Source organism: Macaca nemestrina, chromosome 1 (genome assembly GCF_043159975.1).
Source record: "Macaca nemestrina isolate mMacNem1 chromosome 1, mMacNem.hap1, whole genome shotgun sequence".
NCBI lineage: Eukaryota > Metazoa > Chordata > Mammalia > Primates > Cercopithecidae > Macaca > Macaca nemestrina.
In genome coordinates this window covers 224,868,291-225,111,594 of record NC_092125.1, presented here as the reverse complement: position 1 = coordinate 225,111,594, position 243,304 = coordinate 224,868,291, and the positions used below count along the sequence as shown (strand labels likewise).

Sequence of the window (243,304 nt, the reverse complement as noted above, 5' to 3'; positions counted from 1 at the left end):
CCAAAGTGCTGGGATTACAGGCTTGAGCCACCGCGCCCGGCCTTTTTTTTTTTTTTTTTTTTTTTGAGACAGAGTCTTGCTCTATTGCCCAGGCTGGAGCGCAGTGGCACGATCTCAGCTCACTACAATCTCCACCTCTCGGATTCAAGTGATTTCTCCTGCCTCACCCTTCCAAGTAGCTGCAGTCACAGGCGTGCGCCACCAAACCCGGCTCATTTTTGTATTTTTAGTGGAGACGGGGTTTCGCCATGTTGGTAAGGCTGGTCTTGAACTCCTGACCTCAAATCATCCACCTGCCTCGGCCTCCCAAAGTGCTGGGATTGCAGGCGTGAGCCACTGTGCCTGGCCCAGATAGTGGCTTCTAAATACCATTTTTCACTACGAGGAATCAGGGAACCTTGGAGAAATGACTGATTCCAGACGTGGAACAAGAATATAAAAGATGGGCTGGGCACAGTGGCTCACTCCTGCAATGCCAGCACTGTGAGGATCATTTAAGACTGGAAGTTTGAGATCAGCCTGTGCAACAGATCAAGACTCCTGTCTCAAAAAAAAAAAAAAAAAAAAAAAAAAAAAAAAAAAGCATATTTGGAAAGAACCTGGGATATCTTTTTAGGCTGGAAAACAAGAAATCTAAGTACTGGATTTATGTCAAAAAACACTAGGGCCATCCTGAAGGGCCTCCTGGGTCAACTTAAGCATCCGAAAGAACAATATCATAAAAAGAATAATAACTGCAATGGATTGAAAATTGAAACACTAAATATATAGAAATATATGAGTTCATTATGGTCCTAAAAATAAGCGAAAGTAAATGCACTGGTCAACTTTGGAGGTTGCTAGGGAAACCATTTATTTTTCTGTAAATTGGCAAATGAAGGAAAGGGTCAAGTATATGTCCTGCCTTCCCTGTGCGCACCGTAGCTGAGAGAGCTCATGGTTGGTTGCATCAGTTTCCTGTGGCTGCTGTAATAAATGACCACAAACTGCATGGTTTAAAATATCAGAAATTTATTTATTTTCTCACAGTTCTGGACACGAGAAATTTGAAATCAGGGTGCTGGCAGGACCAAGCTGCCCTCAAAGATGCTGGGGGCTTCCCTTGTCTCTTCCAGCTTCTAGTGGTCACGGGCATTCCTTGGCTTGTGGCTGCATCACTCCAGTCTCTGCTGCCATCCTCACGTGGTCTTCCCCCTTTTCTCTGTGCCTTTGTCCATCTGCTTTCCTCTTATAAGGTCATTTGTCATTGGACTTAGGGTCCTTTTGGATAATCCAGAACTTCATCTCAAAATTCTTTACTTGATTACATCTGCAAAGATCCTTTTCTTTGTTTTTTCCTTCCTTCCTTCCTTCCTTCCTTCCTTCCTTCTTTGCCCTTCCCTTTCCCTCCCTCCCGTCTTTCTTCCTTGCCTTTCCCTTTATCTCTTTCTTTTCTCTTTCTTTCTTTCTTTCTTTCTTTCTTTCTTTCTTTCTTTCTTTCTTTCTTTCTTTCTTTCTTTCTTTCTTCTTTCTTTCTTTCTTTCTCTTTCTTTCTCTTTCTTTCTTTCTCTTTCTTTTCTTTCTTTCTTTCTTTCTTTCTTTCTTTCTTTCTTTCTTTCTTTCTTTCTTTCTTTCTTTCTTTCTTTCTTTCTTTCTTTCCTTCTCTTTCTTTCTTTCTTTCCCTCCCTCTTTCCCTCCCTCCCTTCCTTCCTTCCCTCCTCCTGCTTTCTCAGTTTTTCTTTTTTTTTCTTTCTTTCAAGATGTGGTCTCCCTCTGTTGCCCAGGCTAGAGGACAGTGACACAATTGTATCTCACTGCATCCTCAACCTCTCAACCTCCCAGGCTCAAGTGAGCCTCCCAAATCAGCCTCCCAGGTGACTGGGACTACAGGCACGCTCCACCACACCCAGCTAATTAAACCAGTTTTTTTTTTCTTTTTCTTTTTCTTTTTTTTTTTTTTTAATAGAGACAGGGTTTCACTTTATTGCCCAGGCTGGTCTGGAACTCCTGAGCTCAAGTGATTTGTCCTCCTTGACCTCCCAAAAGCTGGGAGTACAGGCATGAGCCACCCCACCCAGCCCCCTTTTTCCAAATAAGGTCACATGCACAGGTTCTGGGGGGACACTCTTTTGGGGTGGCCACTCTTCTACCCTATACAGTTGGTGAGGATGAGTTCTTCTCGGAGGAATTCCAGTTAGTGTATTCTGAAGGAGTCATTTTGCAACCTCAATGAAATAATGGACCCAGAAAATGATCATGATTGGTTTCCAACACTGTTAGATGGGAGATTGATGGGATCTTTACACTATATTGCATTCTGTTCTATCCTATCCTATCCTATCCTATCCTATCCTATCCTATCCTATCCTATCCTATCCTATCCTATCCTATCCTATCCTACTCTATTCTATTTTATGGATCAGGGACAACCTTTGGAAACACTGAGCAGCGTTAACATCACTGAACACAAAATACGAGTACACCCTGTGCTTCTGGAAACTCAGGCCACAGAAGAATGTGTAATTTGCCATGAAGCAGTAAGCTCCATGAGGAAGACGGGATTTTTGTTTTCTTTTTCACAATAAACTGCAACACTCTGAGAAGACTATCTGGTACGTACGATGCTCAGTGAAAATGTGCTGAATGAATGAATTAGCATTCATATGAAGAAATGCTAAAAATCAAAAAGAAAACAATTAACAACCCAAGAGAAAAATCATAAGGAGCAGGGAATGGACAATTTACAGGAGGAGAAATAGGAATGACCAATAGTAATTAAGGCAGTGAAAATGAAAACCACAACGAGATACCATTTCACAACCTGGGATTGGCAAAAACTTTAAGGTCTGATGCTACCAAGTGCAACTGAGGATGTGAAAAATGAAGCAATCTTCATCCAGTGCTGGGAGTGTGAACAGGTACAACCAACCACTCTGAAAGCAGTTTGGCAAGACCTCATGAAGTTCAATGGGGCATCTCCTAAGACCCAGAGATTCCACTCCTAGGTATTTACTTTACAGAGACTTGCATGAATGCATAAGAAACAAATATGCTCATCGCAGCATTACTTGTAATGGAAAAATACAGGAAACAACCTAAAAGTTTGTCAATAGGTGAATGTAAAATAATGATGTTTTAGAGATCATATTATGCAGCGGTAAAGACAAATGAACTAGAAAATGAAAATTAGAAATATTAGCATGAAGCCGGGCACAGTGACTCAAGCCTGTAATCCCAGCACCAAAGTGGGAGGCTGAGGCGGGTGGATCACGAAGTCAAAAGATCAAGACCATCCTGGCCAACATGGTGAAACCCCGTCTCTACTAAAAACACAAAAATTAGCTGGGCGTGATGGCGCATGCCTGTAGTCCCAGCTACTCGGGAGCCTGAGGCAGGAGAATGACCTGAACCTGGGAGGTGGAGGTTGCAGTGAGCCAAGATCGTGCCACTGCACTCCAGCCTGGCGACAGTGCAACACTCCATCTCAAAAAATAAAAAAAGAAAAGGAAAGAAATATGAGCATGATAGAAATTTACAAACATGGCCGGGCATCGTAGCTCATGCTTGTAATCCTAGTACTTTGGGAGGCCAAGCTGGGCCGATCTCTTGAGCTCATGAGTTCGATATCAACATGGAGAAACCCTGCCTCTACAAAAAATACAAAAATTAGCTAGGCGTGGTGGAGTACGCCTGTAGTCCCAGCTACTCAGGAGGCTGAGGTGGGAATACAGCTTGAGCTGGGAGGCAGAGGTTGCTGTGAGCCAAAATCGCACCACTGCACTCCAACCTGGGCGATAAAGCCAGACCTTGCCTTGGAAAACAAAACAAGAAAACAAAAAACAAAAAAAGAAAGTTACAAACATGTTGAGCAACAAAAGCAAGTCCAGGAAAAGTAGCATAGCATTTATAAAAAGTTGAATAACAAAATAATGATGTACATACACAGGTGCCAAATCACAATGTTTCAGTCAATGATGGATAGTGTAGTCGACGGCGGTCCCATAAGATGATAACACTGTATTTTCACTGTGCCTTTTCCATGTTTAGATATGTTTAGATATAGGAATACTTAGCATTGTGTTACAGCCGCTTACAGTCTTCAGTAGAGTGACATGCTGTGAAGCTTTGTAACCCAGGAGCAGTAGGCTACACCACAGAGCCTAGTGTGGGTAGGCTATGCCATCTGGGTTTGTGCAAGTACACACTACAGTGTTCACACAGTGACTCATGACACGTTTCTTAGCACATATCCCTATTGTTTACTGACACATGACTGTATAATGTCAAGGAGACACAACACATAGTGAAGGTAATTAATAAGAAAAATGCCAGGCAGGGGGAAGTGACTCACGCCTGTAATCCCAGCACTTTGGGAGGCCAAGGTGGGAGGATCACTTGAGCCCAGGAGTTCAAGACCAGCCTGGGCAACATGGTGAGACTCTGTACAAAAAAATACAAAAATTAGCTGGGTGTGCTGGCAGGCACCTGTAGTCCCAGCTACTTGGGAGGCTGAGGGAGGAGAATCACCTGAGCCTGGAAGGCTGAGGCTGCAGTGAGTGTAGTGAGATCACACTTGGGCTACAGAGTGAGATCCAGTCTCCAAAAAGGAAAGAAAGAAAGAGAGGGAGGGAGGGAGGGGCAGAGAGAGAGAGAGAGAGAGAAGGAAGGAAGGAAGGAAGGAAGGAAGGAAGGAAGGAAGGAAGGAAGGAAGGAAGGAAGGAAGGAAGGAAGGAAGGAAGGAAGGAAGGAAAGAGAGAGAGAGAGAAAGAAAGAAAGAAAAAAGAAAGAAAGAAAGAGAAAGAAAGAAAAGAAAAGAAGAAAGGAAAGAAAGAGAAATAAAGGAAGGAAGAAGAAAGAGATAAAGCAAGCAAGCAAAGAAAGAAAGACATGAAATTAAGTGTCATATTACTATTTATCCCTTCAAAATAAAAATCTGATTACATCATTTTCCTACTTCAAAACTTCCGGTGTTTCCCATTACACTTTTTTTAAAAAAATTAATCTTTTATTCAATGTTATAATATAGGTAGTATTAAAAAGTGTGCTATAATCTCTCTCTCTCTTTTTTTTTGGAGACTGAGTCTCACTCTATTGCCCAGGCTGGAGTGCAGCAGCGTGATCTCGGCCCACTGCAACTTCCACCTCCCAGGTTCAAGCAGTTCTTGTGTGTCAGCCTCCCGAGTGGCTGGGATTACAGGCATGCACCACCATGCCTGGCTAATTTTTGTATTTTTAGTAGAGACAGGGTTTCACCATGTTGGTCAGGCTGGTCTTGAACTCCTGACCTCAGATGATCCACCCACCTCGGCCTCCCAAAGTGCTGGGATTAGAGGCGTGAGCCATCACCCTTGGCCCTCATTACACTTTGAATGAATTCTGAAGCCCTAGCTGTGGTCTGCCTCATTGGCCCTGGCCGCTTTCTGGGCATCCTCTGTTTCTGCCCTCCCTTTTCTCACTGAGCTCTGGCTGCAGCGTTCCTCAGAGACACCACGTGTGCTCTGGCCACAGGGCCTTTGCACATGCCATTCTCTGCACTGAACACAGGGCACTGATCTCTCCTCCTTCTTGCTGTGTCCTTCACCCACCTCACAAAGGCCACCCGACTATCTTCTGTTTTACCCCAGGGATGACAATGAGCTCGAGAGGATAGCCTCTTTACCCTTGTGCCCTGAGCGGTGAGCCCAGAGCTGAGCCAACTGCTCCCATTATGCTCCTGTTCAGGGAAGGCTCGCCTATGGAAGTGGCTGCACCATGGCTCTAGAAAGAGTGTGTCCAGTAGGAGGGAAGGGCTGCCCTCTGGGTGGAATCATGGTGGTCTCCAGAAATCTCCTCCACTGGATTCCTGGGTTGGAGGAGCCACGTGCTCCCTGCAGCCACCTAGGGCCACCGGGAGATTCTGGTCTGAGGCAGGAGTGCAGCTGCAAATGCAGAAAGCGAGGCTGGGTGTCTGGGATGAGGCAGGCGGGAACTGGGCTCGGCACCAAGCTAGCTCTTGGGATGTTTTATTTACCAGGGTCACTCACATTTATGTTGTGCTTCAAAAGTTCCTGAAAGTTCTTGGGCATGGTGGCTCATGCCTGTAATCCCAGCACTTCAGGAGGCCAAGACAGGAGAATTGCTTGAGCCCCAGAGTTCAAGACCACCTTGGGCAACATAATGAGACCTTGTCTCTACGATAATGAAAATAAAAATAATTTAAATAAACATTCCCGAAAATTCCCATGGATCAGCAACGCCATGAGTGGGGATCTCTGATCGCCAAGTTACAGGTAGAGAAACTGGGGCCCAGCTTTCATTAGCAACAGAGCCAGGATTTGAACTCAGGTCTCAGACTCTAAGCCGGTCATCTTTCCACCATTCTATGAGTCCTCCCTTTGCGTTGAAGGAGGAGGACCCAGGCAATACTCCCATATGACTAATGGATCCAGAAAAACCATTACTTTCAGCACTTACAAAAATAACTTTGAGGACAAAAAGCTTGGGTTTCTGAAGCACCCTCAGCCCTGAGCAATCCTAGCACTTTAGGAGCACCGAGCAAGCTGTCATTTTCCCTGCACTTCTCGAAGACCTGGAAGCACAATTGTTCCAACGGTGACAGTTTACAGGGTGTTCACCGGCACTCAGTGTGGTTCTCATGGAGGAATGGCGGGTCTGACGCTTAGCCTGGGAGAGTCTGCTTTCTGGAAAGGCAAATATGAGCCAGGAAGCTGCTGGTTGGACTGAATCATGCAATGTGAATTTCCTGGGGCCAGGCACGGTGGCTCACACTCATAATCCCAGTACTTTGGGAGGCTGAGGCAGTACGACTGCTTGAGCCCAGGAGTTTGAGACCAGTCTGGGCAACATAGCAAGACCCTGTCTCTATAAAAAATAAACAATTAGCTGGGCATGGTGCTGCACACCTGTGGTCCCAGCTACTCTGGAGGCTGGGGTGGAAGGATCACTTGAGCACTGGAGGCGGAGGTTGCAGTGAGCTGAGACTGTACCACTGCACTCCAGCCTGGGTGACAGAGCGAGACCCTGCCACAAACAGACAGACAAACAAACAAACAAACAAACAGTTTCCTGAGGCGCTACTGTGGCAGACACCCCTCCTGCAGGTCAGGGTTGGGCGGGAGGCAGGTGGTCCCTGTTACTGCCGTGTGAGTGCCTCCAGGTGTGCATTCTGGGAGTGGGTCCCACCTGGGGCAGCAAGGAGGGGGAGTCTAGGGGAACAGCAGGTATTTCCCAGATGCGGAGGCTCAAGCAGGATGAGAGAGAGGTGGGGAGGCCAGGGCAGGTGGAGCAACAGGAAGTGAACAAGGGCCTTTTTTTTTTTTTTGAGATAGGATCTCACTCTGTCTCCCTCACTGGAGTACAATGGTATGATCACAGCTCACTGCTGCCTCAGCCTCCTGTGCTCCAGCAATCCTCCTGCCTCAGCCTCCCGAGCAGCTGGGACCACAGGTGCACACCACCACGCCTGGCTAATTTTTGTATTTTTCATAAAGACAGGATCTTGCTATATTACCCAAGCTGGTCTGGAACTCCTGGGCTCAAGGAATCCTTCCCACCTCGGCCTCACAAAGTGCTGGGATTATAGGTGTGAGCCACCATGCCTGGCCCTGAATTTAGTTTAAAAACTAAAACTAAGGGACCGGGCATGGTGGGTCACTCCTGTAACCACAGCACTTTGGGAGGCTGAGGTGGGAGGATCACCTAAGTCCAGGAGTTTGAGACCAGACTGGCCAACATGGTGAAGCCCCATCGCCTCTAAAATTACAAAAATCAGCTGGGCGTGGTAGCGCGTGCCTGTAATCCCAGCTAATCGCGAGGCTGAGGCAGGAGAATTGCTTGAACCCGGGAGGTGGCCGCAGTAAGCCGAGATCGCGCCACTGTACTCCAGCCTGGGCGACAGAGAGAGACTCTGACTCAAAAAACAAAAAACAAAAAACTAAAACTAAAAGCAAACCCAAGAAGAAACAGAAGGCCTTCCAGTGCTATTACTTTTGGGCAAACGTTCACTTTAGAAACTACATTGCTGAGGCCAATTTTGTTTTCTACAAACCTCCTAGAAGCTGGAGGGCTCGCGTGGGCCCCCAGCCACAACGGGGCATCCTCTCCTAGGGACAGCAGAAAGAATCGTGTTCTTTAAACAGCCACAAAACCACGTTGTCAGTGGGAAGGAAGTCACTGAGCAACGGCTTCTGGGGGGCAGAAGCTGGGCAGACCCTAGCGGGACCTGGGATCTTGATGCTCCAGTATTGGTTCCTGCAAATTCATGTTGCTCAATAAACGTTTTGAGAAACAAAACATCCCTTAGAAACAGCCGTTAGCTGTTCCATGGTGCCGGCAGTGGGTGTTCCCCTCACTAGTGCCAGAAATTCTCTGAAAGACCTTCTTTGTTGGTGCCATTTTGTAAACAAAAACAAAAAAAACCCCAAAACCTAAAGCAAGGAAAGTTCTTAAACAGATTGGAGGGGCGGAGCAGAACCGGCAGCCCGGACAGAGGAGGTGCTGCCCTCCAGTGGCCTCTGTGAGGACAGCAGGGGCTGTGCCCAGGAGACCTAGGAGATCCATCCAGTCCACCCCCTCCCATTTTTCATATTGGTAAACTGAGGCACAGAGGATCTATAGAGCTCTCCAGGTAAGTTAATAGCATATCAAGGACAAAGGTCAGATTGCTTGTCCCTGGACTGTTCCAGTGGGATGTGGGGGGCTCTGGACATGGGGATGTTGGTCCCTGTTGCCTCTATGCACTGCTTAAGGAATTTCCAAGCACCCTCACACCTGGATGATGGGGGTCCCCCACCCCACCCACAGCTGAAGGGACGGTGGGCCAGCGGTCACTCAGGTGCCCCCTCTCAGGCCTCAGTAAGTGACAATCTGAATGCCAGGGCTGTGCAGAGGGGACCACGATTGGCACCTGGCCACCCTAAAACTCACACAAGTGCACGCTGGGGAGCAGGTGCTCAGCCCTTCCCAGGAGCGCTGCTGTCCAGGGAGAGGGATGCAGGGCTGGAGAGAAGCAGAGGAGGGCCTCTGGGCTTCAGAGGGGGTCGGCGTCGCGGGGCTGATGGACGATGACCTGCTGACGAACACTGGACCGGGCTGTACGTCCTGCCCTTGACTTCCACAGAAATTCCCTGCAGCCCTTGCTCGCTTTTCTGCTTTTCCACAAATACACAGTTCCCAACTAAGACAGCACGCCTTTGATTTTGTTGGAGCCTCAGGGACAGGCTTTGCTATCTCCACGTCCTGACAAGGACACTGGGACAAGACGGTGTGCCTGGATACAGCCTCTCAGCGGGGTGCTGGGACCCAGCTCCAATTCCTGCTCTCCCATCGGCCCCTCGGTGCTCTGGAGCTGGACTATGGGACACATCAGCAAGAGGCGGAGGGTGGGGTGCATTTTCCAGGTGGCTCCAGGTAGTCTCAGCTCCACCAAGGCAGGCCCCAGGGCTGAGTTTGAGGGTATCAGGACCCCAGCATCTTCCAAACATGGGGCAAATGCCCCCGCAGTCTCTGTGTCAGAGCTTCCCACCCTCCCCTGACGGCATATTGGGCTTCTGTGGGTGGAGGCTGAGAGAGGCCCCGGACGGCACCGGGCTCAGGGGTGCTGCTCACGCGTTGGCCTGTCTTTGAGAGGGGCCCTGAGAGACGCCTGCTTGTGTGCGTCTTAGAGGCAAAGATCCAGATGGTTGGGCACGCTGGCTCACGCCTGTAATCCTTGGGGGGCCAAGGCAGGTGGATCGCCTGAGCTCAGGAGTTTGAGATCAGCCTGGCCAACATGGTGAAACTGTCTCTACTAAAATACAAAAATTAGCCGGGCGTGGTGGCAGGTGCCTATAATCCCAGCTACTCAGGAGGCTGAGGCAGGAGAATCACTTTAACCTTGGAGGCTGAGGTTGCAGCGAGCTGAGATCCCACCACTACACTCCATCCTGGGTGACAGAATGAGACTCTGTCTTTAAAAACAAAATCCTTTATGGCCTCTAAGCTTCTCTTTGAAAATAAAAACACTACAGGGAAAGTTAATTGATGAAGCATTATCACTTAATTAAATCTTAGTGTGAATTAAACAACGGATAGCAAGCAGTTTTATTGTGATGCCTTTCTTTTGGGTTTAGGATGGTGGATGTGATAAGGAGGAAAGGAGTATTAGAGGCAGCTGACTGAGGGAGGCCTGAGGTTGTTGGCTGAGTCACTGTTTCATCTGGGGTAGGCCGGGACCTCAATGCGAAACCAAGTGTTTGCAGAGCCCAGTGGGCCATGTGGCTGCATCTGAGAACTGCTGGGAGCTGCGGATTTGCTGGGGCATCAGCCCAGCTGTCCCCAGGAGGATGGTGGGGGCGGAGGAGGGACACAGAGGAGTGTCCCTCCATGTAGCAATGACACGGGACATCAAGGTCAGCCAGCTCAGGGACTGTGCTCCTTGGGGAGAGGAAGGGCTGGCTCTGGGACCTCTGGGCTCCCTGGGGAGAGGCAGGGCTGGCTCTGCGACCTCTGGGAGCCTGCGTGCAATGGTCAACCTGTGGGGCCCCCCATCACAGGAGGACAGAGCCATACCAGGGATTCCTAAGTACCAGCAAGGGTCTCCAGGGCTCCGTAGGCAATTATTTTTTTCTTTTTTTCTGAGACAGAGTTTGGCTCTGTCACCCAGGCTGGGGTACGATGGCACGATCTCGGCTCATTGCAACCTCCACCTCACAGGCTCAATCACTTCAACCTCCAGAGTAGCTGGGACTACAGGCACAGCCCAGGCACCATGCCCAGCTAATTTTTGTATTTTTTGTTGAGACAGGGTTTCACCATGTTGCCCAGGCTGGTCTCGAACTCCTGACCTCAAGTGATCCTCCTGCCTTGGCCTCCCAAAGTGTTGCGATGACAGGCGTAAGCCACGATGCCCAGCCTGTAGGTACTATTAATAAAATACAAATAGAATGTAAAACCTCAAATCATGGATATAAAAATTAAGCAAAGTTAATCAATACAGCCAAAGAAAAGAAAAATTAAAAAATAGCAAGAACATATAAGAAAAAAGCATAAAATAAGATGAAGAAGAAAAAACATCAATTGTAAGACATAAAAATGGATTAAACTCTGCTATTCAAGGGCAAATATTCTCAGATGGGATCAAAGAATAAAAAACTAGGGCACAGCTAAAACAAGCTGGGTGTGGTGGCTCATGCCTGTAATCCCAGCACTTTAGGAGGCTGAGGCAGGAGGATCTGTTGAGGCCAGGAGTTTAAGACCAGCCTGGGCAACATAGTGAGACCCTATCCCTACAAAAAATACAACAATTAGGCGGGGATGGTAGTGTGTGCCTGTAATCCCAGCTACTCAGGAGGCTGAGGCAGGAGGATGACTTGAGCGCAGGAGTTGGAGGCTGCAGTGAGTCATGACTGCACCACTCCCCTAACCAGTCTCCAAAACAACTAGTACAATACAACAGAGAGGTTAATGCAAATGAAACTGTCGCCAGGCTGAAGTGCAGTGGCACGACCTCAGCTCACCACAACCTCCACCTCCTGGATTCAACCAATTCTCCTGCCTCAGCCTCCTGAGTAGCTGGAACTACAGGTGCATGCTACCACATCTGGCTAATTTTTGTATTTTTGGTAGAGAAGGAGTTTCACCATGTTGGCCATGCTGGTCTCGAACTCCTGACCTCAAGTGATCCACCCGCTTCAGCCTCCCAAGGTGCTGGGGTTGCAGGCAAGAGCCCCTGTGTCCAGCCAACATCAACATTAATGCAGAACCCAAGACTAAGAGTAGTAAAGATAGGTTGAAAGAGCAGAAATAGCACACCTTTGGGATGTGGAGGTTTGATCAAGTTGACATTTCAATGGCACTAAGGATGGCAAGAACACCCAAATCCTAACCTGGAACACCCTTTTCTCCCAGATCTCTGTGAGGGACAGCAGCTGCTCTCCATCCTCCCCAGTTCTCAGTCCGTGTGCTTTGAGTGGGATGTGTCAGCGTGCTACAACCTGTTAGCTACAAGGATTGTTTTCAGGGATAGATGTGATCAAGGAGCCCTATCAGGTCCCATCCCAGAATGTGGGAGGACTCAACCACAACATGCACAAAACTAAATGCATGGTTTCCCCAAAAAGCCTGGTACTTTCCCTGTGACCCCAGATTCAGTAAGTGGTACCACCATCCATCCAATGAAGGAAGTAAAAACCAGCAAACATTTGTAACCTCTCCCTCCCCATCACCCACTCTCCAGTCCATTACTGAGCTCCATTGATTTCACCTCCTAAACGTCTCTCAATTATAGTCTTAACAATCTCCAGCAATCTCCATTTTTCACTGATCTCTCTGTCATCAACCCACCAGCATCTCTTCCCTGGTCTATGGAAGTGGCCCGCTAACTCATCTCCTTACTTCCACACTTGCTTCTCTCTACATTCTCTACATTTGTCTATTCCAGCCCATTAACCAAGCTGGGGTCACAGTCATCTTTTTTTTTTTTTTTTTTTTTTTTGAGACAGGTCTTGCTCTGTTGCCCAGGCTAACGTGCAGTGGCGTGAACTGCACTCAACCTCCTGGGCTCAGGCGATCCTCCCACCTTAGACTCTTGGGTAGCTGGGAGTACAGGCACATGCCACCACACCGAACTAATTTTTATATATATATATATATATTTTTTTTTTTTTTGTAGAGATGGGGGTCTTGCTATGTTGCCCAGGCTAGTCTCAAACTCCTGGGGTCAAGTGATCCTCCTGCCTTGGCCTCTGAAAGTGTGGGGATTACAGGCTTGAGTCACAGCACCTGGATCTTTTCTTTTTTCTTTTCTTTTCTTTTCTTTTCTCTCTCTTTCTCTCTCTCCCTCTCTTTCTTTCTTTCTTCCCATTAACCATCCCCACCTTCCTGCTGCTTTGTTCTTTAATGAACTATTTTATTCAAGACCTTTGTTTTCAGAGACAGAAAACCCAGAACACACAGGTTTTAGCAACACAAGGAACCCATTGTTTCACCTACCAGAAGAATCCAGGGGAGGCCTGGCTTCCAGTACAGCCGGAGCCCAGGATCCAGAGCGCAGCGTCAGATGTGCGGTCAGCCTGTCTTGGCTCTGCCTCCTGTCTGCAGGCTTTGCTCTCAGGTGACCAATCCCCTGAGTGGGTCCCTGAAACTCCAGGATTCCAGCCTTGTAGCCCAGCCATCCAAGAGCACTGGCATAGAGATCCCTTCTCTGAGGTGGGACCCTGAAGACAGTACCATGGGTAAAAGATTAGGGAAGAAGCCTACCCAATAAAGGGAGACGGCAAGGAAACCTGACATCAGGTTGCAGATCTGGTAAAGCGCGCTGCTGATAAAGACGTACCTGAGACTGGGCAACTTACAAAAGAAAGAGGTTTAGTTGGACTTACAGTTCCATGTGGCTGGGGAAGCCTCACAATCATGGTGGAAGGCAAGGAGGAGCAAGTCACATCTTACATGGATGGCAGCAGGCAAAGAGAGAGAGCTTGTGCAGGGCAACTCCTCTTTTTAAAACCATCAGATCTCATGAGACATATTCACTATTATGAGAACAGCTTGGGAAAGACCTGCCCCCATGATTCAATTACCTCTACCAGGTCCCTCCCACAACATGTGGGAATTCAAGATGAGATTTGGGTGGGGACACAGTCAAACCATATCAAGGGAGAAAGGTAGCCTTTGAGCATTTGTAAACACCAGCTGGTCCTTCCCTGGCTTTAGGGTTCAAATCCACATGGCTGCAATTTAAAAAGGGCATAAAAACAAACCCTAAACTAAAACCTCAATGGCACCTCCTGGTGTCTAACAGAAGCAATCACAAAAACATTTTGGGGCTGCTGTAGATATTTGAATATGATGGGGCTATTAGATGATATTAAGGAATTATTTTAACTTTTGGTATGTGAAATGAAAGTATTATATAAAAACATGACTTTTTATTTATTTATTTAGAGACAGAGTCTCACTCTGTTGCCCAGGCTGGAGTGCAGTGGCGTGATCTCAGCTCACTGCAACCTCTGCCTACCGGGTTCAAGTGATTCTCCTGCCTCAGCCTCCTGAGTAGCTGGGATTACAGGCATGCACCACCACGCCCGAATAATTTTTGTATTTTTAGCCTTGTGATCTGCCCACCTCAGCCTCCCAAAGTGCTGGGATTACAGGTGTGAGCCACTGCACCCAGTCCATGGCTTTATTTTTTAGAGATCCATAGTAAGATATTTAGGGATAAGATGTCATAATGTCTATGACTCACTTTACAGTATTTGAGCAAAAGAGGAGGATAGGGAGAAGGGGAGGAAATATGGCACATTTCATTTTTTTAATTAAAAATATGTTTTTAAAAAACGAGATGGGATCTTGCTATGTTGGCCAGGCTGGCCTTGAACTCCTGGCTGCAAGCAATCCTTCACCTTTGCCTCCCAAAGTGCTGAGATTATAGGAATGAGCCACTGTGCCCGGCCCAAAATGTTTCTAAGGTTTGGTTTTTAAAGGAACCATTACAAAGAGCAGGTTTTCATGAAAGGGAAGTTTCTAAGAGCTTGAGGAGACTGGGGCCTTTTGAAGCCTGAGAAAAGAGGCCAGCCACAGGTAAAAAAGACCAAGAAATGAAGTCTGGGCTGAGTGTGGTGGCTCATGCCTATAATCCTAGCACTTTGGGAGGCTGAGGTGGGAGGATCGCTTGAGCTCAGGAGTTCAAGACTAGCCTGGGCAACATAGTGAGACCTTGTCTCTACAAAAGATACAAAATATTAGCCGCGTGTGGTGGCACGTGCCTGTAGTCCCAGCTACTCAGGAGACTGAGATGCAAGGATGGTTTGAGCCTGAAAGACAGAGGCTGCAGTGAGCTGAAATCGCATGACCGCCTCCAGCCTGGGCCACAGAGCGAGACCTCAAGTGGCGTGTGCCTTGGAGGCTGAGGCAGGAGAATTGCTTGAACTGGGAAGGGGGAGGTTGCAGTGAGCTATGGTGGCACCACTGCACTCCAGCTTCGGCAACAGAGCAAGGCTATGTCAAAAAAAAACAACATATATATATATATATATGTATATGAGAATGTTGAAAGAAGTATTCCTACTGGAGGCAGAAAGTAAAAAACAGCTAAGGTCTCTTCCAATGTTGAAACCCAGGATCTTCTGAAGAGGCAGGGGGGAGTATCTGAAAAGTGACTGAGTCAGTCAACCCAGGAGGCTCTGATGCCAGAAGTTTGGGGGAGTTCCCTGAAAGAAACCTCCACTGTGTGGGATCTACCAGTTCCCTGGGCACATTCCCCACAAGCTCCATGGAGGACTCACCAAGCAGCTAACTGACATGCAGACTGGCTTTCTGAGTGGCCTGGCCGCCAGCCAGGGAATGAGGGCTGCCTCATCCAACCTGGAGGGGGCTGCCCATTAGAGCGCAACAGCCCCAAGGCCCTGCTCCCTACCCCTTCCTGACCAGGAGGCCTGTCAGCCTTGGCAAGGCTGGGACTGTCGGAAACCTGCTGGGCAACACGGCTCCATCGAATTCCAGGGCTCAGGCTCTTCATCTGCAAAATGGGGTGGTGATGCCATCGCCCCTAAGGCTCCTCCACCACCCAAGTGCTGTAACTGTGGATTTCAGACAAGGAAGCGGAGGCCAAGCCTAGAACAATCTAATCACTAGAACTGTTCTAGAACAGCCCAATCACTCTGGGTGGAGCTGAAAACAGCACAGTCTGGATGACAAGAAAGCCTGAATTATATCGTAATTACACTCCAGAGAATGTTTTCTTTTTGTTTTTGAGACGGAGTCTTGCTCCGTCATCAGGCTGGAGTGCTCACTCTAACCTCTGCCTCCCAGGTTCAAGTGATTCCCCTGCCTCAGCCTCCCGAGTAGCTGGGACTACAGGTGTACACCACCATGCCCGGCTAATTGTTTGTATTTTATTAGAGATGGGGTTTCACCATGTTGGCCAGGATGGTCTCAATCTCCTGACCTTGTGATCCACCTGCCTCGGCCTCCCAAAGTGCTGGGATTATAGGCACGAGCCACAGTGCCCAGCCACCCAGAGAATGTTCTCTTTATTCAAGGATGCAACTTATGGCAAATTAATTGTTGATCAAGTTATTCGCAAGAAGAGGTCCTATGACTCCTGCATTAATATATACTGAATTTTCAATCAGCACTATTTTCTTCTATGCCTGAAAATGGAATTGCTCTGGTTTTTTGAGTGACGTTTTCACTGGAGGGCCTTCCAGTCACTCCTGCAAACTGCCTAACCTGGCACACCACGCCCAGGTGTAATCATGAATCCGAATGAGTGGGCTGAACTAAGAGAATGCCACCAGGCCTCGCCCTGAGCCCAGGCTCACGCTTTGCCCTCCTGGGAACCTTGGCCTGTGCATCTTTCCTTATCTGTGGAGTCATGTCTTTGGAGCACCTGCGCTTAGGGAGAACGATTAGTGAATCGGTGTGAGCCATGCAAAGTTCAAATACCTGCCCAGTCTTCATTTCCAAACAATCTCATATCTATGAGACTGTGGCCGGCAGAGTGACTCAGCCTGACCCCAGCCTCAGTAACAAACTCTGACAAAGACACGTGGAGAGAGGCTGCAGCTCTCAGAACTTGGAGCCATGGCCACCTGACCCCCAAAGGACACCCGATAAACAAGCATTTAGTGAACACCCACTGGAAGTGCTTACAAGGCACTAAGCTGAGCACCGTCAGGAACCTTGATCTCCAAGGCTGCACCACCTCTGTGGTAGGTGACGGAAGGGAATGCTTTTCCCATGCAACAGCCTAGGAAAGAAATCCCAGAGACATTTGGGGACTGGCTTTAAGGTCATGATCACTGTGGCCAAGCGGAGACCACATTTCGGATCTCCTGATTTTCTTTTCTTTTTGTTTTGTTTTGTTTTGAGATGGAAGTCTTGCTCCATCACCCAGGCTGGAGTGCAGTAGCGTGATCTCGGCTCACTGGAGCCTCTGACTCCTGGGTTCAAGCGATTCTCCCCACCTCAGCCTCCCAAGTAGCTGGGGTTACAGGGACTCACCACCACGCCCAGCTAATTTTTACATTTTTAGTAGTGATGAGATTTCACCATGTTGCCCAGACTGGTCTTGAACTCCTGACCTCAGGTGATTCACCGGCCTCAGCCTCCCAAAGTGCTGGGATCACACGTGTGAGCCACCACACCTGGCCAGATCTCCTGATTTTCAAGGTCACATGTCTCCCCACTAGGTGTACAAACACCAAGAAACAGCGTGGCTTACTAGCATATATTTAAAAAATATTGGCCGGGTGCGGTGGCTCACATCTGTAATCCCAGTACTTTGGGAGGCCCAGATGGGTGGATCACGAGCTCAGGAGATGGAGACCATCCTGGCTAACACTGTGAAACCCCGTCTCTACTAAACATATAAAAAATTAGCCGGGCATGGTGGTGGGCGCTTGTAGTCCCAGCTACTCAGGAGGCTGAGGCAAGAGAATGGCGTGAACCCAGGAGGCGGGGCTTGCAGTGAACCAAGATCGTGCCACTGCACTCCAGCCTGGGCAACAAAGCGAGACTCTGTCTCTAAATAAATAAATTTTTTTGGCCAGGCGCAGTGGCTTATGCCTGTAATCCCAGCACTTTGGGATGCCAAGGCAGGCAGATCACAAGGTCAGGAGTTCGAGATCAGCCTGGCCAACATGGTAAAACCTTGTCTCTACTAAAAATACAAAAATTAGCCAGGCATGGTGGCAGGTGCCTGTAATCCCAGCTACTCAGGAGGCTGAGGCAGGAGAATCGCTTGAAACCAGAAGGTGGAGGTTGCAGTGAGGCGAGATCGTGCCACTGCACTCTAGCCTGGGCAAAAAGAGTGAAACTCTGTCTCAAAAAAATATATTTTTTTGTTTAATTAATGTATTTTTTTAGACACACAGTCTTGCTTTGTGGCCCAGGCTGGAGTACAGGGGTGTGATCATAGCTCACTGCTGCCTCAAATTCCTGAGATCAAGGGATCCTTCAGCCTCAGCCTCCCAAGTAGCTGGGACTACAGGCGTGTGCCATGACACTCTCCCAATTTTTAGATTATTTGCAGAGACAGGGTCTCATCATCTCAGCCAGGCTGGTCTTAAACTCCCAGGCTCAAGTGATCTGCCCGCCTCAGTCTTCCAAAGTGCTGGAGTTACAGGTATGAGCCACCATACTTAGCCTAGAACATATTTTTACAGTTTTTTCTCTAATTTAAAATGTACGTGTGATATTGACATATACACACGTTCATGAAATGATCACCTCAGCAAGATAATAAACATTTCATTGCCCCCAAAAGTTTCCCCAGAGAAACACTGATTTGTTTTCTGTTACTGCAGATTAGTTTGCATTTCCTGGAATTTTATACAATTGAAATAATATAGTGGGCACTTTCGGGGGTGTTTCTCCTTTCCCTTGGCAGAAGTGCTTTGAGATTCACGCAGGTTGCAGAGCATGTCAATAGTTCATGTCTTTTTATTGCTGAATTCAATTCTCCCGTGTGGCTAGACCACCGTTTGTTTATCCATTCACCCTGATGTACTCTGGTGGTGCTTCCAATTCTTTGGCTATTCTAAATGAAGTTGCTACGAGCATTTGTGTACATGTCTTTGTTTAGACATCTGCTTTGGTTTCTTTGGGTTAATACCTAGGATTGGAATGGCTGTGTCATGTGGTAGATGTACACTTAACTGTTTAACAGACTGGCAAGCTGTTTTTGGAAGTGGTTGGACCATTTTACATTTCTACCAGCCATGGACCCGCGTTCCAGTTGCCCCTCATTTTTATCAAAACTTGTAGTCAGTATTTTAAATTTTAGGCATCCTATAAGATATGCAGTGGTGTCTCATTGTGATTTTAATTTACATAATTACATAATTACTAATAATGTTGAGCATCTTTTTTTTTTTTTTTTTGAGATGGAGTTTCACTCTTGTTGTTCAGGCTGGAGTGCAATGGTGCAATCTCGGCTCACTGCAACCTTCGCTTCCTGGGTTCAAGTGATTCTCCTGCCTCAGCCTCCCGAGTAGCTGGGATCACAGTTCCCCACCATCAAGCCAGCTAAGTTTTGTATTTTTAGTAGAGATGGAGTTTCACCATGTTGACCAGGCTAGTCTCGAACTCCTGACCCGGTGATCTGCCCGCCTCGGCCTCCCAAAGTGCTGGGATTACAGGCATGAGCCACTGTGCCCGGCCAGCTTTGAGATTTTCTTATGCATTGTACATTTGTACTTCTAGATACTAGTGCTTCCTCAGATATGTGATTTGCAAATTTTTTGTGCCTGTCCGTGGCTTGTCTTTTCATTCTTATAACAACTTTTCAAATAGAAAATTTTATTAATTTTGTTGAAGTCCAATTTATCAACTTTTTCTTTCATGGATTGTGCTTTTTAGTGTGTTGTGTAACCTAAGTTCACAAAGATTTATCTCCTATTTAGAAGTTTTATAATTTAAAGTTTTAATTTGGTCTCTGTTCCAGTTTGTGTTCATTTGTTTGTATGATGTGAGGTAGGAATCACAGTTGATTTTTCTGCATATGACATAATCAATCTAGCACATTTGTTGGATATGCTATCCTTTCACCACTCAGTTGCTTTTGTTGGAAAATCAGTTGTCTGAGGCCGGGTGTGGTGGCTCACACCTGTAATCCCAGCACTTTGGGAGGCCAAGGTGGGTGGATCATTGAGGTCAGGAGTTCAAGACCAGCCTGGCCAACATGGCGAAACTCTGTCTCTACTAAAAATACAAAAAATTAGCCTGGTATAGGGGTGGGCAACTGCAATCCCAGTTACTCAGAAGGCTGAGGCAGGAGAATTGCTTGAACCCAGGAGGTGGAGGTTGCAGTGAGTCAAGATCATACCACTGCGCTCTAGCCTGGGCAACAGAGCAAGACTTCGTCTCAAAATAAATAAATAAATGAGAAAATCATTGTCTGTATAGGTGTGGATCTATTTCTGGATTCTTCCTGGCATTCCATTATCTATTCACTATTGTTGCACTAATACCACAAATGGTTTTGATTACTCTAGCTTTATGATAAGCCTTGAGGTCAAGTAATATTATTCCCCCAAATTCAATTCTCTCAAAGTTGTTTTGGTTATTCTAGTTTCTTTGCATTTCCATATAAATAATAGAATCAGTTTGTCAATTTCTAACCCCACCATCCACCACCTCCCCACCCCCTGCCAAAAAAAGCCTGCTGGAATTTTGATGGAACTTGTTTTTAGCTGGAATAGATCAATTTGGGGAGGATTAAGCCAATCTTGCATTCCTGAGATAAACCCTACTTGGTTAAGATATATTATTGTCCTTATATTATTGGAGTCTGCTTGCTAAAATATAGTTACTAATTTTTGTATCTCTGTTCATGAGTGATATTGGGTTGTAGTTTTCTTGTAATGTCTTTAGTGCCATTTTGGTATCAGAGTAATTCTGGCTTCATAGAATGAATTGAGAAGGGTTCCTTCCTCTTTAATTTTCTGGTAGAATTTGTGTTAAATGAGTATTATGTCTTCTTTAAACGTTTGGTAGAATTTACCAGTGAAGCCATATGGGCCTGAAGCTTTCTTCCCTTCTGGGAAGGTTTTTAAATTATAAATTCAATTTCTTTAACTGACTTAAGACTATTCAGGTTATCTAGTTATTTTTTGTTTGTTTTTTTGCCCGGCTAATTTTTGTATTTTTTAGTAGAGACAGGGTTTCACCATGTTGGCCAGGCTGGTCTCGAACTCCTGACCTCAAGTGATCCCCAAAGTGCTGTGATTACAGGCACCAGCTACTGCACCCAGCCCAGGTTATCTACTTCTTACTGAGTAAGCTTTGGTCCTCTGTGTTTTTCAAGGAGTTTGTCCATTTCATCTAGATTGTCAAATTTATTGGCATTCCAGTGTTCATAACATCCCCTTACTATCCTGTCCCCTGGCTGTATTCTACTGGGCAGAAGCCAGTTAGCTTTGTCCAGGCCCAGAACCTATTTCTCCACTCACACCAAGTACAAAGACCACCAGATCATCTTCTGTTTTACTCCAGAGCGCAGCAAATGTATTTGGGTGGCCCTGGGCTCACTCAGCCAACACTCTGGTGGTGACTTCTTCACTGATTTGCTCTCATACCACTCACTGGGTTACTATGAGACCTGGACATTCCCTTCTGTGGACTACAGGAAAGGCTGTGGGAACAGACGTCCAGCAGGGTATGTGACCCAGGAGGGAGGCATCCTCATTTGGGAGAGGAATCACATGGACTCCTGGAATTCCTGGATGAAGACACCTAGGGTGCCTCAGCCACAGGACCTGCTGGAGCCACACCTCGGACCTGCTGGGGACTCAGTCATTGGTGCAGGGCTCTGTACAGATCCAGACAGAGAACGGGCCCAGTGGAGACTCTGGAATGATCATGCAGGGGACGCAGTTGTCAGATCCATTTCTAACAGCAGCCATGAAGATGAACCCTGACCTTTGTGAAATGCTTCATACTTACCAAGCATTTCCACCTGGTTTATGTGAGGCAAAGATTATTGGCCTCAATGAGAAATGTGCAAAGTGAAATTAAAAGACCTTAAGTAACTTAGGGACTGAATGGGTGAAAAATGTGAGACCCAAAGAAAGATATTGAGATGGTTTCAACTATCTCTGCAAATTCTTTTGACACACTCCTCTATTCAAAAGAGGCCAGGTGTAGGGGCTCACTCCTGTAATCTTCAGTGCTTTGGGAGGCTGAGGTGGGAGGATCGCTTGAGCCCAGAGGGTCGAGGCTGCCGTGAGCCATGACTGTCACTGCACTCCAGCCTGGACAACAGAGTGAGACCCTGTCTCTAAAAGGGGTGGTCTGGTGGTCTAGGCTGGTCGTGGTGGCTCATGCCTGTAATCCCAGCACTTTGGGAGGCCAAGGTGGATGGATCACCTGAGGTTGGGAGTTCAAAACCAGCCTGGCCAACATGGTGAAACCCCATCTCTACTAAAAATAGAAAAACTAGCTGGGCATGGTGGTGCACACCTGTAATCCCAGCTACTTGGGAGGCTGAGGCAACTGAATCACTTGAATCTGGGAGGTAGAGGTTGCAGTGAGCCGAGATTGTGCCACTGTACTGCAGCCTGGGCAACAGAGCAAGACTCTGTCTCAAAATAAATAAATAAAAATAAAACAAAAGGGGTGGTCTAATTCTCATCACAGCCATCCCCCCTGCCACTATTGTGGGCTGGAGTGACCGACTAGCATCTAGCAAACAGCATGTGACTTTCTTGGTGTGTGCGTGACTCTGTCTCCCCTGCCCCGTCACCCCCAGGAATGCAGCTCCCCAGGAGTGAGGAGCCCAGGCTGAGTGTCAGTTTCGCTGCCCTCCAGCACCAGCGATCAGAAGCAGAAGGAACCTCTAGACAGCTCTGCTCCTGGGCTTCCGAGTCTTCCCGCTGAAGCCCCAGATGTCAAAGGGCAGAGACAAGCCATTCCCACGGAGTCCTATCTGAATTCCTGACCCACAGGAACCAGGAGACACAACAGTTGTCATGTTTTAAGCCACTAAGTTTGGAGGCTACAGGGCAACAGCTAGACCTATAATATGCAAAGTGACAAGCCCGCCAACGGGAAAAGACGCACAGTGATTCCAGAGCCCAGAGGTGAGAGGACCTCCCACTGGACAGGACAGGAGACGTTCTTAAGGCTCATTCGAGCTGGGGTTTGAAGGCAGGGTAGGGCTGTGATTGTTTGGAGGAAAGGCATATGAAAGCACCCCAGGGAGAAAGGCACAGAGGATTGAAAGTACTTGGGGTGGTGGCGGGAAACCCACGTTATGACAATGGGGTTCCAGCCTTATCATCTCAAGTGACAGAGTCAGCCTAGGATTCCAGCAGAGAGTGACATGGTCAGGCCAGAAGGCAAGTGCTTTTTTATTTTTATTATTATTATTTTTTGAGACAGGGTCTCACTCTGTCACCCAGGCTGGAATGCAGTGGCATTATCATGGCTCACTGCAACCTCTGCCTCTCGGGCTCAAGCAATTCTCCTGCCTCAGCCTCCCCGAGCAGCTGGGACTATAGGTGCACATGACCGCGCTGGTCAATTTTTGTATTTTCAGTAGAGACAGGTTTTCACCGTGTTGCCCAGGCTGGTCTCGAACTCCTGAGCCCGGGTGACCCACCCACTTCGGCCTCCCAAAGCGCTGGGTTTACAGGTGTGAGCCACCGCACCCAGCCCTGCACCTTGTTTTCAAGGAAGATATCATCTGCCCCGTCGGAGGGAGAGAAGGAGAGAGAGTGGACTGGGAATGGTCTTACTCCCTTGCCTGCGGCCCCCGTTGTGGGGGAAAGAAAGACAGATCAGACTGTTACTGTGTCTATGTAGAAAAAAGAAGACATAAGAAACTCCATTTTGTTCTGTACTGAGAAAAATTCTTCTGCCTTGAGATGCTGTTAATCTGTAACCCTAGCCCCAACCCTGTGCTCGCAGAGACACGTGCTGTGTTGACTCAAGGTTTAAAGGATTTAGGGCTGCGCAGGACGTGCTTTGTTAAAAATGTGTTTGCAGGCAGTATGCTTGGTAAAAGTCATCACCATTCTCCAGTCTTGAGTACCCAGGGACACAATGCACTGTGGAAGGCCGCCGGGACCTCTGCCCAAGAAAACCTGGGTGTTGTCCAAGGTTTCTCCCCACTGAGACAGCCTGAGATATGGCCTCGTGGGAGGGGAAAGACCTGACCATCCCCCAACCCGACACGTGTAAAGGGTCTGTGCTGAGGAGGATTAGTGAAAGAGGAAGGCCTCTTTGTAATTGAGATAAGAGGAAGGCATCTGTCTCCTGCTCGTCCCTGGGAATGGAATGTCTTGGTGTAAAACCCGATCGTACATTCTATTTACTGAGATAGGAGAAAACCGCCTTATGGCTGGACATGGAGACGTGCTGGCGGCAATACTGCTCTACTGCACTGAGACGTTGGTGTGAAGTCAAACATCAATCTGGCCGATGCGCACATCGAGGCACAGCACCTTTCCTTAAACTTATTTATGACACAGAGCCCTTCGTTCACGTTTTCCTGCTGACCCTCTCCCCACCATTACCCTATAGTCCTGCCACATCTCCCTCACCAAGATAGTAGAGATAGTAATCAGTAAATACTAGAGAACTCAGACACCAGTGCCTGCGCGGGTCCTCCGTATGCTGAGCGCCAGTCCCCTGGGCCCATTGTTCTTTCTCTATACTTTATCTCTGTGTCTTGTTTCTTTTCTCAGTCTCTTATCCCACCTGACAAGAAATACCCTGCAGGTGTGGAGGGGCTGGCCCCCTTAACCCTGTGATCGACAGGACAGAGCTAGGCACACGGGCTGGGATTCACGGTGCAACCTGCAACCACAGGGTGGAGAAAGGAAGCCACGTCGCCAGGAAGGCAATAGCATTCAGAGCCTTGGACTCCCTAATCGACGCCACGATGGCAGTTTGGGTCTCCACAGCAATTGTGGAACTTGAAAAGTTTTACTTTAAAAAAGTGCCTCTATACATCATTTAAATTTCAGTGCCAATGTAGAATTGGAAAATCAAGTCTTAACCAATCAAAATTCACATACCTGCCCCTTCCCCCAGGTCATTCGTCAGCGGTTAGCCTTGGAACTTCTCAGCTAAATGTGCATGATTGCGGGTATTTAATAATATCCATAATTAAATTAAATGGGGGCAACAACAAAAGCCTCAGTGCTACTATCCTCCCCAGAGCCTGGGGCTAGGAGGTCCATTCTCATAGAAGGAAGCCTGAAATATGGGCTCCCGTCCGTCCGTCATGCAGGGCCACTAAAAGAGAGTTTCCTTGGCAGGAGAGAGTGTGGGAGGCCCAGCATCAATGGTTTCTTCTTTCTTCTCCTCTGGAAGCTTCACCCTGTTTCTCTTGGCAAAAATGCGGTTTATCTCCACAAATGTTTTGCCCTTGGTCTCAGGAATAACCATGTAGATGTAAACCGCAGTGAGGAGGCAGATTCCGGCAAATATGATGAAACTGTAGGCACCGATGGCCTCCTAGACCAGGAGACGAGAAAGAGAGGAGGGGGCAGAGAAAGACAGGGCTGATCCAGCCGGGCACAGTGGCTCACGCCTGTAATCCCAGCACTTTGGGAGGCCAAGGCAGGTGGATTACCTGAGGTCAGGACTTTGAGACCAACCTGGCCAACATGATGAAACCCTATCTCTATTAAAAATACAAAAATCAGCTGGGCCTGGTGGTATACACCTGTAGTCCCAGCTACTCGGGAGGCTGAGGCAGGAGAATCGCTTGAACCCAGGAGGTAGAGGTTGCTGTGAGCCAAGATTGCGCTATTGCACTCCAGCCTGGGCGACAGAGCGTGACTCTGTTCCCAAAAAACAAAAACAAAAACCCTCAAACAAACAATGACAAATAACCAGTGCTGGTCGAGGCCTTTGTGAGTCCATAAAGGAGTTGCTTGGTGGCCAGTTTTGTTTTGCTCCTGGAGGAATGATATTGCTAGAAAATTGTGATAACTAAAGATTGTTTGCAGAAAAAAAAAATCTAGAAAATTGGATCCCCCTCACCCTATTATCAAAAAGAAGTTGGTCAGGTGCCATGGCTCACACCCATAATCCCAGTGCTTTGGAAGTTTGAGACCAGCCTGGGCAATAGAGCAAGACCCCATCCCTAAAAAAAAATTAAAACAATAGCCATGTGTGGTAGCCCATGCCTGTGGTCCCAGCGACTTGGGAGGCTGAGGTGAGAGGATCACTTAAGCCTGGGAGTCGAGGCTGCTGTGAGCTGCGTTTGCACCACTGCATTCCAGCCTGGGTGACAGAGCAAGGCCCTGTCTAAAAAAAAAAAAAAAAAAAAAAAAAAAAAAAAAAAAAAAAAAAAAGACTGCTTAACCTTTTGACAATAGGAGTTTAAGGCCTCTGTGCCCTGAAGGTGCTGAGAGCGCAGAGTTTGTGGCCCAGCTTGTCTTTGGAACGAGGAAGGAGGCGGTGGGGGATGTGCTCCCTGGCTCTGGCTTTGTTTGCTTTCTGCTACCTTTGAGCTCCGCGGACCAGAGCCCCTAAGCAACAGCCCTTTACAATTTCAGTGGGGGATCACCCTTCAGTAACTGGGAAACCCGTGTCTTCAAGCGTTTGGAGGCAGTGGGGCCACGTGTGTCTGTGGACCCTTGGATGTGTCTGAGAGCCCGTCCCCACCTTGCTGGATTCCAGATGTGCTTAGCGGAAGGGGAATACAGCTTACTCCCTGGAGGCCGGGTGGAGCGGACTGGGGAAGGGGCCCTCGCTCACCTGGATGGACGGGAATAGGAAGCCCACGATGAAGTTGGTGAGCCAGTGCACCGCCCCGTCCACCATGAACGCTGCCCGCCGGGAGGACTGCAGGAAGATCTCGGTCCTCACCACCGAGGGGACAGGACCTGGAGGTCGGAACAGGTTGGGTGGGGCGGAGAAGGACCCAGGGGTCCCCCAGGGCCGGCGGGGCGCGGCCCACTCTGGCCTCAGACCTAGGTCCCTTAAGAGCCCCAGCTGGGATTGCGGACTGGAAAAGAACTCTGCCTTTACCCACAAAACCAGGGTGTGATCAGGGCAGGAGCTGGAAAGGTCCACTTTGCAAAGGCTGGTTGGAGAGCCTAGAATTGAATTTCCATTGCTGCTGCTTCAAGGCCAATGACCTCCATGAAGGTTTGCAGAAAGTTAATGGATGGGAAGCTTCGTGGGAGCAGCGGGAGTGAGGCGGCTCCAGCTCACAGACAGAGCTTTCTCAAAGAGCTTCCTCTGAGCCGGCGTCACTGTGGCTTCAGACGGCCCGCGCTTGGGAAGTGCCGCCCTCCTATGGCGGATCTGGGTATGGCCGTGCCTGCGGCCTACACCTTTTCTTGGGCAACTGTTTTTCATTATCGCCTCCTTAAAAAGCCTTGTCTAGGCCGGGCGCAGTGACTCACTCCTGTAATCCCAGCACTTTGGGAGGCAGAGGCGGGCGGATCACGAGGTCAGGAGATCGAGACCATCCTGGATAACACGGTGACACCCCGTCTCTACCAAAAAAAAAAAAAAAAAAAAACCTAGCCGGGCGTAGTGGCGGGCGCCTGTAGTCCCAGCTACTGGGGAGGCTGAGGCAGGAGAATAGCTTGAACCCGGGAGGTGGAGCTTGCAGTGAGCCGAGATGGCGCCACTGCACTCCAGCCTGGGCGACAGAGTGAGACTCCGTCTCAAAAAAAAACCAAAAAAAGAAGCTTTGTCTAGAATGTCTAAAGCCATTTTTGTTCCCTAATCGCCACTCCCATGAAATTTTAATACTGTGTGTCTGTTTAGGTCCTGCATATATACATATCTGTAGCTTTCCGCGAAGAAAGAGGAAGATTCTGTCCCTCCTCTTCCAAGCTTCCCACCCACGGTTAGGTGGTGAAATGGCCTCATTGAAAAGGCCAGGTCTCACAGATCACTTGAGGTCAGGAGTTTGAAACCAGCCTGACCAACATGGTGAAATCCTGTCTCTACCAAAAATACAAAAATTAGTACAGCGTGGTGGCGTGCGCCTGTAGTCCCAGCTACTCAGAAGGCTGAGGCAGGAAAATCCCTTGAACCCGGGAGATGGAGGTTGTGCTCCAGCCAGGGCAACAGAGTGAGACTCCGACTCTAAAGAAAAAAAAGAAAAGAAAAGAGAAGAAAAGAAAGAAAAGAAAAGGCCTGATCTCCCTGGATGGCCATGGAGAAGAATTCAAAGCCCCTGAATGAAGCTGGGAAATCAAAAGCAAACTCCTGCAGCCCAGTGAGGTGGGGCCCGGGCCCCTTCTCCAGGGCCCTGCCCCCAAGGGATGCCATCTGTCCTGCCTCCCTCCTGTCCACCACAACAGCAGCAGCCAACAGTCCTTAGGCCTAAGTTGAATGTCAGATCAGCCCATGCTCTGACCTCGTATCTGCTGGCACACCTGATCACCCCTGTTCTTGGAGAAGAATCATGGCTTGCTCCAGATGACACACAGGCAGTGGGGGCAGAATGGCTTGGAACCCGGCCAGGTCTCCTACACACACTAGCGCTTTTCCTTCGAGGTTCTGCTGCCTCCACGTTTGAGGTACACTGGGAAGGCATCTTGCTCTAAATCCCACCCCCGCAACACTTTTTTTTTAGACGGAGTCTTGCTCTCTTGCCCAACCTGGAGTGCAGTGGTGGATCTCAGCTCACTGCAAACTCTGCCTTCTGGGTTCAAGTGATTCTCCTGCCTCAGGCTGGGACTACAGGCGCCCGCCACCACACCTGGCTAATTTTTGCATTTTTAGTAGAAACAGAGTTTCACCTTGTTGGCCAGGCTGCTCTCGAACTTCTGACCTTAAGTGATCCGCCTGCCTCTACCTCTCAAAATGTTGGGATTACAGGCATGAGCCACCGTGCCAGGCCTAAATCCCACTTCTTAAATACCCTTAAATATAACTATGTGGTCTCGTTCATGTGCCTGACACCGCACAGTGTAAAGAGGTATTCCGCCAATGGGTGTTGAATGAATTAATACCTTCATTTTGGTTTATGGACAGTGCCTTCAAAATGAACATTCTTCAGGGAATGTTATTAGAGTCTTCACAGTCAGGGGTGTCTCTTCCCAGGCAGGGAGAAGGAGGTTCAAGTCTCAGGACACACTGGGGAAGGAGTCTGGAGTCTCAGAGGCTGCCCAAGAGGTGGGCCCAGGTGGAAGCCCGAAGCCACTGGCAACAGGACATTGGGGACAGTGTAATAAGGGACTGTAGCTGGCGGTCAGCAGGGACAGAAGGCAGTTGAGGCTTGGGTGTGATGTGGGCTTGGAGGCTAAAGTGAGTGTCTGGAGGGTATGGATGTAAACGGAGGTGCCCCAGGGGGGTCTGGACGGCACAAGCTCCCTCTCTGCAAAAGCTCATCTCCTTGTTGGGTGCCAAACCTGAGTCTGGGCGCCCCTGGGAGCCACAGATGATCAGTGGGGCACTGGCCTGGCTGACGCTGGTTGAATGAATGAACATGGCCTGGAGTGCCATCAAGGCTTAGAGCTAAGAACGGGTGGGATCTGCATGAGCACGTCCATTCACTCAGCAAATATGTGTCGAGCACCGACTGCGTGCCAGGCCCAGGAATGGACCAGGATGGCCGGGGCGAGGGCAGCATGCAGGTACTCACTGGGCCCAATGGAATGTCCCGCGATGTAGGCAAAGACACAGATGATGCCGAGATAGGACAGCTCGGAGAGCTTGTTCTGTGGGGAGAGGTAGGGTTGTCTGGGCTGAGGCCAGGAGCCCCACGTGCGGAGGGGTCCACCTGCAGGTCCCACCTTCCTGCCCCAGGGAAGAGCCGCACCTAGATGTCTGGGCACCTACATGGACCTCAAGGGCTCTGTGGGCAAGAGAGGAAGGCCAGTGAGAACCAGGCCTTCTTGCCTCCCAGAGGGCTCCCTCCAGCCTCACCTGATGAGCGTCATGGAGAACGAGGGACACCTACCTTTGAGTTATTTTCCTGCCAGGTGCTATTCTCTGCACTTTACAAATCACAAATATTAACTCATCTCATCTTTGTGATACTCCTCTGCCCTCTGAGTGACTCTATGATTATTTCTTATTTCTTCTTTTTGAGACAGACTCTCACTCTGTCGCCCAGGCTGAAGTGCAGTGGCGCAATCTTGGGTCACTGCAGCCTCTGCCTCCTGGTTCAAGATTCTCCTGCCTCAGCCTCCTGTGGCTGGGACTAGAGGCATGCACCACTATGCCCGGCCTATATGATTGCTTCAATCCCACAATCATGGAACCAGAGCACAGAGGGCTCTGAACACAGACTATGAGGAACCTTAGTCCCTCAGGGATCAAGCAACGGCTGAAGTCACCCAGTCAACATAAGTGAGCTGAGGTCCGGACTTTCTCTACCACTCTCTGGAGACTCCTAGGACCCCCGGACCAGTGGAGCCGGCAGATCACCATCTCTGCTCCCAACTGCTGGGAGAACAGCCAATGCAAAGCCAGGTCAACGGACTTCAGCCAAACCAACCAGGCGCCCCCAGATGAACTTCCCAGGGAACCCTGTAGTCACAGTTATGAGACAGCCTCAAGGGACAAGCTGGCAACAGAGCTGGATGGTGAGGTGAGAGAGGAGGCCCTGGGAGCTTCCAAGCAGAGAAGCAACACGATCTGATTCATTTTCAACAGAAAGAGAAGGCGGGTGGGTTGGGGGCCATTCAACACGTCAAACAAAAGCGAGGCTGGCTGGGTTGGTGGGGCCACCCTGGACCCAGTGTGAAGCCGGCAGCTGCTGGTGCATTTTCAGGCAGAGCCCCTGGTCGGACAGGAGTGAAAGAGCCACTGGGGATGTCCCTAGGTTTCGGAAATGTCACTGACGGTGGTCTCTGCAGGTGGCGCTCAGTCGTGATCACCTCTTTTCACTTCCTAGAATCCCTATCTACTAAGAACTTATATATATATATATATATATATATATATTTTTTTTTTAGATAGAGTCTCGCTCTGTCACCCAGGCTGGAGCAGTGCTGCAATCTCGGCTCATTGCAACCTCTGCCTCCCAGGTTCAAGTGATTCTCCTGCCTCAGCTTCCCGAGTAGCTGGGATTACAGGCACACGCCACCACACCCGACTAATTTTTGTATTTTTAATAGAGACGGAGTTTCACCATGTGGCCAGGCTGCTCTCGAACTCCTGACCTTAGGTGATCCACTTGCTTTGGCCTCCCGAAGTGCTGGGATTACAGGTGTGAGCCACCGTGTCTGGCTGAGAACTTACACTGGTTTTAAAATTAGAGAAGGAAGTTCTTTCCAAGGGAAACTTTAATTAAATTGATTTATGAGCGTCACTAACACTGTTCCTCTCCAGGCCTTGCTTTCCTCGAAGGCCCTGGCCTCCTGGTGATTCCCTGAATCCTCCCAGTTCTTTGCTGCATGAAGCTCTCTGCACTCCCTGGTGGTTAAGGACAAAGTCATTGCAGAGAGGGCAGCTTGGAAAAGAAGGAAAAGAGCAAAGATTTTGTCTCTAAATGACAGAATGAGCTCCTCACACATTCTTGTACTCATGTGCAATTGCATTGCTGATATATTTTCCATTTGAAAGGGTTCAGGGCAATGCTGCAGTTCCTGCACAAGCAACAAGAGCAGAGAGGCTGCCTCAGAGACACGGAATGCTGATTGCTTTTTAAAGATTTTGTATCATGCCACACCATGTATTTTCCTCACTTCCGTAGAACGTGGCTAATACATACAGGCTGGGAACACTGCAAATTAAAATGATGTACTTCTTGTTTGGGTGGTCTGCTGTGTTTTAGTCTTACTGAAATATGATTCCCAGTTTTTTGGGTTTTTTTGTTTGTTTCTTTGTTTTTGAGACAAGGTCTCACTGTCTCCCAGGCTGGAGTACAATGCTGTGATCATGGCTCACTGCAGCCTTGACCTCCCAGGCTCAGGTGATCCTCCCACCTCAGCTTCCTGAGTAGCTGGGACTACAGGTGCACACCACCACACCCAGATAACGTTTTGTATTTTTCGTAGAGATGGGGGTCTCACCGTGTTGCTCAGACTGGTCTTGAACCCTTGGGCTCAATGGATCCTCCTGCCTTGGCCTCCCAAAGTGCTAGGATTGCATGAGTGAGCCACTGTGCTCAGCCTCCTTCTACCTCTTGAATGGGATGACTTCTGGTCTTACCTCTCCTCAATCCACACCTGTTCACTGCCCACAGATGTTTTCTAATGCAATTGAACCCTTGCATGTATGCATTGAAGCACGTACTTTATTGCACACTGTCCTCCTTGTTTCTCTTTCCCATGACAGCTGGACCATCTATCTAGTTACTTATTTGCATGTGCAGGTGTAGGTGAGTGAAGCCACCTGTGACATTCACTTCAGGATGGGGCATTGCAAAGTACGTTTCCAGGCAGGACGCACGCCATCAGTGGGACTCAGAACCAACCACTTGGTGCAGCGGGCGCAGTTCAGTCAGGGGATCTCCCACCCCCGCCATGACTCCCCACCCAGGGGGCAGGAAATGAGGTCAGACCTGGAATAGGAGCACCACCGTCAGCACCAGGCAGGCAGAGCCGCAGATACCGTAGCCGGCCAGCAGGAGGCGCCGCCGTCCCAGTCGCTCCACCAGGACAGCCTGGAGGGGAAGGGGGGCGGTGAGGAGCTACGTTGGCCTGGCGCCCAGGATTCTTGGGCAGAGCCTCCACTTCCTCTTGCAGGCCCCTCTTAGGTGACCCTTTCTTTTTTCTTTCTTTCTTTTTTTTTTAAACGGAGTTTCGCGCTTGCTGCCCAGGCTGGAGTGCAAGCAACAGCACGATCTTGGCTCACTGCAACCTTCGCCTCCGGGGTTCAAGTGATTCTCCTGCCCCAGCCTCCCAAGTGGCTGGGATTACAAGCAACTGCCACCACGCCCAGCTAATTTTTGTATTTTTCGTAGAGACGAGAGTGCACCATTTTGGCCAGGCTGGTCTCGAACTCCTGACCTCAAGTGATCCTCCCGCCTCAGCCTCCCAAAGTGCTGGGATTACAGGAATGAGCCACCTCGCCCCACCTTTTAGGTGTCCCTTTCTTACCCCTGCTGCCTGCATGTGGGATGGAGGCTGCTCATTTGACACGGATCAGACATTCATGCTCTTCACCGCCACCCTTCCTTGTTCTGGTCATTTCCAGATCTCCTGGATCTTGACTCCCTGCACCTCTGCCACCCACTGGAATAACCACATTTTCTATTTTCTGTGTTTGATGCTTTGACATCCTGGGACCTTGATGGCCCTGGAGGGACTACCCTTCCCACCGCACACAAACCGCTGTCTGGGAGTGCCTCTTTCATCTGCAAACCGACAATGCAGGCCCACACCCCAGGCCCTCCTTTGCTGAACTTTCACACTCAAGGCCAGCACCACTTGCCCTAACACCCTGGGGGCCCGGGGCCAGGCAGCTGGGACAGCCCCTGTGGCCCCCAGCCTGAGGAAATTATTCACACCAGCTACTCCTCACCCATTCCTTTCTGTGGGAACCACAGTAAACGTTCATCCTCACACTTCCCCTTCATGCCTCTGCTTCCTGACCAACCCTGGGGCTTCCCCGCAGGCCCTGCATGGCGTGGACTGCGCCCTCCTCATGGGATCTGTGAGGAACAAACTGTCTTTCCAGCAGCAGCCACCTCCTGATCTATTGGCCTCACCACACCTGAATAGGAATAAAATCTACATTTAAAAACAGCCCCTGGGCTGGGCACAGTGGCTCACACCTGTAATCTCAGCACTTCGGGAGGCCAAGACAGGAGGACTGCTTGAGCTCAGGAGTTCGAAACCAGCTGGGTCAATACAGTGAGACCCTGTCTCTCCGTTTAAAGAAATATATAAATAGGCCGGGCGCGGTGGCTCAAGCCTGTAATCCCAGCACTTTGGGAGGCAGAGGCAGGCGGATCACGAGGTCAGGAGATCAACACCATCCTGGCTAACATGGTGAAACCCCATCTCTATTAAAAAATACAAAAAAACTAGCTGGGCGAGGTGGCGGGCGCCTGTAGTCCCAGCTACTCGGGAGGCTGAGGCAGGAGAATGGCGTAAACCCAGGAGGCGGAGCTTGCAGTGAGCTGAGATCCGGCCACTGCACTCCAGCCTGGGTGACAGAGTGAGACTCCGTCTCAAAAAAAAAAAAAAAAAAAACATAAATAAAAAGAATAAGAATAAAAATAGCCCCCTCCTATTCGCTGAGGCTCGACATTGAGGCCATCTGGAATCTGGGCTCAGATCATGGGGGGCCCCTCATCTCCCCACTTTTCCTGATGGACTGGCCCCTCCACTCAGCCAGCTCCTTCTCCAACATCCAAGCCCAGGCCACACTCCCTGTGACCAGCATTCTTTCGACTTCTTCCTTCCTTTTCCATTTCTTTTTTTTTTTTTTTTTTTTTTTTGATGGAGTCTCACTTTGTCACCCAGGCTGGAGTGCTGTGGCGCAACCTTGGCTCACCGCAACCTCCACCTCCTGGGTACAAGCAATTCTCCTGCCTCAGTCTCCCGAGTAGCTGGGATTACAGGTGTGTGCTACCACGCCTGGCTAGTTTTTGTATTTTCAGTAGAGATGGGGTTTCACCATGTTGGCCAGGCTGGTCTCGAACTCCTGACCTCAGGTGATCTGCCCACCTCAGCCTCCCAAAGTGCAGGGATTACAGGCATGAGACACCGCACCCAGCTCATTTTCTATTTCTAATACCATTTCCATTCTACTCCATCCCTAATTGCTGACCCAGTGCCAGCCCTGTACAGCCCCTTGACTCATGTTAGCTGACTCATGTTCTCCCACCATCCCAACAGACAAACTATCACTGCCATTCAGGAGGGCCAGATGGGAGCAAAGTGCACCCCCAAAATCGGAGAAATACTGTCAATTTCATGCTCTACGCCTGGTTCCCAGACGCTGTTCCTTCAGGGAGAGGGAAAGTGTATTTTTCTGGCTTGGGTTGCTCCAGGTAGGATGATGGGGAAGCAGGTCCTGGTTATGGTCATTTATCCCCAAGGAGGAGGACTCTGAGGATAAAGGACGAATCCTGCCCCAGAGGAAAACCGAGGATGGGGCCACGGAAATCCAGCAGTAGGAAGGGGCTGAGACTTCAGCCTGGGGACCTCCGTCCTCTTCCCTTAATTTTCCTATAGGCCTCTCCCGCTATGTTCCTTAACTTCTCCCTCCCTGCCCTTCTAAATCTTCTGAGAGTTGATTGGAACTTAAACTAGCTCTGGGGAAAATACAAATAATAGATAACTTTATTAAAAATGTTTACCATCACTGGCAACTCAAGAAACAGGAATCAAAATAATCAGAAGATAACTTGAAAATGGTCTAGGGAAAGGAATGCCATGATCATCTCACCCTTTTCTTTCTTTCTTTCTTTTTTTTTTTTTTTTTTTGAGATGGAGTCTCACTCTGTTGCCCAGGCTGGAGTGCAGTGGCACAATTTCAGCTCTCTGCCAGCTCCGCCTCCCGGGTTTACGCCATTCTCCTGCCTCAGCTTCCTGAGTAGCTGGGCCTACAGGTGCCCGCCACCTCACCTGGTTCATTTTTTGTATTTTCAGTAGAGACGGGGTTTCACCGTGTTAGCCAGGATGGTGTTGATCTCCTGACCTCGTGATCCACCCACCTCGGCCTCCCAAAGTGCTGGGATTACAGGTGTGAGCCACCGTGCCCGGCCCATCTGACCCCTTTTCATACAACATATATATCAAAGCATGAGTAGCTCAGATTTTAAATACTGAACTCTGAAATAATGATATTGCACCAACAAAAAGTGGTATCTGCATTCGAATACCATGTATTGCAGTCACCATAATGATTTCTACAAAGGAAGAAACTTGGATCTGAAGGTTTGTTGTTGTTGTTATTTTTAAGACAGAGTCTTGCTCTTGTCACCCAGGCTGGAGTGCAGTGGCGCCATCTCAGCTCACTGCAATCTCCACCTCCCGAGTTCAAGTGATTTTCCTGCCTCGGCCTCCCAAGTAGCTGACATTACAGGTGCCTACGACAATGCCTGGCTAATTTTTGTATAGAGATGGGGTTTCACCATGTTGACCAGACTGGTCTAGAACTCCTGACCTCAAGTGATCCACCCACCTCAGTCTCCCAAAGTGCTGGGATTACAAGTGTGTGCCACCACACCCAGATACTTTTTTTTTTTTTGTATTTTTAGTAGAGACTGGGTTTCACCAGGTTGGCCAGGCTGGTCTCAAACTCCCTGACCTCAAGTGATCCGCTCGCCTTGGCCTTCCAAAGTGCTGGGATTACAGGTGTGAGCCGCTGCGCCTGGCCAGATCTGAAGGAATTTTGAGTTTTCTGGTCAAAGTCATGCAGGTAATTAGTATGTGTGCATCCTAAAGTCCATGTCCCTTAAGTGACCCCGGGACCAGGGCCACCGGCACTCAGTTGACTCTGTGGGGCTCCTGTCTGCCGGGGGGCACCTGCCCAGAGACCCTCCTGCAGGAAAGACGCCTCCTGCTCACTCACCGAGGTAAGGGTCATCACTATGTTGACCACGCCAGAGCCCACTGTTACATACTGGGAGTAGGCGGCCTCCACGCCCGCAGATGCATAGATGGTGTCCGCATAGTAGTTGATCTAAGCAAAAACACAGGGCTGTCAGGAGAGGCCTGAAGACCCAGGACACTGGCTTAACTTTCTCAACCCAAGCCACACACAGTTCTGCAAGCCTGGGTTGGGGACCCTGGGACAGGAAGGAGGCAACAGGTGGCGGGAAAAAGAGGCCTGACCTGGAGTCGGGACACCAGGGTGGAGCCCAGCGCTGCCCCGGCATCCGGGGTCACAGCTCCTCCCTCTCTGAGCCTCAGGTTCCGCATCTATAAAACGGGAGTCGGACCACACGACCTCCAAGAGCACTTGTCCCTCCATCGTTCAGTTACTCTAAGAGCTCACATCCCAAAGCATGACTTCTTACCTCTCACTCTGGGCCAAGCCAACTGTAAGTTCCGTCTGTCTTCTGGCTCAGTGCCAAGGACACTGGCATACACAGCCCTTTGAAAAGCCACGTGTGCCATTCCACATCTGGTGGCTCCCACCTGGGCCGTCTACCCTCCCATGATCACGGGTTAAACATCCATGAATCCCTGGGGCCAAGGCCACCTCTTCCTGACACGCCACTGGAGTAACTGGGTCACCCACCCAATCTCCAGTGGTTTAGCTTCTGCCAGATCTCCACCCTTCCCCCACACTATGGTTAGATACAGTTATGGCCAAAGAACCACAGTCGCAGAAAGCGATGCCACAAACATCACAGCCAAGCGGGCCCAAGGTGGGCTCCTGACCCAGGCTGGGCCTACCAACCCTGGCCTGGTGACCTGAGCTTGGACCCAGGAGACCTCAGCTCATCTCAGTCTAGTTGGTCTCTTGTATATAGGGGAAAGGACTATTGGCAGGAGGCATTCCTTCTGGGGAAACAGAGAAAAATGAAGGTGGCATGTGGGGAGAGGCAGAGCACGGAGGCAGAGAGGATTGAGTTTTCTTCCTGACATCTGGCCCTGCCTGGGCGGATCCTGGCCCTGCTGCCAGGCCAGGCCTCTGTGGGTGGAACCGTGTTGCTATCCATGAAGCCTGGGTCTGCTTCATCTGTCTCCCCGCCTGGCCACCGTCCCACGTACCGCGTTGATGCCCGACAGCTGCTGGCCGGCCATGAGCACGACGATGGAGAGGAGCTGCCAGCGCAGGGACTGCAGGGCACAGAGACGCAGCACAGACAGGTGGCCCTCAGCGCGCTCAGCCTGGGCCTCCGCACGCATGTCCTCCACCTCGGCCTCCAGGTCCATGTGGCCTCTCAGTCTCCTCAGGGCTGCAGAGAGCAGAACCACCCCGTCAGAGGGCCGTGTCCCTGCAGACTGGGCCCCAGGCCCCGATGCTGGCCCTGAGCTCACCATTCCCTGACCTGACCTTGGCCGTGCCCCCCATTGCCACCCCCACACCCTGTTCAGCTCCCAGCTCTCACCCCTGACCCATGGCGACCCTGCCTCTGGCCCTGACTGTGGCTCTGCCCGGCCCCTGGGGTGGGCAGGGCCTGGGAGAGTGGCCTGCGACTTCATACCTTGTCGTGCTGCGGCTTCATCTCCTTTCTGAATCAAGGAGTAGCGAGGGCTCTCGGGGAAGAAGGGCAGGGTCAGCAGCTGCAGCAGGGCGGGCACCCCTGTGAGTGCCAGAAGCACCGGCCAGCCTGCAAGGAGCCAAGGACTCAGGATCCCGGGGCCTGGGCACCCACTGGCCCACCCACCACTGTGCTTGGAAAGTCACGCTCCTATGTGTGAACCAAGGACTGTGGGGACTTCGTTCCCACCAGGGTCCTCCTACAAACGGGTTCCACATTCAAAACAGAGGAAATCATTATCGTTATAAAAATTTATGTGTCATTAATTATTTTGCAGGAAGAATACCGTTTCTCTAAAGAATAGGCAATGATTTAAACGCTTGAATCCCGGAGAAAATGAGCTCAGTCTTGTTCCTACTTTTATAGCTGGAAAGGGGATAATCTCTGCCTCATTAGGGCCATGGTAGGGCAGGGCCATGGTAGGGCAGGGCCTGGACCCTGCGCTGGGTCTGAGTGAGCTCCTTCTGGATGGCTTGGGCTAAGGAGGGGAACTGAGATTCCACTAAGAGAACAGGGTCTCCATCCGCCTCCCACCTGCTGGTATGGTGGGAAGTGGACAAGTTCTTTTTTTTTTTTTTTTCAGACAGGGTCTAGCTCTATCAGCCAAGCTAGAGTGCAATGCTGCGATCATAGCCCACTGCAGCCTCAATCTCCCAGGCTCATGTGATCCTCTCACCACAGCCTCCTGAGTGGCTGGAACTACAAGCATGCATTACTGCACCTGGCTGGGTTTTTTGTTTGTTTTTTTTTTTAATTTTTGGTAGAGACAGGGTCTTGCTATGTTGCCCAGGCTGGTTGTGAACTCTTGGGCTCAAATGATCCTCCTGCCTTGGCCTCTCAAAATGCTGGGCATGAGCCACTGCACCCAGATGACAAGTTCTTTAACATCTCTGAGCCTCAGGCAAGAAGTGGCGAGGGATAAATGAGACACAGGCACTAAGCGTCGTGCACCATGCCTTCCCCAGCTGTTGTCTCTCTAATTGACAGTTTCATATTCAGTCGCTCTGGGCGGTTTAGGAATCATTTCTGCTAATGATCTTTCATGGAGCACCCACCAGGTTCTGAGTCTCTGAACCTTTTCAGGGTACTGTGGGGATCACAAAGACATAAATCCGCCCATTAAGGAATATGTGCAGAATTTGGGTCACTCAGAAATGTGTATAAAAAACCCCGGCCAGGCACAGTGGCTCACGCCTGTAATCCCTTCACTTTGGGAGGCTGAGGCAGGAGGATTACTTGAGCCCAGGAGTTAGAGACCAGCCTGGACAACATAGTGAGACCCTTGTCTCTACAACAAAAATAGAAAAAAAGAGCTGGGCATGGTGGTGCGTGCCTGTAGTCCCAGCAACTTGGGAAGCTGAGGCGGGAGGATCGCTTGAGCCTGGGAAGTCAAGGCTGCAGTGAGCTATGACTGCACCACTGCAGTCCAGCCCAGGTGATAGTGAGACCAAGAAGGAAGGAAGGAAGAAAGGAGGGAGGGAGGGAAGGAGGGAAGGAGGGAAGGAAGGAAAGAAGGAAAGAAGGAAGGAAGGAAGGAAGGAAGGAAGGAAGGAAGGAAGGAAGGAAGAAGGAAGGAAGAAAGAGAGAGAGAGGAAGAAAGGAAGGAAGAAAGGAAGGAAGGAAGGAAGGAAGGAAGGAAGAAAGAAAGAAAGAGAGAGAAACAGAGAAAGAAAGAGAAAGAAAGAAAGAAAGGAGAAACCCCACTGGGTTCATGGGGCTTTTATTGCTGGCTGCATTCATTCAGGCCTGCTTGGTGGTCCATCCTCTTATCCTCTTTCTCTCCACCCTCCATGAGTGTCTCTCACTTTCTCCTGGTGGGGCTCTAAAAACAATACCCCAAAATGAAGGCCTCAGCTGCACCCTCAGAAGGAAAATTTTTCTCTGACTTTCTCCTGTCCCCCTGTCTCAGTCCCATTTCCCCTGAGGCTAACCCTAGAAACCAGCATCCCTAGTCAGGATCCCTGGACAGGTCATACAAACCAGATTCCCTTTCCTCAAAACCAGTTCCATAAAACCTAAAAATATTCTATGTAAAAACTGGCCATATGGGTGGATCACCTGAGGTCAAGAGTTCGAGACCATCCTGGCCAACATGGAGAAACCCCATCTTTACTAAAAATACAAAATTAGCCAGGCGTGGTGGCTCATGCTTGTCATCCCATCTACTCAGGAGGCTGAGGCAGGAGAATTGCTTGAACCCGGGAGGCAGAAGTTGCAGTGAGCTGAGATCGCACCACTGCATTCCAGCCTGGGCGACAGAGTGAGCCTCTGTCTCAAAACAACAACAACAAGAACAACAACAACAACAACAAGAACTGGCCGGAAGGAAGATCTCTGACCAATGCTGTTGGCTGTAGGTCATAAGCGGCCCCCGTTCTGCAGAGGGTCCGGCCCCACACCCAGAAGGAAGGAAGGCTGCACACAGACCAAGAAGAACCTACACAGACTGGCCCCGAGGGGTCTCCCCACTCGTCCATTCACGTCGGATCAGACCCTTTTTGTCCAATTCTATTTCTACTTGGCTGTCCATACTGTGTTGAGCCTGGACTAAAACAGACAATTTCCCCTCTGTCTCTGGATCTTCACTCTGAAGGCTCCGCGAATCTGGTTAAATACGTTTGCATGCCTTTTCTATTAATCAATCCGCTTCGTGTCAGTGATTTTTCAGCAGACCTTTAGACGGCCACGTACCTCTCTCCTAAATCTCCACCACGACGCCCACTCGCTTTCAGGCATCGGCCTTGCCTCCTAATTCACTGGGAAGATAGAGGGTGCCAGAAGAAAACAGCCACCCAGAGACAGGGACGGCGGCTGCGAACCTGCTTGTCCCCCATTGACGTCCCTCTGTACCGGGCCATTCCTATGGCAGCCGAATTACGCTGACATTTTTCGCGGCTTGAAAGAAACCGTTCTCTCGACCTCGCTTCCCCAACTTCTCTCCTTCCCTTTATAGCAAAACCTCTACCTGCCTGGAAGCCCCTGATTCCCATTCCCAAGCACCATTCGTCCCTATCACTCACCAAAACAGCCCCGAACAAGATCACCCATCCCGTTGCCCACCACACTACCCAACGCCTGACCCTAAAGTCACCTCTCAGGCCTCATCTGACTCAATCCGTCAGTAACACCCGGCACAGCTGAACGAGGGACTGGATCTAGCGTGACCTCTGCGGCTGCCGGTTACCTTCCGGGTTGCCCAGGATGACCTGGAGGCTGAAGATCTGTGCTAGGAAGACTCCAATGATGACGAAAACTTCGGTCATTGTTCCCAACAGGCCTCTCAGGTTCTTGGGGGCCAGTTCTCCCAGGTACATGGGAAGGGCGCTGTAGGAGATGCCTGGTTTGGGCACAGCAGAAATCAGGGCAGGCAAACCGCAAACACGGGAACCTGAGATGCAATTCAATTCCATTTCCTAATCCCAGGGCTTCTCCGTGCTGTCAGCCTCTCCGTGGAGATGGAGCTAGGCCAACCTTGACTGTTTAGTTTGGTCTTATACCAAAATCCCTCCAGAATCCTCAGCCCCCATGGAGGCATCACCAGGATGTGATGAGGAGACCTTCTCCTTTCTAGCCGCCGGGCTGGGCCGCTTGTTACAGGGGAGGAGCCTAGGCCTCCGTGTGTCCCTGGCACTTAACGATCAAACTTCTGCTTTGGTCTATTTTCTGATTTTTCTAAAGCACAGACTGCTTGTCTAGCTTTTATTAATAGAAGAAATTACTGTAGTTAAGAAACTACTGAGTTTAAATTGTCCATCTTGCTTGGAAGATACCTTGTAAAACCTTATTGGTTATTTGTACTTCAAGGTGAAAGTGTGTTTCTAAAGATCCTTAACTAAAGGGAAGGGGCCAGTAAGCATGAGGCTTGTCCAGGTACAGTGTCTCATACCTGTAATCCCAGGACTTTGGGAGGCCGAGGCAGGAGGATCACTTGAGCCCAGGAGTTTGAGATCAGCCTGGGCAACGTAGTGAGGCTCTGTCTCTAAAAAAAAAAAATTATTTAATTAATTAACAAAAGCAAGCACGAGGCTTGCAAGGTCCTGGGAATGCAGATGGGAGGATGTCTTGAAATGAAAAGAGGCAGACAGAGCCAGCCAGACACCTCGTCTGCTCCTGCTTCCAGCCTTGGCCAAAGAGACCCTTCCCCCAAGGCTGAGCCAGAGCCTGGGCCCCGGGTACCTGCACAGACTCCCAGCACCACTCGGGAAAAGATGATCAGCTCAAAAGCCTTGGCCACTTTGCTGACTCCCATCAGGATGGCGGGGACGATGGCAAAGATGTTGTTGATCAGCAGGGTCCCCTTTCTGCAAAGACAGCGAGCCCAGAGGGCAGGGGTGCGTGGACGCCGTGGAAGCTCTCCCAACACCAGCTCCTATTCCACAGGCTGTCATTACAGAGGCACGGGAATGTGCCCGAGAAAGAGCTGAAGCAGGGGGCTGTAGACTGAAGAGTGTCCCCCAAATTCCTATGTTGAAGGCCTTAACCCCAGTGTGATGGGATCAGGAAGAGGGGCCTCTGGGAGGTGAATGGGTCATGTGGGGCCCTCACCATGGTATAGGAAGAGACATATAAGAAACCACTCTCTTTTTCTGCCCTGTGAAGACACAGCCAGGCTGGGCGTGGTGGATCAAGCCTGTAATCCCAGCACTTTGGAGGCTGAGGCGAGCGAATCACTTGAGGCTAAGAGTTCGAGACCAGCCTGGCCAACATGGTGAAACCCCATTTCTACTAAAAAAACAAAAGTCAGCCAGGCATGGTGGCACATGCCTGTAATCCCAGTTACTTGGGAGGCTGAGGCAGGAGAATCACTTGAATCCAGGAGGCAGAGGTTGCAGCAAGCCGAGATCGTGCCACTGCACTCCATCCAGAGCCACAGAGCAAGACTCCATCTCAAAAAAGAAAAAGAAAAAGAAAAAAGACACAGCGAGAAGAAAGCTGTCTGCAAGCCAGGAAGAATGCCCTCCCCAGGAAACAGATCTGCTGGTACCTTGATCTTGAATTTCTATCCTGCAGAACTGTGAGAAGATAAAAGTCTGTTTACGTCTGTGGTTGTAACAGCCGGAGCGGATTAAGACAGATTGGGAAGAAAGGGCGAATGGGCAGACGTCCCAGGAAGGAAGACTTGGGGTCAGCGGGGGTGGGAGTTGGGGAGGGGAGCATTCTAACGATTGGAGCTGCCTGAAAAGGGGAGGGCAGGAACAAAGAATGGGGCTGCCCCGGGAGGTAGAGAGCTTCCCGTCACTGGTGGTATTCAAGCTGTCGCTGGTGGTTTCTAGACTAGACACGATGACTGTCAGGAATGTTGAACAGGGAATTCCTACAATGAGTGGGGTGCAGAATGGGACTACGTGATTTCTAAGATCCCCTCCAAGGCTGAAAAACCACAAGCCTGAGAAGGGCAGGGAGTGCCTGAAAAATAGCACTACGCTGGGTGCGTCCTGCTGCCTCCACGATCCACTCATCTGCTTGACTCCATGCTCTAGGTCCTATGCCAACCTGCAGCAATGGCTCCCGTGCCCCCCTCCCTTGCCTTTGGCTTGGGTTTTGCACAGGAGAAGAATGGCAGTGGACCAGAAAGAGGGCAGAGAGCTCCTGAGCTGTGGGGTTGCTGGCTGGTGCATCCTGATATTCTTTTTTTGTTTGTTTGTTTTTGAGATGGTGTCTTGCTCTGTTGCCCAGGCTAGAGTGCAGTGGTGGGATGTCGGCTCACATGATATGGTTTGGCTGTGTCCTCACCCAAATCTCATCTTAAATTCCCACGTGTTGTGGGAGGGACCCGGTGGCAGGTCTTCCCAGTGCTGATCTTGTGGTAGTGAGTAAGTCTCACCAGGTCTGATGGTTTTATAAAGAAGAGTGTTTCTGCACAAGCTCTCTCTTTGCCTGCTGCCATTCATGGAAGATGTGGCTTTGCTCCTCCTCTGCCTTCCGCCATGACTATGCCTTCCGCCATGACTATGCCTTCCGCCATGACTCCTCCTCTGACTTCCACCTCCCCAGCGACGTGGAACCGTGAGTCCATTAAACCTCTTTCTTTTGTAAATTGCCCAGTCTTGGGTATGTCTTTATCAGCAGAGTGAAAATGGACTAATACACTCTGCCTCCTGGGTTCAAGCAATTCTCCTGCCTCAGCCTCCCAAGTAGCTGGGATTACTGGCACGTACCACCATGCCCAGCTAATTTTTGTATTTTTTAGTAGAGACGGAGTTTCATCACGTTGGCCTGGCTGGTCTCGAACTCTTAGCCTCGAGTGATTTGCTCACCTCAGCCTCCCAAAGTGCTGGAATTACAGGTGCAAGCCCCCGTGCCCAGCCTGGTATTCATTTTTTATTTCCTCTCTCCACCTCCAGGGGGAGGTGCTCCCTCCTTGCACCCCGACAGGTCTGGGGGTGATGAAGCTGTCAGCAACCCCAGGACTACCTTTGTGATTGTGTCACACTTTGCACACATCTTTGAGGGCCGCTGGGACCCTGAGTGAGTGTGCTGAGTGAGCCAGCCAGGAAGGTGGGGTTCTGGTGCCAAGAGGAGGGAGCGGGTGGTGAGGACTCTATGAAAATATCCCAGGTTGGCAACACTGAAGACTGGCCAGGGCGTCTACAGATAAGCAGGCTGCTGTTCTCAGGCCACTTTTCTCTCCCTGGGGCTGCCACAGCCTTCAGGAGCAGCCACCAGAGCCCAGGCCCTGATGGGGGAGAGTCAGCCAGCCAGGAGGCCCAAAAAGACTAAGCAGCCCAGACACGTTCCCACCCTTCTCCGGACTCCCAGCCCTTCCTGGTGACTAGGAGGGGAGGCTGGGGCTGTCAGGACCCCACTGGGCAAGGCTGGCACCACCACATTCCTGGGCTCAGGCTCCTCATCTGGAAAATGGGTTCAGACAAAGAAGTGGAGGCCAAGCCTGGGCTTCCAGAACAGTCCAATCACTCTCAGTCTAGATGAGGACATCACAGTCTGGATGACCAAAAAAAAAAAGCTTGAATTATGGTATAATTACATTAGAGTCAACAGTTTCTTCATTCCAGTGCATAATGTATAGCAAATTAATTGTCAATCAAGTATTCGCAAGAAGAGATCCTGTGAGTCTTGCATTAATTAATAGATAATTAATTTTCAATCAGCACTATTTTTTTTCTATGCCCAAAAATGAAATTGCTCTGGTTTTTTGAGTGACTTTTTCACTGGAGGGCCTTCCAGTCACTCCTGCAAACTGCCTAACCTGGCACACCACGCCCAGGTGTAACCGTGAATCCGAATGAGTGGGCTGAACTAAGAGAACGCCACCAGGCCTCGCCCTGAGCCCAGGCTCACGCTTTGCCCTCCTGGGAACCTTGGCCTGTGCATCTTTCCTTATCTGTGGAGTCACGTCTTTGGAGCACCTGGGCTTAGGAAGAATGATTAATGAATCCGTGTGAGCCAAGCAAAGTTCAAAGACTTGCCCAGTCTTTATTTTCAAACAATCTCATATCTATGAGACTGTGGCCGGCAGAGTGACTCAGCCTGACCCCAGCCTCAGTAACAAACTCTGACAAAGACACGTGGAGAGAGACTGCAGCTCTCAGAACTTGGAGCCATGGCCACCTGACCCCCAAAGGACACCCGATAAACAAGCATTTAGTGAACACCCACTGGAAGTGCTTACAAGGCACTAAGCTGAGCACCGTCAGGAACCTTGATCTCCAAGGCTGCACCACCTCTGTGGTAGGTGACGGAAGGGAATGCTTTTCCCATGCAACGGCCTAGGAAAGAAATCCCAGAGACATTTAGGGACTGGCTTTAAGGTCATGATGACTGTGGCCAAGCAGAGACCAGACTTCAGATCTCCTGATTTTCAGGGTCACACATCTCCCCACCAGGTGCACAAATGCCCAGAGACAGTGTGGCTTACTAGCGTGAATTGTAAGTGGGAGCAGTGAACCTTCTGTTTACCTGCCACAGCTGTCAACCAGCAGGCCCACGACCAATGACCCCAACAAGCCGCCCAGAGGAAACATGGAGACGGTGCAAGACCATAGAAGCAGCATGAGCTTCCCGTCCATGAATGTTGCATGTCGCTCAAAGTAGGTTTCATTGTAAAATGACTTGAAGACCTGCAAAATATTGCCCCATCCACAGCTAAGAATATTGGGCAATTCATGAGAACGAGAAAGTGTTCTCAGTGGCCACCTGTCATTGTACAGAGAGGTTTTTCTGCTAACAACTGTAAGACACAGTTAAACCCGCTGATTCCCTACTATTACCTGAGAATCAAAAAAGCTACTGTATGGTGGATTGAGATGAGAAACTAGGCTAAACAAAAAGATTGTTATAAAAAAATTTACTTTTGGCCGGATGCAGTGGCTCACGCCTGTAATCCCAGCACTTTGGAAGGCCAAGGTGGGCGAATCATGAAGTCAGGAGATCGAGACCACCCTGGCAAACACGGTGAAACCCCGTTTCTACTAAAAATACAAAAAATTAGCGGGGCATGGTAGCGGGCGCCTGCAGTCCCAGATCCTTAGGATGCTGAGGTAGGAGAATGGCGTGAACCTGGGAAGCGGAGCTTGCAGTGAGCCGAGATTGCAGCACTGCACTCCAGCCTGGGCGACAGAGCGAGACTCTGTCTCAAAAAAAAAAAAAAAAAAGAAAAAAATTTACTTTTGGCTGGGAATGGTGCCTCACATCTGTAATCCTAGCACTTTGGGAAGCCAAGGCGGGAGGATTGCTTGAGGCCAAGAGTTCAAGATCAACCTGGTCAACATAGGGAGACCCTGTCTCTATTAAAAAAATAGAAAAAAAAAAAAAAGAAAAAAATTTAAATTTACTTTTGAGAGACTTACTCTGCCAGAGGCACCATAGGAAATATTCTTCTTCTTTTCTTTCTTTTTTTTTTGAGATGGAGTCTCGCTCTGTCACCCAGGCTAGAGAGAATGGCGTGATCTTGGCTCACTGCAACCTCTGCCTCCTGGGTTCAAGTGATTCTCCTGTCTCAGCCTACTGAGTAGCTGGAATTACAGACACCCGCCATCATACCCGGCTATTTTTTGTATTTTTAGTAGAGATGAGGTTTCACCATGTTGGCCAGGCTGGTCTTGAACTCCAGATTTCAGGTGATGAGGTGATCTACCCGCCTTGGCCTCCCAAAGTGCTGGGATTACAGATGTAAGCCACCACGCCCAGTCCAGGAAATATTTTTACTAATTGTGTGACTTCAGGCAAGTTATAGAACCTCCAGAAACCTTAATTTCCTCATCAGTTATGGAAATAAGATGTACCTTATACGGAATGTGTTAGCATCAAATGTGATTAAGTCGATGGTACATTGCTTGACTTAGAGGTTCCATCCATGGTAAAAATTGTAAGTACACTAATATATGTATCTATATGTAATACACACATAAATATAATACAGTGTATGTAGACATGCTAATATATGTATGCAAGCTTAAGCATATACACATACCAAGGTTAAGCCTGTGGTCAGTTCTCAGTCCCCATCTGAACTCATCAGCACAGGCTGTCCCTCCCTCCTTAACTCTCATCCTTTACTAGACTTTGGGGACACTCTGCCCTCAGGTTCTTCCACACCTGACAAGGGCCCCTTCTCTTTTTCCTTTTTTCCCCTTTGCCCCAATCCTTAAGTGCCACTGAGTTCAACCTTTGACCCCATTCTCTTTCCAATCAACAAGGGGCCTACCCAAGGTGAGGGCAGTGGGACCTGAGGCCCAAAAAGACTGGGCTGGGAATCCAGGTCCCCCAGCATCCCAATGTGCCTGGAAAGGACTACACTCCAGGGGGAAACACCTCCTGCCACACCCTGGTCTTCAGGGGTGGGCATCCAGGGTACTAGGACAAGATGGCTGCTCCCAAAGGCAAGATGGCACCTCCTAGAGGCAATATGGCGGCCTCCACAGAGGAATATGGTCGCTAGCTTCCACCCACAACCACAGTCAGTTGCTGTCCGGTCCACCTTGTGCCCACCTTGTGCGGAGTGTTGACCACAGAGAGGTTGTAGCCGTACTGGAAGGCTGAGCCAAAGGCGGCGCTCAGTGTCGCCAGCAACAGCGTGGGCTGGAGCCGCTGTGGGAGACAAGTCCAAGGTCGGGACGCTGTGGGCTTGGGCCTCAGGAAGTGGAGTGGCTGGGCCTCCACCTCCCTCCAGCCTGGGCTGGAAGTGGGGGACGGGAGAGCCCAGGCTGTGCCCCAGAAAAGAGGAGGAGGTGGCACAGAGCTGGGGCTTTTCAGGGCTGAGAGGCATGAGGTCTCTGCGTGCATTCATTCCCTCCTTGAGGATGTATCTGAGCATCTCCTATGTGCCTGGCCCTGTGCTAGGCCCTGGAGGCCAAGTGTGAAGTAGGAGATGCTTTAGGAAAAAGGCCCAGCAAAGCACTGCCTTTAAGAAGCTCACTTTCTAGTGAGGGGAGCCCACCCTGTCTGAAAAAGACAAAGATGGTAATTCCAAATAGCTAGAATGCTGTGAGGATAATAAAACAGGGTGATGGATGGGGTAGCAGCCTGTGGGAAATGAGGGACTATGTTCAATAGAGTGGGCAGGGCAGGGAACCCTCTCTGAGCAGATGCCCTTTGAGCCGGAACCAGAGTGGATGAGAGGGAGCAGCCGCGTGAGCATGGTGGGGAAGAGCATCCCAGACAGAGAGACTCACTGCTTGCCTCTGGCTCTAGAACAGACCCTTAGGAAAACCCAGGCAATCCCCTGTGATCAGGGCCAGGGCTTTCCATGGTTGCCACAACACCCAGGGCAGCTTGGAGGGGAACTGGCCTGAGGTCCAAAGTCTGAGGAGTAGGTGGGTGGGGTCGGTGACCATATCCTAGAGCCAAGGCCCTGGTGCATGCCCCGCCGCACTGCCCCCTCCACCCCCAACTCCTGTGCCACATGTCCTCACCCAATCCTCACACTTAGCTCCCTGGCTGCCCACAGCCCATAGCTCTGCACACCCAGGAACAACCAGACTGAGAAGGGCAGGATTCGGGCATTCTTCAGAGGCCATCTCCCCTCGATCTTTAAGGGTGGGGGAAGTGGAGGGGAACAGGGGTGGAAGGGAGAGGGGCATCTCCAGCGCCATCCGCTCTCCCAGCAGTCACTAAGCCACTCTGGCCCGTGTCTGAGCCATGAGGTTTGAGCACAGCTGCTTCTCCACCTGGCTCGCCCAGGCCTGGTTATCCTGCAGGAAAGGGAAGCACGCTACCCCCTCCTTGCTAAAAGCATTCCAGGGCCTTCACCTCCCTCCACAGGTCTGCACAGCTGGTGGAAGAGGGACAGTGACAGTTTCCTAGTCTTGGCACTTACCCCCTCCCTGGATGGAATGGGTGGAGGGGTTCCAGCCTCTTTGTTCTCCATCCTTGTTCAGGTGGGAGAACAGGTGTGCTCTACCTCCCAAGTGACACCTGCTCTGCACCAGCCACCTAAAGACCGACGATTTCTCCCCTGGGCCTGCCTGGCTTTATGATTCTTTTGCTCTCTGGACCCTGCTGACTTTCCCCAGGAGCAAATTCTCCTTGGAAGTGTTGATAAGACACACGTTGCCAGTACACAAATCATACACAGCATGAATTTCATCTTTGCACCCACCAAGCCCCAAACCAAAAGCTCCCCAGTTGCAGCGAGGAGAGAGAAAAAGCATTGCCTGACTTTGGTCCATAGAAGTGAGGACTTTCAGAAACCCAGTGAGGCTGTGACCTGGATCTAGGATGCTGCTTCTGGGCATTTTTCCACATATGCCTCTTTTTTTTTGAGACAGAGTCTTGCTGTGTCGCAATCTCGGCTCACTGCAACCTCCGCCTCCTGGGCTCAAGCTATTCTCTTGCCTCAGCCTCACGAGTAGCTAGGATTATAGGCATGTGCCACCACACCCAGCTTTTTTTTTTTTTTTTTTTTTTTTTTTTTTGTATTTTTAGTAGAGATGGGGTTTCACCTTGTTGGCCAGGCTGGTCTACAACTCCTGACCTCCAGTGATCCGCCTGCCTTGGCCTCCCAAAGTGCTGGGCTTACAGGCATGAGCCAATGTACCTGGATTTTTTTTTGTTTTTACTTTTATTTTAGGTTCAGGGGTACATGTGAATGTTTGTTACATAGGTAAACTTGTGCCATGGAGGTTTGCTGTATAGATTATTTCATCACCCAGGTATTAAGCCCAGGACCCAATAGTTGTCTTTGCTGCTCCTCTCCTTCCTCCCATCCTCCAGCTGGAGGTAGACCCCAGTGTTTGCTGTTTCCTTCTGTGTGTTCCTAGGTTCTTCATATATGCCTCCTCTTGTGCATTTGGACTAATTGTCCATTTGGGGGAAAGAACAAATTAGACACTTTCAGAGAAATGTAGTTATTATTTCGAATTACACTTAATAGTGTTAAATAAGTCAATAAAATATTGGACAAAGGTGCTCATTTCAGAATCATCTCTACTAGCATTATTTTAAAAAAGTAGAGAATGACCGAATAAATAAGAGTAGCTAACTGACTGGAATGCCAGACTTCTGTTTCAAAGGATAATTATGAAATGTAAGAACATGGAAACATTAACATGTTTTTTAATTAACATGACCTTTAAGAGAAGTGATCAAAGCAGAATACACATAATATACCTGGGGAAGGCCAGGGTGCCGTGGCTCATGCCTGTAATCCCAGCACATTGAGAGGCTGAGGTGGGTGGATTGCTTGAGCTCAGGAGCTCAAGACCAGCCACGGCAACATGATGAAACCTCATCTCTACCAAAAATACAAAAATCAGCTGGGCGTGGTGGCATACTCCTGTGGTCCCAGCTACTTGGGAGGCTGAGGTAGGAGGATCACTGGGGCACAGGAGGTTGAGGCTGCAGCCGGGGTGACAGAGCAAGAACCTGTTTCAAAAAAAAAAAAAAAAAAAAAAACAGGATACCTGGGGAAAAATGTGTTTGCCCATGGATGGTAACAGGTGGGGTACATGACAAGACTGAGAGAATGAGAGGTCTTTATTTGTCTTTATCCTGCTCCTGACTATATTGTAGGTATTCTCTCTCTCTCTCTCTCTCTCTTTTTTTTTTTTTTTTTTTGAGATAAAGTCTTGCTCTGTTGCCCAGGCTGGAGTACAGCGGCATGATCTTGGCTCACTGTAGCCTCCGGCCTCCAGTGTTCAAGCGATTCTCATGTCTTGGCCTCCCAAGTAGCTGGGATTACAGGCGTGTGCCACCATGCCCAGCTAATTTTTGCATTTTGTTTGTTTGTTTTTGTTTTTTAGACAGAGTATCACTCTATCACCCAGGCTGAACTGCAGTGGCCAGGAAGAGGAGGTGGCACAGGGCTGGGGGCTCTTATGGCTGAGAGGCATGTGGTCTCATATGCCTTGTCTCACTGCAACCTCCGCCCCCTGGGTTAAAGTGTTCTCCTGCCTCAGCCTCCCGAGTAGCTGGGACTTCAGGCATGTGCCACTATGCCCAGCTAACTTTTGTATTTTTAGTAGAGAGGGGATTTCATAATGTTGGCCGAGTTGGTCTTAAACTCCTGACCTCAGATGATCTACCCACCTCGGCTTCCCAAAGTGCTGGGATTACAGGTGTGAGCCACCTTGCCCAGCCATGTATTTTTAATAGAGATGGAGTTTCACCATGTTGGCCAGGCTGGTCCTGAACTGCTGGCCTCAAGTGATCTGTCCACCTCAGCCTCCCAAAGTGCTGGTGTTAGAGGTGAGAGCCACTGTGCCTGGCCTATTGTAGGTATTCTCTAAAGGGAGAGGCATTTTCTCCACTCTGCTCCTCCCTCCCTTCTGAGTCCTCACCAGCAGGGTCATTAACATTCATATTTTTACTAATAGCCTGTTCAAGGTAATGTAAGCTTTTTATAGCATGCTTCTAAAAATTCTCCCAGCCTCTTCTCGTTGTGCAATGCTAAAGCCATTTACATACTTTTAAGTATTTAGGTGTTAACAGCAGCACTCTACTTCCCAATACCAAGATCTCTATATTAGTTTTCTATGGCTGCTATAACAAATTGCCAAAAAATGCAGTGGTTCAAAACAATACAAATTTATTATCTTAGGGGTCTATGTATCATAAATCTGACATGGGTCTCACTGGGCTAAAATAAAGGAATCTGCCGTGTTATGACATAGCAGGAAGGTCCTCACCAGATGCAACTCCTCAATCCCGGACTTCCCAGCCTCCAGAATCGTGAGCCAAATACACTTCTGTTGCTTGTAAATTCCCTAGTCTGTGGTATTCTGTTATAGCAACATAAAATGAACTAAGACATCTGGCAAGAGCAGGGACCCCAGCCAAATTTTCAGAGATGGCTCTGGTGACCCACTTTGAGTTCAAGGGTGCAAAAAGGGAAAAGGCATGGTGTTTATCTTCCTGGTTACACTGTAAATTCCTGAAGACAGAAGATGTCATATATGTATCACTTGCATGTCCCAGTGCTGTGCAGAATGTAGGATGACAAGAGCAGCCCCTTAAAAAGCACTGTTAGGGTTAGGTGTGGTGGCTCATGCCGGTAATCCTAACACTTTGGGAGTCTGAGACTGGTGGATCACTTGAGTTCAGGAGCTCAAGACCAGCCTGTGCAACATGACAAAACCCTGCCTCTACAAAAAATACAAAAATTAGCTGGGTATGGTGGCACATGTCTGTAGTCCCAACTACTAGGGAAGCTGAGGTGGGAGGATTGCTAGAAACTGGGCGCCGTGGAGGTTGCAGTGAGCTGAGATGGTGCCATTGCACTCTAGACTGGGTGACAGAGTGAGACCCTGTCTAAAAAAAAAAAATGGAAACACATAAGAAAGGGGGAAAAAAGCACCCAATTCACTGCAGAGTAGTAGGAGGGGAAAAGGAAAGGTTCAGATGAGAGTGTCAGGATCCCAATTACCTGCTTTCTCATTCTTCCTGCAGGAACTAAAAAACAGCCCTTGAGAAAGCAGATTGAAGGGGACAAGACTCAGTCTAACTAACATTCCAGATTGGAACTTAAGCTGTCCTTTCTGAGAGCCCTTCTGTAATGGAAATGGCTAGTGTACCACGCACTGCCCTGCCCTTGTTTCTGATGTTTCTGTCCTAGTGGTTAAGCCACTGAGCAATACCAAGACACAGGGCAATGGAGTGAGATTTTCACAAAGAAAAATCTATTCAATTTAAAAGACTGAAATTTTTTCCATGATTACGTCCTGTCTAGATAGTAAAATGCCCTTTCTTTTAAAACATGGTTTCCTCATTTTGGTTGTTGATGGGAGTTCATTTTTTTAAAAAATTATATATATATATAATATATATATATGCAAATTAGAGACAGTGTCTCACTTTGTTGCTCAGGCTGGTCTCAAATTCCTGGGCTCAAGCAATCCTGCTGGGATTATAGGCATGAGCCACTGCACCTGGCCTTTTTAAAAAATGTTTTTATTTGCAAAATAGAGGCAGTCCAATGTTAGTCTACCAAATTTTGGTATGTGACATCTGGAAGTGTGAAAAACGCTGGTCAAACCTACCTTCCAACTGCCTAATTTGGGTTATGAATATGTCACCTGGGGACTGACAACTCCTCCCCAGATTCACTCTTTCTTGCTCTGTTGTCAACCATTTAAAATCCTCCTCACTAAGACTCATTCATTCAAAAAACCCTGAATGAACCCCTACTCTGTGCCAGTCACTATTCCAGGCATGGTGGACACAGTGGTGGGCAAACAGGTCTGAACCCTCTTCAGCTGAACTGTCTTCACCTCCATCTCTCACCTCCCAAGTGTCCTGACCTTGATCCCATCCTAGGGACTTAGCATTGTTATCTGATCTTTGAAGTGTTGATTTTCTGGCCAGAAACCTCTGTGGCCAGTGGTGCCTTTGCCTGAGTTCTTGTCCTGCGTCCAGGAAGAAGGAGGTATGCAGATAAGTGGAGAGTGAACAAGATGAAGAAGAGCTTTATTGAGTATTAGAACAGCTCAGAGGAGACCCACAGTAGGTAGCTCCTCTCTGTAGGCAGATTGTCCCATCAAGTGTTCAGCTGTCAGTAGAGAGAGGCCCTGGAGGGGGTAGCTCCTCTCTGCAGTTGGTCATCCTGTCGTCTCTCCATCCTCTGCCCTGTTCTGGCTGAGCCCGGGGCTTTTATGGACCTCAGAGGGGAGGAAGTACATGCCGATTGGTCCATGGGGGGCCATAGATGGGCCCAGAAAAGGCATCACAAATCTGCAGTCCAGTCCACAGGACTGGCAGCCCAGCCCCCAGCCTTTAGGCCCTCCCTGGCCTGAAGGTGGGGTCTTACAGGGACCCATCCACTTCCACTCAGGAACCTGTCTGCCTCCCACAGCCATCTGTGGTGCCTATGTTGCTTGCAGTAAGGGGCACCTGTAGGCCAGCACCGAGCCACCCTCAGCCCCCCTTAAGCTTCCCCTCTTACACTCATCAGTGCCCAAATTCCAGAGGGGACCAAGGCAGGAGGGGACTGGCATGTCGGCACTTCCCAGGTTGTGTGCACACCCAGCTGAGCTGTGACAGTGCCCAGGCTCAGCCCCAACCCGTCTCCGAGATTGGAGTAGAAGCCAGGCAGTGGGAGCAGACACCCCCGAACCTCTGGAAACAGAGGGGAGGGGTGGGAAGGCCTTGCTGGGCCCCTGGAGGTGCAGAATGCAGAGACACCCAGGGCCTGCAACTGGCAGGGGGGCAGGTGGCGGCTGCAGCTGCCCCTGGGGAGCTCCCACCCCCGTGAACTCAGAAGGGGCGGGGCTCCTACTTGTCCCTAGCTCCTGCTGGCTCTGGAGCATGCAGTCCTGGCAGTGCCTCCGAGATCAAAGTGGGCGCTGACAGCAGGGAGAAGCCAGGCAGCAGAAGCAGGAACTTCCAAGCCTGTGAGGGCGGGGGGGTCTTTCTGGGTCCCCAAGAGTGCGGGGATGCCTGAGTCTGTAGCCACGGTTTGGGTGGCTGCAGCGCTTTGGGAGGTGGGGTTGGGGTGCCTCCTGCCTGCTCCATGGAGCAGAAGGTTAGGGTCTACAGCTGTAGTTTGGGTGGCTGCAGCAGCACCCGGGGAGCTCCTGCCTGCTCCATGGAGTGGAAGGTTAGGGTCTACAGCTGTAGTTTGGGTGGCTGCAGCAGCACCCGGGGAGCTCCTGCCTGCTCCATGGAGCGGAAGGTTAGGGTCTACAGCTGTAGTTTGGGTGGCTGCGGCAGCACCCGGGGAGGTCCTGCCTGCTCCATGGAGCGGAAGGTTAGGGTCTACAGCTGTAGTTTGGGTGGCTGCGGCAGCACCCGGGGAGCTCCTGCCTGCTCCATGGAATGTGCAGCCCGGGCTGCACCTCCCTGCTGCCGCTGGTGTGATGGCAGCGACAGGCCGTCTGGAGTGGCTGCTGCCATCACAATCCCCTGACATTGTCTCATTGTCCCAAAGTGTCATTTCTCAGCTTTCACTGATCTTTGCAGGCAGCTTGGCCCCCAGTGGTCTCCAAACTTTTAAAATCATGCCTCCCCATCAGTAAGAAAATGTTGCCTACAAACCTCCAATATATGTCTACTTATTTATTTTTAATTTTTTTTTTTTTTTTTTTTTGAGACAAAGTCTCGCTCTGTCACCCAGGCTGGAGTGCAGTGGCGCCATCTCAGCTCACTGCAAGCTCCACCTCCCGGGTTCACGCCATTCTCCTGCCTCAGCCTCCCTAGTAGCTGAGACTACAGGTGCCCACCACCATGCCCGGCTAACAGGGCTTTGCCTTGTTAGCCAGGGTGGTCTCGATCTCTTGACCTCGTGATCCACCTGTCTTGGCCTCCCAAAGTGCTGGGATTACAAGCGTGAGCCACCGCACACAGCCTATGTCTACTTCTTTTTTATGTTATATATGTGTATGTGTTCTGTGAGTGACATAACACCCACTCAAGCAGGAATAGCAAAGGGAAGAAAGAAGAGTGAACAATAACTAGAGCTCCCATTCTTTCTTTTCTGCCTCAGTTGCAGTCTTCACCCTAGCAGTCTACCTTCTGCCCCCACACTACCCCTGCCAGCACTCCCTGAGGTCACTGAGTCATTGAATCCAAGGAGGACTCTTTTTTGGGTCTCAGCAAATGGCAGAGCTGGGCAGCTCAGTCCTCTCTGCTGGCTTTCCTGTACCCCTTGTTGGATGGTGCTCCATCTCCCACCTTAAAAAACAGTTATTCATTTATTTATTTATTAGAGACAAGGTCTTGCTCTGTTGCCCAGGCTGAAGTACACTGGTATGATCATGACTTCTAGGCACAACCGATCCGCCTGCCTCAGACACCTGTGTTGCTGGGACTACAGGTGTGCACCATCATATTCAGTTAATTATTTTTATTTTTACTTTTTGTGGAGATGGTGGGGGGCGAGGGTGTCTCACTATGTTGCCCAGGCTGGTCTCCAACTCGTGACCTCAAGCAATCCTCCCACCTCAACCTCCCTAAGTACCGAGATTTGGGCATGAGCCAGCACACCCAGCCCACCTCCCACCTTTCATCCTCTCGGTTGGCAAACCTGGGTCAATCTTATACAAACATGAGGCTTTAACCTATTCTCAGATCTTTTGTAAGGATCTGATTTCCTTGCTGTCTCCTGGGCTCCTTCAGACTCTTTTCCGGAGCGGCTGGAATGATTTCTTAAATTGCAAATCAGATCAGGATACTCTCTGGCTCAAGTGAGACAGTGGCCTCCTGACACAATCAGAATAGAATCTCTGATGCTCCTGGGGGCCTACTGAGTGTCTGCGCAGTGCCCCCTTCTGCCTCCCCAACCCTCTATTTGCCCCAGCATCACTTGCCTCCCGTCATTCCCTGAACCATGGCCAACCCTCTCTCACAAGACGTTTGAATCTGCTGCCCCCCAGCCAGCCCCACTCCTCTTTCTGTGCAGCTGCTCCTCCACCTGTCACCCCTTGGGCTAATCTACTTTTCTTCACTGCACCTCTCACTCAGGACCTGGTCCCAGGGCCTGGAGCTGTGCCTGGCACACAGTAGGTGCTAACATATATATAGTTTCCCCAATCCTATGTCCCTGCTCCCCTGAGCTCCAGAGCCACATGCCACCTTCCTTCTAGATATTTTCTGTGTGTCCCATGATCTCCTCCATCTCAACATGTCCAAAAAGTATATATGACTTTCTCCTAAAACCTGCCACTCAGCTCTTCCAGCCATTCCCCATTGGCCCATATTAGAAACCTGGCAGGGACGCCTGACTGCTCACTGCTGAGGGCTGAGTGGACCCCAAATCCTACTGACTCTCTGAATGCTCCCTCAGATTCGTCCCTGACTACTGCTGGCTTTGCTGGGCCCTCATTATTTACCAGCTTGTCTCCCTATCTGAGCCCCACCCCTTCACATTAATGCCAGGTGCTCCTGGAAGCTCGATCATCACGTAACCCCAGGTTGTCTTGACAATGAAGTTCAACTTGGCTCCTGGGACCCACAGGATCCACTACAGCTGCTCCCACCCTGCACCCCTTGCCACCTCTCTGGCTTCACTTTCAGACCAAATAACTTGTAGCATCCCTCAATGCCTCCACACCTCTCTGTGCTGTCTGCTGCCTGGAATGCCCATCCCTCACCTTCCTATCATATCTTCTCCAACTGGAGAAATCGTACTTGTCTTTCCAAATTCCTCACCTCCCTTCTATATTCCCACATCTCTCCTCCTGCTGTATTTTACTAACCCATGTGTAGATGCTTATCTGTAAATATTTGTATATGTAGCCTGAATCTATATTAAACTGCATGTGAGTTCATACCAAGGTCTCCAAGTCTACTTGGAGTAGAGAATGATCTACTACCACATGGATCATTCGTGCTCTCTCCCTGCTTATCTGTAACCTCCCACTGCAACTGTGAAATGGCCCCACCATCTGCCATCCATTTACTGGATTGCTCAATCCTAGTATACATGCATAGTGGTCTCTCACTATATCTTATTTGTGAGTTTATTTGTCCTCAAGATTAATGCTTATTCCCAAGCACTTAAAAGTACTTAAGAAAACTAAATACGGCCGGGCGCGGTGGCTCAAGCCTGTAATCCCAGCACTTCGGGAGGCCGAGGCGGGCGGATCACAAGGTCAGGAGATCGAGACCACAGTGAAACCCCGTCTCTACTAAAAATACAAAAAAATTAGCCGGGCGCGGTGGCGGGCGCCTGTAGTCCCAGCTACTCAGGAGGCTGAGGCAGGAGAATGGCGGGAACCCGGGAGGCGGAGCTTGCAGTGAGCCGAGATCGCGCCACTGCACTCCAGCCTGGGCAACAGCGTGAGACTCCGTCTCAAAAAAAAAAAAAAAAAAAAAAGAAAACTAAATACATGCCACTGATCCAAACACCATAAACATATAAAGTCATTTAATTCTCACAATGGACATGTGAGACATTTATTATTAGTGCCATTTAACAGAAGAGAAAACTGAGATACAGAAAACATAAGTAACTTTCCCAAGTTGCACAATTAATGTGGCAGAATCAAGGTTTGAACCCAGGGAGCAGACATCCAGAACCATGAACTTCACAGCCTCCCCTGTGTTAGAGGTGCTGCAGTTTCTTGACTTCTGATATTCTAACCTGGCCTCTCCTCAGTTCTGAGAGCCTTCATCTTTGATTGTTTCTGTGCCCCTTCCAGCCTGCAGAACCTTGCCGCAGAAAGCCAAGGATGGTTCAATCACAGTGTTCTATTTACTTCCTCTGGGCCCGCTTGTGAGTGGGTTAGCTTGTTGCTGGTGGAATCTCCATTCCATACCCACAAAAGGTGCTCCCAAGTCCCACTGATGTCTTTCCTGGCCACCACCTGTGCCACCCAACTACAACTACAATTGCCACAGGCCATTCAGCACTTTCAAGGTTTTATCCATATTTTTGCACATACACACACTCACACTCACACCCTTTATTCATATTTCTAAGAAACGCCTCCAGCTCTCTATATTTTTGGGGAGAGACCTGTGTTAGTCCATTTTCATGCTGCTGATAAAGATATATCAGAGACTGGGTAAATTGTAAAGAAAAAGAGATTTAATAGACTCACCATTCCACATGGCTGGGGAGGCCTCACAATCATGCCAGAAAGCAAAAGGCATGTCTTACATGGTAGCAGGCAAGAGAGAATGAGAACCAAGCAAAAGGTGTTTCCCTTTATAGAACCATCAGATCTCATGAGGCTGATTCACTACCATGAGAACAGTATGGGGGAAACTGCCTCCATGATTCAATTATCTCCCACAGGGTCCCTCCCAGAACACATGGGAATTATGGGAGCTACAGTTCAAGATGAGATTTGGGTGGGGACACAGCCAAACCATATCAAGACCCCACTCCTTCTCCCTTCCTCCCCTACCACAGTCTAAAGATTTTAAGACTCTTCAAGATTTCACTACATACCTGAGGACATTTGGAAGCTTCCTCAATCTTACATTTATTTATTTACTTGAGACAAGTTCTCATTCTGTCATGCAGGCTGGAGTGCAGTGATGTGATCATGACTCAGGGCAGCCTTGACCTCCCAGACTCAAGTGATCCTCCCATTTCAACCTCCCAAATAGCTGGGACCACAAAGGCATGTCACCATGCCCAGTTAACTAAAAAAAAATTTTGAAATGGGATCTTACTGTGTTGCCCAGGCTGGAGTATAGGGTGCAATTTCAGCTCATTGCAACCTCTACCTCCCAGGCTTAAGCAATCCTCCCACCTCAGTCTCCAGAGGCCCTCTTCTAGATGCTGGGGATTCAGGCATAAACAAAACTGACCAAGCCCCTGACCTCAAGGAACTGACACTCGTGCAGTCAAACTGCCTAAAGTAGCTGGGCATGGTGGCTCACGCCTGTAATCCCAGCACTTTGGGAGGCTAAGGTGGGTGGATCATGATGTCGGGAGATAGAGACCATCCTGGCCAACATGGTGAAATCCAGTATCTACTAATAATACAAAAAATTAGCCGGGCGTGGTGGCAGGCGCCTGTAGTCCCAGCTACTCAGGAGGCTGAGGCAGGAGAATGGTGTGAACCCGGGAGGTGGAGCTTGCAGTGAGCCAAGATCGCACCACTGCACTCCAGCCTGGGTGACAGAGCAAGACTCTGTCTCAAAAAAAAAAAAAAAAAAAAGCAAAAACAGAAAAAAAAACCTGCTTGAAGGAGCAGGGAACTTCCTCCTGCCTTCCACTTGCTCACAGAACAACAGCACATCTTGTTGAAAAGTGATCAGATTCATTTTATTGACTACACAGAAGCAATTCCATTTTCCACTAACAATATAATTTAGGATGAAGAATTCTGACTCAGTGTCTCCACAGGAACCTCTTCCTCAGCTTTCTGGATGTCATTGTTTCTGCATTACACCTTCCTAGACAGGTATTTCTGGAAAAGGATCTGGTAAGAGGATGAATTTGGCTCTAAACAAATGCCCATGGCCCCGGAAGACCTGTCGGGGCCACTGAGTTAGTTTCTCTGGCAAAATTTGATTCCTTCCATCTCGCCACTATAGTAACTGCTTTTGTTATGTTACCAGGAGCCACACAAAGGTTGATACAGCAAGGTGGAGAACCAGCTGTTTGCTTGACTTGGGGCTGGTGACAGGCCAACCTGGAGAGAGACAGCCCAGCTTTGCACAGTTCCCACTGGGGTGGGAGGCTGGAGATGAGGACTGCATTCCACATCAGAGTCATTTTATTTCTGGATATTCACAGACAGCTAGAAGTCAGAAAAATAAGCCAAAGGGGGAAGCCCCTGGCAGACCCGCTCCACTGGCTTCCTCTCCGGAGTCACTGTTCCGAAGTGACAGGTGGAAGCTCTTTCAGTTCCTCCTTTTCCGGGTGCACTTCAGACACCTTATTCATCTTGGTGAAAATCTGGTTGATCTCTATGAACGTCTTGGCCTTGGTCTCAGGGACAATCAAGAAGATGTAGATGGTGGTGAGGAGGCAGATCACAGCGAAGACAATGAAGCTGTACGGGCCAAGGCCCTCCTGCAGGAAGAGGGGCAGGTGACAAGTGTGGGACTCGGTTCGCCCACAAGCTCGCACCCTACTGCATGGGGATCTGCTGAGTGTGGGCCCCGGGCCCCATTCACCTGAATGAATGGGAAGATCAAGCCCACGGCGAAGTTGGAGAGCCAGTGCACGCTGCCCCCCACCATGAAGGCGGATGGCCGAGAGGACTGCAGGAAGATCTCAGTGATGAGCAGCGCGGGTATGGGACCTGTAGGGGAAGGAGAGCAGCCTCCCTGAAGGCAGAGTGGGCCCGAGTATCCCAGGCCTGGCCATGCAGACCCATCAGGTAGCTGGCCCCGGGGCAGCAGCGTCTCTAGGACTCTTGGCCATGTGGGGCAGCACGTAGGTAAATGGCAGTGTACACGGACGGCAGGCCAGCAACCACCCGTGAGGCCTACTCTGCTGCCTGCACAGTCTGTGTGTTCCTACCCACACCACCATTTTACCATTTCACTTTCATTATGTGCCACCCACCCCCTTGCAGTGGGCAGGGGAAGAGATGCCATTTCCGGGCTGCACTGGCCAGACCTGGTGTCTCTAAGGAGCTCCAGCCAGGAGCTTCTGGGACCGGAGGGGGTTGTGACACCCTGAGGCCAGCTTTGGGTACGTACTGGGCCCAAGGGCGTGTCCTATGACGTAGGCGATAACACAGACGATGCTGACGTATGGCATCCAGGACACCGTGTCCTGTGGAGAGAAAGCAGTTGGTTCACCTGGAGCAGATAAGCTAGGACGGGACCCCAGGGGGCCGCCAACCTGCCCTGGTGGGTGGAGGATGGCACCTGGCTCCTCCCCCAGCAGTGCCACCTCAATGAGCCACTGGGAAATCAGCTGAACGTGGGCTATGAGCTGGCAGGACACGTGGTCCCCAGATGTCTGGCCGGTGGTATTTGCTAAAACAGCTCATTGTGACCCCTTTTCCTTTTAAGGCAGGTGGAGGCGCAGGGTGGGAGGAGCACTGGTCTTCCTGGTACAACTCCGGGCTCCTGGGACCCTGGCCCGTCCTCACCTGTAGTGCCAGAGCCGCAGTGAGCACGCAGCAGGCTGTGAGGCAGATGGAGAAGCCCAGTAGCAGCAGCAGCCTCCGACCCAGGAGCTCCACCACAAACACCTACAGGAGGGTGGCAGGGCTCGGGGGAGGCCCAGCTTCACTCCCGCCAGCCCCCTCCAATGGGGCAGCTATGAGGAGAGCTGGGCGGACCGGGTGCCCACCCGTGTGCTCGCACACTCACACTCACATGTGCAAGACATGCCCTTGGGCAGCCAGCGGGAAGTCGGCTGTGGCTGTGATGCGGGACCCTAGCTGCCCACCCTTGAGACTCAGCTCTAGGACCTCCTAATCCCACAACCCTGAGCCACAGGATTCCTGCCCTCTGGAGGCCAGATGTCTGCATGCAACGGAGACGCTGCCCCCACAGAGCCTGCTCCCATCCCCAGGTGGCCGAGCCTCACTCCGGGTACCCTGGGCTCGGAGCCACCTAGCAGTGGGTGCTGCCCGGTCCAGGCGCCCCTACCTCCCCGTCAGGTGGTGGCCCTGGGCCCGGTACAGCTCGGCAGCCCCAAGTGTGAGGGGCCGGTGCGGGGCCACCTCCCACGCGGAGTTTCCGTAGTAGGGGCTGGGCCTCCACGTTTTGGGGCCACCGGCTGCCTTCTTGGCGGCGCCGAGGCTGGGGCGTGGGGGCCCCAGGGGCCTTGGGTGGAGGCTGCGGGCCACTCCCAGGACACTCACGGCGCAGATGGTCATGACCACGTTCACGGCCCCGGTGCCAGCCGTCACATACTGCACGTGGTCCTCCTGCACGCCGGCGCTCAGGTAGATCTGGTCCGCGTAGTAGTAGATCTGCAAGGCAAGCGCGGGGCTGGGCGGCTGCCCGGAGGAGGCGGCCTCGGCGCCGGGACCCACGCCCGGCGCCCCAGGACCTGCGCCCCGCGCCCCCGGAGTCCTCCCGCAGCCCAGCCCATACAGCGTTGACGCCCGACAGCTGCTGGCCGGCCATGAGGACGATGACAGACAGCAGCTGCCAGCGCAGCGAGCGCATCCGGAACAGCTTCAGCACCGAGATGAAGCCCGCGGCCTTCTCTGCCTCATCCTCCTGCCGGATCTCGGCCACCTCCCTGTCCACGGAGTCCCAGCCGCGCAGCCTCTGTAGGGCTGGGGAGAAGCGGCACCGTCGAACCGGGGCTGGGGGGCAGAGCCTGGAGGCCGCCCCCATCCGAGCCCTCGTTACCTTTCTTGGCGGCCTCTTCGTCTTTCTTCTGAATCAGCAGGTACCTGGGGCTCTCGGGGAAGAAGGGCAGCAGAAGGAGCTGCAACGCCGCGGGGACCCCGGTCAGCCCCAGCAGGATTGGCCAGCCTGGGAAGAAGGCAGCAGCGAGCTGGCACCAGCGGCCTCCCCACCACCCCGAAGGCGCCCTCTGCAGAGCCGGCCCCAGCGCCGTCATCCTGAGTGGGGCGCAGCCTCCAGGAGGGCACAGGCTTCCCAGCCCTAAGAACAGCAATTCCCGACGGTGGACACTCGGGAAACACCTGCGGCAGGGCTCAGCAGGGACGCACCCCTGAGCGCATCAGACGGACCACACCGATGAGGCCGGCAATACCAAGTGCTGGCAAGAACGTCCCCGTGTCCTTCAGACGACAGTCTCGCAGGGGCTGGAGGAGCTGGGCACACCTGGCCTGACCCAGCTGCCCACTCCCAGCTCTATGTCCAGAGAAGCCAGGCCACCAGGATGCCTGAACTGGAGTGGTCAAGGCAGCTCTGATTATAGAAAGGACACCGGAAACAGTGGTAATGTCCTTAACATTCCACGTAGAGGGGACACATGGGCTGGCCGCACTCAGGAGTGGAATTTGGTACTGCAGTGAATGCTGAGCAAGCCTCGGCGTGGACGCATCTCACAGACCATGTGTTGAGGGTTGTAAGGGCCACACACTGTGAGGCCCCCTTACAGAAAATTCGGAAATGGTAATATTAACCCTGCCACTGCCAAAAGCAAAACTAGAGGCAAAGCAAAACAATGAAGCCCAGAGCTACACAAATGCCTAGAGTGCCATGTGTGGTTCTGAGTCCGGCTCTGGAGCTCCCTGAGACAGGAACCCAGCTTATTCACTTCTGGTCCCAGCTCCTGATGAGAATGTGGCACCTTGGCATAAGTGTCCCCAACACATGCAGGAGTGAAGGAGAGGCCGGAGCACGTGGTACTTAAACAGGGACCTAGGTCTGTGCCGCTGGGCTTGCATCCTCATAAGACCTTGGACCAGTTTTCCAATCTCTCTGTGCCTGTGATGCACCTGTACAGTGACTATGATACTGGTACAGGCCTCATAGGGCTGTTCTGAGGAATACATGAGTTACTAAAAGAGACTTGGCACTTGGCCCACGAGAAGCACTTTCTACAGACAGTGTCTAAGCAGCACAGAGCTTGATGATCCACTTGACTGACTTGCAGGCAGTGTGTGGAACCCTGGCAGGAACTGGCTTGTGTTTTGACTGATGGGATGACTGATGATAGTTTAAAGGGAAAGTCATGCAAAAACAACCCTGGTTACAGGTGTCTGCACCTGCCACAGGCCAGGCCCCGGGCTGTCTTGGGGAGGGCGGAGGTAGGGTCTGGGATGTCCTCACAACCTCCCCCACAGGGCCAGGCCACCCTGACTCCTGCTACTTGTCTTTCTGGTCTGCAAAATGGGATAATCACCGAGCTCCAGGCAGCAGCGTTGCTGGGAGGGTCCTATGAACTGATGCTGGGGCCGCCCCAAGCACAGAGCCTGGCACACTGGTGGCTGTCATTGCTATGCCACAGGCCTCCATATGGACAGCCGCTGAGCAGGCAGAGAAGCCAATTACTCAAAGCCACCTCATCCATCTCCTAAGAGGGACTAGATAGTAAACACCGGCCAGTCCATCATTGCCCCTTTGTCCAGGGCCTGCTGTGTGGACTCAGGACAGCATGGGCCCCCCAAGGACATCCAGCCTGTTAGAAGAGACCAGTCTGCAGAAAGTCCTGTCCTGTGGTGGTAGCTTTGGAACACAAGGAGGGGGCCAAGGGTGGTGGTGAAGGGGTGGGGGTGGTCCCGAGATGTCCTGAACTCACCATCTACGTTTGCAAGGAGATTCCGAAGACCAAAGATCTGGGCCACAAGGATGCCAACAGTGATGAAGAGCTGGGGCACCACCCCGAGAGCCCCCCGCAGGTTTTTAGGGGCCAGCTCCCCTAAGTACATGGGGACCACGTTGGAAGATAAACCTGGGAAGAGGTGAAATAGAAACACCATCAGGAAAAATTAGTCTGGCAGGGACAAGCTGTCTTCAAGTATATTATTCTTAGCAATAACATTATTTGGGAACTCTCTCAAAACTGCAAAGGAGAAAGCAAACACCTCTTTTCTCAGCCCTCTTTTCTCAGTACTTTAAGGAAAGACAAACAGATCAAAGGAGCTCATGCACAGGGGCCTTTGCTTTGGCCCGTATCATCTGCGGACACTGGCCAACTGGATTTATGGCCTTCCCTGCTCCCTGGCCTGAGTCTAGACCAGCTCACATTTCTGCTTTTTGAGGAGGATCTGTTTAGTAAAAGGCAAGGCAGCTGGGTGTGATGGCTCATGCCTGTAATTTCAGCACTTGGGGAGGCTAAGTGGGGAGGATAGATTACTTGGGGCCAGGAGTTTGAGACCAGCCTGGGCAACATAGTGGAACCCTGTTTCCACTAAAAATACATATATATGTGTGTGTGTGCACGTAATATATATATATAGCCTGTGTGTATTTACATATGGCGTGTGTGTGTATGTGTGTATGGCCTCTGTGTGTGTGTGTATAGATATACATATATATGTGGCCTGTGTGTGTGTATGGTCTGTGTGTGTGTGTGTTTATGGATATGGCCTGGTGTGTATGTGTGTGTGTATATGGCCTCTGTGTGTGTGTGTATGTGTGTGTGTATATATATGGCCTGGGTGTGTGTGTATGTGTATGTGTGTATGGCCAAGGACCCCTGGCCCCCAGCTTTACCTAATAGGAACAGTAAATAAACCAATGCAGAGATACTTTCATACACCTTTAAGAACAAGTTATAGGTCTTACTAAGCATTAAAAATGTCAATACCTATTATAGAATATCTGCATTTCTGGGATTTCTGTAATGCCTGGACTACTTTCAAATCCCCAGTATTTAAACTTATAAATTTTCCCATCGTACTGGAATCTGGTGGAGGGAAAACTTACTCTATTTTAAAGAATGAGGTGTTGCCTGATGTTAATTAAAAAACATAGGCAGAATTTAATTTTACAGTTTCCAAAGTATTTTCACATATATTGTCCTATTTAATTATCCTAAAAGCACATCCAGAGGCTGGGGATGGAGAGGAAGTTTCACGAGTCCAAGTATCAGGTACCAAATCCTGAGTCAAACAGAGGCTCAGGGACATGGGTCTCTGAAGGGAGACTCTCAGGAACAGAGTTTGGAGTGAGCAGAGGTTGGAGCTGCTGTTGATGGCAGGGTATTTGATAGCACTGAGATAGGAGGGTACCTGAGGCCATGTTTTCCAACTTGGCAATTCTACCCACAGACGTCTCTGCTTAGTATTTCAAAAGAGACATCACAGTTCATTAATACCGATTCTTCCTCATTTTCAGAGCAAAGAGGGGCTGTCGTTAAAGCAGCTCTTAGCATGTCTAGGTGGGAAGAGGGAGTAACACCTCAAAGGCCCAGGGCAAAGGGCCGCAGAGGAAGGGAAGGCCTCCTGGGAGCTGAAGTGGGAGGCTGTGTCCTCACCATTTAACAAGAGCCAATTAGCAGCAAGAGAATCTTGGTGAAGGACATAAATGAAGGGTGAAACCTCAGGAGGTTTGTGAAGAGATGGGGTTACCTGTATGTTGGTGGGAAGCAATCTCTATTTTTGTCTTTAAAGTGACTCCACTAGGACCTTCGAGCCAGCCAGTTCTGATACTAGAGTCAGAGCAAAGTGGCTTTTTTTTTTTTTTTTTTTTTTTTTTTTTTTTTTTTTTTTTTTGGAGATGGAGTTTCGCTTTTGTCTGTAGTCCTAGCTACTCAGGAGGCTGAGGCATAAGAATTGCTTGAACTTAGCAGGTGGAGCTTGCAGTGAGCTGAGATCGCGCCACTGCACTCTCCAGCCTGGGCAATTAAGCAAGAGTCCATCTTAAACAAACAAACAAACAAACAAAAAGTATAAATTCCTCTGAGCCAATGAATACCTTCAGTCTTCCTGCCAAGAAGTTAATTAATAACAAATCAGTGAGCTGTGAGCATGTTCCAGTCAAAGTCATACTCGTCTTGGCACCCCCCTTGTCAAGGTAGTTGTTACTTCATTTTAGAGTGAGCAATGTGGTTCTTGTTCATATGAGTGGTTTTATTTTTGTGTTGGTTTGTTTTGTTTTTAAGACAGTCTTACGCTGTCTCCCAGGCTAGAGTACAGTGGCGCGATCTCAGCTCACTGCAACCTCCCCATCCCGGGTTCAAGCTATTCTCGTGCCTCAGCCTCTCTAGTAGCTGGAATTACAGACCTACTCCACCATGCCCTGCTAATTTTTGTATTTTTAGTAGAGACCGAGTTTCACCATGTTGGCCAGGCTGGTCTCACACTCCTGACCTCGAATGACCCACCTGCCTCAGCCTCCTGAAGTGCTGGTATTACAGGCATGAGCCACTGCACCTGGCCATATGGGTGGTTTTAAAATGAGTGTCTAAGCAGCACATAACTTGATGATCCACTTTGCTGACTTGCTGGAGGTATGTGAACAACTGATGAGAAATGAATTATGCACCCAATGGCCACTGTTCTCCAACTGTGATCTGAGGACCCGGGGATCCCAAGACCTTTTAAGGGTATCTGTGAGATCAAAATTATTTTCAAATAATTCTGAGATGATATTTGCTCTTCATTCTCTTTCTCTCATGAGCATATGGGAGTTTTCCAGAAACTTCCTGCCAGGCCACATCACAACCGACCTGACCCAGAGTATGTCTGAGAATTCAGCTGTCTTCTATTAAACCAGACATTAAAGAGATTTGCAAAAATGTCAAACAAGGCCACTCTTCATGTAACAGGCTTATTTTAAGAAAATGAATTAATATGTTTCTTGGTTGCCATTTCTAATACAGTAAACATTGATCAATGTAACCCACATGAGCAAAAGCTCTTTGGAGCGCTCAATAATTTTAAGTGTGCAAAGGGGTCTGAGACCAAAAACTTGGATAACTACTGACTTCTGAGTAAAGGCTGGGATTTTTAACTGATTTGTTGTCTATTGGAGCCTAATATTTCTCTGCTGGAAACAATTCTGTATTGTTAATGGTCAATAGAAAAGTGAGTGGACCTGCTCACTGCTGGCAACTTTTAGGAATCATCTGTTTTTCAAAATGTTGAGCCCACTGCAGAAAAACCCCACAGGTCAGGGCAAGATGGCAGAGACCAGCCGGGCATGGTGGCTCACGCCTGTCATCCCAGCACTTTGGGAGGCCAAGGTGGGTGGATCACCTGAGGACAGGAGTTTGATACCAACTTGGCCAACATAGTGAAACCCCATCTCTACCAAAAATCAGCTGGGTGTGGTGGCAGGCGCCTGTAATCCCAGCTACTCGGGAGGCTGAGGTAGGAGAATCGCTTGAACTCGAGAGGCGGAGGTTGCAGCGAGCTAAGATCACGCCACTGCACTCCAGCCTGGGCGACAAGAGGGAAACTCTGTCTCAAAAAAAAAAAAAAAAAAAAAAAAAGATGGCAGAGACCCAGCCAGGTGCTCTCAGGGAAAGCCGAGCACGAAGGGAAGTTTGCCGTGGGGCTCACCATCCTCCCTTTGGTATGACTTAGTCTCTGTTTGGGAAATGTCTTCTCATCTTTTTTTCATGTCTCTGTTATTGCCAATTAATCCCAGCTGAGGGGTTTGTGGACAGCCAGCCAAACTATCCATTTGTCTCTATCCCTGCATTTGGAAGGAACAAATGAGAGTTCCTTGGCAATGTCGGGACAGTGACTGGAGGGAGGCAGTGAGGCACCTAGGAGGGGCTCCCTCAAAGGACCCACCCTCTACCTGTAGGACCCTGAGAGTTTCCACCCTAGATGCCTCTCCCCACCTGACCCTGAGAAATATTGCCTACTAATGATGCCAACTCAGGGAACGCCACTGGCATGGCTGTACCCTCATCTCTCTTCAGTGTGAAGCAGTTACGGGAGAGTTTTCTAAAATCACCACTGTGCAGCCTGGCAGCCTAGGCTTGGAAGCAACAGAGTGGGATTAGGAAAAACCACCCCCCAGGTTGTTAGATGAGAGGACTCAGCGAGTCAGCACCCGCTCAGCAGGTGGGCATTTCAGGAAGAACACTCGGGATGCCCTTGGCAAACTTTAAATTGCCTTATAAAACTTAAAATGTGGCATTGTTAGCACCTTTCTGGTAGTGGAATTCATATATTAGATTGTTTCTCAAGCTTTTTTGGCTCTCACCCACAGTAAAAAATATAGAAATACATTTTTCACTGCAACCTGATTCTCGTGTGTGTGTGTGTGTGTGTGTGTGTGTGTGTGTCCGAAACAGAAGTGGGCAATACTTATCTTTACTACACATAACACAGTCTCTTCCATTTCATTTATTGGTTTATATATATATTTATTTATCTTTGAGACAGGGAATGTGGTTTGGCTCTGTGTCCTCACCCAAATCTCATCTCGAATTGTAATCCCCATGTGTCAAGGGAAGGACCTGATGGGAGGTGACTGGATCATGAGGGCAAGTTCTCCTGTGTTGTTCTTGTGATACTGAGTTTTCACAAGATGGGATGGTTTTATAAGGCAGTTTCCCTTCTCTCCCTCTCTCTCTCAGCTGCTGTCATGTAAGACAGGTCTGCTTCCCCTTCCATCATGATTGTAAGTTTCCTGAGGCCTCCCCAGCCATAGGGAACTGTAAGTCAATTCGACTTCTTTTCTTTGTAAATTACCCAGTCTTGGGGAGTATTCTTTACAGCAGTGTGAAAACAGACTAACACACAGGGTCTCACTGTGTTGCCCAGGCTGGTCTCAAGTGATCCTCCCGCCTCAGCTTCTAGAGTAGCTGGATTGCAGGTGTGAGCCATTGTATCCAGCTATTCTATTTTTAAAAAGAAAATGCTGCTTACTAAACAGGTATCACCACCCACTAACTGGTCGTGACCTGCAGTTTAGAAAATATCAAGATAAAGGATTGGATTGGAAGGACCTTTCCCAGGTTAAGATTCTGCATTTCAGTCTTTCAAAGACGTTTCTTTGTAGGAAGCATCACAGTAAAGCTCTAAACCTGAGAACCAGGTAGGGCTCAAGCATCTATTTCACAGTAGAGGCATAGGAACAGCTTTCTATACATTTCAGAGAGCACAGATTGGTTCTATTCCCTGGGAACCTGTTGTCCTCCTCCTCGATGGCCCTCACAGAATGGCAATATAGCATAGTATTGTTTACCTGCACATATTCCCACCAAAAGTCTGGAAATAATGATAAGCTCAAATGACTTGGCGACTTTGCTGCATCCCATTAAGATCGCAGGCACGATAGAAAATATGTTGTTGAACAGCAAGGCCCCTTTTCTGCAGAGGACAAAATATCAGTTAGTTTGGCTTAAGTATTCACTCATTCATTCAGGAAATGTTTCTGGAGTGTCTCCTCTGCATAGGCTCCAGCAGTTACAGCAGTGGCTTTACTGCTGTGCGTTTAGCTCTCTGGGACCTGAGACTGATACAGGTCAAGTGCATGGCCTGGTGTGGGAATACTCTCTGTGTGGGGAGCAAATGGAAATGACCATAGTCCAGAGGGCATCAGTGGTGAAAATGGAGGGAAAGGGCTCTGTATTAAGATATAGTAAAAGGTTTTTGAAATCATTAGCTAATTTATAATTTTGGTGTAATCTTGAAAGCCAACCCCAAAATTGTCCTGGATAAGGACGTTAGAGGAAAAGAAAAGTATAGATCCATCTCACTTATGTCAACATAGATGCCACAATCCTAAATGAAATCTTAGTAGATTAAATTCAACAGCATATACAAAAATATTTCAATGTCTTTCACCATAGTAAAGATTATATTGGGGCCAGGCACAGTGGCTCACGCCTGTAATCCCAGCACTTTGGGAGGCCGAGGTGGGCAGATCACTTGAGGTCAAGAGTTCGAGATCAGCCTGGCCAACATAGTAAAACCCCGTCTTTACTAAAAATACAAAAACTAGCTGGGCGTGGTGGCAGGTGCCTGTAATCCCAGCTACTCTGGAGGCTGAGGCACAAGAATTGCTTGAACCCAGGAAGTGGAGGTTGCAGTGAGCTGAGATCGTGCCACTGCACTCCAGCCTGGGTGACAGGGTGAGACTCTATCTCAAAAAATAAATAATGAATAAATAAATAAACATTATATTGGAAGAAAACATTGGATTATCTCAATAGAAGCAGCAAAAGAAGTCAATAAAATTTAACACCATTGGCCGGGCGCAGTGGCTCAAGTCTGTAATCCCACCACTTTGGGAGGCCGAGACGGGCGGATCACGAGGTCAGGAGCTCGAGACCATCCTGGCTAACACGGTGAAACCCTGTCTCTACTAAAAAATTCATAAAGCTAGCTGGGCGAGGTGGCGGGTGCCTGTAGTCCCAGCTACTTGGAAGGCTGAGGCAGGAGAACCCAGGAGAACCCAGGAGGCTGAGGCAGGAGAACCCAGGAGAACCCAGGAGGCGGAGCTTGCAGTCAGCTGAGATCCGGCCACTGCACTCCATCCCGGGCGACAGAGCGAGACTCCGTCTCAAAAAAAAAAAAAAAAAAAAAAAAAATTTAACACCATTATGATTTTTAACTTTTTGTTTATTTAAAAGTTGGCCTAAGTTTCTTTCTTCCTTGCTTTTTTTTTTGAGACAGTCTCGCTCTGTCACCCAGGCTGGAGTGCAGTGATCGCAGCTCACTGTAACCTCAGTCTGCCATGTCTAAGTGATTCTTGTGCCTCAGCTTTCCAAGTAGCTAGGATTACAGGCACGTGCCCCCACACCCAGCTAAGTGTTTGTATTTGTAATAGAGATGGAGTTTCCCCATGTTGGCCAGGCTGGTCTCGAACTCCTGGCCTCAAATGATCTGCCTGCGTCAGTCTCCCAAAGTGCTGAGATTATAGGCATGAGCCACCGCGCCAAGCCATTTTTTTTTTAAACCAGCCTTAACAAACTATACATAGAGGACCTTCTTTAAGCTGATAAAGGAAATCCACCTTAAACCTATATCAAACACCACACTTAATGAAACTTGGAAAGCATTCCCATTTAAGTCAGGAACAAGCCTACCCTGGAGATCCTGACAGAAGCAAAGCAAACTTCTCTGCAGGGGCCTCTCACAATGGAGCCCTCATGATGAGGACCCTCATGATGGACGAAGCCGTGAGCGAGTGGCGCTCCAGCATTCCTAAACACTGAGAAACTCGCCACACGTGAGAGCCGCTTACACTAACAGCACACCTTCAGACAACAGAATCAGACTGTGACTATAAAATGTTTAAAATGATTAGTGTCAAAAATAAGGAATCCAAATGGTACTATATTGGAGAACCGACATTACCTGACTTCAAGGCTTACCATAAAGCTACAGTAATTAAGACAGTGTGGTGCTAGTAAATGAACAGGCAAATGGGCCGGGCGTGGTGGCTCCCGCCTGAAATCCCAGCACTTTGAGAGGCCAAGGCGGGCGGGATCACATGAAGTCAGGAGCTCAAGGCCAGCCTGGTCAGCATGGTGAAACCTCATCATCTCTACTAGAGCCGCGTGCCTCTAATTCCACCTACTCGGGAGGCTGAGGCATGAGAATCGCTTGAACCTGGGAGGCGGAGGTTGCAGTGAGCCGAGATGGCACCACTACACTCCAGCCTGGGTGACACAGCGAGACTCTGTCTAAAGAAAAAAAAAAAAAAAGAATAGACAAATAGATCAATGGAATGGAACAAAGAGTCCAGAAATAGACCCACGTTAAGTCTAGTCAACTGATCCTTGACAAAGAGGCAAAGGGAACACAATGGAGAAAAGACAGTCTTTTCAAAAAAAATGGTGCTGGGCTGGGTGCAGTGCTCATGCCTGTAATCTCAGCACTTTTGGACACTGAGGTAGGAGGATCACTTGTGTACAAGAGTTCCAGACCAGCCTGGGCAACATAGTGAGATGCCATTTCTAGAAAAAATAATAAATTGGCCAGGCACAGTGGCTCACACCTGTAATCCCAGGACTTTGGGAGGCCAAGGTGGGTGGATCCCCTGAGGCCAGGAGTTTGAGACAAGCCTGACCAACAAAACGAAACCCTGCCTCTACTAAAAATACAAAAAAATTTAGCCGGGTATGGTGGCACACACCTCTAATTCCGGTTACTCAGAAGACTGAGGCTAGAGAATTGCTTGAACTCAGGAGGCAGAGTTTGCAGTGAGCTGAGATTATGCCACTTGCACTCCAGCCTGGGTGACACAGCAAGATTCTGTCTCAAAAAAAAAAAAAGAAAGAAAAGAAAAAAATCAAAAATCAGCTGGGCACTACTGGTGGTGCGCTCCTGTAGTCCCAGCTACTGGAGAGGCTGAGGCGGGAGTACTGCTTGAGCTAGGAAGTTTGATGCTGCAGCAAGCTGTGATTGTGTCACTGCACTCAGCCTGGGTGACAGAGTGACACCCTGTCTCAAAAACAAAAAACAACAAATAAAAAGAAAAGAAAATGGTGCTGGAACAACTGGACATCTATATGCAAGAAAATGAATCTAGACATGAACCTTAGAATTTTCCCAAATTTTAATTCACAGTGGTCACAGACCTAAATATAAAACAGAAAACTATAAAACTTCTGAAAGATAGCATAGGAAAAAAAAATCTAGACAGTCTTGGGTTTGGCGATGACTTTTCAGATATAACACCAAAGGCATAATCCATGAACGAAAGATTTGATCCTTAAAATGAAAGACAGAAAGTTAGAAAATAAAAAATCTTTAGCCAATAAAGACAAAAAGGGAAGTTGGGTAATAGTCTTAATACCTGACAAAATATAATTTGAGATAAAAATATCGTAAAACACAGAGGTGTTATATGCATCATAAAGAAGTAGAAGAAATAACAGCAAAGAAGATGTAACTGTCATAAACAGAGACGATTCCAACACAGCCACAAAATACATACAGCATCAACTGGACTGATTAAATGCCAGGGAGGAATAGGTAAACCAACAATTTTAGTCTGAAGTTGCTAACGTGATCCTCTCAAAATAGTAGGTCAATTCACAAAGAACAAGCTAAAGATAGGAACCAGTGGCATTATCAAGGAGGGAGGTGGACATTTTAAGGTAGTACACCCCTCCTGAGCAATTGTCTGTAATTTTATAACAATAATAAGTCACAATAAAGTTTTATTGCAAAAAGAAAGAAAAGAAAGAAAGAGAAAGGAAGGAAGGGAGGGAGGGAGAGAGGAAAAGAAAGGAAGGAAGGAAAGAAAAAGATAAGCTGGTCTTCATTAAAATTAAAACTTCCTGCTCTGTGTAAAACACTGTTAAGAGGAGGAAAAGACAAGCCACAAACTAGGAGAAAATATTTGCAAAAGACATACCTGAAAAGCACTGTTCTCCAAAATATACAAAGAACTCTTAAAACTCAAAAAGAAAACAAACAACCCAATTTAAAAATGGGCCAAAGATCTTAACAGACACCTCACCAAGATACGCAGATGAGAAATAAGCATATGAAAAGGTGCACCACCTGATGTGTTATCAGGGAAATGCAAATTAAACAATAAGGTACCACCTGTCAGAAGAGCAAAAACCCAGAACTCTGACACCACCAAATGCTGGAGCAACAGGAACCCTCATTTGTTGCTGGTGGGAATGCAAAATGATATCTCGCAGGAGAATGGCTTGAACCTGAAAGGCGGAGCTTGCAGTGAGCTGAGATCCGGCTACTGCACTCCAGGTTGGGCGACAGAGCGAGACTCCATCTCAAAATAAATAAATAAATAAATAAATAAAAATAAAAGACAGTTTGGCAGTTTCCTATAAGACTAAACATACGCTTATCTGTACTCATATGATCCAGCAATCACATACTCCTTGGTATTTACCCAAAGGAGTTGAAAACGTATATCTACACAGAAACTTACACGTGCATGGATGTTTACGGCTGCTTTGTTCACAATTGCCAAAAGTTGGAAGCAACCAAGATGTCCTCTGGTAGTGAACGGATAAAGTGTGCTACAACCAGACAATGAAATATTCAAGCCATGAAAAGACATGAAGAAGCCTTAAGTACGTATTAGTAAAAGAGGCCAATCTGGGCCAGGCGTGGTGCCTCACGCCTGTAATCCCAGCACCTTGGGAGGCCGAGGTGGGTGGATCACGAGGTCAAGAGATCGAGACCATCCTGGTCAACATGGTGAAACCCCATCTCTACTAAAAATGCAAAAATTAGCTGGATGTGGTGGCGTGCACCTGTACTCCCAGCCTCGGGAGGCTGAGGCAAGAGAATTGCTTGAACATGGGAGGTGGAGGCTGCAGTGAGCTGAGATCGTGCCACTGCACTCCAGCCTAGTGACAGAGTGAGGCATCATCTCGAAAAAAAAAAGAAAAAAAAAAGGCCAATCTGAAAAGCCTATCAGAGTGCAAGAAGGAGGGAGGGAGGGAGGGAGGGAAGGAGAGGGAGAGGGAGAGGGAGAGGGAGAGAGAGAGAGAGAGAGAAAGAGGAAGGAAGGAAGGAAGGAAGGAAGGAAGGAAGGAAGGAAGGAAGGAAGGAAGGAAGTCCTACATACTCTATGATTCCAACTATATGGCATTCTGGGAAAGGCAAACTATGGAGATAGTAAAAGCATCAGTGGTTGCCAGGAGTTAGAGAGGAGGGAAGGATGACTAGGCAGAGCATAGAGGAGTCTTAGGGCAGTGAAACTACTCTATATGATACTATAATGGTGGACACAAGTCATTACCCATAGAATGTACAACATCAATAGTAAACCCTAATGTAAACCCTAATGTACACTATGAACCTTGGGTGATGATATATGTCAATGCAGGTTTCACCATTTGTAACAAATACACAAATACACCGCTCTGGTGAGAGATGTTGATAAAGGGGGAGACTATGCATGTATTGGAGGAGAGGGTATATGGGAAGTCTCCGTAGCCTCTTCTCAATTCCGTGAGCCTAAAACTGCTCTTTAAAAATAAAGTCTACTTTCAATGGCAGGATATGGTGGCTCATGCCAGTAATCTCAGCACTTTCAGAGGCCAAGGTGGGAGGATAGCTTGAGGCCAGGAGTTCAAGACCATACTGAGCAACATAGCAAGACCCCATCCTTGTAGTCTCAGCTACTAGAGAGGAGGATCACTTGAGCACAGCAGGTGGAGTCTGCAGTGAGCCATAATCGGGCCCCTGCGCTCCAGCCTGGGCGACAGAGTAAGACCCTATTTCTATATATATATATTTTGAGATAGGGTCTTACTCTGTCTATATTTTATATATATTTATATATTAAAATATATATTAAAAATACATATGTAATTTTTTTTAGGCAGGGCGCAGTGTCTTATGCTTATATTCCCAGCACTTTGGGAGGCCAAGGCAGGCAGATCACTTGAGGTCAGGAGTTCAAGACCAGCCTGGCCAACATGGTGAAACCTCACCTCTACTAAAAATACAAAAATTGGCTGAACATGGTGGTGGGTGCCTGTAATCCCAGCTATTTGGGAGGCTGAAGCAGGAGAATCACCTGAACCCAGGAGGTAGAGGTTGCAGTGAGCCAAGATAGCGCCATTGCACTCCAGCCTGGGTGACAGAGCGAGACTCTGTATCAAAAAAATAAATAAAAAATAAAATAAAAAATAGTACTATAGGAAAGAACAAAAAACTATAAAACAAAGTTATGTAAAACAATGATGAAAATAGATTTTAAAAACAAATAGAACTTATTGAAATGAAAAATATAATCATTAAAATTAAAAACATAGCAGGTTTATTATATCTGAAGAGAAAATTAGTGAATGGGAAGGTAGACCCGCAGAAATTACCTAGAAAGCACCCGAGAGAGATAAGAAGATGGGAAATATGAAAGATTCAAAGACATGGAGTTCAACTTCATGGAGTTCTAGAAGCAAAGAATATAGAAAATCGGGGAGGGGCAATATTTGGCTGAAAAATTCTCAGAACTGATGACAAAGACATGAAACTTCAGACAAGGAACCACAGTGACTCCCAGGATAAAGAAAACTAAATCCTTGGTCCTTTACGATGAAACTTTATAGAAGGACATGTAAAAAGACCTGAAGACAATGGAAAGCTCTAGTTTGCTCATGAGTGGGAAAGGTCAACATTGGAGAGATGTCAGTTTTCCTCAAGTTAATTTATAAATTCAGAGCAATGCCAATCAGAATCTTTCTTCAGGGATTTTGAGAAGCTGACTTAAAATTTTAAATGGAAGAGTAAAAGAACATGAATAACTAAGATAAACTTGAGAGCAACTGACTTTCCACTTGGAAAAATAAAATAAAATTAGTTCTTTCTCATCACTCAATATATACAAAATAAAACACCAGATGTATCTGGAAAAACAAAATTGTGAAATAAATTTTAAAAATATAGAAGAGGCTAGGCGTAGTGGTTCGTGCCTATAATCCCAGCACTTCGGGAGGCCAAGGTGGGGGGATTGCTTGAGCCCAGAAGTTTGAGACCAGCCAGAGCAACATAGTGAGACCCTGTCTCTATAAAAACTAAAAAATGAGCTGAGCATCATGGCACACCCTGTAGTTCCACCTGTTTAGGAGGCTGAGGCAGAAGGATCCCTTGAGCCCAGGAGTTCAAGGCTGCAGTGAGCTGTGATCGTGCCACTGCACTCTCACCTGGGTGACAGAGTGAGATCCTGTCTCACATACATATATTTATAGTTTTTGCTTTGTAAGTGTCCCCAGTTGAGAAGCAAAATCTATAAATTTGACCACTTGAAGACTTTAAAATTTTGCATAAAAAAGGTACTATATGTATGATTAAAAAAATAAAGCATCAGATTGAGAAGATATTTTCCCTAAATAACAGAAGTAGAGTGTAGATGTTACTTGCTCACGCTCAGAAGTGAAATGTCCTGGGTTAGACTCCTGGCCACCTCCCAGCTGTGTGATCTTGGGTAAGTTACAGTGTCTCTCTGCACCATTTCCCCATCTTTAAAGTGGAGTGGGGATTAGCCAGGTGCGGTGGCTCACACCTGTAATCTCAGCACTTTGGGAGGCCGAGGCAGGCGGATCATGAGGTCAGCAGTTTGAGACAGCCTGGCCAACATGGTGAAACTCGGTCTCCAGTAAAGATACAAAAAATTAGCTTCATGTGGTGGCGTGCACCTGTAATTCCAGCTACTCGGGAGGCTGAGGCAGGAGAATCCCTCAAACCTGGGAGGCGGAGGTTGCAACGCGCTGAGATCGCGCCATTGCACTCCAGCCTGGGTGACGGGGCGAGACTCCGTCTCAAAAATAAATAAAAATAGGCCGGGCGCGGTGGCTCAAGCCTGTAATCCCAGCACTTTGGGAGGCTGAGACGGGTGGATCACGAGGTCAGGAGATCGAGACCATCCTGGCTAACACGGTGAAACCCCGTCTCTACTAAAAAATACAAAAAAAACTAGCCGGACGAGGTGGCGGGCGCCTGTAGTCCCAGCTACTTGGGAGGCTGAGGCAGGAGAATGGCGTGAACCCGGGAGGCGGAGCTTGCAGTGAGCTGAGATCCGGCCACTGCATTCCAGCCTGGGCGACAGAGCAAGACTCCGTCTCAAAAAATAAATAAATAAATAAAAATAAAGTGAGGATTGTAATAGTACTTCTAAACCCAGTCAGGATAGTGCCTGGCACATAGGAACTCATTAATAAAAGTTAGTTGCTACTGTTATTTAAATAACACCGGCCACATGCAGTGGTTCACCCCTGTAATCCCAGCACTTTGGGAAGCAGAGGTAGGTGGATCACTTGAGGCCAGGAATTTGAGACCAGCCTGGCCAATATGGTGGAACCCTGTTTCTACTAAAAATACAAAAATTAGCTGCGTGTGGTGGTGGCCACCTGTAATCCCAGCTACTTGGGAGGCTGAGGCAGGAGAATGGCTTGAACCCAGGAGGTGGAGGTTGCAGTGAGCCAAGATCGCACCACTGCACTCCAGCCTGGGCATCAGAGCAAGTCTCTACCTCAAAAAATAAAGAAATAAATAACACCCACAAATACTTAAGAAAACGGCAAATAGCCAAATAGTGTTTATCAGACTCCTAACTAGACAGCTCAATTAGCAACCTTTAGCACCACCTGTGGACCAAACAGCATGCTCTTCACTCATGAAGTGTCCCGTAGGTCTGATTCTGAGTGGAGGGATGTTCTGCTCCATGAAGGCCCACAGGGAAAATTGTGGGTTCAACACTAACCTCTCAAGAAGATGTTAGATCCCAAAGCTGCGGCAGTGTTTTTTGTTTGTTTGTTTTTTGAGATGGAGTTTCGCTCTTGTTGCCCAGGCTGGAGTGCAATGGTGCGATCTTGGCTCACTGCAACCTCCGCCTCCCGGGTTCAAGTGATTCTCCTGCCTCAGCCTCCCGAGTAGCTGGGAATACAAGCGCCCACCACCATGCCCAGATAATTTTTGCATTTTTAGTAGAGATGGGGTTTCACCATGCTGTCCAGGCTGGTCTCCAACTCCTGACCTCAGGTGATCCGCCTGCCTCGGCCTCCCAAAGTGTTGGGATTACAGGCGTGAGCCACCGCACCCGGCCGTGTGTTTTTATTCTCAGATTCTTTTCTTGAAACACTGGAGGAGGAGTCAGAGTCTGGGTTACTCTGGGCTCACTAGATCTGTGACCTCACTCAGCCCCATGTCTCCTCATCCCTGGAGGGGTTGGACGAGGGGACCTCTAAAATTCTGTTTCTAACTAGGTCTTCCATAACGTCCACGGAATTTACACGGGGGAGCGTGATATCTTAAGGACACTTTTTTGGAACAAAATATGGCATTTCTAATGTTTCCAGAAATAGGGGCAAAGATACAGCCCTGACCCTTTTGTTCAGGAGGCTGGTGTCACAAGAGAGATGTCCTAGACAACACTGTGGGGACAAAAGGGCAGTATGAGCCGAAGCAAGTCCTGGGTCTCCACAAGCACACACGGCTCCTTCCGGGTCTGCCTGAGAGCCTGTAGATCCCCGGCCACCCCTGCTTCTAATCCCCAAGACCCTGCCTAGGCCCCCAAACACTGTCAATATCTGGTCTTCTTTTCTGACCCCATTAGAAAATAAAAATGACCAGCCAGGCGCAGTGACTCACGCCTGTAATCCCAGCACTCTGGGGGGCTGAGGCGGATGGATCACCTGAGGTCAGGAGTTTGAGACCAGCTTGACCAACATGGTGAAACTCCATCTCTACTAAAAATACATTAGCCGGGTGTGGTGGTATACACTTGTGATCCCAGGATCAGGAGGCTGTGGCAGGTGAATCGCTTGAACCTGGGAGGCAGAGGTTGTGGTGAGCCAAGATTGTGCCATTGCATTCCAGCCTGGCTGACAGAGCAAGACTCCATCTCAAACATTTAAAAAAAAAAAAAAGAAAGAAAAAGAAAAGAAAAATGATCACAGTGGTTATTATTCTAGTCTCATGATAAGGATTTCAGTTTTAGGCCTATGTTTTAGCTCTGATAGGGGTCTATGAGCTTCAGGGAATTAAAAATTCACCTTCCCTTACCTGCCAAATTTATTCACCAAGGGGCCGACCAGGAGGGATCCGATAAACCCTCCGAAGGGAAACATGGACACGGTTACAGACCACAGCAACGTCAAGGGGAAATCTTCTATGAATTCACCGGTCCTACTGTAGTAAGTCTCATTGTAAAATTGTTGCATGAGCTAGGAGACAAAGCAAAACAGAACACCAAAATAATTTGCTCCGGTTTTGCAGGAAGAATACTAGCTGTTAGGACACCCAGTGAAATAACCTGGGCACACAGAGACCAGCCTTATTAACCGGGGGGTGATGGGAGGCAGGAGAGAGCTTCATGAGCAGCAAGCAGGGTGGGCACCCACGGGGAGGACTGGGAAACCTCTGAGCAGCAAACCACCCTTGGTATTTCTCAGCCAGAAAGAGATGACTCCAATTTTCCAATCAGTTGGGAGACCCCTGCCCGCTCTGGATTCCCTCTAAACCGCAAGGCCACAGAAGATCTGAGCCCTGTCCTGGAGCCCAGCCCACTGTGTGTCCATCCAGACCTGGCCCATCCCAAGAGCCATGTGCCTGCGAATTCCCTCGGGTCTGTGCTGTCTGGAGGGTGTTTTCCTCTCCCTTTGCTTGAGGACAGCTGTGTGAACAGCCCCACACTGGCCAGTCCCACCCAGGCAATGGGCTGCTTCAAACGCCCTCCCACATCTTGCTCACCACGGTGACCTACCAGGGCTGGAGAGTTGACAGCAGCCACGTTGTACCCATACTGGAAGGACGATCCGAAGGCAGCTATCAGGGTTGCCAGGGCAAGCACAAGCGTCAGCCTCTGCAGAGATTGCAGCTTAGGTCAGGAAGCAGCCCCAGGGTTCCAGGGCCCTCCCGCTTTACTTCGGTTTCATAGAAAGATGTAACAGAATCTGAAGATCTGTAGTCTTGAGACTACTCCATTCCTTGAAACCTACCCTCAACCCACCTTGGGTTACAGCAGGCTTTCTCAACCACGGCACTTTTGACACTTGGGGTCCAATAATTCTTTATTGTGGGGGCTGTCCTGAGCACAGCAGGATGTCTACAGCATCCCGTAAACATGGTGCCAGTAGCACCCCTCTCCCCAGCTGCGACAACCCAAATGTCTTCTGACATTGCTAAGTGTCCCCCGGTGGGGAAGTGCCCCATTTGAGAACCACTGGATCAGAAAGAAGCTGAAACCTACTTCTCTAACACTGCAGCTACTACTGCAGCTGATGTTTGAATTGCTCCTGTGACATTCCTGCCACGTGGTGGCATTTGTCAACTGCAGCAAATGTGCTCTTGCACCATCTCAAACATAAACTCCCGGAAAAATCAAACAGAAAAAAAGAAATTTTTAGCTATTTAGGGCCACTGAAAATTTCCTTTCAGACAATCTGTAATGACAAGAGGAAATTCATTAGTAATGAAGAGCGGGAGACAGACATGGAGAGAGCTGTGGGCTTAAAATCTACAGGCCTCAGTTTTGAATCTACCCATTGCCACTTTTCAGCTTAATTTCCAGGATCTTCAGTTTCCTCATCTCTAAAATGAGGACAATCACACTCCCTCGCTGAGTGTTTGCCAGGATTAATTACGACCATATCTAGCTGCAGAGGTGACTCTGCTGTCGGAGAGAGCTTAGGATGCTGCGCTGCTCTCTGACTTGCCATCAAAAGACCTTCTTCCACCTACTCTGATGGAGAGCCCCCTTTCTTCTTCTTTTTTTTTTTTTTTGAGATGGAGTCTCACTCTGTTGCCCAGGCTGGACTGCAGTGGCACAATCTTGGCTCACTGCAAGCTCCACCTCCCAGGTTCACGCCATTCTCCTGCCTCAGCCTCCCGAGTAGCTGAGACTACAGGTGCCTGCCACCACGCCCGGCTAATTTTTTGTATTTTTAGTAGAGACGGGGTTTCACCGTGTTAGCCAGGATGGTCTCGATCTCCCGACCTCGTGATCCGCCCGCCTTCAGCCTCCCAAAGTGCTGGGATTACAGGCATGAGCCACCGTGCCTGGCCAGAGAGCCCCCTTTCACAGGTGACACAGGTTCATGCTCGGCCCTCCAGAGACAAGATGAGCACTATCCCACTGAATCTAAATCTACAGAGATTCTTTTTTTTTTTTTTTGAGACAGGGTCTTGCTTTCTTGCCCTGGCTGGAGTGCTGAGATGCTATTATAGCTCACTGCGACCTCAGCCTCCTGGGCTCAAGTGATCCTCCCACCTCAGCCTCCCGAGTAGCTGGGACTACAGGTGCATGCCATCACGCCTGGCTAATTAAAAAAATTTTTTTATAGAGACAGAGGTCTCATTATATTGTCCAAGCTGGTCTCAAACTCCTGAGCTCAAGCGATCCTGCTGCCTCGGCCTCCCGAAGTGCTGGGATTGTAGGCATGAGCCACTGTGCCCAGCCTAAAGAGGATGTCTTGGCAGGGGTAAGTGAAAAGCCAGATAGGGAGAGAAACAATGATCTTTCCTGCCTTGTCACGGGGCCCAGATGGGGTGGAATGAACCTCTGAAGAGCACACCTGCAAGGAGCCCTGGTGAAGAGCAAAAACACACTACACACACACACACACACACTACACACACACACTACACACACGCTACACACACTACACACACACACAACACACACACTACACACACACACACACTACACACACATACACACTACACACACACTACACACACATTACACACACTACACACTATGCACACACACTACACACACTACACACACACCACACACTACACACACTACACACACACTACACACTACACACACTACACACACACTACACACCACACACACACCACACACACACTACACACACACGACACACACACACTACACACACGACACACACACGACACACACACGACACACACACTACACACACACTACACACACACACTACACACTACACACACACACTACACACACACTACACTCACACTATACACACACTACACACTACACACACACTACACTCACACTATACACACACACTACACACTACACACACACAACACACTATACACACACCACACACTACACACACATACACACACACTACACACTACACACACTACACACAAACACATCCACACTACACACACATTACACACACACACTACCCACACACAAACACACCCACACTACACACACACACTACACACACACTACACACTCACACACTACACACACTACACACACTACACACACAAACACCACACATTACACACTACACACACACTAAACACTACACACAATACACACACACTACACACACTACACACTACACACACAGACTACACACACTACACACACTACACATACACTACACACACCACACACACTACACACTACACACACTATGCACGCACTATGCACATCATGCACACACACTATGCACACACACTACACACATACTACACACACACTGCATGCACACTACACACACCACACACACTACACACACACTACAAACAATACACACACACTACATATACTACACACACACTACACACACTACACACAGGACACACATACTACACATGTACTACACACACACAAACACACACATTACACACACTATGCACACACACTACACACACACACACTACACACTACACACAGTACACACACTACACACACTACACAGTACACACACACTACACACACCACACACACTACACACATACTACACACACACTGCACACACACTACACACGGACACTACACACACTACACACACCACACACACTAAACACACACTACACACACTACACACACACTACACACGTACTACACACACTACACACACTATACACACAATATACACACTACACACACTACACACACACTATACACACACTACACACACACTACACACACAGTACACACACATACACACACTACACATATACACACACTACATACATACTACACACACACTACATACACACTACACATACACATACACCCACATGTACACACACACACTACACAGCCACACCCACACACACTGCACACCCCACACCCCCACATGCCCCTACTACACACACACATGCCCCCCGTGTACACACACAATACACACACATGCCCCCCACATATACACACTACACACACACTCCCCACATGTACACAAACACTACACACACACCCCCCCACATGTACACACACACTACATACACACATACATGCCCCCCACATGTACACACACTATACACCCCACACCCCCACATGCCTCCACTACACATACCCCCCCACACCACACACACACCCACCCCTCACCCCCCACACACATAGGCACAAATACACACATCACACACACCACACATACAGACATACAGCCCACACATCCCCCCACACACACGCCTCACACCCCCCCCACACCCCCCCACACCACATAACAGCCTACCCCACACACACACAGCCCACCCCCCCACACACATATGCACACACAATAGACTTGGCTCACCTCCCATCTGACTGGCTCTGTATATTCATTCATTCACTCATCTATTCACCATTCAACATACTGAGCGCCCAGTGTGAACCAGGCATTGCTCTAAGTGTCAGGGATATAGTGGTGAACAAACAAGACAGACAAAAATCCCTCCCCTATAGCTGTTCTACCGCTTGATTGTGTTACAGAAGAGAGAGGGGTAGGGGTGGGGGGAAGAAAGGGAAGAAAATGTTGATTAAAAATTTTTCTTCTGGGCACGATGGCTCATGCCGATAATCCCAGCACTTTGGGAGGTTGAGGTGGGTAGACTGCTTGAGCTGAGGAGTTCTCGGCCAGCCCGGGAAACATGGTGAAACCTCGTCTCTACTAAAAATTCAAAAATTCGCTGGGCGTGATGCGCATCTGTAATCCCAGCTACTCAGGAGGCTGAGGTGGAAGGATCACTTGAGCACGGGAGGCAGAGGTTGCAGTGAGGTGAGATCTCACCACTGCACTCCAGCTTGGGTGACAGAGCGAGACCCTATCTCATCAAAACAGCAAAACAAAACAAAACATCTGGGTGTGATGGCAAATGCTCGTAATCCCAGCACTTTGAGAAGCTAAGGTAGGAGGATCGCTTGAGTCCGGGAGTTTGAGACCAGATTGGGCAACATAGGGAGACCTGTCTCTACCAAAAACAAAATTAAAAATTAGCTGGGTGTGGTGGTGAATATGCCTGTGGTCCCAGCTACTCAGGAGGCGGAGGTGGGAGGATCGCTCGAGCCCAGGAATTCAAGGCTGCAGTGAGCTATGGTCGCACCACTGCACTCCAGCCTGGGCAACAAAGCGAGACCCTATCTCAAAAAAAATAAAAATAAAAAGTTCTTTTCTAATTCGCTTCTCAGTAAGATGAAACTGCAACCAGCTTCATTCACACAGCCAAGTGCAGCTCTTGACCACTCCCTCAGCCTGATGCGGGCCCTAAGGTTTGAAGTCCTTTGGGGTCAGGGGTGGGGTTCTGGCCAGCAGCACAGTCAACAAGCACAGCCCAGCTGGTGGAGCTGGCTGGTTCCCAGGGCTCATGCCCCAGAGTTGGGGGTTCTGCCAGGCACCATGGATAGCCAGCTCCCTGACTGCTTTGATGGGATCCCGGCAAAAACGATCAGAGAGACTATGGAGGAGAGATCAGAGCGACTAAATGATCAGGCTATAGAGTCTCTGAGGATAGAGCATTCAATTCACCCTCCATTCTTTCACTTCCTCCCTGAATTCAAGCCACAGGCACATTCTGTGGGCGCCGCAGGAATCATGGCTCACTCTCCTGAGGGCAGCAAAGTTATTCTGGGTGGGTTCTCACTAACGCTGCTGGTCCAACCGTCTTCATTACACAAACACGTATGGCCAGCTAACTGGACTCCAGGAAGCACAGTGCCCTCCAGTGAGCAACACAGCTGCCCCCAGCAGACTATTGTCCAATGGTAAAGACACACATTAAGAAACTACATGAGAATGTAATAAACCGTAACTGTAGTAAGTACTAAGAAAACACAGGAGTGGTTAAAAAGAGAGGTCTGTGGAGCAACATCTCAGCTGAGGAGAGGAGGGGGAAGAAGAGAGTGGTTCAGAGAAAGGGAACAGCCTGTTGGAAGGCCTGCGGCAGGCGGAGCTCAGAACCTTTGAGCATCTGGAATTTGGCCAGTGTGGCTGGAGCGTGGGGAAAGGAGGGCAAGCCGGGGGGAGCGTGGGGAAAGGACAGCAGGCAGGGTGAGGGCCACAGAACAGACTGGGTGTTCCCTCCATGTGCTCTGTAGCCGGGGAGTGGGATGGAAGGATTTGGACTTTTAAAAAATTATTCCAGGCCGGGTGCAGTGGCTCATGCCTGTAATCCCAGCACTTTGGGAGGCCAAGGCGGGAGGATCACTTGAGGTTAGGAGTTTGACACCAGCCTGGGCAACATGGTGATACCCCATCTCTACTAAAAATACAAAAATAAGCAAAGCGTGGTGGCACATGCCTGTAGTCCCAGCTACTAGGGAGGCTAAGGCAGGAGAATTGCTTGAACCCAGGAGGTGGAGGTTGCAGTGAGCTGAGATCACGCCACTGCACTCCAGTCTGGGAAACAGAGCAAGACTCTGTCTCAAAAAATAAAAAATTACTCCAGCTGCTACGTGCAGAGCAAAAGGGAGACCAAGGATCGGGTTACTACAGAAGCCAGCAGACAGCAGATGGGCACTTGGGTAATGGAACGGGCCGCGGCAGGGGTTAAAAGTGCCAGCTTTGGCGACTATTGAGGATGCGAATTAAAAAGACTTGGTATCCCATGAGGAAAACGCAAATAAAAATCAGCATGCGACACCACTTCTCAGCCTGTGAGTTCCACTTAGAGAGTTCAACTTTTTCAGATTCCACATGTAAGATGATGTGGCGCGTGTCTTCCCATGCCTGGCTTATTTCACTCTGGTGATAAACTGTATACTTTTATATATTAATATGTACTTTGTGTGTGTGTGTAGAGACAGAGTCTCGCTTAGTTGCCCAGGCTGGTCTCTATCCTCCTGCCTCAGCCTCCCGAAGTGCTGGTATTACAGGTGTGAGCTGCCACGCCCAGCCTGTATACTTTATTTATTTAAATTGTTTTTGTTTTTGTTTTTGTTTTGGAGATGGAGTCTTGCTCTGTCACCCAGGCTGGAGTGCAGTGGCGCAATCTCAGCTCACTGTAGCCTCCACCTCCTCAGTTCAAGCCATTCTCCTGCCTCAGCCTCCCGGGTAGCTGGGATTACAGGTGCATGCCACCGCGCCTGGATAATTTTTGTATTTTTAGTAGAGACAGGGTTTCACCATGTTGGCCAGGCCGGTCTCAAACTCCTGACCTCAAGTGATCCACCTGCCTTGACCACCTAGAGTGCTGGGATTACAGGTGTGAGCCACCACACCAGGCTATTATTTACATTTTTTATAGAGACAGGGTCTCGCTATGTTGCCCAAGCTAGTCTTGAACTCCCGGTCTCAAGCAATCCTCTCACCTCAGCCTCCTAAAGTGCTGGTTTTATAAGTGTGAGCCACAGTGCCAGCCGAGGCCTGTGTACTTTAGAGGGGAGAAATTGTATGGTATTGAGTTATAGTCTCAATAAAGATGCACATAGTAGAAAGAAGGCTTAAGCCCTCTTTCTTTCTTTTTTTGCTTTCCTGGAGGGGGAACAAAAAGAATTTGGTACTGGGCTGGATTAGGGCATAAGGAAAAGGGAGGGGATGAAGAGGATGTGTGGGTCTCTGGCCAGCCTGTTAAAATGAGAGACCCCAGTGATCCCCAGCCATGACCGGGAGGGGCTCTCCTTAGAGGCTAAGGAGGTTGCCATGACTCTGAGCTGTGCTTCAGGGAGAAACCAGAAACCACATTCCTCATGCTGTCAGTAAACCAGTTTCCTGCCTTGCATAATGCAGAGAACATTTTGAGACTTTAGTAATAACCACCACCCCAAGAAAGAAAAGAAACTTTTGGGGGGATGTGCACCCCTTTAAATGACCGGTCCAGCAAAGTTCTGAAATACGGCAGCAGTCACATCTCATTCCCATGTGAGCTAAGTCATCTGCCTGCTATGTGGACTCTACACTGAGTGTTGCCACCAAGTAGCTGTAAATTAGCCTAATAATGCCATACACCAGACACCATAGCACATACCCTACAGCCAACAATGTAGGCCGGGCGCGGTGGCTCACGCCTGTAATCACGGCACTTCGGCGGGAGGCCGAGGTGGGCAGATCATGAGGTCAGGAGTTTGAGACCAGCCTGGACAACATGATGAAACCCCGTCTCTACTAAAAATACAAAAAGTTAGCCGGGCATGGTGGCAGACGTCTATAATCCCAGCCACTCGGGAGGCTGAGGCAGGAGAATTGCCTGAATCTGGGAGGTGGAGGTTGCAGTGAGCTGAGATCGTGCCATTGCACTCCAGTCTGGGTGACAAGAGCAAGATTCTGTTTCAAAACAAAACCAATGCATAGCCTGTCACTACATCAATGTCATTTCTCTAAACCAGTGAGAATTCCTAACAAACAACCAGTAATCACTCCTCTCCTATTTTGTCCTTTTTTCTTTAAAAACTTGAACCTCTCCTGTGCTCTCCAAAGTACTTCCCAGTGTTTTCCAGGGCTCCAGTCCTCAACCTTGGCCCCAATACAATCTCTACATCAATTTTGCTTCAGTTTCTTTTTTTAGGTCGACGATCCTCAAGGCTGACCTTCTGACAGGGTGCGATTCAGTCACTGGGAAGGAAGCCCAAACCATCTCCCTTAGAAATCCATCTTGAAGTTTCTGTTGTCAGAGAGACATTCTTTCAGTTCCAAACTTTTCCTTGTTAGGAATCTCCAGTCAGAATGCAAACACCCCTGGAATAGTTAGCGCTCATGGAGGATCAGTACTTCAAGCTCTGTCACCTTATCGCACTGTTTAACTCAGTTTCACAAACAAGTAGTGCGAGGGACAGGGAGAGATGTTAGCCGCTGTAGTGGTTTGGAGCACAGCTTCTGGAGCCCAGGAGTGTGGGATCGAAGCCTGGCTCTGCTGGGCTGTGTGGCCTTGGGCAACTCCCTGAACTTCTCAGTTCCTTCACCTTTAGAATGGGGATAATGGGCCTGGCCTGGTGGTCCACGCCTGTAATCCCCGCAATTTGGGAGGACGAGGCAGGAGGATGGCTTGAGCCCAGGAGTTTGAGACCAGCCTGGGCAACATAGTGAGAGCTCATCTCTACAAAAATAATTTAAAAACAAGGCAGGCATATTGCTTGAGCCCAGGAGGCTGCAGTGAGCCATGATTGTGCCACTGCACTCCTGCCTGGCTGATAGAGCCAGATCCTGCCTCAAAAAATAAGTTTTTTTGAGGATAATGATACCGCCACAGGAATAAATGAGTTCACAGATATAGAACACTTAGGACCACCCCTGGTCTGCAGCAGGTGTTACAAACGGGTTAATTAATTAATCTATTAATTACAAATGATTATCAGTGAGGACCCAGAGAGCACGGAGGGGTGTTAGTTGCTCTAGGATACTCAACTAGTTACTGGTGGAGCCACTCCACAAAAATGTGTCTTTATTTTCCAAAGCATTTTGGCGTCTTTTTATTGAGGTGGGGAACTTTATTCAACAATCCTTTGTTTTTTTTAGACGGAGTCTCACTCTGGCTGGAGTCACTGGAGTGCAGTCGCTCTATTTCTGCTCACTGCAACCTCTGCCTCCCAGGCTCAGGCATCCTCCCACCTCAGCCTCCAGAGCAGCTGGGACTATAGGCGCAGTCACCATGCCCAGCTAATTTTTATATATTTTGTAGAGACCGAGTTTCGCCATGTTGCCCAGGCTGGTCCCAAACTTGTGGGCTCAAGCAATCTGCTTGCCTCAACCTCCCAAACTGATGGGATTACAGGCAAGAGCCATTGCACCTGGCCCTCAATTCTTATGTAGTTGTAAAGTGCCTTGTTGTATCTTTTTTTTTTTTCCCCTAACCCATTTATTTATTTTTTTCTTTCAGACCAAGAGTCTTTTTTTCCTGGCAGAAAGTCCTTGGTGCACATCTGACAGATGTCAGTGTTTGCCTCTACGTAGGAGAAAAGCAGGGCTGAGGGCAGTGGCTCAGGCCTACAATCCAAGCACTTTGGGAGGCCTTGAGCCCAGGAGCCCAAAACCAGCCTGGGTATAAGGAGACACCGTCTCTTCAAAGTATTTAAAAATTAGCCAAGCGTGGTGCCGCATGCCTGCAGTCCCAGCTACTCTGGAGGCTGAGGTGGGAGGATTGCTGGAGCCCAGGACTTCAAGGCTGCAGTGAGCTATGATCCCACCATTGCACTCTGGCCTGATCAACAGAGTAAGACCCTGTCTCAAAATTTTAAAAAAATAAATAAATTTTAAAAAAAAGAGAAAAGAAAGAAAAAGAAAAGGCCAGTGAGGCCACTGCCACACACTACTGAGGGGTAGGGAGTGGCTCCACACACTGCCAGACACCCTTCTCCCCAGACGGCGCAGCCTCTGTAGCCTTCGCCTGCCCCCGCATTTCTCCTTGGCTCCTACATCCCCTCTCGGCTGCACTTAATGGTTTCCCAGATTCTTACAGACTATTGGAATCACTTCCTTTGGAGTGTTTCAGGAAGCCCAACACGCCCTGGCTTTTTCCCCAAGGGGCAGGCTGCTCTCAGGAGGGGGAGCCCATCTCCACCTTCATCCCTCTGTCTCAGAAGAGGCTTCCTGTCCTGGAGGGCTGAGGCAGCGGGCAGCTGGGGTCAGCCCACGCCTCTCGCATGTGGCCATCTGAATCATTTCCTTTCGCAATGTGTTACTCAGTTTCAGGGCCTGCCACGTGAGGGTGCTTCCCTTCCTTTCTACAGTGGCACATGGGGGACGTGGGGAACGTGGCAGTCGTGCCTTGCTCTGGATAGCGGAGGACCTCCCTGACCCCAAACACCTAAGTCCTCATCACCTCTGCTTCTTTTCTATAAAATGGAGGTGATAACACTTGATTTGTCTAACACTTTCTTAGTCGTAAGACAAACAAGATGACCCAAGTGAAGGGGCTGAGTAGACTCCAAAGCAGTGACTCTCAGTTGAGGGCTGGGAGTTGATTCTGCCCTCTCGGGGACATTGGTTGTCACTCCTGGGGGAGGGTGCTACTGCATCTAGAAGGTAGAGCCAGGGAAGCTGCTAAACATCTTGTAACACACAAGACAGCCCCTACAACAAAGCATTAGCCAGCGCCAAATGGCAATCATGCGGAGGCGGAGAAACCAACTCTAAAGAATGATTGAAAAGTAGTAACATTTACAAAGGCCAGGCATGGTGGCTCATGGTAACCCCAACACTTTGGGATGCCAAGGTGGGTGGATCACTTGAGGCCAGGAGTTCTAGACCAGCCTGGCCAACATGGTGAAACCCCGTTTCTACTAAAAACACAAAAATTAGCTGGGTGTGGTGGTGCATGCCTGGAATCCCAGCTACTCAGGAGGCTGAGGTGGGAGGATTGCTTGAGCCCAGGAGGTGGAGGTTGCAGTGAGCCGAGATTGTACCACTGTACTCCAGCCTGGGTGACGGAGCGAGACTCTGTGTCAAAAAAAAAAAAAAAAAAAAAAAGAGAGAGAGAGAGAAAGAAAAAAAGAAAAGTAGTAACATTTTACAGGGAACTCAGTCTGTGCCAGGTACTTTACATGCATTGTCTCATTTAATTGCTCCAGCACCATATGAGGCGGTATGGTTATTATTCCCATTTTACAGATGAGAAAACTGAGACACAGAAGAGTTAAAGAACTTGCCCAAGTCCCACGGCTAGAATAGGATGGAGCAGGAATGAATCCTGGGGCTTCTACTTCCCAGGCCCACTTTTTTTTTTTTTTTTTTTTTTGAGATGAAGTTTCGCTCTTGTTGCCCAGGCTGGAGTACAATGGTGTGATCTCAGCTCATTGCAGCCCCTGCTTCCCGGGTTCAAGTGATTCTCCTGCCTCAGCATCCTGAGTAGCTGGGATTACAGGCATCCGCCACCATGCCCGGCTAATTTTTGTATTTTTAGTAGTGATGGGGTTTCACCACATTGGCCAAGCTGGTCTCGAACTCCTGACCTTAGGTGATCCACCCGGCTCGGCCTCCCAAGACCCAGTCTTAATCTATGTGCTACAGAGCATGTTTCCAGTCTGCCTATGGTGAGGGTCTCACACCCATGCCTGAACAAATGCTGTTTTGCAAAAATGTGCACTGCTTTCCTCCACTCCAAATATAAGCAGATGCTATTGTGATGAACAAATGCAAATTCTTTTAAAGTGTTAATAAGTCAATGTTACTTTTCTGACATTATGCATTTTCCTCAATCAAGGGAATCTAGAAAGTAAACTGCAATTATGTTGTGGGAGTCCATGAAAATCTTTCGTCTCTAAAACAAGGGACCCTCAGTATCTAAAAGGCAGGAAACCTGCGTGACAGATCTGAACTAAATTCAAATCTAGCAACGCCTTCTCTGAGTTTGGCTTGCTTTCGTGCAGCTCAGCTATGTTACTTGCTGAAAAGGTTAACTAACTGCCCTGAAGCCAAAAGCAAAACAAAAGCAGAGCAAAACATCTCACCAAACATAGACGGATTTTGCAGCTAACATGTTTGGTTCAGTTTGGGACAAATGAATCCTTTGGGTCTCTTCCATTCAGTTACAGATCCTGCTTTTAAAGGCTGTTCCAGTAGAATGATTTCCACAGAGCATTGGTCTCTAAACCTCTCTCCTCCCTATAAAAGACCACCTGCTGGACAAGACTCCCCCTTGCCCCACCATGATCCCTCCCAACACAGAGTTCCTTCTGCAACACCAGGAGCCCCCCAGCGACTCTCCAGGAAGGCTGAACAGACCTGGCAGCCAAGCCTGCTCTTGGCCCCTTTCCCTGAGCAACACACTCACCCCTTCTTCTTTCATGCTCTGATCCTGTTGCTCCATGCTTGCTCTGGAAGGGCAGAGTGCCGCTCACCTTCTTTTAGCCAAAGTAACGCATGCACTGAATGGAGAGAGAAGACATTCTGGGTGCACTTTGGCCACGCCAAATAACAGCCAATAGCATTTTTATAGCCAGACTAAGTCAGAATAACCCTTTCAGGAACCTGGTCTTCCTTTCACTTCTGCTTTTAAATGAAACGTCTGGGGTTTGGCTAAGCAAGCGGGTGCCCCCTGGGGACTGCAGGCCCAGCATTGTCCTGATGGAACAGTCTGCGGTATTTCCCCATTGCTAAAGTCTCTACCAGTCAGGCTCATGGTGAGTGACTGGAAGGGTTATTTCTGTCAGGAACGCGTGGCAAACAACAGCTGTCATCCACCCTACACGACACCAGGTAATACAAGGGCAACAGATTGGGCCACTAGAGACCTCATAGACGCTGTCCCTGCCAGGAAAGCTACAGTCAAGTCTCTCTGGTGGAGAGTCAGTTTTGCCCAAGTAACCGTGCAACACTGGGGAAAGTTTCTCATTTTCCGTTTTTTTTTTTTTTTTTTTTTGAGACAGAGTTTCGCTCTTGTCCCAGGCTAGAGTGCAGTGGCGTGATCTCGGCTCACTGCAACCTCCGCCTCCCGGGTTCAAGCGATTCCCCTGCTTCCACCTCCTGAGTAGCTGGGATTACAGGCGTGCACTACCACGCCCGGCTAATTTTTGTATTTTTAGTAGACACAGGGTTTTGCCATGTCTCGAACTTCTGACCTCAAGTGATTTGCCTTCCTTGGCCTCCCAAAGTGCTGGGATCACAGGCATGAGCCATCGCGCCCGGCCTCTTATTTTCCATTTTAAGGAGCTCAGAATGACCTAGAGATGTTACTTTCTGTGTATTCATCACTACTGGGAAGGTGGTAAATACCTCAAACCCCTTTCCAGGCAGGGCAGGGAAAGTGAGTCACAGTTGCTGGTCCAGGTCCGGCCATCTCAAGGCCAAGCCACTGTCAGTCCCCTGTGCTTGGCACTCATTCAGCTGTCACAGGGCATGCCAGAGTAAGTGGCCAAAATCCAAAGTCTCACAAGCCCCACAGGTTTTCATCTTTACAGGACATACTCCCTGTTTTATTTGCTGTGGCGTAAATCCAGTTACTTTAGTGATTCACTCCAAATCTCATGCATCTTTAAACAAGCAGAGACTGGGAGCCTGTGTTGGGCACTGTTCCTTGCATTAGCAGCAAACCCCCAGGGTTGCTCAGGGTGGGAGACTGTGAGAAGCCTAGTAGTGTGGCCGTGTGTGTGTGTGTGTGTGTGTGTGTGTGTGTTGGTGGGGGGTGGGGGAGGTCCCTATTCACAAGGGAGAACTCAGCATTCCGTTTCACCAGCTTCACTGCATTTTTCTTCTGTGTACCACTGTCCTAGCGCACTGACTTGTGACTAAGGCATAGCAAGACCAGAGGTTTCCAATTATTTCAAAGATTTAGAAAAAATTTCCAAAGAAAATGCACTTTAATTGCAGGGATAGGATGGGAAGAGGAAATCACCGATGGGGGAGTGAGGAGACGGGTACAGGTGAGCAATCCAACAAAACGAAGCATCCAGGCCGGGCGTGGTGGCTCACGCCTGTAATCCCAGCACTCGGGGAGGCCAAGACGGGTGGATCACCTTAGGTCAGGAGTTCGAGACCAGCCTGACCAACATGGTGAAACCCCGTCTTTACTAAAAATACAAAAAGTAGCTGGGAGTGGGGGCAGACGCCTGTAATCCCAGCTATTTGGGAGGTTGAGGCAGGAGAATCGCTGGAACCCAGGAGGCGGAGGTTGCAGTGCACCGAGATCATGCCACTGTACTCCAGCCTGGGCGACAGAGCGAGACTCCATCTCTGTCCTCCACCCTCCCCTCAAAAAGAATCGTCCAAAGTTTGCAGTCATCAGTCACGTCAAGTGCATGACACCTGCTTCTATCTAGGCCCAGATCTTCCACTTCTCCCTGCCTCTGGGCGAGGGGGTAACTAAAAACGGGGGTCGCTGGCCGGGATGCGGGGACAGTGGGCCGGGACAGTGGGCCAGGCCCTCGGGCCCAGAGGGGATCATCCCGGGAGCTGCAGGCCGCAGTACCTGGTTCCTGCCAGTGACAGGGCGTCGCAAGCACAGCCATGGATGACGTCACCAACGCTCGACTCCTGCTTCCGCCCTGGAGGGAGCCAAGCGCAGGGAAGAGGGCGCGGCGCGAGGCAGTCACGACGCCAGGCTGCGGGCCGCTCAGTCAGTCCCTCTGCCCGGTGGGCCTGCGGGCTCCGGGTAGGTCCTGTCCCTGCCCAGGACCCCTCTGCCTCAGCCCGGATCCCCCTCGGCCTCTGCCTCAGCCTCGGTCCCCCTCTGCCTCGGTCCCCCTCTGCCTCAGCCCAGATCCCCCGCAGCCTCAGCCCGGGTTCTCCTCTGCCTTTGCCCGAGTGCCCCTCAGCCTCAGCCGGGGTCCCCTTCAGCTTCTGCCGGAGTCCCTCAGCCTCGCCTGGGTCCTCCTTCTGGCCACGGACCCCCAACCTTTGTGGCGGGGGGGATCTGCCTCCAGGCCCCTGCCTCAGGCCGCCATTAGACCAAGGCCTGCAGGTTCCGAGAGCAGGGCGGGGTGGGAGACTGTGAGAAGCCTCGTGGCTCACAGCTGGAGGAGGGGGATGGGGGCCGTGGGGTGGGACTCGGGGGAGGAGGGTGGTCCTGGCAGACCTGAGGCAAGGGGATCGCTTGAGCCCAGGAATTCGATCATGCCACTGCACTCCAGCCCAGGTGACAGAGCAAGACCCTGTCTCTAGAAATAAATAAAAATTAAATTAAAAATTAAAGTTCCCTCTGTCTGTCCAGAGGTGAACTGTGGAGGGGACAAGAGACCGCGGGATTGGCGAGTGGGGAGAAGGAGCAGTGGAAGGTCTTTGCCATAGCCCAGGTGAAAGAACAATGTGACTTGGACCAGCATGGGGATGGAGAAGACAGAAGTAGATACACTTGAGGGATATTGGTGATACGATGGGGGAGAGGAAATAGGAGCGTTTCTGTTACTGTTAATAAAAAAACAGAACTAGGCCAGTCGCGGTAGCTCATGCCTGTAAACCCAGCACTTTGGGAAGCCAGGGCAGGTGGATCACTTGAGGTCAGGAGTTCGAGACCAGCCTGGCCAACATGGTGAAACCCCGTTTCTACTAAAAATACCAAAAAAAAAAAAAAAAAATTATCCGGGCATGGTGGTGCACACCTATAATTCCAGTTATTTGGGAGGCTGAAGCAGGAGAATCTCTTGAACCCGAGAGGCGGAAGTTGCAATGAGCTGAGATCGCACCACTACACTCCAGCCTGGGTGACAGAGTGAGACCGTCTCCAAAAAAAAAAAAATGTAAAACAGAAAAGTTACCTTTCTGAATCAGAATGAAAGGCAAATGTTTTATATAAGAAAAATTTAACCAGGGCAAAATACTGTGTTAGCACCACACCACAAAGCAGGCAGGCACATCTCCGGGTCGTTCTGTGACCAGATAATGATACCAGGACTTCAGTCACTACTGGCCTCACCTCTGCTAGGAATGTTCTAGAATTTTAAAGTTTTGCCATGGGCCTCTTTTGTACATGCTGCTAATGACTTCTCCTCATCCATAAATCCATTTGGTCAGTGCCTCTTCTGTAGTAATAGAATTGGGAGCAAGATCTGTGGCTGCCCAAAATAAAGACATTTCTCCATTGCTCTTGCAGTCAGTACAGACATAAAGTTCCGCTTAATGCAATGTATGCAAGATGCCATATGGCAGGCAGCTTCCAGAAACTTTGCTCTCTTAGCTTTGCCTGTTTCTCCATCCTGCTTCCTGGAATGGAGATGCCACCAGCTTGGGCCTTGAGATTGAAACCACATAGGACAGAGCACCAAGCTAGGAGAAGCTGGGGCCCCTTCCCCTGTGGAGCACCATCCAGCTCCCCACCACCAACCTGACTTAGTAGGGAAGAAAAATACTTCTCCATTTTGTTTTCCGTTACTTGCAGCTGAAACTGTTTCCCCCTGGTCAAACTATTAAATGCATGCCTGAAAATCTGTTAGGACACAAAACAGGAAGATATTCTACCAAAGCCCCTGGTGGTACAAATGGCGGAGTCTGTTCTGCCTCACTCGGTAAGTGCTTCTGCGCTGTGAGTTAGTTAGTTCATTTGCAGATGGTAAACAAGAGAATGCTGGCCGGGTGCGGTGGCTCACACCTGTAATCCCAGCACTTTGGGAGGCCAAGGCAGGCAGATTACAGGAGTTCAACACCAGACTGGCTAACATGGTGAAAACCGGTCTCTATTAAAAATACAAAACTTAGCCAGGCTTGGTGGCAGGAGCCTGTAACCCCAGCTACTCAGGAGGCTGAGGCAGGAGAATCGCTTGAACCCAGGTGGTGGAGGTGGCAGTGGGCTGAGATCGAGCCACTGCACTTCAACCTGGGTGACAGCGCAAAACTCCATCTCCAAAAATAAAAAAAAAAAATGAAAGAAAATAATACCGTCAGTAGAATGCAGAAACTGTGTTTGTATTCTTAGCAGCATGTTCATATAATAGTTTGAGGTGGTGGTGGGGCGGAGAGGGGCAAGCATTGTGTCAACAAAAGAGCAAGGCTTAGCAACGGTAAACCAAAAAGTATCTGAGACAGGTCTCGATCGATTTAGTAGTTTATTTTGCCAAGGTTAAGGACATGCCCAGAAGAAAAAAGCAGAATCTCAGAAACAGTCTGTGGTCTGTGCCTTTCTCCAAAGATGAGTTTGAGGGCTTCAGTATTTAAAGAAAAGCTGGCTGGAGGGGAAAGAGAGTATGGTAATCCACATGTTACAAAAGAAAACGTACAAGTAGAGGAATCATCATTTATATGTCTGTCTCTTGCTCAGTAAATCGGCACTTTACATAAGTAAGGTGAACACAGAGTAGCTCCTTGTGGGGATATTTAACCTTTTATTTGTCGCTGTCTGCTTAGGAACAAAAGGAAAGACAGCTCCTTGCATGACTCAGCTTTCAGCTTAATTTTTTTTCCTTTTTGGCAGAGTGAATTGGGGTCCTGAGTTTTTTATTTTCCTTTCACACAACGTATGAAGACCTTAAAGAGAAAACGGTGCAAATTCTGCAGGGCTCTGGGCTGGTTTTGTGATTTCAAGAAGCGCTTTCTCCTGTAATCCCAGAATTTTGGGAGGCTGAGGCAAGAGGATCGCTTGAGCCCAGGAGTTCGAGACCAGCCTGGGCAACATAGGGAGACCTTATCTCTACAAATAATAAAAAATTATTCGGGTGTGGTGATGTGCACCTGTAGTCCCAGCTACTCGAGAGGCCGAGGCAGAAGAATTTCTTGAGCCAGGGACTTCAGGCTACAGTGAGCTGTGACTGAGCCACAGAACTCAGCTTGAGCAACAGGGTGAGATCCTGTCTCAAAAAACAAAAAAAGAAGTGCTTTCCAGGCTTTCTGTGGAGTCCTAATTAGGGAAATGGAGTCAGGTTGGCAGCACCAGGGGAAAGCAAAAGGGAAAGCAAATAAGCTATAAATCTGCCTTTCTTCATGGTCCAGGACAGATAAACAAAGAAGAAGCAGATGAGTTATAGGTCTGTCTGTGTTTATGTCCCAGGAAGTGTAGCCCTCCTGAACAAATAACACACATAACTCACAAACTTCCCGCTTAACATCAAACGCCTTAATTTATCAAACATCCCGGCTGACAGAAGAAGGCAGGTTAGCTCCTGCAGCCGTGGTGTTATCCATCATCCTAAGAACCGTCCTATAAAATCTCCAGCAAGCCTTTGTTTCCTTGCAGTCTGCTCCTCTTCTGCTGATACCGCCCGTTGCCTCCTTGCAACATATTTTCCTACTTTCTCTAACAAATCTATCTTTCTCTACCTACAACTGTCTTGGTAAATTCTTTTACTCCCGTGCCACTGGTCCAGACAGTTGTCACTGCCCTGTGACCCTTTCAATAATCTTAAACTAAATGGTGGAGTTAAGAGGACAGCTGAAGACATTTTAATATGTAATTTGTTTGTTTTAACTGATTGTAGCCTGAATTGGATTTTCTTTTTTTTTTTCTGAGGCAAAGTCTTGCTCTTGTCCCCCAGGCTGGAGTACAATGGCATGATCTCAACTCACTGCAACCTTGGCCTCCCGAGTTCAAGCGATTCTCCTTCCTCAACCTCCCGAGTAATTGGGATTACAGGGGCCTGCCACCATGCCCAGTTAATTTTTTGTACTTTTAGTAGAGACAGGGTTTCACCATGTTGGTCAGGCTGGTCTCCAACTCCTGACCTCAGGTGATCTGCCCGCCTCGGCCTCCCAAAGTGCTGGGATTACAGGCGTGAGCCCTGTGCCTGGCTTTTTTTTTTTTTTTTTGGAGATGGAGTCTTGCTGTGTTGCCCAGGCTTGGGTGCAATGGCACGATCTTGGCTCACTGCAACCTCCACCTTCCAGATTCAAGCGATTCTCCTGCCTCAGCCTCCCGAGTAACTGGAATTACACACACGTGCCACCACGCCTGGCTAATTTTTGTATTTTTAGTAGAGGCGGAGTTTCGCCATGTTGGCCAGGCTGGTCTTGAACGCCTGACCCCAAATGATCTGCCCTCCTCGGCCTCCCAAAGTGCTGGGATTACAGGTGTGAGCCACCACACCTGGCCGGATTTTCAATTTTGATGAAACAGCTCTACTAGGAGTGAAAGACCCAAAGATCCTAATCTGAGAAGAGAAAGCTGTCCACCCCATGGCAGTGGAGATCTGCCCTAGCTGCTGTGCTTATCAAGACTGCATTTATACTTGTTTGTGTTCAGATTGTAAAACTGCATAGGATTCAAATGGTCCTTGCCAGTCCTTTCTCCCCTTAAGCCCTGTTATTTTTATGTGTCACTTGGCAGAATGTCTTGTTCTTTAGGAACATGTATCTCACGTGATAGCAGAAATGCCTACATGTGCCTTTGAGGCATAAAACAGGGTTGTTATCAAGGTGGTATCTATATTTGCCTTGCTTGATTGATGGGGAGAGGAAATGGCTCTTGGCCACACCCACATATTAATCTAAAGGAAAAAACTGAGGTGAAATCCATACAAGTAGAGAGTTTATTTGGGCCAGGTTTGAGGACTGCAGCCCGGGAGCACAGATTCAAGTTGCCCTGAATGTATGTTCGTATCAGCAATAGTTACAAGTGTGGTTGTTGTTTTTTTTTTGAGATGGAGTCTCACTCTTGTTGCCCAGACTAGAATGCAGTGGCATGATCTTGGCTCACCGCAACCTCCGTCTCCTGGGTTTAAGCAATTCTCCTGCCTCAGCCTCCCTAGTAGCTGGGATTACAGGCGCCTGCCACCACGCCTGGTTAATTTTGTATTTTTACTAGAGATAGGGTTTCACCATGTTGGCCAGACTGGTCTTGAACTCCTGACCTCATGATCTGCTCGCCTCGGTCTCCCAAAGTGCTGGGATTATAGGTGTGAGCCACTATGTGCAGCCTTACAAGTGGGTTTTTAAAAGAAAAAAGGAAGGCTGGACACAGTGGCTCATGCCTCTAATCCCAAGCACTTTGGGAGGCTGAGGCAGGCAGATCGCTTGAGCTCAGGAGTTCAAGACTAGTCTGGCCAAAATGGCAAGACCCCATCTCTACAAAAATACAAAAATTAGCCAGGCATGGTGCTGCACGCCTGTAGTCCCAGCCACTTGGGAGGCTGGAGTGGAAGGATCGCTTAAGCCTCGGAGGCGGAGGTTGCAGTGAACTGAGATAGCGCCACTGCACTCCTGCCTGGGCAACAGAGTCAAAACCTGTCTCAAAAAAAAAAAAAAGAAAGAAAGAAAGAAAGAAAAGGCCGGGCGCAGTGGCTCACGTCTGTAATACCAGCACTTTGGGAGGCTAAGGTGGGTGGATCACCTGAGGTCAGGAGTTCGAGACCAGTCTGGCCAACATAGTGAAACTCCATCTCCACTAAAAATACAAAAACAAAGAAAAAAAATTAGCTCGGCGTGGTGGCGGGCACCTGTAATTCCAGCTACTTGGGAGGCTGAGGCAGAAGAATCATTTCAACCTGGTTGCAGTGAGCTGAGATTGTCCCGTTGCATTCCAGCCTGGACAACAAGGGTGAAACAGGGAAAGAGGGAGGGAGGGAGAAAGGGAGGAGGGAGGGAGGAAGGCAGGAAGGAAGGCAGGCAGGAAGGAAGGAAGGAAGGCAGGAAGGAAGGCAGGAAGGAAGGCAGGAAGGAAGGCAGGCAGGAAGGAAGGCAGGAAGGCAGGCAGGAAGGAAGGCAGGCAGGAAGGCAGGCAGGAAGGAAGGCAGGAAGGAAGGAAGGCAGGAAGGAAGGCAGGAAGGAAGGAAGGAAGGCAGGAAGGAAGGCAGGAAGGCAGGCAGGAAGGCAGGAAGGCAGGCAGGAAGGCAGGGAGGCAGGGTGGGAGGGAGGGGCAATGGGAATGTGGGTCCTGATCCAGACCCCAAGAGAAGGTTCTTGGACTTCGTGTGAGAAAGAATTCGGGGTGAGTCCATAGAGTAAGGTGAAAGCAAGTTTATCAAGAAAGTAAAGAAATAAAACAAGGCTACTCCATAGGCAGAGCAGTGGTCTGGGCTGCTCAGCTGATTATACTTGTAATTAGTTCTAGTTCTTTGCTAAACAAGGGGAGGATTACCCACTAGTTTTCTGGGAAAGGGGTGGACAATTCCCCAGAACTGAGGGCTCCTCCCGCTTTTAGACCATATAGGGTAACTTCCTGAGGTTGCCATGGCATTTGTAAACTGTCATGGCACTAGTGGGAATGTCTTTTAGCAGGCTAATGTATTATAATTAGCATATAATGAGCAGTGAGGAAAACCGAGGTCACTTTCATCACCATCTTGGTTTCAGTGGGTTTTTGTGGCTTCTTTACCACATCCTTTCATCAGCAAGGTTTTTGTGACCTTGTGCTGACTTCCTATTTCATCCTGTGACTAAGAATGCCCTAACCTCCTGGGAATGCAGCCCAGTAGGTCACTGCCTCACTTTACTCAGTCCCTATTCAAGATGGAGTCACTCTGGTTCCAATGCCTTGGACAGGAGGAGGGTAAGGGATACAAGACTACATATTGGGCCGAGCGCGGTGGCTCAAGCCTGTAATCCCAGCACTTTGGGAGGCCGAGACGGGCAGATCACGAGGTCAGGAGATCGAGACCATTCTGGCTAACATGGTGAAACCCCGTCTCTACTAAAAAATACAAAAAAACTAGCCAGGCGAGGTGGCGGGCGCTGTAATCCCAGCTACTCGGGAGGCTGAGGCAGGAAAATGGCGTAAACCTGGGAGGCGGAGCTTGCAGTGAGCTGAGATCTGGCCACTGCACTCCAGCCTGGGCGACAAAGCGAGACTCTGTCTCAAAAAAAAAAAAAAGACTACATATTGGGTGCAGTGTACAGCGCTTGGGTGATGGGCGCACCAAAATCCCAGAAATTACCACTAACGAATTTATCCATGTAACCAAAAACCACTTGTATCCCCCAAAACTATTGAAAAACATTTAAAGAGGAGACAGTTCTTTACCAAGAATTTACATCAAAACCATGTAAACTGTAGATTGACTCTACATTGTTCTTTGTACCATGAATTCCAAAACCCTGAAGAAAATGGGCGAGGCAGCTATCAGGAGCAAAGTATCTTCAAATAACTGCCCTGGACATGGGTGGGGAAATGACTCAAGTTCCCACTCACATCTCTCTGGGCCTAATAAATTTTGCGAACCTCACAGGGCTCACACTGCTCGGCTGTTTTTCTTTTCATTCCAGGTTTAGATAAGGGAGGAATCATTAACAGGTCAGGTGGACCTGACCACCCCACAGTGCTCTTGTTTTGCTTTTGGCACAGGCAGTGTTTCTTGTCTGGGGAAGGGAGAGGGGTGCATCCAGTTGGTTGACACAGGACCTCCCAACCCTGGTGCCCACATGTGGTGTCTCCCTCTTCCTCTTTTGTGAAAAGCCACACCCCACCTTGGGCATGCCACCTGGCCGCGCGAACCCAAGTCTGCAGGGAGGGGCCAGAAAACGTGCATCTTCGAGTGTATCTTCCTTCAGGAGCCAGTTCCTTATTCTGTCCTCACTTGAGCTCCCTTCCAAGCTCCTACTAGATGGCCCCGAGGCAGAGAGGTTGCTGATCACACTTTGACATGCCTGGGGTGTAAACTTCAGAGACATGACAAGGTGCCTATGTGTTTTCTTACCAAAAACAGAATTTGACCTCGCCTATCAGAGAGTGCACGTGCCCAGGAAGGGCGTGCTCCTGGAGAAGCACAGGCAGAAGGCGTGAAAGCCGGGGCAGCAGAGGCTCTTCAGGACTCAAGGGGCTTCTGTCAGTTACACATTACCCTGAATAGACACTCCTCTTTTTATTTTTGATTTATTTGTTTATTTTGTTGAGACAGTCTCATTCTGTTGCCCAGGCTGGAGTACAGTGGCGTGATCTTGGCTCCCTGCAACCTTTGCCTCCTGGGTTCAAGCGATTCTCTTGCCTCAGCCTCCTGAATAGCTGGGATTATAGGCGTGAGCCACCATGCTCAGCTAATTTTTTGAATTTTCAGTAGAGATGGGGTTTCACCATGTTGGCCAGGCTGGTCTTGAACTCCCAACCTCAGGTGATCTGCCCGCCTCGGCCTCCCAAAGTGCTGGGATTACAGGTGTGAGCCACCATGCCCAGCCGATACCCCTCTTGTTAAAAACACCATAACATAATTTTAACTTATCATTTTAACTGTGTTTTTTAAAATAAATGTGCAGTTGATTTGTGGTAAGTATATTCACATTGTTATGAAACAGATCTCCAGAACCTTTTCATCTTGCAAAACTGAAACTCTATCCCCATTAAACAACTACTCCCCATTTTCCCTCCCCAAAGCCCCTGGTAACCACCATTCTACTTTTCTGCTTCTACGAGATTGGGCACTCACGATACCTCATGTAAGTAGGATCATGCAGTATCTGTCTTTTTATAACTGATTTCTGAAGACTTAGAGCATGTCTTCATGAGTCCTTCCTGTTGTAACATGGAACAAGATTGCCTTCCTTTCTAAGGCTGGATCATACTCCATTGTGCACACACCACATCTGGTTTACCCATTTATCTGTCAGCAGTCACTTGGGTTGCCTCTATTAATACCTTTGGCAGTTGTAAGAAATGCAGCTATGTGCATGGGTGTACAAGTATCTCGATGAGCCCCCACTTTCAATTATTTTGGATATGTACCCAGAAGTGGGATTGCTGGATCACATGGTAATTCAAATTTTTAATTTTTTTTAGGAATCACCATTCTGTTTTCCACAGTAGCTACACCATTTTACATTCTCACCAACAGTATATAAGAGTTTCAGTTTCTCCACATCCTCACCAACACTTGTTATTTTCTGGGTTGTTATTGTTGTTGTTTTTGGTAGTAGCCATCCTAACAGGTGTGAGGCGATCTCTCATTGTGGTTTTGATTTGCTTTTCCCTAATGATGAGTGATGTTGAGCATCTTTCCATGTTCGTGTTGACCATCCGTACATCTTTGGAGAAATGTCTATTCAAGTTCTTTCCTAATGAGACCACTCTCTTGGATCACAGAAAATGAGACCAGGCAGGCCATAAATAATATCCAGTGGTGTGCAGGAGCCAGCTTATGTATAATGTGAAAATAAATAATTCAAAATCAAAGCTGTTGGAAATTGGAATTATTGTGAGTCTTAAAGGAAGGTGCTTATAGGACCTTTAACTCCTCTCGCCTGGGCCGACAGGTGTGAGTCACTCCGCCTGGCCATGAATACACTCCTTTCAACTGGATTCTGATTCTTTAGATCATTTCAGGTTGCCAATAACCTCATCAAAATGAAAAACCGGCAGGCGAGGTTGCTCACGCCTGCAAACTCAGCACCTCAGAGGCTGAGGTGGGCGAATCACTTGAGCTCAGGAGTTAAGACTGGCCTGGGCGATGTGGTGAAACTTCATCTCTACAAAAAATACTAAAAAAAAAAAAAAAGCTAGCTGAGGGTGATGGCACATGCCCTTGTTCCCAGCTCCTCAGGAGGCTAAGGTGGGAGGATCACTTGAGCCTGAGTGGTCAGGGCTGGAGTGGGCTGTGATCATACCACTGCACTCCAGGCCGGGCAACAGCATGAGACCTTGTTTCAGGAAAAAAACAAAAAACAAAAAACACGACCAGAACAAAACCCACACTTTTGTGCCTCAAAAGACATTGTCAAGAAAGTAAAAAGATGAGCTGGGTACAGTGGCATGTGCCTATATTCCCAGAGACTTGGGAGGCTGAGGCAGGAGAGATAAGGAGTTCAAGTCCAGCCTGGGCAATGGAGATAGACTCCTTCTCTTAAAAAAAAAAAAAAAAAAAAAAGTGAAAAGACAAGAGACCAGAAGAAAAATTTTTGCAAATCATATATCTTATAAGGGTCTGGTATCCAGAATATATAAAGACCTCTTACAACTCAACAACAAAAGACAACCCAATTCAAAATGGGCAAAACACTTTTGAATAGATTATTTTCTCCAAAGAAGATATGCAAATGACCAAGAAGCACTTGAAAAGATACTTGGCATCATTACTCACTAGAGAAATGCAAATCAAAAACAAAATGAGGCATCATTTCACACATTAGGATGACTATCATACATAAAAAAAAAAAAAGGAAATTAACTAGTGTTGGTGGTCAGGTGAGGTGGCTCACACCTATAATCCCAGCACTTTGGGAAGCTGAGGTGGGTGGATCACTTTAGCCCAGGAGTTCAAGACCAGCCTGGGCAACATAGCAAAACCCTGTCTCTACTAAAAATAGAAAAATTAACCAGGTGTGGTGGTGCACACCTGTAATCCCAGCTACTCGGGAGGCCGAGGCATGAGAATTGCTTGAACTCAGGAGGTGGAGGTTGCAGTGACCTGAGATTGCACCACTGCTCCCCAGCCTGGGAGACAGAGCAAGACTCTGTCTCCAAAAAATAAAATAAAACAAATGTTGGTTAGAATGTGGAAAAATTAGAACTCTTGTACCTTGCTGATGGGAATGTAAAATGGTTCAGGTACTGAGGAAAACAGTTTGGTGGTTCCTCAAAAAGTTAAACATAGAATTACCATATGACCCAGCAATTCTACTCCTAGATGTATACCCAAAAAGAATGAAAAACATGTACTCAAGCAAATACACGTGCATATATGTTCATAGCAGCAGTATTTACAATTGCCAAAAGGGGGAAACAGCCCAAATATCCATCAGTGGATGAACAGATAGGCAAATTGTGGCACATACACAATGGAATACTATACAGCTATAAGAAGAAATGAGCCAGGCACAGGGGTGCATGCCTGTAGTCCCAGCTCCCCAGGAGGCTGAGGTGGGAGGATCACTTGAGTCCCAGAGTTCAAGTCTAGCCTTGGCAACATAGGGAGATCCTGTCTCTAAAAAGAAAAACAAACAAACAAACAAAACCAGAAGTACTGATACGTGCTACATGAGCTTCAAAAACATGCTGAGTGAAAGAAGCCAGACAGAAAAAGGTTGCATATTGTATGATTCCATTTATGTGAAAAATACAGAATAGGTAAATCCATAGAGAATGCAGATTGATGGTCTGGGAAAAGGCTCCTATGTTGTTGAACCTGCCCAGTTGTGGGTGTGCAGCCCAACTCTGACCTAAGTAAATTCCCAGAAGTCTTTCCTGTATTTTGAATTTGTAGTAACAGCTGTGGGCATTCTAGCAGCAGTTCGATGATCATATATGATACCGCAAACAGGACAAAAAAATGCAGATTGGTGGTTGCCAGGGACTGGGGGCAGGGGTAATGAGAAGTGACAGCTAATAGGCACCTTTTCCTTTTGGGGTGAAGAAATAGATGAAGTTATTCATTAATTGTGCAACCCTGTGAATATAGTAAATGCTGCCAAATTGTTCACTTTCAAATGGTTAATTTCATGTTATGCACATTTCACCTCAATAAAAAAAAGAAATCAATACTAGCCTGGGTAACACAGCAAGACTCTGTCTCAAAAAAATTTTTTTTAAAGACAACTATTTTGCTGGGACATCATTTATCTACAACTTAAAGAACTGTAAGCTCAAATGCAATGCAAGGGCAGGGCCCTGCTGAATCGGGAATAATATGCTTTAAGCAATGCAGTTTTCCATGAAAGTGCACATTTTTCTCCATGGTTTGAACTCTGCCGTGGTGAAAATGAGACAGGAATAATACAGGGTGATCGCAGGAGAATAGAAAATTCCAGGCAGCAGTTTTGCATGACTAGCAAAAGGAAACCATTGAAATAGCTGCAGAAGTAGGGGCCCTGAAAAACAGGATGTGGGCCAAGCTGGCTAAAGCCAACTGGAACCAATATAGCGCTGGATTTGACCTAGGTTTCACGTAGGACCTCATTATACGCTCATTAACATACTAAACCCTGCCAGGTTTGGTGGCTCACGCCTGTAATCCCAGCACTTTGGGAGGCTGAGGCGGGCGGATCACCTGAGGTCAGGAGTTCAAGACCAGCCTGGCCAACGTGGTGAAACCCCATCTTTACTAATAACACAAAAAAATTAGGAGGACATGGTGGTGCATGCCTGTAATCCCAGCTACTCGGGAGGCTGAGGCAGGAGAATCGCTTGAACCCAGGAGGTGGAGGTTGCAGTGAGTTGAGATCGCACCATTGCACTCCAGCCTGGGTAACAAGAGTGAAACTCCATCTCAAAACAAACAAACAAAAACATACTAAACCCACATCCACCAGTGCCATGACAGTTCCTGGGACATCCATATTTGGCATAAAAACAGGTAACACCACAATTTTGAGAAACCCTCACCTTTTTCCAGGAATCTTCATAAATATCCCACCCCTTGGTTAAAGAAACCCAGAAAGGTGGCAGCTCCAAAGCCCGCTGGATGCAACTCTCTTGCGTAGGCCCGAACTCTCCTTTCTTGAGTGTGTACCTTTTGCTTTGCAATAAATCTCTGTACTTTCACTATTTTCTGACTTGTCCTTGAATTCCTTCTAGCAAAGGGGTCAAGAGCCTGGACACCGCCTGGGGTTAAGGTCCCACTGGCGTTTGGGGACCTCCCCTAGCCCACTGGCATCAGAAACATTACACAAATCAGCTCACACTATAAATCAGCACCCGGCCCACCATCCGAGCCTGTTGAACATTTTCCAGCACATCACGGACTCTGGTACTACATCGGGCACCAGGTCCAGATAACACATCTTGCATCTCACCTGGGATCTTGAGGAACATGCTATGGAAGCCAGCAGCCCTATGGGGGCAGCCACACCACGTGAGCATCGGCCACACCCTTGGCGACCCTGGAACCAGACCATCCTCCAGCCCCTGTTGGTCTGGAAACCTGCAACGGCCCCATCACTTGGGAACTGGTTAGAAAAATGCAAAATCCCCTTGATTCCAGATCTGCTGAATCGGAACCTGCATTTTGGCCACATCCCTGGTGGTTCAAGCTCACATTTAAGTTCAAGAAGCTCTGCTCTGGGCTTTTCCTGAATGCGGCACACCAGTGATTCCTCCTGGCCCCAAGGCCTCTGTGCCCAACCAGGGCTGACTTACCCCTGGCCTTGCACAGCACCCCCAGGTCTCTCCTTGGTGTTGATGTGGGCGCTGGCTGACTGCCGACAGCACTCCGTGCCTGCTCTCCGACTCTGTCCCGCGTCTGCTTTTCCTCCTGGGATAATGTGGTGCTGGTGTTGATGAAAAGAGTCAAACTGTAAAATATTTTTAGAGATTTATTCTGAGCCAAATACGAGTGACCACGACCTGTGACACAGCCCTCGGGGGTCCTGAGAACATGTGCCCAAGGGGGTCAGGGTACAGCTTGCTTTTCTACATTATAGGGAGGCATGAGACATCGATCAAATACATTTAAGAAATACATTGTTTTGGTCCAGAAAGGTGGGACAGTTCAAAGGTAGGGGAGGGTTCTTCCAGGCTATAATAAATTTAAACACTTTCTGGTTGACGGTTGAATTTGTCTAAAGACCTGGGATTAAACAGAAAGGAATGTCTGTAAGATAAGAGGTTGTGGAGACCAAAGTTTTATCATGCAGATGAAGCTTTTAGCTAGCAGGTTTCAGAGAGAATAAGTTGCAAAATGTTTCTTATCGTCTTTAAAGTCTGTGTTGTTCATGCTGGAGAGATTTGATGAGGTATGTTCGAACCCCACTTCCACTATGGCCTGAAACAATCTCTCAGGTTAAGTTTTAAGAGCCCCGCCTGAGAGAAGTTCATTCAGATGGTTGTGCGGGCGGGCGGGGGTGGGGGGAACTTAGAATTTTATTTTTGGTTTACACTGGAGTGACAGTGGTGCAGGATGGGGCAGGTTTGTTCCCCTCCAGGCGAAGACAAGTGCTGGCTGCAGAGAGGTTTTATCTGCTGGTATTTGAGAAGCTTTCCCTGATGCAACAGGCCCAGGCAAGTTCAGGGTTCTGCTTTCTGCCAGGGAGAAAAGCTAAAGGGAGGGAGGGTCTGATCCCATCTCTGGCATCATGGTCCTACGAAATTGCTGGAAATGTTTTCCTCATTAACAGGTACTGCCCAACAAGAATAAATCTTCCCTCCCAGGTCTCCTATTGACTGCTGAGGGTGGGCCTGGGTTCCTGGGAACAAAGGAGGGGTGAGGTGGGACAGGGAGTTCAATCTTCATGATCACTTGGGTAATGCAAGAAAGGCTAACTAGCAGGGATAATGACAGCTGGGCTTTCTCTAGGGCTCTTTCTCCAGCTTAGTCATTGCCTGAAGTGTAATTGCCCGGATGGGTTCTTCCTGCCGGCTACACTGACAAAGTCAATTGACTGAAACCATGGCATTGCAGTAAAGAAAGAGTTTAATTGCTGTGAGGCCAGCCACGCCCTAAGGGAGAGGGAGTTACCCCTCAAATTAATCTCCCTGAAAGCTCAGAGGCCAGGGATTTTCTTTTTTTCTTTTCTTTTCTTTTTTTTTTTTTTGAGTTGAAGTCTCACTTTGTTGCCCAGGCTGGAGTGCAGTGGCACAATCTCAGCTCACTACAACCTCTGCCTCCCAGGTTCAAGTGATTCTCCTGCCTCAGCCTCCTGAGTAGCTAGGATTACAGGCATGTACCACCATGCCTGGCTAATTTTTGTATTTTTTTAGTAGAGATCAGGTTTCACCAAGTTGGTCAGGTTGGTCTTGAACTCCTGACCTCAAGCAATCCACACACCTTGACCTCCCAAAGTGCTGGGATTATAGGCGTAAGCCACTGCACCTGGCCAAGGTTAGGGATTTTCAAAGATAGTTTGGTGGGCAGCAGACTAGGGAATGGGTGCTATTGATTGGTTGGGGAATGCCATCATAAGGGTATGGAAAATGGTACTGGTGCTTGACACAGCAGGAGCATCACCATCTTGAACAAACACCACCATCCTAAGTTCCACTTAATTAAAAAACCCCTAAATCCAGCCCCAAAACATCAGCCTAATGGCTAACGTCAGCATAACCAGAAACATTAACCCTAAGATAAATCCCTCTCTGACCAGAAACATGCCAACCCCAAGGTAGTCTCCCCTGTGACCATAGACATTCCAACCCTGCAATAAACTTTCCCTCACATAGAAACATTCTGAACCTATGATAAGTCCCCTTTTTCAAAACCCTTAAATATTCTTAGTCTGTAAGAGAGAAGAACTCTCTGACCTAACTTGTCCAGAAGCCCCTCTCAGGTTTGTTTTCTCTAAAATAAACCTGTCCTTAACTGTCAAGCCACATTTTGTGTTTCTTTCTTCTTTCTTTAAGTCTTACCTTTGGTGCCACAACCCGGGATGGGTGCTGGCAGCAGAGGCTCTCTTGCAACCCAGGAGGCAGTGGGCAGCAGCAGCCCTCATCCTGAGCTAACTCCTGGATCCTGAGAGCCTCTGGAAACCCACCCTGTCTTTCTCTTACTTCACTTTTCAAGCGATTTGTGTAAGGAGGACAACTAATCTGAAGGAGAGTGCAAGGCTTGGGCCAGAGCTACTCTCTGATGGGCTCTCAAAACCCTCGGGTATCAGGAATCCACCTCCAACTGCCCACAACAGGTATTTCACTCTCTAGCCCTTGTTCCCTCTTCCTTCCTCTTCTCTCTCTCTTCCTCATGTGGCTCCAGTCCAGGAGGCCCTCTGCCAATTCCAACTGGAACATCCAACATTGGACAGTCATCCAGCCAACTGGGAAAATCTGCCTTCCCCTGGCTTTCTTGCAGTACCTGGGAAAATCAGATCTGCCGTCCTGGTCCTCAGAGGGCCAATGGGACTAAGCTAGAGGAAATCCTGGGGATGTCCAGTTTCTTCTCAGCTTAACTGTCCTCTTTAGAAAGAGGATACTGGATTTCTGTCTTTTGTCTGGGGATGCCTAGAACAAAAACAGACACACTCAGTTTCCTCTTACCAGCCCACATGGCTGCCAAAAAATCCCACATTCCTAGATCCTCCCCACTGGGCTGTCTCCTTTGGAACCTCACCAAACTTGGCTTACAGGGGAACCTAAAGCCAAAGCATTTAGTTTTTTATTGCAACACAGCCTGGCCCTAATACAAATGAAATAATGACAGTTGATGGCCTGAAAATGGCACCTTTGACTTTCAAATTCTCAGGGACCTTAACAACTTTATAACCAAGAATAGCAAATGGCAAGAGATTCCCTATATTTGGGCTTTCTTCTATCTTAGATCCCAACCCTCCCTATGCCAAGCTTGCACCCCTCATGAAATCCCTCTTCTTAATGAAAATCCTCCCTGAGTCTTTCCTTCCTCTGGAATTCCTTCCTCCGAAACCCCTTTTGACCCTGCAGATAAACCCCCGCCCCGTATTCACAACCCTCTGCATCTGCTCCTCACCCACCCAAACCCTCCACCCAGCTGGCCCCTCCTGCTCCCAAGCCTTTAACGCCAAACCCCCTCCCTCCTCCTTCTCTACCTATTACCTGTTTGAAAACTACTTCAGCCACCCCGGGTGGTGGCTCAGCATCTGGCCAACTGCCGCTCTCCCCCACGTTCTTCACCTGTTACCCACTCAAAAACTACTTCAGCCAGGTGCGGTGGCTCATGCCTGTAATCCCAGCACTTTGGGAGGTGAAGGTGGGTGGATCATGAGGTCAGGAGACTGAGACCATCCTGGCTAACACAGTAAAACCCCGTCTCTACTAAAAATACAAAAAAATTAGCCAGGCGTGGTGGCATATACCTGTAGTCCCAGCTACTCGGGAGACTGAGGCAGGAGAATTGCTTGAACCCAGGAGGCAGAGGTTGCAGTGAGCCAAGATTGCGTCAACTGTACTCCAGCCTGGGTGATAGAGCGAGACTCTGTCTCAAAAACGACGACAACAACAACAAAAACTACTTCAGCCAGTCCAGTCACCCCTGCCATTCTTCCTCTCTGGAAAGTGGTTGGGATTAAAGGCATTGCTTGCATTCATGTCTTTTTCTCTATCTCTGATTTGTCACAAATCAAACAGCATCTGGGATCTTTCTCTGAACATTCCTCTCATTATCGCAAGAAATTCCTGCCCATAATTCAATCCTTTAATTTAACTTGGCATGACATTTATATAATTCTAACCTGCACCCTCACTTCTGATGAAAAAGAGTGCATCTGGAGTTTAACTGAAACACACACAGATAAACTCCATAATTAAGCCCCCATACAAAATCCAGTGGCTAATGATGCAGTTCCCCACCATAGACAAAAATGCCCATAAGGCAACTAATTATGAAAAACTTAGAGGAATTACACAAGAGCTCCAGGAAAATCCTGCCCTTTTCTTATCACACCTCACTGAAGCGATGCTAAAACATACCATTTTGGACCCAGAATCTAGAGAAGGTCAAACTTTTCTCCACCTCCAATTTATTTCCCAATCCGCCCCAGATATCCAGAAAAAATTACAAAAATTAGAGGAAGGTCTCCAGACATCTTTGTGGGACCTCGTAAATGCAGCCTTTCATGTCTTTAACAACAGAGACGAGGAACAAAAAATTTAAAAAGACAAGCATCTCTGTTTAAAATACCAGATGCTTGCCCCTGCTGTCCAAAAGTCAATTACACAAAAGCCTCCCAACAACCCAAAAGAAAATTTCCCCACCTCTCTGGGAGTCTGTTTCCGATGTGGCAATCCTGGACACTGGCCAAAGGCTTGTCCTAACTCCCGGCTGTCCACCAAACTGTGCCCAACTTGCAGTCTTTGGGGACACTGGAAAATGGACTACCCACAACAGGAACACCCTCCCTGTTTGGGTGCCGCTCATAATGAAGCCCCCTGACCATCACAGGAGGAAATCTCTTCACTGCTGGTGCTGCCCACGGAGGACTGAGGGTGCCCAGGATTCTTCACCCCGACATCTAGTGAGTCCGTGGAACCCAGGGTAATTTGGATGTTATCCATTAAGATTATTTCCTTTCTTTTAGATACTAGGGTGAGCCTATCAGTATTTTTTTTTTTTTTTTTTTTTTTTTTTTTTTGAGACGGAGTCTCGCTCTGTCGCCCAGGCTGGAGTGCAGTGGCGCTATCTCGGCTCACTGCAAGCTCTGCCTCCTGGGTTTACGCCATTCTCCTGCCTCAGCCTCCCGAGTAGCTGGGACTACAGGCGCCCGCCACCTCGCCCGGCTAATTTTTTTGTATTTTTAGTAGAGACGGGGTTTCATTGTGTTAGCCAGGATGGTCTCGATCTCCTGACCTCGTGATCCGCCCGTCTCGGCCTCCCAAAGTGCTGGGATTACAGGCTTGAGCCACCGCGCCCGGCCAGCCTATCAGTATTAACTGAATATGAAGACCCATTAGAACATTCATTCGTTTCTGTTGGCATGAAGGGCATACAAGAAACCAAACACTGCCACTATACTCCTCATTTCAGTGAGTCACCCTCACTCACTGTTTTTTGGTCATTCCTCACTGTCCCACTCCTTTATTAAGAAGGGACATTCTACACAAACTAGGGGGAATCATTCATTTATCGGTCCTACACCAAAGCCACTCTTATTTATTATTATGTCAAGAACAGAACCCCTCCTCAGACATTCAACATCAAACAGACTTAAATCCCAAATTCCTCAGCCAAGTAAACCCCATAGTATGGAACACTGACTTCTCCATAATAACTACCCACCATTCTGTAATCCAAATTTCACTGAAGAATCCTAAGCACTATATAGTGGTCCCACAATATCCCCTCAATCCTGAATGGATTACGGGGACTCAAGCCCATCATCTCCCAACTTTTGGTTGCCAATATTTTAATCGCCACCCATTCTCCCCACAATAATCCTATTCTCCCAATAAAAAATGGGATGGCTCCTATAGACTGGTTCAGGATTTATGACAAATCAACTCCGCTGTTGTTTCTGTTCATCCTGTTGTCCCAAACCCCTATACCCTCCTATCATGAATTCCTCCCAACACTAGCCACTTCTCTGTATTAAGCCTTAAAGATGCCTTTTTTTTACTATCCCTCTACATCCCTGCTCTCAAAATCTTTTTGCTTTCACTTGGACTGATCCTGACACAGGCTGCTCCCAACAACTCACCTGGACTGTCCTCCCCCAGGGGCTTAGGGACAGCCCTCACTATTTTGGTCAGGCACTTCAGTTAGACCTCTCCCAACTACCTCTACAACATAGCATTTTGCTTCAATATGCGGATGATTTACTCCTTTGCAGCCCTTCCCTAAAATATTGTATTCAACACACCACCAAGCTTTTAAATTTTTTGGCTGAATGTAGGTACTGGGTATCCAAAAGAAAGGCCCAATTAACATCTCCAAACATTTCATACCTAGGACTAATCATAAGGCCAAATACCCAGGAAATTCCGTCAGCACGAAAGCAACGTGTTCAACAAATCCCATTTCCTAAAACAGAAAGGGACTTACTTTCCTTCCTCAGATTAGTGGGATATTTCTGAATATGGATAGCAAATTTTGCCATTATCGCTAAACCCCTTTATTAACACAATAAAGGAAATTTTGACCAATTACTCACTCCCACCCCAGACCTTTTATCATGCTTTCTTGCACCTAAAATGTGCCTTATTAGAGGCTCCCGCTTTAGGCCTTCCAAGCCCCCTAAGACCTTTTCATCTATATTTACAGAGTTCTCATAATCAGGCCCTCAGGCTACTAGCCCAACCCATGGGAAACTCCCTCCAACCAGTGGCATATTTTTCAAACAACTAGACCCCATTTATAAAAGCTAGCCCCTTTGCTTAAAATTTTTGGCCACAGGCCAGGCGCAGTGGCTCACGCCTGTAATCCCAGCACATTGGGAGGCCAAGGCGGGTGGATCACGAGGTCAGCAGATCGAGACCATCCTGGCGAACATGGTGAAACCCTGTCTCTACTAAAAATACAAAAAAATCAGCCAGGCGTAGTGCCGGGCGCCTGTAGTCCCAGCCACTCAGGAGGCTGAGGCAGGAGAATGGCGTGAACCCGGGAGGCGGAGCTTGCAGTGAGCCGAGATCATGACACTGCACTCTAGCCTGGGTGACAGAGCAAGACTCTGTCTCAAAAAAAAAAAAGAAAATTTTGGCCACAGCTTCAATAATTAGGCACAAAAGCTCATATTCTATGAACCTCTTCAGGTATTTCCTCCTTCTCACAGTCTACAAGATATGGTCAGCCATAAGTCGCTCACCCCCATCTCATCCTCTCATGTGCAAGCCCTGTATTCAACTCTCCTTTAACCCTCTATCTCTCTTCATGATACCCCCTGCCAATCCCACCACTCTTACCTTTAACGCCAATTTAAAACCCCGACCAACACTCATGCTCTAATCTAATTGAAAGTTCTCTCACCATGTTTACCTCCTTACTTCCACTCACATAAAAGGAGCCCCAGATTAGTTTATAGATGGGAGTGCATCAAAAAACCCTCCCTTCAAAGCAGGATATGCCATCATTGAAGGGTATCATGGTAATATCCACTTTCTCCCACCTAGAAAAGTCACAGAGGCTGCTCCCTTGCCTCTGGGCACATCCTCCCAACAAGCAGAACTAGTTGCCCTAACAAGAGAACTAGCTCTAGCAAAAAACACACAAGTTAATATATACACTGATTCTAAATATGCCTACAACATTCATTCCAATGCTCAAATTTGGAGTGAGTGGGGCTATCTCACGGCTCAGGGAACCCCTATCATTAATGGAAAATCCATCCATCGTCTATTAACGGCAGCTCTACTTCCAGGAAAGGTTGCAGTTACCCATTGCAACAGACATCAATCAGACAAAAGCCATATTTCTTTAGGGAACTATGAGGCTGACTTGGGGAAAACATGCCTCAACCAATCACCTAATTCCCCAATATCTATTTCCCCTCATACAACATATTCCCTCTTTTTATCCAGAACACCAAACACAACAACTAATCATGGTGGGGGCAAAATTCAAACCCCCCCATACTAGTTCATACAAAACAAATTAGTCCTACCTGACCCTGAATGAACAACTCTTCTATGGGACATTCACAACCTCTTCCACACTAGCCATTCCTCTCTACACCATTTCTTAAGTTTCCATATACTCTTAACCCCAGATATAAAGGAAGAGTTAAAAGCCATTTCCCATCAATGCTCTATTGAACAAAAAGTTTCACCCCGCTCCAATACTAAACCCCCTTCTTTCCCAACCCAGCAAGCCAGGGGACACCTTCCAAGACAGGATTGGCAAATTGATTTTACCCATACGCCCCCAGTAAAAAGGGTTCAATTTCTTTTAGTTCTGGTTGACACCTTTTCGAGATGGGTTGAGGCCTTTCCCACAACAAAGAAGCTTCTAATGTCGCTTCCAAATTAATAACAGAAATCCTCCCTGGGTTCAGTGTGCCTCTTTCTTTTCAATCTGATAATGGTCCTGAATCCATTTCTCAAATTACTCAAACACTGGCAGGAGCCCTACAAATCACCTGGAAGCTATGCATCCCCTACCGACCTCAGTCTTCAGGAAAGGTTGAGAAAATGAATGGCATTCTAAAAAACACCCTTACCAGGTACTCACTCCAGACACATAAAGACTGGGTTACACTTTTGCGTTTAGCCCTTCTAAAAATTTGAGCGCTCCTATGTAAGCCTCTAATGCTCAGACCCTTTGAACTCATGTATAGGAGACCACTGCCCCTTTTGCTGCACGTCAGGGTCAAGCCCCACCTCTACCAACCCCTCTCGCTTCCCCTCTTCTGCATACCATCCACCATTTCATTTGGGAACATGCTGACAAATACCTGCCACAACCCATCACCAACTCCTCTAATCCCTTCCTACAGCTAGGAGACTGGGTTCTAGTAAAAGATCTCAGCCCTACCCCCAATCTCCACTTCACACCTAAATGGAAGGGACCTTATCAAATCATCCTTACTACAGCCACAGCATCAAAACTCCAGGGACTCCCCAACTGGTTTCATTTCACTTCTCTCAAGAAAACAGACTTCCCTTCACCACATACCCAACCAACCAAATCTAAAACCTCTTCAGCCTTCTCTTGTAGCTCCATGACACTGACTTCCGTTTGCCTCACCCAAATCCCAGAGGAAAACGAGGAGGAGTCCACATAAGCCGCTTATGTCTCTTTCTCTCCCAAACTTCCATCACTTCCTAACCAGCCTTACTACAGACCTTCAGTGGTACCCTTACGAAACTCCCATTGTACATCCTGATCAGCTCCTCACTGTTCTGTGGGACCTATGGCTTCAAGGAGCTTTCTAGCACTTTACTCCTACCCAAATAACTTTTTTCTCTTTTTGCTTGTTTCTTTTCTTTTCTTTCTTTCTTTTTTTTTTTTTTTTTTTTTTTGGTGGTTTGTTTTTTTGTTTTTTGTTTTTTTTGAGATGGAGTCTCGCTCTGTCCCCCAGGCTGAAGTGCAGTGGTGCCATCTCGGCTCACTGCAAGCTCCGCCTCCCAGGTTCACGCCATTCTCCTGCCTCAACCTCCCGAGAAGCTGGGACTACAGGCACCTGTCACCACGCCCGGCTAATTTTTTGTATTTTGTAATTTTTGTATTTTAAGTAGAGACAGGGTTTCACTATGTTAGCCAGTATGGTCTTGATCTCCTGATCTCGTGATCCGCTCACCTCAGCCTCCCAAAGTGCTGGGATTACAGGCGTGAGCCACCGCGCCTGACCTACTTGTTTCTTTCAATATAAATTTCCTGATCACATCAACCTCACCAATACAACCACTCCCCGCTGCTCAAACTAGAATGTGCTATAAACCTTACACAATCTCTCTTGCAGCAAACTAACTGTTCCTTTGCTTCGGAGTCCCGGATGTGCTTACTACTGTCTTCTCCAGCTTACACAGCCCTTCCTGCATCCCTTCATGACCTTTTAACAAGAAACATAACCCTAATCTATCAACTCCAAATGGAGCTTCCTTTTTGGAAAAAGCTGACGTGCTGGTCGGCAGTTATCCCATTTCCAGGGCAGATCACGCCAACAAATTATTTCAAACCTGTTACAACTCCCTACCACCCCTGAAGTCCCAAGGCCCTCTCATTGAAGGGCCCATAACTGAACACACCCCCCTTTTACAACAAGACTCACTTTGCTTTTCAGCCTCTGGGGGAAGTTTCCCTGTAGGGTCCTTAACGTCTAACCAATGCAGCCACATTATCATTGTTAAGCACCCCTCTGACCATCAAATTAACCGGGTTGACTACTAAGTACTGCCTGAAGCAAACGGAGCATTCCTGCAATGGCTTGTTTTACAGCCTCTCTCCTGACCTAACCTCTGCTTCCCCTAGTGCCCACCTTTTTCTGTGGCTCAATATCAATGGTGCAACATCCGACCGGATTAAATGTGTAAAAAAAACTCCTCCGGACGGGCGCAGTGGGTCACACCTGTAATCCCAGCACTTTGGGAGGCCGAGGCGGGTGGATCACCTGAGGTCGGGAGTTCAAGACCAGCCTAACCAACATGGAGAAACCCCATCTCTACTAAAAATAGAAAATTAGCTGGGCATGATGGTGTGTGTCTGTAATCCCAGCTACTCGGGAGGCTGAGGCAGGAGAATCACTTGAACCCGGAAAGCAGAGGTTGTGGTGAGCCAAGATCACGCCATTGCCCTCCAGCCTGGGCAACAAGAGTGAAACTCTGTCTCAAAAAACAAAAACAAAAACAAAAACAAAAAAAACCCTCCTCCTGTACTCCTCCTATATCTCTACTATAGTAGGTGTATCTCCTTGGTCTCCTCCTTGTCCACCTGGAGTAAAGAACCACAGGAAAGAAAAAATATCCCATCTTTAATTCACTTATTTTCTTTCCATATCTTTGCCTATATTTATGACAAAGGCTTATTCTTTTTGTGTGGCACCAACACATATCTTTGTCTCCCCACCGACTGAACCGGAACCTGTACCCTAGTTTTTATTTCTCCCTCCATTGGCCTAGTTCCTCCTGATCAGCCTTTACCCATCCTATCCATCCAGTATGTTAGAAAAAGGAGGGCCATCCAAGTCATTCCTTTAATGGCTGCCTTAGGTATAACCTCTGGGACTGGGTTGGGAGCAGGAGGATTAGCCACCTCCTTAACATACTTTAAAGCTCTGTCAACAAAACTGCAGAATTCATTAGAAGACATGGCCCAAAGCCTTATACAAGTCCAAGACCAATTAGACTCCTTGGTTGAAGTAGTCCTCCAAAATAGACAAGGATTAAATCTTATAACGGCTGAAAACTGGGGCCTCTGCCTCTCACTGGGTGAAGAATGTTGCTTCTGTCTCAACCAATCGGGTCTAGTAAGAGACGCTGCTAAAAAAACTTAAAGAAAGGGCTAAAAAGCTAAGAGAATACCAAGACAGCCAAGTAAATTCTTGGTTTAAACACAAAATCCTAACATGGGTCATCCCATTCCTGGGCCATCTCCTAATAATATGCCTAGGACTAACGTTCTTACCCTGTTTAATTAACCTTTTTCAAAGATTTTTTAACCAACAGGATCATGGCAATCTCACAGCCAATTACCCAAAAACATCTACAAACAGAGTTACTCCTGTAATCAATCCAAAATCAAAGAACTCTCTGTCTCCCGTGCCCCAGCCCCAGCCCTCAGCAGGAAGTAGCCAGAAAGAACACACCACCCCTCATCCTTTTTATAACTATAGGGACTGAATTGACAGAGCAGGAGCATTGCCATCTTGAACAAACACCACCATCCTACGTTCCTGTTGATGCATGAAAAACTGCCTAAATCCAGCCCCAAAACATCAGCCTAATGGCTGATGTCAGCATAACCAGAAACATTCCATTGCTAAGATAAACCCCTCTCTGACCAGAAACATGCCAACCCCAAGATAGGCTCCCCTCTGACCAGAGACATTCCAACCCCACAATAAACTTTCCCTCACATAGAATCATACCAAACCTATGACAAGCTCACCCACCTTCCAAAACCCTTAAATATCCTTAGTCTGTAAGAGAGAAGGGCTCTCTGACCTAACTCATCCAGAAGCCCCTCTCAGGTTTGTTTTCTCTAAAATAAACCTGTCCTTAACTGTCAAGCCACATTTTGTGTTTCTTTCTTCTTTCTTTAAGTCTTACAGTGCTGAGTCCTCCTCTGGGTGGGGCCACAGGATGGGTTGAGTCATGAGTCCAAGTAGAGTTAGCCATCATCAGAAATACAAGTCTGAGACATCTCAAAAAGTGAATCTTAGGTTCTACAATAGTGATGTTACTTATGGGAGTAATTGGGGAAGTTATAAATCTTGTGACTTCTGGAAAAATGGCTGGTAATCATTTACCTGTGCCTACATCTTAGCAGAATTCAGGCCCCTCTCATAATCCTAACCTTGCGGCCTTTCATTAGTTTTACAAAGGCGGTTTAGTTTTGAGAAGGGCTATTACCATCCTTGCTTTAAGGTTAAGCTCTAAACTAAATTTCTCCCAAAGTTAGCTTGGCGCATACTCAGGAATGACCAAGGGCAGCCTGGAGTTTAGAAGCAAGACAGAATCAAGGATGTCAGATTTCTCACACTGTCATAATTTTTGCAAAGGCAGTTTTAGAAGCACTGGATCTCATTTAAGCCTCAATATCACCCAATTTTAGATGAACCTGCAGCTGAGTGAGGTCAACATTTTCTCAGAGTAATATAAGGATAAATAATGGGCCAGTGCAGTGGCTCACGCCTGTAATCCTGACACTTTGGGAGGCCAAGGCAGGCGCATCACCTGAGGTCAAGAGTTCAAGACCAGCATGGCCAACATGGCAAAACCCCATCTCTACTAAAAATACAAAAATTAGCCAGACATGGTGGCACGTGCCTGTAGTCTGAGTTACATGGGAGGCTGGGGCAGGAGAATCACTTGAACACAGGAGGTGAAAGTTGCAGTAGGCCAAGATCACACCATTGCACTCCAGCCTGGGTGAGAGAGCAAGACTCCATCCCCCACTCCCCCAAAAAAGGAGAAATGACAGAGTCCACTTATCAGCCTTCTGGCCAAGATCAAGTATAATAAACAATGGAGCCATAGTTGGAACCCAGTCTCTCTCTTTCCAGAGTCTCGTCGTTCACAAACCTGGTCATCGGGACCCACCTTCTTCTCCTTTCCTTGGAGATTCAAAGCCATCCCCTTGGCTTGTCTACCATAAGATGACTTGATAAACACACAGATGCCTTCATCAATATCACTTCACTATGCCCAGGAGATTCTTGTCCTGCAAGACAAATGCTGCAAATAACTTTATGGTTCACTCCAGGAACTTCCTGGAAAGATTCATCAGCTCTTCAATAAAAAGCATCCAATGATAGCTTAGACTCAAAACTCATTCAACTCACCACCAGCAAATCCTCATCATGCTGTGTTCACTTATGTGAAAGGATTACATCATGACTTGCTAATTCCAAGGAGGCTGAAAGACTCATCTGAAACTACATGTTTTGATCTTCAAAAATATGGACTGGGTGTGGTGGCTTACACCTGTAATCCCAGCACTTTAGGAGGCAGAGGCAGATGGATCACAAGGTCAGCAGTTCGAAACCAGCCTGGTCAACATGGTTGAACCCTGTCTCTACTAAAAATACAAATATTAGCCAGGTGTGGTGGCACATGCCTGTAATCCCAGCTACTGGGGAGGCTGAGGCAGGAGAATTGCTTGAACCTGGGAGTTGGAGGTTGTGATGAGCCAAGATCGTGCCACTGTACTCCAGCCTGGGCGACCGAGCGAGACTCTGTCTCAAAAAACAAACAAACAAACAAACAAAAAAGAATAAATACCCCAATGTTCTTCTCTCCTACTCTGAGACCCTGCTAGTGAAACCGCCACTGCAAAATTATGACTGAGATGGTGAAAGAGATCTGACCTAACCAACTCCATCTTCCCTTCTGACCTCCAAGCTGTTCTTGTTCATTCCTGGGCATGGGCTTTGAACTAACCTGGGGAGGAACTTACAGTTTATAGTTTAGAAAAAAGAAGATAACAGTCCTTTTCTCAAGGTAGACCCCCTTCTTGTTAGCCAAAAGATTAGAAATTATGGTTGAGCAGTCATGCAGCTGAGGATTCAAGATTCTGACCCTCCCCAAACTACTCCTAGGCATAACATCACTGTTGTAAAACCTAAGGTCAGTGCCTGAGACATTTGCAGACCCCACATCTGATGGATCAGCTGGCACCACCCAGATCGATAAACTGGCTCATCTCATCTTGTGGCCCCCACCCAGGAACTGACTCAGCACAAGAGGACAGCTTTGACTCCCTGTGATTTCATCTCTGACCAATCAGCACTCCTGGCTCACTGGCCCCTCCCCACCCACCAAATTATCTTTAAAAACTCGATCCCCAAATGCTCGGGGAGACCAATTGGAATAATAAAAAACTCTGGTCTCCCACACAGCTAGCTGTATGTGAACTACTCTTTCTCTACTGCAATTCCCCTGTCTTGAAAAATTGGCTCTGTCTGGGCAGCAGGCAAGGTGAACCCACTGGGTGGTTACACTAGGGCCCTGCAATAGGAGTGCCTTTCACTCCCCTGGTAAGCACCAACTTTGTCTTGTGTACAGGCAGTGCCAACTCCATGGGCCTGTGACCTGTGCAGTTTCCAGGATCCTGCCCACAGAAGGGCAACTTCATATCTGGCCTGGCACAGGGTAAGCACTCAGAAAATGCCAGCTATTAGCTAGTGACAATGTCCTAACCCCACCACATCTGGCAAATCCTTTTCCTCATGGAGCCTGGATTCTGGACTCTCCTCCAACAAGTAATTGTTTCTAGACCCACGTGCTTCATTCAGAAAGTGGTCCACCTTTCCCCCAAATCTTCCCCTGCTATAGCTTTTCCTATGTGCAAGGCCTAAGCCTCAGCTGCGTGCTGAGCTGACCCTTGGATACAGCCTGACTCTGTGCCAGGAGCCTGGCAGGCTCTGGGGAAAATGCCTGGTAGAGTGGTCCCTGGAACTTACGATCTCTGCAGAGACTGTGGCATCCCAAAGACCCGCTTAGAAGGCTATAGGAGCAGAAGGAGGTGACCCTGTGGGGTGTGGGCTGCATACAGGCAGAAGCAGGAGGCCAGGCAAGAGGGAACGGTGTGGAACAGTACGGAACATGGAGCCTGGATTCTGAACGCATGCTGCATTTGCTGGGGTGAGGAAGGCAAAGAGAACTCTGGAAAAGAGGTCACGGAAGAGGTGACAAAAGGTCACTGAGGGGAGACAGATGGAAAGGGAAAGGCGCATGGCGGTTAATGAGTGGAGGGTCACAGGAGAGGGCTGGGAGGGGATGCTTCCATTTTCTCCCAGATAAGCACATAGCATCAAGTTTAGAGACGCAAAGACAAAGACAGGAGAGAATAGTTAACAAACCTCAGGATGGTCACCTCGAAGAAGCAGGACCAGGCACTGCCATTCTAGCATTACTTGTGTATATTGTACCTTAATAACCAAATTCAAGATGCCACTTCTAGGGGCTATTCAATGCAGTTTTTTTTCATTGTTGTTGTTTTGTTTTTTGAGACGGAGTCTCGCTCTGTCACCCAGGCTGGAGTGCAGTGACGTGATCTGGGCTCACTGCAATCTCTGCCTCCCGGGTTCAAGCCATTCTCCTCAATGCAGTTTTAACTGCACAAAATCCAGAAAGTAGAAGAAAGTTTAGGAGCTTTTGGCAGCAAAATTCCCCAGGTGGAGCAGTTTAAAGAAAAATATGACCGCAAGGTGGGGCTGCACGGCCAGTGCAAACCTTCAAGTCACAAAGCAAGGCAGCCACCTCCGATAGATGCATTTGGAAGGCTGCTCCCAAGAAGAGCCCCTGGTGTCCCAGCAGTCCCTGACCACCAGGAAGCCTGCAGCTGCAGCTGCAGTGGGTCACCATGTGCGTGATACAACTATGCATGAAGGGTGAAGGGGTTGGCAGCTCAGCCCTGGAGCATCTCTTATTCAAGTTCAGCCCCAAGTCATGGGTGCTTGGAACTTGGACCTGTTGACCCTCATCGGCTCTATCTAGGCAGCAGGCAAGGTGAACCCACTGGGCAGTTACACTAGGGCCCTGCTATAAGAGTGGCTTTCATTCCCCTCTTAAGCACCAACTTTGTGGACAGAGCCCAGGAATCTGTATTCTAACACCCTCTCCCTCTCTCTCCACCCCCATGGTGTTTATTAGGCAAACTCAGGGGAAGCTGGCTATGCCAACAGGGCGGCTGCCTCTTTAGCTACATTTGCCAAGAGAGAAGGGCAGAGCTGTCTTCTCCAGGTCTCAGCCTCATGGTAGGCTCTGGAACCGCAGCAACACAGGCCAATGTGAGCCACCTGTGCAGCAACCGCTCCCTCCCCACCCTGCACAACACAGCAGCAGGCAATCAGTTTACCGAATATATAGGAGAAAAATAATGTATTTATTTAATTTAAAACAGTAAAACTTCAGCTTCCCCCCCCCATCAGGGCTTGTATGACAATTCTGCAGATGCAAAAACTCACACTTTTGATGCCACGACTAGAAGTTTGTAAAAACAATTTTTCTTGTTGTGGACACGTGAAGAGTTCTGTCTGTACCTTCAGCCTGGGTCAAATAATAATCTTTATTTAAAAACAAAACAGAACAAACCAAAAACACCTCAGAAGCACAAAGAGGCAGACAGCGGCTGGTAAACCTAGTTAAAAGACCAAAGTTCAGAAAGTGCATGGGAGAGGGACGCTGAGCTGAGGACACTGTTCCGGCTGCAGAACGTGTTATGGCTGAGCTTACACTTGGGTGACTAGGGGATGCAGGCAGATAAACATTAACCACACTAACAGAGGAGACAGAAGCCCACTGGGGCTGTGCAAAGTGTCCAAGGAGCACAGCCCCTTTTGCCCTCATCAGATGTAACAGCCCTTCGCTTGAGCCCAGGAGTTCGAGATCTGTCTGGGCAACATGGCAAAACCTTGCCTCTACAAAAAATCGAAATTTAGGCCGGGCGCGGTGGCTCAAGCCTGTAATCCCAGCACTTTGGGAGGCCGAGACGGGCGGATCACAAGGTCAGGAGATCGAGACCATCCTGGCTAACATGGTGAAACCCCGTCTCTACTAAAAATACAAAAAAACTAGCCGGGCGAGGTGGCGGGCGCCTGTAGTCCCAGCTACTCGGGAGGCTGAGGCAGGAGAATGGCGTAAACCCGGGAGGCGGAGCTTGCAGTGAGCTGAGATCCGGCCACTGCACTCCAGCCTGGGCGACAGAGCGAGACTCCGTCTCAAAAAAAAAAAAAAAAAAAAAAAAAAAAAATCGAAATTTAGCCAGCCCTGTGGTCCCAGCTACTCGGGGAGCTGAGGTGGAAGGATCGCTTGAGCCTGGGAGTTGGAGGCTACAGTGAGCCATGACTGCATCACTGCATTCCAGCCTGGGTGTGGTGCTCCAGACAGCAAAACCCTGCCCCACAAAAATAAATACATTAAAAAGAAGTAACAGAAGTAACAGCCCCTCCTGGACTTGTTTTATTTTTTGAGATGGAGTCTCACTCTGTCACCCAGGCTGGAGTGCAGTGGTGTGATCTCGGCTCACTGCAACCTCTGCCTCCCCGGTTCAAGCAATTCTCCTGCCTCAGCCTCCCAAGTAGCTGGCACTACAGGCACACGCAACCACGTCTGGCTTTTTTTTTTTTTTTTTTTTTTGTATTTTTAGTAGAAACAGGGTTTCACCATGTTGGCCAGGCTGGTCTCGAGCTCCTGACCTCAGGTGATCCCCCACCTTGGTCTCCCAAAGTGCTGGGATTACAGGCGTGAGCCACTGTGCCTGGCCCCCTCCTGGACTTTTAGGATGTGACTTCCTTCCCATCCAGTCTTTCTGTCTGAGCACTACCCACCCAGCTAGACTGACTTGGTAACTGGATCTAAGGAGGAAGCGATATTGCTGTTTTCAAGGTCGGTGGGCCAGAGGCCTGGGCTAAGGCACTCAGACAAGCCCCTGCCCTGCCCACCTGGTCACCACCATTCACGGTGATCATTCATCTGTGGCAAGAGGTGGGCAGCAGAGGAAGCTGAATTAGATACCCGACATGTAACTTTTTGGAGGTTTTTACAGAAGCAGATAGAGTGGCCAGTGGCATCAAAGAAACGGAATGAGAACTTGAGCCCAGGCACCCAGAGCAGGTGTTTTCTGAGCCCTCAGCTCCCTCTACAGGCCTTTCCTGACCATGGCCAGCCCGTTTGGGGAGTCACGTCTCAGCCCTGGCTTGGGTACAGCAGGGAGGGCTCTGGAGGCCCCTGCTGAGCAGGGTTGATTCTAACACTATTCCTCTGTGTCCTAGTATTGTCTTTTCTCTTTTCTCTGTAAATCATGTTCTCTTTTGCCGCAAGCAAATTCCTGAATTTTTGCTCCCTTCTAGAAGCTCAAGTGAGGGTTTTTACCAGAGACATACCCAGAGATTTGCTGTAATGTCCTTAGGGGAGTCCAGAATTCACTTACAGAGTCTATCTCTGCCGAGTGGCTTTCCCTGGAGCAGCCCAGAGCTCTCTTTCAATCCTAAGGGGATGTTTGTCTCGCTAATTTCCATCAAGAAATCTGTTTTCTTGGACAGGCACAGTGGCTCATGCCTGCAATCCCAGCACTTTGGGAGGCTGAGGTGGATCACCTGAAGTCAGGAGTTCGAGACCAGCCTGACCAACATGGTGAAAACCCATCTCTACTAAAAACACAAAAAGATTAGCCAAGCACGGTGACAGGTGCCTGTAATCCCAGCAGCTTGGAATTGAGAGGCAGGAGAATTGCTTGAACCCTGGAGGCGGTGGTTGCAGTGAGTCAAAATCACACCCCTGCACTCCAGCCTGGGCAACACAGTGAAACTCCATTTCAAAAAAAAAGAAACAGAAATCCATTTTCACAGGAAACCAAAAATCAGCATTTTGGACTCAGTCTGCTAAATGATTATTCCTTTCCTGATACAGATTTTGGTTTTGAGAGTCAAACAGGGATCAGCAGCACAATGTGACTTCGGTTTTGATCCAGAACCATTTTACTAAGCTCAGAAAAGCATGCTTTGTCGAGTTCCGATGGATTCCAAGGGAAACCACCTATCACAGGTAAAGCTGTACTTTCTCTCGCCAAGCCCCTGGAGGTAGCATCTCCACTTCCCATTCTTTGCCAATGGCTCCTGTGACTGAACAGAGCAGCTTTTTCTGAAATAAGACAAAAGCGTTTGTGGAAGAGCCACAGAATAAAAATAGAGATACAAGTGCTTACTTTCAATTCTTTTCTTTTAAATGTAAATAATTGCTCCATGATCCATGCTGCCACTTACCCCAACTGAATACCAAAACAGCCGAATCCTTTTGAATCCTTTTTTTTTTTTTTTTTTTTTTTTGAGACGGAGTCTCGCTGTGTCTCCCAGGCTGGAGTGCAGTGGCGTGATCTCGGCTCACTGCAAGCTCCGCCTCCCGGGTTCACGCCATTCTCCCGCCTCAGCCTCCCAAGTAGCTGAGACTACAGGCGCCCGCCACCTCGCCCGGCTAGTTTTTTGTATTTTTAGTAGAGACGGGGTTTCACCATGTTAGCCAGGATAGTCTCGATCTCCTGACCTCGTGATCCACCCGCCTCGGCCTCCCAAAGTGCTGGGATTACAGGCTTGAGCCACCGCGCCCGGCCAGCCTTTTTTTTTTTTTTTTCCCAGAGACAGTGTCCTGCTGTTTCCCAGGCCAGAGTGGCAGTGGTGCCATCCCAGCTCACTGAAGCCTCAAACTCCTGGGCTCAAGGGATCCTCCCGCCTCAGCCTCCTGAGTAGTGGGGACAACAGGCACGCACCACCACATAAGCTCTAGGCGAAAGAATGAGGCTCCTTCTCAAAAAACAAAACAAAACAAAAAGCTGAATCTCAATCTTAAAACCTTCACCTTCAGGGAGGAATGTTTGTTTGAGACCGAGTTCACTCTTGTTGCCCAGGCTGGAGTGCAATGGCGTGGTCTTGGCTCACCGCAACCTCCACCTCCCGGATTTAAGCGATTCTCCTGCCTCAGCCTCCCAAGTACCTGGTATTACAGGTGCGCATCACCAAGCCCGGCTAATTTTTGTATTTTTAGTAGACAGCGGGTTTCACCATGTTGGCCAGGTTGGTCTCGAACTCCTGACCTCAGGTGATCTGCCCGCCTCGGCCTCCCAAAGTGCTGGGATTACAGGTGGGAGTCACTGTGCCCGGCCTGAGGAATCATATTTGGATTACTCATCTCTCCGGCCACTTTAACTTACAAAAAACTAAACTAAGAAGTAAATAAGCCAGAATCCCTCCCCGCTCACCCACTTTGGTCTCCCCAAGAACAGGAGGATTATAAGAAAGGAGCTGGGGGGACAGTGGGGTCTTCAGGGGTTCCCTGAGACGCCTCTTCCTGCCCTTGTTCCAGCCTTGGAATTGGAAGGAGGGAACCTGTGTCTGAAGCGATTGACAGGTGGGGGCAGGAGTGTGGATTCTGGCCTGTGCTTGACACTCAAACCCAAGCTACAGCAAGGGTTAGCAGCCCACAGAGGGCGAGGCCAAGAGGCGCAGGGAGGCTGCTGTCCCTAAGCAGCTGTGCTGGGCTGTGCCCACCCCTGGTGACCACCATGCAACCTCAGGGGAACCTTCAACCCGGTGAATGGCAGCTGGTTCTTCTGTTGAGCAAACTTTCCAAGGAAAGCTGGGCTCTCCAGAGAATCTCAACACCCGGACCATGATGTCTCAACACCATGATGTCTGGATGGGGACACATCTCTGGGGCCCCCGACAGCTTATTTAATCACACGGAAGACAGGTGCACAGGTGTGGATCCCTCAAATTGTAAACAGTGCTGTGCAGTGCTGTGTGGCCCTCAGGACACCAAGGTCCACTGGGTGGAGGCCCCGTGGCTGCAGTCATGGACCACTGGTTTCCCTGAATCTCACTGCTACCCTTATGCAGATGAACGCCCACCCCAGTGCGCCAGGACACTGGTACAGGTGGAACTTGCTGCCTGAGGATCCAGGAGGTAGAAGAAGCTGAGTTGGCGGCTGCTCTCCCAGTGGAGCCGAGAGCATCAATACCCGGGGCTTCCGGTGCAGCAGACATGCACTTCTGCCCCTGCAGCAGGGACGCACAGAAGCGCCCACGCCCAGGAAGGCGGCACCTATGCACAGAACTAGAAAGGACAAAAGCTCAGGTGCTTGGAAGTTCCCCTGGGGTCCCTTGGAATTCCTGAGACTCTCCTGGCTTGGAGGGCGTGGGCGCCTTGGGAGTGCCGGCCGGGCTCTTGGTGGGAGGCTGAGAAGAGCAGCACCAGCAACAGAGAGAGAAGAGCCGGGTTCGGACGGCGCGGGTGCAGAGGACAAACATGATGCAGTTGGCACCTCCCTGAAACGTGTTCCCGATACCCTGTCAGGAGAAAAGGAGCTGTGAGCATGGGGCTGGAGTTGGTCTCAGAAACACACGTTCTCTTAATTCTTCCAATTAAGAGAAACGGCTAGGCTGGGCACGGTGGCTCACGCCTGTAATCCCAGCCCTTTGGGAGGCCGAGGCAGGCAGATCACTTGAGGTCAGGAGTTGAAGACCAGCCTGGCCAACATGGTGAAACCCTGTCTCTACTGAAAATACAAAAATTAGCTGGGTGTGGTGGTGTGCACCTGTAGTCCCAGCAACAAGGAGGCTGACACAGGAGAATCGCTTGAACCCAGGAGGTGGAAATTGCAGTGAGCCGAGATCCCACCACCACACTCCAACCTGGGTGATAGAGCCAGACTCTGTCCCTGAGCCCCCCCTAAAAAAGAGAAATGGCTGAGAAACACACACACACACACATGCACACACATGCACACACATGCACACACATGGGGTGGCTGGGAAGTGCTGTGTACCCCAGCACCTCCCCCCATCCTCCCTGCCATGGCTGATCTGGGATGACCTTGGCAGTGGGCCTCCAGCAGGGCTCCAGATCTTCTGGGCTGGGAAGGACCCAGGAGCAGTCAACTCTCCTGGGGCTACTCCTAGGCCACTGGTGAGCACCTCCCCACCCCGGACCACACTGATCCCACTCTGTCTCCTCTCCTCAAGGTCCTGTCTCGGGCAGAGAGGAAGGCACAGCACAGTGGGGCCGAGTTCCCTCCCTGAAGCTGTGCCTTGGCCGACACTGGGGTGCAGCCACTGTGCTGCGGGAAGGAATCAGGCTGTGCCTCCTCTGGGGGCCGGGATGACAACAAGGGCCAGGGAGGGCAGACCTACATGCAGAACGACCAGCACCGGCGTCTGCACCGCGGGGGAGTCACAGAGGGTCAGCACGAACCGCACAGTGCTCCAGACCCGGAGGCAGATGAAGATGAGCGGGATGAGCACCAGCTTCTTGTCCGCCACGGAGCAGCGGCGCGGCAGGCGGTGCTCCTCGGAGAGGATGGGCCGGTACTCAGAGAGCGCCATGTGCTGTGTGGGGACAGCGAGGGCAGACCTGAGCGGATGGGCACCCTCCCGTCACATCCACCCGGGGTGCCCAGGTCTTCCCAGGGACCTGAACTAGCTCAGGGAGGTAGGGGAGATGGGCGGTGGAGCCCGGATCCTTTTCCTGACCCCTGACTGCTAGATCCTCCGCCCAGTCCCCATCTCCATGTGGAGGTCTCAAAGTCATCTGAAACAGCTCAGGTCCAAGACAGAAGACAGATCTTGACCCCTGAGGCCAATGCTCCCTTCCTGGTGTCAGCTCATGGAAACAACAGCTTTCCAGCTGCCTAGGCCAAAGCCTTGGGGCTCTGCTTTGAGCCCTTTCTTTGTCCCACAGCCCACATCCCACCCCAGCAAGTCCTGTGGCCCTCTTTGTTTGTTTAAAATAGATACAGGGTCTCACTATATTGCCCAGGCTGATCTCAAACTCCTGAACTCAAGCAATCCTCCTGCCTCAGCCTCGCAAAGTGCTGGGATTACAGGTATGAGCCGCCACCGTGCCGACTTCTAACTTCAAAACAGATCCAGACTCTGGGTACTTCTGCCACCTTCTGCCACTGCCCCGTGTCCAGGCTGTGTCACCGCTTCTCTGGATGGGCTCCCTCCTCCGCCCTGTCACCCCGTCCTGCTCCCCACTGTGGTCCATTCTCAGCACAGAAGCAGCAGGGCTGCTTGAAAACCGGTCTGCTCCAGCGAGTCCTCCACTCGGAGCTCTTCAGTGCTCCCCACTCCACACGCTCCTTATGGTCACAGCGAGGTCAACCCTTATGGTCACAGCGAGGTCAACCCTGCAGCCACATCGACCTCCTTGTTATACTGCAGACGCACAGCACCCACACCCCAGGGCTCCGCACTGGCTGCTCCCTTGCTCTGGAATGCCCATCTCCATCTGTCCCTGGGGCTCCCCCCTTGCCCACTTCAAGACTTTGCTTAAACAGCACCTTCTGGATAAGGCCTGATGCCCCTATTTAAACTGCACAGAGGCCGGACATGAAGGCTCATGCCTGGAATCCCAGCACTTTGGGAGGCCGAGGCGGGCAAATTGCTTGAAGTCAGGAGTTCGAGACCAGCCTGGCCAACATGGTGAAACCCCATCTGTACTAAAAATACAAAAATTAGCTGGGCGTGGTGGCACATGCCTGTAATCCCAGCTACTTGGGAGGCTGAGGCAGGAGAATCGCTTGAACCTGGAAGATGGAGGTTCAGTGAGCCGAGATCGTGCCACTGTGCTCCAGCCTGGGCAACAGCAAAACTCCAGCTCAAAAATAAATAAGAAAATAAATAAATAAATAAATAAATAACTACACAGATAGTCCCATCCTCACGTTCCGCTCTTTATTTTAGTCTGTTTCCCATAGTTTGTCTCACCCTCAGTCCCAGGACATCATTCATCCTTGTTCCTCCGGCTTACTGCTTATCATCGTCTTCCCCTCCAGAATGCAAGCCCCTTCCCTGCACAGGGAGGGCCTGCTGTGCCCCCCGCCCACCCACCTCTCCAGGAGGAGAACAAAAACGTGATCTTGAGCCAGTCTTGGCTTTCCTCCTCCTAGAGAATGTCTTTCATGAGAGGAAGGAGGAGATTCCTTCCAGATCAAAGCTGAATTTGTAAAAATAGATGAAACTACTCATAATGAAGATGTGCTTTTTTTGGCCGGGAGTGGTGGCTCATGCCTGAAATCACAGCACTTTTGGAGGTCAAGACAGGAGGATCGCTTGAGCCCAGAAATTTGAGAGTAACCTGGGCAGCAGAGTGAGACACTGTCCCTACAAAAAATTTAAAAATTAGCTGGGCATTGACCAGGAGCAGTGGCTCATGCCTGTAGTCCCAGCACTTTGCGAGGCTGAGGTGGGCAGATCACTTGAGGCCAGGTGTTCAAGACCAGCCTGGCCAACATGGTGAAACCCCGTCTCTACTAAAAATACAAAACTAGGCTAGGCACGGTGGCTCACGCCTGTAATCCCAGCACTTTGGGAAGCCAAGGTAGGTGGATCACTTGAGGCCAGGAGTTCAAGACCAGGCTAGCCAAAATGGTGAAACCTGTCTCTACTAAAAATACAAAAAAATTAGCCAGGCGTGGTGGCGCATGCTTGTGGTTCCAGCTACTTGGGAGGCTGAGGCATGAGAATTGCTTGAACCCGGGAGGCAGAGGTTACAGTGAGCTGAGATTTGCCACTACACTCCAACTTGGGCAACAGAGCAAGACTCTGCCTTTAAAACAAAAACAGAATTAGCCAGGTGTGGTGGCACACACCTGTAGTCCCCGCTACTCGGGAGGCTGAGGTGGAAGAACAGCTTGAATCCAGAGGTGGAGGTTGCAGTGAGCCAAGATCGTGCCACTGCACTGCAGCCTGGACAACACAGTGAGACCCTGCCTCAAAAACAAAAAGTGCATTTTTGAGCTGGTCCTGTGCCTGGGACGCTGAAGGCCCAGGGGAGGGGAAGTGCCCAAGGTTTTCTGCCAGCACCTGGTGTCCTGTGGAGTCACTGGTGCATCGTGGCATCTCTGAGCCCCCAAGCTTCTGCAACTCACCTGCTCAGAGCCTTCCTCCTCCTCCTCCTCCTCCTCCTATGGCTTTTAGCAGCAGCCCAGTGAGCTGGACTTCCCGCTGCACCCCTCCGAAACAAGTAGGGAAGCTACAGGGTGGGACTGCTGAACGAACTGCCCACTAGCTTGGCTGCAGTCTGCTCCTAGCGGTGCCTGTCCCAGCTCACCGACTCTTGGCTCTTTCCTAGCTAGAGGCAACTAGCACATTCTCAGCTCCCTGCCCACTGCTATCCCGGTTTTCTGAAACACTTGCTGATTTGGAAAAGAGGACCCACTGTCACCCGCAGGGGTCAGCCTCAGCCCCGCAGGCTTCCTGCGCTGCCAAAGGAAAGGCAGAAAGAAAGACACACAAAGGGCATCTGTAGAGGAGAGTCCTGGGCAGGGCCTGGCGGAACGCCTGGGAGCCTTCATCGGGGTCCCGGAAACTTCCCAGGGCAGTGGAAAAGAAGAGGAGGTGAGAAGGGCATCCATCACCCAGGCAGGAGACCAACAGTTAATAAAAGGCTATAAGAAGACAAAAGAGGATTTCTTTTTTTTTTTTTTGAGACAGGGAATCACTCTGCCACCGAGGCTGGAATACAGTGAACTCCCAGGCTCAAGCGATCCTCCTGCCTCACTGTCTCAGCCTCTCAAGTAGCTAGGACTATAGGCATGCACCAGCACACCAGCTAATTTTTTTTTTTTTTTTTTTGAGATGTAGTCTTGCTCTGTCGCCCAGGCTGGCGTACAATGATACAATCTCGGCTCACTGCAACCTCTGCCTGCTGGATTCAAGTGATTCTCCCGCCTCAGCCTCCTGAGTAGCTGGGATTACAGGCACCTGCCACCATGCCTGGCTAACTTTTATATTTTTATTATAGACGGGGTTTCACCATGTTGGCCAGGCTGGTCTCGAACTCCTGACCTCAGGTGATCCACCTACCTCGGCCTCCCAAAGTGCTGGGATTACAGGTGTGAGCCACTGCGCCCAGCCTTAATTTTAATTTTAATTTTTGGCCGGGCGCGGTGGCTCAAGCCTGTAATCCCAGCACTTTGGGAGGCCGAGGCAGGCGGATCACAAGGTCAGGAGATCGAGACCATCCTGGCTAACACGGTGAAACCCTGTCTCTACTAAAAACACAAAAAACTAGCCGGGCGAGGTGGCGGGCGCCTATAGTCCCAGCTACTTGGGAGGCTGAGGCAGGAGAATGGCGTAAACCCAGGAGGCGGAGCTTGCAGTGAGCCGAGATCGCGCCACTGCACTCCAGCCTGGGGGACAGAGCAAGACTCCGTCTCAAAAAAAAAAAAAAAATTTAATTTTTTTTTTTTGAGGTGGAGTCTCAAGAGGCGCGATCTCGGCTCACTGCAACCTCCATCTCTTGGGTTCAAGCGATTCTCCCACTTCAGTCTCCTGACTAGCTGGGACTACAGGCGTGTGCCACCATATCCAGCTAATTTTTGTATTTTTGGTAGAGATGAGGTTTCACTATGTTGGCCACGCTGGTCTGGTACTCCTGACCTCACGTGATCCACCCACCTCGGCCCCAAAAAGTGTTGGGATCATGGGCATGAGCCACCGTGCCCAGTCCAAAAAGGATTTCAGACCAATTGGGAAGTCCCACAGCCATCTCCAGCAAGGAGTCCAACTGAGGCAGAAGAAGGGTCTAGGGCGGGTGAGAACTGGTTAAATTTCCAAGTAAAAAGAAGAGAAAACTAGAGGTCTTGATTCGAGAAGACACAATGGAAGTTGAGGGCGGGGATTAGGTGTCCAGATGGCCACAGCCGCAAGGTGCATCCTGGCTCAGAAATGGCTGCTGGGTGGACAGAATGGCCTACAAGATGGGTACACACCCTCCTACAATTTCAGCCCTGAAAACTCAGGGGGCAAAAAGAAACACAGGGACTCACACCAGCAAGCCTGCAGGATGAGCCCAGACGTCTGAATTTAGAGCATTTCCTCTGGACCTATCTTACTGCCCCAGCCACTCCTCACATTGAATCTTTGCCTGTAGTTACCTGCACTTCTGCCTCACTCCGGGAGGGCGAGATCCATGTCCAAGTCCTCAAGATAAACCCCCATGCTATACACAGTTTGGTGCTAGTAGATGCTCAGTAAAAACACACTGAATGAGGCTGGGCACGGTGGCTCACACCTGTAATCCCAGCACTTTGGGAGGCTGAGGCAGGCAGATCACTTGAGGTCAAGAGTTCGAGACCAGCCTGGCCAACATGGTGAAACCCTGCCTCTACTAAAAGTACAAAAATTAGCTGGGCATGGTGGCACGTGCCTATAATCCCAGCTACTCGGGAGACTGAGGCAGGAGAATCACTTGAACCTGGGAGGCAGAGGTTGCAGTGAGCCAAGATTGTGCCACTGCACTCCAACCTGGGCAACAGAGCAAGACCCTGTCAAAAAATAAATAAACAAAACTAAAGTAACATACGGTATGAGTGGTCGAGTGGATCAATGAATGGGTTAATCTGTGGCCTTTTGCAGGCGTTTGCTTGTGGCCAAGAGGAAGCCCCTAGTTCACATATGCAGACTGGGAGGCAGGAACAAGGAGGAACTGGGCCAAGGTGTCAGAGGAAAGCCATGCTTTCCCAGGCTCTCCAGCCAGCCCAGCCTACTGATTTCTGAATTCTGGAAAACTCTGCCATTTAGGATATAATAAATCACTAAGCAAAGTTAGGTGAGTTATTTGCATCATTGATTGTGAAATTCCACAGTCCTCCCTTCCCTGGGGCAGCCCGGTCTTGGGTCCATCCTCCCCCTTTAGCTAAATTTCTCAAGTTTAAGCAGCCACTACAGGCCGTCCACCAGGGGGCAGGAGAGGGCTGTGACCGAGGACACGGCAGCCCTGTCCGCAGGAGCCCTGCGCCCTGGCAGGCCCTTAATCAGCTAAGCCTCCCTTTCCTTATCTACAAAGGAGCAAAAGGACCCGGCTCCTAATGGGGCAGCAGGAACCGATGCACTATCCATGTAATACAGCGTGTTGCATGGTGTCTGGTGCACAGTAAGTGCCTGGTCCCCTCCGGCCCATCACTGGTTCTGTCCCCAGAGACGCAGCCTGTCCCCTCGGGTGGTCAAACTCAATGCCAGGCCTCGCACCTGGGCATAGAGGCCATGAGGAGGGCCCTGAGTTCTGAGGGCAGCGCCTACCGCTCTGTTGATGTGCTTCCGGACCAGGAGGTACAGCAAGGGCAGCAATATGTATGCCAGCATCTCCCACAGCTTCCCCGTCAGCAGCATCCACAGGACGTGGTCCTTGGCCTCTAAGTCAATCCAGCACCAGCCCACAGACACGTCCGAGGCATCGTAGCCAATCTTCTTCAGGGCGACGGCTGCCACAGTGATGACCAGCGGGATCCCCCAGCTGAGGAAGGAGGAGAGAAATAGGCATTGGGGTCAGGCCATGGCTCCCAGCAATGTCAGCCCTCACAAAATGACAGAGGACGCCCTTCAGAAAGGGAATGGTGCTCTCCGGAGCCCGGATGGCACAGTAGCCCTGGAAAATAAGGGATAGGTGTTGCCCCAGGAGTCTGGCTCTACTTTAGAATTCTTCAGGGACTGGCATTAGAATGGAATGATGTGGGACAGCCAGCTCCCAGCGTGTGCCCAGCTGCTTTTTCATACACGTGTGTACAGAGTTCGAGACCAGGCTGGCCAACATGGTGAAACCCTGTCTCTACTAGAAATAAAAAAATTAGCTGAGTGTGGTGGTGCACGCCTGTAATCTCAGCTACTTGGGAGGCTGAGGCAGGAGAATCTTTTGAACCCAGGAGGTAGAGGTTGCAGTAAGCTGAGATTGTGCCATTGTGCTCCAGCCTGGGTGACAGAGCGAGACTCCATCTCAAAAAAAGAAAAAAGTTTTGTATACATGTGTGTACAGAGCACATGGCCAGGCAGGTGTGTGTGTGAGTTTGCTGCTGTCATGACTGCTGTGAGTCACGTCCTGCTGTCCCAGGGTTCAGGCCCGTGGTGCAGACACTGGTGCTGCGTGGGGCCTGTCTGGTTTCTGTTCCGGGAAGCCTTGGGCACCAGCGTGCGAACACCTGTCCATGCTCGTGCAAATGTGCCACAAACCATCAGCACCCCTTGGTCAGCCCTTGGGTCTAGAGGTGCACACGTCAGGGGCTTAGGGTTGCCTGGGCGGGGAATTCCAGGGTTCTGCTTACCTTCGGCCGGCTCTAGGAGGGGGAACGCGAGCTTTGAGCAGCACGTCCCTTCGGCCTTGAGGACTTCTTACGCAATGGCGGGGAATGGAACCTGGCAAGGGTCAACGGGGACCTCTGAAAGCATAAAGCTCAGGTAGGGGCCCCTCCAAGGGCAGTGTTGGGCTCAGTTATCTTTTTTCTTTTTTTGAGATGGAGTCTCGCTCTGTCACCCAGGCTGGAGTGCAATGGCATAATCTCAGTTCACTGCAACCTCCACCTCCTGGGTTCAAGCGATTCTCCTGCCTCAGCCTCCCAAGTAGCTGAGATTACAGGCGTGCACCACCACGCCCAGCTAATTTTTGTATTTCTAGTAGAGACAGGGATTCACCATGTTGGCCAGCCTGGTCTCGAACTCCTGACCTTAGGTGATCCACCTGCCTCAGCCTCCCACAGTGCTGGGATTATAGGCGTGAGCCACCATGTCCGGCCCAGGCGCAGTTTTCTAGAGTGCTCTCCCACAGCCAGCCACACAGCCAGGGGTAGGCCCCTTCCCTGTAGTCCCTGAACCAAACTGTTCCTTACACAGCAATGGAGCACACAAAGGCTACAGGGTTCCTGAGAGAGGCAGCCAGTGGGGTGGTTAAGAGCTTGGATTTCAGTGTAGTGGGCTGGATCCAAGTCCCAGCTCTGCCCCTGCTCGGGAAAGTTATTTAGCCTCAACACGCCAGGTTCTCTGCAAAGTGTGGATGACCACAGTGACTGCAGGGTGTCATTGTAGGGTCGTTACGAGAATAAACAAATACATGTGTGTACAGAGCACATGGCCAGGCAGGTATGTGAGTGTTTGCTGCTGTCATGACTGTTGTCACGTTCTGCTGTCCCAGGGTTCAGGCCTGTGGTGCAGACACTGGTGCTTCGTTGGGCCCGTCTGGTTTGTCCGAGGAAGAAGACACAGTACCCCTGTCCTAAGTCAGGTGCCTGGAGGGCAAAGCCTTAGGTAAACAGGAATGATACTATGATAACTATGAGATCAAAATTCAATGTGAATCTGAGGCCAGAATGAGGCCAGGAGAATTGTGCTTCAAGGAGTTCTCCCAAATGCTGCAGGGCTGGCAGAGGAGGCAGGGCAGGGACGAAGATGACAGGGAAAAGTCAGTTCCCTGGGACTGGGAAGGCCTCATGCAGGATGCTTCCAGAACAGAGGGGCTCTGGCCAACCATCCCCTCTGCAGCGCTCTCCAGTCCCCACTGGCCTCTGTAGGGAGGGGCAGGAGTGCTGATGGCAGAGTCACGTCACCCTCAGTGGCCTCAGTGGCAGGAGGCAGCGTGTCCTGTTGGCAGTCACAGAGACACTGGAGCAAAAAGACCACAAAAGGCCAGGCACGGTAGCTCACGCCTGTAATCCCAATACTTTGGGAGGCCAAGGTGGGCGGAACACTTGGGGTCAGGGGTTTGAGACCAGCCTGCCCAACATAGTGAAACCCCGTCTCCACTAAAAGTACAAAAATTAGCTGGACTTGGTGGCGCGTGCCTGTAATCCCAGCTACTTGGGAGCCTGGGGCAGAAGAATCACTTGAACCTGCGAGGCAGAGGTTGTGAGCCGAGATCACGCCACTGCACTCCGGCCTGGGCGACAGAGCAAGACCCATCTCAAAAAAAAAAAAAAAAAAAAAACCAATTAAAAAAACCCCACCCATAAAAGGTAAGAAAGGGTTGTTTTAAAACTCATGACGGGCGGGATGAGGTGGCTCATGACTGAATCCCAGGACTTTGGGAGGCTGAGACGGGTGGACCACCTGAGGTCAGGAGATCGAGACCAGCCTGGCCAACATGGTGAAACTCGTCTCTACCAAAAATACAAAAATTAGCCGGGTGTGGTAGTGCATCCCTGTAATCCCAGCTTAGTGGGAGGCTGAGGCACGAGAATCCCTTGAATCCAGGAGGTGGAGGTTGCAGTGAGCTGAGATGGTGCCACTGCACTCCAGCCTGGATGACGAAGTGAGACTCTGTCTCAAAAAAAAAAAAAGCAAGTGGCCTTTAAAGTGCCACCAAGCCAATCCTCCAGTCATAATGTGCTGTTCCTCATTACTTTACAGTTGCAGGATTCCGCTAAGGAATTCTGGGAAGGGGGTGAGCACTGTATGTAGGAACAGTCTCCCTGGAGGGGGCTGGGGTCACTCAAATAGGGGATTCCCCTCTGAGCTGGGCCTGGGAGGGTCACAGTCGGCACATCACTCCTTTGGGCTCCCTCTACATCCCCAACAAGCCTTATGGGAAACCGGGGGACCACACAGACCCACACTCTGTAACTTTAGGGTTGCAGTACTAAAGCTACACAGCGGTACATTTCTTCTGTGATACTGAGTTTGTGCTGGGAAATAACCAAAGGGAAGGTCAAATAGGCAGTGGGTTTTGAAAGGGTTAAGAATGTGGGTTTAAATTAGCTGGGCGTGGTAGTGCACACCTGTAATCCCAGCTACTCAGGAGGCTGAGGCAAGAGAATCATTTGAACCCGGGAGGCAGGGGTTGCAGTGAGCTGAGATTGTGCCACTGCACTCCAGCCTGGGTGACAGAGTGCAACTCCGTCTAAAAAAAAAAAAAAAAGAATATAAGAATGTGGGCCTGATCAACAGGGAGGGGTTGTTTGAACACACAGGAGGAGCAGCTGTGTGAGGGCCAGAAGCTGCCGGGGCAGGAGTGGTATTTAAGTGAGAGGAGGTAAGAGGTAGAATCAGGGAGCCGGTGGGAATGAAGAGAGTGGAATGGTCCAATGATCCTGCAAAGCAGGCTGGGCCAGACTGACTCATGTACAGGCATGGACAATGGTGTGTTGGGAACATTTCACAGCTGGCTCTCCAGAAAAACAAAGACGTATGCAGGTGTGCATGTATGCATGTTTACACAAACACATAGAAATGTATAAATTTCACCCGCAGGATGTGAAGCATACAATTTATAAATAATAATAGGCCGGGCGCGGTGGCTCAAGCCTGTAATCCCAGCACTTTGGGAGGCCGAGACGGGCGGATCACGAGGCCAGGAGATCGAGAGACGATCCCGGCTAACACGGTGAAACCCCGTCTCTACTAAAAAATACAAAAAAACTAGCCGGGCGAGGTGGCGGGCGCCTGTAGTCCCAGCTACTCGGGAGGCTGAGGCAGGAGAACGGCGTAAACCCGGGAGGCGGAGTTTGCAGTGAGCTGAGATCCGGCCACTGCACTCCAGCCTGGGTGACAGAGCAAGACTCCGTCTCAAAAAAAAAAAAAAAAAAAAAAAAAAAAATAAATAAATAAATAATAATAATACTCCTTCTTTATCCTCCATTCCATGCAGCCAACTGATTCTCACAGAATGCTTTTGTTGATTTCAGCCAAACCCTGGATTTTGCCAACCTGTGGATGCAATCAGCAAATGAGAGAGCTCCGTGGCATGAAGTTAATTGATGCTTTCATTTCCCTTAACAAGATGAAAATGAAATAAGGAAGAAATAGAAAACAAGACATACGTTGTCACCAACTAGTGACATGAGCAACTTCTTGGTTGAATCAGGTACGAGTTTTCTTCCCCCCACACTGGGAGAGTGTTTCCTCAATTTTTTTCTGCTTCATGATCCTGTCTCTTCTCATCTCTTCTTTCCATACTGGCTTATCTGCCTGCCCCAACACAGCTGCCATCTCTTCTTAAGCTCAGAGATGAGTAACACTTAAGTTTAATCTATACCTTTAACGTCTTCTCCATTACTTTTTAAAGTCTAGATCAGGGGTCCAGCAAACTATGGCTCTCAGGCCAAATCTGGCCCACTGTTTGTTTTTTTTAGATAAAGTTTTATTGCAACACAGCCACACTCAGTCATTTACAGATTGTCTACCGCTGTTTTCAGGCAGAGCTGAGCAGTTACAACTGAGGCTGCATGGCCCAAAAAGCTGAAAACACTTACTTTACAGGAAAACTTTGCTGACCTCTGCTCTACACAATCAACAAAGCAATAAATCAAGCTATCAAGGCTTGATTTGTAGTCTTTGCCAACTTCCATGTGTAAATACTTCCACCATGGCCAATTTCCAGCCACCAACACGTGTAGTTGGAAACAGATGCACGCAGCACACCATTAAATAGTATTTTCACCACACAGATTTGATAGATGCAACAACCTCAAGTGTGTAAAGAGTAAAATAGCTATCACATGATGAGCTTTGAATATTTACGGCTTTTTAAATTTTTATTTTATTATTCCCAGCACTTTGGGAGGCCTAGGCGGGCGGATCACGAGGTCAGGAGTTCAAGACCACCCTGACCAACATGGTGAAACCCCGTCTCTACTGAAAATCCAAAAAATTATCTGGGCATAGTGGCGCATGCCTGTAATCCCAGCTACTCAGGAGGCTAAGGTAGGAGAATCAATTGAACCAGGGAGGTGGAGGTTGCAGTGAGCCGAGATTGTGCCACTGCACTCCAGCCTGGGTGACAGAGCGAGACTCCATCTCGGAAAAAAAAACCACCATTATTATTTTAGAGACAGAGACAGGGTCTTGCTCTGTTGCCCAGACTGGAGTGCAGTAGCACAATCATGGCTCACTGCAGCCTCCAAATCTCGGGCTCAAGTAATCCTCTCACCTCAACCTCTGGAGTAGGGGGTACTACAGACACATGCCACCATGCCTGGCTTATTTTTTGCTTTTTGTAGAGACAAAGTCTTGCTTTATTGCCCAGGCTGGTCTTGAACTCCTGGCTTCAAGTGATCTTCTCACCCTGGCCTTTCAAAGTGCTGGGATTACAGACATGAGCCGCCATGCCCAGTCTATTATTTTTTAAGATGGGATCTCACTATGTTTTCTTAAGTGATCCTCCTGTCTCAGCCTCCCAAGGAGCTACGACTACGGACAGGAGCCCCAGGCCCAGCTTTGTTTTTAATATAATCTAGTTTTTAGTACTGGTCGTATCTAACAATCAGCTCACAAAACTCCCTAAAATGTAACAATCGTGTCTCTCAAACTGGCTCCATGACACCACCAGACGTAGGATGAAAACGATAAGGAGCTGACAGTGCTCTGGGTTCCTGACTACAGGGTAAGGAGAAAGTTGGTGTTTCTGGAACTCTCAGAAGGATAAACAGAGCAGTTCTCCAGCCAGGGGGCCATTCCGAGCTGCAGGTAGTCTAAATCTGATAGGTGCTCCACAAACACATGTGTGGCATAAATCCTGCTTTCTAGAAATGCGTATTGCAGTTCTGACATGTAGGCACGCATGGTGGCTCATGCTTGCAATCCCAGCACTTTGGGAGACCGGGGTGGGCAGGTCACCTGAAGTCAGAAGTTTGAGACCAGCCTGGCCAACATGACGAAACCCCACCTCTACTAAAAACACAAAAAATTAGCCAGCTGTAGTGGCGGGCACCTGTAATCCCAGCTACTGGAGAAGCTGAGGCAGGAGAATCACTTGAACCTGGGAAGTGGAGGTTGCAGTAAGCCGAGATCGTGCTTGCAGTAAGCCAAGATTGGTTTTTTTGAGACAGAGTCCCACTCCAGCCTGGGTGACAGAGTGGGACTCCATCTCAAAAAAACCAAACAACAACAAAAAAAACCACCGTACTGACATGTAACACCTAACAGTTTTTCCCTCCTTCATAAGGGAAGCCACCACCCCCAAAAAATAAAGCCAGAACAAGTAACACAGGGCTTAATAACTGCACACATGAAAAAGACCAAGGGATTTAGTTGATTACAACCTAGAAATTCATGTGGTTGGAGGGGTCGTCCTGCTGCTCAGATGTGGGTGGCTCAGAACAGCCAATGGCTGCTGCTGTCTGCCTGTGAGTGGCCATATGCAGCCCACATTCTAAACCTGAGACTGGCAGGCTGGCACCAGTGCCAGGGCACCTCAGGAGCATGTGAAGAGACGCTGGGCCTTGAGCTATCCTCAAATGGTTAAAAAGTCTTGAAGAGGACCTGGTGGTGAAGTGGTTAGATGCCGGAGGAATGGGCGGGGTCCTGCCCAATCCTAAACCCGGGGGCTGAATAGGCAGCTTCCACCGAGAGAAGGTGAGTGCCCATGTTTAGGGGGTGCCATGACAGGTGCTGGGTGGGGGTGCAAGGTGGGGATGTGGGTTAGAACAGGTGACCAATAAGGCCCCTCCTCTCTCAACCTGTGACTCTCAGGCTGGGAGGAGGCCAGGCTGAGCCTGCCTGGATGGAGGAAGGTAACTCTGTAACTTGAGTGTAACTCTGATGTGGCAGGGGCACCACAAGCTTCTCCCAGAGGTGTCCAGGCCCCAGCTCCAACTTGTATTTGCCTAGAAACAAAAGCCAGACTCCAAGTCGGCTTCCTCCCTACTCAGAGGCTGTTAAGGGTTCAACTGCATCCCCTACAAATTTCATCTGTTGAAGTCCTAATCCCAAGAACCTCAGAATGTGAGTGTATTTGAGAGACAGGGTCTTTCAAGAGGTGATTAAGTTAAAATGCAGTCAACAGAGTGGAACCTAACCTAATGTGACTCTGCTGTCATAACTTATAAGAGGAAAGGCCGGGCATGGTGGCTCACACCCATAATCCCAGCATGGGAGACCAAAGGATCGCCCAGGCCAGGAGTTTGAGACCAGCCTGGGCAACAAAGTGAGACCCTGTCTCTACAAAAAAACATAGAAATTAGCCGGGTGTGGTGGCACACACCTGAAGTCCCAGCTACTCAGGAGGCTGAGGCGGGAGAACTGCTTGAACCCAGGAGGTTGAGGCTATAGTGAGCTGTGACTGTGCCACTGCACTCTAGACTGGATGAGAGTGAGACCCTGTCTTTTCTTTTCTTTTTTTTTTTTTTTAGATGGAATGTCACTCTGTCTCCAGGCTGGAGTGCAGTGGCGTGGTCTCAGCTCACTGCAACCTCCGCCTCCCAGGTTCAGGCGATTCTCCTGCCTCAGCCTCCCAAATAGCTGGGATCACAGGCACCCACCATTATAGCCGGCTAATTTTTGTATTTTTAGTAGAGACAGGGTTTCACCATGTTGGCCAGACTGTTCTTGTACTCCTGACCTCAGGTGATCCGCCCGCCTCAGCCTCCCAAAGTGCTGGGATTACAGACGTGAGCCACAATGCCCGGCCATGACTGTCTTAAAACAAAAAAACAAACAACAGCAACAAAAACAAGAAGTGATGAGCACACAGATCTTTACAGAGGGAAGACCAATGGAAGACCCAAGGAGAAGATGGCCATATACATGCCAAGGAGAGAGGCCTCAGGAAGAACCAGTCCTGCCCTCACCTGGACCTTGCACTTCAGCCTCCAAAACTGTGAGAAAATAAATTTCTGTTGTCTAAGCCCCCAGGCTGTGGTACTTTGTTAGGGAAGCCTGAGTAAACACTGCAGAGGTTTTCTACAGACTAGACAGGAGAGACACGTGTCCCGGCAGCGGGTACCATCCCAGCTCCTAGGGCCCCCAGTCTTACAGGTCACGGATGACTTGGAAACTCCCTACCCCCACAATGCCCAGATTGGCAAAGCTGGGCCAGGACCCTCCACCAGCTCATGGAGGAGAAACCGACAAAAAGCCATTCATACTTGTCAGGAGCTTAGCCCTTTTTGGAACTCGACACCTTTTGTTTTTAAATGTCCTCCAGAGAAAGGAAGTGGAAGTACTGCCGGGGATTAGCCAAGCAGAGAAAAAACCACCTGCGAGACCTGAATTCCCCGCCGGCCTAGTGTCAGTCAGACCAGGCCACTTGTCCCCAGGACAGCAATGCTCTCGGCTTCCCTGCCTTTCAGAGCGGGTCCTCGGGAGTTCCCAGCCCTGCCCAACTGGGGATCTTCAGTTGCGTGCTTCTGGAACCTGTCCCCACCAGAGTCAGGGTGGGGACACCTGCAGACAGGGAGACACATTTCCACTTCACACACAAATGCACAGTTATACTGAAAAGCGGCCCACTGGTTTTCAAAGACCCTTAGAACGCCATCCCCGCTGCCCGGAAGGGGTCAGAGGTTAGACTGAGGCGGGCTCAAAGCAGGGTCTCCTCAATCACCAGCTCCAACCCTGGGATTCCTGTACCTTTTCCCCACCTCAAACCTCATCCTTCCTACAGATCTCTGGGGGCTGGCACCTGCTGGGGGAAAACAAGCAGGCCTCTTCTCTGGGCCAAACACACCATGCCTGGTGTAGGTACCATGAGGCCTGGGGATGTTAACATAACTCAGAAAATGCTTTGAGAACCAAACTCTTGTGCAACAATATGCCAGTTTAAAAACCTCAGGACACAGCAGGGCTGGGGGAAGCCCAGCCGTAGGGAGTGAGGCCTGGTGAGAGGCTGCCTGGAGGACGTTTCTTCCCTGAGAATAATGGACACTTATTGTCCAGCTCCAGGGGCAGAGGGTCAGGGACTTGGGAGAAGTTCAGGGAGTCAGCCACTGGGCCAGGCCACCACAAGGTCACCCTGCAGAAGGGGAGAGGAATGTCCAAAGGAACTCTCAGATACACACTCATGCCCTAGTGTTACTGTCTGTAGCCCTCAGCTCAGGGATGGGCAGCTCGGCTGAAGGTCAAGGGGCAGCCTGAGCTCTCACACCTCCTGCCAAGTTGCTGGTGCTCAGGCCCCTGCCATGGGCTTCCTGCTGCACACAAGGATGCAGCACTGCCACCTTCACCAGTCACCTCAGAAAACTTATGGGGAATAACGAAACCAGTTCCATGATTGTTATTTTGGATATATACATGGATGTGGCCACTGCATCCATCCCTCATTCAGATGCCACTGCCTGGGGAGATGGGCCAGCTCTGCCACTGGCTCGTCCTTGCAGTGCCACGGTGAGCTCATTTCAAATTAGAGAACTCAGGCCGGGTGTAGTGGCTTACACCTATAATCCCAGCACTTTGGGAGGCCGAGGCGGGTGGATCACATGAGGTCAGGAGTTCGAGACCAGCCTGGCCAACATGGTGAAATCCCGTCCTTACTAAAAATACAAAAATTAGCCGGGTGTGATGGTGCACACCTGTGATCCCAGCTACTTGGGAGGCTGAGGCAGAAGAATCACTTGAACCTGGGAGGTAGAGGCTGTCGTGAGTAGAGATCACACCACTGCACTCCAGTCTGGGCGACAGAGTGAGACTCTGTCTCAAAAAAAAAAAAAAAAAAAAACAAAAAACGGGCCAGGTGTGGTGGCTCATACCTGTAATCCCAGCACTTTGGGAGGCCGAGGAAAGTGGATCATTTGAGGTCAGGAGTTCGAGACCAGCCTGGCCAACATGGTGAAACCCCATCTCTACTAAAAATACAAAAAAAATAGACAGACATGGTGGTGTGTGCCTGTATTCCCAGCTAGTTGGGTGGCTGAGGCAGGAGAATGGCTTGAACCTGGGAAGTGGAGGTTGCAGTGAGCCGAGATCGTGCCACTTCACTCCAGCCTGGGTGACAGAGCGAGACTCCATCTCAAAACAAACAAAAAACAAATTAGAGAACTCCGAGAACCTTCCAGCTCCAGGCCCAGGTTTCCCCTTTTTGCTACATTGGGACTTCCCGCTCCCCCCAGAGCAGGGTTTTTATAGTAAACATGGGGGTCACAGACTCTTGCTTCCTCTGTAACCCTAAGCAAACTCCAAAGGGTGGATGAACATGTGTGTGAGAGGCACAGGGGCTGGACCCTGCTGGAGTCATACCCACACCCACCTTTAGCTTGGCGGGGCCAGAAGAAACTCAGAGACGCCCGAGGAAAACCCGGTCGGCCAGGACCCTTCCTTCTGACCCCCAAATGAGCTGCCCCGACCCTTTAGCTGCCCCCCCATGCTCACAGGTCACACAGCTGATGCCTGGCACCATAGAGGTCCTGGTGGAGCGGGTGGTCACCTCGCCCCTGCTGACCCTGATCTGGCATCACGCAGGCACCCACCACCGTGCGGGGAGGAAGGGCTGCGCCGCTCTTGGAAAGGAGGTCCCCTTATATGGGAGGCGGAGAAATGACCCCTCCCAGCAGCTCTGGCCTCCCTCAGGTGGGCGTGGTAAACACACAGCCACTCAGGCACACCACATGAAAGTCAAAGATGGGACGTCCGTGGCAGCCGCCTCACCAGCCAAGACACAGTAGAAAAGGACTTCTCAAACACAGGGACTTCCCCTGAACACTGAGTATCTCACACAACCTTAAAAAAGCAACTGCCGGCCAGGCACAATGGCTCACGCCTGTAATCCCAGCACTCTGGGAGGCCAAGGCAGGCGGATCACAAGGTCAGGAGATCAAGACCATCCTGGCTAACACGTTGAAACCCCATCTCTACTAAAAATACGAAAAAAAAAAAAATTAGCCGGGCGTGGTGGCAGGCGCCTGTAGTCCCACCTACTCGGGAGGCTGAGGCAGGAGAACGGCAGGAACCCAGGCGGCAGAGCTTGCAATGAGCCGAGACTGTGCCACTGCACTCCAGCCTGGGCAACAGGGTGAGACTCTGTCTCAAAAAAAAAAAAAAAAAAAAAAAAGCAACTGCCACCAAAAAATTCAAAATGCTGTCAGAATCAATGGACACAAAACCCTTGGGTGAAAGCTGGAGATGTGACAGGCTGTTTCGAGCCACCAACGCCTCTCAGCAAGACACTTCTTAACTACAAAAGGAAAACTAGTAACTTGCAGTGCAGGAACTTGGCAGATAACGCCTGAGCCCAGTGATCAGAGTTAACATCACCAGTAAGGGAATACGTCCAAGTTGCTGGCCACCAGGTAGAAAGCAACGAGAAAAACATGTTTCTGGGATATCCTGCCAAAAATGCAGAACCTGAACCCGTTATGAGGAAGTACCAGACAAACCTGAACCGAGAGGCATTCTATAAAATAACGGGCCTGTACTCTTCAAAAATGTCAGCATCATAGAACACCAAGAAAGGCGGGAGAAGTGTTTCAGATGTAAGGAAAATAAACATATATTAAAATTAAGTCAACATACAAGCCAAGATTTTCCTTTGCTATCACGGACACTGTTAGTCCATGGACAAAAATCTCAACAAAGGCCGGCCACAGTGGCTCACGCCTGTCATCCCAGCACTTTGGGAGGCTGACATGGGCGGATCACTTGAGGTCAGGAGTTTGAGATCAGCCTGGGCAACATGGTGAAACCCCATCTCTACTAAACATACCGAATTAGCCAGGCATGGTGGCGCATGCCTGTAGTCCCAGCTACCTGGAAGGCTGAGGCAGGAGAATCACTTGAACGTGGGAGGTGGAGGTTGCAGTGAGCCGAGAGATCGCATCATTGTACTCCAGCCTGGGCAACAAGAGTGAAACTCTGTCTCAAGTGGGAAAAAAAAACAAAAACAAAAACATACACACACACACACACACACACACACACACACACACACACACATATATCAATAAAGTCCACCAATCAGGTAACAGTATTGTTCAGTATTAATTTCCTGCTTGGGTAGATGCCTGCGGTTCAGTAAGAGATTGTGCTTGTCTTCTGGAAATACATACTGAAGTATTGAGTATGTCACTCTTATTTTATGTTTAAATTTTTTCTCTCTCTCCTTTTTTTGTAGAGGCAGGGTCTCAGTATACTGGCCAGGCTGGTCTCCTGGCCTCAAGTGATCTTCCCACCTTGGGCTCCCAAAATGCTGGGATTAAACCACTGCACCCAGGCCCTGTCACTTACTCTTAAATGGTTTCAGAAAAAAGTAACTGGAGAGGATAAAGCTGATATGGTAACATTTAGGAAATCTGGAAAGCTAAAAATAATTTTTTAATTTTTTTGAGATAGGGTCTTGCTCTGTCGCCCAGGCTGGAGTACAGTGGCGCAATCTCAGCTCACTGCAACCTCTGCCTCCTGGGCTCAAGCGATCCTCTCATCTCAGCCTCCTGAGGAGCTGGGACTACAGCCGCACACTACCACGCTCCGCTGATCTTTTAAATTTTTTGTAGAGACAGGATTTCGCCATGTTGCCCAGGCTGGTCTCAAATTCCTGGGCTCAAGTAATCCGTCCACCTTGGCCTCCCAAACTGCTGGGACTACTGGCGTGAGCCACCGCGCCCAGCCTAAAAATAAATTATTGTTGAAATTGTATTTCAGTTTTTAAAAACTGTTACAGCCAAAAGACAACACAGTCTCCTAAAAGGAGTCTTGGGCTGGGTCAGAAGTAGATTCTAACCCTGAGCCTCTCCCTTACTAGCTATGTAGCTCTGGGCCATCACATCTGCAACGAGGGTAATCGCCCCACCCATCCATTCTGTTGGGTTACTTTTTTTTTTCTTTTTCTTTCTCTTTTTTTTTTTTTTTTTGAGACGGAGTCTCGCTGTGTCACCCAGGCTGGAGTGCAGTGGCCCCATCTCGGCTCACTGCAAGCTCCGCCTCCCGGGTTCACGCCATTCTCCTGCCTCAGCCTCCGAGTAGCTGGGACTACAGGCGCCCGCCACCTCGCCTGGCTAGTTTTTTTTTTTTTTGTATTTTTAGTAGAGACGGGGTTTCACCATGTTAGCCAGGATAGTCTCGATCTCCCGACCTCGTGATCCACCCGCCTCGGCCTCCCAAAGTGCTGGGATTACAGGCTTGAGCCACTGCGCCCGGCCTCTTTTTCTTTTCTTTTTTTTTTTTTTTTTGAGACAGGGTCTCACTCTGTCACTCCAACTGGAGTGCAGTGGTGGTCTCGGCTCACTGAAGCCTCAACTTCCTGGGCTCAAGTGATCCTCCTGCCTCAGCCTCCCAAAGTGCTGGGATTACAGGTGTGAGCTACCACCTCTGGCCCTGTTGGGTTATTGGTGATTAGTGGGCTAATGAATGGAACAGCACTCTGCAAACATCAGGGGCTAGACACAGCTCATGCTGAAATATGGTTTCCTGAGGATGAGGTCTAAACTGCCTCCTCTCTCTGGAAAGGGGGCCACGGTAGGTATAATGATGGGGCCCCAGGCGGCCACGCAGGTGCTCTCCTAGGAACTTGTGCGTGTGCAGGATTCTCTCTAACCTCCTGCCTTTATGTGACTGTAATCAGTTTTAGCGATGGTTTCTGTCACTTCGCATTGTATCATATCATTAAAAAAAAAGACTTACAGAATTCAAAACCAGTATCTAAGAGCTGCATACCATTTCAGAAGGGGAGGGTAGACTCTTAACTTCCTGTTCCCCCACTGCTGGACATTGAGGTTACTTCCAAATTCTCACCATGATAAGTGCCTCACAAGCAGCTTTGTACATAAAGCTTTGTACGTATTTTAGATTATCTCCTTAGACTAGGCTCTGGTAAATAGGATTACTGGATCAAGGGGTATGAACCAAATACTTTCTACAAAGACTATTTCAATTCACACCATCAATAATACTGTAGAAAAATGCCAGTGAAACTGGCATTTATCATGTTTGTATTCTGCCTTACTTTTTTTTGATATGGAGACTTGCTCTACCACCCAGGCTGGAGTGCAGTGGCACGACTGTGGCTCACTGCAACCTCCACTTCCCAGGTTCAAGCGACTCTCCTGCCTCAGCTTCCTGAGTAGTTGGGACTACAGGCATGCATCACCATGCCTGGCTAATTTTTGCAATTTTAGTAGAGATGGGGTTTCCCCATGCTGGCCAGGCTGGTCTCAAACTCCTAACCTCAAATGATCCGCCCACTTTGGTCTCCCAAAGTGCTGGGATGTACAGGCATGAGCCACCACGCCCAGCCCTGCCTTACTATTTTTTTCCTCCTAATTAAATAAGGAAATGGTACCTTATTGTTATAACTTACACTGCTTTGAATATTAATGGTATATGATATATATTTATCAACTGCTGTTACTATTTTGCTTGAGTATGTCTTTTGTCCATTTTTCAGGATATTTGTGGGTTTAAAAAAATTGAATTCCTAAACGCACATTAGAATAGGGATATCAACTTTTGTGTTGTCATATTTTAAAATACTTTCCAAAACTGAAAGCTTTGAAGAGGACTGAATTCCAGCAGTATGAAATGGTTAAAAAGTGGATAATCACGTATCTATGCCTGAAGGTGGTATTTCTCACATCAATAGATCCTGCAAACAATAAACTAATATTCCAAAGAAATTTTACTGGAAATACATTGGAGAGTCCTTAGTAAGGTCATTGGCAATACAGTCTAGGAAGATCTAGGTCAACAGATGAACCTGTTAGACAGGTTTAACCAATTCCCTTAGACTAGTCTGAATGCTGAGAACTCCAGAGAATTGTCAAACTCCCTCTCTAGCTTGGATACAGGTAATTTTATTTTCTTTTAAGAGGCAGGCAGGTCACATTCAACAGACAAGATGAATAAGTTGCTTTTCTTTTCTTTTTTCTTTCTTTTTTTTTTTCTTTCTTGTTTGAGACAGGGTGTTGCTCTGTCTGCAGTCATAGCTCACCATAGCCTTGACCTCCCAGGTTCAAGCGACCCCCACAGGGTCCCTAATGAGAACCAAACAGAAAAACCCCCGACTCAGGTTTGTTGGGCAATCCTTCTTTTCCACAGAAGCTGGACCAGGTTCTGTTATCGTTTAAAAAATATACTATGTTGAATATTTTTAAAGACAAGAAGGGAAAGAGAACAGGTTCTTGCAAAGATAGGTACAGCCTCGACTCCTTTCAAGTACACGCCATCTCCCGAGTACTCGCTGCCCACACCCAGCCAAGTCAATCACGGGACCCAGACAGTGTCAGACGGGATGCTGCCGGGAAAGCAAGGCGGGGCCCTGTTCCGTGGGGCCCTGCAGCATTTGAGCCACAGTTTGAATGATGTGTTGCAAAGAGTTTTTACTTGCACAGCTGAGAAGCAGGTCACTTCGTTTCTCAAGAACCAGCCGGCCTCAGTGCACAACTGAAGGTCAAGCGACTCTTACAGCCCTGTAGCCTCACCGTGTGACACCCAGGTGACCTGTCTCTGCCAAAGTGCTGACTGTGCTCGCAGTCCTTGGAAGGCACTTAAGTTTTTAATAGAAAGGACCTATAATTAGGGCAGTATCTGGTGCTCTGATCTGGGAGTAGGAGAAAAGGAAAACAGCCCCTAGGATTCCTGCCCACAGTTCAGCACAGGACGCCAGGAGATTTTCAAAACCTGACATTCTTCAGCGAGGCTTATGTGAAAGATGCTTGAACCGCAGAGTAAGGTCTCGGCTCTTCCCCACTCTCAGAGAGCCTCCAGGAGGACTCCGAGACTCCCAGACCAGCCCTCCGCCCCCGACCTCAATCTCAGAATAACTGAACTCTGGAAAGTCAAGATCACCAAGAACAGAAATACAAGAGGCTGGGGCCTGAGTTTAGAAACGACCAAAGACAGAATAAAAAGGACAGTCCTTTGTAAACTGTACACCAGAGACAGGGCAGCCTGGGAGTGGCGGAGTGCACCAAGCTCACTGTGGCTTGGGGTGGGGTGGTGGGGTGTGACTAGGAGTTGCCGGCTCTCCAGCCCGGGACAGTTACCCAACTCGTCTCCCAGCCTGTTTCCCCATGGGCAGCCGAGACGGCCAGGACATAGTGAAGCAGGTCACAAGGGGCTCAGAGTGTCCTCCCCTGCCCCGTCCAAGGAAACAGGGCCCGGCTCTGGGGGCGAACTCTGACCCCAGTACCCCAAGTGGCTGTGCCCTGGGGCAGGCACAGAGGAGCTCCCTCGGGAGCGAATCTCGGGTAGTTCTGGCCTCCTCCCGCTGGCCCAGGGCTGCCCCGGGGGCGCCAGCAGGCACTGCTCGCTGTGGGTAGGGGGGTGCAAACTAGACGCGGCCTCTGGGAGGGCAAGACCGGGAGGGGTCGGCCTGTGTCGGGGGCTACTGGAAAAGCAGCGCCACCGCCACCCACCTGACGACATGGAAGGCCCAAAGCAGGCGGTCTGTGCGGGGCCCGCGCGAGGCGCGGACGATGCTGAGATACAGGTAGAACGCAATGGCTACGGTCCAGAAGAAGGAGCTGGTGTTGGCGAAGGTGGACAGCGCGCCCTGCAGCACGCAGTCCCACGACGGGCCCGCGAAGTCCTGCAGCACTCCGTAGAAGTAGGAGGCGGCCGAGAGCAGGTCGGCCAGCGACAAGAAGAGCAGCAGGCGCCGTGCCCGGCTGCGCAGGTCGGGCCACAGGGCGTGCGTGGCCACCAGCAGGCCCGAGCCGAGCGCGGAGAGCGCGCACGACAGCAGCACCACGGTGCGCTCCGACGGCACCAGCTCGGTGGGCGGCGCGGCCTGCGGCATGGCGTGGGGGACCAAGAGCCAGAGCGCCGCGAGGGCAGAAGCCGGGCCGCGCGTGCGGCCACCGCCGCCGCCGTCTGGGCAGCTAGACGCCCGAGGCTCGCGTCTAGGCGCCCGCCCCACCCGCGTCCGGCCGCTCCCCGCCCATCTGGGCTCTGGGTCCCGAGCCCCGCCCACGCCCAGGGCCCCGCCCCTATATCCCGGTCTGAGCCCCGCCCAGGTGCCCCTTCTCGTCCCGTTTCTCCGGGCCCTGAGCCCCGCCCCCTCCACGCCCGTGCGGCTTCCAAGCTCCACCGGGTGCCAGAGGCTCCTGAGCCCCGCCCACGCCCTCACACCACGTCCCTAAGCCCCTAAGCCCTTAAGCCCTACCCCCTGTCCCTCCACACTCTGCCAGGCCCACCCCTGCTCTTGCCAGGTGTCTGGGACGTCCAGTCCTGTGAGAGGAAGGACTGGCATTTTTAGGGCTCGTATTACTTTCCCTCTTTTCAGCCAGCATTCTGTGTGTGTTGTGAGTGGAAGGGCGTGAGGATCAGAGGCGTTCTTTCCACTAGCAACAGAAGCAACTCTCGGGTGTGATCCTCATTCCTTAAGCCGTGATCCCGACGTGTTCACAAGTTGGTGGTGATGACTTGGGGAAGCCGGTGTTTCCAACTTTTCTTAAAATAAACATGCTGTTTTTTAAAAAATACCGAACTAGGTGTGATTTTTAAAAAATGAAATGCTAGGCCGGGCGCGGCTTTTTCTTGTTTTAAAATTTCATACTTTTCAATTAAGATGTAGTTCACATACCGCAAAATTGGCCCTTTTAACTAAACAATTCAGTAGTATGTTCACAAGTTTGTGCAACCATCGTTATTATCATTATTATCTAATTCTACAACATTGTCATCACCCCAAAAAGAAATCCTTATCCCTTAGCCGTTAGCCCTTAGTCATTCTCCCCTAAGCCCTGGCAACCACTCTTTTACCGCGGATTTGCTTGTTCTGTACATTTCCTATAAGTAAAATCGTATGCTCTGTGTCCTTTATGTCTGACTTTTTTCACTTAGCACATTTCTGAGGTTCATCGTAGCATATAGCAGTGCTTCATTCCTTTTATTGCCCAATCATATTCCATTATATGGATATACCACCTTTTTTTTTTTTTGTATAGACCAAGTCTCCCTCTGTCGCCCCGACTGGAGTGCAGTGGCATCATCTCGGCTCACTGCAACCTCTGCCTCCCAGCTTCAAGCAATTTTCCTGCCTCAGCCTCCCGAGTAGCTGGGACTACAGGCACATGCCGCCACACCCGGCTAATTTCTTTTCTATTTTAGTAGAGATGGGGTTTCACCGTGTTGCCCAGGCTGGTCTTGAACTTCTGAGCTCAAGCAGTCTGCCTGCCTTGGCCTCCCAAAGTGCTAGGATTACAGGCATGAGCCACCGTGCTCAGCAGGACGTACCACATTTTACTTAGCTATTATTCATTAGCCCATGGACATTTGGGTTGTTAACACTTTTTAACTATTATGAATAATATCACTATGAAAATTTGCATACAAGTTTTTTGTGATGTATGTTTTCAGTTCTCCTATGTATATACCTAGGAATGGAGTTGCTGGGCCATACGCAACTTTATATTTCACCTTGTGAGGAACTGCCAAGGTGTTTTTCAAAGTGACTGTACGTTTCATTTAAATTTGCACCAGCAATGTATGAGGAATTTCTCTACATTCTTTCAACACTTTTTTTGAGACAGGGTCTCTGTCACCGAGGCTGGAGTGCAGGCACAACCACAGCTCACTGCAGCCTCAAATTACTGGGCTCAAGCAATCCTCCCAAATTGGCCTCCCCAATAGTTAGGACTTCAGGTGCATGTCACCATGCCCTACTAATTTTTTTTTTTTTTTTTTTTTTTAAGACTGAGTCTTGCTCTTGTTGCCCAGGTTGGAGTGCAGTGGTGCGATCTAGGCTCACTGCAACCTCTGCCTCCTGGGTTCAAGCAATTCTCCTGCCTCAGCCTCCCGAGTAGCTGGGATTACAGGTGTACACCACCACGCCCTGCTAATTTTTGTATTTTTAGTAGAGACAGGGTTTCACCATGTTGGCCAGGCTGGTCTCGAACTCCTGACCTCAGGTGATCTGCCCGCCTTGGCCTCCCAAAGTGCTGGGATGACAGGTGTGAGCCACCTTGCCCAGCCCCTACTAAATTTTTTTTTTTGGAGATGGGGTCTCACTATGTTGCCCAGACTGGTCTCAAACTCCTGCCTTGACCTCCCAAAGTGCTGGGATTACAGGTGTGAGGCCACCTCACCCAGCCTTCCAACGTTTTTTATTATTTTTGTGATAATAGCCATCATAGTGGGTGTGAAGTTGTTCCTCATTGTGGTTTAGATTTGCATTTCTCTGATGAATAATGACCTCAAACATCTTTCCATGTGTGTATTGGACATTTGCATATCCTCTTTGGAGAAATGTCTATCCAACTAACTTTCTCTTTTCTTTCTCTCTCTCTCTTTCTTTCTTTTCTTTTTTTTTTTTTTTTTTCTCAGACTGAGTCTCACACCGTCACCCTGGCTGGAGTGCAGTGGCGTGATCTCAGCTCACTGCAACCTCCACCTCCCAGGTTCAAGCAGTTCTCCTGCCCCAGCCTCCCGAGTAACTGGGATTACAGGCGCCAGCCACCACACGCAGCTAATTTTTGTATTTTTAGTAGAGACGGGGTTTCACCGTGTTGATCAGGCTGGTCACAAACCCCTGACTTCAAGTGATCCACCCGCCTCAGCCTCTCAAAGTGCTGGGATTACAGGCATGAGCCACCACACCTGGCCAATTTTCTTTCTTATTTTTAAATTGGTTTGTCTTTTCGTTGTTGAGCTGCAAGAGTTCTTTATGTATTCTAGTTATTACCCTCTTACCAGCTGTGTGATTTGCAAATATTTTTTCCCATTTTGTGGGTTGTCTTTTCACTTTCTTGATAGTGTATTTCAAAGGAAAAAAGTGGTTTTTGACGATGTCCAATTTGTCCATTTTTTTTCTTTGGTTGCTTGTGCTTTTGTTGTCACGTCTAAGAAACCAGCACCTATGCCAAACTCATGAAGGTTTGCATCTCTGTTTTGTTTCTTTCCAGCACCTCACTTTTATGGTTACTGTAGCTTTATAGTAAGTTTTGAAATTGGGAAGTGAGTCCTTCAAGATTATTTTTTTCTTTTTTTTGAGATGGAGTCTCACTCTGTTGCCCAGACTGGAGTGCAGTGGTTTGATCTCAGCTCACTGCAACCTCTGCCTCCCAGGTTCAAATGATTCTCCTGCCTCAACCTCCCGAGTAGCTGGGACTACAGGCGCCCACTACCACACCTGGCTAATTTTTGTATTTTTAGTGGAGGCAGGGTTTCACTATGTTGCTCAGGCTGTTCTCAAACTCCTGACCTCAAGTGATCTGCCCGCCTCAACCTCCCAAAGTGCTGGGATCACAGGCTTGAGCCACCATGCCCCACCCTTCAACATTGTTTTTCTTTTCCAATATTGTTTTGGCTATCCGATGCCCCTTGCAATTCCCTATTAATTTGAGAATCAGTTTTTCCATTTCTGCAAAAGAAATGGAAAAGATTGATAGAGATTGCTTTGAATCTGTAGATAAAAGTGGAGAATAATGCTATATTAATAATATGAGATCTCCTTATCCATGGACCAAGGATGTCTTTCCATTTATTTAGCTTTTCTTTAACTTCCTTCAGTGATATCTTATAGTTTTTGGTGTACATTAGGTTTGATTTCACGTTTGGTTCATAGAAAGCAAATATTATCTTTGTATATCTAACTTTAAAAAAATTGTTTTGGCCGGGTGCAGTGGCCTGTAATCCCAGCTCTTTGGGAGGCTAAGATGGGAGAATCACTTGAGAGGCCAGGAGTTTAAGACCAGCCTAGATGACTTAGTGAGACTCCATCTCATACAAAAATAAAATAAAGGCCAGGCATGGTGGCTTACGCCTATAATCCCAGCACTTTGGGAGGCCGAGGCAGGCAGATCACCTGAGGTCAGGAGTTCCGAGACCAGCCTGACCAACATGGTGAAACCCCATCTCAACTAAAATTACAAAATTAGTTGGGCATGGTTGCAGGGCGTAATCCCAGCTCTTTGGAACCTGAGGCAGGATAATCACTTGAACCTGGGAGGCAGAGGTTGCAGTGAGCCGAGGTTGCACCATTGCACTCCAGCCTGGGCAACAAGAGTGAAACTCTGTCTCAAAAAAATAAATAAATAAAAATAAAAATAAATAAAATTGTTTTATGAAATATTCATATTGAAAAGTGCCTAAAATACAAATGTACAATTTATTAGATAATTATAAACAGCCATCCAGGGCAAGAAATACAACATTACCAGCATACCACAAACCTCCCACAAACCCCTTCCCCCTCAGTCATTTCCTTGCTTTTTTTTTTTTTTGCCCAGGCTGGTCTTTAACTCCTGGGCTCAAAGGATCCTCTGGCCTCAGCCTCCTAAGCAGCTGGGACTACAGGTAGGAGCCACTACTGGAGGCTCTAGCTCTTACCCATCCATGTATGCATCCCTGAACAAAACAGTGCAGTTTGCCTGTCATTGAGCTTTATGTAAGCGGAATCATACTCTCTGTTCCCTTTTGTGTTTTCTGTATTTTGTTCAACCTTATTTTTGTGAGATTCATCCAACCTCTTACTATTTGCTACATGCAATTCATTCATTTTCACTACTGTATAGTACTCCACTGTATAAATAATTCCATTGTATAAATAATTGTGTATTTATCCATTCTATTGTTTTTGGACATTTGGGTTGTTTCCGGGTTTTGGCTATTAGAAGCAATGCTGGAATAAGCATAGATTCTTTTTTAATCAGAAAACAAGTTACTACAGGCAGTTCTCAGCAGTGCAAGCAAACGTATTTGTGGAGTTTGTTCTGCAGAGAGCTAAGAGCGGCTGCCTTCCTTCCAAGTCACTTGTGATCGTTCAAAAGACCCCTGACCTCCTCCTGAGAGGACCCCAGACCATAAACAGAACCTGGCTGAGAGTTCTGTCAATGAAGCCTCTCAGCTTTTCTCTGATGGAAATAGCTTTAAGTTTGGCTTTTGCAATCAGCCTGGGGCTTTGGACTACGGCAAGGCAAGAGTCTGGAATGGATTCTGCCTCCCCAGAGCTCGGTCATTTAATCCTTGGGGTATCTGGAGGAGCGGGGAGGAGATGGGGCACATGAGAGGTCTTGTAGCAACCTGCTTTGTCAGCAGATCAATTTTGACTAGATCTTTCCTGCTTTATTGAGATTGAAGTGCTTTGCCTAAATCTCCAGGTGAGCAGCTGGCTGTTTTACAAGCATTTATTTTTATGTTTTTTCCCCCACCTCCCACCCTCGCTTATAGACCATTTTCATCAGGAAATTGCTTGGCTTTCTTTGCACTGGGAAACAACATTCAAAGAACTTTCATACTTCCTACACCTAGGGAAAAACTGTGAAAGACGTGCAATGATATAGCTTCAAATTGCTTAGATTTAAATGTGAAGCTAATTTTACACTGTCCAGGGTCATGGATGTTGTCTAGATGGGTCCAGGCATTTATCAGGAGGTGGGAACTGTGACTCCCATCGCAGCTGGGATCTGAAGTAGCCCAGCATGGTCTCCACTAAAGGGAGTTTGGGGTTCCTGACCCTGGGACTCTCAGAGCTCCTGGGGCTCCGCTCCTCCTTGGGGGACTCTGGGGAGGTCTGACTGAGAAGAATAAGCCTAGAGAAACCCCAGGCTCTGAGCTGTCTCTAATGATCCCTGCCCCAGATGGTGTGGGATGTCCCATTAGCCACATTTTCAGTTTCCGGTCTTTCAGGACCCCCTCTCCTGCCTCATCTTTGGGGGAACTGGTAAGAAACCCAGATGCATCTTCTTTGGACCCTGAGTTGTTTCTCTAGTAGCTGTGCCAAGCCAGCTGGCAGTTGTCTGCCGCTCCATGTCCAGTGTCCAAGGGGGCCGTGTCCCATGTCCTCACACATCATCACAACCTCGCTTCACCCTACTTGTCTGGCTGCAGAGCTAGGGCCCAGACCCAGAGAGGCCCCATCACAGTGGCGAGCAGCCCCCGGAGAAAGCTAGTTTTTGGGTTACTTTCTCCTCCTCCTCCTCTCACCCCAGGAACTGGCACAAGATTCTCCTCTGACAAGCACAATAGAGGTGACAGTTTGGTGTCTCTCATTTGGAGGAATCTGAAATGATTTTTCTGAGGTCAACTCCAACGTAAGTCACAAGCCACAAACGTAGTTTTAAAACTGGAACAGAGGAGGGACTTTCAGCTCGGGCTGGCCACCTTCCTCATTTCCCTGTTTGAAAGGTGAGTGTGGTACAGGCTCTGCCACTGATCACTGCCCGAATCATGAAGGGAGGGAACTCATGCTGCTCCTTCCTGCCTGGGGACCATGGTGAGTGTCTTAGTCAGGGCTCTCTAAAGCGCCCGAACTAATAGCATAGATGTAAATATAAAGGGGAGTTTTTTGTTTTTGTTTTTTTGGTTTGTTTTTTTTTTTTTTTTTTTTTTTTTGAGACGGAGTCTGGCTCTGTCGCCCGGGCTGGAGTGCAGTGGCCGGATCTCAGCTCACTGCAAGCTCCGCCCCCCGGGTTTACGCCATTCTCCTGCCTCAGCCTCCCGAGTAGCTGGGACTACAGGCGCCCGCTGCCTCGCCCGGCTAGTTTTTTATATTTTTTAGTAGAGACGGGGTTTCACCGTGTTCGCCAGGATGGTCTCGATCTCCTGACCTAGTGATCCGCCCGTCTCGGCCTCCCAAAGTGCTGGGATTACAGGCTTGAGCCACCGCGCCCGGCCGGTTTGTTTTTTTTTTGAGATGGAGTCTCGCTGTGTCGCCTAGGCTGGAGTGTGGTGGTACAATCTCAGCTCACTGTGACCTCCGCCTCCTGGGTTCAAGTGATTCTCCTGTCTCAGCCCCCTGAGTAGCTGGGCCTACAGGTACATGCCACCATGCCCGGCTAATTTTTGTATTTTTAGTAGAGACAGGGTTTCTCCATGTTGAACAGGCTGGTCTTGAACTCCTGTCCTCAGATGATCCACCTGTCTCATCCTCCCAAAGTGTTGGGATTATAGGCGTGAGCCACCACGCCCGGCCAAGGGGAGTTTATTAAGGAGTTTTTGTTTGTTTGTTTGTTTGTTTTAGGCAGAGTCTCACTCTGCCACCCAGGCTGGAGTGCAGTGACGTGATCTCCGCTCACTGCAAGCTCCGCCTCCCGGGTTCACGCCATTCTTCTGCCTCAGCCTCCTGAGTAGGTGGGACTACAGGTGCCCACCACCACGCCCAGCCAATTTTTTTTTGTATTTTTAGAAGACACGGGGTTTCACCATGTTAGCCAGGATGGTCTTGATCTCCTGACCTCATGATTTACCCGCCTCGGCCTCCCAAAGTGCTGGGATTACAGGCATGAGCCACCGCGCCCGGCCAAGGAGTTTTAACTCACGCAGTCACGAGGTCCCACAATAGGCTGTCTGCAAGCTGAGGAGCAAGGAAGGCAGTCTGCATCCCAAAGCTGAAGAACTTGGAGTTCGATGTTTGAGAGCAGGAAGCATCTGGTAAGGAAGAAAGATGTAGGCTGGGAGGCTAAGCTGGTCAATCTCTCCACGTTCTTCTTCTTCTTTTTTTTTTTTTTTGAGATGGAGTCTCGTGCTGTCGCCCAGTCTGGAGTGCAGTCACACCACTATGTCCGGCAATTTTTGCATTTTTGGTAGAGACAGGGTTTCACCATGTTGGCCAGGGTGGTCTGGAACTCCTGACCTCAGGTGATCCACCTGCATCAAACTGCTGGGATTATAGGTGTGAACCACCTTGCCTGGCCTTCTCCATGTTCTTCTACTTGCTTTTATTCTGGCCGAGCTGATAGCTGATTAGATGGTGCCCCCCAGATTGAGGGTGGGTCTGCCTCTCCCACCCCACTAACTGAGATGTTAATCTCCTTTGGCAACACCCTCACAGACACACCCAGGAACAATACTTTCCATCCTTCGATCAAGTTAACATTCAATATTAACCATCACAGTGAGCAACGGTGAACCTCCAGCATCCCCAAGGAGGCCCTGCAACCCCTTGGCATGTTCACATGACCATTGGGCCACACAGATAAAGAATAGGGCAAGCCTGGCCAGCACCGTTGCTGGAGTCAGGAGCCTCCTCTTCAAGGGACCCCATCTGGTGGGTGTATTTTCCTTCAGGAGCCCTCTGATCTCAGTGGGATGTGTTTAACCTCTCCCTGATCACCTTGAGCCTTGCCCCTCCCTACCCCAACACTGAAGGCTGCTGCCCCCGCTTGCTGTGCACCCGGCCCTCTGACCTGCACACATCTTAGAAAGAGCCTGGTCCTGGCTGGGCGTGGCGGCTCACGCCTGTAATCCCAGCACTTTGGGAGGCCAAGGCAGATCACGAGGTCAGGAGATCAAGACTATCCTGGCTAACACGGTGAAACCCCGTCTCTACTAAAAATACAAAAAAATTAGCTGGGCGTGGTGGCGGGCGCCTGTAGTCCCGGCTACTCGGGAGGCTGAGGCAGGAGAATGGCGTGAACCCAGGAGGCGGAGCTGGCAGTGAGCCGAGATAGCGCCACTGCACTCCAGCCTGGGCGATAGAGCGAGACTCTGTCTCAAAAAAAAAAAAAAAAAAGAAAAGAAAGAGCCTGGTCCTGGGAGCTCTTCCACTGCAGCAGCTCCCGGCGTGGCCACTGCCCTGCAGTTCCTAGCTGCCTGGGTGAAGAGGAGCCGGACTAATGAGAGAACAACCTGGCCAACGTGGCGAAACCCCGTCTCTACTAAAAATATAAAAAATTAGCCAGGCATGATGGTGGGTGCCTGTAATCACTGTGGGAGTTTGCAGTGAGCTGAGATTGCACCACTGCACTCCAGCCTGGGCGACAGAGAGAGACTCCGTCTCAAAAAAAAAAAAAAGAAAAGAAAAAAGAAAAAAAAAATATGGATGGGGATGGGGGACAATTCAGCTCACAACAGGGATCTTTCTGGACACTCAGAACCAAGCTTTAATAGCTTGACAATGTCTTTCAGTCTGAAACGCAGAGACACTGCCAACCCAGGGCCTGCCCTCCATCACAGGAAGAAGCCACACCATGAGCCTCGTGCCAGCAAAATGTGGCTGTGTTTGCTTGCTCAAGGGCAAGGCTGATGGGTGTTACTTCACTCTGGCTTTCAGAGTCACAGGAAGAGGCTGCGCAGGGAACAGGAGTCAACTGTTCCCCAATTCCTGTGGCGCCCGAGCAAGAGAATAGGAGTGTGAGCCCAGGGCTTGGGGCAGACATGGGCAGATGCTCATGTGTGTGGGAATGGCTGCTGGAAGCCCATGCGTGGTCACCAGGGGTCTGGGAGGCAGGGGCCAGGCTGTGACAGTGGTTCCCAAACAGCCGGGGAGCTCTGTAAACTTTAAGGCTCTGATCACCCATATAGGGCAGGGCAGGCATCTATATCTTTAGAGGGCTCCCAGGCGGATGCAGAAATTACTTGGGTCCCCAGACAATCACTGCAGTCGCTGATGGCTCTCTGTGGGGTTCATATACTTTTGTATGCTTGAAATTTTTCATAACAAAAAGTTAAAAGGGAGGAAAAAAGGAAGGAAGGAGGGAGAGGGAGAAGGGAAGGAAGGAAGGAAGACAGGAGGGAGGGAGGGAAGAAGGAAGGAGAGGGAAGGAAGGAAAAAAGAAAGGAGGGATGGAAGGAAGGGAAGGAAAGGGAAGGAAGGAAGGAAGGAAGGAAGGAAGGAAGGAAGGAAGGAAGGAAGGAAGGAAGGAAGGAAGGAAGGAAGGAGTGGCTGAGCATAGTGGCTCATGCCTATAATCTCAGCACTTTGGGAAGCTGAGGTAGGAGGATCACTGGAGGTCAGGAGTTCAAGACCAGCCTGGCCAACATGGTGAAACTCTGTCTCTATTAAAAATACAAAAATTAGCAGGTGGTGGCACGCACCTGTAGTCCCAGCTACTCTGGAGGCTGAGGAAGGAGAATCAGTTGAACCCAGGAAGTGGAGGTTGCAATGAGCTATCGTACCACTGCACTGCAGCCTGTTGGCTGGGCGACAGAGCAAGACAGTGAGACTCTGCCTCCAAAAAAAAAAAGGAAGGAGGGAGGGATGGAAGGAAGGAAAAAAGTCTCCCAGAGGATTCTGATGCCAGCCCTGGTTAGGATGAAGACGGGAGGGAGGAAGCCCTAACCTGCCCAGGACTTTCTGTGACTCGGGTGAAGCAGTGCCTCCTGGTGGTGAGAAGGCAGTACTACTGGTATAAACCGGTCTTGACGTGCAGACTCGGTGTGAATGTGGGGCCAGGACAATGTGTGTCCTGGAGTTGACTGTGCACGGGGAAGCTAGGCAAGCCTTTGGAGCAGGCCCATAACCTTTGCCACAAACCCCTTTGCCAGTCTAGTGAACTCTCTGGATTCTCAGGATAAAAGCATAAATTACATGGGATTACAAAGCTAACCAATCATAGTGAAATACAATGATTGAAATACTTGATAAAGCCAAATTTGGTATAGCGTGGCAGATATGACAATAGTAGTATGTCATAGTAGATAGTAGTAATGTGCCAATGAGAGTGTTAGCACATTAAATAATATCTAATAACAACTGGTCAAATAACAATAATTTTAAAAGTAGTGAAGAGAATTAATGATATTTTGCAACAACTCCAACATGTAAAAATAGCTGCAATTTCTATTGTTAACAGAATCACACATACTACTATAACAAACAACAAAAACCTCCCAAAGGCCAGGCATGGTGGCTCACACCTGTGGTCCCAGCACTTTGGGAGGCTGAGGCAGGAGGATCCCCTGAGCCCAGGAGTTCGAGGCTGCAGAGAGCTATGATCGCACCATTGCACTCCAGCCTGGGTAACAGAGCAAGATCCTGTCTCAAAACAATGCAAACAAAACAAAACACCCTCCTGAAACTTATTGCCCATCTTTATTCATGAATAAAGGAAATGGGCAATTGCTATGAGAAGTCAGTAAAAACAAAGAAGTGCCTGGTTGCCCTGCAGGTGCTGCACCGCCAGCTGAGAACCTGCCTTAGAAAGGCAGCCAAGGGCCCACTGCACTCCTATGTCATCTGGCTGCTCCATATTCCCACTATGTGTTCTACAAAGATTGATTGAGGGCCTACTGTGTGTGGCAGACACTGCACAATATAGACCAGGTACCTGCCCTTAGCAAGCATGCATTCTACAGGGACAGCCGATAAGCCAACAATACACAGAACATGATCTACCAGCTCAACTTTTTTTTTTTTTTTTTTTTTTTTTTTGAGACAGGCTCTCACTCTGTCACCCAGACTGGAGTGCAGTGGCACAACCATGGCTCACTGCAGCCTTGACTGCCCAGGCTCAAGCAATTCTCCCACCTCAGTCTCCTGAGTAGCTGGAACTATAGGCATGTGCCACCAAACTTGGCTAATTTTTTTTTTTTTTTTTTTTTTGAGATGGGGTTTCACTCTTGTCACCCAGGCAGGAGTGCAATGGCGTGATCTCGGCTCACTGCAACTTCCACCTCCTGGGTTTAAGCGATTCTCCTGCCTCAGCCTCCCGAGTAGCTGGGATTACAGGTGTCCACCACCATGCCCAGCTAATTTTTATATTTTTAGTAGAGATGGGGGTTTCACCATGTTGGCCAGGCTGGTCTCGAACTCCTGAATTCAAGTGATCCGCCTGCCTCAGCCTCCCAAAGTGCTAGGATTACAGGTGTGAGCCACTGCGCCTGGCTAATTTTTAAAATTATTTGTAGAGCGGAGGTCTCACTATGTTGCACAAGCTGGTCTCAAACTCCTGGGCTCAAGTGATCCTCCCGCCTTGGCTTCCCGAAGTACTCAGATTGCAGGCAAGAGCCACCATGCCTGGCCTAGCTCAATGTTTAGGTAAGATGTTCCTATTGAATACATTATGTAATATGTAACAATGTTTTGTGCATAACTGATATATAGTGCTTATTGAAAGTTTCCTTTTAATCCCATTTGCTTTAAAGTCAAGAGTTTTCAGCCTAGTTTAGCCGATGTGCGTTCAGTCCGCTTTTACAAAGCAAAAGCAATCTCACATCCTCTAGAAGATTCTGAAGGGCTTCTGGGGAGGGGAGATGCTCATTCCTGTTATCTTTCTCCCCAATCAGTATTAAGAGCCACTGCTTATTCACAGCAGCGCTTTTCACCATAGCCAAGAGGTGGAAACAGCCAGGTGTCCGTGAACAGATGAATAATAAACAAAAGGTGGACTATCCACACAATGGAATATTTTGTGGCCCTAAGAAGGCATGAAATTCTGACACATGCTATAAGATGGACGAACCCCAAAGACATTATATTGAGAGAAATAAGCCAGACACAAAAAGAACAAACACTGTAGGATTCCACTTATATGAAACATCCAGAATAGGTAAATTCATGGGGACAGAAAGTAGAATCAGGGTTACCAGGGGCTGGGGGGCGGAGACCATGGGGAGTTATTGCTTAAGGAATATGGGATTTCTGTTGGAGGTGATGGAAATGTTCTGGAAATAGATAGTGGTAATGGTTACACAATATTGCGAATGCCATCAACACCACTGAATTGTATACTTTAAAGTGGTTAAGGCCGGGCACGGTGGCTCATGCCTGTAATCCCAGCACTTTGGGAGGCTGAGACGGGTGGATCACGAGGTCAGGAGATCGAGACCATCCTGGCTAACCCGGTGAAACCCCGTCTCTACTAAAAAATACAAAAAACTAGCCGGGCGAGGCGGCGGGCACCTGTAGTCCCAGCTACTCGGGAGGCTGAGGCAGGAGAATGGCGTGAACCCGGGAGGCGGAGCTTGCAGTGAGCTGAGATCCAGCCACTGCACTCTAGGCTGGGCGACAGAGCGAGACTCCGTCTCAAAATAAACAAACAAATAAATAAATAAATAAATAAATAAAGTGGTTAAAATGCACCGGGTGCAATGGCTCATGCCTATAATTTCAGCTTTTTTTTTTTTTTTTTTTTTTTTAGATGGAGTCTCACTCTGTCACCCTGGCTACTTTTGTAGCCAGCCCACGCCTGGCTAATTTTTGTATTTTTAGTAGAGATGGGGTTTCACCATGTTGACCAGGCTGGTCTTGAACTCCTGACCTCAGGTGATCTGCCTCCCTCTGCCTCCCAAAGTTCTGGGATTACAGGCATGAGCCACCGTGCCCAGCCATACTTTTAAAAAAAATTTTTGTAGAGATGGAGTCTCACTATGTTGCCCAGGCTGGTCTCGGCCACCCAAGGTGCTGGAATTACAGGTGTGAGCCACCATGCCCAGCCCCCGATTCACATTTTGAGATCTTAGCCTCCAGTACCACAGGATGTGACTGTATTTGGACAGAGGGTCTTTAAAAGGCAACTAAGTTAAAATGAGATTGTTAGGGTGCACCCTAATCCAGTATGGTTGTGTCCTTAAGAGGAAACATGGGCCCGGTGCGGTGGCCCACACCTGTCATCCTAGCACTTTGGGAGGCCAAGGCAGGCAGATAGCTTGAGTTCAGGAGTTGAAGACCAGCCTGGGCAACATGGTGAAACCTCATCTCTACTAAAAATACAAAAAAAAAAAAAAAAAAAGCCAGGCCTGGTGGTGCACGCCTATAGCCCCAGATACTCGGGGTGAAGTAGTGGGTCAATTGAACCCGGGATGTTGAGGCTGCAGTGAATCCAGATCATGCCACTGCACTCTAGCCTGGGCGACAGAGTGAGACCCTGTCTCAAAAAAAAAAAAAAAAAAAAAAAGAGGAAACAGGGACACAGATAAGAACCCAGGGAAGACCAGTGGAGACACAAGACGACAGCACCTCCAAGCCAAGCAGAGAGGCCTGGGGGTCCGCGGGCAGTGGCTCACGCCTGTAATCCCAGCACTTTGGGAGGCTGAGGCAGGTGGATTACTTAAGGTCAGGAGTTTGCGACCAGCCTGGCCAACATGGTGAAACCTCGTCTCTACTAAAAATACAAAAATTAGCCGGGTGTGGTGGGCCACACCTGTGTTCCCAGCTACTTGGGAGGCTGAGGCAGGAGAATCACTTGAACCTGGGAGGTGGAAGTTGCAAATGGTTGCAACTCACCAACCAGTAAGATCCCTTCCTGCATCCTGAGGAACTACCTGTAGGAGCTTCTGACCGGGACCAGAGGCAGCCCGTACACAGCGCCTGGGGCTCTCTGTGTGTGTGTCCCCGGGCAGCCCTGGGTTTGGTGAGAGGGAGGATTCTGATCTCACTCAGCCCTACTCACCCCGACCCTCTTGGGAAGTGGGTACCAAGTCCCGATCCCATCCGGGTTGGTGCAGGATGGTAGGATCCCCGTGGCCTGCAGCCGAGCCCTGTGGAAGGCCGCTGGGCAGAAACAGCTCCTCCGTTCACAGGACCCTCATCCAAAAATCCTCACATATTTCAACATAGCCACACCCCAAACATGGACCCCTTAGGCACCGGGCCCTGTGTGGCCATCCAGCCTGCACACCCACGAAGCCAGCTCTGCTGCTGGGGGACAGCAAAGAGAGGAACAGGCAGGCCGAAGGGTGTCCAGGGCACAGTGACGTCACCAGGAGCCACTGAGTCATCAGGAGGGCTGCCTGGTCTGATCTGAGCGGGGTGGAAACTTCCAAGACCAGACACAGGGAGAGTCCATGAGGCTCCCACATTGTTCATCGTTTCTTCTCATCTCTCCTCTCCTAACCAGATTCATTTCAGGAGTAAGTGACTCCAGGCAGAAAAACACCTCCCTCAAGGTTACCAATTTACAGACAGACAGCTGTGATCTCAGCTGGGATTTCAGTCGCAGTTATGAAAATTAGAGCCAGGTGTGGTGGCTCCCACCTGTAATCTCAGCACTTTGGGAAGCTGAGGCGGGAGGATTGCTTGAGTCCAGGAGTTCGAGACCAGCCTGGGCAACATAATGAGCTCCCCCTTGTCTTTAGAAAAAACGTAAACATTTGCCAAGTGTGACGGTGCACACCTGTAGTCCCAGCTACTTAGGAGGCTGAGGTGGGAGACTCGCCTGAGCCCAAGAGGTCAAGGCTGCAGTGAGCCATGATTGCACACTGCACTTCAGCATGGGCAGCAGAGCAAGACCCTGTCTCAGGGAAAAAAAAGGAAAAGAAAATGAGACTGAGACATGCTTTGTTTTGCAATGATGCAGCATCAAGGGTCCTGGCAGGGGAGAGGTGGCACCAGCCTGCACCACTGCTGCAGAAATACTCGGGAGTACACAAAGCACTTCTCGACTGGAGTCCAGAGGCCTTCATATTTGGTAGTTTACTCTGATGTTTTCAGTTCCAACAGAGGAGGAAGACGCTGGTCCACAGTGGCTTCAGGTAATTCTCCGCCTTGGGGGATGATGAACACAATGAGGGGCACTTGGGATGAAGAGTGAGCGTCCATTTCTCCTTCTTGTCCTCCTCCTCCCCCCTTCCCCCTCCTCCTCCTCCAGCTCCTCCCGCTTCTCCCCGCTCCCTTCCCCACACGGGAGGTGTATCAGTGAGTTTCAACCTAGTGCAGTGGCTCACGCCTGTAACCCCAGCACTTTGGAAGGCTAGACCAGGCGGATCACTTGAGGTCAGGAGTTTGAGACCAGCCTTGGCAACATGCTGAAACCCTGTCTCTACTACTAACAAAGCTACAAAAATTAGTCAGGCATGGTGGGGTGTGACTGTAATCCCAGCTACTTGGGAGGCTGAAGCAGGAGAATTGCTTGAACCCAGGAGGCGAAGATTGCAGTGAGCCTAGATCATGCCACTCTACTTCAGCCTGGGCAACAGAGACTCTGTCTCAAAAAAATATTATCACTTGAGGTCAGGAATTCAAGATCTACTAAAAGTACAAAAAAATTAGCTGGGCGTGGTGGCGCACGTCTGCAATCCCAGCTACTTAGGAGGCTGAGGCATGAGAATCACTTGAATCTGGGAGGCAGAAGTTGCAGTGAGCCGAGACTGCACCACTGCACTCCAGCGAAACTCTGTCTCAAGCATACATACATACAGCAAGTTCTCAATGGGGCCAGTGAGCTGTGAGCATGTTTCCTCTGCACGCTAAGCTCTTGATAACTCACATTCCATCACGAAGTTGGGGTCATCTTGACCAGGGAAGGGCAGGCATCTTGGTGGGGGGCCCCTGAACTGTACCTGATAGTGTATCAGGTGCTGCTAGGAGAGGAATGGAAGCTGGGCAGCAAAAACCCCTGATTACTAGTCCTGAGCATCCCTGGAAGCATCCTGCCAAACGCAAGGCACAGGGTAAGTGCTGAATTAATACTTGGCATTTTGCCTGGATCCCCACCCCATCCACCAATTTTAACCACGGATCCTGAGGAGTGCTAACAAGAGCACCAAAGGTCATTTCCATTTTTTTTTTTAAATGTATCATAGCTACTACAATTTGTATTTTGTATGTTGCAAGTACACGTTTGGAAAACAGAAAATAATTTGGTTTTAAATATTCCAGGAAATTACAATCTAATTGCATCAGCTCCCAACTGTGCCTCAGTTTCTAGCCTGGAAAATAGGGTTGTATTACAATTAACTCTCTCTGACGTGTGATCAGTGTTCCTTTTTTTGTTTGTTTATTTTTTCTTTTTGAGACGGAGTTTTGCTCTCATCGCCCAGGGTGGGGTGCAATGACACTATCTCGGCTCACTGCAACCTCCGCCTCCTGGATTCAAACGATTCTCCTGCCTCAGCCTCCCAAGTAGCTGAGATTACAGGCGCCCGCCACCACACCCAGCTAATGTTTGTATTTTTAGTAGAGACAGGGTTTCACCATGTTGGCCAGGCTGGTCTCGAACTCCTGACCTCAGGTGATCTGCCTACCTCGGCCTCCCAAAGTGCTGGGATGACAGGCGTGAGCCACCGTGCCCAGCTCTATTTGGTTTTAAAAGCTCTCTAGGGTTCCCTCAGCCCAGACAGCCACATTAGGGAGTAACATAACCTGCAGCACCGCTGTCAAAGCGGCCCTTAATTATTCACCCACCCCAGAGGCACCGTTTGGAGAAAGCGTCTTCTTTAAGGGCACTGGCTGCCTAGATGTGTTCAAATATAAATGTGTGCGTGTATCCTTACGTTTTTAATAGACTTTTATTTTGGAATAATTTTAGATTTACGGAAAAGCTGCAAAGAGTAGTACAGAGAGTTCCCTCAAATTCTTCGCCCGGTTCCCTCTAACGTTCGCATCTTACACAGCCATGGCACATTTGTCAAAACGAAGAAATTAACACTGGTATTACTTTTAACTAAAGGCTTTTTTGGATTTTACCAGTTTTTCCACTCATGCCTTTTTTTTGTTCCAAAATCCAACCCAGGATATCACACTGCATTTAATCAAATGTAAATATGTATGCTTTAACTTTTTTATTTTAAAATAATCATAGATTTACAGGAAGTCGCAACAACAACAAAAAAAGTACAGAGATTCTGTGTACCCTTCCCCTAGTTTCGTTCACTGGTAACTCCTTGTATGACTACACAATATCAAAACTATGAAATAGATATTGGCACAATCCGTAGATGGTATTAAATATACATGCATATATATATTTTAAGCCAAAAATATTTTTAAATCTCGCTTTGCCTCACAGCCAAGAAGATCAAATACTTTCCCCAAAAACATAGAATTTGTATCTAACTCCACTTGCTTCCAAACTCAAGTCCAACCATGAAATTATTCATCCCTCTCTCTAACCCTCCAACTACAGGCAAGAATCTGCCCATACAGTCCCCAAAGCAGGAGTGCACTCTGCCACAGGCCTGGATGCCGTCTACCTCCTGGACCTTGAACTCCCTAAATTGATGGCCTTTGTGTGTATATGTGTAAGCAGCCCCTCTCTGTCCCAGTCCATCCTAAAATCACTCCCTTGGAGCCACCACTGCCCCTCTCATCTTCTAGAATTTCTAGAAAGATAAAGAGCCAGATATGTATCCAGGTACCTTTCTTCTGCCGTTAGCTCTAAAGACAACTGAATATATCCCAGCTAGGATGTACTCTAAGGAATGCAGAAGTAGGCCAAGTGCAGTGGTTCATTCCTGTAATCCCAGTGCTTTGGGAGGCCGAGGTAGGCGGATCACCTGAGGTCAGGAGTTGGAGACCAGCCTGGTCAACATGGCAAAACCCCGTCTCTACTAAAAATACAAAAATTAGCCGGGCATGGTAGCGGGCGCCTGTAATCCCGGCTACTCGGGAGGCTGAGGCAGGAGAATCATTTGAACCCCTGAGGCAGAGGTTGCAGTGAGCTGAGATGGTACCACTGGCCATTTCAAAAAAAAAAAAAAAAAGAATGCAGAAGTTAATTAAATGACCACAAAGACATTACTTGTTGTTGTTGTTGTTGTTGTTGAGACAGGGTCTGGCTCTGTCGCCTAGGCTGGAGTTCAGTGGCGCAATCTCAGCTCACTTCAGTCTGTGCCTCCTGGGCTCAAGCCATCCCCCGACCTCAGCCTCCTGAGTAGCTGGGACTACAGTTGCCTGCCACTATGCCCGGCTAATTTTTGTATTTTTTGTAGAGATGTTGCCCAGGCTGGTCTGAAACTCCCGAGCTCAAGGGATCCACCCACCTCGGCCTCCCAAAGTGCTGGGATTACAGGCGTGCACCACCATGCCCAGCCCAGACATCATTTTTATCTGAAGCAACAACTGTCTGCTGTTTCTGTTTCCTTACTAATTATCCAGGAACTTTTACAGGTGAACTCTGAGAAGGACAATTTTTATTGTTTGTATGTCAGCATAACTAAAAGCAAAGCTGGATAGGAAGAGTTTACCCAAATGATTTCACCTGAACTCAAATGAATAGGCTGGCTACTGCATCAAGCAACAGAGGGGTCCTTTTAATGTAAAAGCTCAGGACTCTGAATCAATTGCTGCTTGGGAGAAGGCAGAGATATTCTTTACTTCTGCCTAAAACTGGAGAAATGGTGTACACTTCTGCTCTGAAGCCGTCCTCAGTGCTGCTTCGGTCAGAACTCCCGAGAGGCATGAGTGCTGGCCTGTCGCTGCGGCTGGCATTCCAGGCATTTCATTGGCTCCACTTCAGCCCACGCCTGGCTCCACGGGGCTGGGCAGCTGAGGGGAGTTTGTGGCCGAGTGGGCATGGGGCACGGCCCGTGCAATGTGCGTTACAAAGGGGCTCTCTCTGAAGCAAGTCCTCTGCACTCCAGTCTATTTGAGGAAAAAAAGAACAATTCCCGTAGGGATGGGGTTTGCTGAAGCATCTAGCTGCCTGTTTCCTCTGGAGAGGGAGGGAGGGCTGGCTTAACTGGGGGATGGACTGTGTCAAGACCAAGGTTAGGCTCCAAATCCCGAAAACCTCTGCGCGGGGCCTCTGACTTTCAGAGTGGTGAGAATGGAGGCCGGCTCCCTTCCCCTCCAGCGCCAGGGAGCCCCGCAATCGGTGAGGCAGAAAGAAGGATGGGCCCAGGCAGGGGGGCGGGAGCAGGGGAGGTGCCCAGGGCAGTGGCTGGAAGGGGAATGGGAGAAGCAGCAGAGGCTGGGGGCAGGGGTCACAGCAGGTGCTATCCCTGGCCTGTGTGAAAGGTACTAGAAGACCCCATCCTTGGTGCCACATGGACCCCAGAGGCTTGTCTTAGTCCATGGGGTCCGAGGTATAAGCCACTGACATTTGGCGTCACCTCTTAAGTTTGGATGAATTTTGGAAAGTGCTAGACTGGAGAACAGTGGGAAAAATCAGTAGAACGAGATCTGGAGCACTCACTGCTCAATGTCACTGTCAGAGAGTACAACGACACCAATGGGAGGAGGGTGAGGACCAGAGGCTGATTGCGTGAGCTGTGTCGGAGTGCAGGACCCACTAACGGGTTCTCTCAGGCTTTCTGGAGGCCACGGCTGTGCCTTGTGGTCCAAGACCTGGGGAAGCCACCGCTCTGTCTTCCCTCTCCATCCTCCGGTAACTTGGGTCCAATTCCTGTTGCCATGGCAATCAGTCCAGCTGGCCTCACAGTTCACTGGCCTCAAAGTTGGCATCTGTAGGTGAAGCCAGTGGGACTTCAAGACTGAGCTGTCTTGGAGAAACTTTTCTCATCAGCCGCTGGATCAGAGAACGTCACCAGCGTCTCACTGACGTCAACATCCTGGGCCTGGCTCTAGCTGAAAAGGAAAATTCTCCCCAAGGCAGACACATCTCCTGAAGCCCACACAGGCACTTTCTATGATTGCACTGGAAATCTGTCCTCTGGGGACAGGAAGCGCGTACACTCATGATCAAGTCACAATGTGGAGCAGGCTCCAGGACACCACGTTCATCTGTAAGAACAGGAGCCGGTGGTTGGCCGCAGATTCTTGAGCCAGATTGATTGGGTTCAAAACCTGGTGCCTTTTTATTAAGTGCATGCTTAGTTACATTTTCTGTTTGTACTTCTGTTTCCTTCTCTGCAAGACGAGGCTAATCACAGACACTTGTTCATGATGTAATACACTTAGAATGCTTAGGACAGGCCTTCCTGCATAGTAAGTGCTCTGCAAACACTGGCTACTATTCTCCCTACGTGCAAACTTCTCCCAGCCAAAAGCCGCCCACACCAAGCCCCCTGTGCCTTTTTCCTTCCGCACCCACGAGCGGGCTGCTCCCAGGGCCCTGGAGCTCACTTTCCCAGCCGCCCTCACCACCCACCGTGGCGCAGAAGAGCTTCTGAAGTCCTGGCGTCTCCCACTGGTCTGGGCATCTCTCGCCTCATCTTCCCTCTCAGGCCCCACAATGTGTAGCACTTCTAGGGCAGTATACTTGCTGATTGCTTCCTTACTATTGCTCACAACAACCAGCTAAGACACTGCCAAAGAAACACTCACAGCTGGCCGGTCCACGGCATCCGGAGGGGACTCGGGGGACAGGCCTGTCCTGCCTCTCCCCAGCACCTGTTGATAAGAAGGAAATGTGGGGAGGAAAGAAAGGATGCAGGAGGCTGAGGCGGGAGGATCACTTCAGGCCGGGAGTTCAAGACCAGCCCAGGCAACATGGAAAGACTCCATCTCTACAAAAAAAATTAAAAAATTAGCCAGCAAGGTGGTATGCGTGCCTGTAGTCCTAGCTACTGGAGAGGCCAGGGCAGGAGGATCACTTGAGCCCAGGAGTTGAGGCTGCAGGGAGCCATGATTGCACCAGTCTGGGTGACAGAGTGAGACCCTGTCTCTAAAAATAAAAATTGGGTGGTGGCTCACACCTGTAATCCCAGAAACTTTGGAGGCCAAGGCGGGAGGATCACTTGAGGCCAGAAGTTCAAAACCAGCCTGGTCAACATAGCCAGACCCCACCTTCAGCAACTGTCTCTACAAAATGAAAATAAAAATAATGAAAAAGAGGGGACGGAGGAGAAGGCTGAGACCAGTAACAGATCCCAAAGGGGCTAGTTGACAAGGAGAAAAAAAAGTCAGCACTTCCCTGGAAGAGAAAAAATTTGAAAAGGACAGTGGTTGAAAAGTCAGCATGTCTGTGTGAAAGGGAAGCAATGAAGTAGCGCCAACTCCTCCCCCGTCCCGGGCACCGTTTAGGGAGAGGATCTGCCAGAGAATCAGAACCAGAAGGAGATATAGATTAAGTTTATTTCAAGGAATCGGCTTACGTGATTGTGGGGGCTGGCTAGGCACGTCTGAAATCCAGAGGGCAGGCCAGCAGGCCGGAAGCTCCCCGGAGGAGCTGACACTGCAGTCCCCAGGCAGGATTTCTTCTTCTTCAGGGAAACCTCAGTTCCGCTCTTGAGGCCTTTCAACCGATTGCATGAGGCCCACCCACCTCGCAGAGGAGAACGTTTTACTTCCAGCCCGTGATCGTCAGTGCTGACCGCATCTACAACGCAGCTCACAGCAGCACCCAGGCGAGCGTTTGGTCGAAACGTGGGTATCAGAGCCTGGCTAAATTGACAAGGAAATTACCCATCACAGGGTTTAAGATCTAGTGCTTTAAGATCTAGTGACTTCTTGTTATTTTGTTGTTGTTTTTATAGAGATGGGGTCTTGCCATGTTGCCCAGGGTGGTCTCAAACTCCTGGGCTCAAGTGATCCCTCCGCCTCAGCCTCCCAAAGGACTGGGGTTATAGGCATGAGCCACCATGGCAGGCCAAGATCTAGTGACTTTGGATACGGACCACCATGGAACAGTTCCTCTTCCATGTGGGTGTGGGAGCATGAGGGCTGTTTTCAGGAGGATCAAAGTCACCTCTACCCCGGCATGGCAAGTCACAGAAACTTGAGTTCCAGGTAAGGTAGTGCAGAAAAAAGGCTCATGAGCCAGTGCTCTCTCTCTGTGCAAGGGGAAAGAGCCCCGCTGAGGCCTCCACACACATGCAGCAGGACACAGGACACAGAGGTCAGCCTGTTGTGGCCACTGAAATGTCCCGTTGGAGTTGACAGGAGCCCGCTCTGACCTTAGTCCTCCTCCTCCAAACAGGTGACCCTGTAATGCTGTGTTTAAAAAGCAAGCTAGCTGGACTGTGTTATCTTTTAGTGTGGGAAAAATGCTCTTAGGCTGGGTGTGGTGGCTCACACCTGTAATCCCAGCACTTTGGGAGGCTGAGGTGGGTGGATCACTTGAGGTCAGGAGTTCGAGATCAACCTGGTCAACACTGGTGAAACCCCAACTCTACTAAAAAACAAAAAACAAAAATTAGCTAGGCATGGTGGCACGTGCCTGTAGTCCCAGCTACCCAGGAGGCTGAGGCAGGAGAGTTGCTTGAACCTGGGAGGCAGAGGTTGCAGATCATACCAGTGCACTCCAGCCTAGGCAACAAAGCAAGACTCTGTCTAAAAAAAAAAAAAAAAAGTTCCTGGCTCCTAATATGTCAGATTTTAACCCAAAGGTAAGTTCCAGCAGGGCATGCCCGTCAGCTAGACTGGCAGGTCTCAGCTTCGCTGTGGAAGCGTCGGCTGGGGAGCTTTTAGTAAAACGCTCACACCTAGAAGTTCAGACTCAGCAGCTCTGAGATGGGGCCAAAGGTACATCCTACAGTTGCTGTGTCCCCAAGTCAGCACAGAGACAAGCAAAAACTCAAAGTTGCCTCCTTCCCTCAACTCTCAGCCAAGACTGGACGGGGCGGGGGACCCCGGAATCGTGAAAACTGACAGCCACGTGGAAATAGTAACCACAGCACACTTGAACTTTGTGAGCACAGCAGAAGTGTGTGGGATGGGCTGGCCCATCCAGAGATGGGGTGCGAGAGGCGGGAAAGTGGCCTCATGGTGGCTCCTGGCTTCAACCCCAGTACTACCCCCAGAGGGAGGGCAAAGGTCATTGGGGACGGTGGGAGGGCCGTGTGTTTTCAGGGGTGGGCATGGCAGGGGTCTCAGGCAAACACTAACACAGTGAAGCGCAACTGCCAACTCCTCCAGCCAGCCCGCTCCTCAGGCTTGGAAACGGTCCCATAGGAGAAGATGGTTCAGAAGAGAGAGAAAGATCCTGGGACATCCGAGCCAAACCATACGCACCTTCCACTGCTCAGCAGCCCCTGCCCCAGACTTCCAAACAGAATTCCATTTTCTGAATCCAGGCAGCCACCTGGGTGAAGACATCTGCCCATGAAGGCTGCTGTCCCAGGCACCAGGAGGTCAGGAGGGGGCCCTTCCTCTTCCTCCTGAGTCAGGACCCTCAGATGGAGAAGAAAATCCTCCCAGTCAGAAAGAGGAGGCTCTGACTTTAGGGATAATCTTTCCAGTCAGAGAGAGAAGGCCTGGACTTCAGGGACAATTTTTTCCAGTTAGACAGAGGAGGTGGTGGTGGTAGCGCATGCCTGTAGTCCCAGCTACTCAAGAGGCCAGAGTGGGAGGATCACTTGAGCCCAGGAGTTGAGGCTGCAGTGAGCCACTGCGCTCTAGCTTGGGTGACAGAGCAAGACCCTGTCTCTAAAAACAAAAATAAAAAACTGGGTGGTGGCTCACACACGTAATCCCAACACTTTGGGAGCCCAAGTGGGGACAGTCACTTGGGGACAGTCTTTCCAGTCAGAGAGAAGAGGCCTGGACTCTGAGGACAATCTTTCCAGTGAGAGAGAGGAGGTCTGGACTCTGAGGACAGTCTTTCCAGTCAGAGAGAAGAGGCCTGGACTCTGAGGACAATCTTTCCAGTCAGAGAGAGGAGGCCTGGACTCTGAGGACAGTCTTTCCAGTGACAGAGAGGAGGTGTGGACTCTGAGGACAGTCTTTCCAGTCAGAGAGAGGAGGCCTGGACTCTGAGGACAATCTTTTCAGTCAGAGGGAGAAGGTCTGGACTCTGAGGACAGTCTTTTCAGTCAGAGAGAAGAGGCCTGGACTCTGAGGACAATCTTTTCAGTCAGAGAGAGGAGGTCTGGACTCTGAGGACAGTCTTTTCAGCCAGAGAGAAGAGGCCCGGACTCTGAGGACAATCTTTCCAGTCAGAGAGAGGAGGTCTGGACTCTGAGGACAGTCTTTTCAGTGAGAGAGAGAAGGTCTGGACTCTGAGGACAATCTTTCCAGTCAGAGAGAGGAGGCCTGGACTCTGAGAACAGTCTTTCCAGTCAGAGAGAGGAGGTGGTCCAGACTCTGAGGACAATCTTTCCAGTGAGAGAGAGGACGTTTAGACTCTCAGAACAGTCTTTCCAGTGAGAGAGAGGAGGTCTGGACTCTGAGGACAGTCTTTTCAGTCAGAGAGAGAAGGTCTAGACTCTGAGGACAGTCTTTCCAGTGAGAGAGAGGAGGCCTGGACTCTGAGGACAATCTTTTCAGTCAGAGAGAGGAGGTCTGGACTCTAAGAACAGTCTTTCTAGTGAGAGAGAGGAGGCCTGGACTCTCAGGACAATCTTTCCAGTGAGAGACAGGAGGTCTGGACTCCGAGGACAACCTTTCCAGTCAGAGAGAGGAGGTCCAGACTCTGAGGACAGTCTTTCCAGTCAGACAGAAGACGCCTGGACTCTGAGGACAATCTTTCCAGTCAGAGAGAGGCGATCTGGACTCTCAGGACAGTCTTTCCAGTCAGAGAGAGGAGGTGGTCCAGACTCTGAGGACAATCTTTCCAGTGAGAGAGAGAACGTTTGGACTCTTAGAACAGCCTTTCCAGTGAGAGAGAGGAGGTCTGGACTCTGGGGACAGTCTTTCCAGTCAGAGAGAGAAGGTCCAGACTCTGAGGATAGTCTTTTCAGTCAGAGAGGAGGTCCAGACTCTGCGGACAGTCTTTCTAGTCAGAGAGAGGAGGCCTGGACTCTCAGGACAGTCTTTCCAGTCAGGGAGAGGAGGTCTGGACTCTGAGGACAGTCTTTCCGTCTTTCCAGTCAAAGATTCTAGGCCTGGACTTTGGGGATAACCTTCTCTGTCAAGAGAGAGGAGGCCAGGATTTTAGGCAATGGGGAATAATTAATCAACACATGAAATCTGATTGTGTTCCACAAAATACAAAACGCATCAAGTCAGCAGTCTTTAACCAAGTCAGACTTCCCTGGAATCACAACCTGAGGACAGAGATTCAAATGATGTTCCTTGCTACAAACAGGCCTTCGCTCTAAGTATCAGGCAGGCCCAGCTTCTGCTGCGGTAAACGTAAGATGTATAAAGCCCCAGGCCCGACGTGTCTTGCTGCCCAGCCAGCCCTGCTGGTCCAGCAAACCGGGAGGAATCCGAGAAAACCAGAAGCCATCTTTAGCAGGGAACAGAACTCTAGGGGGGTTGTCAGCTCCTTCAGCACAAAAGAAAACGTTGATTCTGGCCGGGCGCAGTGGCTCACGCCTGTATATCCCAGCACTTCGGAAGGCTGAGGTGGGCGAATCACTTGAGGTCAGGAGTTTGAGACCAACCTGGGCAACATGGTGAAACCCCTGTCTCTGCTAAAAACACAAAAACTAGCAGGGCATGGTGGCAGGTGCCTGTAATCCCAACTACTTGAGAGGCTGAGGCGGAAGGATTGTTTGAACCCGTAAGGCGGAGGTCACAGTGAGCCGAGATGGTGTCACTGAACTCCAGCCTGGGTAACAGAGTAAGACTCTGTCTCAAAAAAAAAAAAAAAAAAAAAAAAAAAGAAGAAGAAGAAGAAGAAAAGAAAATGTTGGTTCTGGTACTGATGCTGTTGGATGGTATTATTCCCAGAGACGCAGGAGCTCTCGCCATCACTGGGATGTGGAAATTCACTCAGGAAACCTCCCCGGCCCCACAGCACATCTCCGAGAGGCACGACGGTCCCTTCCACATCCAACACACAGCCAGCGAGAGCCTCTGACCCGCGGACACCGTGCTGGGTGTTCACAAGTCATGGCAGGGGGACAGACAAGTGTCCTGGGCCTTGGAGAATCGAATGTCCATGGGGACAGACACAGGCAAGAAATCACAGCTGGGCAAAATTACAATGGGGAGCAGTGCCAGGGAGGAAGGACCCCTCGCTTCTCTTCCAGAGGAGAAGGTCGTCTGGGACGTTGTCCCCACGGCCTCATCAAGGAGGTCAGGGAAGGGCAACAAGGAACACGCCACACCACAGGCATCAGGGTGGGTGAAGCAGGGCTCGGGGAGGGAGGACCCGCAGCCGGGAGGGGCTTGTGGTGGCTGAAGTTGCCAAGGAGGCCACGGTGTTGAAGCAACGAAGAAGGCGGGGACAAGTGAGGCGGGAGAAGTGGGTGACCTCGCAGGCCTCCGCGAAGAACCCACCTTTGTTTTAGGAGTAATGGGAAGACACAGCATGTTTAGGGGTGGAGGGATCTCTTGCCAGAACTGTTCTAGAAGCCCGGTGGTGGGGACTGGTAAATACATTGAAAACCAAACCAAACAAAACGAAGCCCCATACACTCACCCCCACGGCGGGCACGCTTCCACCACAACAGCAAACAACAGGCTGGGGGTGTGTGGGGTCACGACCTCATCCTCTGCTCCCATTTCCTCAACAGAATCTAATCCACAGTGGACACGTGGCAGACCCTTCATACATGAACTACGTCCCAAGGATCTTTATGTGTTGGAGAGGCCTGCTTTGGAGATCACCTGGACCCAAAAGGCACAGCTTAGCTGGCACCGTCTGCATAAGCAGACGAAACCTCAGACGTCCCTCTGATCCAAACACAATATGACTATAGGACAGCAAAGAGATTGCTTTCATGTCCTCCAACAGGTTAAAGGCCAGCACAGGTAAGGCAGGGGCCACAGGTGATGGATTCAGACAGAAAAGCCGCTTTCATGACAGAAACTGGCTAAGGTTGTGCCGGTATCTTTTCATTTAAAAGTATATCCTGGCCTGGCGCGATGGCTGACCCATATAATCCCCAACACTTTTTGGGGCTGAGGAGGGAGGATCGCTTGAGGACAGGAGTTCAAGACCAGTCTGGGCAACACTGCAAGGTGCTATCTCTACAAAAAATTAAAAAGTGAGTAGTGGTGCATGCCTGTGAGGCAGGAGGATCACCTGAGCCTGGGTGAGTCGTGATCGCACCACTGCACTCCAGCCTGGGTAAGACAGAGTGAAACCTTGTCTCTAAAAAAATAAATAGGCTAGGCACGGTGGCTCACACCTGTAATTCCTGCACTTTGGGAGGCCGAGGTGGGCAGATCACCTGAGGTCAGGAGTTCAAGACCAGCCTGGCCAACATGGTGAAACCCTGTCTCTACTAAAAAATACAAAAAAAATTTAGCCAGGTGTAGTGGCACTTGCCTATTATCCCAGCTATTCAGGAGGCTGAGGCGGGAGAATCGCTTGAACCCCGGAGGCGGAGGTTGCAGTGAGTCAAGATCACACCATTGTACTCCAGCCTGGGCTACAAGAGCCGAAACTGCGCCTCAAAAAAATAAATAAATAAAATAAAATAAAAACCAAAAATATCTCCAGAAAGCAAAGTCCTCCTGTCTCCCTCTGCAAGGCAGTTCAACGGTTTCCTCGAATCCCCTCTAAACCACGAGTGCTAGTGAAGGGCCCGTCCTGGTGGAAGGAGGACAGTGCTGTGGAGGGCCAGGGTCCCAGGCCTCGAGAGGAAGCTGTGGATGTTTAACACCAGCTCGGAGTCCCCTTGAAGGAATTGTTCTGCCCCTGTGTCATCTCCTCTTGAAACCCTGGCCTGGACCAGGTGCAGTGGCTCACGCCTCTAATCCCAGCACTTTGGGAGGCCAACGTGGGCAGATCACCTGAGGTCAGGAGTTCGAGACCAGCCTGGCCAACATGGTGAAACCCCGTCTCTAAATATACAAAAATTAGCCAAGTGTGCTGGTAGCCACCTGTAATCCCAGCTACTCGGGAGACTGAGGCAGGAGAATTGCTTGAACCCAGGAAGCAGAGGTTGCAGTGAGCCAAGACTGTGCCACTGCATTCCAGCCTGGGCAACAAGAGTGAAATTCCATCTAAAAAAAAAAAAAAAAGAAAACGAGATTCTCAATGCAGTGGTAATTTCCAACAATCCTAGCATCTACTCTTCACCTTTCACTGCCCAGGGAGACCCCTCTTCCCAGTAAGTAGCTAGGCTGCTGGTTTTTAGGTGTTTGAGCCTTTTTTCCTGTGTTTTTTTTTTTTTTAAATCTGCTGCCTCCCAGAGTTGGCTGCTTAAGGCTCCATCCATAAGAACCAGAAAAAGGGAAACACAGAGTCTTAAATATTAAGAGGTGTGAGATGAATGAGTTTCTCGCTCTGCAAATGGCAAAGGCAACAGGCTTTTGGCTGGTGGCCCCAAAGAGCCAGCAAGACTCTCTGCTATTTGGCCAGGGACGCTGCGGGAATGAGCAGAGGGACAGCATCAGTAGGGCAACTAGCAACCTGCTGCAGTTTTCTCCTGTCTCCTGGGGACACGAGGGTGGTGGCCCCCCACCCCCCACAGCCAGTGAAAGCTTGTTCCAGTAGCCATGGACCTGTCAGTCATTTTTGAGGCTCAAAACTTCCAAATCCATCTTTTTGGGCCCGTCCCCAAGACAGCCACTTTCCTCTCTGCCATGGCTCCAACCCAGACAGAATCAGCTGCAGATCTGGATGGAGTCTCTGAAGCCCCTTTTAGCCACCAGCTTCTTCCAGGCCAGGCCAGAATTTCTTTTTTGAGACGGAGTCTCGCTCTGTCGCCCAGGCTGGAGTGCAGTGGCCAGATCTCAGCTCACTGCAAGCTCCGCCTCCCAGGTTCACGCCATTCTCCTGCCTCAGCCTCCTGAGTAGCTGGGACTACAGGCGCCCGCCACATCGCCTGGCTAGTTTTTTGCATTTTTTGGTAGAGACGGGGTTTCACCGTGTTAGCCAGGATGGTCTCGATCTCCTGACCTCATGATCCACCCGTCTCGGCCTCCCAAAGTGCTGGGATTACAGGCTTGAGCCACCGCGCCCGGCCTGTTGCTGTTTTTCTTTGAGACAGAGTCTTGCTCTTGTCGCCCAGGCTGGAGAGCAGTGGTGTGGTCTCAGCTCACTGCAACCTCTGCCTCCTGGGTTCAAGCAATTCTCCTGCCTCAGCCTCCTGAGTAACTGGGATTACAGGCATGCGCCACCACGCCTAGCAAATTTTTTGTATTTTTAGTAGAGGCGGGGAACAGATAGAAGAAGGCACAGCCTGGTTCAAGGAAGAGGACAAATGCATTTTCAATGATGTCAAACTGGGCAAAACTAGTTCTACTTTCAGGTGGGCTGTCCTGGGCTTATTCTTCACTGAAACAGACCTGGGCTCCTTTTCTTCCTGTCCTCAGGCCAGAAATCCCCCACAAATTTGTCTAAGGGAAACATTGCTGGCCAAGATACAGAGGAGGGAAGAGCGCAGGAGGCGGAGTCTTCTTACCAGGAAAGGTGATTTCAAAACTTCAATCAATCTCCAAGTAAAATCCAGCCCCAGTAAGGGACTGTAGCATAAATTTGAATTTTGGAGGCAGTCCAGCCCTTCACGTGTTTCTCTGAGTAGGAACTGGGAGAGCTTCCCCCATACAGCCAAGTCCTGTTGCGGAGCAGTCCTCTGACCACCCTGTCTCCACCCCAACCACTCCTTATGGAGGCAAACAGGCTACCTAACTACAGCCTCCCACTTCGTTCCATCGGCAGTCACAGGAAAACCCTCACGGCTTCTGGGCGTTGCCTCCCCGATTTGCCACCCAGCACGCAGGCCATAAGAAACCTGCTTTCAGAATCAAAAACCTGAAAATCAGAAATGCTTTTCTAATGCTGAGGCCAAATTTCCTCCACACAAAACACCACAAATCCCTCTCCAAACAAATTCGCGATTTCCCTCCAATCCCGATGGCCTTTTTCTCGGGCTGTAAATTTCCCTAAAGTTGTCAGTGAATTAAATCAGCAAAAGAAAAAAAAGAAAGAAAGAAAGAAAAGAAAAAAAGAAAAGGGTGGGTTACCTGCTCTGTGGGCCAAAGAAGGACCTTGGATTGATCGGATGTCAGCTCTGGCCCTGCAGCTTCCCTGGGCTGGCTCCACCTGTCTGACCTGTTCGGCTCGCCGCCGCCTCTGGGCCTGGCACAGCCGCAGGGAGCTGGGCTCACTGCCAGCACCCAGGCCCCTCCATAGGTGTGCATTCACCTGCCGAGAGGTGCCGGTGCATAAGTGCTCTCCCCTCTCTGCTCCCACCATGTGACCTGCCCCCCAGCTGGACAGACACTGGAGCATCTCTCCTCGGTGTCACTGGAATTTCAAACCTGAAGCTGGCAGAGAGAAAGAAGACAGGGAAGAAGAGGGGAGGGGGACAGAGGAAAACTCCTGGCCCCCACAACTAACCAACAGTCCTTCCATGATGTCGTGAAGGTCAGGCCAGGTGGGGCCAGCAGCCCCGTCACGGTGATCGTCAGGGTCAAATTCCAGGGCTGCTCTTTCCCTCTGGGTGGCTATTTTGGGAAAGCGGTTTTCCTCCAGCCGTCGACAGACTAGCTACCATGGACGCTGGAATCCGGAAGACTCAGAGCTCTGCCAGGGCCCAGCACAGGTAAAGGCACGGAGGACAGCCCTGGGAGCAAAGAAATAGTTCCAGCTGCTACAGGTGGCCCAGAACTCCGCTCTGAGCACACACAGGCCCACGGGTCCCTCCTGTCCCTACCCTTCAATAAGGATCACCCAGCACTTGGGGTCCTATCTGGCTTGGAAGAGGACTTGGGGCTTGAGGTATTACCCAAGGTGTTGAGGGGTACAGCTGGAGGGGCAGGTGGCATCAGGTCTAGTGGCAAGGCCACTATTTTCCTGCCATCCAGGACTGAGAGCCCTTAGCAGCCAGATTTGGCTTCTCTTCCCTTTCACTCCCTGGCCGCTGATGCCCGTCAAGCTCAAGTCGATACTGAACAACTGAGTACACAGCACAGCTTGGGTGTGAGGTCACAGACTCTGTGCCTGGGATAGGGGCGGCCCAGGCATCTGACTCTGGGTTTCAACCACTGCTCAAGTTCAATCATGTGCTTCTAAGCTGCCCAATCAAGCCAGACTCTGGGAGCCACTGAAGAATAGAAACAGCAAGGCCAAGAGGAGGGTTGTGGTGCCCTGTGGTCTTGATAACTTGGGTTTTGAATGCAGGGTGGATGTTAAGATATAAAGCCCTTCCTAGGAAACCAGAATGCATCCTCCTACAGAGGCAACAAAGCAGGGCAAGGAGCCCAGGAGAGGACCCGTGATGGAATTCAGACAGAGCCCAACCTCCTTCCTCCCAGGGTACAGCGTTGCTCACAGAGGGCGGGAGGAGAAGGCTAACTGCTGCTGACTATGGCCAGGCAGGTCTTCAGCTACCGACCTCAGGGCTGTGTCCACCCCTCGGAGCCACACTGAGCTTGAAAGTGAAGCCCTGTCTCAAAGCCAGCACTTGCTCTGCTGCCCCAAGAGGGTCCCGCAAACATACAGGCCTTGCCCAAGGGGCCTGACATGCAGGAGAGGGGCAGGGCCCAGGACAGTGACCCTGAAGGGCTCCATCCTGGGACCTGACTCCTCCTTGCTCATAAACAACCAGGCCTTTGCCTTCCTCCCACACCAGCCCCTGGGTCAAAGGCTTTAAGAAAATCCCCCGTGCACTAGCCAACTCAGACCGCCCTGGCCCTTAGATCATCCGCTAGTCACTGGGCTGAGACCCAAACGAGTCAGAGGGAAATGTTTGGTGATTTTGGGGAACTGAACTGCAAAGGTGTTCACAATCAGACCACCAGCAAGAGTATGGCACACCCCTTAAACATTTTAAGGAAGTATTTACCAAGGCTGCTAAAACAGAAGTTGAGGATTTCTGCCTCCGATTTAGTAGAAAAGAATCTTTGAAATTTAATACAAAGTCCCATGATAAGTCATTTGGGATCCCCCAGAGGAGGAAGGCTGCTTGTGGTTAGACTGGGTGAGTCAACGAAACAAACAAATGGGCCCGATGAGGTCAGCTTTTTGGAAAAGGAACAAAGAAAAGTGCACCCCAGTGAGAGGCAGCTTACAATGGTGAAGCAGTGGTCACAGAAAATCCATTTCCAAAGCCTCTAATCCAGCAGTTTGGGGGATGATTTTGTCACCCAGGGGACATTTGGCAATGTCTAAAGACATTTTGGGGGCCGGGCGTGGTGGCTTATGCCTGTAATCCCAGCACTTCAGGAGGCCGAGGCGGGTGGATCACTTGAGGTCAGGAGTTCGAGACCAGCCTGGCCAATATGACAAGACCCCCATCTCTACTAAAAATACAAAAACTAACTGGGCTTGGTGGCGCACACCTGTAATCCCAGCTACTTGGGAGCCTGAAGCAGGAGAATCACGTGAGCCTGGGAGGCAGAGGTTGCAGGGAGCCGAGATCGCCTCACTGCACTCCAGCCTGGGTGACAGAGCAAGACCCTGTCTCAAATAAAAAAAAGAAGAAGAAAAAAAAAAACCCAGACATTTTTGATTACCACAGTTGATGGGTAGGGAGTGCTCCTGGCGTCTAGTGGGTAGAAGCCAGGAATGCCGCTAAACATCCTACAGTGCACAGGGCAGCCCCCACCACAAAAAATTATATGGCCCCAAATGTCAGCAGCACTGCCACTGAAAAACTGATCTCATCCACTGAGAACTCTCTCTCTTACTTGCAAGTCTTGGGCAAATGGTTGTTTTTAGTCACTGACATGACTCGTAGCCCAGAGAGCCATGATGGTGACAGCTCCTCCCTGGGCGATGCCAGGCTTCACAGGGTCAGCATCTTCGGATGGTCCTCTGGGCATAGACCCCAGCTTGGGCAAGCCATCTGGTTGCCCCTGCATGGGTGACCCTGCCCAGCTGCCCCTGCCTGCAACCGCCCCTTGCCGAGGCTTCTAGACCCTCAGAACCTCCCCTCTGCTGCTCTGGCTCTCAGAACAGACTGGTAGGTGCTTTACAGGTGACAATAAGCTTTCACATTCATTGTCTCAGCTGAATACATAAAAGCCTCACCCACTGTTAAAGCAATCTTTCTGAGTTCTTGACCTGCCAGACCCGTGGAACATGCAGAGGCCACCTGTTCCTGATGACAGCCCAGGGGAGAGGGAGCTGTGCTTTCATCTGGGGAGCCCCCAGAGTCCAGAGCTGGGCAGAGGTGACAGCAGCCTGTCTAGGGAACCTTAGGGAAGCCAGGGTTATGGCTGCTCCATGGCAGGCCCTGAGGTGGAGGGTCTAGACCCTGACCAGGCACCAGTCCTGCTGAAATGAGGCTCCGGAAATGGATGCACATCACACTCCCTGGAGTATTTTCTGGGCAGCCACAAAGTTCAGCAAATAGTCAACAGAAACCATCTCCAAGAAGTGGGTGAACCGGAAGGACACCATGCCCAGGGCTGATATGGGATGTGTTTGGGGACTTGGGGAAGAAGCAGGACAGAAATAGGCCCAGCTCATTAACTGCATCTGCATATGAATTGCTTGACTTTTTTTTTTTTTTTTTTTTTTTTTTGAGACAGGGTCTGGCTCTGTCCCCTGAGCTGGAGCACAGTGGCATGATCACAGTTCACCAAAACCTCGACCTCCTGGGCTCCAGCCATCTTCCCGCCTCAGCTTCTCTAGTAGCTGGTGTGCACGACCATACCATGCCCAGCTTTTTTTTTTTTTTTCTGAGAGATAGAGTCTCACCCTGTCCCCCAGGCTGGAGTGCCGTGGTATGATCTTGGTTCACTGCAACCTCTGCCTTCTGGATTCAAGCAATTCTCCTGCCTCAGCCTCCCGACTAGCTGGGATTACAGGTGTGCGCCACGGCACCTGGCTAATTCTTTGTATTTTTAGTAGAGATGGAGTTTCACCATGTTGACCAGGCTGGTCTCGAACTCCTAACCTCAGGTGATCCACCCATCTTGGCCTCCCAAAGTGCTGGGATTACAGGCATAAGCCACCACGCCTGGCAACCTGGCTAATTTTTAAAACAAATTTTTTAGAGACGGAGCCTTACTATGTTGTCCAAGCTGGTCTCAAACCTCTGGGCTCAAGTGATTCTCCAGCCTCAGCCTCCCAAAGTGCTGGGATTACAGGCATGAGCCACCACATCTCGCCTGTTTGAGTTTTTATGAGTATTATTACTTGTTTTATAAATCTAAAAGAACATTAGGAAAAAATAAGAATAAGGGCAGAATATCCCGTATCCACACCCACTTTCTTGGGAAACAGAGCCTTACCCGCTTGGGAAACTCCTGAACTGCAGTCTGGGTTGCAACTCCATGTGTCATTCATCCTGGTCACCAGACCTTGGAAAACTGACCCCAAGTGAGACTCTGAATTAGCCGAAGGACAAAGACCATAGGAGATAGCTCTCGGCATGAAGCAAACGCCTGTCTCCAGCAAATCTCAGGAAATGAGAGAAGCAAGTCCACGCTCCAGCCAGGAGCCCCTGCGGGAAGGAGGCTGCCCATCTGACACCGCTAGACCTCCTGCCTGCACTCCCCCTGAGTAGGTGGCACCCTGCCACTGCTGGTCCCCTCAGACCAAGGCCTTCCCTTGGGAGAGAGGGTGGATGTGGGGAAACACCAGCTCTTCAATGTACCCTGGGAAAACAGAACCTGGAATCCCCTTTTGAAGTCTGAGCAAAGAACAGGAGGACGTGACCCACCAGGCAGGCAGGAGCCGCTGACTCCAAGGCGAAAATATAAACTGCTTCCCTGTAGCTTGGATGCCATTGCGGCTGGCACACATAGAGGCTGCTAGGATCAAGACGAGGTTCTGGATCCAGTGCCTGCCTCTGAGGCTGCTGACAAGGAGGAAGGTCACTGCAAAAATGCTTGGCCCAGGCCGGGCATGGTGGCTCATGCCTGTAATCCCAGCATTTTGGGAGGCTGAGGCAGGCGGGATCACCTGAGGTCAGGAGTTCAAGACCAGCCTAGCCAACATAGTGAAACTCATGTCTCCAAAAATACAAAAATTACCCAGGTATGGTGGCACACGCCTGTAATCTCAGCTACTCAGTAGGCTGAGGCAGGAGAATTGCATGAACCCCAGAGGTGGAAGTTGTAGTAAGCTGAGATCGTACCCCTGCACTTTAGCCTGGGCGACAGAGCAAGACTCCGTCTCAAAAAAAAAAAAAAAAAAAAAAAGGGAAAAAAGAAAAAGAAAAAAGAAAGAAAGGCCGGCGCAGTGGCTCACACCTGTAATCCCAGCACTCTGGGAGGCCGAGGCAGGTAGATCACAAGGTTAGGAGTTTGAGACCAGCCTGACCAACATGGCGAAACCCTATCTCTACTAAAAATACAAAAATTAGCCAGGCGTGGTGAGGCACGCCTGTAATCCCAGCTATTCAGGAGGCTGAGGCAGGAGAATCACTTGAACCCGGGAGGCAGAGGTTGAACCCGGGAGGCAGAGTTTGCAGTGAGCTGAGATCACGCCACTGCACTCCAGCCTGGGCAACAGAGTGAGACCCGTCTCAAAAAAAAAAAAAGCTTGGCCCCACCTGGCAGCTTTAAACTTGGAGCCTCCTGGCCACCCGACCTGCTCTCAGTGCACAGGAGGCACAGCCTCCTGGAACAGCCCCTGCACACCCACTTTATCACCCACTTCCCAACCCGCAGAACTGCCATCTAATTTTCCATTTACAACTGTTCCTCCACCTCAGGCTTCAGCATTGTTTCTGCGGCTTCAACTCCTTACTCCTCTCGGCCGTGAGCGCTCTGTGCTCCCACCTCTGGCTCTGTCACCCACAGCCAGTGTGGATAACTTACGAAGTGTTACCAAGACCTTCCACCTCCCCAGGCTCTCTGTTGTGCAAAAGGGACTCAGACACTTAGAGATAGGGCTGGAGCTGGGTGGCCTGGGGCTGACCTAGAGGGACAGCTGATATGCTCCACCATTCTTAAGGGCATCTATTTCCCAGCTAACATGTAAAGTAAGAAATTCAGACCTGGCGCAGTGGCTCACACCTGTAATCCTAATGCTTTGGGAAGCTGAGGTGGGAGGATCTCTTGAGCCCAGGAGTTTGAGACCAGCTTGGGCAACATAGGGAGAGGCCATCTTTAAAAAAATATTTTAAAATCATCCAGGTGTGCACCTGTAGTCCCAGTTACTCAAGAGGCTGAGGAGGGAGGATCGCTTGAACCCAGGAGTTCGAGGCTGCAGTAGGCTATAATCACACCACTGTACTCCAGCCTGAGCCACAGAGCAAGACCCTGTCTCTAAAAATAAAATAAATGCAATGTTTGGGCATAACATCATATTTTGAGGACATAGTATACATTGTAAAATGTCAAGGAAAATGGATAGGTTGATAATATTAAAAATAATCTAAAGTGTGTGTGTGTGTGCACGTGTGTGCGTGTCTTTAGCTTAAGAATATACGGTGCAGGGCTGAGCACAGTGGCTCATACCTGTAATCCCAGAACTTTGGGAGGCGGAAGCCGGCAGATTGCTTGAGCCCAGGAGTTCGAAACCAGCCGGGGCAACATGGTGAAACCCTGTCTCTTAAAAAATATTTTTAAAAAATTGTTTAAACATATGGTGCAAAGACAAATAAAAGCAATGTTTCCAGTGGGCTAGATGGGGAAGTCTCTTTGCTGCCTCTCTGGGTCACATGGGAGAAGGACAGTTCCCTGTAGCCCCCATCTGGGGTCCTGGTACTCTGTAAAGGCTGCCAGGCCTGGGGGTGAACTGGTGATCTGGGATGCAAGGGAGCAGGCAGTGGAAGAGGCACAGGAGCCAAGCAGACGCAAATTCACCGCACTGAGCCATGCATTCCTGGAGGAAACCTACTTCCTTCCATCCACCGGGAAGGGACTCAACACAGACTGTTATAAAGAGTGTCACGACTCAATGTCTGAATGTGGTGGGAGAGCCCATGGCTGGCCCAAGGAACATGTGGGGACCACCAAGTGCTGTCCTCTCTCTTCCTGTCCCCACATAGAGATGATCTGCTTTCCAACCACATCTACAAGTACTTGGTGTCTTTGGACCTTGCCTGACCCCTGGTTCACGGCAAAACCTGCCCTTGGGTGAATGCCAGATGCCCTGACGTGGAAGGGGTTGGTGCTGTAGGAGACTCATCTTCAGTGGATTCTGCATTTGAGTATGGAATACATTTTCTTTCTCTTTCTTTCTTTCTTTCTCTCTTTCCTTCTTTCTTTCGACAGAGGCTCGCTCTGTTGCCCAGGCTGGAATGCAGTTGTGTCCGGAATTGGTGGGTTCTTGGTCTCACTGATTTCAAGAATGAAGCCGCTGACCCTCGCGGTGAGTGTTACAGTTCTTAAAGATGGTGTGTCTGGAGTTTGTTCCTTCAGGCGTTCAGCTGTGTGTGGAGCTTCCTCCTTCTGGTGGGTTCGTGGTCTCGCTGTCAGGAGTGAAGCTGCAGACCTTCACGGTGAGTGTTACAGCTCTTAAAGGCAGCACGGCTGGAGTTGTTCGTTCCTCCCAGCGGGTTCGTGGTCTCGCTGGCTTCAGGAGTGAAGCTACAGACCTTCGTGGTGAGTGTTACAGCTCATCAATACAGCGTGGACCCAAAGAGCGAAATAACAAACCCTCCACGCGGTGGAAGGGCACCCGAGTGGGTTGCCACTACGTGGTGCGGGCAGCCTGCTTTTATTCCCTTATCTGGCCCCACCCACATTCTGCTGATTGGTCCACTTTACAGAGAGCAGATTGGTCTATTTTACAAATAGCTGATTGGTCCGTTTTGACAGAGTGCTGATTGGTGTATTTACAAACCCTGAGCTAGACACAGAGCTGGTGCTTGTCCCGGGCACCCTCAGTCCTGTTGTTGGATCACAGTGACATGATCTCAGCTCACTGCAACCTCTGCCTCCCAGGTTCAAGCGATTCTCCTGCCCCAGCCTCCCAAGTAGCTGGGATTACAGGTGTGCACCACCATGCACGGCTAATTTTTGTATTTTTGCAGAAACAGGGTTTCACCATGTTGGCCAGGCTGGTCTTAAACTCCTGACCTCAGGTGATCCGCCTGCCTCGGCCTCCCATAGTACTGGGATTATAGGCGTGAGCCACCATGCCAGGACTGGAATACATTTTCTATCTGGCTTAAGCCAAAAGAATGAAGCTCTAATGGTTGAATTTCAGCCACAAACCAGCTCACTGAAGGAGACTGGGTGGAGGCAGGCAGCAGAAGGCGAGGTGTCCCTGAGGTCACAGACCAGGGCCCTCCTCACTCAGATGCTGGCTCTATGCCCCCCCGGCCTTCTGGGGCCAGCCTGTCTGCCTTGAGGCCCCACCGTTCCAGCTTCACCAAGCAACTCTTACTCATCCTTCAGGCCTTGGTTAAGCACCCTACAACCCCCTTCACTCAGCTATGGGCTCCCAGTGACCACCCCAAGCATCACACATCTCCCTGCATCATGGTGGCCAACTCACTTGTACCTCCCCCTCACCAAACTGAGTGTCAGCTTTCTATTCCTTCTCCCAGCACTTAGCCCAGCAGACAGGACATAGTGAGTGCCAGTAAAGGTCTGTTGAGAAAGCATGGGAGGAGGAGTGGGTAAAAAAAGACAGCGCTGCCGGCCAGCCCACGCTCAGTCAGCAGACCACACATTCCAATCCTTTGAGAGCTTAATGATCAGGCTGAGCCTCAGGTATTTAGTCTGTCATCAGCATGGAAAACACAGGTAAGGCAGCAGATGGGAAAGTGCTTTAAAAACTGTGACTGGGGCCGAGCGCGGTGACTCACGCCTGTAATCCCAGCACTTTGGGAGGCCAAGGCGGGCGGGTTACAAGGTCAGGAGATCGGGACCATCCTGGCTAACACGGTGAAACCCTGTCTCCACTAAAAATACAAAAAATTAGCTGGGTGTGATGGTGGGCGCCTATAGTCCCAGCTACTCAGGAGGCTGAGGCAGGAGAATGGCATGAACCTGGGAGGCGGAAGTTGCAGTGAGCCGAGATCACACCACTGCACTTGAGCCTGGGCGACAGAGTGAGACTCCATCTCAAAAAACAAAAACAACTGTAACTGGGCCAGGCATGGTGGCTCACACCTGTAATCTCAGGACTTTGGGAGGCCGAGGTGGGTGGATCACCTGAGGTCAGGAGTTCCAGACCAGCCTGGCCAACATAGTGAAACCCCATCTTTGCTAAAAATACAAAAAATTTGCCAGGTGTGGTGGCAGGCGCCTGTAGTCCCAGTTACTCAGGAGGTTGAGGCAGGAGAATTCCTTGAACCCAGGAAGCGGAGGTTGCACTGAGCTGATATTGTGCCATTGCACTCCAGCCCAGGTGACAGTGTGAGACTCCGTCTCAAAATAAATAAATAAATAAATAAAAATAACTAAAACAAAACTGTAACTGCAAGGAGTCACACTTCCATTTCAGACCATCTTTGAGTACACCTATTTTTTTTTGAAACTGAGACTCGCTGTGTCACCCAGACTGGAGTGCAGATGCATGATCTCAGCTCACAGCAATCTCCACCTCCTGGGTTCAAGTGATTCTCCTACCTCAGCCTCCCGAGTAGCTGGGATTACAGGCACCCACCACCATGCGTGGCTAATTTTTTGTATTTTTAGTAGAGATAGGGTTTCACCATGTTGGTCAGGCTGGTCTCGAACTCCTGACCTCAGGTGATCCACCCACCTCGGCCTCCCAAAGTGCTGAGATTACAGGTGTGAGCCACCGTGCCCGGCCAAGTACACCTAATTCATAAGTTGACAATGATTTGGACTTTTCATAAGATTATTTGGCAAGTTGACTGCTTGCAACTAGGGATGCTACGCCCCAAAGTCACAATACCATAAATGTGGCAGGTTTGTAGGCTCAGCCAGCAGAGTCCACCGTACTGTGGGACCTCAGATATCCAGAAACATGGGGCATCATCCCCTTGTGGGTCAGTGCCTCACTTCACTTTATCCCCCTTGGCACCTAGCATGATGGGGAGCCAGGGCCGATACCTGGATACCCAGTGAATGAATGAAAGGATGAGAAGTAATCCAAAAACAGCAGCAATAGCAATATCAACAGCAGCCCCACTGTGCGTCAGGCACTGTTCTTGACCGTTTCACTGTGTCACTCATTGCAATGGGCTGAAAAACACCCTGGAGAGATAGCCACGTCAAATCCCTGCAACCAGAGCATGTGGGTCTTTGCAGAGCTGATTGAGATTTTGAGATGAGACCATCTTGGATGATCTGCGTGAGCCCTAAGACGGGTGTCCTTGGAAACAGAGGCAGAAGGAAATTTAAGACAGAAGAGGAGAAGACACACAGAAAAGGCCACTGAAAGACAGAGGCAGAGACTGGAGTGATGCAGCCACCAGCCCAGGAATGCTGGGGCAATCACCAAAGCTAAAAAGAGATAAGGGAGGCTTCTTCCCTAGAGCCTCCAGTGGGAGTACGGCCCTGCTGGATTTCAGATTTCTGGCCTCCAGAACTGTGAGAGAGTAATTTAAGCCATCCAGCAGCCACAGGAAATTATTATACTCCTGGAGTCACGAATGAGCTCATTCACAACTGCAATGGGATTGTTACAGAGAGGCAGGGTAGGAAGGCAGCCTCTGGGCCAGGCACGGTGGCTCACGCCTGTAATCCCAGCACATTGAGAGGCTGAGGTGAGCGGATCGTTTGAGCCCAGGAATTCAAGACCAGCCTGGGCAACACGGTGAAACCCATCTCTACCAAAAAAAAAAAAAAAAAAATTGCCAGGCATGGTGGTGCATGCCTATAGTTCCAGCTACTTGGGAGGCTGAAGTAGGAGGATGGCTTGACTCTGGGAAGTCAAGGCTACAGTGAGCCATGATCACCCCACTGCACTCCAGCGTGAGCAACAAAGCAACACCCTGTCTTAAAAAAAAGAAAGTCTCTGAGCAGCTCAAACTCCTGCACCCAAGTTCCTGTCCCTCCTCAGAACATACTGTTAACCCTCAACGTGGTGCTCTGTTAATATCACATATTCTGTTAATCAGTACTCTTCTTGCTCCCAACTTCACAGCTGAAATTCAATATCAAGTAAATAGCACAACTAAAGCTAAGCTAAAGGAAAGTGATGAATCACAGCAATACTTTGTTTCCAAATGACCTCTGCCCCCTCATTCTGACACTGGGGTGAGGCCCAGCTTGCCCTTGAACTCCACTGTATTAACTCATTGTTTTTTCTTTTTCTTTTCTTTTCTTTTTTTTTTTTTTTTTTTGAGAGACAGTCTCAATCTGTCGCCCAGGCTGGAGTGCAGTGGCATGATCTTGGCTCATTGCAACCTCCACCTCACAGGTTCAAGCAATTCTGCCTCAGCCTCCCGAGTAGCTGGGATTACAGGTGCGCACCACCATGCCCGGCTAACTTTTGTATTTTTAGTAGAGATGGGGGTTTCACCATGTTGGCCAGGCTGGTCTCAAACTCCCGACCTCAGGTGATCCACCTACCTCGGCCTCCCAAAGTGCTGGGATTACAGGTGTAAGCCAGCATGCCCAGCCTGAAGAAACCTCCCTTGTCTCTTTGTAGCTTTGGTGGCTGTCCCAGAATTCCTGGGCTGGTGTCTGCATCACGCCAGTCTCTGCCTCTTTCAGTGGCCTTCTCTGTGTGTCTGTGTCTTCTCCTCTTCTGACTCTCTTAAATTTCCTTCTGCCTCTGTTTCTAAGGACCCCTGTCTTAGGGCTCGCCCAGATCATCCAAGATGGTCTTATTTCAAAATCTTAACCTAAGTAGGAATGAGGGTTCCTGACCCCACAGTAATTTAGAAGCAGCAACTCAGAAGGCAAGGAAAGGTTTGCTGAAATCAGATTCACCAGCAAGAACAAGGAAAGACAAGTGAGAGAAAAAGAACAGGGGAAGAAATGGAAATTATATAAAACACATTCGTGACACTTAAGAAAGCCCCGTGACCTGAGACCAGGGCCTCCAGGAGGTTGCTCCACACGGACACAGCAATACATGTTCAAAGTCACCATTAAGCTTAGCAAGAAAAGGTAAAATTGGGTTTATTCTGTTTTAAGAAGAAGGAAGCATGAGTTATATTCTAGAAAGATTTTCAACCCAAAACAATACAATTGAAAAGTTCTGGTATAGCGAGGAATTTTTTTCTTTTTTTTTTTTGAGACGGAGTCTCGCTCTATCGCCCAGGCTGGAGTGCAGTGGTGCGATCTCGGCTCACTGAACGCTCTGCCTCCTAGGTTCACGCCATTCTCCTGCCTCAGCCTCCCGAGTAGCTGGGACTATAGCCGCCTGCCACCACACCCGGCTAATTTTTTGTATTTTTAGCAGAGATGGGGTTTCATTGTGTTAGCCAGGATGGTCTCGATCTCCTGACCTCGTGATCCACCCCCTCGGCCTCCCAAAGTGCTGGGATTACAGGTATGAGCCACCGCGCCTGGCCGTTTTTTTTTTTTTTTTTTTTTTGAAGCAAGGTCTCACTCTGTCACCCAGGAGGGAGTGCAGTGGCACAATCATGGCTCATTGCAGCCTCAACCTCCTGGGCTCAAGTGATCCTCTTGCCTCATCTTTTTGATTTTTTTTTTTTTTTGTAGAGACAGTGTTTCACCATGTTGCCCAGGCTGGTCTTGAACTCCTGGGCTCAAGCAATCCTCTCTCCTCAGCCTCCCAAAGTGCTGGGATTACAGGCATGAGGCACTGCACCCAGGTGGGATGAATCTTTAGCTGTCTAAAACACGCACTGGGTGCGGTGGCTCACGCCTGGAATCCCAACACTTTGGGAGGCTGAGGCAGGTGGATCACTTGAGGTCAGGAGTTCAAGACCAGCCTGGCCAATATGGTGAAACCCCATCTCTACTAAAAATACAAAAATTAGCCAGGCTACTTGGGAGGCTGAGGCCGAAAAATCGCTTGAACCTGGGAAGTGGAAGTTGCAGTGAGCTGAGATCCTGCCATCGTGCTCCAGCCTGGGCGTTGCAGTGAGACTCTGTCTCAAAAAAATTATAAAATAAAATACAAATAAAACACTGAAGGTTTCCCAGGAATCTGTCTGGTTTTGAGGCTCCTGTCCAGAGGTATCTTGTGCCCCAAGGACAAGCCGCTTCAAGAGGTAGCATTCCACTCCCTCCCGTTCTCCTAATGAAGTGGGGAGGTAGGAGGGTGCAGTGGCCACTGCTTCTGGCCCCCTACCTGCCCTGAGGCATGACCAAGCCCCTTGGGGTTGCCCCACACCTGCCCTCTGCACCTCTGCACCTCTGCACTCCTACCTGCTGTTCCCTTTGCCTGCTTGTGCCTGCAGTGGACTCCAGGATGGTCCCCACGCCCAAAGGGAATGAAGCCACCCACAATGTCTCAGGCAGAGGTGTCCCACCTGTCCTATCTGTTAACTCTGCCCTGGACACGGTGGGGACACAGCCACATTTGTGTCAACACCAGCACAGTACTGAACACACCATACAGAAGGAAGTCACTGAAGCGTGCCGGACGTATGAACACATGCGCAGATGAATTGAGGAATCAATAAATAAGTGGATGAATTTTAAAGTTTTTACCAAATGCCTAAATTCAACACTGGGCTCTCTCTTCCCTTGCTGCTCTGTCTCAAGATCCCGTGGCTCAGTTCCTCTTCTGTAAACTCCAGGGGACCATTTAACCATAGGAGCGACCCTGACTGTATTAACTCCCCAGAGGGCAGGTCCGTGGAATCCAGGAGGGAATAGAAAACATGTCAGACACGCTGCTGGCATCCTAAATGTTCTTGTAAGTTGTTGACATGACAAGAAACCATCAGGAACACTGTCACTCCCAATGTTCTTTCTATTTCTCCACCGACTTACATACAATTTCTAACGAAGTTCATTTGACACATATTTAAGGACAAGCACAAATGAAGTTAGAAATTGTGGGGGACAAGTGATAAGGTGGCCCCTATGGCCACTGCCTCATGGTGTTCATGCCTTTGTGTGACCCCCTCCTTTAGTATGGGCAAGACCTGTGACTGGCTTCTAGCCAACAGAATATGGCATGGATGGCAGAGGATTGCACTGCATTATATAGGATTCCCTCTCCTGCTAGCAGGCTCGTGCTGAAGACGATTTCCCTCACTGGCTTTGAAGAAGCAAGTTGCCATGCTATGGGAGAGCCTAGGGAGGGGCCACATGGCAAAGGCCTGCGGGTGGACTCTAGGAGCTGAGAGCAATGCCAGTCAACAGCCAGCAAGAAGCCAAGGACCCTGGTCATCCAACTGCAAAGAGATGAATTCCACCAACAACCTGAGTGAGCTTGGAAGAGGACCTTTCCCCAGCTGAGTCACCAGATGAGACCCCAGCCCTGGCTCGGACCTTCACGGCAGCCTTACACAGGACCCAGCTAAACTGTGCCCAGACTCCTGACCCACAGAAACTGTGCGATAATAAATGTGTGTTTCCTAAGCTACTTTGTAGTACTCTGTTACGTAGCAATAGAAAACGAATCTGATGATGATAATGAAGATGTGGCTATGACAACAGTCCCGGAAAAGTGTGCAGTTTGTGGTTCTCGTGCCTGTCACCCTGCACCTTGACAGAAGCCGAGTGATCACGTCCACAGACTCTGGGTCATACTACACATGTTCAAGCCAGGCTCTACCATGATCACACACGTATCCATCAACATAACCCTGTAAGCCTCAGTTTTCTATGGGTAAGCATGGGAACAATAGCAGTCACCTCACAGGGCTGGTATAGGGATGAAATAAGGTAATATGTGTAAACTGCTTATTAGCACTTTACAGTAAGGGCTGGGCATACTGCGAGTGTTCAATCAATGTTGGCTATTTGTGCATTAGTTATTTACCTTCTGTTGTCCTGACCAGACTGTAAAGACCATCAGGGTGGTAATGAGCTGTCTAGCTATTGTACCTGGAGAACAGAACTTTGAACATGAGGGGTATCAGGGAGGATTTGGGAATAAGAACCCACCTTGTGTGATCCTCCTAGCGACTCTGGGAGGTAGGCAGGACAGGAATGATTTATTTTAGGATAAGGAAATGGATTGAGCTGAGGCAGGAGGACTGCTTAAGGCCAGGAATTTGAGACCAGCCTGGGTGACAGGGTGAGATGCCACCTGTTTAAAAAAAAAAGAAAAAAGAAAAAAAAAATTTTTTTTTTTAGACGAAATCTCACTCTGTCGCCCCGGCTGGAGTGCAGTGGTGTGGTCTCGGTTCACTGCAACCTCTGCCTCCTGGGTTCAAGTGATTCTCCTGCCTCAGCCTCCTGAGTAGCTGGGATTACAGGTGCATGCCACCACACCTGGTTAATTTTTATATTTTTAATAGAGACACGGTTTCACCATGTTGCCCAGGCTGGTCTGGAACTCCTGACCTGAAGTGATCCACCCGTGTTGGCCTCCCAAAGTTCTGGGATTACAGATGTAAGCCACAGCACCTGGCCTAAAATTATTTTATTTTCTTATTTAAAAAAAAAGAAAATGAATTGAGAGGTGTTATATTCTGGTCATGCACCACTGAGATAATGAAGGGGTAAAATGAGGACCAGCCTGAGCAACATAATGAGACACTGTCCCTACAAAAAATTTAAAAAATTAGTTGGGTGTGGTGCACATGTAAAGTCCCAGCTACTTGGAAGGCTGAGGTGGGAGGATCACTTGAGCCAGGGGATGTCAAGGCTGCAGTGAGCCGAGATCGCACCACGGCACTCCAGTCTGGGCAACAGAGGGAGACCCTGTCTCAAAAAAAAAAACAAAAACAAAAATCAAGGACCAACTAACTCCCCGACAATGTTCTTTATATTTCTCCACTGCCTTAAAAACAACCTCTAACAAAGTTAATTTGACACACATTTAAGGACAAGCACAAGTGTGAGCCTCTTGTATGGTAATTGGGCTTAACTGGAAATAATTCACTTAAATGATCAAAATGAGTGCTGTGTGTGCCATCAAAGCATGTGTATCTGGCAGCATTTGGAGAAGGTTTGATTCTTTACGAATGGGGAGAGAATGAGAGGCAGGGAAGCGTTTGCTGTTTTTTAAAAAATTCAGTGTGGAATGATGTGGCTTATAAGTGGCTCTAGGGGAATGAAAGTTTTGAAGTATTTTAGGGTTCAACAGCATTTGAAGGGAAAGGACAGTCCTTGTTAGGTGTCAAAGTTGAGAGGTTCTGGAGAGTTACCAGGCCCCACAGTGTAGGCTCAGAGCTGTGGGACAGCGGGCAGTGTTATGCCTGAGACCAAAAGAGAAGGGGCCAAACAAGAATTATACCTGGTCTGAAATACAGTTGTCTCTCCATGTCCCAGGGGCATTGGTCCCAGGACCCCTGTGGATACGAAAATCTGAGGATGCTCAAGCCCCTTTTATACAATTGTGTGGTATTTGTATATAACCTACACACACCCTCCACACACATCTTACTCTGTTACTTCCAGTGGTGCAATCTCAGCTCACTGCAACCTCTACCTACGGGGTTCAGGCGATTCTCCTGCCTCAGCTTCCTGAGTAGCTGGGATTACAGGCACGGGCCACCATCTTTATTTTGAGATGCGGTTTTGCTCTTGTCACCTAGGCTGGAGTGCAATGGTGTGATCTCAGCTCACTGCAACCTCCGCCTCCCAGGTTCAAGTGATTCTCCCGCCTAAGCCTCCCGAGTAGCTGGGATTACAGGCACCTGCCACCACACCTGGTTTTTGCATTTTTAGTAGAGATGGGGTTTCACCATGTTGGGCAGGCTGGTCTTGAACTCCTGACCTCAGGTGATCCACCCATCTTGGCCTCTCAAAGTGCTGGGATTATAGGCGTGAGCCACTGCTCCTGGCCTTTCCGCATACTTTAAATCATTTCTAGAGTACTTGTAATATCTAATACCACGTAAATGCCATGTAAATAGTTATTACACTGCATGGTTTTTTAATTTGTACTATTATTTTTTTTTTAATACACAGGGTCTTGCTATGTTGCTCAGACTGGACTCCAACTCCTGAGCTCAAGCAATCCTCCAGTCTTGGCCTCCAAAGTGCTGGGATTAGAGGCATTAGCCACCACAGCCAGCCCATTTATATTATTTTTTATTGTTTTATTATTATTTATTTTTGCTTTCTCGAACATTTTGGACCCTAGGCTGGCTGAATCAGCCGACATGGAACCCCCAGGTAAGGAGGCTCGATTGCATTACTTTGGGCCTGTCTCACCTTCTCCCTGAAAGGCCACCGCAGCTGTCCTCCAACGCCAGCAGGGTCTCCCTACCTCCCATCCAGCACTATGAGGCTGGGTGTCCAGGGCAGGGGGTGGCTGGTGGTGGCCAGGTTGTGACAAATTCAACAATGTTTTTTTTCTCAGCAAATTATCAAGAACTATTTCTCTGTCTTTCAGGCTGGAGGTGAGGGATTTCTTTTTGTGTTTTTCTTTCAGACACGGTCTCACTCTGTCACCCAGGCTGGAGTGCAGTGGCATGATCTCTGCTCACTGCAACCTCTGCCTCTGGGTTCAAGCGATTCTTCTGCCTCAGCCTCCCGAGTAGCTAGGATTACAGGCACGCACCACAACGCCCAGCTAATTTTTGTATTTTTACTAGAGACAGGGGTTTCACTATGTTGTCCAGGCTGGTCTCGAACTCCTGGCCTCAAGTGATCCACCCGCCGCAGCACCCCAAGGTGCTGGGATTACAGGTGTGAGTCACCGCACCCAGCCCTGGAGGCGAGGGCTTTCTATTTGCTTTGGGATTTGGGAAACCAGTTCACCACCACTCTCCTTGTGGTGATCATGGACGAGGACTGATCAGTGTTGACCATGTGGCCCAGGATTTTAAACTCGCTTCACCCCTCACTAGTGGTGGATTGCAGAGTAACAGGGGGTGATAGCGACAGTAGTCTTACCCACTTTCAATTCAAGTCCATTTTAATTAATCTTGTTTTGAGATGAGGTGACAGCCTTGGAGGATGTTTAATGCCAGGATTAGGAATCAATTTGGTTCAACAAATCAACAGACATCCCCAACCCCCACCACTGTCAAGCTGGTTCTGTCTCCTCTGGTGGACCCTCCCTTGCTGCCCCCACTGTCCTATCGACTGAGTATGGAAAACACTTTCATCATAAGGAGTTACTGATCTGGCAAGAGGAGGGTGAACTCTCTGTCCAGAGGAGGCATGGGAATTGGGCAGGAGCTGCTGGGACCGTGCGGGGTGAGGTGGGATGGCTGAGGGCCCCAAATGACAGGACAGAGTAAGAGCCACCTGGCGCCACAGAGGTCAGAGCGGGGCCCTTGGGTGAGCCTGGTGGGTCAAAAGCTCTGCCAGTGGGAGAGGCAGGAGTTTCTGCCAAGCTTTCCCCAGGTGCCCCTACCTGCCCCAGGTGCGGTAACCCACAGCCAGGGACACAGGAGAGGGTGTACTCAAACCGTGTCATGCTTCAGTCAGAATGGATCCCCTTATAGACCCTTATTTTTCCTTTTGGCCTCAACTCAAGGCATTTTACTCTACTTAAATATTTGCAATACTAGTTAATGAAAAAAAAAATGTAGGCTGGGCATGGTGGCTCACACCTGTAATCCCAGCACTTTGGGAGGCTGGGGTGGGAGGATCACTTGAGCCCAGGAGGTTGAGACCAACCTGGGAAACATGGTAAGACCCCATCTCAACAGAAAATTTAAAAATTAGCTGGGTGTGGTGACACATGCCCGTAGTGCTAGCTACTCAGGATGCTGAGGTGGGAGGATCGCTTGAGCTCAGGAGTTCAAGGTTCCAGTGAGCTATGGTTGTGCCACTGTACTCCAGCCTGGGTGACAGAGTGAGACCTTGTCTCAAAAAAAAAAAAAAAAAAAAGAAGCAGTGGGTTTTTTAGGGAGGGGAAGAGAGCAATATTTGCAATGCAAAAATCAAACAAGAAACTCCCCAGACCTCACTAGACTACATGAGCATAGAGGAAAGTTCTGATTTAGTGAACATATAAAATATCCATGAAAGCAAAGTGCTTTATCACTGATGGTACCTAATGGTTGCCACAGCACCCTGCTCCCTGGTTTATGCACCTTATCTAATCATTTTATCCCATGCCTCTACCAAGTAGGTCCTAACATAAGGGCAATTTTTATAGATGAGGAACCAAAGCCAGGAAAGGAAGTCCTATTTCCAAATTAGCACAGCTAGTGAGAGAGACGGAGCTGGAAGGCGGGTCCTTAACTCAAAACCCATATCCTTACTGGAACACTGGGGCCCCAGTGGGGTCCTGAGGTGCCTTACGAATGGAGAAAAATGATTGGCACCAGGTATATCAGTGACCTGCATGGCACTGCCTCCCAGAGCCTGCACTAAACAGTTCATTCTTACAAATATGTCAGACAGACAGCTGTAGCTGCAGTACTGATTTGTGCTGTCTGGGAAGGAAGGATCTGCCAACCAAGGCAAATTTCAGGGGTAGACAAGAAAACTTCCTTGTTTTCATGTGATATTCGTTACCGAGTATCACATGAGCTGATCTTCAGTCTCACCGGCTTTCTTGAAATTTCTCCAACGCACTGAACACACGGCCTTTGCACTTACTAACCCTTCTGCCTGAAGAGCCATCCCCTCATCCTTCTGTAGGTTTCTCCTCCATGACTCATTGCATATAGCAAGGACTCTGTAAATATTTGTCGCATGAATGAATGAGTCCTGCCTAGTTATTTTCTTATGCATAGATCTGATCACCTCTAGCCGGAGGTAGTGTGTCCTATAACCAAGGGCAGCATCTTGTTCATCCTTGCGTCCTCCTACATCCCCCAGCCCAGGGACCAGTTACAAGGGCAGGTGTAGGGCTGGGGTGGCAATTGGGTGACATAATCAATGGGAAGCACTGCATGGATGCTATGATGAGAAAGACCTGGGGGCCTGTCTAGGTTTAGCATTATTGATTTGTGATGCGTGCCAAGGGCAGGGGTGGGGTGTAAAAGTGCAGTCCTCATGCCACCATGCCAGCTAGCCAAGGGATCCTGGAGGCCCAAGAGAAAGCTAGATTGGGAGGGGAGAGCAGGACAGTCCTGGACAGTCTTGGCCAGCTTGGGGAAGCTCAGGAGACAGGCCACTAACCCATGTGGCAATAGATGCCACTGGGCTCAGGATACCAACTGATGCTGCCTCCAGCTGCTCCCTCTGCTCCTGGATAGTCCTTCAAGGGGAATGTTGGCAAGTACAGGCACCTCCCCTCTTCCTCAGCTGTGACTGCACAGCATTTGTGGCTTATGCAGGAAGATACACGGGCTCAGGGGAGTGGCCATTTGTCCCAAAGATATCTCAGAACTGGGCAGAGGCAGAACTGGCTAACATAACTGCAGTGGGCCGTTTTGCCCCCTCAACGTGAGCTGGCATCTGCTAGAGTTTCACATGCACGTACGCAGAGAGCCCAGCCACCCCTGGGCTCCAGGAGCCTAGTATGGATGCAACAGGAAGGCCCAGGCTCTGGAACCTTCTGCAGAGCCTAGCTCCTGTCTCCCACCTGACACAGTAACAGGCGCTGAAGCATGTGCCCTGTCGGTACTACAGGCCCCATCCACGTAACCTGAGAGAGGGGACCTCAGGAGCAGTGGCACCTGCTGCTCCAGGCTAGGAGCAGGGAACTCCAGGGACCACCTCCCTGCAAGTCTCCTTCCCCACTGGCGGCTCCCAGGCTGGACAGGGCTCCAGCCAGCAGGGGGCGCGCGCGTTCACCTCGGGGCCAGGTTGGCTGAAAGCCCCTCTCCCGTTCTCCTCTTCTAGAGCAAGTCTTCCAAAGCCTTGACCTCTTAGACAACGCTACTTTAGTGACAGAAGCACTTTTCCTTTCCCTTTCTTGCGAGTTTTTTACAGCCGTGGGTGGCTAGTATCAATCCTTCCACTTTCCAGGTGAGGAGAGGAACTGGGGAGGTTGAGCATTTGCTGCAATCTCACCGTGGCCAGCGGCGCAGAAGGGCCAGGGTCCCCATTTTCCACCCGTGGACCAGTCGGCCTTCCTCGCACCACGCTGGAGATCGAGGAGGGAAGAAAGAAGTAGCCGAGCAAAACCCCAAAAAAGGAATCCTTTCTCCCTAGAGATTATGAAATCAAAGAACATTTTGTTGCTTCTTGGAAAGTCTTCCCCTTATGGAGGCTACACAATTGAACAGGGTTTTCATTATTATGACTATGATTATTAACGTTGTTGGTCTAGTTCCCGCCTCCTTCTTTGCAAACTTTCGCACGGACTGAGAAACACAAGCGTTTACCTGGGTGCACGCTGGGACGGGGCGAGCAGGTAGTGCAGGTTTCCAGGCCTCTCCTGCCCCGGAGCTTGGCTGCAGGACTCCCGCAAAATCTCCAAATGCCCCCGATCTGCGCGGTCACCAAGAAGCAGCCCGGCTCGGAACAAGCCCAGGCAAGCCCAGGCAGAGCCCGCTGCCGGGTCCTCCTTCCTGCCCGTGCCACCAGGCCCCGGGGCCGCGACGCGTCTCTCCAGCCTGGGATCCGGGGAGCTGGGCTCGTCCCAGACCGACGGGACGGCGGCATCTCCTCCACCTGAAAAGGAAAGGGGACCAGGTAGGGGCCAGGCAGAGCGCATGAGGGCGGCGCCAGCACCGCGCGATCCCAATCACGTCGGTGCGGGGGAGGGGTCCGAGCCTGGCCTTGGCCTAGGGCGCAGATGCGGTGCGCACCGCAGGGGGGCGGCGCGGGGACCGCTGCGTGGCCAGTCCCGCCGGGCACGGGGTCCTGGTCCGCATCCCCTTCACCGCCACTGCCAGCCTGGGCTGGCGTTTCCCCAGCAAGAGCGCTTAGTTTGCGCAGCGCCCCTCGCCCACGCCGCTGCTGGGTCCCGGGGCGCGCCTACCCGGAGCCGAGGTCCCGGACTCTCCGGCCATCGCAATCCTTCCGCGGACTCCTGGCTCCTTCGCGATGGGACCAAGGCCCGGGTGGAGCCGGGGCGGGGTGGGGGGGGGACGGTAAAAAAGCAAACAAAAACCACTGGGGGCTCGCCGCGACGCCCAGTCCGAGGGCCTCTGCCCTGGAAGAGGGAAGAAACCCACGTCCTGGACGCGGGTGTGGGAAATGTCCCGGGTCTGGACCTGTTGTCTCTGCGACGTTGCCAGTCAGGAGAGCTCGGAGGGCCAATGCAGCCCCGGATTCAACAAGATGCGAAAGGACTTCTAAAGCCAGGAACCCGCACCCAGCCACAGCCACCGCCCGCCGGCCCGGCGCCCTGCCCCCACTCACCGCGCCCCCAAGTTCCGGCGCCGCGGGCTGCAGGGGTGACTTGGCTTGGCGTGCCTCGGGGCACGAGGCTTGGCCCTCCACGGCTCTCGGGTCCCGGGGGGCTGGGGTGGGAAGGGACACGGCCGGGGCGCGGCGCTGGGGAGCCGGGTGCGCCAGGCTGGGGACCTTGCGTGGGGCAGGGCTTGGCTCAGATGAGGGGCCGGGGCTCAGCCCCCAGCACCGGCCTTAAAGGTTCCTGGAGACGCAAAGTCCTGAGCGCGGAGCTGCCGCGGGGAGCATAAGGCAGCCCCCAGGCACGCTCCCTGCATTTCCCAGTTTCCAAGCTGCTCTGGGCGCGCGGTGGGGCGCCCTTGGGGTAGGCAGGGAGGCGCTGGCAGGGGCAGCGCTGAAGACCTCCCGCTGCCATGGAGAAGGGGCTCCCCACCCACCCTCCTGCCCCAAACATTACAGATCCCAGCCAGTGCGCCCCAGGGCCCTTCCAGGACAAACTGCCCCCAGGACAAGCTGCCCCCAGGACCACCGCACCCCAGTATCAAGCGGGCAGCAGATCTCTCTGCGCCCTTTGTAGGGGTTTCTGCCCTCAGGGTTGTTACGGGACAGAAATGGTTTCATCAGAAACAAGCCCTCCTCACACACTCACGGTTTGCAGGACTCCAAACTGGGCCCCCGAGATCTCCACCTGCGCAAAACGAAAGAGCTGATTCTCTTCGGACTCACGAGGCAACCGCTCCCCGGGTGAGAACGGGAGACTCACTCCTCCTGCACTGGGAGAAGGCGATGCTTTAGGAGGATGACAGGGAAGCGAATGCTACCCAGGTGCATAATCACATTTGAGCACTCTCAGGGGCCTGAGAGGAGGCCAGGGGTGATCTTCCCCCATTCTCACAGGGCAGGGGCGGCGAACCCATTCTCACAGGTGTCTGTGATGAGCCCATGTTTTCCAAACTCCTCCGGGATTCTAGGACAGTCCTAGAGAAGCAGTGCGCCAGCCAGCAGGTGAGAACGTCCAGGTGCAGGTGGATGGCTACAGGTCAGGCCTACTTTTCCTACACCTGTTGCTGCGGGGCAATTCCACACCCATCTCAGTCCAGGGTGCCTGTCACCATGGGGCAGGTAGATGAAGGCCTTCTCAGATCCTCAAAGACTCAGAGGGATAAAAGGAGGCAGATGGGTCCTAGAGGCAGCCCATGGCAAGGGAGAGGTCTGCTTTTTTTTTTTTTTTTTTTTTTTTTGAGACACAGTTTTGCTTTTGCTGCCCAGGCTGGAGTGCAATGGCCGGATCTTGGCTCACTGCAACCTCCACGTCCCGGGTTCAAGTGATTCTCCTGCCTCAGCCTCCCGAGAAGCTGGGATTACAGGCGCCCACCACCATGCCCAGCTAATTTTTGTAGAGACAGGGTTTCACCAAATTGGTCAGGCTGTTCTCAAACTCCTGACCTCAGGTGATCCACCCGCCTCGGTCTCCCAAAGTGCTGGGATTACAGATGTGAACCACCACGCCTGGCCGAGGTCTGCTTTTGTGATCAGACAAAAGTGGGTTCCAACCTTGACTTACTACATGGCCTCAGGCAATGTGCCAGCGTCTCCCAACCCCTCCCTGCACCCCCAAGTAATCTCATTCAATCTTCAAAAAGCCCTTTGAGATAAGTCCTAGGACTGCTGCATTTACAGGTGAGGAAATTAGGACCTGAAAGGTAAGACTGGGTTGGCCAACCAACGCAGGGAGGAGAGCGGGGTGGACCCACGACCCAAGGTGGCGCCCGTCGGTTCTCCAAGCCCTCACTCCTCATGTACCTGCCACCCTGCCACAACTTTGCAAATTGCTTATCCATGCCGAGCATGTGTCCTCATGTACACCGACAGCATCAGGCTCCTAGTATGGATGCAATAAGTATTGTGGAATGAATGAATGAATGAATGAATGAATGAATGAATGAAATGAATGCACACCTCCCTACCCCTAGGGTGATGATAAGGACTGTGCAAGACAGAGTGGCTGCACACAGTAGGCCCTCTCACGTGTGCAGTCGCTCTTCTAAAACATCTCTATGAAGCACCTGTTGTGTTCCAGGCTTTGAGGGAACACTGGTTCTCATTGGTTCTCTGTTCCTTGCAGACAGACCTGGGAGCATTCCCCTGGAGGTCCCCACCCTTGTGGGCTCTTTTTTTTTTTTTTTTTTTTTTTTTTTTTTTTTTTGAGACGGAGTCTCGCTCTGTCGCCCAGGCTGGAGTGCAGTGGCGCTATCTCGGCTCACTGCAAGCTCCGCCTCCCGGGTTTATGCCATTCTCCTGCCTCAGCCTCCCGAGTAGCTGGGACTACAGGCGCCCGCCACCTCGCCTGGCTAATTTTTAGTAGAGACAGGGTTTCATTGTGTTAGCCAGGATGGTCTCGATCTCCTGACCTCGTGATCCGCCCGTCTCGGCCTCCCAAAGTGCTGGGATTACAGGCTTGAGCCACCGCGCCCGGCCCTTGTGGGCTCTTTTTTTCTTGCTTTCTTTTCAGAGCCACCAAAATGCCTGGACCTGGGCAGCCAACAGTAGGATGAATCTGCTTTAGAGACACTAGACTGCCAGCTAGAGGATTGAAATAACCTGATTCTTATCCACTTTTCCATCCAGAGAGGCCACACCGAGTCTAGGCCTCATTGTTTTTTCTTCAAACATTTTTGTGTCGACAAAGAATGTTTTACAAAGGCCTCACTGCCTGCCAAACTCTGTGTCACTTCTCCCCAGCCCTGCCAGGCTGAGGACACCGAACCCACCTATATCTCCTCTAAAATCCACCCAGCACCAAGATAGCCACATCTCTAACCTACGCCTTTAACGTACAGGCCACAGCCAAGAGGGCTTTGCAGAAAGGGAACCACAGAGATAGCAAGGACAAGCCTCCACTGTCTATCCCTGGCACAGCACGCCCACAACCCCAGAAACGGTGCACAAGGGTCCCTCAGGAAGCCTTTCCTTGAGTCCTGCATTTAACCACAGAGGCCCAGAGGCTCAGACGTGGTGGTGACTACCTGCTCGGCCTGCCCCAACCTTTTTTTTTTTTTTTTTTTTTGAGATGGAGTCTCTGTCACCCAGGCTGGAGTGCAGTGGCATGATCTCAGCTCACTACAACCTCCGCCTCCTGCGTTCAGATGATTCTCCTGCCCCAGCCTCATGAGTAGCTGGAACTGCAGGCACCTGCCATCATTCCCGGCTAATTTCTGTATTTCTACTAGAGATGGGGTTTCACCATGTTGGCCGGGCTGGTCTCGAACTCCTGACCACAAGTGATCCACCCACCTCAGCCTCCCGAAGTGCTGGAATTACAGGCGTGAGCCACCATGCCCTGCTGGCCCCCCTCCCTGAGATTACCTTTTCACCTCGATGAGAAAAATGAACTCAATACAGTGCTTGGGAAAGAAACATCTCGATCCAAGCCAATGGGAAAACCCAGCAAGGAACCCAAGGAGCGTAGATCTCCAGGGAGCCCATGGTTTCATCTTGTTCAAAAGTGAGAATTTAAAAAGGAGGATGAGCTTAAGATCAGCCGGGGCAACATAGTGAGACCCCAGCTCTACAAAAAATTTTAAAAGTAGCCGGACATGGTGGTGCACACCTGTAGTCCCAGCTACTTGGGAGGCTGAGGCAGGAGGATCGCTTAAGGCAGGAGGATCACTTGAGGCAGGAGTCTGAGGCTGCAATGAGCCAAGATCATACCAGTGCACTTCAACCTGGACAACAGAGGGAGATCCTGTCTCTAAAAATTAACCAATTAATTTAAAACATTAAAAATAAATTAATTAAAGGATGAAAATGTTCTGGCTGGGCACGATGGCTCACGCCTGTAATCCCAGCACTTCCAGAGGCAGAGATGGGTGGATCACCTGAAGTCAGGAGTTTGAGACCAGCCTGGCCAACATGTTGAAACCCCATCTCTACTAAATTTACAAAAATTAGCCTGGCATGGTGGTGCATGCCTGTAGTCCCAGCTACTTTGGGGGTTGAGGCAGGAGAATCACTTGAACCTGGAAGGTGGAGGTTGCAGTGAGCCGAGATTGTGCAACTGCACTCCAGTTTTAGTGACAGAGCAAGGCTGTCTCAAAAAAAAAAAAAAAAAGGATGAAAATGTTCTGGAATTAGATAGTGGTGATGGTTGTACAACTTTGTGAATATACTAAAACCTGCAGAGTTGTATACTTTAAGATGGTGAAATTTATGGTATATAGTTTTATCTCAGTTAAAAGGAAAAAAAAAAGCCATCATTCCAATTCTTCCTTACTGGCTGAAATATACGGTACAAACCCCACTAGTTGCCCAAAAGCCTCAGCACTCTTGATAAACACCAACTCTGCTAACTTAGACGATCTAATTTCGGTAGGGAGTACACAAGATCAGGCATCCTAGGACTGCAGCGGGTCTCTGCAGGGGACTGTAGTGGCCACAGCGGCACATCATCAAGAGGCCTGGGCAACCTGTCTCTTACACCCCCTGCAGACAGAACGATAGGGACACAGGGCCCCAGACCGCACCCTGCAGAAGGAAGGGGTCTCAGAGGAAGGGGCTTTATTCATTGCACCCTGAGATCAGAGAATTGCTTGGTGGCGTGATGGACAGGCCACCGTGTATGGGTGTGTGTATGTGTGTGTGTGTGTGTGTGTGTGTGTGTGTGGCGGGGCAGGGGGTGATGCCACATGGCTGGGGGTGCTCCAAAGAGCCCACCTAGTACTTACAAGGCCCCATCTTTCAATAAGGAAGCCCAATTTGTTGTATTGGCGAAGAAATTGCCACCAGATTAAAAATAGCAAATAAATGCAAGAAGTCAAAATGCTGTATAAAGGGGGAAATTACTTTTAGGTGTTTACTTACTGCTTTGCTGACTGGACATTTTAACCAAATGTAGCTTTCAGGTTCTGCTTATTTTCCAGAAGTTTATTTTCCTAAAACCATTCCTTGGCTCATGCATCAAATCAACCTTTTTTCCAATTAAATTAAGGACAGAAAGAGGTCAATGTATTCTTAGGAGATCGACAATCCATAGATGGAATGATATTTAATACATAAAGATGTATTATTTAGCTGTCATATCAAGTCTGTATTGTATATGTCATGCACTGTTACGTATTTTACAGACTTTCTCTTTTGATCCCCCCACAGCTCTGTAAAATCCCTAGAATTATGTCCACTTAGCAGATGGTAAACTGAGCCTCAGAGAAGCTTCAGTCCCACAACCCTGTCTAAGGTCCTACAGTGTGTAAGACGTGGGATTTGGACCTCTGCTGGACCCCAAAGGCGGGGCAGTGAACACTCCCCTCCACTCTGCGCCTCTGCAGAACACACAGGGCACCATTTCACAAAGGCAGCAGGCACAGAGGGAAACTCCTGCATTTTCATCATCATGCACAGAAACCCCCTGACCTCAAGCCCAGAGAAGTGAGATGCGTCCAGGTCTGTTTGCTGCCTGCATGTTTCATAAATACATCTAACAAGTATGTCCCATTTCTCCAGCTTGAGGTCAAAACAGGCCCAGTTCTCTTACTTTTTCTTTTTAATTTCTTTGAGACAGAGCGTCACTCTGTCACCCAGGCTGGAGGGCAGCAGCTCACTACAACCTCTGCCTCCCGAGTTCAAGCTATTCTCCTGCTTCAGCCTCCTGAGTAGCTGGGATTACAGGTGCCCATCACCAGACCCAGCTGATTTTTGTGGCTTTTTTTGTTTTTTTGAGACAGAGTCTCACACTGTTGCCTAGGCTGGAGTGCAGTAGTGCGATCTCGGCTCACTGCAACCTCCGCCTCCCAGGTTCAAGGGATTCTGCTGCCTCAGCCTCCCGAGTAGGTGGGATTACAGGCACCTGCTACCACGCCTGGCTCTTTTTTTTTTTTTTTTAAATTTTTAGTAGAGATGAGGTTTCACCATGTTAGCCAGGCTGATCTCGAACTGCTGACCTCAGGTGATCCACCCGCCTCGGCCTCCCAAAGTGCTAGGATTACAGGCGTGGGCCACTGTGTGCAGCCCCAGTTTCCTTTTGATGACCAAACTGACTGCAAGCTCCACTCCTAAGGACTGTGGGACGGGCGTTTTCCCTCTCCAAGGATGTTCCCACCTAAAGAACCCTGGGAGCCCCAGCTTACCCCAAGGCTGCCAGTCAATGTCCGATAGGATAGCTACCAACTACATGTGACTATTTGAATTAATGAAATAAAATTTAAAATTCAGTTCCTCATTGTATTTGCCCACCTGGCTAGTGGCTACTATATTGGACAACACAGCTCTAAAGTCTCTGCTACATTAAGCCAGAGCCTCAGAAAGCTGCAAGCCTGGGCTGCACCCCACAGAGACTCACTGTCACTGGTTCCACGGAGGGGCCTCACGAGAAAGCCCCATAACACCACTCTCCACCTGCCATACTTACTCTAGGGGTCTTGAATGCTGTTGATTCCATGAAGTGCAGTAGGTATTGGTAGGGGTCTCCATGACAATTCACATTGGTGGTCTGGGATCCCCAAGCAAATGCAACATAGGATGCAGACTCCTTTGGTCACCAAATCATCCTTTGAACTAGTTGAAGGCTGAAGAAGGTCTTTTAATATAAAGCTGGCCAATGTGCTTTGATTATAATACGGCAGTCTGAGTATGAGCACATGGAAGACAGCTGCAGTGCAGTAGTGTGACTGAGTCCTACCAAATCTTCTGAAAGGTTTGAGGGATCACTTGTGCTGCACAGCTGGTACTGAAAACCTGGCAGCTCACGATACCACTAGAACTAGTGGCTGGGCGCGGCGGCTCACACCTGTAATCCCGGCACCTTGGGAGGCCGAGGCAGGTGGATTCTTTGAGGTCAGGAGTTCGAGGCTAGCCTGGCTAATATAGTGAAATCCTGTCTCTACTAAAAATACAAAAAAAAAGTAGCAGGGCGGCTGGCGCATGCCTGTAATTCCAGCTACTCAGAAGGCTGAGGCAGGAGAATTGTTTGAACCCGGGAGGCGGAGGTTGCAGTGAGCCGAGATCCCACCACTGCACTCCAGCCTGAGTGACAGAGTGAGACTCCACCTTGAAAAAAAAAAAAAAGAAAGAAAGAAAAAGAAAAAGAAAAAAAAGACTAGAACTAGATTTCGTTGGTCCCAGAGACCAGGGGCCTGGAGGCATCTCTCTGTAAACACTGGAGACAGAGGACAGGTCCCCAGGTCCTGCAGCTGCTGAAACTTATGGTAGAAGGGACAGGCCTCCACTGAGCCGCTGAGGTCTACAGAACCTGAAGGCTGCCCTGCCAGTGCCACCCAGTTTTGCTACCACAAGCCCCAATCTGAGAGATCCTTGCCTATCTGGGCCCTGGGTCTAGAGAGGCAGCATAAAAGCTTACTTTTGTTCTACTCATATCTAATCAAGGTCTCAAGCTGACCTCCATGTTGCTAAATCCAATGGTCAGTTTCAATAACTGTTAGATGGGCTCATCAACGTAATTTGACACAACGGGCTCCCTCCAGACCTTTAGAACTCCTTTTGTTACTCCTTTGGATCTTTAGGTGCCACTCCTTGTTGGTTCTTACCTACTTCCTTGGCCATTCCTTTTCAGTCTCTTCTGCTGGTTCCTCCTGCAGCCCCCACCCTCTTTGTGTTAGAGGACCCCATGGCCTGGTCCTTGGACCCCCCTCTACCTACACTTCCTTTCCTGGTGATTTCATCCAGCCTCCTAGTTTTGAATAACATCTGTACTCTGATGCCTCCCGAGTTACTATCTGCAGCCACCACTTCTCTGATCTCCAGACTCTGATGGCCAACTGCCAATTCCAAGTCCTGTGGATGTGTGGTAGGAATCTCCAAAGTTGTGTTTCCGAAACAAAAGTCTTGATTGCATCCTGCCTACCCAGATTGCTCCTCTGAAGTCTTCCCCATCTCCATAGGTACCAACTCCAACCTTCTAGTGCCTGGCCAAAAACCTTGCAGGCCATTACTTGGCACCTGAATTAGCCCACATCCAATCCATCAGCAAAGCCTGCTGCCTCCATCTGTAAAATACATTCGGGATCCAAACACTTCTCTGTTTTTTTCTCATCACATTCATTGCTTCTACTCTTGTCCAAGCTACTATTCTCTTTTTTGACACAGGGTCTCACTCTGTTGCCCAGGCTGGAGTGCAGTGGTGCAATCTCAGCTCTGCCTCCGGAACTCAAGCTATCCCAACCTCTGCTTCCAGAGCTTAAGCGATCCTCCCATCTCAGCCTCCTGAGTAGCTAATTGCATGCCACTATGACCAGCTCATTTTTTTTAGAGATAGGATTTCGCTATGTTTCCCAGGCTGGTCTCAAACTCCTGGATTTAAGTAATCTGCTCACCTTGGCCTCCCAAAGTGCTGGGATTACAGGTGTGAGCCATCACACCCGGCTCATGATCATTCTCTTGCCTGGATGATTGTCCTGGCCTCCTAGCTGGTTTCCTGGGGCCCTTGCTTCCCAAAGTCCATCTTCCACGTGGCATCCAGGAGCCATGTCACTCTGTTCCCGCCTCCTTGCTGATCTCGGAACACTCCAGGCATGGTCCTATGTCAGGAACCTTTCATTTGCTGTTCCCGGCCAGGACTGCTTCTCTCCTAGATGCCCACATGACTTGTTCCTCCTTTCCTCCTGTTCCCTGATCAAATACCTGCCGATTGACAAGGCCTTTTCAGATCACCCCCATCTGCTCACTTGCTTTCCTGCCTGTCCACATATTTACCATCAGAACAGAATTCTGCCTGTCCGTTTATTGTCCGTCTCCCCCAGCAACCACTAGAATGGAAGCTCCATGTGGGCATGGCTTAGTTTTGTCCACTGCTGGATCCCAGCATCTAAAATAGTCTACCGCCTGGTAAGTGTTGCAGAAACATTGATGAACAACAAACCAGTACTGGCTACTCCGCCTCTGCCTGTGCTCGTCCTATCTTCCACCTGAAAGGTTCTCCCCACTCTAACTTCACCCCGCACCCTTTGACCAGTCAACAATCCCCACACCTTGGCCCACTCCAAACCCCTTAAAATCCCTGGACCCAACTCCTCAGGAGGCAGATTTGAGGTTTCCCCCCATCTTCTCATGTGGCTGCCCTGATTTAAACTCTTTCTCTGCTGCAGTCCCGGCTGTCTCGGTATACTGGCTTGCGGCACATCAGGCAAATGAACCTATCAGATAACAACAGCAGATCAGATGCCTGAGCATTCAGGAGCAATGGCTGTGGAGTCCCCGTGGGTTCAGAAGGCCTAGTTGCCGTCTCCAAAAGCCTGGCTCTCCTCCCTCCTGGGCCCACTACTTTGACTTCTTGTTCCTGTGTACAAGGAATTGCCGAGAAGGCAACTCTTCCCCTCCCTGAAGCCAAAGGAATGAAACAGACTAGGGCAGGAGAGGCCGCCATCCACCATCATTAGTTGTGACCGTCAGTAACAGCAACAGGACATGGAACCTAAGGCTGTGTCCATCCTGGGCCCCCAGGGAAACCTCAGCGGGAGTGGTACTAAGAAAGTGCTCATTTCTTACAGCCAAAGGACCATGGAGGGGAATAGTAACCGTCCCCTCCCAATGCAGAAAATGTTAACATAAGCACTTCATTTCTCATGCAGATAACTACATTAGTCTATTAATAAAAAAGAAAGAGAGAGAGAAAGAAGGAAAGAAAGGATAGAGAAAAAGAAAGAAAGAGAGAGAGAGAGAAAGAAAGAAAGAAAGAAAGAAAGAAAGAAAGAAAGAAAGAAAGAAAGAAAGAAAGAAAGAAAGAAAGAGAGAGAGAAAGAGAGAAAGAGAGAGAGAAGGAGGGAAGGAGAACCCATGCCAGCAGGGTATAGGAATTGGTCTATAGGAGAAAGGGTCACCCACTGAAAGGTGGGCCGAATAGAATTCCTCACCTGGGCTTTGAGGTCCTGGGATGGAGAAGGCTGGGATAAGTGGAACCCTCAATAAACAGAGTTCTTGTTAAAGAAGCAGAGTCATTGGTGGAATGGACTGCCCATCTAAGTTCAATCTACGCTAAAGGATGGCAGAGATCAAGAGAAAGAGAAAGAAAAAGCACCCATGGCCGGGCATGCGCGGTGGCTCACACCTGTAATCCCGGCACTTAGGGAGGCCGAGGTGGGCGCATCACTTGAGGTCAGGAGTTTGACACCAGCCTGGCCAACATGGTGAAACCCCATCTCTACTAAAAATACAAAAATTAGCCAGGCGTGGTGGCAGGCACCTGTAATCCCAGCTACTCAGGAGGCTGAGGTGAGAGAGTCGCTTGTACCAGGAGGCAGAGGTTGCGATGAGCGGAGATTGCACCACAGCACTCCAGCCTGGGCGCTAGAGTGAGACTCTGCCTCAAAAAAAAAAAAAAAGAAAGGCACCCAGATCCTAGAACATATAAATACTTCCAACGCGAGGACCGCAGGGTAGCGCCCCCGGGAGGTGCAGGTCATTGTCCTTAGTGGAACCCCTTCTCTACCTGGCCACACCGGCACTAAGCCCTCGATCCTTCTGACGGACATGGCCATGTTTGTGCACATATTTGCAGTCATCACTCCTTTCACTGTAGTAAGCTGTGCACTCAGTATCACCCATGTCGTTCTATAAATAGGAAGAAAGCTCAGAACAGCCCTCAGAAAACGGCGTGTTGACAGCACCCGGAGTCCTGGCTGGAAGAGGGAAGGGCACTCAGCTGCTTCGCTGGAGCTGAGTCTCTCCCACCTGCCTTGAAGGAACCTCTTGGGAAGGCTGCAACTTCTGGCCTCTGGGGACCTAAAGAAGCCAACTGGCAAAGCGGTATGAAAACTAAACCAGTTCTAGGGCCAGATGCACATCAAGGCAGTTTGTGGGCCACCTGGCAGGTCTGCTGAAACACAGTGCCCCTCACCAACCTTCTCTCTCTGCAGGAACCCCCTCTTTTGAGGTAAAAGTGTTGCAGACCCCGGGAAATGCCTGGGAGACCTTGTGCCTCAGCAGAGAGCGCTGTTATGTGCACCAGATCCCCAACATGCTTTGCAAATGTTTGAGGGAGAAGACAGACGTGGGTCAGACACAACACGACAAGGCTCTCGGGCCACCAGGCTGAGTGAAGCTGCTACACAGACACTTCTTGGCCACCTGGGGCCCCTTTGAGCCTATGAGGGATCCCGGGAGGGTAGTGGAGGGAGGACAGCAGAGCAGCACCAAAGACAAACTCAGCCCATTTCACAATGTTATCGTGAGCCAGCCCTATCTTAGCCCTCTCGTTTTGAAGAAAAGCCAAATTTGTATTTTAAAAGATTCTTGTGCCTGATCCATTCCCTATTGTGAAATAAGCACATTTATTGTACAGAAGGAAACCTGATGTCTCTGAGACCTTTAGCAGACTATTTACAACATTTGGGCTACAAGGCAAGGTGACCTTCAGACCACGAAGTGGCAATGGCTTGCCTATGGCAAGGCAGGGTCTCTCAGAGAACATGAGACACACAGGCCACCACCACGTTTTAGGGGACCTGGGATTTTGCAAAGGGAAGAAATAACAAAACAGGTTGGAAAAATGCATGTTTTAAAACATTTAAAATTTTAAAACAGGATGCTTTCACACACACACACACACACACACCCCACACACACTGCAACACAATATAATTGTGCCATTTACTAGTAATGATATAAACATATCTGAATGCCCCTTTGAACACAAAGCGAAATGCCCCACCTCCAGCAGACAGACCCTAGAGCAACACACCCCAAGGAAACAAGTCACAGATATATATGATTAATTGATTGACAGATAGATAGATATTATTTTTTTGAGACAGAGTCTGGCTCTGTCTCAGAAGGGTCAGGTTGCCCAGGCTGGAGTGCAGTGGCATGATCTCGGCTCTCTGCAACTTCCACTTCCTGGGCTCAAGCCAGCCTCCCACCTCAGCCTCCCAAGTAGCTGGAACTACAGGTGCATGTCAGCATATCCAGCTAATTTTTGTAGAAATGGAGTCTTACTATGTGGCTCAGGCTGCTCACTATGAGCTCAGAAGAGCTCAAGCAATCCACCCACCTCGGCCTCCCAAAGTATTAGGATTACAGGCACGAGTCACTGTGCCCGGCCATAAGTGACAGTATACTGACATAAGGCCTGCAATAGGAATCTGAGTCCCAGGATTGGACAGGTCGGCTAGCAATGCTTCTAAATACAAGTGATCTGGCAAGCTGGCAAAATGTCTGAGTTTCATTCTTTACCTTAGATCAAAGTTTCATTCTTGATTTGGATCAAAGAGGAAGGAGAAAAAGGCACAAATTGAACCATCAACTCTGTCACTGAAAAGTTGTACCCAAGAGATCTTAGTGCTTTGCCACCTTCTTGCTAACCCTATAGTAAAATGCTATTGATTTTTATTCTTTAAAAAAAATTACCTTTATTATTTTATTTAAATGGGGTCTCACTATGTTGTCCAGGCTGGTCTCAAACTTCTGGCCTCAAGCAATCTTCCCACTCCAGCCTCCCAAAGTGCTGAGATTACAGACATAAGCCACCATGCCCAACCATGATTTTTAAAGGCAGGCATACTTTATACTTTTTGTACACACTTACAGCTCTGATTCTTTTTTTAAACATTTTTATTTATTATTGTTGAGATGAGGTCTTACTATGTTGCCCAGGCTGGTCTTGAACTCCTGGGCCCAAGTGATCCTCCTGCTTCAGCCTCCCAAGTAGCTGGGATTATGGGTGAGAGCCACCATGCCTGGTTCAGGCTCTGATTCTTATGTCAGTGAATGCCCAATAAATTCTTGTTGGCTTGAACTGAATTATCAGGAAGGTGCTATCAAGAATTCTTTGAGCCGGGCACGGTTGCTGACGCCTGTAATCCCAGCAGTTTGGGGGGCTAAGGCGGGCGGATCACTTGAGGCCAGGAGTTCGAGACCAGCCTGGCCAACATGGCGAAACCTGGTCTCTACTAAAAAATACAAAAATTAGCTCGGCGTAGAGACACACACCTGCAGTCCCAGCTACTCAGGAGGCTGAGGCAAGAGAATTGCTTGAATGCAGGAGGCAGAGGTTGGAGTGAGCCATGATCACACAACTGCACTCCTGGGTGACAGAGTGAGACCCTGTTTCAAAAGAAGCAAGCAAGCAAGGAAGGAAGGAAGGAAGGAAGGAAGGAAGGAAGGAAGGAAGGGGAAGGAAGGAAGGAAGGAAGGAAGGAAGGAAGGAAGGAAGGAAGGAAGGAAGGAAGGAAGGAAGGAGAAGAAAAGAAAGAAAGAAAGAAAGAAAGGAAGAGAAAGAAAGAAGGGAGAGAGGGAGGGAGGGAGGGAGGGAAGGAAGGAAGGAAGGAAGGAAGAAAGGAAGGAAGGAAAGAAGGAAGGAAGGAAGGAAGGAAGGAAGGAAGGAAGGAAGGAAGGAAGGAAGGGAAAAAAGAAATAGAAAAAAAAAAGAAAAAGAATTCTTTGGCTGAGTATGATGGCTCTCAACTGTAATCCCAGCACTTTGGGAGGCCAGGGCAGATGGATCGCTTGAGCCCAGGAGTTCAAGACCACACTGAGAGGCATGGAAAAACCCTGTCTCTACAAAAAGTACAAAAAATTAGCCTGGGGCAGTGGTGGGCGCCTGTAGTCCCAGTTACTCTGAAGGCTGAGATGAGAGGATTGCTTGAGCCTAGGAGGTTGAGGCTGCAGTGAGCTGAGATCACACCACTGCACTCTAGCCTGGGTGACAGAGCAAGACCCTGTCTCAAAAAATAATAATAGCCGGGCGCGGTGGCTCACGTCTGTAATCCCAGCACTTTGGGAGGCCGAGACGGGCGGATCACGAGGTCAGGAGATCGAGACCATCCTGGCTAACACGGTGAAACCCCATCTCTACTAAAAAGTACAAAAAACTAGCCGGGCGCGGTGGCGGGCGCCTGTAGTCCCAGCTACTCGGGAGGCTGAGGCAGGAAAATGGGGTGAACCCGAGAGGCGGAGCTTGCAGTGAGCTGAGATCCGGCCACTGCACTCCAGCCTGGGCGACAGAGCGAGACTCCGTCTCAAAAAAAAATAATAATAATAATAATAATAATTATTATTATTATTATATAATATATATTATATTATAATATAATAATTATTATATAATAATTATTATTATTATTATTTGGGAGATATAATTTTACATCATCAGAGGGTCAAAAAAACAAAACACCTCTATTTTGCCTATTGGCCCCATTTGAGACAACCCTGGTGAAATTTCTCGGCTAACTTTCCCCACCTCTGTCAAGCTGACTGAGACACCACCTAAATCTCCACGAGGGACCTGGCAGCTTTCCGGCTCTGCAGCATTTTCCCGACGAGTCTGCTGCACACACGCGGATGCTGACAACACAGTCTCATGCTTGCCTGAGCCAGGGCACCGACCTAAGTGTACACCGTGTGATCTCTATTTTACCAATGCAGAAGAGAGGTCATCTCCTGACACAAGAAAATGGGCTGTCTTCTGGATCACCACAGCAATTCATCTCTGAGTAGCTGAAGGTCATTAGTATGCATTATACAAGTGGAACCATTTGAGAGGAAAGAGGGAACTCACTGGACACAAAAGTGCACTGAGACTGTGAACAGCAACCCCCGAACAAGGACACAGAGATACATCCCAAAGGGAAAGGCTGGAGGGGGAAGGATGCGACCCAGCCGTGGTGGCTGATCCGTGGGGACTCCTGGCTGGGTTCGTGCTGCCAATCAGTAGCATTCCCCAGGCAAGACGTGGGCGCCAGACCCGACTTGAAACCCAAGGATGGCTTCAAGATCTTGCAACTGGATCAGAATGCTGAGTTCATCGTTGCTGGTGGGCCGCCGCCACCTCTCCTTAGCCACCCTGTTGAAGGATGGCCGGCCTCTCCTGGGAAAATTGCTACATTTCCTCACATAACAGATGCACACATGACTAATCAGGCCTACCCTAAGAAATGAGAGCCAGCAGCAGAAGCCACAGCGCACACTCTGTATTGCGAAAATGGAATGTGGGATGACCTAGGAGATGACACAGATGCCGAACGGCGAACTTTCTGTTTCTATGAGTCTAATCCTGAAAATCTTTTCTGCCTGAACCCGTGGGATCGAATAAAATGAAAACCCCATTCTGCAAACCACTTCGCCCCACGGGAAGCAGCTCGGTTTCCTTCCCGTGTTGTCGGGAGCCCTCTGATGGAGGAAGCCTAAATTACAAAGCTCATAACCTAACAGGCAGCCACGGGCTCAAGTGCCCCCCGATTTTCCAGAATCGAAAACAAGAGGAACCATAAAAGAAGCCTAATGTTTTCTCCCCCTGGCACTTTGCCCAGTGAGAGCTGTCAATCAGAGGTGCTGCAGACCCACTCGAAGGTAGCGTTCAGTGCCCGGGGCACACTGCCTGCTGCCGTTGGTTTCTTCCATGGTTCTTAGGGTGCCAGGTCTCTGTCACCTCCCAGCCCCCAGTTTCCTTACCTTGTCCTTCTGCGTCTGAGTCAGGATGCCTGATGGGTTGAGCGCTGATGATCTCATCCTTGTCCCACATGTCCCAGGGAATCCCAGGTCTGCCCTGAGCTTCCTGTGTCCTTGGGAAAGGCAGTTAATCTCTGGGCCTCACTGTCCTCATCTCTGAGCTTGGAGACTTGTAACAGATGATTTCTAAGTATCTTCCAGCTTTGAATAGAGCATTTGTCTTGGGCAGCCAGGCTTAAAGTTTAAAGGCATAAAAGGAAAATGGGATCTGATCCTTAATCAGAACTGCCAAGAACGAGAAGAGCAGAGCAAACTACCAACTGCATTGGGTGAAAAGTGAAAATGGTCAGTGGGGAGGTGCCACGGTCAGGATCTGGGGCCGATGCGCTAGGATCTTGCCAGTGCCTGGACGCCTTTCTCTGCAGTCTCCGGCCTGCCTCCCTGCTGCTCCCTCTCTTCTGGAGCCTGGTGCTGCCAATTTGCCAGCGTCCCATTGACGGTTCTCGTGGCCCTCAACTTTTCCTTATAGCCTCATCCCTGCAGGAGTCGCAGGACCTCAGCTGGCCAGTTGGCTCTGCTTGCAGGGTGCAGGTCGTGTCCTTGTCAGGGAGACTGGCAGCCGCAGTGCTGTGCCTGTCCCAGGCTGAGCAAGAGGCTCCTGGTGCCGATTCTGGAGCAGCCACAGGCCTGAGCAGGTCTCCGAAAGTGATGACATCAGCACGGTACAGCACAGGCTCTGAGGGCTCCACTGCCGCTGCCATCTCCTCCTCCTCCCCCTCTCCAGTCTCCCTCTCCTCCCAGCGCAGGGCAGCCTCCAAGGGCAGCCTCCAAGGTGGAGATACTCAAGCTAACGCGTGGGGACAGGAAAAAGCAGCCACCAGGGTGGAGGGTCTCCCAGCGGAAGCACAAGGTCTGGGACAGTGAGAGGCATCAGTCACCGAACCACCTCACCACTTCGAACAACCCCAGAAGAGCGGGCCGGAGAGTGCAGTGTGACATCACTTCCCATCTTGCTGGGAGACAGGGCTTTTGCCAAGAATGGGCCCCTGGGGATTCGTTGCGCGACATTTTTGTGCCACTGGCATAAAGACTTGTACCAAAGGCTGCCGCTCTGGGCAGCAGGTGCTGTCTGGACCCCCTAGGGCTGCCCTCTCTGGCCCCAGGCCCCTGGCTCCTACCACCTAAGCCCATCACATCATCCAGGAGGGTCGGCAGCTGCTGGCCCCCACCCACATTCGCTGGCTCTGTTTTCCTCTGCGGGGGAAGCTGGACTTCCTCCACATCCAAGTTCAACTACATGACATCAGGAACACAGCCTTTCTCCCGACACCTTCGAGCCTCTATTTGTCTCCAGTAGCTGTCCCAGAAATCATAGGTGGGAGCATTCAAAAATGTGGTCCCAGAGGTCCCCTTGCCTTAGCCCAAAAGGCTGCCTGAGCTGGGGATCCCTTCCTTACCCCCCAGTCCAAAAGGCAGCCTGGCCTTCCAAACTTGAGTCCGTGGTTCAGAGTAGGAGATCCACAGTCAGGGCCCGGGACACGGCTCCCCCTGGCTGGTCTCAAAGCCTTCCTAATCCTCCAGGGGTCGGTCCTGGTCTTCCACGAAGTTTCCCAAAAGCGCGCGCCACACTTGGTGGGCGCTCAGCCCCGAAGCGCCTATGAACACCGCCCATCCCAGGACGCACGAAGCCAGTTGGTACGAGCACCTAGAAGAAGCACTCCCCATTTGTCATCCTTCCCACGGGGAAGGCTGCCTGCTGCTCCCAGCCCTCAACTCCAATGAAGTACAGTCGTCAAGAAAAGGTGGTCTAAATAAAGCCGGAGACTCACTCACTGCACCAATCAGCACTGCGCGTCCGTCTGGGTCTCGGCACCGGCTGCGCGCAGCCGCCAGGAGGTGGCCGTCGGGACGCGAGCGCCGCCCGGAGCAGTGGTGCAGGGTCTCCGCATCGCCGGCTGCTGCTGCAGCCCCGCAGCGCTCAGCACTGCTGACTTGGCCTGGGCGGCGGGCAGGCGGGCGGGGAGGGCGGGGGAGGGCCTGCAGCAGCTTGGGTTCTAACTGCCCCTGCGCAAGGAGACCGGGAGAAGCCGGCTGCAAGGGCTGGGCTGGCCAAGGCTGGGGCAGTTGCAAGGAATGGGAGCGCAGCGAGCTGGAGAAATACCCCTGAGTCAGCACTGGTGCACTGGGAGGTGTCCTGGACAGCCTGGCCCACGGCATGGTCAGGGTGTCCGAAATGTACGCCCCTCTGTGTCACCCCCTAGTCATGCACCCCCATCTAATTCTGAAACCAGCTCTAGTCTCATGTTTTCCCCACCACGATGATGGACTGTAATGCACCCTGCTCTGAGGCCTTGGGGGAATGGAAAGAGAGAATTCTCTTTCAAGCCCAACCCAGGCCCGGGGAACCCCCTAGATGTTACTGTGGGGTCACAGACAAGGCCATGGGGATTTGACACGTGGGGAGACAAGGACAACCGCAAAGCGAGTGGATCTGACATGGGGGTGACTGGGTGGTGTGGGGGTCATCATTTCATTCACTGCAGTGGATTTGCTGCCTGGGAAATGCAGCCCCCACCGCCCCAGCTCTGCTGTTGTCTTACTAGCTACTTAGCAGCCGACTTCCCTGTTCTGCTGCCTGAGAGATGAAGGTGTCCCAGGCTAAGATCCCTCCATCACCTGCCCATCCCTGAGGGTCTCATGTCACCTTGGCAGCTGCACCTCCTCTTCCCAAACACCCTGTGGTGGCTTTGGCCCAGACAGTGCCTGCCTGAGGGAAGGAGGCCTCCGGCCGTACGAAGACTGTAGAGGCCAGGGCAGCTGTCCCTTGTCATCTCATCCTGTGTAGTTCCTTACACGAGCCCCACTGGAGTCATCTGCTCGTCCCTGGGACCCATTTGTGAAGTTTCTGTCTCCCTTGACCTCCCCGTAGGGGACCAGAGACAGTGGGCAGGGACAGAGTGCTGGGAGCCAACAGTGGCACAGCAGGCCTCTCCCTTGGCTGATTCCAGGCAGGAAGGACACTCGTTTGTCATCCAGGCTGGGAAGGGAGGCACCAGAAGAGAAGCATGTGTCTGGGCAGGCCAGGTCTGTTCTCTCCCTCTCCAGGGTGGAGAGGTCACAGACACCTCCATCCCATGGGTGAGGGCAAACTAAAAGTCCAGAGACAAACAGCTGGTCCTCGCAGCTTCCAGGGCTGGGAGTCAGAGGCTGGGGTGCATTATGGTTTAGCCTGCTGCATGGGTGAGCCTCCATTCTTAGCATCCTACCATGCTGACTTCAAAAGACCCTGGTGCGTGGGACCCCAATGACTCGTTTGGGTGTGCTGGGCTCAAAATCATTCGTGGCCAGGGACGTTAGTCTGGAAAATTTAAGTTGCTGCAGATTGATGGACAGAAGTCAAAGATGGTTTTCAATATACAGGGAATGTATTTTCAAATGGAGCAAGAGACGCGGCTACAAGGAGGGAACGGGGACTTCGAAAGCAGTCAGTAGAAAGTCACTCCTAATTCTGGGGGAGGGGATTGTGTTCAGCCTGCAGAGTGCTTTTCTAGTCAAGGCAATGTTTTGGTCTAAGACTTCGTAAACCATTTGTCTATGAGCCCAAATTCCCCCAAATGACTGCAGTGTTTGGTATGTGCACCTTGCATGCCCCAAGGAGTTTCAATGCCAGCAGCTTCCTGCCACAGTACAGGCAGGTCCTCTAAGCACGAGCCTTCAATTCACGCTCCTGTCTATAGTGATAACCAGAGCACAATGCAGGGACCCACAGGGCTCATGTGGCTCCAGCAGCCTCAGCCGTTCCCAAGAGCCCAGTTGCTGTTTCAGGTGCTTGCCTGGATAATTTATATCTGAGAGGTTTGCTGCACATCCTTTGAGTGATTTATGGTGAGATCTAAGATTTTTTTGTAAAAAGATACCCTTTTGCTTTAGGAGGGATCACAAGGAGCTCAGCCCTCTAGTGCCCAGGACCACCTGGGCAGATGCCGCTGTTGGCGCTATATAACATCGACCCCCCCCATGCAGACTGATCTGAGCTCTGCGTGTCAGGGAATGCCACTCCAGCAGTGCCAGCCTGGAAGCTCCTCCAGCCGGCACCTACTGAGGCAGCCAATGGCTTTGGGGAGACCCTTTGGCTGGGTGCATAGGAGTCTGGGTCCCAGAGACCATAGCTCACGCGTCTCAGGCTGCTTCTGTATTTCTCCAGAAAGAGCTACTGCCCCAAGTGTGCTGCCTGCCGCTTTCATGCAATCCCATCTAGACGAGCCCCTTATGGAGCCCCCTCCCCTTCTGCCTGGCACCCAATGCTCCCATCATTTAACACCTGCTGCCCACACAGAAGAGGTCCATCCCCTTCTCAAATGCTACAGCCTCTGCCCCGGCGGCCACTAATCATTCTATTTCGAGTTTCCCTCCAAAGCTCATCTCAGTAAATCCGGAAGAAGAAAACCTCCATCCCCAGTGAACAAGACCATGAAGGCTGCATCAGTGTTCCCAGGTTTCAAGCCAGGCTGGAGAAGGATCACAACAGAGACCAGACCCTCATTCTCCGGCCCAATTCCACATGGCTGAAAGAGCCACTTAACCAGACGCAAACACACGCGGCAGGATGGCACGCGACCGAGGCAAGGACTAAGCCTCAACTCATCAGTAAGTCCACGGGGTCTCCGCCCCCGGCATGTGGGAGAAACTAGCCCAAAGTCAACGTCCTGATTGTGCTTTGGATTTGCCCAGGGCTGAGCACTCCCTGGTCCGAGGTACCCAACAAGCTGACCCAAGAGTGGGCAGCATCCCCTTCCCTCCCTCCTTCCCTCCACCTCTCCTTCCTCCTCCTCCCTGTCCTCCTCCTCCTCCTCATCCTCCTCCAGCTGACTCCTCCTGCTGCTGCCTCTGCCGCTGCTGCCTCTGCCGCTGCTGCCGCTGCTGCGGTCTGCAGTCACTTGAAGGAGAAAGATTTCGCAGTACGGCATTCTTAAAGCTGCAGTGTCCAAATTCTCCTTCAAACCCCAACTGTCACCGACATCAGCCAACTTACCGGGGTCCTTTGCAGAGGGTAGGTGGGCAAGGAGATGGGGATGGGGGGCTTGGAGAAGTCAGGCAGGTGGGAACCAGATGCTCAGACTCTGGCAAGGGTAAAGAGGAGAAGCAGGCTGTACCGTGAGAGCCTCTGCAGTTAAACCAGGTTTCTGGGACTGCAGCGGGACTGCAATGGAGTAGATTTTTTTTTTAAATCGTAAAACCTTCACCAAAATCTCCTCCACAAACTTATACCCTTTGTAGCTTAATTAAAATACAAGGTGCAAACATAAAACCAACATGAGAGAGAAACCCAATCTTTAAAAACAAAAAATAAATAAAGAATTCAAACAGCAATTTAAAAATATTCCTAAAAATTTACTCCTGTGAGCAACTGACTCAGCTCTCCCCACAGTGCTCTGCCGGTAAGCCATCGGGGAAGGACCTGGATGGAGTTCCTAGTGCCCAGAGTTTCTGCAAAGTGCAGGCAGAGGACTCCAGCTTCTTAGGGGAGAAAGCGTTTTAAAACCCCGAGGAAAGGGGATCTTTCTGCTGGCTATCCAAGGAGCGTGTCAATGAGCTGATCTAGCATCCAGAAACCAACACCCTGAAAGTTACCTCTCTCCTCTGCTCAGCCGCTGCCGTCCTGCCTGGACGCTGGCAAGTTGCAGACTGCTCCTGGAGAGGCAGGACCCGAAGTAAGAAGTGTCAGCTGGGTCCCTGCACCCAAATGGTGCCGGGAGTCAACGCTGCAGGCGGCAGGGATGGTCTCCCCCACCACGCACCCGCCCCCCGCCGGTTGAATTTAAACCCCTGACACTGCAGGATGCTCACTCCTATAGAGACACCTCTCCGTGAGCCTCCTCCCTCCCCACGCTCTCACACAACTAGGTCCAAGGCTTTGCCCCACCTCCCAGATTTGTTCACCTGAAGATGCTTTTCTTGCAAAAAAACAAAACAAAACAAAAACAAAAACAGAAGATTGAGACTCTGCAGAGTCTTTAATCCTTAATTCTGGAGAAGGTGGGACTTGTTCAGAAGTTTGAGGATTGCAGCCTGACGCCCAGGAAGTAGCAGAGGTAACGAACCGACAGTCTGCTTTGCACCAGACAAGTCAACACCGTTGTTTTATCAAGAAGGGCAGAGGTAGACCCGGCGTGAAGAGGAGAGGAAAATTCCTCTCCATCCACTGGCAAATTCTCAACAGTTTGGGAAATCTCTATTTTTGTTTTCCTTCAAGAAAACCACTTTTAAAATTTTTTCATGCATGTGAAATGTACAAGATTGCCACCAAGTGTCAATTTTGTCCTGACACGTCTGTGATTCTTAAAATTCCTGTTCCTGCTTCTGTGAAAGTTAATATTCTTTAAGATTAAGGTACGAACTTAATTGAGAAAATTCCAGGAGAGAGAAGCACTTTAAATGCAGATATGGTTAAGATAGCATATTCTAATATAACCCACAAGGGGTTAGGAAGAAGAGATACACTGAGAGGTAGAAGGCAGTCAGGGATGTAGGTATTTCCAGGTTTTGAATTTATCACAAACTCAGAGCCCAAGAAAGGAAAATAAAGGAGGAAGAGTGTGTGTGTGTGTGTGTGTGTGTGTGTGTGTGTGTGTGTCTGAGTGAGGAGACTAAAACTCCCCTTCTAAATAAACTGTTTGGAAAGCCCAATTGCATCAATTCCGCGTACATTTCATTACTGAAGTAAGACCAGGAGTGTGTGACTTGTTTCTAAACAGAGTGAGAGGGGAGGCTCTGCTGCCCGCATCCTGCTTGGGACACAGCCACACTGCTGCAGTGCACCACGACCAACGTGGGCACAGTGTCTTGCGGCTGCCCTCACCCGCCCTCCCTCGAGGGCTTTGGCACACAGGGGAGGCTGTGCAGCCTGCGCTATGCTGGCGGCCAGAGACGAGGGCCAGCCGTGATCAGGCAGTCTTCCTCCTCCTGGCTACACTCAGGCTGAGGTAGGGGAAGACCACAGACTCGTGGAGGGTCATAGTGGGGAAGGCACCCCAGACAGCATGTAACCCAGTCCTTCCATTTCATGGATGGAAGAATAGAAAGGTGAGAAACGACTGGGCCTTAGTCACCCAAGGTCACCTAGCCTGTGACATGCAGCGCCTGGATTAGAATTTGGGCCTTCAGATTCTTTGTCCTGTGATTTTCTCACTGTACCTGTCATTGCACTCTCTTGGGCAAGTGGTCTGCCTCTACTGCTTCCTCCCATGACCTTGACAATTACGTCTCTGCTCTGTGACTCAGTTTCCCCTCCATAGATGATGTGATAGACGATATGCAGACCGAAGCCAAAAAATTCCAACTCTGAAACCAGGAAAAATAGCAAGTCATTTTCTTGTAGCCAGAAGCAGAGAACAGGCACAGGGTTGAAGTCCAAAGCAAGCGTTTCTTTAGTCTTCTCCGATTTTGAAACCCAGAATGTCATCTGCATTCGTTTCCCTGGCTGCCCTAACAACTGACCACAAGCTTGGTGACTTAAAACAACAGAAATGTATTCTCTCATAGTTCTGGAGGTCAAAAGTCCAAACTCAAGGTATGGGCAGGGTTGGTTACTTCTGGAGGCTCAGAGAGAGAATCCGTCCCAGGCCTCTCTCCAATTTCTGGGAGTGGCCGGCAATCCTTGGTGTTCCTTGGTTTGCAGACACTTCACTCCAGTCCTGGTGTTCATCTTCCTGTGATGTCTTCTCCTCTGCGTGTCTTCTTCCCATAAAGACACTTGTCATTGGATTTAGGGCCCACCCTACTGCAGGATGATCTCATCTCCAGGTCCTTAATTACATCTACAAAGACCCTTTTTCCAAATAAGGTCACATTCACAGGTTCTAGCTGGACATTTCTTTTTGGGGCCATCTTTCAATCCACGACATCAACCAGTGAAAATTTTCATATGAGAACTGTCTCATGTGGAAACAGCAGTGAAATGTGATGGCCACCAACCCCGTCTCATTTTTTTTTTTTTTTAAGACAGAGTCTTGCTCCACTGCCCAGGCTGGAGTGCAGTGGCGTGATCTCGGCTCACTGCAAGCTCCGCCTCCCGGGTTCACGCCATTCTCCTGCCTCAGCCTCCTGAGTAGCTGGGACTACAGGCGCCCGCCACAGGCTAATTTTTTTGTATATTTGGTAGAGACGGGGTTTCACCATGTTAGCCAGGATGGTCTCGATCTCCTGACCTCATGATCCGCCCGCCTCGGCCTCCCAAAGTGCTGGGATTAAAGGTATGAGCCACCGTGCCCGGCCCCTCCCTATCTTAATTTTTAGAAGGGTTATAATATGGATCCCTTTGGTTATAAGAAGTTAATAGCTACATCTATAGAATGATTGGTCTTTTATAGTTTTTAAATTTGTGTTGACATTTGATTATCATACAACCTTCTCAAGGCAGGTGCTATCAGGATCACCCCCATTTTACAGTTGAGGAAACTGAGGCACAAGGAGGTTTGGGTCACATAGCTAGTAGGTGGCAGGATTTAGGCCATCTGGCTCCAGAATGTGTGCCCTTATCCATGCTTCTGCTTAATCATGCTAGGGCTGCAGATTCTCCTCTGTCTCCACTTTATGCCATTGATTTTCTATCCAACCCAGGTCTCTGATTTGTGTCTCTTGCTGATATTTATTGGACATTTTTGGATGAGTGCTCTGTGCTGATCTAACTTTGGGCATCCTCCTTTGCTGTCCTTACCAGAGATGGTCTCTACTGCCTTTGCATACACAGGGGAAACTCAGCAAACTTACTCGTGTGGATCAGCACAGGAAGTCATCCTAAGAATGGAGAATGGCGGGCATGGTGGCTCATGCCTGCAATTCCATCACTTTGGGAGGCTGAGGTGGGAGGATTCCTTGAGGCCAGGAGTTAGAGACCAGCCCGGCCAACACTGAGAGACCCCCGTCTCCAAAAAAAAAGAAAAAGAATGGAGGAAACTTGTTGTTGCACCTCTAACTTGACCAGAGTGACTAACAAAATGTCTCTCAGGGCATTAATGGAAATGAACATTCATTTTTAAATCAAAAAGAAAAAAAGAAACTGAAGGACACTGGCAGGCTTTTGGACACTGTCAAGGTTGTAAGTCTTTGCTTTTCACCTCCCCTTTCCCAGCCATGTTTTGTCAAACCTGATGATCCTTTCCCTTTCTTCAAGAGCAAATTCTAACTTATGTTTGATTTCTTCTTAGCCCCTAAATCCTCACAGCTTTGGCGTGCAAATATCCCTGTCAACTTAGGTCTTGATTTTTTAAATGTATGCAGTCTAATTCCTGTTTGCACCTCCAATCGTGGCAATGAGAAGTTTGCACACATGGGGTGGAAGGTAGATACAGCTACATTATTTTCCTTGGCTCCCTTTTGTGGGGTTAATATGCAACAATCCCACTGTCTCTTTTATTTTCAGTAACAGCAGGAGAAAACTAGGTTAAATCTAGGGAAAGTGTTCTGTCTGGAAGTTGTTCTAAAATATTACCTCTAGAGTTAATTGCACAGTCTTTCCCTATTTTTTTTTTTTTTTTTTGAGATGGAGTTTTGCTCTTGTTGCCCAGGCTGGAGTGCAATGGTGCGATCTCAGCTCACTGCAACCTCCTGCTCCCGGGTTCAAGCGATTCTCCTGCCTCAGCCTCCTGAGTAGCTGGGATTACAGGCATGCACCACCATGCCCGGCTAGTTTTATATTTTTAGTAGAGACGGGGTTTCTCCATGTTGGTCAGGCTGGTCTCAAACTCCCGACCTCAGGTGATCCGCCTGCCTCGGCCTCCCAAAGTGCTGGGATTCCAGGCATAAGCCACTGCACGGCCGTCTTTCCCTTTTAAGGGTGAGGCAGAAGCCCTGAATGGCCGGAAATGGTGCTGCCTGGAGAAGAGGGCTGGCCGAGATAAACTCAAGACTGCCATTCTATTCAGGAGAGTCCCCGTGTCTTAAATCATAAAAAGTCCCCTGACCTCTGGATGGTAAAACATCTGGACTGGAGAAAGTTGCATGCATCATAGTGACTCTTCTTTCCGGATGAGTAAAGCCTTCTCTGATGACCTCAATGTGCTTGGCCCCTTCTCCACCAACACAAAACCACAGTTCACAAAGAGGGGAACAAGATGGCGGCTTTCATTACCAATAGAAGATGAAGATGAAGGCTTTCCCTGCCTTGAATGTCTTATATAGCTCATGTTGATAACTACACTGCGTGGAGTTCGTTCTGCTCCAAGCAATGCCATGTGAGGCTACGAAGGTCACAAAGTCAAACGTAGTTCATGATTCGTAAAATCCCTTCCACCCAAAGCAGTCACGTTCTTTCTTCCTCTTGCTTCTGCATCCTCAGCCATGGGATGGCAACCTCCCATCCACCGAATCTGGCTCTTGGTATATTTAGCAAACCCATAAATGTTCAAATATCAGATGGGCCGCTTATATCTGCACACTTTGGGTTTTCTCACTTGTTCATTTCATACGTGTTTGTTGAGTGCCTACTATGTGCAGAGAAGGGGAGAGATTCCAATTCAGTCCACGCTGATTGAAGTCTTTGCTGGCTTCTTCTTTTCTCTGAACCAAACTAAAGTTTTGCTTGCACTGCATAGATTGTTCCTGTGTCTTTGCTAAGATGCTGGGGGGTAACTGACTTCTGTGGAGATTCTTCTCAAGTGAGTCTTGTTTAACAGAAGAATGAAGACGCTAACTATAAAGGAATGAAGGGTGAATTTTCAGATCCTGGCAGCCAAATGAAAAATATTTCCATTGCATGGAAGACTTCCTGGGATCCCCAACATGCATAGGATGTCATGTCATGACATGAGCTATGAGGATCTCTGCACATGGAGCGCACATCCCTTGGCCTAGCCCCAAACATCCCCTTATCAGAGTCCTTCCTTCAAGACAGCACCCCAGCTCCCTCTCACCCCATCCCTTGCTTAGCCTTTTTTCTCTTCTAAGCATGTGTGTCAGCAACTGACATTGTACTTATTTGTTTATTCTTCTTTTTTTTTTTTTTTTTGAGACAGAGTCTCGCTCTGTCGTCCAGGCTGAAGTGAGGCGGCACGATCTCGGCTCACTGCAACCTCCACCTTCCGGGTTCAAGTGATTCTCCTGCCTCAGCCTCCCGAGTAGCTGGGATTACAGGCGTGTGCCACCATCCTTGGCTAAATTTTTGTAATTTTAGTAAAGATAGGGTTTCACCATGTTGGCCAGGCCGGTCTTGAACTCCTGACCTCAAATGATTCACCCCCCCTCAGACTCCAAAAGTGCTGGGATTACAGGCATGAGCCACCATACCCAGCCTGTTTATTCTTTATTGCTTATTATTGTTAAAATAACAGTAATTATTGCCCCGCGTGGTGGCTCGTGCCTGTAATCCCAGCACTTTGGGAGGCCGAGGGGGGCGGATCACCTGAGGTTGGGAGTTTGACACCAGCCTGACCAACATGGAGAAACTCTGTCTCTACTAAAAATTCAAAATTAGCTGGGCATGGTGGGGCATGCCTGTAATCCCAGCTACTCAGGAGACTGAAGCAGGAGAATTGCTTGAACCCGAAGGTGGAGGTTGCAGTGAGCCAAGATTGTGCCATTGCACTCCAGCCTGGGCAACAAGAGCGAAACTCCATCTCAAAAAAAAGCAAAGCAAAACAAAACAAAACAAAAAAACAGTAATTATTTTATTATTTAGTTATTATTGTTTAAATATTTAGTTATGATTGTTTAAGGAGTTTATTATTTGCCTCCCTGCATGAGAACACAATGGTCCCCCAGGCAGAGAAGTCGGCTCTCTCTTCCCTGCGTTGTCCCAGCACTAGGACAGTGCCCAGAGTGCAGTCGGGCTCCATAAAGATTTGTAAATGAAATGAGGCAGGCATACGTTCCCTTTCTTCTCCATCTGGGCCTGGTGTAATTGTTCACCAATTCCAGGCAACTCTATGGTCTGCACCACTGGGGGAATTCCTTTTTTTTTTTTTTTTTTTTGAAACAGAGCCTCGCTCTGTGGCCCAGGCTAGAGGGCGGGGGCGCAATCTCGGCTCACTGCAACCTCTGCCTCCTGGGCTCAAGTGATACATGTGCCTTGGCCTCCCGAGTAGCTGGAATTACAGGCACCCACCACCACACCCGGCTAATTTTTGTATTTTCAGTAGAGAAAGGATTTTGCCATGTTGGCCAGGCTGGTCTCAAATGCCTGGCCTCAAGTGATCTGCCTGTTTTGGCCTCCCAAAGTGCTGGGATTACCAGTGTGAGCCACTGTGCCTGGCCTACTGGGGGACTTCAAATTCCACCCTTAAGTGACAGTTGGCCTCCCACAGCCTGCATGACAGCTCCCCCAACCATGGCCCACAGAAGTTGCCCCTGCCATTCCTGACATGCAGGCTGGGTGGATGGGCTGACTTGGGCAGCTCACCCCTCTGCAATTCTACCCCCTTCAGAGCTGCCCCTTGTTCTAGAATAAAGCACAGACCCCTTCCCAAGGCCATGGGGCTAAGAGGTCCAACTGCTGCCCGCTGTCCTCTGCCCACAGCCTCCTCTGGGCCCCCTTTCTCCTTCACTTGCTCAGCTCCAGCAAGTCCATCTTCCTTTGGGTCCTTCACAAGGTCCACCTGGCCCCTTGTCCCCTCCAGGTGTCAGCCCAGCGCTCCTTCCTCAGACAGGCATCATCTGATGTCTTCTCTAGAAGCCATCTCTGCTCCCCACCCCAATTCCCAGCCAGTCCCTGTCCGTAGCATCTGCTATGTGTGTGTCTCTGGCTTCTCTAACAATGCACGTGTGCCTCTGTCAGCCACAGCTCTGTAGGCCGGGCGCATTGGCTCACGCCAGTAATCCCAGCACTTTGGAAGGCTGAGCTGGGAGGGTTGCTTGAGCTCAGGAGTTCAAAACCAGCCTGGGCAACATAGTGAGACTCCGTCTCTATAAAAAAATAAAATAAATTTAAAAGGCCAGGTGCGGTGACTCACGCCTGTAATCCCTGCACTTTGGGAGGCCGAGGCGGGCAGATCACCTGAGGTCTGAAGTTCGAGACCAGCCTGACCAACATGGAGAAACCCTGTCTCTACTAAAATACAAAAAAATTAGCCAGGCATGGTGGCACACGCCTGTAATCCCAGCTACTCGGGAGGCTGAGACAGGAGAATCGCTTGAACCGGGGTGGCAGAGGTTGTGGTGAGTCAAGATCACGCCATTGCACTCCAGCCTGGGCGACAAGAGCGAAACTCAGTCTCAAAAAAAAAGAAAGAAAAAAAATTTAAAAATCATCCGGGCATGGTGGTGTGTGCCTATGGTCCCAGCTACTCGGGAGCCTGAGGTGGGAGAATTGCTTGAGCCCAGGAGGTGGAGACTGCAGTGAGCCATGATTGTGCCACTACACTCCAGCCTGGGTGACAGAGCAAGAAGACCCTGTCTAAAAAAAAAAAAAAAAGAGAGAAAAGAAAAAGAAAAAAACACAAATAAAAACACGGCACTCTGAGGGCAGGGCTTCTCGGCTTCCCTCATCAATAAACAACCTGTGCCCAAGAGGGCGCCTGGCATCAATAAAAACAGTAATATCTGCTGGATACGGGGATGAATGACCGCTCCAGGCACTTGGCCTGTGGTTGTCTTTGCACCTCCTTCTGTGTGCGTCTACCAGGACCACTGTAACAAAGTTCCACAGACCGGGGGGCTGAAGCACCAGAAACTCATCTCCTCACAGCTCTAGAGGCTGGAAAGCCAAGATAAGGTGTGGGCAGGGCTGGTTTCTCCTGAGGCTTCTCCGTAGCTTGTAGATACTACCTTCTCCCTACGTCCTCACAGGGCCTTCCCTCTGCATGTGTCTGTGTCCCAGTCGCCTCTTCTTATGAGGACAGCAGTCCAACTGGATTGGGGCTTGCCCTGACGACCTTATTTTCACTCAGTGACCTCTTTAAAGACTCTATCTCCAAGTAGAGTCATTTGGAGGTACTGGGGGTTAGGGCTTCAATATTGAATTATGGCTCCAATATATGAATTTTGGGGTGACACAATATATGAATTCGGGGCTTCAGTATATGAATTTGGGGGGACACAATTCAGCCCCTAACAAGCCCCGTGCAGTCCACTTGGGCAGGAAGGAAGGAAGCCCCTACCGCCTCCCCATCTTGGGCTGGCTGGGCCTGTACTTTTCCGCTGGCCTCGGATTTCAGGGCCCAGCTCTCAGCCTCCCTCCCACCCCTTCCTCCCAGGGACCTCAAACTCCCTGTTGCTCATGTTGTACTCATCGAGACCTCTCCTTAGATCCTGTTTATGCAGCCTGGTATCCGGTTGCTAAGCCCACCACAGGTCAATTGCTCCCATTGGTTCAGCGCTTACTAAGGGCCAAGCGCTGCCTGGCCATATTCTCAGCATTAAACCTATTTAACCCTCACGTAACCCACGAGGCAGCTCTGACTCTCTCTCCTGTTACATGGGAGGGAATCCAAGCTCAGACAGGTCAAATGACTCACCCGAGGTCACAGAGCGGAAAGCAGGGGACCTAGAGTCCACCCGGGCTTCAGCTCCAGTCACGAGCTCTGAGCACTGCTCACCCACAGATTTCCAGGGCATGTCACAAATGGGGAGGGGACAACAGGCAGGCTGGCATGCTTTGAGCCTCAGCACATGAGGCAATTGGTAAACTAATGACCAAGGAAGAGACAGGAACATAGCAAAGAGCAGAATACAAATATAAGAATGAAGAACATGACAATCTGGGTCCTTTTCATATAAGGACTAAGCATTGTATGTGCCTTAATAGGCTCCGTATGCATCACAGCCACAGGACTGTAGGACACTGCAGAAAGAGTCTGTTCAGTTAGGGCTGGCCGATTTAGCGAATATTATTATAGAACTCCCAATTAAATTCAAATTTCATAAACACTGATTTTTTTATTTTTAGTACAAGTATGAAATATTCGGGACATGCTTTTACTAAGAATTTATTTGTTGTTTATCTAAAATTCAATTTAGGCTGGGCACAGCCGCTCACGCCTGTAATCCTAGCACTTTGGGAGGCTGAGGCGGGTGGATCACTTGAAGTCAGGGGTTCGAGACCAGCCTGGCCAACATGGTGAAACCCTATCTCGACTAAAAATATAAAAATTAGCTGGGCATGATGGCATGTGCCTGTAATCCCAGCTACTCGGGAGGCTGAGGCAACAGAATCGCTTGAACCTGGGAGGCGGTGGTTGCAGTGAGCCAAAATCGCATCACTGCACTCCAGCCTGGGTGACAGAATGAGACTTTCTCTCAAAAAACAAAACAAAACAAAAACAAAAACAAACAAAAAAATTAACTGGGTATCTTGTATGTTAAAGGATTATTTAGGCATGGCACATTTTATTTTAGCCATTTTGGAAGGATGTCTCTCTAAAATGCATGCCATGCTCTCTTGCTTCCTTAAACCCAATGCTCACTTTACATCTGGTTTAAGGATTTATAGAGACATCCTTCCAAAACGGGTAAAATAAAATGGGTCATGCCTAAATGATCCTTTATAACAGACGTAACCAATCAAAACTGTAAATTACAGATGCCACAAACAAAGTCTTAAACAAAATTGAAGTTTATTTCTCTTTCACATAAAAATATTCCAGAAGGTCAGAGGTCCCTGGCTGCTATGGTGGCTCTGCAGCGTCATCAGAGACTCCGACTCCTCCTACCTTTCTCTTCTACTATTCTTAACCTTAACAGTTGCCTCATGAGCCAATGCAATTGCTGGCGCTCCAACTGTCACATCAGCATCCCAAGCAAAAAGCAAGTGGTAGGGGGAAGAAGACTATAAAAAAAAAAAGCACGTGTCAGCCATCTGTCCCCTTTTTGGTAAATTCTATCTTACAACTTCTGCTTATATTTACTGGCCAGAACTTAGTCACATGGCCCCACTCAGCTGCAAGAGAAGCTTGGAAATGTAGGATTATAACAATGTACATTGCCACTTTGAATAAAATCAAGGGTCTGTTACTAACGAAGAACAGGAGAATGGATATTGGCCAGGCAAGTAGCCTCAATAAAACGCAATGTCCTCTTACCTTATAGATGAGAAAACCTGGCTTTTTTTTTTTTTTTTTTTTTTTTTTTTGAGAAGAGTCTCACTCTGTTACGCAGGCTACAGTGCAGTGGCCTGATCACGGCTCACTGCACCCTCCACCTCCCCTGCTCGAGTGATCCTCCCGTCTCAGCCCCAGGAGTAGCTAGGACTACAGGTATGCACCACCACACCCAGCTAATTTTTCTATTTTTGGTAGAGAAGGAGTTTCACCATGTTACTGAGGCTGGTCTTGAACTCCTGGGCTCCAGCAATCGGCCTACCTTAGCCTCTCAGAGGTTACAAGTGTGAGCTACCACACCCGGCCTGAAGCCTGGCCCTTTCTAATGGAGAATGTTAGGGGCCCACTCTTTAAAAAACATAGACAATTTTAATGTGCTTGCTATTTTGTTTTATGGACTTCACTCATTATAGTTCTAAGCCACCAAGGGCACAATCTAATATAACAGAAGAGTAATAAAGTAAAGCAGCAGATTGATTTTTTTTATATCTAAAATCTAATTAAGAAGAATGTTTTTAAGGAGAAGAGTAAAGTCTTTGAAGAATAAATTCCTGGTCTCTGAGGATCTCCCCATTTCATCCTTAGGTTGTAATTCAAGTCGGGCTTTGTCTAGATCCTACCATGGGCCAGGCACCATGCTCGGGCGTGAGGATGACGTGATGGGTGAGGGGTACCTGTCATGCTTGCTTGCCGAGGTAATGAATATGTGCTGAGATGCTCTGAGAAGGTGCCCAGGTCCTTCGTAATTCGTTTAGGCGAGGAAAGAGACCCACCTGTGCTGCAGTGCCTGGAAGCAGGGGCACCCCTGAGATGGTGAATATTGCTGACAAAACTCATCCAACAGAGGAGGATTCCAGTTTGTCGATTCACCATGGGGCCCATAAGGACCTTTATTCACTGCTGGAGTCTTAACAGTGACTCGTGTTTTTGAGCAATTTTCTGGGCCTCCCGAAGTTGCTTAGTGACTCATCTGGTTCCCTTGAGTTCTGCTGAGAATATTTCACCTTTTAGATTTAGTATTAGGCCAAACACACTGTGAAAATATGAAAAAAAGAAATCCTTGCTTTGCAACTCAATCCCTGGAAAAGCGTGTGTGATGGGGCGTTAACAGGGGTCTTGGGCTTCATTTCAGTTGAGGGCCCAGACTTTAGACACCAACTATTCCCAGCAGTATCAGAGTGAGGTGTGGTCAACCAGGCAAATGTGCAAAGGAAGGGTCAAAGGACAGTTTTGTATCCTTTAGCTCAACAACCACTTTAAAGAAAAAAGATCCAGATGGCTGGGCGTGGTAACTCAAGCCTGTAATCCTAGCACTTTGGGAGGCTGAGGCAAGAGGATTGCTTGAGCTCAGGAGTTCAAGACCAGCCCGGGCAACATGGCAAAACCCTGTCTCTACAAGAAAATTCAAAAATTAGCTGGGCGCGGTGGCGTGCGCCTGTGGTCCCCAGCTACTTAAGAGGCTGAGGTGGGAGGATTGATTGAGCCTGGGAGGTCAAGGCTATGATGAGCCATGATTGCACCACTGCACTCCAGCCTGGGCGACAGAGTGAGACCCTGTCTCAAAAAAAAAGAAAAAAGAAAAAAAGATGCCAGGCACGGTGGCTCATGCTTGTAATCCCAGCACTTTGGGAGGCCAAGATGGGCAGATCACGAGGTCAGGAGTTCAAGACTAGCCCAGCCAACATGGTGAAATCCTGTCTCTACTAAAAGTACAAAAACTAGCCAGGCATGGTGGTGCACACCTGTAATCCCAGCTACTCAGGAGACTGAGGCACGAGAATCGCTTTAACCTGGGAGCCAGAGGTTGTGGTGAGCCGAGATCGTGCCATTGCACTCCAGCCTAGGTGACAGTGAGACTCTGTCTCAAAAAAAAGAAAAGATAAAGAAAAAAGATCCAGAAAGTCTGTGACTAGGGAAAGTGGTTTTAGAGAAAGTGGTTAGTGTCTTGCAAGTATGCCTCCCCCAACCTTGGAGGAGCAGAGTCGGGCAGGGATGCGTTGCTTCCTCTGTATGCTTAGCTGACTGAGGACCCCCATGGAGAGAAGGCACACATCCCGGGGCCCAGAACAAAATGGCCAGCGTGCATCTCCCACCTGAAGGTGAAGAGGAGGCGCCTGGCTAAAGACCTGAAGGTGAAGAGGGGGCGCCTGGCTAAAGACCTGAAGGTGAAGAGGGGGCGCCTGGCTAAAGACCTGAAGGTGAAGAGGGGGCGCCTGGCTAAAGACCTGAAGGTGAAGAGGGGGTGCCTGGCTAAAGCAGCCGTGTGGTCACATTCCTTCCCCAACAGCCCGTCCAAGGTGGGAGATTTTGTGGACCAGATGGGGGTCTGAGATCCTCCCAACCAGACCACCTGGAGTGAAAGGAGAATTTAGATGAAGAATTCTGTACTCTAACACCTCATCTCCAGGAGCTGGAGGCAGAATTAGGAATAAAAGACCAGCCCCAGGAGGTGTTTTCACCGGAATCAAAAGAACAGCAGTTGTGAGATCCTTGTGTTAAAGGAGTCTTGAAAGACCCTGAGGGCCGGGTGGGGTGGCTCACGCCTGTAACCCCAATACTTTGGGATTGGGATACTGGCTGAAGTGGGCAGATGGCTTGAGGCCAGGAGTTCCAGACCAGCCTGGCCAAAGTGGTGAAACCCTGTCTCTACTAAAAATACAAAAATTAGCCAGGCATGGTAGTGCGTGCCTGTAGTCCCAGCTACTTCGGAGACTGAGGCAGGAGAATTGCTTGAACCTGGGAGGCGGAGGTTGCAGTGATCACGCCACTGCACGGCAGCCTGGGCGACAGCATGAAACTCTATCTCAATAAAAAAAATAGAAAGAGGCTGGGCACGGTGGCTCACGCCTGTAATCCTAGTACTTTGGGAGGGCAAGGCGGGTGGATCACCTGAGGTCAGGAGTTTGAGACCAGCCTGGCCAACATGGTAAAACCTCGTCTCTACTAAAAATACAAAAATTAGCCAGGCGCGGTGGTGGCGCACACCGGTAATCCCAGCTACTAGCGGAGGCTAAGGCAGGAGAATTGCTTGAACCCGGGAGGTGAAGGTCGCACCACTGCTCTCCAGCCTGGGCGACAGAGCAAGACTTCATCTAAAACAAAACAAAACAAAACAAAACAAAAACAAAAAACAAAAACCCTGAAAGAGCTCCCATGTGACAAGTTTAAATTCCTATCAAACCCAGGGGATAGCGAGGCCAGCCTGTGACCTACCCATCAAGTTACACCGCGCCTGTTCTCTCCCTGTGTCTTCCTCCTCCACTGTAAGCCTAAGAAACCACCAGAAAGTGCAGCTAGCAAGCAAAGGGATGCCCCACAGGGAAAACGGTATCCCACACCCAGCCGCCTCCCCACCAGGAGCTGGGGGTGGGGAGAAGCTGTCATTTATGGGGTTTGACACTTACATGGCACTGCACATGTTATTTTATTTTATTTATGTATTTATTTGAGATGGAGTCTTGCTCTGCCACCCAGGTTGGAGTACAATGGCATGATCTCAGCTCACTGCAACCTCCACCTCCGGGTTCAAGCGATTCTCGTGCCTCAGCTTCCCAGGTAGCTGGGATTACAGGTGCCCACCACCATGCCTGGCTAATTTTTGTATTTTTAGTAGAGACAAGGTTTCACCATGTTTGCCAGGCTGGTCTTCAACTCCTGACCTCAGGTGATCCACTCACCTCGGCCTCCCAAAGTGCTGGGATTACACATGTGAGCCATCGTGCCTCGCCTGGGACTGCATATTGTAGATCCTGATTAGAAGGAGGGGCCAGCAGAGTCAAGGGCCTGCCTTAGATCTCATGCAAGGCATGAATAAGAGCATTTGAACAGGTTTGAGCCAGGCAGTGGGGGGAAGATGAAGTGTTTTCTTCTGCACCCAATGAGTCCTACTTGTTCAATGTACCAGTTACACAAAAAAGCTTTAAAAATATGCCAGGGTTAATCTCCCAATTTCAGGGAAGCACAATTAGCACATCAATTAATTAGGGCTTCATTTACACTTCCTGTCTCACTTCTAAATACCTGCATGTGTGCAGCCAGTTCTAACTGTAGCAGCACTCATTAATGTTCTATTTGTGATGTGGGTTTCAGGTGTCTGGGAACCTCACACTGACATTACCCAGTGTCCTGGAACTTAGTACAGATGTGCCCATTTGGGGCCTCATCCGTGGGGTGCTTAATTCTAGAAGAGTTAGGAGAACATCACTGGCATGCTACCCAATTGCGTGGGTTCTGGGAACAGACCTCGGCATACATTTGAATTTTTCATATGCCTTTTTTTTTTCTTTAGACGGAGTCTCGCTCAGTCGCCCAGGCTGGAGTGCAGTGGCACAATCTCGGCTCACTGCAAGCTCCACCTCCCAGGTTCACGACATTCTCCTGCCTCAGCCTCCCAAGTAGCTGGGACTACAGGCACTTGCCACCACGCCCAGCTAATTTTTTTTTTTCTATTTTTAGTAGAGACGGGTTTTCACCGTGTTAGCCATGATGGTCTCGATCTCCTGACCTCGTGATCCACCCGCCTCGGCCTTCCGCCTTTTATTTTTATTATTATTATTTTTTTGACTCTGTTGCCTGGGCTGGAGTGCAATGGCACCATCTAGGCTCACTGCAACCTACACCTCCCAGGTTCAAGTGATTCTCCTGCCTCAGACTTCCAAGGCGTGTGCCACCACACCTAACTAACTTTTGTATTTTTGGTAGAGATGGGATTTCACCATGTTGGCCAGGCTGGTCTCAAACTCCTGACCTCATGTGACCTGCCCGCCTCGGCCTCCCAAAGTGCTGGGATTACAGGCATGAGCCACTGCGCCCGGCCGTATGCCTTTTAAGTGTTTGGTTTTGTTTGTTTGTTTTTGAGACAGGGTCTTGCTCTGTGCAGTGGCACAATCTCAGCTCACTGTAGCCGCGACTTCCTAGTCTCAATGATCCTCTCACTCAGCCTCTTGAGTAGCTGGGACTACAGGCATGCACCACCACACCTGGCTAATTTTTGCATTTTTTATAGGGTTTCGCCATGTTGCCCAGGCTGGTCTTGAACTCCTGGGCTCAAGCGATCCACCTGCCTCACCCTCCCAAAGTGCTGGGATTACAGGCATGAGCCACAGATGTGCCCGGCCTAAATATTCTTAACCTTCTCCCATATTGGACTTGTGACGAAGGCCAAGTGTCTGACTTAAGCTGACACACAATTACCCTTTACAATAAATTGCAGATGGGACAGGCGTTGTTGAGCTGTTGATACAGAAATGGAGACGAGACCTGGGCCCTTGAAGAGGCTCCTGTTTTCACCGTGTGGACTTGGCTGCGGTCCCAGCTCTGATAGGTGTCAGCCTCGGTGATTAAAACCTCCATGTGTCTAACCCTTCCCATACAAATGCAGACGGATGGCTGGCTGGCGGCTGGGCTCCTCCTACTCCCAGGAGGCGGGAGAGCCAGACAGGATCCTGGGTTAAATGACACTGCACCAGCCAAGTGGCACGTAGCTTCTCATTGATGGGATGTGGCCCCAACTGCGACTCGTCTTTCCTTTTTAGTAATTTTTCCATTATAGTAAAACATGCAAATATAAAATTTACGATTTTGATCATTTTTAAGTGTACAATTCAGTGGCACTGTTTTATTTTTATTTTTTTATCTTATTTATGTATTTATTTTATTTTCAGACAGGGTCTCCCTCTGTTGCCCAGGCTGGAGTCCAGTGGTGCTGTCACGGCTCACTGTAGCCTCAACTTCCTGGGCTCCAGCAATCCTCCCCGTTAGCCTCCAGAGTAGCTGGGACCACAGGCATGTGCCACCACATCTGGCTAATTTTCATATTTTGGAGAGAGACATGGTTTCACCTTGTTGCCCAGGCTGGTCTCCAACTCCTGAGCTCAAGTGATCCACCCACCACAACCTCCCAAAGTGCTGGGATTACAGGTGTGAGCCACCATGCCTGGCCAGTGGTGGATTTTTACAATGGTAAATGACCATCACCACCATCTATCTCCAGAACTTTTCATGTTCCTAAATAGAAATTTTGTCCCCATTAAATA

At 49.6% G+C, this 243,304-nt stretch overlaps 3 protein-coding genes, 1 long non-coding RNA gene and 1 other non-coding gene across 13 annotated transcripts; 2 read left to right on the top strand and 3 right to left on the bottom strand.

Moving 5' to 3' along the window:
* Window positions 1-24,539: 24,539 nt before the first annotated feature.
* Window positions 24,540-48,899, bottom strand: LOC105479168 (solute carrier family 2 member 7). The gene is made up of 12 exons (XM_011737025.2): window positions 48,774-48,899; window positions 47,447-47,545; window positions 45,416-45,576; window positions 41,675-41,799; window positions 40,683-40,835; window positions 37,442-37,567; window positions 37,005-37,192; window positions 35,857-35,967; window positions 31,892-31,993; window positions 29,024-29,099; window positions 26,173-26,300; window positions 24,540-24,921 (listed from the first exon to the last, which is right to left on the bottom strand). The coding sequence occupies exons 1-12, from the start codon at window positions 48,822-48,824 to the stop codon at window positions 24,700-24,702; spliced, it is 1,542 nt and encodes a 513-aa protein (XP_011735327.1). The 5' UTR covers window positions 48,825-48,899; the 3' UTR covers window positions 24,540-24,699.
* Window positions 48,900-59,584: 10,685 nt separating this feature from the next.
* LOC105479122 (solute carrier family 2 member 5) lies at window positions 59,585-122,111 on the bottom strand. 7 transcript variants are annotated; one of them, XM_011736943.3, is made up of 16 exons: window positions 121,713-122,111; window positions 121,471-121,591; window positions 111,164-111,309; window positions 108,517-108,671; window positions 92,938-93,031; window positions 80,786-80,884; window positions 80,086-80,246; window positions 69,830-69,954; window positions 64,479-64,631; window positions 62,615-62,740; window positions 62,351-62,538; window positions 62,116-62,226; window positions 61,396-61,497; window positions 60,998-61,073; window positions 60,467-60,594; window positions 59,585-60,362 (listed from the first exon to the last, which is right to left on the bottom strand). In XM_011736943.3, exons 5-16 carry the CDS (start codon window positions 92,971-92,973, stop codon window positions 60,159-60,161), a joined length of 1,509 nt encoding a protein of 502 aa, XP_011735245.2. In that variant the 5' UTR covers window positions 92,974-93,031; window positions 108,517-108,671; window positions 111,164-111,309; window positions 121,471-121,591; window positions 121,713-122,111; the 3' UTR covers window positions 59,585-60,158. The 7 variants fall into 7 exon arrangements, with proteins under 7 accessions (XP_011735245.2, XP_011735251.2, XP_011735258.2 ...); XM_011736949.3 differs by having other exon boundaries at window positions 108,517-108,647; XM_011736956.3 differs by lacking the exon at window positions 111,164-111,309.
* On the top strand, window positions 95,162-98,202 carry LOC139355414 (uncharacterized). Its single transcript, XR_011606029.1, has 3 exons — window positions 95,162-95,253; window positions 96,976-97,102; window positions 98,005-98,202. It is a non-coding gene; the product is annotated as an uncharacterized lncRNA (long non-coding RNA).
* LOC112426426 (small Cajal body-specific RNA 16) lies at window positions 106,535-106,704 on the top strand. Its single transcript, XR_003017727.2, has one exon. It is a non-coding gene; the product is annotated as a small Cajal body-specific RNA 16 (non-coding RNA).
* A 5,851-nt stretch (window positions 122,112-127,962) lies between the features above and the next one.
* Window positions 127,963-205,519, bottom strand: LOC105479160 (G protein-coupled receptor 157). 3 transcript variants are annotated; one of them, XM_071066767.1, is made up of 4 exons: window positions 204,879-205,519; window positions 136,449-136,662; window positions 130,554-130,748; window positions 127,963-129,710 (listed from the first exon to the last, which is right to left on the bottom strand). In XM_071066767.1, the coding sequence occupies exons 1-4, from the start codon at window positions 205,208-205,210 to the stop codon at window positions 129,495-129,497; spliced, it is 957 nt and encodes a 318-aa protein (XP_070922868.1). In that variant the 5' UTR covers window positions 205,211-205,519; the 3' UTR covers window positions 127,963-129,494. The 3 variants fall into 3 exon arrangements, with proteins under 3 accessions (XP_070922868.1, XP_011735309.2, XP_011735315.2); XM_011737007.2 differs by lacking the exon at window positions 204,879-205,519 and adding an exon at window positions 153,185-153,610; XM_011737013.2 differs by lacking the exons at window positions 130,554-130,748; window positions 204,879-205,519 and adding an exon at window positions 153,185-153,621.
* Window positions 205,520-243,304: the final 37,785 nt, after the last annotated feature.

Bases quoted from the DNA above. Each gene is read 5' to 3' on its own strand.
- LOC105479168 (XM_011737025.2), bottom strand. From the start codon at position 48,824: ATGGAGAACAAAGAGGCTGGAACCCCTCCACCCATTCCATCCAGGGAG. The intron at 47,546-48,773 runs GTAAGTGCCAAG...TGTCTCCCACAG, and splicing joins CCATTCCATCCAGGGAGGGG to CGGCTCCAGCCCACGCTGTT. The intron at 26,301-29,023 runs GTGAGTACCTGC...TCCGACCTCCAG, and splicing joins GGGACATTCCATTGGGCCCA to GTCCTGTCCCCTCGGTGGTG.
- LOC105479122 (XM_011736943.3), bottom strand. From the start codon at position 92,973: ATGGAGCAACAGGATCAGAGCATGAAAGAAGAAGGG. The intron at 80,247-80,785 runs GTAGGTCACCGT...TTTGTCTCCTAG, and splicing joins CTGTCAACTCTCCAGCCCTG to CTCATGCAACAATTTTACAA. The intron at 62,227-62,350 runs GTATGGGCTGGG...CTTGCCTTGCAG, and splicing joins AGCTGTCGGGCGTCAACGCT to ATCTACTACTACGCGGACCA.
- LOC105479160 (XM_011737007.2), bottom strand. From the start codon at position 153,567: ATGCCGCAGGCCGCGCCGCCCACCGAGCTGGTGCCGTCGGAGCGCACC. The intron at 136,663-153,184 runs GTGGGTGGCGGT...CTCCTTCCTCAG, and splicing joins TGGGCCTTCCATGTCGTCAG to CTGGGGGATCCCGCTGGTCA. The intron at 129,711-130,553 runs GTAGGTCTGCCC...TTCTCCTGACAG, and splicing joins CGGTGCTGGTCGTTCTGCAT to GGTATCGGGAACACGTTTCA.